This window comes from Saccostrea echinata, unplaced genomic scaffold, assembly GCF_033153115.1.
Source record: "Saccostrea echinata isolate AGI-Se365-2 ecotype Australia unplaced genomic scaffold, CSIRO_AGI_Sech_v1 ptg000047l, whole genome shotgun sequence".
In the NCBI taxonomy this organism is placed as follows: Eukaryota; Metazoa; Mollusca; class Bivalvia; order Ostreida; family Ostreidae; genus Saccostrea; species Saccostrea echinata.
The window spans coordinates 1,562,525-1,820,305 of NW_026889796.1; the positions used below are offsets into that span (position 1 = coordinate 1,562,525).

The following is a 257,781-nucleotide window of genomic DNA, read 5'->3' on the forward strand; positions in this document are numbered from 1 at the left end:
GCAGAGCCAGACATTTGGATAATCTACTGATCCTTAAAAATGGAAAAAAAAATTACATGATTTTGAAATAAGTTTTTTCAATTGAATTATTATATTTAGTTAGTATTTATTATGCATAGAATTAATAACAAATGATTAATAAAGGTTATATAACAAAATAAAATTGTAGTTGTTACATGCAATGATAACCCAAGTGCTAACTGTGCTCTTTATAATTCAACTGCGATTTGTGATGTGAATGGTGCGTACTATGCTTGGGCCAGAGAGAATTGTGCGAAGACGTGTGGATATTGTAAAGGTAACAATCTTAGTATTTAGGAATTTAAAAAAAAAACAATTAAAAGTTTGTTTTTTTTTTAGCATTTTCTATGTTTACTAATGAAAAAAAGATAATCACTTGCTGAAGCATACAACAAATAATGAAATTATGCAGTTTATAACAAGAATTCGTAATTACATCTCTTTCCTAGCAGGTATGAAATAAAATTGTGAAAAAAATAACCAGATCAATTCTAAGAACCTGACCTCTGTCTCGTTGATCAAGAACATGATTCAAATTCACGCCTTGTAGATTTGATAAAAAAATCATCATGTCTTTCCAGTATTTAGATTCAAGCATTTTTATGAAATTGTACCTCATGAAAGTTTTATGGACTCTTATTTGCTGTACTTTTTACAGTTGCACCAACCCAAGGAAACACTAGATCCACCACTGAAGTTTCTAGTTTTGTTGTCCCTGAAGGTGATCTACTTTCTCTCTATTCTAATCTTGCTTTCCATACTTGTTGGTTAGAAAATTTAGGTGTTAAATAATTGAAGGAATATCATCAAACTAATTAATTGCAAATGAAAACTTACAAATCGTTGGAATGATGTAAAATCAAACAATAAATAAGACAAGATATAATCATAAAGTGTTCATAAGAATTTCAGTAATTAAATTTAGAGCTTTTTTGCCTGTTGTCTATAAAAAAAATAATACCTTAAAAATTATATGCAAAGAATGAAGCATATTTTGATGTACTCTTTTAGAGATATATTTTTATCAATAATTGATAAATAAAGATGAGATACCATTTAAGCATGTAATGTTTTAAAATTAATCAAGATGAGATACCTTTTATTAATGTAAAACATGCAATGAATTTCAAAATTCAAAACCAATTAAATAAAGTTAATTTTAAAGTTGTGTATTTAAGAAGATTTTCAGTGAAGAAGCATAAATTCTAAGCATTTGATACGAAATTAGAGGACAAAAAATTACTTACTATTTAAAATCAAGTACATCTAAGAGAATTTATTTGAACTTTGATGCATCTTGTGATAAAGACAGCATTATTTTGGATATTTTACTAAAAAAAACCGTTAAAGGTAACCTACCATCAAAACTTTATGATGAACGTGATTTTAACTTTTCATTAGTCAACTTCCCTTATTCATGTAACTATATACTTTTATCACCTGCATATGGAATTTATATCTCCCTGTTGATTCGATACGTAAGAGCATGCTCTACGTACGAACAATTTCTAAAACGAGACAAGCTTTTGACAAACAAATTGATGGAACAAGGATATCAATAGTCTCGTTTGAAGTCAAGATTTCGCAAGTTCCGTGGTCGATACAATGACCAGGTCAGCAAATATAATCTATCATTAAGTCGAATGCTGACCGACGGTTTTCATACTTATTGTCAGGCAAATATTTACAAACTGAATTGACTACGGATTTTTCCGTTTGCCTTATCATGACAAGTAGCACATGGTGGGTGTAACCGCGGTAGACAGGGGATGCTTACTCCTCCATGGCACCTGATCCCACCTCTGATGTTTAAAAGGTATGTGTTTGTTCTGCTACCGATTTGTATTGTTTCAATGGACTTTTGAGCTTGATTACTGTTTGTTATCTCCATATTTCATTCAATTTGCTTTAAATTTGTCATTCTAACAAATTTTGCACCAAATATTCCCAACACTGTGTAGAAAGTTTGTTTGAACTTTTCTTTATGCAATATAGTAAAATTGCTATATACGTTTACCATATAAAATAGGCAATTGCAACAGGCACTTGATGTAAAGTCGTTTCAGCAGAACTGAAACTATACGATCATAATATTCATAAGTATGGTAGCATAATTTATGATCGATAAATTTACAAATTTCCATATGTCGAAACATATTTTTTTTATATGATAGAAGCATATATTTTTCATGTTTGAAACATTTTTTTAACATATTTAAAATTTCACATAGTTAACGGAGGCAGAAATATCCTGACTTGATGGATAACATGTATTCATTTAACGCATTTATTAACATACTTTGCATATTTGTTGCTCATTTTTAGAGTTAAAAAATGTTTGAAAAATAAAAGGTGAAGATAACGAACAGTGATCAATCTAATAAATCCAGTAAAGAAAACAAATCGTGAACAGGGCAATAAACACAGACCCCTGAAAACATAGAGGTTGGATCAGGTGCCCAGGAGGAGTAAGCATCCCTTGTCGATAGACAACATCCGCCGTGAGCCCCATGTTTTGATCGGGTATACAGAATGCTCCCTTGTCAAATTTAGTAGAAAAAGAATAGCTTTCCAATTGATATAGAACATATCAGTCAAAATAAGACCCAACGATAGATTGTATTTACAAGAAAGGTCGTTATACGAGGATTGATCCGATAGTAATGTCACAACTGCTATGAAATCTTAAATAATCGATTGTTATCAACAAAATCTGACATACTGATACCCCAATTTATTTTGATTTTTGCCTTACAATTTCATTTGATTATACAAAATACTTTTTTAAATATGAAGATAAACACAACGTAAGGTGTTGTCTATCATCACATGGCAAGAATGTTACCGATGTCGTTATGAATTTATGAAGTTACTTTTCGGCACTCATTTTCAGTTCATCCGCTTATCTTTTTAACCTCTAACGTGCTTTTTTAAAAATATTAATCTTTAGTGCCATTTTGCTATAGACCAACTTGATTTGAATTGTATTATTAATACTTTTTGATCTTTGTCCAAATGGTATTCCTAAACCCATTCCTTTCTGCGTAAATCTTATGTATCATCAGATTCAAAATGAGTGTTGAAGCGAAACGTCATTACAACATTCTTGCCGTGCGGCATAGACGAGACCCAACGTTGTGTTTATCCTAATACTTCATGAAGTCTTGCATATATCTGAATGAGATTTTATAGCAAAGGTCAAAATAGATAGAAGAATTTGTGTTGAAAAAAATTCCATTATTGAAGATTTTATAGCAGTTGTGACATTACTTTTGGATCAGCCTTTTTAGCAACAGTAGAATTTGCGAAAAGCTTAATTAAAATAGTTGGTTGAAATCCTTCTTACATCAACTTATTTGTCAGTAGCTTGTCTTGGTTTAAAAATTGATCCTTCTCGGAGCATACACTTGCGTATCGAATAAGTTGAGAGACATAAACATCATATTCAGGTGATTTTGGGATATTATTACATAAATGAAACAAATGTTAAACATTAGTTGTATGTGTTGCTCGTTTTTTAAATGGCAAACCCATGATTGTAAATTGTGTTGTATATTTATTGCAATTTTACCTTTCAGTACAGTCTACTTAAATCGTATAACAACATTTGCCTGTTTAAATTAACAAGAAAAAAACCCCGCAGATTTCTTCTAATTTGCTTCCATCTTAACCAATTTCAATGATAGCTTGTAGAGATACTTTGAATTGTAAAGTATACAATTCGGCAAAGATATGCAACAAAACTGGAATATACTTTCCATGGGCAAAGACGAATTGTCCGCTGTACTGTGGATTCTGTCAAGGTACGTAATTAAGTAGAAGAGGGGTTTTGGGATAGTTTTTAAATAGAAACAGCAAGCAAAACTTTGCAATAAATTCTTTATAATATTGAAACTAATTTGCTTCCTATATTTTTAGAGAAAGAATGATTTTTTGAAGTATCTATTACATGATTTATGCATTCTTGATATAAATTAACCGACATGTCTTTTACTTTTCTATAGATAATCAATTCACTATAGTTTTCAAGTATATAACATTAGATTGATTGATTTATTATATGTTGCTTTACGTCCCATTCGATAATTCTTCACTCATATAGAGACGTCACAATATACCGGTGAAGAGCTTTACTCGGCACTCAGGTCCATTAAGCAGTGAGGGATCTTTATCGTGCCAACGCCTGCCGTGACACGGGGCTTCGGTTTTAAGGTCTCATCCGAAGGACCCGCAACTTTCACTTCAAAGCGCTCTACCGACTTAGCTACCGTGAACGGTCTATAACATTAGAAAGACTATGGAAAGAAACGAAAAAGGCAATACAATGAAATAAGAATATATTTATTATATCTAAATCTCAAGTGACAAATAAAACGTTACTCGCATCTCGATACTGTTTAAACTTTATAGTATGAAAAATATTTTGATATTAAATATATGCTGAGTGAAATGATGGGAATGTAAAACATTATTTTATCATTCTTAGCACCGACAATTACAGTAGTGTGCCAGGACAAACTTTCTAACTGTGACGAATATCAGAGTACTTTATGTACCGAGCCTCTATATCGTTTATGGAGGGAAGAAAACTGCAGAAAATTTTGTGGTATTTGCACAGGTAACACTCTTTGTAAACAAAGTGTTGTAAATATCATATGTTAGTATTTGGATTAATCTTAATATTTTATAATCCTCTCTATTTACACACTAACAAACATTCTACAAAATAATTAATTGGTGCCTTTAAAGGTACATTTTTTTTTTCGAGAATGTTGTCAAAGATCTACTAGATCACTGGACACAGCTCCACCATTGTTTTTTCACTTCTTATATCTTATAGTAAACAATCACTTCGTATATCTTATAGTAGTATACAATTACTTCGTATATCTTAAAAGTATGCAATAACAGATATGAATATTCCAAAAGTGCTAAATTATAAACGTGGTTGTACATGTATAAGCTTTATTGAAGATTTATAAACATACTTAAATTACGTTTTTCATCTAAACAGCAATGGCAGACTAAGCTATGATTTGTATAAATAGCTTTGATTTAGAGATAACATCTCCATTAATGCAATAAAACAATTTTATTTTTGAAATTAAATGATTTTTTTTTTTGCATTTTAGGGACTGATTTTGTGATAGACCCTTCTTCATTGCTTGGATGATATCTATAGAAAGAGTTGTAATCGATGAAGATAAATAAATTAAAATATAGTGTTGCGTATTATCCAAGACAGTTCATTTTCCCCCCGAGAGATTAAAACGATCAAATGCAATAAAACCGAAGTATTATTGATTAAAATCTGTTCGATTCTCGTCGGAATTTCTTTGATACACTTTTGAAAGCGTGCATATAGGACAGTGAAATTACTGTAAATGTATAACATTTTTTTTTTTTAGCCTTTTGCGGAAAACAGCTTCCGCTAAATCATTCATTGCATTCATTGTCACCGAGTAAATTCAGAATCTTCTGATGGGGAATAAAAAAGCATAATAAGTCATATTTATATGAAGCATCCTCAGTGGTGTAAAAAGTTTCTTTAAATCAGTGCACCCAGGGGTGAGGTCAGGGAACAATAGGGGGTCAAGTTTACAAAGGAGTTTTTGGGAACAAATCTCTTTTCAACAATAGCAGGACTAATATTTTTCTGATTTATTATGAATTCATTTCTTAGCTCCCCTGAGCTGAAAGCTGAAGTGAGCTTTTCTGATCACATTTCGTCTGTCATCCGTCTGTAAACTTTTCAGAATTTCGACTCCTCTCTCCCCCCCCCCCCCCCCCCCCGAATCACTGTACCAATTTTAATTGCCACAAATCATCCTTGGATAAAGGGGATTCAAGTTTGTTAAAATGAAGGGCCATGCACTCTTTCAAAGGGAAATATTTAAGAATTAGTAAAAAAAATAGTGGTATCTTTTAAAAATTTTCCTCTCAAGAATCACTGGGCTAACGTTGATCAAAAACGTTGACACTTTTTTGCGAAATCTTCATTATATGTTGACTCAAGTTTGTTCAAATCAGGGGCCCCTAGGGTAGGTTAGGCCGCACTTGGAATCAAACTTTCACAAATGAATATATAGTTTAAAAATCTCCTTCTCAAGGACAGCAAAGCTATAATTAGTCATATTGATGTGGAAGCATCCCCAGGAAGTGTAAATTCAAATTCCTTCAAATCATGAGCCCCGGGGCTAGGTTGGGGCCACAATGGGGGATAAAAGTTTTACTTAGGAATATTTGAGGAGAAATCTGTGAAGATATTCTTCCCAAGAACAGCAAAGCCATGATGAGTGATATTGATATACAAACATCCTCAGGTAGTAAACAATCAATTTGTCCAGTTCATGATCATAAAGTTTTAAAATTTCTTTTCAAGGACATCAAAGCCATGATCAGTCATATTGATAAAAAGCATCATCAGGTAGTGAAGATTCAGGATTATGCAAATCATGACGCCGTAGGAAGGGTGGGGCCACAATGGGAGGTCAAATTTTTTTTCATAGGAATATATAGTTAAAATAAAAATTCTACTCAAGAATATCAAAGTCATGATTAGTCATTAGTTAATATAGACGCATCCTCAGTTAGTGTAGATTCAAGTTTGTTCAAATCGTGACCTCTGGGGTACCGTAGGTTGGGGCCACAATGGGTGATCAAAGTTTTACATGTAGGAATATATTATAGAAAAAAAATCTGCTGATGAAGAAAAGCAGGGTGATATTGCCTCAGGTGAGCGCTGTGGCCTATGAGCTTCCTGTTCAGATTATGGACTTTAGGCAAAAAATGGGGCTTTATAATCGAAGATATAATTTTACATAATACAGGTGTATTGGTAAAAAAATACAGCAAGTCTGATTTATTTATACTAAAGCATTCTCATGTTGTACTTACTTAAGTTCAGTTAAATAATTACCCGTTGGGGCTATGTTGGGGCTGCAGTAAGGGGTAAATGTTTTCATTGAAATAAAGAAGGGGAAAAATCTTCTAATGAAGAACAAGGCCAAGGTGATTCAAGTGAGCGCTGTTGCCCTTGGGCCTCTTATTAGGAAAGTATTCAAATTATAATTGTGAACCCTTGTATAGCAGTAGATCGCTGTCAATTGAAAAAGAAATAAATATGTGTATATATGATAATTATTTCAAAGCACTGTGATTCTAATCTTGCATATTTTAACGAAATTAAAAGCAAAAATATAGTGAAGATTCATTAGAAAATCATTTTTAAAGAGCATTTTCAAAGATGATTACGTGAGTTTCTGAGGATTGGTAATTTCACAAGCATAAATAAATTATGGAATTTATATTATCATAGAACCTCTACATTTCTCGCCATTTGGACGTAAAGATTTCTCTTGCCGGACTACACCGCTTCTAGATGTCGTGTGAAAAATGCTTTTTTTTTTACCTGAAGGAAATTCGGTGGCGGTGTCCCGATGATCATATATTGCTTTGGTTCCAGAGATCAGGCTAATGAGGTCGCCAAACTCATTTTAATTACCTAAATCAAAGCTTGGACTACTATGTCCTTGTTTTACTTTCAGAATTTTAATTCGACAAAAATAATGTGCGCAAGTGCGCACAAAACAATTGTAAATGATACAAATTGTCACTGAAGACAGAAATATTTGTTCAGTAAGAGGATTCCTTGCTTGCCTCAGGAGACAGATGACCATTTAGGTAGGTGAGTTAAATCATGGAATAAAATCAATTTGTTGGGATTGAAAGTGGCTACTTCAAGCAAGTGAGCTGTGAAATGAGATGACGAAAGACCAGTTTTGATTGTAAATTTGACTTTTCAAAACATTTTCTTGTGTACATAAAGAAATTTTCACCTTTAGTTCGTTGTCTCTTAGCTATCCATGATATCTTATCAGTCTTTATAACACATGTACTTCTTGACGTGAACATTACTGCGAAGTTTTATCTGATTGAAGTCAATTTCACACGAGAAAAGAATAGATAGCGAATGTCATTACTTTAAAATTATCATTCCATCTTAAACTTCATCAAAAGTGCGTATAAATATCTGGGATTATGATTCATTTTTGGCTGCTAGTGATATTAAGTAAGCTTAATATGTGTATTCTTTTCCTTACAGACAACATAGAATTTAGAACGTGCTTAAGAATGGAAGATAGTTATGGAATTATTAAGAATGTTTTTCAATTATAAAGGTTTAGAATACATTCATGGTTGGCCAATCGTGACTCAAGAATTCATAATTTTGCTACAAAAGACACACTTTTTGTTAAAGAAACATCAGAGACTAATACCATGTATCCGGTTTTTTTTCGCGTGTTGCAAATTTTGTGAAAGAAGGGTAGATTTGTACAGTTTTATCTTACGTAAGTTATTTTTTGCGATTTAAAAAACAAATTAAAAACAGGTAACTTTTTTATGGCACACAATAACCGATATAATTTCTGCGTATTTTACTTTTTGCGAATTAAAAATGATCGCAAAAAATGCGAAAATTAGATCGTCGCGAAAAACCCTGATTTACGGTATTTGAAATGTTACCACAAAGCCGTTTAATTCATCATGATATGAGTCGCAAATATATATAATAATAATAATAATAATAATAATAAAAATAAATACCGATAATTCTAATTTTTTTCAGGTGTAACTTTGAATTTTGCAAATGCGGGTCCAGTAGTAAAAGAGGAAAGAGCATCTTTTTCTGGTACGTTATGTTTAAAAGTAAAAGCAGAAAAAATATTTTGAGTAGAAAGCAGCTAAGTACATTACAAATACAACAATTTGCTTAATATTCTTAATAATTATCTTGTAAAATGAATTCTAAGAGTAGAATGTGGATTAAGATTTTTCTGGGGTGAAAAAAAAACAACAAAATTGAAATTTCTTTAAAAATAAGTTTAAAAAAGATAGTTTTTAACTTAACCTGATTGTCCAAATTATGAATTTCGATTAAATTTCATTTGTTTTAAAATGATGTAGATGTAGTTTTAAAATTGCAATACTGTTAATCAATTTGTATTTAGACTGTCTGCTCGTGAAAATTGTATTCTCCCGAATGTGTGTTATAAATGGTTAAACCTAGTAAACATCAAAATTCTTCAATTTTTTTCTTCTCGTTCAATGACTCATTGGCAATTGTAAATTGTTAATTAGTGAATGACAATACATAGCAACTTACTATCTCGCAAAAATCAAGATTTGGAGAACAATTATTGTTCTTGTATCTGAATTTCGCAGCGTTTATGGGCACACATATCAGTGCGATTATTGGTTTACAATTAACGTTTACGTTGCTACGAAAAAAAATGCTTGCAGAATGTTTTAAGCATGACAAATTGACTAAGCTTTATACTGGCACAGTTTTTCGTTAAACAAAATAAGTACGTACCTTTACTAGCTAATAAAAAAGCTAAACGTTAAATTACAACAATGCACTAATGCATGGGAAATTAAATTTAATTGAATTCTGATTGGCACAGAGACATCGACCACGACCAATCCATCCACCACTGATATATCTGTATCGTCAACATCCAAAGGTAAATAAGCCAATCACGCGTATTTGCTAATTTGGAAAGACTCTTCATATACCTTTTGCTGCACTAAAGAATTTAAAAGTGATACTGCAGTATAGCACAACAATTAAAAAGGGGAAAACAGGAAAAAGAAACCAACATTAGAAAAAATGTCGGCCAACTGATAAATAATTTATGCGCGCAAAGAAAATGGAAACTATGTTTCAAGTTTAAATATAAATTATATTTTGCAGTTTGCATGGATACCCATCCTTGTGCAGTATACAAAAAGGAAGAAATATGTAGAAATAGTGGGCCATACTATCAGTGGTCTCTGAAAAATTGTCCGCTGTACTGTGGATTTTGTCAAGGTAATGTGTACAAGATGACTTTACAAGGGAATGAAATTAACAATGAAAAACCAAAAAAAAAAAAAAAATGTTTGAGAAGTTTATTTACGTTATTTTTTCCCAAAATACGTAAATTCAGAATAATGAGCAGAAAGGAGTTTGCTACAGGGCTCAGACAAGATGTCGTAATCAAAACATTGTTTTCTTGCATGGTCATTTTCTTGCTACTTCAATACCTCTATAATTTAAACATGTTTACTCCTGCAGCACCAACTATAACTGTACCCTGTGAGGACAAACTTTCTTACTGTAACCAATTTGGTCAGGATATGTGTACCAGTAATCGTTACATTTTATTCCGAGAGACCAACTGCAGAAAATATTGCAGTATTTGCACAGGTAAAACACTCTTTAAAGCATGAATAATATAATCGTATATAATTACTCTACATCATTAACCCTTGATTAAAACTATTGTGTACAGTTAAAGTGTACGGTTTATAATTTTTTTTTTGCTTCATACAAAGATTTGAAATGTTTTCTGCTTCCACAAACACAGCATAAGTTTTTTTCTTCATATTATATTTCGTATCTAATGTTTTAAACTAAATTATAGGCATTAACAATCTTCTACTTAACCCGGCTGTTAAGTGCTCAAAATTCTTTTTTAAAAAGTGAAATATTTAAGGGTGACCCCTAGTTCTCTTTATAAAACTCATTAAGTTTAATAATATGTATAATGCACACTGATTTCGGTATATATGCAAAGTTTCAGGAAAACCTACTTGAAGGATATGTTGTAGGAACTGTCTCCAAATAGTATTTTTTTTTATCTTCATGGCAAATTTTAACGGAGAAGGTCTAGATAGTTATTAACAAGGAGATATTCATTTTTAGAGACATATTTTGTTTGATTTATTTCTTTTTTTTTTTTTTTTTTTTTTTGGATATTTGAAGTGATCACTGTTCAACACTATTAAACTCACAAATGCAAGCCTAATATATGATCAGGAATGGAAATTCAAAAAAACCTAAGCACTACAATATAACTATTAAAAATACTGTAACTGATTTTTTGCTTAAATTGTGATATTGTAATTTTAATACCATTTGGCTGCGTGTTCTTTTTTAGCATTTATGGCGCAATGCAATGCCCGTTAAATCAAGCAGACAGCTCAGTCTTTATATAAAATAAGTGTAGATTCAAATATATTTAAATCATGACCCCCTTAGGGAGGATGGTGCCACAGTATAGTTAAACATAACTCGTAGATTTATGGATCAACATTTCAGACCATTAGTTGATGTTGATAACGTAATTTATTTCAGGAACAGATTCAGTGGTAGATATGTCTTCGATGCTTGGGTGATTTTGTAAATTACATGCATTAAGAAGATGTCCGTTTCATCGTTTTGAAAAAAAAATTGGGGTAACACACTTAATTCTTTGTCTTATTTAAATGTTACTGGAGGATTACCAATGGCATATAGTTTAAAACAAAGGTTGTTATACGTCCAGACTCAGTCGAATTGTCCCAATCTTGAATTTTGTTTTGTCACAAACAAAAATTATTTGAATTGCTTGATATACAAAAAGAGAGTTTTATTTCAAAGAATAAAGATATTTTAATCTGCAAAAAATCACTATGAAACGTATATAGAATCACCTATGGTTTGTGGTTGGATATGATTTTTTATCAAACGAATTGTTTGTTTTTATCCCCGAGCCTTAACGAGGGGATATAAAACAAACTATTTGGATAAAAAAATATCATATCCAACCACAAATCATGGGAGATTCTTTTTATCACATATTCTACACATACAGTAGCTATCACATGTTTTACACTGTTTTATGTTTGAAATCCACAATATTTGGTTTAATTAATCAAATTCACGCAAAAACCATTTGGATATGAGAAGGATATTCTATGAGCTATATCCGATGTGTAAAAGAATAAACATGTTAAACCTCATTATATGGTATTTTGAAATAAAAGTATCAAGAAAACTCGTGCCACAAACTGAAGGTATGAATAGAAAATTGTATCTTTGTTGGACAAAAATGATCTTAGCCAACATTCTCATCAATTAATTCATAGCGCAGAAGTTTTATTGCCGTGAATGCTCTCCTTGTTTAGATTACATAATTTTTTTTTGTTGAAAATATATTGTTTTGTAAGAAATCATATATTTTCTGTCTTCTACAAATTCAAAATAATCCAGTATAGTCTATTGAATTCAAAATTATTTCCTTTTTGTGACCTACATTATCATGTCATTCTATCTAATTTTAATACAGCAGTACGAAAGGTAAATCATTCATTCTAAACTATCAGTAATGTCATTAAATTGATTTATCGCAACGATTGCAGATTGGTGTTATTTTTTTAAAGACCAAAATTATATAACAGTGATTTATATTATATTTCATTCTTATTATATTGTATCCAGGGGATAAAGTCTTTGTTTGCAATTGATATTTGATATACCATTTTTAAAAAACGAATTGCGGAGAGTCCTGAAAACACCAGAGATAGAATCAGGTGTCTAGGAGGAGTAACCATCCCCTGTCGGTCAGTCACACTCTATGTATTGATCAGGTATACGGAGTACTCTGTAGTCAAAATTTTGTATAAAAACAATAACCTAACAAATAGTATCAAACATGTCAGACAACTTACGACCCAACAATAGGTTGTATTTACAAACAAGGCCATTTTAATTAACGACCGTAGAACTTGCGAAAAGCTAACTTTAAACGGGTGGTCGAAATCCTTGGAATATCAACCTTTTTGTCAGTAGCTTGCAATTGCCTCCATAAGTATATATAATATTAACACCATATGCAGGTGATGTTAGAATATCACTGCATTAAATAAAGGAAGTTGACGATAGAAAAGCTGAAGTCATCCCGTTTGTCATACAGTTCAGTAATTAGTTGGCCATTGTCATCGACATATGAATGAATGTAACTATTAATAATTGATAAAACGTCGTCGATGTAATTATCTAAGCAGGGGATATAAACAGTTGCATCCCAACGTTATCCACGTACTCTACCTCTCAATCGAATCGGATATCGACGAATTGCAAAAACTTCTGTCGTGAATGTAGAATCACTCGCTTGATTAATCATCTTCACAATATCCAGAGAAGCTTTTTGCTGAAAATTCACCATTCACTATAATTGTTAAAAAATGAATTTAAAGTCGCAATTATTATTTGGGTGCGTATTACCAAAACCTTATTATTCGTAAAATTTATTTAGAGTTCAATACATGTTCGATTAATGTGCTCTCTGTAATTTCTTCAAGGCGTTTTGACCGAACTTTTTGGCGACTTTTAACACATTTGGAAGGATATTTCAAAATTATTTTTCTATTGTGAGGATGCGTTTTTGAATAAATGCGTTTTCTGTAAAATCTATTTTGCGCTTTTACCAACTTAAGGGGGCTTATTGACTTAATCTTGGAAACGTTTTTGAAAGTTTATTTAGATTTTCCCCCATGAAATATTGAGCACAATTACTGGGCACTTTGAACAAAATTAGGGGTGCTTTGACCAATGGTTTGGGACGGTTTTGTAACGATAATTTTCTTCAAAATTATAATAGGGGCATTTTGACCATATCTATCGGGCGCTTTGAAAAAAAAAGGGGAGGCTCATTGATCGGACCGGTTTTATAGGGGGCGCATTTATTAGTATTTCCAAACAGAGGGAATTCCACAGATGTTGTATGACGGCTCTGTAATACATGGTTGAGGCTTGCATTACGAATCCGTAATGCTTTGGTCTTGATACAGCTACTGTGACGTCGGGCATATGACATACTCAAAAGGTATGTAATGAATAGTTAGAAGAGGCAAGGAATCAGACTTTTCTTACTATGATACAACCATTACATGGTGAAGGATTCCCGGGGGGAGAGCACAGGAGGGCCGAGCTCCCCCAGTAATAATTTTGCCAAATATCTTATCCTATATAGAAAACGAGCTACTTTATGCTTGTGCCACCTCAATAATTACGTATGATAACCGCTGTTTTTTTGCTTTTCAAAGGATTTTTGCTGCTAAATAGTGCCCCCCCCCCCCCAAAAAAAAAACAACTGGAAGTTATTTGGTTGCATTTTTGTGATCCTAAAATTGATATTTTGTCATAGGAGCTTGAATTACTCGTAGAAATTGTTTGATTTTAACGCCTCCTAAATAACATCTTGGATGGATCATTCAAGCCATTATCATGAATGAATATTTGAATTATTCCTAAAATTTGTAAACATGTAATTTGAGGAAATTCCGCACAGGTGTATAAAAATTTATCTTAAATTTTTACGAAATAAAGTAAAAATTTGATTTGAAACGAACCACAAACTTCACCCATAATCCTTCTCAATTCATCCTCAAGTTCAAGTTTCAATTTTATATTTTCAGACATAGTAAAGAATGTCTAATTGACCTCCTTTGGCCGTACCCTCATCTAGAGGGCCTTGCTTCGTACAAACTTTATTTTCACTACAATAGATGTTTGTACAGTATATTAACAGAATTGTTGAACAGGATTGATCGTCCTTCTACTTTTCTTGAGAAAAAGTCGATTTTAAAACATTAAAGATTTGCATTATATTTTCCAATGTTAAATTTTAATTCTAATCAAAAGGACCATGATTTGAATGTAAGAAAGTTATTTGTAGCCCTCTTGATCCCAAGAAAACGCATATTAATAGTTTTTCCCCATGCATTTCTATATTACATCTTTAGCCCCTCTTTTGGCCCAGCCCTAGCTCTAGTATTTTTTTTAACAAAGTCGAATTTAACCTATTTAGGGATGTTTGTATATGAAATTGAAGACATTTGTAATTGTAGTACTTGTGTTCTGGAAAGCAGAGTTTGAAAAAAAAAAAATCCCTATATCTTTTCAAATCAAACTTTGACCATTTATTATGTAAAACACCTTCCGAAGAACAAGAACCAAAACTTGATCAAATTTGAAACTACAAAAAGTAAGACAGAAATTAGGTAAGTTTGTCTTTTCTGCTATAGTGTTTCTTGAAAAAAAAGGTTTTATATTATGTCATTTTCACTATTATTAAGTAATCCCCTTGGAAAAAAAGGAAAGAAAAAGGACATGATCCTTCATTAGAATCCCCTCCACATGATAATACTTTGTTCTTAGTTTGATTGCAGTTGAGCAAGTAGTACTGGTCTACTGGAGAAGAAATTGCAAATGAAAAGTCAACAGTTAGAGACAACAGCCAGGCAAACGATGTAAAACAAAAATTTGGAAAATTCACTGAGACTTTGACTAATAGAAACTGAAAATAGTTTTCAAAAGGACATTTTTTAAACTTAAATTTGTAACTGTGAGAAATAAAGAAAAATCAATAAAAAAGATTATTCAAAACTGTCTGCTTAATAATTAATGTTTCCATTGTCGAATATCAGTCATAAAGATGAGGGATAAGTGATAGGTAGTGATGTCTATCGTTCAACCCCCATTTGCTTAATAATAGATATTTTTTTTTCAATTATTAGTTTAAATACACATATCTGTTGAAAACAATAATAGACACTATTAAATCTTAAAAATATATAATCAGAATAGTTGTGTTAACGTCAAACATGATCATGTAAATGGAATGAAAATTCAAGATTTTCTGAGATCGTTGCGTTTATAAGAGGAAACTAACAATGGAAAAGCTCAGAAAACATATTCAGGTAGGATATGTTTTAAATGTTTTGTTAGATTAAAGAAAACTTTCAATATGTTCTTTTGAAAACTTAGAAGACACCTGTTTTGTGTAAATGACATGAAAAAAAAAAGACAATAGGGGATTTATTCAGTTTTATACGGAAATATTGACTGAAGACAGAAATATCACCGAAGCCAAATGCTCAGGTTAACATTTTTGTCTGAGAGCCAAACAAATTTCATATATAGTTGCCAGAATCTCAGGCAATAGATGTTTTGCTATATCTTCCTTTTGCATGAAACCTTTTGAAAAATCTGGATATTATAAACAACTTTGTATTCTTCCCTGACCTGTTAAAAAATCTGGATATTATAAACTTTGTATTCTTCCCAGGCACTGCTTTTACGACGGAATATAAAGACTTTTGATTAGATATGATGTGGGTGGGAAAAAGTCTTTTAATTTTGGACCGACATGGCGTCATACGGTCAAATTTCAAAATTTTTGACTGCCCTCCTTAAGAAGAAAAGTGAAGATAAGAAACAGTGATCATGCTCAAAAATCAATTTCAACAATAATTGTGAGCAGAGTTAAATGAGCACCTTAAATATCTTTTCCTCGGAGTACCTGTGTGTAAGATCAGAATGTTTTTAACAAAATAAGTTTGCATTGAAAAGGTATGCATATCTACGAGTTCCATTTTTATTGAGGAAGCAGTTGTCTATGATACAAAAAAAAAAAAAAAAAAAAAAAAAAAAAAACAAACAAACAAACAAAAAAAACAAAAACAAAAAACAAAACAACAACCAAAAAAAAAAAAAAACAACAAAAAACAGCAACAACAACAAAACCTTGTCTTTAATTTATCGTGGGGAGTGGTTTTATAAAGTGTGGAGAATTCGTACGTTTTGATGCAATTGAATTTTGTAAATTTTTAAGTATCCACATCTGATGATTTCCACTTCTCGAATATGTTGTTGGACAGTGCTCCTGAAGTTTCTTTTGTCAATATTTTGTGAGGATTAAAGAAATGGGCTTGGTCTAACATTTACTAGAATCCCTTTTGTATTTTATTTTTGTTTTTAAACGTTTATGAATCCGGCCAGTAGAGGTATGGTTATTCAAATTCAATTTGATTGTTAAAAATTGACACTTGATATGATTTTGCAGATTTTATTCCTTCGCAAACAAAGACTATGTTGTAACTTGCTTTGTCATCTGGTATCAGTACATAGTCATCGTGTAATCTAGTAATCTAATTTTTTTTTTTAACTTATGGATTATTGAAGACAGAACCGTTTAACACGAGATTTCTGAAATCTAGGGCTTTTGTTTGTAGTACTTGTATAGAGAATTGTTTGTAAGGGTATTTCAAAACGAAATAATGTCTGGCATTGATTAACTAGATATCAACTCATTTTAACAAGACGTCAACACTTCCTCTATAAATATTCAAATAACGAATTTACCAACAATCAGCTTGGGTTGCGATTGATTCATTTCAAATTTTAATTTTGTATACCAGCTTTGCTATTTTATTATTGTTGCCGTTACTCTTGTTAGAAATATTTCATATGAATCGATCAAAATGTTTTACCAGCATCTTTTATTTTAGACATAATTTAAGAAAAAGATAGTGACACTAATGTACACTTAATCAACAATAATAATACTAAAATCTTATTAATGTAGTCTTATTATGTCTACCCCAGATTTATGGATTTTATGAAGACTTTTCTGTGTGTTTATAAGTTATTTTCACATAACAGAATTAAATTGTATTTAGAATATCATAGAATAATGTTCCTGCATAACCTAAAGAACACATCTCATATACTAGTATTCATCCCCAGATTTCGCAAATTGACTTGCAGTTTGAAAAATTCAATATCATTGAATTTAATATCATTGAACGCAAACACAATTTTGCAATGATTTTTAGCATATCTTAAAAAAATTGAGTATATTAAAAACTGACGAAAAACTTATGTTCATTTCTTTACTGTTCTCATGTCTGTTAGTATTTGCAGAAAAGTAGGGTCAATTTATCTCTGATTTTTTTTTTTATTGAAAAAAGAACTAATGGCATTAAAGACAGTTGAGTAATTCATTAAGATTTTATATTATTTTCGAATTATGGGGGAAATTGTACACAAGGACTATTTTTGTATTCATACGCATCACAGTATCGTTGTTGTAAAAAACGCACATTTAATGGAAATTTGAAACGGCGTTTGGCATTATTACGGAAGAAATCACGGAGATATTTAAAGGTATTGCATATAAGCAAGATATTTACATATTTGATTTGTTTTTAGTTTTCGGCACGATTATGATAGTTCTATTCTGTAAGGCTGTCAGAAGTAAATTGTACGTTTAACGTCACCTAAACAATTCAAAACCTACAAGGGAGGGCGGAAAAAATAAACAAACAAAATTTTCAAATAAATGTTTATTTCTTCAAATTAACCTATTCAGAACATAAAACACTACTGAGTAATATTAGAGTATAAGAATTGATATTTAAGTTAGTTTTGCATTACACAGTAAAAGGTTTTTCCTTAGAACACATATTGGCATGCGTCCTTTTGTGAGCACACGATCAGATGTGCAGAATAATGGCTTCCAACTAGGTCTAATAGTATGTCCATTGGATTTATATTACTACATACATGGAACACTGCAGAAAAATTGCTTCCTCTTGTATAAATAGTATACTGATATCTACAATTGAAATGTGTGAAATATCTTAAATTGAACATATGCCGTGTTTCTCTTAAAGTAAATCAACATTGGGCACCTGTAAACTTATTTTGTTAAAATGCATTTTGATTCTACACATAAATACATGTATTCCAAAGTTGATTTAAAAGATGCTTGCGTTTCTCATTGACAATATCTGTGAAATCTTTGGAGACCGGGTTTTCTAACAATCTTTGTAATTTCCATGCACTAATTGTGCCCCGTTATTAAAAAACCTGGTTTTGTATTCTTTATAAGCAGAATTTATTCAATGACTGCTACTTGAAAAGAAAAAAGTCTTTTACTTAGGCCTAGAATTCAACATTTAACCGATTGGACCGATATCGACCTCATATCCGCTCCAATATCAAAATTGTTGGACCACTCTCCTTCAGTTTTGATTTGATTTCTTTAAGTATTTGTCTGGTAAAATAGTTGTAAAAAAGGTCTGATAATTCGCAGAGACATTGACTAATTTTGATAAGACACTAACTCGTTTTTTACATCTGTAATTGGTAAAGAACGAAATCACCCGAGAAAAAAATAGAACGAGTTTAATTTGATCATTAAAAAAATCGTTTGCAGATGAACTGTTCCAGAAATGATCAAACATCTTATCTTTGTTTAAACCAGAGTTAGCACCCAGAAGAATGAACATTTTGCAACTCCGTTTCACACCTGAGTCTTAAACAGCTGTTAAAGTGAACTAAGTTAAACAAGAGGCCCAGGGGCCACATCGCTCACCTGAGCATTGTGGCGAGGAAAAATCAGTTTAGTATTAAAGAGCTTAAATACATAAGTGATCCCAACCTACCCCTTAAAGGGAGTGGGGGTATGTGACTTTTTTCTCTACAGGTTTAAATTTTCATTGTGGCCCCACCATACTCCTGGAGGTCATGATTTGAACAAACTTGAATCTACACTATTTGAGGATGCTTCCATATAAATATGACAAACAGTGGCTTTGCTTTTCTTGAGAAGATTTTTCCTATATATTCCTATGTAAAACTTTGATCGTCCGTTGTGGCCCCACCCTACCCCCGGGGGTTTTGATTTGAACAAATTTGAATCTACACCACCTGAGGATACTTCCATTTAAATATGACTTATCATAGCTTTGCTGTTCTTGAGGAGAAGATTTTTGAAGAGTTTTCCTATATATTCCTATGTAAAACTTTGATCGTCCATTGTGGGGCCCCACCCTACCCCTGGGGGTCATGATTTGAACAAACTTGAATCTACACCACCTGAGGATGCTACCAAATAAATTTGACCAATCATAGCTCTGCTGTTCTTGAGAAGATTTTTGAAGATTTTTTCTATATTCCCTATGAAAACTTTGATCGTCCATTGTGGCCCCACCCTACTCCCGGGGGTCATGATTTGAACAAATATGAATCTACACCACCTTCAGATGCTTCCATATAAATTTGACCAATCAAGGCTTTGCTGTTCTTGAGAAGAAATTTTTGAAGATTTTTCTTATATACTCCTTTGTTAAACTTAAATCGTCCATTGTGGCCCCACCCTACCCCTGGGAGTCATGATTTGAACAAATTTGAATCTACACCACCTTCAGATGCTTCCATATAAATATGACAAATCATAAGCTTTGCTGTTATTGAGAAGAAGATTTTTGAAGATTTTTCCTATATATTCCTATGTAAAACTTTGATTGTCCGTTGTGGCCCCACCCTGCCCCCGGGGATCATGATTTGAATAAACTTGAATCTACACCACCTGAGGATACTTCCATTTAAATACCACCTATCATACTTTGCTGTTCTTGAGGAGAAGATTTTTGAAGATTTTTCCTATATATTCCTATGTAAAACTTTGATCGTCCATTGAGGCCCCACCCTGCCCCCGGGGGTCATGATTTGAACAAACTTAAATCTACACTACCTGACAATGACTCCACATGAGTTTCATCTTTCTTGGCCCGTTGGTTCTTGAGAAGAAGATTTTTTCAATAATGCCATTAATTTTTTGCTATTTCTTAATGATCTCCCCTTGGAGGAGAGCGTGGCCCTTCATTTGAACAAATTTGAATCCCCTTCACCCAAGGATACGTTGTGCCAAGTTTGATTGAAATTGACCCGGTAGTTTTGGAGAAGAAAATGAAAATGTGAAAAGTTTACGACAACGACGACGACGACAGACAACGGACAAATTTTGATCAGAAAAACTCACTTGAGCCTTCCGCTCAGGTGAGCTAAAAAGTTTAGAAAAAATCCAGGCTTATTTAAACTTGAACTTGGAATTGCTAAATAGGCTTTAAATACATCAAAAATGGATGTATATGAATGTATACAAATGTTGGAAAGGTGTTTCTAGATGAACTTCCTATGTAAAGACCATATATAATCCTGAATGATGATAACTTTTTATAATATATGAAGATTGTAACACAAGACTATAGTATAAAGGTATAACTAATATTGTGGATAGAAAGCTCCTTAATATGAAACAACAATAAATATTTCCGTTTTACCACTTCAAATGCTTCTTTGCTGTGAGAGTTTATGTTAAACGGAGTCATTTCGATTTAATTGGTGTTTCTGAATACAATATTTAAATAGCTTAATTGTAAAAAAAAAAGAATATATCTTGAACAAATGCTTTAATACATAAAAAGGAGATGACTTATCAAATCAACTTTTTTGAAGCTAGTGAAATATCGGGGTTTTTTTTGCTGCAATTGAATGTACCCATATACTTATCGACTCCCCTGGTCTGAACTTCGGCATCGTGGTTAAAAGACTCTCACAAGTGGCTATATGTGTATTTACCGTGGAATAATAAGTAGAACCACTGATGACATGAAATTTAAGTGACCAAACTCTCCAATACATCCTCCAGTTTGCTATGTTTTTTGCTTTTTCGATTCTGTGCGATTCTTTACAATAGCTCGTTAAATTTTAGATTTTTCGATAAAGATTACAGTCCTTGAATTGGCTCTGTGTTTATGGATGAGTTTCAGATGTGTCCCCATTGGATTTTCTTTCTTTTCATCAATTTTGCACCAATAGAGTTAATGTGAAATACAGTATTTTAAAAGCTTAAATAAACGTGATTCAAATCTGCTTCAATCCAGTTTTTCTTAACCTTGATTTATATTGACGGGTTTAGTTTTGAATATATTTTATTGACAATATGTCAAAGGGATTGGACACAAAGTCCAAAAACTAATGTAGTCCTCTCCTATTGTCCCCATTGTCTCCCCATAATCCTCTACTGACGGATCTACCCGAAACTTGGGTATGAATAAGGGAAATGTATCAGAATTGAACACTTTCATAATTATAACTAAGACTTAAATGTAATTACATGTATAGTATTATTTTGGAATCAAGTATTCTTCTAATGACTTTAAGTGTTATAAAATACTTCAGAATCGGAAATTTAATTAGGTCTTGAATTTCTATCATTCTAGAGAATCATTGATAAACGAAAAGCCAAAAAAGAGAAATATGATTCAGTGAAGGATGTATTCCACTCGCTAGGCATTCAAACAAGTCTTCATGGAATCCCCAGAATTCTCTCATCCAAACACTGGTATCAACGAGGTCTTTGGTCGTGTCTGGTTCTTGTGACATTTGGATTCTTAGTGTTCCAAATTTATCAACTCGTTAAAGAATACACCACATATCCTATTCAAACAAAAGTGTCTATGAAAAGGGATACTCTGCGGTTTCCATCTATCTCTCTCTGCAATTGAATCCAGTAAAGAACTCATCGTTACCACTTATCGAAGGGTCTAAGCTGAAAAATGTTATAGACCCTGTACCCAAAGAGAACGAATTGTCAAATCCAAATAATATTCTCAATGAAGACATAACAAGTTCGAATCCAGTTTGTACCATATCTGATGATTTTGGAAGTGCTAACTCTTCGGATCCACTCGGGGATTACTTAACGTATAATGATATCTGGTAGAATTGGTGGTGGGACTATTGGCGTGACATTAATTTCAATATTGATCACATGATAGTCTATCACAAATCACTATACGAATTTGGAGATTATATGGAGGATCAAAGGGCGTGGGAGGACGATGAATGGAGCAAAAAGATGGAGAGGTTTGAATTTCTCTTCCAAAACCAATCAAAGTAAGTTGGTTTATTTACAGCATAATTATATTATTCTATAAGTCATAGCTCATTATATGTCTCTCTCACTAATTTAAAAGTGATATACATTTTGATGAATATGAATATGAAGTTTCAAGTTTTGCAATAGCCGTTTAAAGATTTCAAACCTCTCAGACGTGTCAGTTTTGGCATATTTTTCTTGTTTTCTTAATTTGGTAAGGTTAACCTCAAGGAAAATTTTAATAAAAAGATAATTTATATTCACTTACGGAGAGGAAAACTGGTCTTTTAAAAATATCTCATTCATCCCTTCTAGCCTCTCTTTACATTATTTTACAATGTTTCAGTTTGTTTCAACTATTTTATTGCAAAGGAAGACATCAAGTGCAAATTCTACAATTGTTTTTGTTTTGTTTTTGATTTTTTAATATCTCCAGGGAAACACGGAGAGAATTAGGACATTCTATTCAAAACATGCTAATAACCTGTTCCTTCAATGGAAAGAAATGCTCGGCAGAGTAAGTTGATTTCTATCTATCTTTAGGAGTCCCCCATCCCATCCCCATCCATACTGGTGAGGATAGGGGCTCAGTAACTACAATCCTCCCTAAATTTTATCAGCTGCTCAGACTACATTCTCGTGATAACCAAACAAAAGTACAAAAAGTACAAATAAAAAGAAACTTACTTTAAAGAATATTGAACATAGCTACTAGGTCGAAAATGTGACGTCAAAGTCCAGACTGACTGCGTCTTCAAAAGTCTCATGCAGTTTGAAGATATATAGCTATTTAATTGATGGTGCGTGTTTTCAACAGTGTTAATTGTATAAATGTACATGTATCAACATTTTTCTTAAAACTAATTTTCAGTTGACTCAAAAACGAAATCAAATTTTTATTTGATTATTTTATTTTTCAAATCAATCAAATACATAAAGCACTGCACTGGCCCAAACGGTCGCACCGCAGAAGATATGACAGTTATTTATGTATCAAAATATATGATTAATAAGATTATCAATTTTTGCTTCATTTGTTTAAATAAAAAATATTTTTCTTTACATCAAAATAAAATTGACGGTGATTCTTTTTCTCTTTTTAATCTTTTAGTAACTTTACTCTGTTTCAAACTATGGAGTATGGAAACTGTTACACTCTATCAAGCGACATGTTCATAACAAGAAAAACAGGTCCCACGAATGGTAAGTATTTATCAATCTATGTTATGATGTTTTAAAGATGAGGTTAAATACAAATATAATATAAATATTTATATAAATATTAATATAATATTTATATTAATTTGATAATCTTCTTTGGAAAGTAAATGAGAAAAAACGCAAAAGAAAAGCTAAGTTTGTGAATTTAATATATTTGACTATATATGTCATATTCATGTGTATATTGATTTTACCGATTACTATCTGTCCCACATTAGAAATTTTTCCACATTTAAACGATATCAAATAAAATTTGACCTGTTTTCCAAAAGATCGAAGATATCATGAAATACATTTAGTTTCCTTGTTTAATTTAAATTAACATACTAGTATATATGACCCCCATGCGCGGATCTATGGGGGGGGGGTCCGCTCCCCCATGGAATTTGCAGAGTTATTACAAGTATATACTTTAGCAAATAAAAAATGACTCTGGATCCCCCCTAGAAAATGTGGACCCCACCATCGCCTTTTTTTTGCTTGTCAACAAATTTTCTAGGTTTTTGTTTCAATACGTTTGGGAAGGGAATTTAGGGGGCGGGGCTGTTTTTTTTTGTTTTTTTTTTTTGCTTGGCAAGAAAATTTTGGGTTGGAAATTATTTTGACTGGGTGGACCCCCCCCCCCCCGGGAAAAATTCCCTGAGTGTAGGGTGGGGCAGAAAAGGGGGATCAAAGTTTAAACAGTTAAAAAAGAAGGAATGTATAGGAGAAGTATTTAAAAATCCTTTCCTCGGGAACAGCAAAGCCATGATTAGTCATATTTATATGGAAGCATCCTCAGGTAGCGTAAATTCAAATTTGTTCATATCATGTCCCCATGGGTACGGGTGTAATAAAAAGGCATTAAAGTTTTAAATAAGAATACTAGTATGTAAGAAAATTAAAGAATTTCCAGATGAAGAAATAAGGACCATAGTTACTCATTTGAGCGGAGTGACCCTTGGGCCTCTTGTTTGAATATATTACTAATTCCAATATAAATTTCTTCTCTAGGCCTGCAATTGATATTACAAGTGGAGAAATTTGAGTTATTAAATACTTTAGTTGATGGATCCGGTTTCCGACTTGTTATTCATGAACCTGGAACCTTCCCATTTCCACAGGATGAAGGTTACACGATCAGTGCGGGATATGAAACAACTATTGGAATGAGAATCGTAGGAATAAAGAAATAGAGAGTGATAAATTTAAAAAAAAATGTAAAGGGAATCTTTCTATTTAAAAGTAATGTTTCATGTCGGACCTGTCAGTGTTTGCATTAAAAAAATCCTTCTACTCAGATATATTTATCAGGTACGTGTGATGCGTGCAGAACCACCATATGGTATCTGTGATTCAGGAGATGTCTTCTTTAAGACGTACGGATTTCGCTATTCTTTGCAGGTTAGTGAGTGGGCCAGAAATATCACCGCAGTAGTAATAAATGAGTGTATTTACATATCCAATCCATGTACAACTATAATAAATATTCTTCTGCATAGTTACAAAAACAGTTTGGGAAACTTTTGCTTATGGGGTTTCTTCCAGTTTCTGTCATATCCAAACATTTTTCAGTGAACCAAAACCGTTCCTTATCCGACCTCATTTCCCCTGACTCTCATGTTTGGAAAGAATCCAATAAAAATAAATTAATAAAATAAATAAACACCATTAAACAGAATGATTTTGATAGTTAGAACTGATTAATTTTAGTTTAAGAAATTGGAATAACGAAGGTTGACTATATATAATTAACTGTAGAAAAATATGGGGTTTTTTTGTTTTTTGTTTTTTGTTTTTTTTTTGCAGAAGGTAAGATTCTGAGCTATCTTATGTTTGAATCATCGGATGTCCTCCTGACAGCTAAATAGTTTAAAACAAGCAAATACATGACAACAGGTTAATACGTATTACGCAGGGGTCGCCAAACCGCTGTCTAACTAAATTCAAATAGTAGGCGGAACTTATAGTTGCACTTACATGTGTAGCACTCTTTAAAATAGTGTGTAGAGGTAGAAACGTATGTATTAAATTTCTTGGTGAAAGGTAGAGTTACTGGCCTAATATAGACACGGTTCGATTTGACACTACACACCCCAAACAAAAAAAGGCAGTCATTGTTGTAAACTTTCAATGTCAGTGACTGCAAAGTTAAGTTTCTTATGTTTAAATAGTACAAATTAAAATCTATTTAAAACTACATGTATTTTTGCATTGATCTTCATTGATCGAGGGTATTGATTTACGCCGGTGCTTTTGTTCAATTTAATGCAGATAAAAAGACAGCTTTAAGCAATTGGTAGTATGCAAACTTGTAGTTTGTACTATTTTTATCAATATTTTTTATAAACATTTTGTGGCGTGCTTTCAGATGTCAAGATTCTACGACAAAGTAAGATACCAAAATGTTCTTTTATTGTAGGCGTGTCTACAAATCTGCAGAAATAGGAAAGTTGTCGAAATATGTAAATGTCGACCATCCGAATATATGGACATCAAATTCATGGATAAATTTAACACCATTCCTGTTTGTTCTTCTAGTATGTATTAATTGTAAAAAAATGTTTTTAAATTCTGTACTAAGTTCATATCAAGCTTTTGTAAAAAAGCAAATGTAATTAATATCGTCTCCTTTTTCCTTCTCTCTGCTTTTTTTTCTTAAATTCTCTCTTTTCCTTACATTGATTGATTGTTCCTCTCGTGAAAAGATGTGGGTAAAAGAAGTCCTTTCATCATACATTTCTAAGATTTATAATTTCGTCCCTCAAACATGTGTCAAGGCTTATGGTCACTTTGAAACCTTTTTCGTTTGGGGACATCTTCTCATGGGAAGTTTTGGTGCCGATATGTATACATATGGTTGTAAATATATGTTGCATAATTTGACATTATTTTTAAGACAATTGTAACCGTTTCTTGGGTTGATAAACAACAATTAAGACGGTTTGGGGTGTGGATCCAATATTGTATTTGGTATATATATTTCAGGATCGTTAGGAACAGTACATATACACCCTACAATAGTTACAACAAATAAGCACACACAGACATACACAAAACATACAAACAAATAAACACATTTTAACACAATTAATTATAGGCCATTTACATTTACACCTCATTTAATATTTAAAATACTTAGGTCGCACATCACTCAGATAATTGATATATTTATAGCTCTGCTTTTATAACTATTATATTTCTATTCCTACTTTGTAGAAATATCTCATAAGTAATATTTACATTAATTACAACATTTATATTAATCCAATATCATCACATCTTTCACATACCAGTTTATGGAACCAGGTGATTCCTATATCCATCTCGGTTCAGCTCCATATGAATATATGAATAACCTGATTAACAATTGTTTAAAATTACAACGAATTCACAAATCCCTTATTTAGGATACATGAATAAATTAAAATGTTAACTTGCAATTATAACTTTTGCACGTACATAATTTATCAATTTATATATACATTTATATACATATCTTTCAAACACTCACACTTCATTTCGCAAGTTTAGATTAAAATAAATTATTTAGATTCCTCATTCATAAATAAATTATTTAAGTGCTTATTTAATAGTTTAATTATTTATTCAATTTACTTACAGGAATAAGGGTAGATTCCAACTCTATAAAATGTGTATATCTACATGTATAAAGCTTCACACCCTTCAAAACCAGTTCTCAAAGTAATAAAAGAAACCATGAATCTAATTCCCGCCAAAACCATTCAACCACACTGACCAATATATAGAAATCAATGTAACAGTCAATAAAGGAATAACCCATTTCCTACAATACCTGGTAGTCTACCTGGAATGCTACATTATTTAAAATAGGGGTGTTTAGGTTTATAACAGACTCTGAACAAAGACAACATAGAGTGTTAGTATATCGCATTGCGCAGCGCTGAATGAATGAGTGAATGAATAAATGAATATAATTTAATTTTGTTTGTATTCTAGCCCCTGATTGGTTAATATCCAAAAAGGAACACAAATTATTTCTGTATAACCTGGTTTGGTATGGGGACACACCCCCCTGACAACCAGCTGAATCATCTCTATCCATACAATCCTCTCATTTCCAGTCCTCGGGATTCATGGAAAATTCCAGATTTAATAAATGTACCTTAAACTTCAAACAATAATTCGATCTTACCACATGTAAACAAGCTGCTAGGCCTATGTATCAGTTTTTACCTCCCCTCGCTTCCCATCACTTCCGTTACTTCCGTTACTACGGTTGTATTATTGAGCGGCAAATTTGAACTAATAAAAAGCTTGTCTTTTTCCCTGGAGTTGAAGCGTTCCAACACTTGAAGGAACTATGTGCTATATTTTAATTCCTATATATGCTGTTGTACACTTCCCCTAAAACAAGTTTGGATAAACAAAACATTTAGAATATATGTTTAGTAATTTTTGTATATTTTTCTTTTAATACAAGAATTTTCATCAATTGATATCTTTTCAAAACCCCTGGTAATACATGCTGATTTTTTGTCCACGAACATCTGATGGCACTATAATCTTAAATTAAGAATATCTTGAAAAATTATCAGTAGGTAAGGTACGTTGCGTATGTCCTTAAAGCAAGAGCTCACCTTTATAGATAGCTACAATGAAAATTATTTTATTCTTTGAAATTTTATTTACCATTGGTCGTAATGTTTTTCTTTTACTAATCGTTATATGTACAGTTGATTTTTCATTTCTGTAAATACGCTACTATTTATGAAAAAAGGGCCGTTCTGAGACAAATTTGGTTACTATGTATGAACAGTAAAAGTGATGTAAACAGGTTCCGATAGATGCGCAATGTCAATAATTTTCTTCTAAAGCACTGGGTGGTTACTGCTGTTGGTGCAATTATTCACTGAAAAGCATAACCGTTTTCCAGAAAAAAAGAATTACCACTTGTTTGAAATAGGTTGTATGCAAAGTGATATCATATGTTGATAAACATAACTTTTAAATCACTGAAAATATTTCTAAAATGCAAGGCATTCAATCAAATCATTTAGTGGTAGAAAAATACAGTTCGCTTTAGGGTCACATATGAATTTGATATGATTTTCATTACAGTTTTAAAGACAACTTCTTAAAGGTTGTAGTATATTATGAAGATATGAACTATGAGGAAATTTCAGAGGAACCGTCATATGACGTGAGTTTTTTTTTCAATAAATTTTATTAAGTGGTATAGGAGAAGTTGCGGATGAGATGGGTACCCCCAAGTATAACGGACATACGGACGGACATACGGTACGGAAGGACATCCCCATCACTATATACCTCCAGCTTTTCAAGCGGGGATAATAATTATACTTTATTCAACTATCGTATATTATGGTTTACAGTAGTTACATGTAATCAAAGTATTCAAAGTATCAAAGATTTGCTATTGCAAATGAAATTTTCTAATAAAATAGTAAATCAAAATTTACTATCGTAGGGAGTCAAAATTTTACAATTGTGGTTAATCAAATTTGAGTATTTTTAATATAGTACATCAAAGTATTCTGCACCATGGCATTGAAGTAGATATATTTCATTTATCACAATTCTTAAACAAATCTTTAAGAAGATTGTAATTATTATTAATTATTATATTTTTTCTTAATGTTCTATTTCCAGAGTTTTCGATTTTTGTCGGATTTAGGTGGAGCTATGGGCCTTTTCTTAGGCGCCTCTCTTTTGAGTTTTATCGAATTGGTGCAACTGATGGTTGAACTTTTCAATTATCAACGTCACAAATGTCGTACACGAAAAATAAAAGTAACGGACAAGAGTCCGAATATTATCGTAAAACCGACCGAAGACACGACCATAATAAACAACATATTCACAGTTGCTAAGACAAAGAATGAAATTGTAAATGTATAACATACATATACATACAATATATATATATATATATATATATATATATATATATATATATATATATATATATATATATATATATATATATATATATATATATATATATATATATATATAATGTAATGTTAGTCCAACATTGATCAAGTATACCATTTTTACATGTATATAAATTCTAAGGGGCATAACTCATATGAAAAGATAAAGCCTCGCAATAAACAATAAAATTGAGGTAAGTTTAATGACAGAAAAGTGTTGGATTGCAGGGCACAGCAGAACTTGCTCCATTCTGTACGTATTTCGCCAAGTGTAGTTTGTTATTATACCCCACGCAACAAGTTGCGTGAGGTATAATGTTTTTGACCCGTCCGTCAGTCAGTCAGTCAGTCAGTCAGTGTGTCAGTCAGTCAGTCAGTCCGTCAGTCCTGTTTTTTTGTCAGCGCAACTCCTCATAAACCGCTGCACAGAATTTCGTCAAACTTTGCAGATATTTAGGACACAATGTGTAGATGTGCATATTACCAGGAAATTCCGATTCCTTTAATTTTTCTCGGAATTTCGGCACTTTTCAACTTAGATTTTTGGCCATATCTTGAATATGGAGATGAACAGTTTGTCAGCGCAACTCCTCATAAACCAATGCACAGAATTTGGTCAAACTTTGCAGATATTTAGCACACAATGCATAGATGTGCATATTACCAGGAAATTCCGATTCCTTTATATTTTCTTGGAATTTCGGCACTTTTCAACTTAGATTTTTGGCCATATCTTCAATATAAAGATGAACAGTTTGTCAGCACAACTCCTCTTAAACCGCTGCACAGAATTTGGTCAAACTTTGCAGATATTTAGGACACAATGTGTAGATGTGCATATTACCAGGAAATTCCGATTCCGTATTTTTCTGGGAATTTCGGCACTTTTCAACTTAGGTTTTTGGCCATATCTTGAATATAGATGTGAACAGTTTGTCAGCACAACTCCTATTAAACCGCTGCATAGAATTTGGTCAAACTTTGCAGATATTTAGCACACAATGTATAGATGTGCATATTACCAGGAAATTCCGATTCCTTTATATTTTCTGGGAATTTCGGCACTTTTCAACTTAGATTTTTGGCCATATCTTCAATATAAAGATGAACAGTTTGTCTGCGCAACTCCTCTTAAACCGCTGCACAGAATTTGGTCAAACTTTGCAGATATTTAGGACACAATGTGTAGATGTGCATATTACCAGGAAATTCCGATTCCGTATTTTTCTGGGAATTTCGGCACTTTTCAACTTAGGTTTTTGGCCATATCTTGAATATAGATGTGAACAGTTTGTCAGCACAACTCCTATTAAACCGCTGCATAGAATTTGGTCAAACTTTGCAGATATTTAGCACACAATGTATAGATGTGCATATTACCAGGAAATTCCGATTCCTTTATATTTTCTGGGAATTTCGGCACTTTTCAACTTAGATTTTTGGCCATATCTTGAATATAAAGATGAACAGTTTGTCTGCGCAACTCCTCTTAAACCCCTGCACAGAATTTGGTCAATCTCTGCAGATATTTAGTACACAGTGTGTAGATGTGCATATTACCAGGAAATTCTGATTCCATTATTTTTTCTGGGAATTTCGGCACTTTTCAACTTAGGTTTTTGGCCATATCTTGAATATAGAGATGAACAGTTTGTCAGCACAACTCCTCATAAACCAATGCACAGAATTTGGACAAACTTTGCAGATATTTAGCACACAATGCATAGATGTGCATATTACCAGGAAATTCCGATTCCTTTATATTTTCTTGGAATTTCGGCACTTTTCAACTTAGATTTTTGGCCATATCTTCAATATAAAGATGAATAGTTTGTCAGCACAACTCCTCTTAAACCGCTGCACAGAATTTGGTCAAACTTTGCAGATATTTAGGACACAATGTGTAGATGTGCATATTACCAGGAAATTCCGATTCCGTATTTTTCTGGGAATTTCGGCACTTTTCAACTTAGGTTTTTGGCCATATCTTGAATATAGATGTGAACAGTTTGTCAGCACAACTCCTATTAAACCGCTGCATAGAATTTGGTCAAACTTTGCAGATATTTAGCACACAATGTATAGATGTGCATATTACCAGGAAATTCCGATTCCTTTATATTTTCTGGGAATTTCGGCACTTTTCAACTTAGATTTTTGGCCATATCTTGAATATAAAGATGAACAGTTTGTCTGCGCAACTCCTCTTAAACCCCTGCACAGAATTTGGTCAATCTCTGCAGATATTTAGTACACAGTGTGTAGATGTGCATATTACCAGGAAATTCTGATTCCATTATTTTTTCTGGGAATTTCGGCACTTTTCAACTTAGGTTTTTGGCCATATCTTGAATATAGAGATGAACAGTTTGTCAGCACAACTCCTCTTAAACCGCTGCACAGAATTTGGACAAACTTTGCAGATATTTAGTACACAGTGTGTAGATGTGCATATTACCAGGAAATTCCGATTCCATTATTTTTGCCTTAAGAGTTTTGCCTTTTATTGAAGAAACTTTCCAGCTAGGTAATAAGAAACTCCACTGGAATCAGCTTTTTATAATGAAATTCTATGTGAAATATTTTATGACCTTAAAAGACCCCTATTGATTTTGAGATCAAAATATTAATGGTTTAACACAAACACACACTCACACACACCATCTTCGATAGTTCTCCCCCCCCCCCTTCAAGTTGGTGTGCTTTGCCTTCAATAATTTCATAAGTACAGTATATAAACAGATTCATATGAATGACTACATCATAATTTTGTTTCCATCAATTATTTAAATGTGTAAACTGTCATGTGTTGGACATGGACTTACACTCATTAACAAATCGAAATCACTGAGGAATTTAAATAACAGTTTGTCAGCATAATTCCGGCACTGAATTTCCTGAAACTTTGTAGGTATTTCAGAATAATGTATAGATTTGTATATAACCAAGAAATTTTGATTCCATTATTTATCTAGAAACTTCAGCCCAGTTAAATTTGTAACATACAAAGATTTGAATGTCCTTATATGCAAGAAGTTTTGATGTGATGATTTTTTGCAAGTAATGCCCCTTTTTTGAATTATACTGTGTATTTAAAATGCACTGTGCCATTCATTACGTGTTGCATTGTCGAGTTTTGGGGAAGCGTGGGGTATGTGAGCTTGCTCACTTTTTCTTTCATTTCTTCTATAATACTGTGTTTAAAAATATTAAGAATAAATTCACTACATTTTTGTTTGTAATTTATTTGTTTCACAATACATGTAAAAATTGTTGTGTTTGGTTTTCATTTTTTTTTTTGGTTATTTGATGTAATGATGTTTGCTTAAACATGTATTTATAACATGTAAATGCTATTTAACTTTTATAACGGTGTATAAGATAGTATTGACAAACTAGATTTAAGTGTTGAAAACTGATTTATTAAAATTTAAATTCGGGGAGATTTGACCACGAACAAACCTGTATTATGATTCCGATAGATTTTTGAAAAATACCTTATTAATTGTATTTACATTTGTGACTGATTTATGTGAAAAATTTGCATTTAATTATTTGAAACCCATGAATGATTTATTTTTTCAAACGACAACGGTAAAAAATAAATGAATTTGTTATAAAACTGTTTTTGAACAGCTATCCTGTGTTTCGATATGTAATAGTGATGCCTTGAGATTTTATAAATTGTAAAAACAGAAAAAAAGAAAAAAAAAATGAATTTTTGCTTTTTACTTACGTTTACAATGTCAAAAACATTCATTATTTACTTAATTATAATTTGCAAAATCTGTTGTTAATTAAATTTTGTCGTTTATGTAACTGTCTTGCTCATTTTTATGATTTGTATTATAATTGTTCTCGTTATTTTAAATTAAAAGTTTTCTATCCTCTCCCCCTCCAACAAAAATCTTGCTGTTCTTATACGTAGAGTTAGCAATATAGACTAGACAGAATTTGGAACCAGGTCCAGGTTTACATTATATACAAAATAAGTATGCTGTAATTTGTCCAAAGTATTTTTATTTTATGGCCACAAATTTTACCTTTCTGCCAGAATTTATTCTTGCCACGATTATGTTTTTGTGATGTTAACTTTTTTTGGTGACCACAATATTTAGTTGGTGAAAAAGAGTTTTAAATTATCCATCATGATCATTACCGCTGCCAGGCACCATTAGACTCTCTATAAACTAATGAAAATACTTTTTGGACAGTAAAAAAATGATTAGTATAAAGGAGTATTTTTTTCTATAGAGAATCCTTAAGACTTATAGAAATAGATTGATGCATAGATTGATGCAACAAAATTTGCTCTTTCAAGATTTTTGCCTATAAAATTCAAAATTACAAAATTTGTCCGAAATAAAAGAACCTTTGGCAATCCAATCTTGAAAGTCTGAAATAGCATATGTGCTCGTGTCAAAAGCACGTTCTAATTCTCCATGTTAAAAATAGTCTTATTACTGTTTATCTCTGGCTCTTTCGTTTGACATTTTTGAGGGTTTCACTTTGTTTTTAGGGCAAAAGTAAGAATTACTTTCTATAACATGTGATGCTTCTCTAGACAAGTGAATTATTCTTCTCTGTTTGTTTATGTTCTCTCATCCCATCCGGTGTATTTGGAAATAAAATACAAAACACAAAGTTGTTCTTTTATGCTTCATTTTGTCTCAAGCATTCAAAAAAGTACAACTCGTTCATTTTAAATTTTAAATCATTTTAAAAGCATTTTAAACACAAACAAGGATTATATCCTGAAAAATATATTAAAGCCTTTATCTAGAAAAAACCGATATTATAAGTTCAAGTTTGCTTATTTTGTTTCATAGGTCTAAGACCTCTTTGATCAAAATACCATTGGCCTTTTCGATTGTTTTATCTTGTGTTCCTCTCTGGATGCACATGTCCTATAAAACAGAATATTAGAAATTTGTAATGTGAATGTGACCTTATCAGATCTGTTCTAAGTCATCGTTTCATTACACACTTACGCTTTTCTTCTTCTGAGGTCCTGAAGTAAATTCTCTCTTTCAATAGGATAGCCTCTCGACTCATTGTAAACTGAAAAATGTAAAAATATATGGAGGTAACGAACAGTATTCAAGCTCAAAATCCATTGAACAATACAAAATAGGAGCAGAGCAAACACGGACCTCCAAAACATCAGAGGTGGGATCAGGTGCCATGGAGGAGTGAGCATCCCCTGCCAACCGGTCACACTCGCCGTGTGCTTCTTGTCATGATCGGGAAATAACGGAAAAATCCGTCGACAATTCAGTGTGTAAATAGTGGCCTTACAATTAGTATGAAAAACGTCAATCAGAACTTGCGAATTCAAACGAGACTGTTGATATCCATGTTTCATTAACTTGTTTGTCAATAGTTTGCCTCGTTTTAAAAATTGTTCGTACGTAGAGCATGCTCTAGCATATCAAATCAACAGGGATATACAGTCAAACTTCGTTATCTCGAACTCGATGGGACCCAGATAAAACTTCGAAATATCTGAGGGTTCGAGATATCGAGGGTAAAATACTTAAGATATATGTGGTTAGGACTTCTAAACCCCAAATGCAGGTGATAAGGGTATATTACTACATAAATAAGGGAAGATAACGATAGAAAAGTTGAAGTCATAACGTTTATCATTAAGTTTTGTTTTTAGGTTACCGTCTTGACGTCTTTTTCTAGTAAAATATCTAAATATGAAACAGATGAGTCAGACTCTGTGGTATCTTTATTTCAAGTTCACTGGGATATATCGAGTCGATATATGATAACAAACAGCGATCGATCTCAGAAAAATCTATAAAAATTTACAAATCTGTGAAGTAGGCATAAAACAGGGACCCCTGGAAATTTCAGAGGTGGGATCAGGTGCTTAGTAGGAGAAAGCATCCCCTGTTGACCAGTCACACCCGTCGTGAGTCCTATGTATTGATCAGGTAGAGGAACATTCCTAGTCAAATTCAGTATTAAAAAAGGCCTAATAATTGACATGAAACACGTCAGCCAAAATACGACCTATTGATAGTTATACCGTATAAGTGGAATTTTAGCGAGACGCAAATTTAGCACCCCCCCCCCCCTAAGAAAACAGTATTTATTTTCAGTGAAAATTAATTTTAGCGTTTTTTTTATGCATAGAGAGCTAACCATACATTGTTACAATATTTCATTTCAGGAACTCAACACCCTCGCCAAAATTTCTCCTTATACGTTATTTGCAAACAAGGTCATTATAGCAACCGTAGAATTTACGAAATGCTGACTTTAAACAAAGTTGTTGAAATCCCTTAACATCAACTTTTCTATTAGTACCCTGCCTTGGTTTGAAACTTGTTCGTACTTGGAACATGCTTTTGCGTATGGAATAAGTTGGGAGATGTTAACACAGAATTTTATCAAAAATAAAGGTGTTGATGTGAAATTTCAGATCAAAGTATTATATTTTTTTTACCCTTAATGGCGTCCTCTGGATCAAATCCAAGTCTTTCTATCATATATCTGAAATGATAGGGAACATTATGTTTGAATGTACATCCAATTGAAAGAACTTAAACAGAAATTCCTGACATACCTGCAGACTAAATATCCTGTTCTGTTGATGCCATGTGTACAATGCACTCCTACCACGTGTTCTAAAATGTATTATATCAGTCTGTTTTTTAAAATTATCTTTAAAGAAATTTGCTCAGAAATAAAGGTTGGAATTTTATACTTCATTGATTTTTATGTCAATACCTACTTTCGTTGACGTTGCTGTCATAAAACCCCTCCAATACATCGAAAAATCTAAATAAAGAACATAAGATTATTTTTTCGCTTGTACACATTGAAAAATGTGTAGAACATTTAATTCAAAGATGTTTGAATTTGCTTAGACCCTAGCTAATAAAATTATTTAAATAACTAATAACTACGTTTTTTGGAAGTTTGAAAAGAAAAGTAAATTCAAATACTCACAAATCTAAAGCAATGTAAAAAAAAGTTGAATTCAATGTTTTAAAAATGAAAATTTTGCCAATCTTATTTAATCTGTCCATCATTCACTTTCTGACACAGTAAATTTGCATCATTTTTGTTTGTATTACCTCTTTACCGTATCATCGTTCGGGATGTTATGACCCTCTGTGAAAATCTTCTCATATCTGATGCCTTGATGATGGAATTCCTGCGATGACAATTCAAATAAATTCACATTTAAATGAATTTGCAAAAAATGGCCTTATTCTAGGTACCGATATATTAAGCATTTGATGAAAGAACTGCATACCAGAAAAATCAATTCAAAATTCAAATTATGATATGTATCATATCCTATCAAATAATCATGCACACCTGCTCACCTTAATAAACAAAGTGTAGAATTTTGAAAAATATTTCATATAAAAGTATTTTGCAACAATTCTTTTCAAAATATTGTCTAAATAGATTTGACAGGAAAATAACAAATTTCAGGAAGGGTACAATTTCTGTTATACATAGATACTGTTCATAAACATTATTGTGCATTAATATGAAGCCCTGGGTGTTTGTGTTCATTAAACAAAGTACACCTAAGTTCATAGTTTTATTGTATTAAATTTCAGATGTTTAATTTTCTTTTATGGTAAAGCTTAATGAGTATATATATATATATATATATATATATATATATATATATATATATATATATATATATATATATATATATATATATATATATATATATATATATATATATATATACTGCAAGAATTTCACTCATATCAAGTCATCTCCATTAATTATAAAATACATAGTCATGGAGTAATAAATGTATACCTATGCTATGGACCTTGCCAGGAACTATACATTGTATCTACCATTGAATAAATTTCAACGGTTTAAAGTCTCTTCTTCGGAAGGGTTTAGACTCCCTTTAATGCTGAGAGCTTGGAAATGAAATAGTCAATACCTATTCAAAATTCTTGAGAGTGTTTACTTTCGTATTTTTCATAGTTTTTAAAATATATTTTATTCGGAGTGGGTGGATAAATCAGTTTATGTCTTCCCCCGTTAAGATCAAACAATTACTAATGATATACTAGTGTTTATTTTCAATATTCCAAATGGCTATATACAGAAGGACTGTAGTATTTCCTTGTGAATGTCAGATCAACTACCATCCCCAATTCAAAACCAGCCTCTCGGATCTTGGACAACAAATGTGTTGGAGTGAATCTAGGAACAGAATGATAAAAACTAATAGAAAAAACAAAATGGCAGCATTCTTAATAGTTACAATGTATTGTTTGTACTTAAGAATTGCCTTAAGATATTTCTGACATACAAAATAATTAAATTTGTAAATATGTGAACAACAAGTTCTCTTTATATGGAGAATACACTAACGATTATCTTAGAGGAACACTTACTGTTCGTGTTCTGGCAATTTTTCACACATTGCCTAGAAGAATGTAAAACATGAATATTAAAACATATAACTTTTGAAATCAAAATGAAGGAGAATTCTACAAAAAGACTGCATATTTTAATCATAAGAAGCTGTTTAATTTGATATGACTTTTATATTATCTTCAAATTGATTACTCGGATTGAATATTTGAGAATTTTATCAAAGAATCGTGTTAGAAAGTTAAAGGCCAAATGACAACCATTTATCCTTCTGTTCTCACTAAACTGGAAGTGATAAAAGAATTGGAGACTAAATGAACAATATGTAATTGTTCCAGCTGACAATTTTTGTAGAATATCGTCTTCGTTTGTAAGGGTCATTTTTCGAATGTATTTTACAACTTAGTTTTGCCTCGGCTAATACGGATTTCCATTTCACACTCTAAATAACTACGTATTAGATCCCAAAATGACTGTGTAACTAAAAATGTCAACGAAGATTTATCAATCGGCTTGATATATCCAAGTGAACTCGAAATAAAAGACTCCTCAGAGTCTGTCACATCTGTTTCATATTTGGTTGTTTTACTGACTATAATGGCCAACTAACAACAAAACTTTGAAAATATACGTGATTAAACTTTGATTTTATACAAAAATTGACAACGGATCATATCGTCTACCTGATCAGTACATTTTTAAAAATAGGATGATACAAGAAAAATATAAGTGACCTTACGACAAAAAGATAAGAAAAATAATGTTTAACACCTGTACCTCTACTTATATTTACGTTGCCTAGAAATACACTACAGTTTACATGACAGACAAATATAATTTTAGATTTTATTTTTTATACCCATACACGTACCTTTTTGAGTGGCACTTTAAATGTAATCAGCCTTGTTCCAGGAATAACTTTTCCCAGAGGTAAGTACGTTTCCCATCTGTTAATTAAAATGAATTAGAATTAGTTACATGTGACATACATTTCGATACTCATGTAACATTAATGTTTTGCTTGTTTGTGTATCTAAGATCTTTTTTCAATAGGAACAATGAACGTACATTTTGTTGATGTCATGAAAGCTTTAGTTATGCTCAATTAAGAACCATTTTCTATAATGACTTGAACTTTTATATAGGAGCTGTGGCATGCATAATCTCAGAATTTCTCAAAACTCAATGATAAAAGTCTTTGATAACGTAAACTCAAATCAGGGAAAAATTGGTTGCTACGTGTCATGGTTACCATAGCAACATGTCCTAAAGTTGCATTTTTCAACATGTTCAGAGTCCCATAGTTAACGTTTGCAGCAAAGCAAACAAGTGGTAATGACTGTTTCTGAAAATTGTAGGCCTGATGTCTTAAGGTAGAACCTATGTCAGAAAAGTCTTTGTCACAAGATTTTCAAACTTTTCAAAATGATAAATTAGCACTCGCTTATCAATCAGTTAAAAATGTATGGTATGTTTCCTTGGTATTAAATGTAGTGCAGTCTGTGCAACTTGGAATGATAATTTTACACTGCGAAGCAATATTTTCAGCTATTTTTAGGGGTACTGGTCATAAAGAGAATATAGAAAATCACAAAATACCTCTTAAGACATCGTCCTTCATAGACATTATTAACCGAACTGTATTAAGCAATTTTATTCAAGAATAAATTCTTTTTTATGCAATTGACATCAAAGATTAAGTCCACATTTCAAGAATATAGGCAAACATGCTCAATATTTTTTGAGTCAATTTACCACCTAAATTTGTAAATATTTTTCAAAAGTCTTTGTCAGAATGTTTTCAATCTTTAATATGATAAAGAACATACCCAAATAATTACAAACAGTGATTAAAATATATACCTTTCCCCACAAACTAATGAGAGACACTATTTATCAATACTTCTTTTGTTGACCTTTTTGCACTTACGCAGGATTTAATCATTAAATGACTGTTTTGGGGTTAAGTTCAGATTTACAATGTGAATATTTATCAAAATATGTATTTTTATTTAAAAAGATAATATTTTAGGGACACATTATTATTATACACCAACCATTATGAATAAATAACAAGTAATTGTGAAAAGGAATGCACATCATTTCATGATAGACATTACAAAATTCACACACAATCTTTAACAGATCTTTGACTCAGACACATTTCATCAAGATATTGTACCATTTAGATTTCTTAGGATTTTTGCATTCCTTTAAAATAGTTGCATGCCATTCACATTATCACAGTTGTGTAACTTCATTACATGAGAAGTCTTGGATTAAAGCCGTAAAGTACGGGAAAAAGAAATATTAAATTAATTATGACGTCATAATGGATCTAGCACATTTACTCGACATGATGTCATACGACGTAGGTTCTACGTTAAATGCATGATAAACATGTTTGGTAAATCAACTATTACATACGTTACTATGGAATCAAGGTATTCAAAAGTAATAATTTTGTTCATTTAATTTTATAAAGTCATACACTTTAGAATAAAAACAATTATAGGTTGAAATGCAAGCAAATATTAGAAAAAAGATCTTTGTAACATATACCAAGGACGAAATATTTCTTATAGATTGGCAACGGTTGCCATGGTTTTAATACCACGAAGGGATTTTAAATTTACTCTCTTAGTGTTTTAATCTTATCCTATCTTTTTATAAAGCATATTTCCATATAACTGATGATCAATTTTTTAAAGGCGTTGGTGTGACCCTAATTTTCACATTTCAAAAAATTCAAATTAAAATCTCTAAATAGAGCGTTGGTATGGAAATTAGCCGAAAATACGCATAAAAATCTTTAAAATATTTTGTTTCCTTGGATACATATCCTTGTATGTAGATTCCAAAAACTTTTATGATTGATATTTATAAACAACTTACCTGATTTTCAATTTTTACCACCTCCCAATCTCTAACTGGGTGTAAAAAGCTGGCACACGGTTTAATATTGAAATAAAGTTAAAAAAATCGAACATTTTCCCTTCTTTTTAACCATAGCAACAGTGTTGTATTTTTTCAAACTTTATCAATATATGATATTCAACTTTAGTTCTACCAGATAAGTACTATTTAAGGTGGTTCAAATAAATGTTTCTTGATTAAAAGGTAAGTAAATTCCTAAAGCAGCAAAGAAATATCATTTTAAAGAACTGGTACGTTATTTCCATGGTTACACTGCAAAGTAACAATTAATCCCATTTTTTCTTATGTTGTCGGTGTTGCAAGTTCCTAAGGATGTATATGTGCCAGTCATGAATTTTATTGTGTTTCCTCAAGATAGTAGCATAAACCCAATCTTAGCAACAGATTTTGCATGGTTACACTGTGTTACCATGGCAACTATAAAAGTTTTTTTTTTGATAAAATTGCCAATACCTAATAACTTAAACCGAATTACTTAAGGTCAAATATTTTTATTGTATTTCTTAGGTTGTTTATTAAGTTTGATCATGTAACATCTATCACTGAGGGTTTTTCAGCATTTTTCAGCATATAAAATGTATTCCAAATGTAACCATGGTAACCACTTACTTAGAGATATATTCTAAATAGTTTCTTTTTAGCATAAGTGGCAACAAGGTGTCATGGTTTGGTGAGAATGGTTTGTTTGTTTTTTCTTAGTCTTTATTAAGGCTTAATAAAGATTCAAAGTAGCTGAAAATCTCAATTTTTCCAACTTTTCTGGCTGTTACCATGGCAACCAAGACACATAGCAACGACATTTTATTTGATATATGTTTCTGATGTCAGGTTGTAAAATTTCATCAAAATCGGTGACCATGCGTGGCAAGAAGTTTAAGTGGTTACAGACAATCGCTATTAAAACCCCGATTCGAAAAAAAAGAAAGAAGAACATATGCTGTAGAGAGTCACTATATGAGTTCTATTCGTATTATATAGCTTTGTTTCAGATAATTAAGCTTACTCTTATTATGTTTATAAAGGATGTTGAGAAGGATCATTCCCACTCCAGATTTTCCCTTATTTTCGAAAACAAATACAATGAGATGTTTTAAATTCGTGATACTTCATGTTTAGATGTTCATTCTTGCTACTGATATGTTTTAACTGTGTTTTGGTATGAAATGGAAAGGTGAGGGCAGATATTTAAAATAAATATAATGTATCTCCTGCCCAGAAAAAAAAATAGATACTTGGTATATCGTTAAAATATCTCAAGCCCACAGACCATATAAGGTTTCAAATACCCATGCATTTTAAAAAAAAATGAATTTTAGAATTCGATGATCAAAAACAAGTGAAAAAGGGTGAGGATAACGAATAATGTTCCATTTCATAAAAACTTCAACCAATACAAATCTGTGAACAAGGCAGAAAGACGGATCCCTGGAAATTCCATAGGTGGGATCAGGTGCCTAGGAAGAGTAAGCATCCCTGTGGACCGGTCACACCCGCCGTGTGCCCTATGTATTCATCAAGTGGACGGATTATTCTGCAGTCAAATTTAGCATAAAAACAAAGGTCAGCCAAAATACGACCCGGCGATAGGTTATATTTGATTATAAGGTCATTATAACAGCTATAAAATTTACGGAATAGCTTACTTTAAACTAGGTTGTTGTTCCCTGTAACATCAATTTATGTGTGAGTAGCATGTCTCGGTTTAAAAATTGATCGTACTCAGATCATGCTTTGCAGTAGCGAATAAGTCGGTAGACATAAACACCATATGCAGGTGATAGCGGAATATTACTACATGAATAAAGAAAGTTGATAATGAAAACGCTGAGGTCACAAATTGGTTGTTTGTCGGTCTGTAGTCAGTAAAACATCCAAATTTAAGCAGATGTGGAAGACTATGCATTGTCTTATATTTCAAGTTCACTATAATAAATGGAGTCGACATATAAATGGAGATAACTATAATTGTTAATTAATAAAACGTCATCGATATATCTAAATGTCGAGTTGAAGGCCACAGCAAGTGTTTTCTTCTTCTCATGAAAAGTTTTTTGATAAATTCTGCTTCATACGAATAGCAGAGCGGCCAGAGAGGCTAAAAAAGAATGAATGTGCTTCATTTTTACATATCACTTTGTGTGATGCAAGATAAGCTTTAAAGGAACAAAAGTAACCAATCCTATGTTTTCACCAAAATGGCTAGTAAATCTGTCATTTGTTATTTGATATGTTTATAATTTTATTGGGAAACGAACTTTCTATAATTTTCTGCTCACAATTTATTGCTATAAAACGAAAGCACATTCTAGTAATTCTGTCAGACTGAAAAAAAATTATCTCTACAGTTAAACCCTATTTTGATTTGTTTTCAGAAATAATATTTTGTGGAACAAACTTTTAAAACAATCTTTAGAATATCAATCATCATTAGGATAAATCTTACGGAAGCCCGTTGAGGCCAGTTTTGAGAAAGAAATATTTTTTATTGCGTTTAAACGCAAAACATTGCGTTTAATCGCAATAATCATTGCGTTTAAACGCAAAAGATTGCGTTTAATCGCAATGTATATTGCGTTTAAACGCAAAACACTTTGCGTTTTATCGCAAAAGATTGCGATTAAACGCAATCTTTTGCGTTTAAACGCAATCATATTGCGATTAAACGCAATACTTTTTGCGTTTAAACGCAATAATATTTTTGCGTTTAAACGCAATAATTTTTGCGATTAAACGCAATACTTTTTGCGTTTAAACGCAATGATATTGCGATTAAACGCAATACTTTTGCGATTAAACGCAATAATTTTTGCGATTAAACGCAAAACTTTTGCGTTTAAACGCAAAACTTTTGCGTTTAAACGCAATATTATTGCGTTTAAACGCAAAAATAATTTGCGATTAAACGCAAAAATATTTTGCTTTTAACTGGATTTATTTTTAGTGTGAACAGTTTTATACTGTAGTCATATTCCTGATTATTAAAGCAAGACGTTTGCTGAACAAAGCAAGGTAAGGAATTGTATATTGCACTTTTTTTTAAAGAATATTTGTTTGATGCCATGCTATTATACCATACCTCTCTTGAGATAAATCGATCAATTTGTTATTGACTCTGAATTTTCAAAATTTGGAAGCAGGGATAATTGTATACAACAAAAGTTATGCCACCGCAATACGTGATAACATTTTCACTATTATTGTAGACTTAACAATATTAAATGCACAGAAAAAGAAACACCCAAGCCGTACACGCTCAGAACAGTAATCATTACGTTAAAAATTAAGTTTATATAAATTCATATTGAGTTTTTCTTAGTTGATGTTTAGAAATATTCACGAAGCCTCTCTCTCTCTCTCTCTGTCACACACATACACACCCACACACACACACACACACAAACGCTTAAACTGTGACCTAAATGTTAATTTACATCATTAGGTTTTGATTATTTTTTGTAAAAAAGGTCAATCCTTTTATTGAATTTGTGATTTGCCAATAAGCTGTTCGTGTATCTTGCAATTTTCTCCGACTTTTCTTTGGCAAAATTCGACATCGGCTACTTTTTGATGTGGTTAGCACTGTGACGTAGTATTTGAAGTTATAACTTTAAAGTAATATCGTCTCACGAGCCCTGCTTACATTATTGAATCTTGTCGACTGCTTTTGATAGAATAAAGCATTTAGAAAAAGTGACTTGACCAAGAAAAACAACACATGTCTGATTCCCTGGAATATTGAATATTGTAATTTTTGTTGTAGTATCACAAAAAGGAAAATGGAACCTGAATTAGAGGAATTTTTAAAGCAAATGATCAACGAAATTACGATAGAGAAAATGAAAGAGCAGAAGGTAAATTTGACTGTGTGTGTGAGGGTGTCTGTGAGTGGTGTTGTTGAAATCAATAGGTCTGTAAAAATATAATTTGTAAACCTATCACGGTTTTCGTGATAAACATATCTGTTTAGGTGGAAATTATAATAATAATTTTATATTTCCCAGACACGTGGTGTTTTTTTTTTTTCAAAGTGTAGGTTCCAACTTCCAAAATCCTTTCAAATCCAAGTTGTATTGATCAATACCAAAGTAATCTAACTTATGCTACAACAAGGGGGGAGGGGGGAGTAACCTTTGTTTCAATGAATATTTTTCGTGATAAAACACCGTGTTTGAAAAAGAGGACATCACCCGACATAGACACTACGTGCCTATATTCAAAAAGCAGAAAAGGGAATGTGTTCAGTATGGGGGTATATGATATAAATGATTATAATTAACTCATTAGAGCGGGGGTTATAGCTTTTTTAATTCAAAACAAATTCAGGTTCAGATTTACATTGTTATTGAAAGAGAGAGAGAGAGAGAAAAGAGAAAGAGAAAGATTTAAAAACAAAGATCTACGGATGGTTAAATGTTAATCAAAACGCAGATAAAAAATGCAACGCTAATTAATTTGAACATGTATCATCAAAACTGAAACCATAAGAAAATATGAAATCGCAAATAGACAGACAAATTTTGCAAGTGACTGAAGAGAAAGACAAATGGGAGGGGGTTTCTTGGGAATTAATTTGAGAAATTTCATCACTCATGATGGTTTAGAAACGATAAAAAAACGTAAGACAGAAGTAAATAATGAAGGAACAATGTATATCTTTGAATTTTTCAGTTTGATTTCAAATGGTAACTAGCTCTTAGTAGAGATGTTTCTGAATATGAAACGAATCGGAATCTGAAAATGAATCTGAAACGAATCTGAATCGGAGGGATCTTGATCCCGATTTGAAAATGAACACACGTATGATTACAGATTTTTTTCTTTGGTATATCAATCTGTAATCTTATAAGAGGTTTAATGTGTTTGTGAGACCCACCCACCCACCCCCTCCGAAAAAAACCCACCACCAAATCCTGGGAGTAAAAAGTCCATGATGTAAATCGTATATGGATGTTATATATGTACCTTACTTGTAGCAATGTGAAAAATAAGAGTTAATGAAGTAAGCTAGATTAATATTTCTTGGGGCTAGGAAGTATGTTTGAAATGTCAAGGGTGAACCAGGAAATTTGCTCAGGGCGGGGAGGGGGACATACTAATAAATTCCCACAAGGAGATAAATCATCACCATTTCTCCGACTCGGATATTTTTTGACAAAAAAATTTATCCCAATTCTCTCCGGACGTGAAAAAAAAAACAATCTGTGTGTGGGGGCTTGTCATGCTTGCGTAATTCTCCTTGACCAGCTGCCGAGCGGTCCGTCCGTGTTTCCCAAAGGAGGGGGGTTGGGGGAGGGGCTGGCAAGTTCATCTTTGTTCAACTATATTACATACAATTTACTAACTCTGAAAAATAGGGGGCGAAGCTGGATTACTTTGACACCTTCCACCACTTGATCGCTACTGAACGGCCTCGATCTCAGTTCAAGTCGTCAAAAAATAATTGCATAATATCGGGCCCGTAAGAACTGGGGGAGACATGGAGACCAGCCCCCTCCCCCCTTCCTATTAATTTTGCCGCTATATACTGCACAATATAATCAGATCAAAATTATCGAAATTACTGTTATGTCCCTCATAAATAAAGCTTGTAGACTTGATTTTTGTTCAATTGCGCCCCATTCCCGTAATGTTACTGTATCCTATAGATCAGCCATATTACATACTACATGTAGTAATAAGTGTCTTTTTAATACGTACGAAAGCTATCAGTTTGTATTATTTTATTGTTCAACTCACTATAGATATTCGTTCCTCGGGAGAATTGTGTTCTTTGAGATGTAGGAGACAAATTACACTTTTAACTATTCATTTTAACAAGCTACATTCTTCGTCAATCAAGGAAATGACAGGAAACGTTTAAACTAAAAACTTGTAGACATCAATGTAAATCGCCAAAAACCTTCGACAAAAAATTAGCCTGCGAGAATGTGGCCAAGGGGTTGCTTAAAGGTTATTTATCCGACATAATTTTCAATTGCATATAACTATATAAAATGACTCGTATGAATACATTAATTACACAGAATATTTTTTTAAAAGAGTACAGAACACGATTCTTGCGAGAAACAAATAATGTAAGTAGGTGAATAATACAACAATGATACTTTTACGAGCAGGTTTTTCCGTGAATTGAAAGGGTACCTGTTTCTGTTTTTCAGTCTACAGAATTTGACTTGTCCCTTTTATAACACCCCCATCCCAATGACAAAATAATAACATCACTCACTATTTTTTAAATGACATATCAAACAGAGATACATGTACTTGTATTTAACCATCGTCGGATGCTCACGAGTGATCTCATCTTTTACTCATCAGTGGGTGATAAGGAAAAGACGAGATCACCCGTGGGTATCCGGCGATGGTACTTCGCAATAGTAATTGTGAACTAGTTAAATTCAGAAGGAGAAGAATCAAACAATTTTCAAATTAAAATTCGATATATTCCTAGTCATAGTAAAACTGAAAAATAAATCACAAAAATGAATATATATTATTATTATTCATTGTATAATAAGTGAAGAAATTTTCTTATGATGATATATATCTTTTTCAGTTTTGAAATCGGAATCGAGATCCCTCCGATTCAGATTTGTTTCAGATTCATTTTCAGATTCGGATTCGTTTCAGGTTCAGAAACATCTCTAGTACTCAATAGTTAAAAAGGTTTAGTTTGACATACATTTAAGGGCGAATTTGTTGCGCCTAAACTAGTTCAGGTTTTGGTTTAAGGTTTAAAACTAGTTTTCAAACTGGTTATAAGTTTCGATCCGGTTTACCTCGGTAAAACAAATGAACAGTTTATACAAGATGGCGTCTAAAAGATCCATGCATGATTAATTTCACAGGGACTTGAGACAATCTTAGCAAAATTGGGTATATAGTATAATATTATTATATATTAATACTATTATACTATATACCCGATTTTGCTAAGATTGTCTCAAGTCCCTGTGATTAATTATATTAATATTAATCATGTTAATTGGAAATTTAACGCGGAAATAATGCTGTTGATGAAAAAAAGAGATAGAATTGCAATAATTTTATGACGTTTTTCATGTGCATTTACAATGTAGGAACTTTAATATGAAGAGCTAGAACAACATATTAACCAAATTACACATGCAAATAAAGTTAAAATCTTTTTCTTAATAAAAGAATCCAAGAAATTGTATTTTTTTTGTTCCTTGTTTATCTTACTTAAAAATGTAGTATTTACATTTATAATGCCTCAAAGATTCATCAAATGATCAATTTCTACATTTTTAACACATGGAAAGATAAAAACTTGGGTATTTATAATTATACTCTTTAGATTTCCAACATTAAAACTGTTTTTATAGTATGTTCTACAATTTACCATACATGTTAAAGTTTGTTCAAATGAATCAGAACTAATTTTTGAAAATTATCATTCAACAAACACCATTACAATATGCAGCATATATCTATTCTCTGAAGCTTTATATAAAACATCAGAATGTGTCATTAAAGTCAAAAAGATTTGTTTGTCCTCGAAAAAACAATCATCTATAACTTTTTTCTTTATTAAAATAGTCACCATCTTTCATCACCGCCATACTGGAATACTTCCCGCTCTTTCGTAAACCGAATAAACCACCATCGGAGGTGGTTTGGTTGGTTTAACGAACTGGTTTCAGTTACAGCAAAAACAAATGGAAAACCGGTTCTGGGTTTAAACTAGTTTAAAACCAGTTTGTGGAACAAATGAACAGTTTACAAAGCTAGTTCAAAACTAAAACCAGTTTTTGAGAAACAAATTCGCCCTTAATTCACAAAGAGGTTATTTGGGCATTTTTATACTGCTAAGTCGCCAATGATCCAGTGAAACCACAGGCACTTGAAATATGGATCGGTACACCCCCCCCACCCCCCCCCCCCGTGATAAAAAATAGTAATAGCTTATAATTTCTAGTTTCAGAAGTTTTCCCTCAACGAGTTTATAAAAATACTAGTATTTTAAATACCCATTAGAGGCAACCTCTGAAACTAATCGAAAACGGAAAATATCAGAAATCGAAATAAAGGTATAGTAGATTAGGAATTCGTGTATTTTGGAAAAATTATCGTGTCTAAAAAAATACTCCGAAGCTGGGGTGGGGGGGGGATCCATTTGTCCATAGGGACTTGTCTTCCGGATTGTTAAATGTAAAATAAATTAATAAAATTTTGAATCTACTTAAAATACACTTAAAAGTTGTTAAAATACACTTAAAAGTTGTTAAAATAAAGATTCTGACACTTTCGGTCCACAGGTACTTGTGGACAGGAACCCCCCCCCCCCCCCCCCGATATTCAACCCCGGGGCTTGTTGGACATTTTTTCACAAATTATATTTATTACACTTATTCATCATGTGTACCATAGGAAAAAATCGTGAAAACCCCAAAATAATCGTTCCACACAAAAATACCTCATTATACATTATAAGAGAGATCTTTTTCCTATGGTACACATGATGAATAAGTGTAATAAATATAATTTGTGAAAAAATGTCCAACAAGCCAAGGGGTTGAATATCGGCGGGGGGGGGGGGGGTCCTGTCCACAAGTACCTGTGTTTCGGTCAAGAAAAACATCGTTTAAAAAAGACATACCATACCTATATACATAAACTCTACAAGGGACGAAAGCTCTCATCTTCGAAAAAAATACCCCCACCCACTTCAGCGCCTATTTCTGGACTCTAAAGCATTAATTTATTTCGTTGTCATGGTTCTGTCCCCTACAGTGATGATTTTCCTAAATGTTGATTCGTTTCTCAGTCCATGGAGTCGTCAACACGCGTTTAATCAACAGAAAACGGATACAATTTCTTCGATTTTGATTAAAATTACACAATCATAGTAAGGTTACATAAGATTTCGTATCAAAATTATAATTTGTTAAAATTAAATGGTTCTTAATATTTGAAAACAAATTTTGCACAAAGTGGCAAGGGTTTGATGTAAATGATGATAACCGAACGTTTATCTACTTGAAATTGAAACTATCAAAAAAGTACATAACATTTGGAATATTCTGAATTTTTTTCCTCCGGTGTATCAGTCGCAGCGGCGGATCCAGGAGTTTCATCATGGGGGGTGGGGGCGCAGTAGAAGGCAGGGGGTCTGGGGGTTGCATTGAAGCCGCCAGCGGGTCCAGAGCAGAGCCCTGGTGGGGTCCGGGGGTGTTATTTCCCTTGATTTTAGGATAATACAAACAAAATTTCAACAACAAAAAAATTCAAACGGGGGGGGGGGGGGAGGGGCACACCCGGCGCGCTGGCGCTGGATCCGCCTTTGAGTCGTCAGTAAACAAAGACTGTAGTCGTTTTATGATATACTTACATGTATTGACAACTCAAGTAAGGATCGAAAAGAATTGTGTTCGGGAAGATAATTTTACGTGTGTCTCAAACTTATCGACAGTTCTCTCTCTAGGACGGTAGTGAGCCCCTGTCTGAATCCGCGCTTGTCGCGTTGTACATTCTCTTTATTAGCTTTCTAAGTCATCATTCTATTATTCCAGGGACGTAGCATCATTTTTGAAAGGGGGGGGGGGCTACCAGAGAAAGAGAGAAAATTCAACTTTCCTAAATCATTGATCAAAGGTTTAAATCCGAGATAAGCAACCGGGCAATAATTGTATGAGAACATTCCCATGTTCTTTGCAAGTTTTAGTCTCATATACTTGTTATTATTCTAGTCAAACATTAATAAATACAATAAAATAATTTTGCTTTGTAGGTGACTCTTTCCGTCCTTCAAAAAATGAGCGAAAAAGACATCACAGAGTTTTTACCCAAAGTAGGAGATCGCGTCAATTTAAGGATATTTTTGGAACAAATGAAAAACAAAAAGAAAAAACCAAAATCATCCATTCTTCAAACGCTGCGTCAAAAAATGGGTGTACGAGGAAAAGAATCTCTGAGTAGCAGCTCCAGTGATGAAGGCCCAACTACTTCAAAGGCAAAGAAACAGAAGACTCATATGGCTAGAGTTGGGAATAAGAGTGCAAATAAAAACATGCGAAAAGTGGAAGTTGGCTGGATTCATGGGGGAAAGCAAGTGAGAACTCCCAGAGGTGGTGGGGCAAGAAAGCTGGACCTCCCAAAATTCTATAAGAAAGACGAAATTTTGGAAGAAGTCAAGCCTCTGTTCTTTCCCCAGGGAAAATCATCTGTGGGGAAAAAGGAAGATTTTCATTTTTCAGTAGTTGATTTTTCTCAAGAAGATATTGCAGATAAATCTATTAATGATTTATATATAGCATCTAAAATGTCAACTCTTCGTCTCTATCTTATAACATCAAAGAAACATCATGATGGCGAATCCACAATAAATGACAGATATTCATCTGGCGAGGATCTTCCAGATCCAATGCTTTCTCTTGTCCATATTGAAAAAGAAGGGGCACCCGGAACAGCTAGTTCCCCAGATGATGCAAGTCATTTAAACATTCCAGATCACATCTCTGAAGGGGATTTTCCACCTGCTACATTAAAGTCTGCACAGTCACCCGTAAACGTGCTTCCTGGAGAGATTGTCACTTTTGAGAATGTTCCTGCTGGGAGTATATTACTGGATTTTCAAAACTATATTTACGACCCAGAGATAGAATTTGGGCCCTCGCAGTTATTAAGAAACGACCTCGATGAAACATTACCAGCAAGTGCAGTTGTCAAAAATCTTGTTATAAAGAGGGGTAATGCTTTCTCTGACGTCATGAAGTTTTTTGTAAAGCAAGAGTTCAACTTAAGAACTGACACACTACAACTTTCAATATTGACAGAGAAGGGGGAGGATTCCGGGGGTGTTTTTCGGGATGCCATGTCGGAATTTTGGGATACTTTTTATTTAAAACACACTGAAGGAAGTGATGTTAAAATTCCTACTACAGTGCACATCATGAAGCAGGAGGAATGGGAAGCCGTAGCCAAAGTTCTAGTGTTGTCCTTCAAGCAAGAAAAGTATTTTCCAATACAGCTTTCACAAATCTTTCTGAAAAAATGTATTTTTGATATTACCCCAACAAATGAGGAGCTACTTGAGTCATTCATGGCATTTTTGCCTGATATGGACAGAGGACTTATTAAAGATGCTCTTGATGATTTTAATGGTGTGGAGGAAAATGAACTTCTCGATGCTTTATCGAATTTTAATCTGAGAGTCTATCCTACTAAGGAAAATTTTAGAAAGCTTTTGATTGAGTTGGCTCATCATGAACTAATTCAAAAACCGTCTTTTGTCACACTTTGTTGGTTTCCAATATTTAGTAGTCATTTGAAGCCTCTGATAGGTAGACTGGAAGAAATATATGAGCAAAGCAAAGTTACCAACAAAAAAGTCCTGAATTTGTTTGTTTTTCCAGAAGATCTGACAAAAGCCGAGAAAGCAACGGCCGATTCTCTTAAGCGGTACATCAAGACGTGTTCAACTGAGAAACTGACCTTGCTTTTACGATTCTGCACTGGATCGGACATTATAATTGGAAAGAAAACTAGATGAGATCTCGTTGCGAGCAACGAGTAGGTCTTCCGTCCGATTTTTCGATAAGATGAGATATGATTTTGACTATGATCTTTGTTAAAAGAAAATAATATATATAGACTTCCCTAATTAGATTTCAATCCTTTAATTTTATATACATTATCAAAGAGCTATCGATGAATTGCTTTTGGCCCCTCTGAACCCCTAGTTTGAGGGGCAGGCCCTTTTTCTTGATATCAATTGAAAGGTCTTGTGATTTTGAAAACGTTTTGTTCAACAACTATTCAGAGATTTCTTTCCGTTGTGGAAATATGCTGAATGGAAATATTTAGGGGCCACCTCTCCAAGTCCTTAATGGGGCCGTTTGACAGAAATTGAAAGGGTGCATATTGTTTAGAACATTATTCTGACCATCTTTTGTTCAGTATTGCTTTTCAAAATATTCCCCCTTTTCGAGATATAAAGCGTCAAAGATTTAGCATTCTGGCCCCTTGTGACCCCTTATTACGTAACATATGATCAGAATTTTATCATATATTGTCGTAAATCGTTAAGATAAGCATATTTGCTTCAGTAATGTATTACAAATTATTGATCGTTAAAGAGTTATAGGTTGAAAACTTTTGGCCCCTCTGAGCCCCTAATTTGAGGGGTCAGCCCCTTTTTCTTGATATCAAATGAAAAGTCTTGTGATTTTGAAGACTTTTTGTTCAACAACTATTCAGAGATTTCTTTTCGTTGTGGAGATATGCCGAATGGAAATATTTAGGGGCCACCCCTCCAAGTCCTGAATGGGGCCGTTTGACAAAAATTGAGAGGGTGCATATTGTTTAGAACATTATTCTGACCATCTTTTGTTCAGTATTGCTTATCGAAATATTCCCCCTTTTCGAGATATAAAGCGTCAAAGATTCAGCATTCTGGCCCCTTGTGACCCCTTATTACGTAACATATGATCAGAATCTTATCATACATTGTTGTAAATCGTTAAGATAAGCATCTTTGCTTCAGTAATGTATTACGAATTATTGATCGTTAAAGAGTTATAGATGAAAAACTTTTGGCCCCTCTGAGCCCCTAATTTGAGGGGTCAGCCCCTTTTTCTTGATATCAATTGAAAGGTCTTGTGATTTTGAAGACTTTTTGTTCAACAACTATTCAGAGATTTCTTTTCGTTGTGGAGATATGCCGAATGAAAATATTTAGGGACCACCCCTCCAAGTCCTTAATGGGGCCGTTTGACAAAAATTGAGAGGGTGCATATTGTTTAGAACATTATTCTGACCATCTTTTGTTCAGTATTGCTTATCGAAATATTCCCCCTTTTCGAGATATAAAGCGTCGAAGACTCAGCATTCTGGCCCCTTGTGACCCCTTATTACGTAACATATGATCAGAATTTTATCATACATTGTTGTAAATCGTTAAGATAAACATCTTTGTTTCAGTAATGTATTACAAATTATTGATCGTTAAAGAGTTATAGGTTGAAAACTTTTGGCCCCTCTGAGCCCCTAATTTGAGGGGTCAGCCCCTTTTTCTTGATATCAATTGAAAGCTCTTGTGATTTTGAAGACTTTTTGTTCAACAACTATTCAGAGATTTCTTTTCGTTGTGGAGATATGCCGAATGGAAATATTTAGGGGCCACCCCTCCAAGTCCTGAATGGGGCCGTTTGACAAAAATTGAGAGGGTGCATATTGTTTAGAACATTATTCTGACCATCTTTTGTTCAGTATTGCTTATCAAAATATTCCCCCTTTTCGAGATATAAAGCGTCAAAGATTCAGCATTCTGGCCCCTTGTGACCCCTTATTACGTAACCTATGATCTCAATTATATAATATATTGTTGTAAATCATTAAGATAAACATCTTTGCTTCAGTAATGTATTACGAATTATTGATCGTTAAAGAGTTATAGATGAAAGACTTTTGGCCCCTCTGAGCCCCTAATTTGAGGGGTCAGCCCCTTTTTCTTGATATCAAATGAAAGGTCGTATCATTCTGCACAACTTTTCTTCTATATGTTATAACAAATTCTTAACAAGTATGAAGATATGAAAGAAAAGGTGTAAAATTTTGTGAGATGTTTCTGAGACATTTTTTGAGCCCTACCGAGCTTTGGCGCCATTTGCGGTATCGAGATTTGGACACCTGCCTGCAAATCTACAATCCTTCCCCTACCTTCACTGAAAATCTTGACTCAATATCTTAAGTCGTTTCGGAGGAGTTTCCAGGACAAGCCGACCCTCTGAAAATCAGAAAATCCTAAATATCTCGAGATGGAAAGTGAGGTCATCAACGAAAAAAATTTCCAATAAGGTTCAGATCAATACCTATCAGATCTGAAAGTTTCATGAAAATCGGCTTAGACGTTACTGAGAACTTGCGTGCACAAAATCGATAATAATAATAACTAGATGAGATCTCGTTGCGAGCAACGAGTAGGTCTTCCGTCCGATTTTTCGATAAGATGAGATATGATTTTGACTATGATCTTTGTTAAAAGATAATAATATATAGACTTCCCTAAGTAGATGTCATTCTTTTGATTTATATAAAATTATCAAAGAGCTATCGATGACAGGCTTCTGGCCCCTCACAGCCCCTAATTTGAGGGGTCAGCCCCTTTTTCTTGATATCAAATGAAAGGTCTTGTGATTTTGAAGACTTTTTGTTCAACAACTATTCAGAGATTTCTTTTCGTTGAGGAGATATGCTGAATGGAAATATTTAAGGGCCATCCCTAAAAGTCCTAAATGGGGCCGTTTGACAAAAATTGAAAGGATGCATATTGTTTAGAACATTATTCTGACCATCTTTTGTTTAATATTGCTTATCAAAATATTCCACCTTTTCGAGATATAAAGCGTCAAAGATGTAGCATTCTGGCCCCTTGTGACCCCTTATGCGTAACATATGATCAGAATCTTATCATATATTGTTGTAAATCGTTAAGATAAGCATGTTTGCTTCAGTAATGTATTACAAATTATTGATCGTTAAAGAGTTATAGATGAAAGACTTTTGGCCCCTCTGGGCCCCTAATTTGAGGAGTCAGCCCCTTTTTCTTCATATCAAATAAAAGGTCTTGTGATTTTGAAGAATTTTTGTTCAACAATTATTCAGATATTTCTTTTCGTGGTGGAGATATGCTGAATTGAAATATTATTGGGGCTGGCCCTCCAAGTCCTTATTGGGGCCGTTTGACAAAAATTGAAAAGGTGCATATTGTTAAGAACATAATTCTGACTATCTTTGGTCTGTATTGCTTATCAAAATATTCCCCCTTTAAGAGATATAAAGCGTCAAAGATTCAGCATTCTGGCCCCTTTTGACCCCTTGTTACGTAACGTATGATCAGTATCTTATCATAAATTGTTGTAAATCGTTAAGATAAGCATCTTTGCTTCAGTAATGTACTACAAATTAGTGATCGTTAAAGAGTTAAAGATGAAAGAGTTTTGGCCCCTCTGAGCCCCTAATTTGAGGGGTCAGCCTCTTTTTCTTGATATCAATTGAAAGGTCTTGTGATTTTGAAGACTTTTTGTTCAACAACTATTCAGAGATTTCTTTTCGTTGTGGAGACATGCTGTATGGAAATATTTAGGGGCCACCCCTCCAAGTCCTGAATGGGGCCATTTGACAAAAATTGAAAGGATGCATATTGTTTAGAACATTATTCTGACCATCTTTTGTTCAGTATTGTTATCAAAATATTTCCCCTTTTCGAGATATAAAGCGTCATAGATTCAGCATTCTGGCCCTTTGTGACCCCTTATTACGTAACATATGATCAGAATCTTATCATACATTGTTGTAAATCGTTAAGATAAGCATCTTTGCTTCAGTAATGTATCACGAATTATTGATCATTAAAGAGTTATAGATGAAAGACTTTTGGCCCCTCTGAGCCCCTAATTTGAGGGGTCAGCCCCTTTTTCTTGATATCAATTGAAAGGTCTTGTGATTTTGAAGACTTTTTGTTCAACAACTATTCAGAGATTTCTTTTCGTTGTGGAGATATGCCGCATGGAAACATTTAGGGGCCACCCCTCCAAGTCCTGAATGGGGCCGTTTGACAAAAATTGAAAGGGTGCATATTGTTTAGAACATTATTCTGACCATCTTTTGTTCAGTATTGCTTATCAAAATATTCCCCCTTTTCGAGATATAAAGCGTCGAACATTCAGCATTCTGGCCCCTTGTGACCCCTTATTACGTAACATATGATCAGAATCTTATCATACATTGTTGTAAATCGTTAAGATAAGCATCTTTGCTTCAGTAATGTATCACGAATTATTGATCGTTAAAGAGTTATAGGTTGAAGACTTTTGGCCCCTCTGAGCCCCTAATTTGAGGGGTCAGCCCCTTTTTCTTGATATCAATTGAAAGGTCTTGTGATTTTGAAGACTTTTTGTTCAACAACTATTCAGAGATTTCTTTTTGTTGTGGAGATATGCTGAATGGAAATATTTAGGGGCCACCCCTCCAAGTCCTAAGTGGGGCCGTTTGACAAAAATTGAGAGGGTGCATATTGTTTAGAACATTATTCTGACCATCTTTTGTTCAGTATTGCTTTTCAAAATATTCCCCCTTTTCGAGATATAAAGCGTCAAAGATTCAGCATTCTGGCCCCTTGTGACCCCTTATTACGTAACCTATGATCTCAATTATATAATATATTGTTGTAAATCGTTAAGATAAGCATCTTTGCTTCAGTAATGTATTACGAATTATTGATCGTTAAAGAGTTATAGATGAAAGACTTTTGGCCCCTTTCAGCCCCTAATTTGAGGGGTCAGCCCCTTTTTCCTGATATCAAATGAAAGATCGTATCATTCTGCACAACTTTTCTTCTATATGTTATAACAAATTCTTAACAAGTATGAAGATATGAAAGAAAAGGTGTAAAATTTTGTGAGATGTTTCTGAGACATTTTTTGAGCCCTACCGAGCTTCGACGCCATTTGTGCTATCGAGATTTGGACACCTGCCTGCAAATCTACAATCCTTTCCCTACCTTCACTGAAAATCTTGACTCAATATCTTAAGTCGTTTCGGAGGAGTTTCCAGGACAAGCCGACCCTCTGAAAATCAGAAAATCCTAAATATCTCGAGATGGAAAGTGAGGTCATAAACGAAAAAAATTTCCAATAAGGTTCAGATGAATACCTATCAGATCTGAAAGTTTCATGAAAATCGGCCAAGACGTTACTGAGAACTTGCGTGCACAAAATCGGTAAGAATAATAATAATAATAACTAGAGCAAAGCTCGTTGCAAAGCAACGAGTGGGTCTTCCTTCTAAGCTTGTAAGTTGACGTCGTAATAAAAGGATAAATATTTGTTTAATTTCCACCTAAAGGTTACATGTTTCTGTTTATATTGTCAACTTTGCTAACATTCTCTTTCTTCTTTGACCCAAATATCAAGACCTCATCTCCGGAACTCTGAATCTGGAGTGAGCATGAGGATATATAATTCAACTGTACTCTCTCCAACAGTACTCCTGAAATTGTATCCAAAACACTAATACTCCCAAACCCTCATTTCTTGAACTTTGACTTTTGATTTTTAATTTCTAGACTTTTCTATTCATCTAACATCTTTGATGCAATCATGTTAGTACCACGTGTCATACTACAGAATCATCAGTGTTTTGCTACATCACCGTCATAATAATTGCTTGACAAAACATTTACACAGCATAACTACATAGTAAGTAATCCCAATGTGTTACTGATTGAGGATATCCATTGTTTGACAATCAGTAAGTAGAAAAATACTCTTACAAGAAATGCACAGGGATGATTTCAGTAAGACATGGTGTCACTTGTGGAAAATTTTAACCTAACATCTTTTTTAGCCTTTAACTTAAAAGTTAAACTTCATTATCTCAACAAGAGGCCCAGGGGCCACATCGCTCACCTGAGCACTATGGCTAGGAAAAAGCAGAAATCAGATCAGTCTTGAAAGGTTGAAAAGTTTAAACAAACCCGGGGGTCATGATTTGAACAAACTTGAATCTACACTACCTGAGGATGCTTCCATGTAAATATGACCAATCATGGCTTTGCTGTTCTTGAGAAGAAGATTTTTAAAGATTTTTCCTATATATTCCTATTTAAAACTTTGATCGCCCATTGTGGCCCCATCCGACCCCGGGGGTCATGATTTAAACAAATTTGAATCTACACTGAGGATGCTACCAAATAAATATGACCAATCATGGCTTTGTTATTCTTGAGAAGAAGATTTTTTAAAGATTTTTCCTTTATATTCCTATGTAAAACTTTGATCGCCCATTGTGGCCCCACCCGACTCCTGGGGGTCATGATTTGAAAAAACTTGAATCAACACTATCTGAGGATGCTTCCATGTAAATATGACCAATCATGGCTTTGCTGTTCTTGAGAAGAAGATTTTTATAAATTTTTCCTATATATTCCTATGTAAAACTTTGATCGCCCATTGTGGCCCCACCCGACCCCCGGGGGTCATGATTTGAACAAACTTGAATCTACACTATCTGAGGATGCTACCATATAAATATGACCAATCATGGCTTTGCTGTTCTTGAGAAGAAGATTTTTAAAGATTATTCCAATATATTCCTATGTAAAACTTTGATCGCCAATTGTGGCCCCACCCGACCCCTGGGGGTCATGATTTGAACAAACTTGAATCAACACTATCTGAGGGTGCTACCATATAAATATGACCAATCATGGCTTTGCTGTTCTTGAGAAGAAGATTTTTAAAGATTTTTCCTATATATTCCTATGTAAAACTTTGATCACCCATTGTGGCCCCACCCGACCCCCAGGGGTCATGATTTGAACAAACTTGAATCTACACTACCTGAGGATGCTTCCACATAAGTTTCATATTTTCAAGCACAGTGGTTCTTGAGAAGAAGATTTTTTAATGATGCCATTAATTTTTCACGAATTTTTAATTATCTCCCCTTGGAAGAAGGCGTGGCCCTTCATTTGAACAAACTTGAATCCCTTTACCCAAGGATACTTTGTGGCAAGTTTGGTTGAAATTGGCCCAGTGGTTTTTGAGAAGAAGATGAAAATGTGAAAAGTTTACAACAACAACGACGACAGACAACGGACAAATTTTCATCAGAAAAGCTCACTTGAGCCTTTGGCTCAGGTGAGCTAAAAACCGATATCTAAATACATGTACCATTTATTTGGTGAAGTGAGTTGGTACTCCCAACCCCTTATTCTTTAAGTTTTTTACCCTGCATGGTTATCTGGAGTCATTGGATATCTTGATGTTTAATCTTGGTCCAGTTGAAATTGAGAAAAAATGGTTTTACTGTACTTCTTGGGTTCATTTATTCAAATGTTTTACAAGGGGGGAAAAAGACACATATATTTAAATTTTTGTAACATGTTAAAATAATCTTTTACATGTACATGTATATTACACTTATATTCAAGTAAATTTTTTTAATAAGAATTCATTAAAAATATTTGAATACATTGAAGTTGATTGCAGTAGATATAATGTGAATTATGAGCCTAAGACACAACAAGCAAATTTAAAGAATAGTGGTCTCATTCTGTCATTTGTCAACTGAAAAAATTTGATGATAATAGGCCTGAAACTGTTCAAAATATGCCTCTAAATCATTTTGAAAAAGAATGGCTGCAAAATTTAAAAAGTAGGTAACCATGAACTACTTTTGAGTCAACATGATACAAGGTCCTTAGATGCATCAACTGACAAGATTTGATGATCCTAGTCCTTATAGTAAGCAAAACATCAACATTTTAATAAATGTAATTTTTGGTCAACTTTGAAGTGACCTTGAGACCAAGCCCTTTGTCTCAGAGCGATTCCCTGTGCAAATTTTAATCTACAATATATCCTCATCCTTTTGTGAAAGTTTGGTGATATTCTGCCCAGTGGTTCTTTAGAAGACGATTTTTTAGCAACCAGTACTTTTGGTTTTATTTACCTAATTATCTCCCCTTGTTTAAGGGTCACAACCCTAAGTTTACTATAAACGGGAGCCCTTGGGCCATGGATACACTGTGACAAATTTGACAATAATTGGCCAAGGGGTTCTTGCGTTATGGCCCATATTCTAACAAGAGGCCCATGGGCCACAACGCTCACCTGAGTTATTTTGGCCCTGCTGTTCTTCACCAGACCCTCCCTCCCTTGTAATACTTATTGCGGCCCCACCCTACCCCCGGGGGCCATGATTTGAAAAATTAGAATCTACACTACCCCAGGATGATTCCACATATGTTTCAGTTTTTCTGGCCCAGTGGTTCTTGAGAAGAAGATTTTTGAAGATTTTGCCTATATATCTTAAACTTTGATTCCCTATTATTGCCCCGCCTTACCCCCGGGGGCCATGATTTGAAGAATTTAGAATCTACACTACCCCAGGATGCTTCCACATAAGTTTCAGCTTTTCTGGCCCAGTGGTTCTTGAGAAGAAGATTTTTAAAGATTTTGCCTATATATTTCAATGTAAAACTTTGATTCCCTATTGTGGCCCCACCCTACCCCTGGGGGCCATGATTTGAAGAATTTAGAATCTACACTACCCCAGGATGCTTCCACATAACTTTCAGCTTTTCTGGCCCTGTGGTTCTTGAGAAGATTTTTTAATGACCCCACCCTATTTTTGTCTTCTCCTGATTATCTCCCCTTGTAAAGGGGGTTGGTCCTTCATTTTAACAAACTCCCCTTCACCCAAGGATGCTGTGTACCAACTTTGGTTAAATTTGGCTCAGTGGTTCTTGAGAAGAAGATGAAAATATGAAAAGTTTACAGATGGATGGACAGACAGACAGACAGACAGACAGACGGACAGACGACGGACAACTGGTGATCAGAAAAGCTCACTTAAGGTATGTCACCCGTGAAATTTGTTGTATCAAGGATTTTTTGAGAAGTATCTTTTGGATAAGTACTCATATAGTATGACTCAAAATCGCAGAGAAAATGGGGGGTCAGTGTGCATCTAACTGAGCTACGGTACAATTAAGTTGACCTTTTTGCACTTAAATTGTAACTCTTTGGTTAATCACTTTAACCGTTATCATATTTTATCAGATGTAACCATGACAATAAACATAATCTTATTTTACGTAAAACAGTTTGAATAATATTTATCATTGAACAAATCATGCAAATTAATGCGCATAAATTATTGTGTGACCTTTTTGCACTAAAAAAGTTTCATATTTGGGGTATTAAAAATCTAAATAGGCAATAGAATATTTTCTTGTATCAAACTTTTTACGACTTAAGTGCTGATTGGTCAAAAGTATCGAGAAGTTTAAAATAATGAAAGAAAAAGTTGGGGTCAGTGATGTAAATTTTGAAATATTGGTCAAAATGTGCGATTTTCTGGCAAAAAACTGTGTAAATTTTATCTCGATTTCCTTAATATATCTTCATTTCTTGGCAAAGTTTGTTGAGCGAAGGTGTAAATTTTGTTATAAAAATATAAATTGAGACCTATATTTAATATTCTAGGCATATCATAACGGAAAATATTCTCTGAGTAAGAGTATGTGAGGCTAAAGTTCCAAGATATTAAATTTAATAAATGTGTAGATTTGCAGAATTTTCTGCTAAATATCCTTCCACCACAAGAAATAGTCCCTTATAAATCTTGCTTCTTTATGAATTTTTGAGCAGTTTTTTTAATTGAATGTTGAACATTTTACATTGTTTAATTTAAATATGCTATGAAGATTTAATTTTAATTAATAGTTTTTAAGTAAGAGGTTCTGACTGAAATTTTCTAAAAGGCTGACGAGTGACATACCTTAAGCTTTCAGCTCAGGTGAGCTAAAAAGTTTACATACACCGCACAAATGGCCATAGCATTAGCTCTTTGAGCCTTTGGCTCACAAGAGCTAAAAAAGATAAAAAGAATTAGGTATCTTAGAGTTGTCTATTTGTAATCAAAGCTATATTGAAATCGGACCAATTTCTTGAAATAAAAAATTGCACTGTTGTAGTGCAAAAAAATTAATGATATTTTACATGTCGCTACAATATTCAAAGAGGGCATGTTGCAAAATTTTGAATTAAATTAGAGGGGTTATGACTGTTTCATCGCTAATTATAGATGATCAATGCGAAAACACAAAGTTGAGAATTGCAATGTCATTGAAAGTCTTGGAGAGCACCGAGCTATTAAAAAATTATTCCTTCAGACAGGTCATTTTTCAAAGTGCACAGTAAATTTTCCTTAAATCAATGTGTCTGCAAACTTTTCTAACAATCCTCATTCAAGTACATGCCCTTAGCACTGAAGTCATTTGAAATATGCACATATGTTAACATTTGTTGTTGTATATGCCAAAATAGCAGTTCTCTCTAAAATTTTTTTGTAAAAATACATATATTACAAGTTCTTAATGTATTAAGGCCTGACGTGTCCATAATCCTAGATGGAAGGACTTTTATCCTTGTGTGACTGTTTAAATTTCACTATGCTGCTTATTCTTCGTCATCTCCAAACAGATGCTCTTCTGGCAAATATGGTCATGCTTGGTATCAAATTTCAGTTATCAGATGGCAGTCACACCTATCCAAAAGAAATTGAAATTTCTCATTTAAAATAAAAAAAAACTGTACAACTTATAAATGATAAATAGCGATGTTAATTTTACTTGGACAGCTAAGTCGCACAGTCAGAGGCTTTAGTCAAATGAAATTCGAGTACTCGTTGAAATTTAAATTAATTTTTCATGTCATTTTCTTTTTGTCTTTAAGAGACTGCTAGCCTGTACAATATTTAAACTACGTTATAACCATTATACAACAAATTATTGAATCATTAACATTTTCGTAGTAATAAATATATGTATCAAATGTATTTGATTTCAAATATAATATTTACTGCCTGTGTTTTTTTTTTCAGTACTTTGGGACTGGGGGCTGGGGCCCTCAGAATTGGGAATTTCAGCATCAATTAGGCTAAATTGAGAATCTCCCAGAAAGCCCAATCACTTAAAAAGCATTGTCAAAAAGCTTTGTTTTTGTCTTTGTATTACTTTAACAAACAATTGTTATAACTAATCAAGACTATTCTTGGTATGGATTATCTAATTACTTGCATCAAGAACAATAGTGGTATGAATTATCTAATTATGAAGAAATCCAACTTGGCTGAGGTGGCAGAGGATAGTTTTTTTAAATGCCAAACATGTGCCGAGGGGGTACACATATACATGCGATCCATAAAAACATGTACATGGGGACAGTTTTCCAGGGGCTAATTAATTGCACTTCATATGCCAATGGCTCACAAATTATGTCAACAAATTACATGTAATCTGCCTAGTAGAGTGCACATGTACCAAAAATACACCTGGGGTCTCCCCAAATTTTGGTTGTTTTTCCAAGATTTGGGCCTCAGTCGCACCCATACAATCCATCCCCAGGCCGAAGCAAGCAGGATAAAACACCCAGTAGTCTGTAAATCAATGCATGCCCTAATGAAAATTCACCAATTGATATGGGGCCATTCATCTTCCCTCTGAGATACACACCTTCTTCTAAGGCCTACTGCTTTTCAGCTGAATTTCCTCTGCATTTTACTGACCACGTGTCTTAGGTTCGCATTTACAACTCCGTATATGATAAGCATCATAGTGACACCTACAAGTTGCACATCATTTTTTTCAGCAAGCACTTTGCTACACTGCAGATGTGTCCCATAATTATTCTAATCATTTTTCTACATAAAATATCACATCAAACAGGGGATATCTCAATTTTTTAAGAAATTTGACCGGGTCTTTAGTACGAAACTATCCCCTGCCACCTTTAACTTTCAAAGTTTGCTTTTTAATTAAAATAACTTTCCATATTTAGAAAGTGCAATTAATTCTGAGTAAAAACATACTAAATATGTCTTATTTCAATGAAAAATAAAAAAGTTAGAGGCAAATAAGTGACCCCACCAATTGTCGGTCAACTACCTTAACCCCATATTCTTTGTGTTACTTCAAAAATGACCAACTCCTACAATCCAAAAGAATCTATTTCTTATCAAAACAGTGTTTAATGGTAACTTTGATCAATTTCAAATGCAGCTACATATAAAAAAATTCAATAAGAATTGCATGCCTTCATGAAATGTACTCACATGAAACACATACTCTCCTATTTTTGATGTTTTGAGAAATCCCATTTTATCTCTTAATTGCTTGAATTTATGCATCTATAGCTTGTTTGCAAAAAGAAAACCTAATCTATTTTTCAGGATATTTATTGTAATATACAAAACCCCCTCTTGCATCAAAGGTTCAAGAAGAAGTGTCCTGAAAGTTGCAGTTATCTACCCTACCCCTCCAACCATTACCTGATTCTATAGAAAATATTTCAAAAACATTAAAATGTGCACCGTCACATATACTGTGGAAATCTGATTTTACTGACTGTCCTTTTCCTGAGTATATTTCCATTCAATTTCAATGTATCTGAGTGATCAAATACATGCATTTGATTCCCCTGAATAATTAAAGTGATCATCCTGTCCTTACTTGGCATTTGTGAGTAACTTTCAGGTGTTTAGTAGAATCCAATAATTACATGAACAATGTACATATTTCTGATATTTTGTTCATTAAATATGCAAAAAGACCATCTGTTTTGTTATAATTTAAAGAAAAATATATAATCTATATGAAAATAATGAAAAGTTTAAGTTCTATCACATTATAGAAGACAAATGAGGGGGAAAATGAAGGGGAGGGGGGTATTTTTTTTTATGTAATTATCAATAGTAAGATGGGTCTAATTTGAAAAAAAATTAAAGCACAGCAATTCTTTGAATAAATGTGGTTCTGTGAACTGATATTTTTGCATACTGACTCATTCTTTTCTCAAAATAATGATATTTAGTGAAAATACATGTAAAAAAGAGTAAGTTTATAATTTGTAATTTCAGTGATATCGCAATAACTGAGCCCCTTTAATTTTAATTAATACTAAGTGATATTGCATCAAAATTTGATAAAATATATGTGACAGTGCCCAAACTATTATTTTCAAACAAATAAATTTTTCTCAGACAAAAATTGCCTTACTCTGTTAAGATTTGTTAAGCTGATGCTTCAAACTCTTTGAAAATGTGTACTGGGAAAGGTTTACCCCCCTTGTGTTTAGGTCTCTATATCTAAATGAATAAGAGTCAAATAAAAGAAATATGGTGAGTTTTGAAAATGGCATACATCAATAAACTTATTTAGAGAAGAATTAGACTAAATTACATATTTCTGAAAATTGGTGTTTTCTTGAAGGTGGCAGAGGATAGTTTTTTTAAATGCCAAACATGTGCCGAGGGGGTACACATATACATGCGATCCATAAAAACATGTACATGGGGACAGTTTTCCAGGGGCTAATTAATTACACTTCATATGCCCATGGCTCACAAATTATGTCAACAATTTACATGTAATTTGCCTAGTAGAGTGCACATGTACCAAAAATACACCTGGGGTCTCCCCAAACTTTGGCTTGTTTTTTTCAAGATTTGGGCCTCAGATACAACCCACCCCCCAGGCCCGAGCAAGCAGGATAAAACACCCAGTAGTCTGTAAATCAATGCATGCCCTAATGAAAATTCACCAATTGATATGGGGCCATTCACCTTCCCTCTGAGAAACACACCTTCCTCTAAGGCCTACTGCTTTTCAGTGAATTTCCTCTGCAACTGACCATGTGTCTTAGGTTCGCATTTACAACTCTGCATGACTATAAGCGTCATAGTGACACCTACATATTGCACATCATTTTTTTTCAGCAAGCACTCTGCTACACTGCAAATGTGTCCCATAATTATTCTAATCATTTTTCTACATAAATATCACATCAAACGGGATATCTCAATTCTTTAAGAAATTTGACCGGGTCTTTAGTATGAAACTATCCCCTGCCACCTGAACAACAAAACCTGCTTGAAAAACATGCAATAAACAAACTAAATTTGATCACATATTTTGTAAGTATTTCTTTGGGAAAACTTCCATTACATTTTGGGAAAATACAGGCATATTTTCAATTGGGACTGGGGCCGAATTTCGGCCCCAAGTCGGCTCTAAAAAATCACTGACTGCACATTTTATCTATATACAGAACATCAAATGCTCGTATTTATCCTTTCTTTTCCTGCTGCTAGTACATGTACCCGTTATTGATTTCTTACCTGAAGCCATTTGAATGTGTCTTGTCAGTGACCCGTGATTGTTAAACAATTAAAGTGTAACTCTTATAAAAACAAAATTTTAACTATGAGATTTTTTGCATTCAATCAATACAATTTAAAAATGATTGATATTAATATCAGAAAGAAACACCTTTGAATTATGCTCATAACCATTCCCCTATTTACATGTATTTATAAAGTTTTATTCTTCTTCATTAATTGGTAGTTGCATTATATGAGATCTGAGATCTTACGAAAATGCAGGTTGAAACTTTACAATTTGGATCCGACATCTTTTAAAGTATGCCAATGCATGTTTGTCGAACAACAAAATTCCTTTGAACAATTAACAAAGACTGGTTAAGCCTTTCCCTGAGTTTGAACACTGATACGTTAATAAATGAACTGAGCAGATCCAATTTTTTTTACATTGAATTTAAGAGTAGCAAATTTTAAACGAATAACTGACTTAACAAATTTTAGTCGATAGTCAGTATGATTGAATGATAGTCGAGTACTCGAATATTCATTGACACCCCTAATGAAACCATCAAACAGAGTTCAAAGATACTGTCACATTTTCCTTGTATTATTTGTAAAAAGTACTCTATTAAATAGATGTTTACATGCAGTCAATTTCGAGAATGTAATTACAAAATATAATATAAATAGGGATTAATCACAGGTACTTGCGGACAGGACCCCCACTTAGATCATGTAGATAGCATGTGTAAAACTAGTCTCATTCAAGCAGATGCTCGACTGTCTCCATAAACTCCTGCTCGTTGGAGTTTACGGAGACAGACAAGCATCTGCTTGAATGAGATTAGTTTAAAACTGAAAAGTTGCTATCGACTTATTAAATTATTCACAATATACAGCCACTGTGAAAACAAATCCCCATTATTTTGTCATTACAGTAAAACATGCTTATAAGTGCCAGGGAAAAATAATTTTGATTCATTATAAATGTATTCATTTTTCAGTTTAGTTTTCAGTATGTTTTAAAACCACAAGGAATGAAAATCACTTCACTATATATGCTTCAATTCCTTATTTAAGTCTGTTCGCAGTAAGCGTGTTTACTGTATAACCCAAATACCACTCTAAGTTTAAGCTGATCCTTACGTCGCAGGTTCAAATCCCACAGCTGGATGTGGAGATAGGTTCCTCGGATGAAACCGTATGAACCGAGGTTCTGTGTCACAGAAGGTGCTGGCACGAAAAAGATCCCTCACTTCCCAAAGGCCATAAGTGTCAAGTACAGGTCTATATTTGCAGGCCTCCACCAGCAAGTGGTGGCATAATAATATCAGGGATCGACATTAACGGTTGTCCGATTGCCCGGGACAAGTAAATTCTCAGTTCGGGCAAGTGAAATTGTCGACATACTTGTCCGATCGGGCAAGTGAATTTTTCTGATACAAAATGTACATATTTATTTAGTTTACATCAATTTATAAATAAAACAATAAATTGAACACTTGATTTCCGCCACGCACCTGACTGACAATGTTTTGCATTTGAAATTCCTTGGTAGCATTTCTGGATTATACCGTTCATTTAAAAATCGAGTTTGTTGTTTTCTTTCGTAGGAAATACACTCTACGTCTAACAAAATTTTGTTAACTTCTTATTAGGAAATTAGATTATTCAAGCACAGAATATAGGTACAGTGTAATACGTTGTATCCTGATCAAGGTAAGATTTATGTTTCGTAGCAACTATCTTCCTTAAGCGTTGCTTCACAGTTATCGCTGAAAATCACGAATTACAAAATGATCCTACCACAAATAATTTTCAAAAATATGATATTTAAAAAGGAAATGGAGGGTTATTGCTGCATGGCAGTGTGTGTTAACAGGTTACATTTACAAGTACATTTACAAGCGGTATACATTTATGTACAAATGCAGGATCAAAATTTTTTCAGGTACCAGGTAGCTCAACTTGCCAAATTGACAGTAGTGTATTTCGTCACATTTTTTCTTTTCATAATGTTTGCAGTAATTAATAATTTACGTCTTAAGTTCCATCCTAATTTTGGGCAACCAAGTTTTGCATTCGGACAAGTCAAAGTTTGAGATCACTTGCCCGAAGGGCAAGTGAATCTGAAAGTTAATGTCTATCCCTGAATATGACTAAAAAAATTTGAAGGGGCAATAAACAAAACACAAATCAATCCTGCAGTCTTATCACAGAAATAATTCAAACTTTTATGTATAAATATATTTCCAAATTTCTTTTGCAATTTAACTGAGTGACATTTTTGAGATTTTCCAATAATAATACACATTTACTAACTGGGCTCGAGGGCAACATGTGTTTTGTCGGACCCAAGAACCAAACTGTTTGCCTGAGGCCATTAGGCCGAAGGGAAACAGTTTGGTTCAAAGGGTCAGCAAATTGCATTTTACCCCGAGAACACAGTCAATATCTTTTACTTTCTTATTTTGTTTGACATACATGTATTTTGTAGTGGCTTCCGTGATGTAAATTTCCTTTACCAGCACTGAGGTAAAACTCTGTCAATTCCGTAACTTTCAAACACCAACGAATGCAAATGAGATTTAACTAATCCCGCGCATACTGTAATATGTAAGCAGTCCAATGATCTCATCGACAGGTTCAATATCTCACTTTGCGGTTCAACATAGATTTTTTTATGATTGCTCATAGAACCTTGGAAATGTTAGATATTTGAGTGTACACTGGTATAGATTTATATAAGAACAAATTTTTAAAGGTATAACAAATTGTAATATTAATTAAGGCCCTAGTTGTAACAGCTATTCATACTTGTTGAAGAATATATAACAATAATTATCATGTTTAAACATGTAGTATGTTAGATAGTGTATTGTTGATTTTTTGCATTTTTTTTTGTTTCAATAAGAAAAATAAGTCTTGGTGAAATTACATGCTCTCATGCATTTAAATATAAGGTAAAGCAATGGGGATTTGACAATGTCATGTCAGGGCTAACAGACAGAGACTGAACCATAAAATAGATAACATACATCAGTGTTTGTGCATACATTTATACATTTGCTGGCATATACATGTAAACATCAGTGCTGTAAGCAGCTGTTAAATTTTAGATAAGAAAAATTCTAACCTTCATTTCATTGGTCCACGCCAATCATGTATTAAAATGTCACCGTGAACTCTTTCATCACTCGCTACATTTATCACAGAAAACTCCGACACAAGACTGTTCATCGCTGTTAAGGTAGACAGACATCTCGGCCCAACGACACCTCGGCCCGTCACGCTTGACATCTCGGCCCTGACATGTCGGCCCAATATTGTTGACACGTCGGCCCATATAAAAGACACCTCGGCCCAAGCAAAATTTTATTATGGAAAAAAATTAACAGCGTTTGAATTGGTATTATTGGTGTAATTATTTTTTTCTGACGATTAAACAATTGTTTTAAATTAAAAAAAGGGGTCTTAATCTTGTTTTTTTTTTTAAAGAAACATTTTATTGTTTATATAGATGGATCTATATGACTTCATTGTATATATACATGTATGTTTCTTTTTTTCCTTTTTTTTTTTTTTTTTTTTGGAAAGCACACATACTTGCTTTGCATGATACAAGGAGCTTGAAAAAAAAAAAGAAAAGAAAGAAAAAACGGACTCGAACTAGGTATAAGCGACGATAATAAATTCATGAATGGAAGTGTTTTTCTTACAAGAAATAAATGAGAAAATATTCAATATATGTAAATGTCTTTAATTACTATCTCCCAATTTACTCTGCTCGTAATTAACCCCCTGTTGTCACCAATACCAAAGGATGCGCCGTGGCATATTACTTGTTTATCAATTAACGTTAGCACTTTAATTAATAGCATTGGCTTCTCACTTTAATTAATAGCATTGGCTTCTCATTCATTGAATATCGTCGAAGTGCTCGTGGAAGTTCCTTTTGAAAAAAAAAATCTTGATAGTTTATTCAATGACATGTACTTTTTTCAATAAATATTTAATTCAAGTCCCAAAATTGGAAATATATATTTCATGGTAAAATTTTACTTGGGCCGAGGTGTCTTATGAATGGGCCGACCTGTCTGAGCCGAGGTGTCATTGGGCCGAAATGTCAATGGGCCGAGGTGTCGTTGGGCCGAGGTGTCTGACATTCGCTGTTAATGTGATCGTCAGAATTTCCTCGTAAACTATTTGCGCAAGAATATATATATCCCTTTAAAACTAATGCTCTCTGTATGCAACCAAGGATTTTATGTGCTTCGTAGATGTGGATTAAACGTGCATGTCTACTCACGGCTCGTACGTTAAGAAAATGTACAACTGTCAACTTCACATTTGGCCATTTCTGTCTGTAATTCCGACTTGCATGGCTACTTTCGGGGACGTACTAAAGACTTGATATACTAAAAACCTGATATTCGACCTGATGGTTTTTTTCAAAAAATAAATAATCAGATTGAGTGTTAAACATGATTTATTTTTAAAAATTATTGATTATGAAGCATTATGCTTTACTAAACTACACTTTTTTTTTTAATATTTGCCAACAAAGCATCAGATCAAATCGTTTTTCGTATATCGGGTCTTTAGTGTCTTCTTCCCACAATGCCGCTCGTGATTGTTTACATCCAGGTTACAAACAAGAGGCCCCGATTAAGACTCTTTCTATACGGATGCATTTGTAAATGTTGATTTACCTTTACTTGTGTAAATAACTTGCATTTATAAACGATTTAAATAACAGAAAACAGAGAAATCGAATCAAAACAATTTATTTAAAACACAACAAGTATCTAAAACCGTACAAGCATGTGTTACGATGCCCTAAAAGGCGTGGCTGGTTTTTAGACAACTTGTTCCTGTACGATTCTCGAATAATTATTATATAAAATAGAATAAAATATAGCACGGAGCTTGTTTCTCTTTATACCACATGACAAGATTTAATATGTTAGAAAGTATGTCATTCAAACTTTTTCATAATATTTTAATATTTTTAGCTATCCAAAAAATACTTTTATGACCTGCTGTCCCCTGAATATAGGAGCCAGCCCCTTTTTCTTGATGTTATCTGAAAGCTCTCGTAATTACACACAACTTTTATTCTATATGTCTTACCAAATTTTTATCAGTTTAAAAGTTATTAAACAAAAAGCAGCACAATTTCATGGAAAAATAATTCTTAAAACTTGCCGTCACATAGCTTCCGAACTTAAAAAAATTAGCCTACAATTTTAATGTTCTGCGCATCTGCAATGTATTAGTTACAAGTTCTCCAGTTTTCATGCAAATATCATGTGTCGTTATTGAGAATTCTACTGGACAAGAGACCCTCCAAATATCGATTAAAGGGCAATAACTCATGAACGGGGGTATATATCAAAAATTTGAAAAAACCGTTTTTAGGCAATAATACACTGTATCTACCCTGAAAGTTTCATAGCAATCGGACAAAAGGTCTCCGAGAAATCGCCTGTTGAAAATCGGCGGGAAAAAAAAAATAAAATAATAATAAGAAACAGTAGAATAACAGTAGGGTCTTCCGAAGGAAGCTCGGAAGACCCTAATAATAATAGGGAAAAAGAAACCGAACGAAAACAATAAGGTCTTCCGTTGGAGACGGAAGACCTTAATAATAATAATAACTAGATGAGATCTCGTTGCGAGCAACGAGTAGGTCTTCCGTCCGATTTTCCGATAAGATGAGATATGATTTTGACTATGATCATTGTTAAAAGATAATAATATATATAGACTTCCCTAATTAGATTTCAATCCTTTGATTTTATATACATTACCAAAGAGCTATCGATGAATTGCTTTTGGCCCCTCTGAACCCCTAGTTTGAGGGGCAGCCCCTTTTTCTTGATATCAATTGAAAGGTCTTGTGATTTTGAAAACGTTTTGTTCAACAACTATTCAGAGATTTCTTTTCGTTGTGGAAATATGCTGAATGGAAATATTTAGGGGCCACCCTTCCAAGTCCTTAATGGGGCCGTTTGACAAAAATTGAAAGGGTGCATATTGTTTAGAACATTATTCTGACCATCTTTTGTTCAGTATTGCTTATCAAAATATTCCCCCTTTTCGAGATATAAAGCATCAAAGATTTAGCATTCTGGCCCCTTGTGGCCCCTTTTTACATAACATATGATCAGAATCTTATCATATATTGTCGTAAATCGTTAAGATAAGCATCTTTGCTTCAGTAATGTATTACAAATTATTGATCGTTAAAGAGTTATAGCTGAAAGACTTTTGGCCCCTCTGAGCCCCTAATTTGAGGGGTCAGCCCCTTTTTTGATATCAAATGAAAGGTCTTGTGATTTTGAAGACTTTTTCTTCAACAACTATTCAGAGATTTCTTTTCGTTGTGGAGATATGCTGAATGGAAATATTTAGGAGCCAACCCTCCAAGTCCTTAATGGGGCCGTTTGACAAAAATTGAAAGGGTGCATATTGTTTAGAACATTATTCTGACCATCTTTTGTTCAGTATTGCTTATCAAAATATTCCCCCTTTTCGAGATATAAAGCGTCATAGATTTAGCATTCTGGCCCCTTGTGACCCCTTATTACGTAACATATGATCAGAACCTTATCATATATTGTTGTAAATCGTTAAGATAAGCATATTTGCTTCAGTAATGTATTACAAATTATTGATCGTTAAAGAGTTATAGGTTGAAGACTTTTGGCCCCTCTGAGCCCCTAATTTGAGGGGTCAGCCCCTTTTTCTTGATATCAAATGAAAGATCGTATCATTCTGCACAACTTTACTTCTATATGTTTTAACAAATTCTTAACATGTATGAAGATATAAAAGAAAAGGTGTAAAATTTTGTGAGATGTTTCTGAGACATGTTTTGAGCCCTACCGGGCTTCGGCGCCTTTTGCGCTAGAGAGATTTGGACACCTGCCTGCAAATCTACAAATCTTCCCCTACCTTCACTGAAAATCTTGACTCAATATCTCAAGTCGTTTCGGAGGAGTTTCCAGGACAAGCCGACCCTCTGAAAATCAGAAAATCCTAAATATCTCGAGATGGAAAGTGACGTCATCAACGAAAAAAATTTCCAATAAGGTTCAGATCAATACCTATCAGATCTGAAAGTTTCATGAAAATCGGCCAAGACGTTACTGAGAACTTGCGTGCACAAAATCGGTAAGAATAATAATAATAACTAGATGAGATCTCGTTGCGAGCAACGAGTAGGTCTTCCGTCCGATTTTTCGATAAGATGAGATATGATTTTGACTATGAACTTTGTTAAAAGATAATAATATATAGACTTCTCTAATTAGATTTCATTCTTTTGATTTTTATAACATTATCAGAGCTATAGATGACAGGCTTCTGGCCCCTCTGAGCCCTTAGTTTGAGGGGTCAGCCCCTTTTTCTTGATATCAAATAAAAGGTCTTGTGATTTTGAAGACTTTTTCTTTAACAACTATTCAGAGATTTCCTTTCGTTGTGGAGATATGTTGAATGGAAATATTTAGGGGCCAACCCTCCAAATCCTTAATGGGGCCGTTTGACAAAAATAGAAAGAGTGTATATTGTATAGAACATTATTCTGACCATCTTTTGTTCAGTATTGCTTATCAAAATATTCCCCCTTTTCGAGATATAAAGCGTCAAAGATTTAGTATTCTGGCCCCTTTTGACCCTTTATTACGTAACATATGATCAGAATCTTATCACATATTGTTGTAAATCGTTAAGATAAACAACTTTGCTTCAGTAATGTATTGCAAATTACTGATCGTTAAAGAGTTAAAAATGAAAGACTTTTGGCCCCTCTGAGCCCCTAATTTGAAGGGTCAGCTCCTTTTTCTTGATATCAAATGAAAGGTCTTGTGATTTTGAAGACTTTTTGTTCAACAACTATTCAGAGATTTCTTTTCGTTATGGAGATATGCTGAATGGAAATATTTAGGGGCCACCCCTCGAAGTCCTTAATGGGGTCGTTTGACAAAATTTGAAAGGGTGCATATTGTTTAAAACATTATTCTGACCATCTTTTGTTCAGTATTGCTTATCAAAATATTCCCCCTTTTCGAGATATAAAGCGTCAAAGATTTAGCATTCTGGCCCCTTTTGACCCTTTATTACGTAACATATGATCAAAATCTTATCATATATTGTTGTAAATCGTTAAGATAAACATCTTTGCTTCAGTAATGTATTAAAAATTATTGATCGTTAAAAAGTTAAAAATGAAAGATTTTTGGCCCCCTCTGAGCCCCTAATTTGAAGGGTCAGCTCCTTTTTCTTGATATCAAATGAAAGGCCTGGTGATTTTGAAGACTTTTTGTTCAACAACTATTCAGAGATTTCTTTTCGTTATGGAGATATGCTGAATGGAAATATTTAGGGGCCACCCCTCGAAGTCCTTAATGGGGCCGTTTGACAAAAATTGAAAGGGTGCATATTGTTTAGAACATTATTCTGACCATCTTTTGTTCAGTATTGCTTATCAAAATATTCCCCCTTTTCGAGATATAAAGCGTCAAAGATTTAGTATTCTGGCCCCTTTTGACCCTTTATTACGTAACATATGATCAGAATCTTATCACATATTGTTGTAAATCGTTAAGATAAACAACTTTGCTTCAGTAATGTATTGCAAATTACTGATCGTTAAAGAGTTAAAAATGAAAGACTTTTGGCCCCTCTGAGCCCCTAATTTGAAGGGTCAGCTCCTTTTTCTTGATATCAAATGAAAGGTCTTGTGATTTTGAAGACTTTTTGTTCAACAACTATTCAGAGATTTCTTTTCGTTATGGAGATATGCTGAATGGAAATATTTAGGGGCCACCCCTCGAAGTCCTTAATGGGGTCGTTTGACAAAATTTGAAAGGGTGCATATTGTTTAAAACATTATTCTGACCATCTTTTGTTCAGTATTGCTTATCAAAATATTCCCCCTTTTCGAGATATAAAGCGTCAAAGATTTAGCATTCTGGCCCCTTTTGACCCTTTATTACGTAACATATGATCAAAATCTTATCATATATTGTTGTAAATCGTTAAGATAAACATCTTTGCTTCAGTAATGTATTACAAATTATTGATCGTTAAAAAGTTAAAAATGAAAGATTTTTGGCCCCCTCTGAGCCCCTAATTTGAAGGGTCAGCTCCTTTTTCTTGATATCAAATGAAAGGTCTGGTGATTTTGAAGACTTTTTGTTCAACAACTATTCAGAGATTTCTTTTCGTTATGGAGATATGCTGAATGGAAATATTTAGGGGCCACCCCTCCAAGTCCTTTATGGGGCCGTTTGAGAAAAATTGAAAGGGTGCATATTGTTAAGTACATTATTCTGATCATTTTTTGTTCAGTATTGCTTATCAAAATATTCTCCCTTTTCGAGATATAAAGCATCAAAGATTTAGTATTCTGGCCCCTTTTGACCCTTTATTACGTAACTTATGATCAGAATCTTATCATATATTGTTGTAAATCGTTGAGATAAACATCTTTGCTTCAGTAATGTATTACAAGTTACTGATCGTTAAAGAGTTAAAGATGGAAGAATTTTGGCCCCTCTGAGCCCCTAATTTGAGGGGCCAGCCCCTTTTTCTTGATATCAAATGAAAGGTCTGGTGATTTTGAAGACTTTTTGTTCAACAACTATTCAGAGATTTCTTTTCGTTATGGAGATATGCTGAATGGAAATATTTAGGGGCCACCTCTCCAAGTCCTTAATGGGGCCGTTTGACAAAAATTGAAAGAGTGCATATTGTTTAGCACATTATTCTGACCATCTTTTGTTCAGTATTGCTTATCAAAATATTCCCCCTTTTCAAGATATAAAGCGTCAAAGATTTAGCATTCTGACCCCTTGTGACCCCGTATTACGTAATATATGATCAAAATCTTATCATATATTGTTGTAAATCGTTAAGATAAACATCTTTGCTTCATTAATGTATTACAAATTATTGATCGTTAAAGAGTTAAAGATGGAAGACTTTTGGCCCTGCTCAGCCCCTAATTTGAGGGGTCAGCCCCTTTTTCTTGATATAAAATGAAAGGTTGTATCATTCTGCACAACTTTTCTTTTATATGTTTTAACAATTTTTTAACATGTGTAAAGATATAAAAGAAAAGGTGTAAAATTTTGTGAGATGTTTCTGAGACATGTTTTGAGCCCTACCGAGCTTCGGCGCCTTTTGCGCTAGAGAGATTTGGACACCTGCCTGCAAATCTACAAACCTTCCCCTACCTTCACTGAAAATCGTGACTCAATATCTTAAGTCGTTTCGGAGGAGTTTCCAGGACAAGCCGACCCTCTGAAAATCAGAAAATCCTAAATATCTCGAGATGGAAAGTGACGTCATCAACGAAAAAAATTTCCAATAAGGTTCAGATCAATACCTATCAGATCTGAAAGTTTCATGAAAATCGGCCAAGACGTTACTGAGAACTTGCGTGCACAAAATCGGTAAGAATAATAATAATAATAATAATAGGGAAAAAGAAACCGAACGAAAACAATAAGGTCTTCCGTTGGAGACGGAAGACCTTAATAACTAGAAACTCATTGCGAGCAATGAGAGGTCTTCCGTCCGATTCTGAAAATAAAAACAAAAATTCACGCTGAAAAAGTGATAAAAGAAATTCAGCTTGAAAATCCAAGAAAGCTAACCGTTAACCATTCACTTTTTGCATCACTTCCTGTCACGACCGGAAGTAACGGCGATACAAGATTTTCTCACGATTCAAATAAACTGATGACTGACTATCAGACCTGAAAGTTTTAGTCTTCAGTCGTTTACTGTTGCCGAGCAATATTGTGAGAACAAATTCTAATTTTGAGGACAGATAAACAGTCGACCGGAAGTGAATTTTATAAAAATCTCTGCAAACTTTTTCAATCAAAAAGATGAAAACATACATAAAACTCCTAGAAGACTCTCTATTAACCCTTTAAATCCAGAGAAAAATATTGAAAAACAAAAAAGTTGCAAATTTAACATTGTTGAATTCACTCCCGTTTGCGACCGGAAGTAAGAACGACGAAAATTAATGGTCAATCAATATATCTACATTTGATGCTCTATCACCTCAGCAAGTTTCATATTCATATCTTTAGCCATTATCTGATGATACAGTATACTTTCTTTTATTCTTTATGTATTCAACTTTTTATTTCATGTAATTCCATATACAGGCATGTCATGTAATCTTTTTCTGCACTTCTATATACTTCTGCATCAGACCATTTGTCTACTACGAAAGGTTGATCACGATACATTATTTCGCATGAAACGTCACGGGTAAATATTCGCGCATATCCTTTGGAATGTATTTTCTATTGAATGGTGATTCCTTCAATGAAATTTCAAAATGTATCTTCTTATAACCTGAATATCGAGCTTGAGAAAGTATATTTATCATATTGTACTTATCATATATCGCATGGATAAGTAACACTAAAGCAGTGATTTAGGTAAGAAGTTTTATTTTCCTGTTTACCCCCAAAGTGGACTATCACGATTAGTTACACATTCATGAAAAGACTGGAATGTTTCGCCCAAAAACATGTCTCTTCCTGCGACGGTCTAGGAATCTGATACCATTTATGTTCAATAACAACATCTTTTAGAAAAAAAAATTATATCAACTTCATTAAACAATCTTTAAAAAAAAATGGTTTTCTTATTTTTGTCTTTTCTGTTCATTTAATATGACACAAGCCTGCATGGGGGAAAAAAAACAATGGCCACGTAATAATTACTATATATTGATTGCTTTAGTAAGGCAAGTTTCTTGAAAAGCTATTACTTATTACCATGGTTTAGGATCAGTTTTTCCATGGTGTAAAACAAAACGTTGTAGTTATCGTATTTCCACTTGTAGTCATGTCGTTTTTCTACTTTGAGATACAGACAAGAACAATTATTGTAGACGTCTGAGGAAACCCCGGATTAAAACTCTAGTTCAAAACAGAATTGCAATGTAATAGTGATGTGACAATCCAACAATTCCTTCACATTTCTTTGATCCTTATGGTACTTTCATTCAAACAAACGCTCGGCTTACTCCGTAAATTCTGACCTACTTATTGGAGTTTACGGCGACAGCCGCCATTTTGGACCCGCTTCAAATTTAGAAATGCGAATATGTAGAGTTTGGATTGATCAATTCTAAAATAAATTATATATTAAGCATTTTCAGAAGAGCCTCTATTAACCTTATTAAAATAAAAGAAAAATATAGAAAAACAAAAAAGTTTAAAAATTCGACTTTTTTAAATTCGCATCCGGTAACGACCGGAAGTACTGACGACGCACAAAAAGGTGATTCCCCTCATTTAGAAGACATAACCTATCATCTCTAACAAGTCTCCAGTTCATATCTTAAACCATTTTTGAAGAAAAGGGGGGACAAAATTTCATTTTAAAATCAGAAAACTGTCAATAACTTGGCACCGGAAGCGAGTTTTCCAAATTTTCCTTCTGATGAACAAAGTCCATTTGACGACGCATAATTCCTGAAAGTTTCATTTAAAACCACTGAATAGTTTTCGAGAAATCGCCTGCACAAAATTTTGGGGAAAAAAAAAAAAATAATAATAATAATAATAAGAAACAGTAGAATCACTATAAGGTCTTCCGTGAAGACGGAAGACCTTAATAATAGGGAAAAAGAAACCGAACGAAAACAATAAGGTCTTCCGTTGGAGACGGAAGACCTTAATAATAGGGAAAAAGAAACCGAACGAAAACAATAAGGTCTTCCGTTGGAGACGGAAGACCTTAATTACTGTTCGATTTACACCCCCTATGCCTGAATTTACACTTTGTCCAGTGGCCCACACATGTGGCTGTGTGTTGGAGCTGTCCAGAAGTTACGACAACTTTCTGTTATTGAGGGAGCACTTGGAAAACGTGCTAGACACAAAAGTACTGAGAATGGATATTGTGTAAATGTGCTATACCTTATCTGAGAAATAATGTAAATGAGTCGTGAACATCGATTTTTTTTTTTAAATGACAGATTTTGATACTGTTGACCTCCCCATTCTACCTTTTTTTTAAGTTAAATTCAAACATATAGATAATGTAAGAAATTCTGAATATTTGAATCTTAATGCATGTTATAATGAGTAGACAAATAGTCTGTGGGGAAAAAGTCGTATCAGTTGCCGAAGTACAGTGTTGTGGCCATTGTTTGTTAACAATTTAGAATTTTAAACATATGTTTTTCTCTCTATTGGTTCATCTTTATTTGCCAAAAATAAAAGTTATCTGTTTTAAGCTTTACCTCTACCGTAAATTTGGTGTTCATTAAAGAAATATAAAAATTGTAACTGTATTTCTTGTCTGTCGATCTTCCTTTTCATGCATTAATTGGTATTTATTAGTTTTACCCATCCCAATTATGACGCTACATAATTAGATTATGAAAGGACTGTATGTAATCTAACAAATAGAAAATGAAGGAAATGTGTTTGAATGAATGCGAGTCTACCCTACACATTCTAGTGTGTACATTCTGACGCATGTAGACTCTGTTAGTTCTTTGCATTTCAACAGTGTAATTTTTAATCTTTAACGAAATGACCCTTCTACAGATGTTTTACTAATCCTCTGCCAAAAAAGTATGATGGAGGCCAGGGTACTGCCCTTCTCCCGAATTTTAATACTTCTAGACTTACAGGTGTGGTATTTTTACTGCTCACAAAACCATTTGCTCTATTCCGATTATGTACAGCGCTTAGCCATCATGTAGCTGCACACTGAAGATTCATTCAGGGGAAGGGGGTCCTGACAGTTCCCCCTTTGATTTTAAGAGTTATTTAATTTACAAAGTAAAAGTACGAAAAACGAGTTTGCGACCCTCCTTAGAAAACATGGCTCCTGGTGGAAATGGTAAGGAGAGTTAAATGTATGATAAAGCAAAGCTACTCCCTCCCCCCCCCCCCAATGGTTTTTTTTTTAGTTTGGACATGTTAAATCCTTTTTGCCTGTCAAAAAATTCTGAGTTGGATGTTTTGAGTAGATATGAATTCCTAACCCTCAACCAAAAGGGAATACCCTTTTCCGCGCCTGCATTGGAACATTTGTCGTGGAACAAAAAAACTTTTCTCTTTAAAGATTACTTGTAATAGAAAATCCACAACGCTTATAAACAAAACAAAAGGGAAACCCCTGTTAATAAATTCTAATGCTTAATTTAAATTAAAGTTGTCAAACATAGTATAGTTTTTGAAGATTGGTGTCAGCTAGGAAAAAATGACAATAAACCTGAAAAAAAAAAACTTTGACGGGCAAACAAATGAAAAATGTCTCCAAACTCGAAAACCTATTTAGTGTGTGTGTGTGGGGGGGGGGGGGTAGGTTCCAACTTTCTTTCACAACTCAGTTTTTTAATACATTATCAAATTACCATGATTTTACTACGCTACAACATAAATTGGAGAGGGACCAACCCTTTAATGAACATTTTCTGTAGAAAAAAATGTTTTGTTTGGGAATAGGTCGGTGGGGGGGGGGGGGGGGGGTAGCCCACCATGATAGTACGTGCCTGCAGTTCTAAGTGTCTCTTAATTATATTGTTATTTTTTAATACATGTATACGTAAGTTGTGCGTCATTTGTAACATACATATATACATGTTCATATTGTCTCCCGGCAGCAGTCTCAGGCTGCTCTTACCCCCAATGCACATTTTGTCTTTTTAGGATGATTATGATTATTGTAATGAAGGATATAGAAATTTCATGAGGACATAGTAGTCTTATGTTCATTAAAAGACGTATCAAATGCGCTATGTGCTTGATACTCGTAAAATATCCTTTAAAATCCCCCCTCACCCCTGATCGAGGTAAAGACCATATCCAACAACAAAAATTGAATTTTCAGTGTTTGATATTATTGGGTCCTCTTTCTGCTGGTATCTGTATTTAGCTGTTTATTATTATGCACCCCCCGCAAACTTAGTTCATGGGAGGCGGAAATGGGGATCATTTTATTAGATTGATCGGCTCTCCGTACAATCATGTCCTGAGTATAACTTTAAAATATAAATGGGGTACGTTAAGCTCCTAACTGACTCAAAGATTGCTTTTGTCCAAATATTTAAACAGAAAAAAATTCTCGGGAGCTGTGGGAATGTCATAGCCTTACCAAAGATTATTGGCACAAAAATTTATGCCTGTTGCACAACATGCTAATAGAGAAACATTGAAAGTTCATACGTTACTCAAGTTTACTGTCCAAAGGATTTGTTATTTTCTTGAAACAAAGTTATTGGGTTGTTACATTTAGAATTATGTATATGGACACTTTTGAAAGTGAAGGGGGGGGGGGCTGTCAGAGAAGAAAATTTCCTCTAATCTAAAACAGGGGGATATTGAATATGGAAAAAGCTATTTCCTGTGTATTAGGGTGGGAAGGGGGGTTCACACCTTTTTTATGACCAAATTATTATTCATACATTATCACAACATTATGCTTTGACTAGGATGCAACAAAAACAGTGGGGATCACTCTTTCAATGAACATTTTTAAATAGTAAAAAGCAATTGTTTGTCAAAAAATGCTTCTGATACTACATCCCTTCATAGATAATAAAATCTGTAATATTTTTTGCCACTGCGGCACAGTGGATTTGACATACATTCATTTGTTTCAGATTTTATTTTCACTCGTGAAATAAAAATCAATTGACAAATTACAGCATTTTTGTTGTTGATACATATACCGAGTCAATAGCGTTATTTACTGATTGAAAATAACACAACATTTTGTAAATAAGGCAAATAATTCTTTACTGAAACAACCGGTAAAGTTTTGTTGCCTCTGCAAAAGTCTATAAATGATATATTTCACGATTTGCCAGGTTACGAAGAGTTACATACAAATTACAGGCATCTTCCAGACAGTTAGGCGACGCTATGTAGTTCTCTTCCATCAAGATTTTGAAAAATTCATGCATGTCGGGGTCAGATGGGGTGTTCTTGTTAAATGAGCATTCGTTTCTGCAGATCTCGAGAACATGTTGATCTAGTGGTATCGAATAATCTCTAGTACCTTCTAATTCTGGTAGACAATAAAGAATACAAGGTTTGCCTGCTGGGACGTTTCCATTTCTAGTTGGACGAATCCGATGAGTATTCCAGACAGATACTGCTTCATCTATATCTTTCTAGATGTGAATAAAAAGTATACAAAATTAAGATAATTTGATAAAGAGTTTGGAATATGCAAGGCATTTCCCTTATATATTTATATTTCGATGATGTTAGTTCTCAGTTTCAAAACTAATAAATCCTCCTGTCGAATGAGTAAATTGAATTTGCAAAGGTTTTCAAGAAATTAAAAAAAAAAACTTCCTTTACTTATACAACGTACCGAGCCAACAAAAGATAGTAAATAACATTTTCTTCTGGTTATAAATTTAGTTGCATATACATGTATACAGGTAAATATGAACCACAACTTTACTGAAGTCCGCACGATCTATTTATCATGAAAATTTTACACCCACCCCCCGAAAAAGGATGTATTTAATAAAATGACATGATACGAATAAATAGCTGAATGAAGCTCTGATTAGTTAGTACAATGGTTAAAAAAGGACAGTGGCTATCAAGAAAACAAAACCGTGATAAACAAACGGACGGAGTATGTTTTGTTTGCGCTCAGTCTCTCTTTTATCAAATGTAAACTTAAGTACATGTACCTGCACAAATTCCATGAAAACCAACTGGACAAGATTTTTATCTATGATGTCACCTGTGTATTTCCCAATGTCTCTTAAGTGTCCAAAAAACTCAATCCAAAATTGACAGCATTCCATCCGCAAATGTCGCCAAAATGCCTCTATTCTTTGGTTACCTGTACTTGGTCCATAAATAAACGTACTTTGGTCCGTAAGAACACTTTGCATCTCTGCAATATTCTTATTCTCTGTTCCACGATCCCCTCTTACTTTTTTTGGACATGCTCTAAGTTTTTCTATAGATGTTATAAAATGTCCAGCTATTATACGAGGATCGCTACTTGAAAAAGTTACTTCACACCATATAATTTTCCTGGAGTAGCCATCAATGCAACCGTTAATGCAAATCCCATAATTTTTTAATTTATCGTACGAATCGACATGCCACAAGTAATTAGGTCCTTTGGCATAATACTCCCTTCGACGAAGTCTTTTCCGTTTTCTCAGTTCCACCCCCTCTGGATCAAGAATAGAGAGAAGCCCTGCTACTGTCATTCTAGATACTCTGAATCCAGCTAGCAAACATCGTTGGAACATCCATCGATACCCACTCTGCATACCATCCTTTTCAATTAATTTTGAGAGAAAGTCAGAAACACTGATTATGGAAGACATGTTTTTTCTCCTGTACAAATTCATAGCAGCAAGTCTTCTTTTCAATGTACGTTCACTCAGAAAAATATGGTGCTGTAAAGCTAAGCAACACACTATTTCATGATAAGTTAATCCAATTGAGAAATAAAAGTAGATCAGTTTCTGTGTGTCCATTGCTACATAGAAAGTTTGGTCTTGCATCAAACGCTTCGACTTAACAAATAATATAAGAATCATTATTGATTAAATATTAAAGTTATTGCGTTTAAACGCAATACTTATTGCGTTTAATCGCAATACTTATTGCGTTTAATCGCAAAAGTATTGCGTTTAAACGCAAAAATTATTGCGTTTAATCGCAAAATTATTGCGTTTAAACGCAAAATTATTGCGTTTAATCGCAAAATCATTGCGTTTAAACGCAAAAATTATTGCGTTTAAACGCAAAAATTATTGCGTTTAAACGCAAAAATATTATTGCGATTAAACGCAAAAATTATTGCGCTTAATCGCAAAAGTATTGCGTTTAAACGCAAAAGATTGCGTTTAATCGCAATCTTTTGCGATTAAACGCAAAGTGTTTTGCGTTTAAACGCAATGATTATTGCGATTAAACGCAATCTTTTGCGTTTAAACGCAATGATTATTGCGATTAAACGCAATGTTTTGCGATTAAACGCAATAATTATTGCGTTTAAACGCAATAAAAAATATTTCTTTCTCTGAATTGGCCTCAACGGGCTTCCGTAGAATCTGGACTCTCCCCCGTTTTATTAAACAATCTCTAATTATTGACTTTACAAAATTAGTTTCAATTGGAAAAAAGACAATAAAACGGACAAACACCAAAAATTATCAAACGAAGTTTAGCTAAATTCCTTAATCTTTTAAAATGACGTTCTTTAAAATTACAAATTCCATGAAAGATGCTCTAAGTATTGTTTTTTTTTTCAACGCAGTTTTTAAGATTGAGAATGTCTTTCAAAAATACTATTAGAATATATTTTCACACGATATTAAAACTTTACCTGTCTGGTGGCTGCATTGTGGATTGAAATGACTTTGCTTGGTATAGCGTGAGACGGGGAAGAAGGAAGATATCGCTAGACTTTTTTCAAGATTACAGAAAAAGAAAGTAGGCTTCAAAAAGATAAAAGTGTTTTTGGAAATTGTATTGGAATTTTTATCTTTACAAAGGCAGATACTTGTATATATTTACATGACATCAAGTGTAAGTGTTATACACTTTTAACTTAGATTCACTATTAATCAAGCCGCAAGAGGCATTTGGAATTTTGAAGGTCCCACGTACTCAGTCAAGACTATGATGTCCGTCGCATCTCAATTGTTTGCTACTTGCTTTTCCATACTACATAAAAATGGGCGGGTAGTCTACCATATATCTGCAATTTCCATTAAAGCAAGGCAAGGCAACTTTCACCTTTATTTGTGAATTTTAATATGTATAATTAATTTTGTCTAACTATCACAAGAACGCATTTTGGGTAGCCAAAAATGATTAAATGATGTCAAATTTTAAATCTCTTTCTTTTTATCTTTTAAACAATCTTTTATTCTAAATTTCTATTTAAAAAGTATTCTTTAATTATTAATTTTTTTACGCTACTTAATTAAACTAATATCGGCCATATAAATATATATATATATATATATATATATATATATATATATATATATATATATATATATATATATATATATATATATATATATATATATATATATATATATATATATATATATATAAATTTATATCTTTATTAAAAAAAACAGTGAATTCGTTGTTATCCACCTATGTTTTCGATCGAAAGAGCATCCAAAACAGATTTAAACATGCTTTTTTTCTTATGTTCTTACATTACAAATTCTTAAGACCCGGTTACGGTTGCCTAGTTGTGGGGATTCGCTTCATGATCGTGAAGTCCGGGTTCTATTCTCTTTCGCCTGGTCACGTCAAACGTAAATATATGTAGTGACTGTTCTTTCTCATAGCGCCCGGCACTCTAGGTGAAAGTCACGGGCCTTTCGGATGAGACCTTTAAAACCGAAGTCCGGTGTCACGGTAGGCATTGGCATAAAATTACATTCTCTGTAAGCATAAAAGAATTTAGGGAAAAGTTGGAAATGGTACATCACAGATTTGGCTGATATTTTGCATGTCATGTAGAAACACCATGTATAGATCATATTTGGGGTCAACTGACAAAGGGGAGTTTCGATAAGGCCGTTTTTCGGCCCCTCACAAAACATTATGAAATTCTAATATTTTGTAGAAAAACTTCTTATCTTTCTAAAAATATGAAAATGATTTATGTTCCGCATTTTCCGGTCACGTGATAATTGGAAATTTCAGTATACTCCCTTTCGTATATTTTTGGAGTAGAATTTTTATAGGGGGGGGGGGGGGAAATGGATTTTTTAACCGTCAAAAATCGTAAAAATCGTAAACGAAATAGGATAAATATTAATAAAGACATATATTAACCAATTTAAACATTTTTTCTTTACAGAAAATGGTATTTATTTTATACGAATGTTTTTTTAAGTTGCGATATTTATCTGGTGTGTTAAATATTTCTTTTCTTTAAATGAGGATGAATTCAACTTATTAAAAAATGTAAACATATACACAAAGTTAAAAAATCATAATTAATCGTCAGTTTATACATAAACTTTATAATCAATATATAACATTTTCTCATACGAAAAATGTAAATGAAAAGATATGTAGACATGAGAAACTAGGTAAACGTTAAACGTTCATCTACAGGTATATGCAATATATTTTCATCAATGAGGTTATAGAACTACGTACATGTTTTATGAAAATATACCTTAGCTTAATATCATCAAATTTAATTAAAAAAAAAAAAATGTTTTGAAATAAAAAAATCGGTACTATTAAAAAATAAATGCTTTCAAGATATTTTAATATCATGATACGTTATGTGAATAGCCAAATGATGGAAAAGCCTAAAATACATTGAGAATATCCTTTTCATTGTGAAAGTTAGAAGTATTTACCAACATAAGATCTGCGTTATGTTTACAGCATAACTGAGAGAATCCCAGCCCTGACTTATTTCCTCTAGCTTCCAAACTCTCCATAAATACTTAACTTGCTTAATTGCTTCACCAACGCTAGTTACTTCTCATTTAAAGAGTTTTAGAATTCATTATATATGATTTGCTTGACCAGAGCCGCAGTTCGAAATACATGTGTAAATCCCAAAGACATGTGTTTAATTCTTCATTCTACAGAAATATGCGCCTCAACATCCTGACTTAAAACTATTCACGCTCCCTACAGGATATATTAACCACAGGACGATATATGGGCGCCTCTCTAGCATGTTGTAGCGTGAATTTCTATTTACAAGAAAGTCTAAAATAACTATGCATGATAAATAACGTTATAGAAAACTTATTTTTTGTTCAGCCAGTCAGAAAAAGTAAGGAAGATTCAGTAAGGAAGATTCAGCAGATTCAGGAAGATTCAGCATCTGAACCAAGTCTGGAACTGTGCAATCCTAGATGCATCATCGGTGCAAGTTTGGTCATGATAGGGCTTATAGTTACAAAATCTTTAACCTGCGCACTCATTAAGAAAATGTAGGTCAGATCCAGCATCTGAAGCAAGTCTGCTGGTGTGCTTCCAAAGATGATGCATCATGATGCAGGTTGGTCAACAAGTGTTTATAGCTGCTCTGCTACAGAAACTTAAACCTGCTTTAAAAACATTTACATGCCTGGGCATTCTTTAGCTGAAAATGCAGCATTTGAATCTACTTCAAAAATGTTTACCTTGAACACCGACGATATTACAAGAGTTCTCCCAAATTAATGAAGGTGAGCTAAAATTGTGACGTCAACTTTATACGCTGGCGTCGAAATAAATATCCAAATGAAGATAGGATACGATAATGTTTTCTATTGTTAATATTTTCGAGAATCTTCTTTAATTCAAAAACATATGCTAATTTGGGCTTAGTATTTTAGCGCAGAGTCACATCGAGAAACCAGGAGCTTCTATTTTAAGATATGCAAATTTGCTCTCATAGCGAGCTCCATAGACAACGTGTACGAACGGAGAAAATTCGGGTTGAAATCTGGACATTGTTCAAAGAAATTTTTACCGTCCCACGTGAAAATATTCCATACTCCCAATAATCCTTTTCGGTGCATAGCAAAATGGTGGCTTAAGCATAGCAACAACTTACTTGATAAAAATAATAAACAACGATTTATAAACAACGATTTAATTCAATTTCCATGCCATAATTGCCCACAAAACTATCGTTTGCGTCCTTGGTACACACGATTTTGTATGTGACGTCATATTTTCGTCACTTCAACGACTCGGTATTTCCGATTTTGTCGGAAATATCCGAGAAGTTAGGAATTTCGATCCCGATGCTTGGGGAGTCTGCAACGTTAGAGAATATATACTTCAATAACGGTTTAAAAAAAATTATGTACGATACACAGTAAACGCGCGATAAAAGTGTAATAAGCAGAATGTAAAACGACATTTGAGAAGATGTGTAGAGTTTTAGAGAATAAACTGCGCTCGCCCTAACGGTTTCACCGTCGGACATATTATGTAAATTAAAAATAAAAACAACAAAAATCCTAAATTCTTCAAATTGAACTTTTTTAATTCGCAATATCGATATGTTTCCAGTATATGAATTTTTGTCACGTTTTCTCTTTTCTAAAAACTGATTCGATAAAATGTTCATCACATTTTGTAGTCTTTAACCTTATACAACTGAAACGTCTATGGTTTAACAAGGAGGCATATTAAATAATAAATTACATAAATTACATACAACCTGTGATAAAGTTTAATTATGATCTTCTATTAATTGTGTACATTTGACAAGGTAATTCAAATTCTATCTGTGAATAACTAGTTCGCCTTCGGATGGAGTGTGTGACAACCATTACCCATTGTTACAATATTTCTATTAGAACCATCTCAAACATCTGCTTGAATAACATGCTTGTACGCAACACAAATAATCTAGGTTAAAAGAGAGTTTTCTTAGAAACTGAAAGTACATAAAATATAAAACTGAAATGTGATTATGTTACGGAAAAAAAATTGTTCGCCATGTGTGCGACCAGATTTTTAATATCTAATCACCCACAGCAAATTTTACTCGCATTTGCGAGTGGGCGAGTGGTTATCCACAACCCTGATTATAAACATTTTGTTTGCAATGCTTCTGTTGTTCATACAGTACATCCTTACGTGTCACACTTAGAATTTCCATTTTCAGGCGTTTTACTAACAAACACATATATTTCTCAGGCAAATCAAACATTTGACTTCCAGTTATACGAAATACTATACAAAGTGGGTTTAAAATGACTGAAAACATCGAAAACAGATAGAATTAACTCCTCTGAATCATGTTCTGCTCCCTACTTTCACTTATATTTTCTTGAAATAAGGCTGAAGATTTCCGAAAGGGGAAACAACTCTTGGTAAAAAAGTATGTAATGTTAGAGATTTTTACAAACTTTATGATTGATTTCTTTTCTTAAATCAAATATTACCACTCCAATTTTTGAATATGTTCCTTATAATTGTATAGGGTAAAATTAGGAGCATCAAAATATTCCAGTAGTGCCTGAGTTTTTTGATACTCTGTTATGTTTTCCCCACCTTTTAAATAGCCTTTTTGACATTACTTTGCATTTCCTGGCAGGTCCAAAATTTTTTTTTGCAGTTTTCCTGTATAGAGAATACAATTTACAAATAATTTTAAAGACAAAAATTAACAATAGTAATTTATTTTCATTAAATATGTATTAATAGGTGAAATGTCTTTTGTTGCCATTTCCCACATATGTGCAAAAATAAGTGACCTATTGCCATGGAAACAATGCCAATTGATCATTTTCAAAACTATTTTTGTAAAATGGGCTTATGGTGTAATTATGTCACCAAATTTAATCAAAATCGGTGAGAGTCAATTTCCAGCCCATTTTGATGCTTACAGAGAATGACTCTTAAAAACAGAGGTAACGGTAGGCGTTGACACGATAAAGAACCTTCACTGCTCAATGGCTCTGAGTGCCGAGTATAGGTCTAAATTTGATGCCTTTCACCGTTTTACGGTGACGTCTCTATATGAGTTAAAAATTCTCAAATGGGAGTAAAACAACATACATACAATCAATCAATCAATCAATCATTTCCAGATGTGTTTGATGCTCTGAGTAAATAAGAGTTACCTCTCTTACGTCACAAACAAATTATTTTAGCATGAGTAAATGATTTTAAAAAAAAATTAGAAATGGCAATGCATAGCTTGTTTAAAAAAATTGTAACTGTTAGTCGAAAAAAGGTGAAAAAGCTGCATTTCACAATCGTCGAATTTTCTGGAGCCAAAAATTACCTGGAGCAGCTACTCTCTTATCTAGTGTGTCTGTGTTCTGTGTGCACTGACCCGACGCGAAGTTTCCTTCGAACGTGCACTGACTGAGGGAAAAAAAGATAACACAAGACATATCCATCGTAAAAAATGAATATTTCCACTTTTAAATTTCTTTTCGTCTCTTTAGAAAAAAATTTTTTGAAAATGTCTTTACTTCTTGAATTTGACGATCGCCAAATCAGTTTAAAATGGTCGCCAATTTGGCGATTTACACGTATAGAGAAATTTTAGACGCCAATCCAAAATTGAAGGCGCAATATCAACTAAATTAATCAATAAATCCCTGCTATATCTGCAGACATAGTGATGAATGTCTAATTGATCTTCAACGTGTATTTTGACCCTACCCTTGCCTAGATCTAGAGGGCCTTGGTTTGTACAAACTTAAATTTTCACCACAATTAATGTTTGTATATTAAATGATTCATCGTCCCACTACTTTTCTTGAGAAGTAGTCGATTTTAAAACCAAGACGATTTAGCTCCATATTTTTCACTTTCAAATTTAAATTCGCTTTAACCAAAAAGGCCATGACTATCACTTGAATTTTAGAAATTCAATCTCCGTTAGAAAGGGATGTTTACTGAAGCCCTCTTGATCTCAAGAAAACGTATTCTTATTTTTTTTTTAAAAAAATATATATGTAACCATTAACCTTAGTTGTGTGTTTTAAACATATTCGAATAGTAACTATACAGGGATTTTTCTATATGAAATTGAATACATGACCTGAAATTGTAGCCCTTGTATTCTGAAGAGGAATATCTGAAAAACGATTTCCCTTAACTTTTGCAAGTCAAACTTTGATCATCTATTATGTATGGCACATTCATAACAACAAGAGCCATACTTTTAACAAATCCGAGTCTACAAAAAAAAAAAAAAAAAAAAAAAAAAAAAAAGAGGGAAAGAAAAAACTAAGGTAAGTTTATTTTTTCTGTTTCAGTGGTTCTTAAGAAAAAGATATCCCCTTTACCCAATAATACTTTGCCTCATGTTTGATTGCATTTGACCAAGTAGTACTGGACTACTTGAAAAGAAGTTAAAAAAGAAAAGTCAACAGACACGACCAATAGACAAGCAGACGATTTAAAACTGCAATTCGGAAATGTCACCTGAGGCTTTGGCTGATGGAAACTGTAAAAAAGTTTATAAAAGGACACATTTTTAAACTTCAATTTGTAGCAATGAGAAATAAAGAAAAGCCAATAAAAAGGGATATTGAAAACTGTCTGCTTAACAATTAATGTTTCCATTGTCGAATATCACATATATGTAGATGAGAGACATATGATAGGTAGTGATGCCTATTGTTCAGTCCCCATTTTCCAAATAATAAATATTTTTTTAAATGTTGATTTACATACAAATGCTTGTTGAAAACAATAAAAGACATCAAATGTTGTTAAAACAACTGTAAAAGCATCAAACATGCTTATGTAAATGGGATGGAAACTTTCTGAAATCGTTGCGTTTACAAGAAGAAACTGACAATGGAAAAGCTAAGAAAACATATTCAGGTAAGGTCATCTTTAAAATAATGTTCGTTTGCCCTGATTCAGGATAAGGAAAATGGGATAAGAAAAAAGGTAGGTTGGACCCCTCCCCACCTCCCGAAATTTTCAACATAAATGTTGAATTTTCAAAATTTATCAAAATTGCATGTATTAGCAAATAAAAAATTATCAAAGAATAATATATATTCAATTTAGGAAAACAAATATCTTATTTAATTAATGATTTAATCGATTTGGCAGGTATTGTCCACAGTGGTCAACACAACAGTGCAGGTTGGGGCAGTCGGCAACTTGGCATATCCCCAACATCAACAATTAGGTTGTACCCTCCATAACGGGAAAAGTAGCATACACAAGTTATCAATAATATTATACTACATAATTTTGCTTTAGATTTACTCAAATATAGTTTTCAAAGTCAAATTTCGCAAATCAACATCAACTATCACATATATCAACATCAATTACAACAAGTCAATAATATAAACAGTTAAATGGTTAAATTGAAGGTAACGATTTCGCCACATGGGCTCCGTAGGTGCCTACCGCCACCTAGTAAGGGTAGGCAGCTTCAATTTAACCACCCGCTATGGACGTCCTAGCCTACTCAAAAAGCTAAGCACCTTACAAATGGGAGGACCACTCTCTCATTGTCTTCACTAACCCTTTTTTTTTTATTAGTCCTCTATCGGTGAAACCGGAGGTGACTATAGGTTTCCTCTGAGTCCGTCTGTCCGTCTAGCTGTCTGTCCGTCTTGCTGTCCCTCTAGCTGTCTGTCAGTCTGTCTCACTTGGTTTTCCGCACTTTCTAAACGCTTGCAGATTTTTGGTATGTGAGTGTATCTTGATGAGTTACAGATCAAGTTTGCATTTCGTTCCGCTTAAATGATTTTTGACGAAATTACGACCTTTTCAATTTTTCAGGGTTTTCTGCAACTTTTTTTCTAAACGCTTGCAGATATTGAGCTGATATTTGGCGGTTGACTATACCATGATGAGTTATAGACCAAGTTTTCATTTCCTTCCGCTTCATTGATTTCTGATGGAATTATGGCATTTTCAATTTTTAACGGGAACCAGATTACACTTGCCGGTAGGTGACTAGTATTTCTAATGCAATACTCTCAGAATGCCTTGTTCAAATGAGAAATACACAATCAAATAAAATGTTCCGTCCATTTATCCTGGCCGGGTAGAATGCTTAAACTATTACAAATTAAGTAATACACTGTTGATATCAATTTATTCCTTTTGTTTAAGATCAAAGGGCAGATTACTGTTAGTCTGTAACTGAATAAAACCTCACAAATTCAAAGGCTTTTAGTGTGCAGTGTAAAGAGGGTTCTTATTAAAGTAGGGGGTTTAAAATCAATTCTTACCCTATATTTTCAAGTTTTGAATGGTTCTATGCACCACAGTAATTCATTCTAAAATTTGGGAGGTTCTCAAACTGGGCTTTATATCTGAGAGTCCAAATGAGATCAACGAAAACCATCTTTTACCACCCCCTTTTTTTCGGTCTGTATATGACTGCTGTGTCTGCATTTCTGACAAAAGATGGAGCCACAGTCTTAACATCTTGCTCTTGTAAAATTTTAAATATTGACACATTACCTCTGTGAATTACGGACAGGTAAGATAATACTTTATAAATGTTTGACAGGCACTTGATTTTTCATCTCAATGCCATCTTTATTTTCTTATCTGGGTAAACTATTGTATATACAACAGTAGCTGCACCGATTTCATTGCACGGCATTTTTTGAGACCAAACTCTGCCAAAGTCTACCCTTTATTGATTAAAATGTATATCTACTAATTGCCTTCCAAAACAAGAGACAGAATAAAGGACAAGGATTTTTTTTCCAATGCATTTGTTAATAATTATTTAAAAATTGTTCTAGACATGTACTAATAACCTGACTAAATTGTTTAGTCTTGACTCTTGTCCAGCTGATTAGTTTTTAAATGCCCTATCAAAATCTTATCACCTTAAATTTTTTACATAATAATACCAATGTACTTCAACATTGATACAGAAATGGGCTAGCCCCCCTTCCCCCTCCCACCTTTCATCCAAAGGCAAAATATGCTAAAATGTAGGCTGAAAAAGATTGCCGAAGTTCATATATGTTATATTGTTGTTTATATAGGTGCAGAGTCATTCAGTGGTACCTACATGCATTTCTTGTCCCGTTTTTGGTACCCTGAAATACTGGAGAAGTTTTGTTACAATAAATCCTGTATGCTGGTACATAAACCCCTTCAGATGTGGCATTTGTACTCTTTGCAATTATGCATGTTCTGGTTGTTGCATCTGAATCTCAAATGAAAGACAGGTATTTTACAAACATAAAGTTTCCTATGAAATATGTGTATACAGTATTTGCTGAATTTGCTGTCCTTAACGATCGAGTAGTCTCATTTCTGAGATCACAATGTAAAACGTTTTAGTTGCAGGGAATGGATCTGTTCAGCTCTGGCCATGGCACCAGAAAAATCGTGTCTAACGCCCCCCCCCCCCCCCCCCCGTTCCCCTCTGCTACAATGTAAGAATTTTCATCTGCTTGACTGTGACTTAATAAAACTTGCCGTATGCTTAAATTAGTTTTTAATGTTATATTTAATAAGCATTGACAAATCAAATCAATTTCTTAAACAAACATATTACCTTCTGTGACTTTGTGAACTATGAGTTAAGGATTTCAACAAAAGACATTTCTATCAGTGTGAAATTGCAAATCTTTTAATATTTTTTTTTACTTAGGAGACGCAACAGGAACCATTGCTGACAGTGTAACAGGCACCAATTTTAAACATAATCTCTCATCATAGCCTGATTTTCAGAGCTTGTTCCACTGATAATACATAAATCCCCCTCCCCCTTAAATCACATCTATATTCCAGTCCCATCGAGCCTACAGTATCTGCATACAATTGAAGAACCCTGTAATTTGTTCATTCCTATGGCCAAAATTGGCTATTTCGGTAAAAGTGCTCAAAGGAAATATGTGACATAGGCAGTGTTTTTCCTAATTCGGAATTGAAGATTTTGAAAGAACCTTTCATGATAAAATCATTGTAGAATGCTCAACCACCCAACTGTGTTTTTTTGTGGAATTTGTGTCCCCCGCTTAAGAAAAAAGATCTAGAGCATACACGATCTAGAGCGGGTTTTATTGGTGGGGGCGGGAGGGGGTGGGCGACCCCCACCTCGGAATTTGCAGAGATTTTAAATGTATCTATTGAAGCAAATAAAAATGACTTTGGACCCCCTCCCCCCTGCTAGAAAACGTGGACCCCTGTTCTGTTTCTTAAAAATGTGTACAAAATATTCTTTTTATATAAAATATTTATCACACTGTAAGAATGATTTAATGAGAACGTTTGTACACGCCACACGTCATAACTGCTGGTATAAAATTCTTTGTGTATATTGGTGCTTAACGTGTTATTCACCACTTATCATTGGCCTTTTTCTAAGTAAATATTTGTTGTTTGACCATCAATACTTGTGATTTGTCTGAAAACATCACAGATTTCCGCTGTCCTTATAATGTCCAATTTCACGTTCTTAACCCATTCGATATTATCACAATTTAACACAACACATGTTGGCTATTTTAGCCTTTACTATACGGTTGTATTAGATTTACCATGTAGTTATATAAAGTTCGCAGACAGCCTGTATTATATGTTATTAATTGTCGACATGCTCATCTGTTAAAATAAAAATACCACGCGACTTTTAATACAAACAGGGAGTAACTCTTAAACTTTGAGCGTGATCGATGCTAAAATAATCTCAATAGGCTTTTAATAAAAAAAAAAATGGGTTTGTCTTTAGGCCATAGGGAGTTGTGGTTCAAAATTTCACTGCAAAAGCTCAAAGGCTTTTCGAGATATTGCCCGGAAACTAAGGTGTTATAAACAGAGAAAATGTATACATTATAACCTTGACCTTTGACCTCAAAATCAGTAGGGATCTTAAAACGTTTCTTTAAGGCCAAAGGAAGTTGTGATGTAAAATTTCACTGTAAAAGCTCAAAGGCTTTTGGAGATATCGCCTGGAAACGAAAGTGTTACAGACAGAAGTAAAAACAGGCGGTTGGACCGACAGAGAGATCCAAACTTTCAGTGAAAGCGGGGGACAATAAAGATCCGAGTTCCAACTAATATCTCTAATCTACGAACCTTGCCCGCTCGGCGTAGTGGTTAGCGCGTTTGTTCTAGAGTCGCGAAGTAAGGAGTTGATCCTTACGTCGCGGGTTCGAATCAAACTGCGGGACGTCAAGACAGGTCCTTCAGATGAGAAACCGAGATCCAGTGTCGAAGAATGTGTTGGCACGAAAAAAGATTCCTTACTGCTAAATTGCTCTGAGTGCCGAGTATAGATCTGTTTGCTATTTTCAGCCCTCACCGGCAAGTGGAGGCATCTCCATATGAGTGAAAAATTCTCGAGAGGGACGTTAAACAACAAAGAAACAAAAAAAAAAAAAAAAAAAAAAAAAAAAAAAAAAAACTTCATGTTAAGAAAGATTTCTAGTAAAGCTTCCATTTCTAAAATTTTCTAACTTGAAAGTCTAATTTTCAAAAGAATTGTATCATATTTATACCTAAAATTATTAAACAATAGACCAGATGCAGAGTTTTTATTCCATTGCCAAGGAAACCCAGAATCTCAGCAAATTGACAGAAATGATTTCATTCAATGTAATTCATATATGGTACCAATTTTGTTGCACACGCATTTTGACAATTTATGTCTCTTCAGTAATGCTCATGCCGAAACGTTGGAAATCCAAAATATTTTAAAAAGACTTGGAAGAGCTAAAAAGAAAAGCCAAATACTGGAGCCAAATACGTTGAAGGACGAGAGCTATGCATGAGGGAGATAATCCATAATTTTGAAATAAATTTCCAAAATTAAACACAGTAATTAAATATATATTCGTATTTTCAAGCTAGTACCGAAGTACTTAGCTACTGGGCTGTAGAGACCCTCGGGGACTAACAGTCCACCAGCAGAGACCTCGACCCAGTTGTCATAATGTAAATCATACAGGTACCAATTTTGATGCACCAGATGCGCTTATCGACAATTTAAGTCTCTTGAGTGATGCTCATGCCGAAACATTGGAAATCCAAAATATCTGAAAATGACTTGGATGAGCTGAAAAAAAGGTGCCAAAGACTGGAGCAAATACGTCGAAGGATCAGAGCTATGCATGAGGGAGATAATCGGTTCCATAATATTGAAATAAATTTCCAAAATTTACCACAGCAATTAAATATATATCCGTATTTTCAAGATAGTACCGAAAGTACCAAAATCTAAACTCTTTTCTGAACCTTTATTATGAAATCTTATAAATAACGGGATAAAGTTGGTTTGTATTGATTTTTAAAGAAGATATGAAACTTTTCACACATAAATGTTTACCCCTCACAAAAAAAAAAAACAAAAAACAAAAAAAAAAAAAAAAAAAAAAAAAACAGAGTAAAGTTTCATAGTTAATCAAAGTATCAAAGTTTTTACTTTAGTTAACTATAGTAAATTTTGTTAGTGGGTGTTAGGAACAAGCTTGATCGGAGAAATTCGAAAATATAAAATATGGACACAAATGAACCTAAAACCTGACCTTTTCTGACTTCTTTTATTATCTTCTCTTAATTAAACCAATTTTCTGACACAGTATATCTGAAAAACTAAATGTCTTTGACTCCATTTTATTCTAATTAAATCTGAACCCCTTTAATAAACCATGAAGCGATATAACAGCTAGCCTTGCTGGATATTTAGGTCACTATAAAAACTTGGGAATCCTATCAACCCTATCTGTTGAACAATCTATGTCCTATGTCCTTAATTCTAATGTCCTTCTTCTATTGGTCAGGTGGAGGTTGAATTTGCTTAACGCCCCCTTGTCTAGCCCCTGGAGAGAAGCGATATCCTGATAAGTGAGGATGCTGCTGGTTGAAAAATGACATGTCTTAGTATGTGGATTAGCTGACACCGGAGAAATTGGACTCAGAGTTCTCAGAGCCCCCTCTTTATACAACCTGAATTGCTCACTGTAATATATTAATGCCGGTCACACCCGCCCTGTGCTCCTTGCCATGATCGGGAAATAACGAAAAATCCGTCGACTATTTCGTGTGTAAATAATGGCCAAACAATTAGTATGAAAAACATTAGCCAGCATATGACTTAATGATAAATTGTATTCGCTGACAAGGTCATTGTATCGACCATAGAACTTTCGAAATGACTTTAAACGAGACTCTACTCTGAGAGTACGGTATTTACTTGCCTTGCCATTGGTCATTTGCAAAAAGATATTGTTAAAAACCATTCTTGTGGAATCGAACTACAAAACATTTGGGTAAAAGGTACTCTTAAGGTAAGTAAATTTACGAGTTCCATTTTTATTGAAAAAGCAGCTGTCATTGATGTCAAAAAGCCTGGACTTTAATTTATCGTGGGGAATGGTTGTATACAGAGTTGAAAAGTCGTAAGTTTTTATGTTATTGATTTTGGTAAAATTTTGAGATTTCAAATTTTCCGAAATTTAAGTTCCTTGGAATTTTTACTTATACACATCTGATTTACACCTCTTCTCGAATATAATGTTGCACAGTACTCCTAAGTTTCTCCTTCACTGCTGTTAATATTTTAGTGAGGAGTAAAGAAAGACGCTTGTTAGAGCATTTACTGGAACCCGCTATGTATCTTTGTTTGTAAGGATTTTCATGAAGTTTCAACAATTGAGTTGTGTCCCTTTATGAGATTGAACTTCAAAACATTTGGGCGTAAGGTAATAAATTTTTCATGTGAATTAACATAAAAAAGACCTGAAATTTGGACTATATGTAGTTTTATATCTAAAGGCTCAACTTACATCTTTGGCTGAGAGACTAATGAAGTACATGTATATGTTGCCAAAAGCTTAGTCAATAGATGTTTTGTTTGCCTGGGACCTTTTGAAAAAAATAGGGATGTTATAAACAACTCTTTAGTATTCTTCCCAGCACTGCCGTTACGCCGGATGAAATTTAATAAAATTTCTACTCATCCTACAGTTTATGACATACAAAAAGTAAAAAATAACAAATAAAAATTAAAGGGGGGGGGGAGGTGCACAAAAAAATAAGAAAAGACGATATTTAGTATATTGTGGTGTTCTTGTACATGTATTTGCTTTATGCATCATTTTGACTAGTCAGATTAAGAAAATATAGGACTGTTCATTATGTTCTATTCATTTCCTACGTTTTTGTCAACCCCAGACCTTTCTTTTGGTCCGACTAGTTATGCAAGGATTTTTATGCGTTTACCGATTATTTTTGCTCATCAGAATAGAACGTTTTTAGATTATCATGCATACTCATTTTTTACGAATTGATGGAAAATCCATTCAGTACAATATGATCTTTCAGGTGTTACATCTCATATATTTATCCCTTTCTATAACAATTTGACATGCAGTTTGAAAATACAATATCATTGAACGATTCAAATTTTGCGACACATTCTCGTTTCAAAAACAAATCCATAATACACCTATTATTTATGCATATCTTTTTTGTATTATTCTTAAATGTCATCGATCCGACAAAAAATAGAGTGCATTTAAACTTGCTTAAAAAGAAAGTTTATTTCGTTACTTTTCATATATTTGGTAGTACCCTCATATAAGCAGGGCCAATTTTTCTAAGATTTTCATTATTTTTAGCTCATATAAGATGTAGGGTCACGTGAGGTTTTCTGACCAAAGAGTGTTTGTATGACGTCCATCTGTCTGTCGTGTGTCGTGTCTTGTCTGTATACTTTTTACATTTTTGAATTCTTCTCCACTGGGCCATTTCAAAACCAAACTTGCCACAAAGCATCTTTTGGTGAAGGGGATTTACGTTTATTCCTAGGCAGTGCTATCCTCTTTTTTAAGGAGAGATAGTTAAGAATTTGTGAAAATTTGATAACATCTTTTAAAAATCGTTTTTTCAAAAGCCACTTCACCAGAAAAAAAAGAAACTTAGGTGAAAACTTCATTACAGAAAAACTCAGGCAAGTTTCTTTTGTCTCAATCGTACCCTATATTTTCAAGAAAATTTCGGTAAAAGTGCTTAAAGGAAATATGTTTCATAATCAAATCATGTTTGAAGGCAGTCCTTTTCTAATTTCAGAATAAAATCATGATAAAAAACTCTCAACTGTTGAATGCTCATCCACCCAACTGCTTTGCTGGAAACAAGCTAATTCAAGGAATTTGTATGCTCAGCTTAAGAAAAAAGAAGAGCATGCGCGGATCTAGAGCAGGGGTTCGGTGGGGGGGGGGGGTACCCCCACCCGGAATTTGCAAAGATCTTAAATGCAGATATTTAAGCAAATAAAAATTCCTTTGGACACCCCCTCCAGAAAACGTGGACCCCTGTTTCTTTAAAATGTATACAAAATATTCTTTTTATATGAAATATTTATCTAACTGTAAGAATGATTTTATGAGAACGTTTGTACACGCCACACGTCATAACTGCTGGTATAAAATTCTGTATGTATATCTTTGCTTTACGTGTTATTCACCACTTATCATTGGCCTTTTTCTAAATAAATATTTGTTGTTTGACCATCAAATACTTGTGCTTTGTCTGAAAATATCTCAGATTTCCACCGTCCTTATGACGTGTAATTTCCCGTTCTTGATCCGTTCAATATTGTCACAATTTAACACAACACATGTTGTCTAATTTAGCCTTTACTAAACAGTTCTAATAGATTTACCATGTTATTATATAAAATTCAACCGACAGCATGTATTATATGAAATAATTGTCGACATGCTCCTCTGCTAAGAATAGTATCATGCGACTTTTAATACGAAGGGGGAATAACTCTTAAACTTTGAACGTGATCGACGCCAACAAATTTCCAATTGACATTTGATAAAAAAAATCGGTACAGACAGCTATACAGACGGAAAGACAGACATACTCAAATTAATATCCCCCACTTTCAGTGAAAGCGGACAATAAAGTTCAGAGTTTGAACTAATAATTCTAAGCTACGGATCTACGGATCGGTATTAACTGAGATCCAGTGTTGCAGAAAGTGCTGGCACAAAAAAGATCCCTTAGTCCTGAGTGCCGAGTATAGGTCTATTTGCAGCCCTCCACCGGCAAGTGGTGGCGTCTCCAAATGAATGACAGCTATCGAATTTAAGAGATTTAAACTCTGAAATCTCAAATTCCAGAATAAAGTTTCCTAGTAAATCAAAGTATCAAAGTTTTTACTATACTTAACTATAGTAATTTTTGTTAGGGAATGTTAGGAACAAGCCGGATTGGAGAAATTCAGAAATATGTACATGTAAAATGGAAAAAAAATGGACCAGAAACCTGACCTCTTTCTGACTTCCTTTATAATCTCCTTTTAACTGAATCAGCTTGCTGACACAGAATATCTGAAAAAATTAAATATCTCTGACCTAACCCCATCTTATTTTAATTTAATCTGAACCCTTTTGATAAACCATGAAGCGATATAGCAGCTATCCTTGCTGGATATTTAGGTCACTATAAAAACTATTAAAACTTGGGAATCCTATCAACACTATTCGCGTCCTACAGTTTATCTGGTACAGTTCATTACATAAAAAGGCATACAAAAATATAAATAGATGATATCTAATATATTGTGTGTTCTTTTTGCATCATTTTAACAACTCAGATTAAGAAAATATAAGATAGCCCATTATGTTTTATTCATCTTGTACGGTTTTGTCTACCCAAGACCTTTCATTTCGTCCGACTAGTTATGCAAGGGTTTTTATGCGTTTATCTAATTTTGCACAACAGGATAAAATGTTTTTAGATTATCATGCATGCTCATTTTTACGAATTGATGGAAAATGAATTTAGTACGTTATGCTGTTTCAGGTGTTTCCTGCACAAGCCAAAGAACACACCGCATATATTTAGCACTATCTATAACAATCAGATATGCAGTTTGAAAATACAATATCATTGAGCGCGAACAAGATTTTGCAACATTTTTCCGTCTCATTATTTGAAAAATAAATTCATACATTTGAAACGCATATATAATTCATGCATATCTTTTCAATATAATTCTTAAATGTCGTCGATCCGACAAAAAAAAAATAGAGTGCATTGAAACTTGCTTAAAATGTAAGTTTATTTCGTCACTTTTCATAAATTTGTTAGTACACTCATATAGGCAAGGTCAATTTATCTAAGATTTTCAATATTTTTAGCTCAGATAAGCCACAGGCTAATGTGAGGTTTTCTGACCAAAAGTATATGCATGAAGTCCGTCAGACTGTCGTGTGCCTGTATTGTCTGTAAACTTTTCACATTTTTGACTACTTCTCCACTGGGCCATTTCAACCAAACTTGCAACGAAGCATCCTTGGGTGAAGAGGATTTACGTTTGTCCACAGGAAGTGCTATGCCCTAGAAAAGGGGAGATTATTGAAAATTTGTGAAATTTGGTGTCATCTTTTAAAAATCGTTTTGTCAAAAGCCACTTGGCCAGAAAAGGTGAAACTTAGGTGAAAACTTCATTACATACTGTAAATTTGAATTTCTTAATATCATGATCCCCGGGGATAGGGCAGGTCCACAACAGGGGGTCAAAGATTACATAGGAAATATCTTTTTTAAAAATCTTCTCAAGGAACTTTTTGCAACTCAAACTTTGACCACCTATTATTTATGACATTTTCATAACTTTGAACAAATTTGAATCTTCAAAAAGAAAAACTCAGTTAAGTTTTTCAGTTTTCTGTTTCAGTGGTTCTTGAGGAAAAGAGTTTTATAATTATATGTGTTATTTTTACTATTAATTTATTAACTCCCCTTGAAAAAGGAATGAATGGGAACATGTCATTTATTTGTATCCCCTTTATCCAATAATACTTTGTTCCAAGTTTGATTGCATTTGACCAAGTAGTACATGACTACTGGAGAAGAAATTGAAAAACAAAAGTCAACAGACACAGACAACAGAGAGGCAGACGATTTAAAAATGCAATTCAAAAATGTCACTTGAGACTTTGGCTGATGGAAACTGCAAATAAAAAGTTTTTAAAAGGACACATTTTAAAACTTTAATTTGTAAAATGAGAAATAAAGAAAAGCCAATAAAAAGAGATATTGAAAACTGTCTGCTTAACAATTAATGTTTCGATTGTCGAATATCACATATATGTAGATGAGAGACATATGATACGAAGTGATGCCTATTGTTCAATCCCAATTTGCCAAAAGTATTAAATTATTTTCAAATGTTGATTTAAATACAAATGCTTGTTGAAAACAATAATAGACATTAAATGTTATTAGAACAACGGTTAAAGCATCAAACGTGATCATTTAAATGGAATGAAAAATTTCTGAAATCGTTGCGTTTACAAGAGGAAACTAATAATGGAAAAGCTCAGAAAACATATACAGGTAAGGTCATCTTTAAAATAATGTTCGTTTGCCTCTCCTGACTCGGGATATAAAAATTGGATGGGTAGGTAGGTGGGAAATCCCCCCTCCCCGAAATTCTCAACATAAATGCTGAATCTTGAAGGTATTAACAATTTAAAATTTTCAAAGACAAATATTTTCAATATGTGAAAACAAATACCTTATTTAGTTTAATGTTTTAAATCGAGTTGGCAGGTATTGTCTACAGAGGTCAACACAACAGAGCAGGTGGGGGCAGCCGGCAACTTGGCATACCCCAAACATCAACAATTAGTTTGTACCCTCCAAAACGTAGAAAGCAGTATGCTGGGTTGACTGCAATCTAAGGACATATTTTAACACAAATTTTCTATAATTATGTTACATAATTTGCTTTAGATTTACTCAAATATAATTTTCAAAGTCAACATTTTATATTTCAACATCAACTATCACATATATATCAATATCTTCCACAACAAATAAATTATATAAACAGATCGATGGTTAGATTGAAGGTGACAATTTCGCCACCTAATAGGGGTATACTGTTTCAATTTAACTACCCCCTGTGGACGTCCTGGCCTACTCAAAAACCTTCAGAACCTTACCCACTGGGAAGACCACTCTCTCATTGTATCCACTAACCCCTTTAGATTCTTAAGATTAAATCCATTCTTAAGTCAGCCTAGTTTGATGTTTGAAGTTAAAGACCCCCTAAACACTACATAAAATGTTAATTGGACAAGAAAATTATATTGTATAAAAGTGTAAATATTGAGCTTATCTATCTAATTTTCAACATGGGATAACTAGCCTTTACCCCAGAAAATAATGGTCACAGGCAAAACAGTGCTGATGAACATAAATAACTTTTTTTTATTCAAGTCGGAAATACACAACAAATAAAGTTCAGTCTATTTATCATGGCCTATTAGAATATAAAAAATACTTGAACTGATTACAAATTAAGTAATACGCTGTAGGTATCAATTTATTCTTTTTGTTTAAGATCAAAGGACAGATAACTGTAAGTCTGTAACTACATAAAACCCTACAGATTCAGACGCTTTCAGTGTACAGTGTAAAGAGGATTCTTATTAAAGTAAAGGATATCAATTTTAAACCCTTCTTTCCCTATATTTTAAAGTTTTGAATGGTTTTATGTACCACGGTAATTTATTATAAATTTTCGGAGGTTCTTAAACTGAGCATTACATCTTGCAAACAAGATCAACAAAAACCAACCCTTTCACCCCCTTTTTCCGATCTGTATATGACTGCTGTTTCTGCATTTCTGGCAAAAGATGAAGCCGCACCAGAGTCTTAACACCATGCTCTTGTAAAATTTTAAATGTTGAAATATTACCGCTTTGTGAATTACGGAACGGGCAATGGGATACCTGACAATGTTTGACAGACTCTGGATTTTCATCTCATTGCTATCTTTATTTCTAATCTGGTAAACCATTATCTATGCAACATTAGCTGCAACGATTCTAAGGCATGGTATTTTTTAAAACAAAGCTCTACTAAAGCCTCATTATTATTAATTAGAATTTATATCTACTAATTACCTTCCTAAACAAAAGACAGATTAAAGAGCCAGGATTTTTTTCCCACTGCATTTGTAATGATTATTTAAACATTGTTCTAGACCTGTACTACCTATATGACTAAATTGTTTACTCCGGACTCTTGTCGAGCTCAGGCCATTATTTACATACTGAATTATCGACGGATTTTCCGTAATTTACCAATCATGACAAGGAGCACACGGCGGGTATGACCGGTCGATAATGGATGCTCACAACTTCATGGCACCTGATCCCACCTCTGCTTTTGGAGGCCCGTGTTTGCTCTGCTCCCAATTTGTATTGTTTTAATGGGCTTTGAGCTTGAATACTGTTTGTTATCTCAATATTTCATCCAAAGGCTCAGGTTTTCATTTTGTCTGAGAGACTAACAAAATACATGTATATACATGTATATGTTTCCAGAATCTTAGTCAATAGATGTTTTGCTTACCTGGGACGTGTTGAAAAATTGGAATGTTATAAACAACTCTTTAGTATTTTAATATGAAATTTAAATAATATATCTACTTGTCCTACAGTTTATCTGGTATAATTCATGACATTTAAAAAAGGCACACAATAATGTAAATAGACGATATCTAGTATATTGTGTGTTCTTAATCATGTATTTGCTTTATGCATCATATCGACTACTTAGATTAAGAAAAATATAAGATTGCCCATTGTGTTTTATTCATCTCGTACAGTTTTGACTACCCCGGACTTTTTTGTCCGACTAGTTATGCAAGGCATTTTCTATGCGTTTATCAAGAATTTTTACACAAAAGAATAGAAAATGCATGCTCATTTTTACGAATTGATGAAAAATCAATTCAGTACAATATGCTTTTCCAGGCGTTTCCTGCACAAGCCTAAGAATACACCTTATATTTATTTATCCCTAACTATAACAAACTGACATGCAGTTTGAAAATTCAATATCATTGAAGGCGAACAAAGTTTTGCAAACTCATTTTACCGTCCCATTTCAAAAACAAATTCATGATACGCATATAATTTATTTATATCTTTTTAAAGTAATTCTTAAATGTCGTCGATCCAACAAAAAATAGAGTGCATTGAAACTTGCTTAAAAAAAGTAAATTTTGTCACTTTTCAGTACACTCATAGAGATATGGTCAATAAATCTAAAATTATCAAAATTTTAGCTCACATGAGCTGAAGGCTCAAGTGAGGTTTTCTGACCAATTAGCGCCTGGCGTCCGTCTGACATGTGTCGTGTATTGTATTTTATGTATGTTGTTTTACGTCCCATTAGAGAATTTTTCATCCATATAGGGACCTCACCATATACCGGTGAAGGGCTTCAGATTTAGACCATTATTCGGCATTCAGGACCATTGGGCAGTGAGGGTTATTTATCGTGACAACGCCTACCGTAACAATGGGCCTCGGTTTTTAAGGTCTCATCAAGGACCCGCAACTTTCACTTCAAAGTGCCGAGCGCTTGGTAAAGGAACAGTTGCTACCTATTTTTTTCGACTTAGGTCAGTCGCAGCCGTGATTCGAACACACAACCTTCCAATCACGTCGTGTGTCGTGTCTTACCTGTATTTTTTTTTTCTCAAATTTTTTACTTTTTCTCCACCGGGCCATTTCAACCAAACTTGCCGCAAAGCATCCTAGGGTAAAGGGGATTTATGTTTGCTCACATTAAGTGCAATGTCCTATATTAAGAGGAACTAATTAAAAATGTGTGAAAATTCGGTGGTATCTATTAAAAAGCCCTCTAAGAATGCACAATTCCTATGACTTTTTTTGTGGATCTTAAAGCATTTGTGAAATGTGCAGATAACGTGTAATTAAGTGTCTAAACATGTGTTTCACATGGTTTCTGCATTTTCATGTAAATTACGTAATAGTTATATAATGTCTGAATTTTTTACAGGAAGGAAATTTTTAAAGGAATTTTTCCTTCAGACTTTCATTTATTTTAGTTTACTTACTCTAATGCGTTTGGTTCTTCATTTTTCATTTATGTTTAACATAAAAGAATAGGATTATATCAATAAGCAGCGATTTAGCATTAGCAGTTGAGAATGTCAACTATTAATGCAATAATTCATGGCATTAACAATTGCAACTGCTACGCTTAATGATATTTGTATCAATAAGCGGCGTTTTATCATTAGCGGTTGCTACAACGTATACAATACATAATAAACAAAAAGTGGTCTAAATGTTTTTGAAATTCTTGTTGGGAATAACCCCCTCCCCCTTTTTTAACGTTAAATCAATTTTGTTTTAATATCCAGACCCCCTTGTTTATTTTTTGTGTTTATTTTGACTAGTTTGTCAGAAAGAAGCACATATTTGGAACTTTGTGTTAATTCTTTTTCACAAACATACCGGTACTACTACCTTCTTTCCCTCCTTCTTTTTTTATCCTTGTGTTGACCTTATTATATTCAGGGAATATTTATTTTATAAAACAAGAATGTTTCATTTGTCAAAATAGGCAACAGTCCCCAATAAACTGATTGTGTTTTATAAAAGAAAAAAAATCGTTTCTCTTCTCATTTCATGTCATGAATACTGACAAACTCTAAAAATGAAATCTCTGTACTATTTGTATCATGAATAATGACATGGACATAAAAAATCATTTTGCTACTGAACAAACTTATTTTATCATGTCATCATAATGATAATACTTTTCACTTCATTAAAAGTGATATGAGAAGACCAGGCCCCGGGATCATGAAACGTCTTAAGCTTAAGTCGAGTTTTTAATACTGTGCTAAAATGGTGTAGAAGTCAAACAGACCAAAATTGAAATATTGTTCTATATTGCTTCACAAAAGTGTTGTCATGTGCAAATTTAGAGATTAATTCAACAATAAATAAACATTTTACAGGCGATTGAAAATTTGACTTAAGTCTAAGTCTGTTTCATGATCTTGGGACCTGATCTGCATAACTTGATAACGTAGCCTTGTTTATCTGCTGAAAGTTATTTGAAATATGAAATAAGAAAACTTGGATTAGATAAGTTGTATCTTTTAAATTAAGTGCGATTAATATTATACAGTGGCTGAAAGTTGTCTATGTGTAATAAGGACTAAGCGATGTTTATTAACTGATATTCTGCATTTTTATTCATTTTATTGAACATTTTGAAAGACTGTTTCTATTAGGTGTACATGTTGGTAAGATTTATGCTTTTGTTATAGTATCATGTACATGTAAAATAGCATGGAAAAAAAAACTAACGTTGTAAGATATTGCTTTATAGCAAGGCCAACTATATTTTGTTCACTAAACTTCTGCCTATTAAACAGACCCTTTGTTTGGGATTGGAAGGGTAGAGTGGGCTTGGGATTAAGGAAGTATTTGTAGAACTAATGTTTAGAATGAGAATTTTTATTACATCATGAATTTCTATCCACTAGGGAATCATTGATAAAAGGAAAATTAAAAAAGAAAAGTATGATTCAGTGAAGGAAGTCTTCCACTCGCTTGGCGTTCAAACAAGTCTACATGGAATCCCCAGAATTCTCTCATCCAAACACTGGTATCAACGGGGTCTTTGGACGTGTCTGGTTCTTGTGACATTTGGACTTTTAGTGTTTCAAATTTATCACCTCGTTCACGAATACACCAAATATCCAATTCAAACAAAATTATCTATGAAAAGGGATACTTTGCAGTTTCCATCTGTCTCTCTCTGCAACATGAATCCCATAAAGGACTCATCGTTGTCACTCATCAGTGGATCTGCGCTTCATGATTTTATAGCCCCTAGACCCCAAGGAGATCACTTATCACGTTTAAGTAATCTCTCTATCATTGTAAATTCAACTACTGATTACAACTTGACTGATATTATTAATATCTTATTTTTTAATGATGATCTAGACAATTACCGATTTTGGAATTCAATCGATGCCTTCATTGATTATATAAAAATTCAAAACAACTGGGAAAAAGAGGAATGGAGCTTAAACTTTCGATATTTTAAACTTCTCTTCCAAAATCAATCAAAGTAAGTCAGTTTGTTTATGGCATCATTTTGATTCTATTCAAGTTATTCTTTATGGTCTTCTAGATGCCTTTCTCACTAATCTTTCAAGCATTGCAATAAGAGTATAACATTTTCAAACATCACAATACTTGGAAATCCGCTTGGAGATTAAGGAGATATTAAGTATTCACTTGCTTAGAAGAAATTAGATTCATAGTAAAATGCCTCATTGACTCTGGCAAGATATTTCAATTGTTTCATTTCTATTTAATTTTTATATAAAACATCTAGCATCTAGAATATATTTTTTTTCTTCTGTCTCTTCAGGCAAAGTCGGAAAGAATGGGGACATTCTATTCAAGACATGCTAATTAGCTGTTTCTTCAATGAAAGAAAATGTTTAGCAAAGTAAGTTAATTCTCTATTTTTCAGAAATACACGTAACTGGTCTCCCAGAGTCCTACGAAATATTTATGCATCAAAAGTATTTCATTAGCTATGTGTGTTTCATTTTAAAACTTTTTTCCTTAGAATATATATGAGCACAAGAATGATAACAATTTTAGTCTGTTAAACCCCCCAGTAATGTTTGAAGGTTTTCTTTAGATCGATCACTGTTCGTCATCTTCACTGTTTTCATTCCAGTAACTTTACTCTGTTTCAAACTACGGAGTATGGAAATTGCTACACTTTATCAAGTAATTTGTTCATAACACGAAAAGTAGGACCTATGCATGGTAAGTTTTAACAATTTTTTACTATAATCTTTTTTACATAAAGCTGTTTGATATAATGTTGATAATTATTTAAAGATTCTCATTGGCAATGGATTAACTTAAGAGTGAGCTCAAAATTCGTATGTATACTCAATACTTTCATCAATTTCCATTCTATATATTATAAAAATCATTAGTTTAACCCTTTAGATACTCCTTGCCTTACTATTTGTAGTATTACCTCTTGAATATGCATATACCAATGATTCTTTTTGATAAGCTCGGCCTACAGGTAAGAATAGCGGCTGAATATTTCCTAGCAGTTGTCCAGTGTAAGGAATGCCTTATAATGGGGCAGTATTAAACTCGGTAACTCAGGCACCAGTGCGAGTGCAGTTCACAATTGCAGTGTTTCTGTAATGTGTACCGTGCACCATGCTGAGTTACGACCATGATGTCAATGATAAAGTTGTCGATGACGATGATGTCATTGATGATGATGTTGATGAAGAAGATATCAATGATGATGACGTCGATAATGTTTATAAAGTGGACGCGGGGAACGCTGGTTTTTGTGAATTGACACTGATCCTCAACCAAAGTCCAGGGCTACAACCAGGAGGTTTGGTGTAGAACTGTATAGAGATAACTCTCGTAAAAATATATGTTGTTTTCATGGCAATCCCTTTTTGGTTTGGATGAGCTATTAAAGTCCAATAACCCAGGTAGTACGAATATTTATAGAGGTATCGGAATATTTTTTTCTTCATATTTTTCATTGTAGATAGCATATTTGGGGTATCATCATTTCAGAGAGTGTGTGTTGGTGAGTGATCATGTAAATTGTATGCTTGATTAACTTTATTTTTTTCTTTCTGTCTTATATAAATAAAGTCGTGTTTTTGTTTGATGAAAGTCTTGCTTATCATTTGGAAAGGAAGCTTAGCCCATTTGGTGGCAGAGGTGCATGTAGGACGACAGACTCTCTTTTTAAATCAATCAAGAATTCTTTACTGGTGAAGGATTTTTAATATTAACTTTGGTTTATACGTTATATTTTTACAGTTAATGTATATTTTTATGGTGACATTTATGCAGATCAATTATGCTAAGTCAAGTCACGGTTTCCCTACCTTAAACAAAGGTTAAATGAGTAGGCTCTTTGTTAAGCAGTGATACTATTTTTCCTCGGATTTAAATTGGTTAAGCGGTTCATTTTAGTCATTCCGTCATATCTACTATAAAGGAAATGCAGGAATTAGTGTAACTTTTAACTCAAATGCAGGGATGGGCACGATTACTGAAAAATGTAATCGATTAATAATCGATTACTTAAAGGAATTTTGTGTAATCGATTATTAATCGAATACACTCATTTTTGTCCTGTAATCGATTGTAACCAAGTTTTTATCCCTTCAAATATCTAAGCAATATTTAAATGGTAATGTTGATGATATCCACTGAAGTTTCAATGTGTTCCTGCCGTTTCAGTGCAGATTCTTCTAAGGTTTTATTCTGGCTAACATTCTCACTAAATGCCCAAATGAGGGATTCTCTACCATGGAAAGTGGAGACATGATTCCTGCAATAAAATATGCCAAGGAATTAATTATTCTTTTCAACCTTGGATCTGAAACTCCATATTCAGATTTGACTTGTTGCAAAAATTATTTATATTATTTTTTTGTGAATAACTTCATTAGAAGTATTTGGGCTGCCCGTATGTTGACAGTACATATTAAGCATTCTTGTATGTGTCTTCTTTAAAAAAAATAAATAAATTAGAACTCTTAGTAATAAACATGTAAATTAAATTTGTCTTGAAGTAGTTAAACTAATAGCACCATTTCATTCTGTATTGAAATAAGTGTTTTGAGAGCTATTAATTGTTTTAATAATATTGTTTGTCTTCAATGGAACTATGAATTATAAAAGTTAAACACCAGGTAGTTCACAGTTTACACCTCATTATCTGCAGGTCAGGGATATCTCAGTCAATTAATTAGCCAACTAAGATAAGCAAACACTGTGACACGTACTGAAAGGAAATAATTCTCCAAAATAACATCCATTTATGTATAAAATAATCGAAAAAGTAATTATAATTACATTGAAAATTTTAGCTGTAATCGATTAAATTACGATTACAAGTAATCGAAAATCTCGTCGATTACAGATTACTGTCGATTACTTGAAAAAAGTAATCATTAAGAGGGGCATTTGAAAAGTTCTGAGAACTGTTTGCTAAAATATGAACCATTTCACAGAAGTTAATAAGTTTGATACCATTGAAGAAAGCTGGAAAATTTGCACTTATATGAACAAAGGCTTCTTTGAAAAGATATTTCAAAGAAAATTTGCATGGAAGTAGAGTAAGACTATAAAAATGGTACGGTAAATCAACAATGCCATATTTTATTTTTTTGCTTGGCTAATAAGCACAGTAATGTAAACTTAGCTGTTCATAAAAGATTTTTATTTATATGATATGGATGGATTTTCGGTCCATCACATAGCTCTCCACTGTATTAAACAAAACATATTCTATATAAAACTGAAGTGTACAAATGCAGTTTTCCACAATGGATCTTGAGTATCAGCACTCTTACCGTTTACGAATAAGACGTACAAAAGTCTTCCTCGGACAATTATTATTCAACTTCGGCAATCCAAAACTCACTATTACCTTTGACTTTCGACATAAAAAATAAATCTGAGTTTCATTGCCATGTGCAATCTTATTTATTTTCCATGATTTAAAATTTTCGAACATGTCGAGTTTCGGTGGGGTTAAAACTACACCGGTGCCATTTTGGTTTTTACGAGAAAATATGGGACATCCTTAGCTTAACCTTTCTTGAGCTTTAATCGTTCCCGAAAATTAGTTAAAACACCTGACGAATTAATGCCAGCAACTTTTGTATCACCGTCCACTATTCTTCTGTTATTGTAAACTTTGTGTTTTCTCACAGCAGCGTCTTTTTTACCCAATATTTTGCGCGAGATTTCAATAAAAACATGCTATGTTTGACACACTCTTAAACCACCTAAGAACTGTAGGAGCTCCTGAATATAACCTTCATATGATAGACTGTAGTCTATGTAAACATTCTTCCAACTGGTAGTTGTGTCCGTTAGCGTGCATCCGAGTAATGAAGAAATGTTGACTTTAAAATTTTACTTCACTGAAATATTGTGTCTCTTGTTACGTCATTTTTATGGTCAGTATGCTAGACATTCGAGATTCTGATGTCATTTTCGGAGTTATTACGTAATAAAAATTACAAAGTGACGTCACAATATGTGTATATTTTTGTGATCTGTCCAATGATATCAAACTCAGTAATTTCCGTTAAACGGTTAATATTTTATCAAACAGTTCTCAGAACTTTTCAAATGCCCCTCGTACAATCGATTACGATTACCCCATCCCAGTTCAAATGGGATTAAAAAAGAGGTTCTACACAATTTTGATCTGTCCAATGATATCAAACTTCGTGATGAACCAGAAAGGCAAAGAGAAGACAGAAATTGAAGGAAGAATGTGAATTTTAGTTGCAAATAGAAAAAAAGAACGTTCAGAAAGAGAGCGAGAGGAACGTGAACACATTCGGCAGACACTCTTCTGATTTCAAACACAAACACAAAATAGAAGAAATGGAACTTGATTATAAATTCTACTAGCAACAGAAAGATCTCACACGGTATATTACATTAACGTTTTGAAATCGATGTGACATCTAAGAAATGGCAAATGGATAACTGGGAAGCTTATCGTAATGTCCTTCTGAAGAAAAAGATGTGTTTGTAAGACTTCCTCCGGAATCGTCTAGACTTTGATGAACTGAAAAGGAACTTCATTAACACTTTGATATGAAAGAAGATGGGAAATTTTTAAGGGGAAAACTTATTCTTGAAAGAGAGAATTCCTCCAAAGTAGTCAAGATATGGCTTGTTTACGCAGATCAGTTTGCAGAGGCAATGAACACTGCATCCTCATTTGATCACATAAAGACCAGCATTCGACAGGAAAGTCCAAAGTGACAAACATACTCATTCTTCGGACACAATGCAACAAACTACATGTATATGTAATTTAAGAGGAAAGTTTCATATATGGTAAATCTGGACAAAAATCCTATGACTGCATTGATTGGAGCTTTTCGTCTTATAGCTAAAATAACTAGTGCTACTAAGAAACAAGAAACTGTTCCTAAACAATATCAATTCAATGATCTAAATGGTGAGACTTCCAGCAGATTTAATTGAAGCAATTTTGAATACTTTGGACATGGTATAGTACTTCAAGATACACCTTCTGTATGTAGGAAAAAACAGTTCCTTGTGTTGGTGATTCGGTTTCGGTTAGTGAAATCATTTAGCCAGTTGTCAAAGGTTGTGTGGGAGACAAATTAGGAACTGTACTACGAGATACTGGATGAAGCGGTGTTGTGATAAGGAAGGACTTGGTAGAAAAGGATCAACTTGCAGGCAAATTTCAAAAGTGCATGGTAGCTGATGGACGAACTATTGAAGCCGATATCGCAACAGTTGAGGTAAAAACTCCATACTTACAGGGAATTTTGAAGCTTGGTGTTTGACTGTCCATCAATTGATATTCTTGGAAATATTCATGATGTGATTAAATCTCATGAACTAAACATGGAATGAATTCATTCAACAGGAAACACATCTGCAGTTGAAACTCGTGGTCAGCTAAAAAAGAAAGCATTACCATACAAACCTTTAAAGTTCCAAGTGCCATACAAGATATATCACATAAAGAAAAAGGTAGTAAGTGTATATTATCAGTAGTTGACTACGCCATCCGATATCCAGAGGTGATGGCATTTCCTGGAATAAACACTGAGTGTGCAGCGGAAACTGTTTGAGCGGGAGTTCCCACTCAGATGCTAACGGACCAGGGGACCAGTTTACGTCCGAAGTAATGAAGGAAGAAAGTCGACTCTTGTCCTTTAAACGAAACCTTATACCACCCGATGTGTAACGGACTCGTTTGAAATGTTTTACAGAACAATAAATTAGATGCTCATGATCAGAATGATATGTGCAGAAGGCACAAAGACTGGAATAAATGCCTCAATCCATTACTGTTCGCATATCGTGGAGATTTGGTTTTTCTCCATTTGATCTACTATATGCACATTCTGTTTGAGAATCCATGATAATTTTTGAGGAGTTAGTACCCAAAGAAATTCCTGAGAAAGTGGTCAAAAATACCTGTCAATATGTCCTTGATCTGATTAACTTAAAGATTGCCTATTAACATCTAGATAAGGCTGGGAAACGTCGGAGCAAATATTACGATTAGCAAACAAGAAATCGTCAAATGAAAGAAGAAGTTAAAGTGGTAGTCCTCCTACCAACGAAGTCTAACAAAATCCTCATGCATTGAAAAGGACTTAATAATATACGGAAGATTTGACCTATGGACTGCAAGGTTAACTTAGGAAGCATAGCAAAAACATCACACGCTGTTAAAAAATATGTCGACATAAATGAGTCGAACAATTAAGGTCTACCAACATGTGCAGTTTCTCTTATAGACTTCAATGATGAAAACATCGATGAAACACAGGATTCAGTTTAATGTCATTAGGTATTCAGACTGAATCAGTAAAAGAAATTCATTTTGCCGAACAGAACAGAAACAAACTGTCGAGTTTCTACGTATGTGAACAGTTAAAGCTGAACACGATTCGAAAAACGAATGTGTCCGCCATATTCGATTGGTCTCTGGCTATATCTGAGGGCCCCTATATAAACCTGCTCACTTAGTCACTGTTCAGTGTAATCAATCGTCACCGGTGTAGACGGACGTATGCTTATACAGCACTCGTTAGCGACAAAAAATAAGTGAGAACTTCTTATGCAGGAGAGTAAGATACCAAAGAAACTTACAACAGTTGTACAGGTCAGTGCAAGTATACAAACAAACACAAGTAACTGCAATAAAATGTAAACAAAGGAAATGCAAAATAACCAGCACGAACACGGGTCGCCATTCCACGCCGATACCCGTGACAATACAGCAGTTAGGTGTAACGAAGGCTAAGAGTATACCCCAGTGCTGATATCGTAGATAGAATTATCGAAAATGGCGTATGCCTATTTAGGAGTCGTGATCAGCTTTAATTGAGGTTTAAAGGACATACCTGGGACAACAAACTTGATGAGGCACAAAATGGAATGGATATCGACTGAGCCATTGAGATTGAAACAGTACTTGATTCCATTCAGTACAGAAAATGTTAGAGAAGAAGTAGAAAATTTGCTACAATGAAGGTCATTGAACATTCTTCTCCATATTCAGCTTCAGTTGTATTTACTAGAAAAAGAACGGAACAGATCGATTTTGCATTAACTTCATAAAACTTTACAGCGTCACAGTATTTGATGCAGATACATTCCTAATCCAGAGAGCATATACTCCAAGCTGGTTGAAGAGAATTTTTGTCTCGAAAATTGAAATGAGTAAAGGACTTGATTCAAATAATCGAATAAAAAATAAGTTTACAAAAGTGAGTTCGATAATCGCCTAAATAGAGTATAATTATGGAAGTACTTGGTCACATAAATACACTGCAATTTTTCGTTTAGGGGTGTGTGTAACAATATCACTAGTTAATACTCTCTGACACCTCGTCATACTATATGGAGTATTACTCTCGAATGTCCCTTTATGTAAATAAATCTACCCATTATTACTTGCAAAGAGACTCAGTCTACAGACAGTGGCGTAAATTCTTTTCCATTTATGTGTAGGCTAGTGTGAAGTCACAAATTTAACCTGAGGCAAAAAGTGTGGGTAGACAGGGAGCGGGTCGGCTCCACGGGATGGGGGGGGGGGGGTTCGAAGGAAGCATTTTTGCGAAACTCGAAGTCATCTACGATTGTCATTTGACCAATGAAAATAATATTGTAAACATATTTTCAGTTTATATCATGATATTATTGATTGATTGTTGTTTTACTTCCTATTCGAGAATTTTTCACTCATAGAGACGTCACCATATTCCGGTGAAGGGCTTCAAATTTAGACATTTACTCGGCACTCAGGGCCATTGTGCAGTGAGGGTTCTTTATCTTGCCAACGCCTATTTTTTAGGTCTCGATCATCCGAAGGACCCGCAACTTTAACTTCAAAGTAACGAGCGCTTGGCGAAGGAACAGTTGCTACCTATTTTTTTTTTCAACTTAGGCCAGTCGCGGCCATGATTCGGACACACAACCTTCTGATCACGGAGCGAGCGCTCTACCAACTGAGCTACCGTCACTATCTATCATGATATGAAGACCACTTAACAAAACTGAGAACTCTTAACTTATTCTTTTACTTTGCTTAGAAAATATGGAAATTCCTTAATGAATTATTCAATTACGAACAAAACGTTTAATAATTCCCACTAACCAAAATATTTTTAGTAATTTAATTTATTTCCTGCACTAATCACGGACTCCTGTTGCTCTCAATGGTTTTGAAATTGTCTGATACAGACTTAATTTTAACGTAGGAATGAAAATGAATATTGTTAATTGAAAAAAAAAAAACGTCGTCAATATATCTAAATGTTGAATTGAAGCACACAGCAGGAGACGTCTATATATATAAAGTGCTCAACCTATCGCCATCCGCCAACGTATTTCAGATTCAAATTTGTCCATTATCTTTATTATCACCCCCGATTATTACCACCAATAATGAGACTTTGTTCTTTCTTTTTTTTGACAATCGGATCGGTAAGTCCGAGTTATAATAAAATCAAATGACAAACATTTATGTCAGAATAAATATATATTCCTTTAAAACCTCCTTTTGAACTTGTTCAGAACTAATTGATATTAATTATTAAATATCATTGGTCATCACATTGTTTAGTAAGCTTTATTAATCTGACTCTACAACTCTGTTGAATTACCAGATTTTGTCTGCAGCAATCAAGTAGAAAGGATATGTTTATGACGCTAACAATAACGGATGCAAAATAAAAAAATAATAATAAAACAGTGGAATTACATTTTGATAAACTAAATTGACAGAATTAGTTGACTTCAACATTAGTATCAATTTTATGGGTGACAGTTGTTAATAGTGTGTAAAATTTATGAGATAATCAAGCCATTTTTAGCTCACCCAAGCTGAAGGCACAAGTGAGCTTTTCTGATCAAAGAGTGTCTGGTCTCCGTCTGTCGTCTGTTAAATTTTCACATTTCCGACTTCTTCTCAAGACCCACTTAGCCAATTTTAACCAAACCTGCCATAAAGCATCCTTGGGTGAAGGAGATTCAAGTTTGTTCACAGGAAGTGCCACGCCCTCTTTAAATGGGAGATAATTAAGAATTTGTGAAATGAGCAAGGACCACTTAGGGCCTTTTTTGGCCCTGTAATTTCTGAAAAATTAAAACTGCATACTTTTAGTCGATAAGGCAATAAATATCACTTGAACACTTGGTGACTGAAATTCTACTAAAAATGACGTGATTTTCTTGCTAGTCAATGCATTATGACGTCATGAATTGCGTCATTATTCACATTTCCCGTATATTTCTTCAAAAATGGCCAAAATATGATATCTTTCAATATTTCGTATACAGCACAACCTCCGATCCAAAATGTGTAAATATATTATGAAAGAACTGTTCATTAAGATTATAAAACATACTTTAATTATTGGATCGAGGGGTGTGCTCATACTTTTATTCTTTGTAGAAGGTTCTCAAATTCACCTGTTTTCTGCAAAATTCAAGAACATTGCAATTTTACACAACCTGTTTTCCAGTACCTGGACTTTTTAGAGAAAACTTTTATATACAAACTGAAAGCGCCAAGTCTCTACTTTATATTGTTGTTGAGAAAGGGACATAGTTTGTTAGTATATAAATTGGTTTATCTACAGGGCCATTTTATGTATAAAGTGAACCTAGCTCTTTGATGGCATCTTTTAAAAAACTTCTTCTCAAGAACCACTGGGCAAGGAAAGATGAAACTTATGTGAAAGCTTCATTACATATTCTAGCTTCAAGTTTGTTCATATCATAACCCCGGGGGGTAGGGCGGGGCCACGACAGAGTGCCAAATTTTTACATAGGAATATATAGGAATATCTTTAAAAAAGAAAGCCATGATTAGTCATATTATAAAAGAAGTATCCCAGGTAGTGTAGAATCAAGTTTGTTCCAATCATGACCCCTGGGGTAGAACAGGACCACAACAGGGGTCAAAGTTTAATACCATCAGAATATAGAAAATATCTTAAAAAATCTTCTCAAGAACAGCTGAATCATTATTAGTTATATTGATACAGAAGTATCCCCAGGTATTGTAGATTCAAGTTTGTTCAAATCATGACCACTGGGGTAGGGCGAGGCCACAAAAGTGGGTTTCAGTTTTACATAGGAATATATAGGTGTAATGGATAAGGAGTATTTCAGTTAAACGCAGTGAAGACTTTAAATAGTGGAATTACCTGATAACTCTTTGAATGGACTAGCCAAAGGGTATACAAGGCAAAGATTTGGGAAAGGCTAGTAGAAGAAGTTGGATGTTGAATCAGCAATAAAGAAGTTAAGGTTTTCCATCCCTAATAGCACAGATTCAATGAAATTGAATATATAACAGATATATGGTGGTTGAATACTCAGTATATTTAGACACAATTCCCATTTATTACTACATGTATTAGTATGTAAGGGTTGGATGTGTCCTAATCTATGACCTTGAAATTTGGTAAGAAATATCTCACTCTGTTTTTAATTAATAAAAAAAAATCAATTATCAAAAACTTATCTGGTAAAAAAAAAGTTTTCAATTGTCATTCTATTCCTAATGTTTTAATGCATCTTTCCACCAGAATATTTATTGATATTCTTATTTCTTATTATTTGAATTTTTATTTCTAAAAAACCGATGCCCCCATTGACTTCAATGGAATCTTTGTTAGTTGATTACTTCTTAGTTAATTAAATTTTTGGAACTTTCTCTTGGTAAATCCTTTTCTACTGTAAAGTGCTTTAAATTAATATCAGAGTATTATGTACGTGATGGACATTCAAGGATGAAAAAAATTTATTAGGGATGGAAAACCTTAAGGGTGAGAGCAAATTAAAAGTATAAAAGCAATAAACACCAGTGGCAAGTATACTAGGGAATTGATGTTAAGTACTGGGTGTAGTAAATCTGAAGAAGATTGAGAAACCCGGTTCTTATCTATCAGTGGGAACCTAGAGGAGAAACACGATGCAAGTAGTACCATACCCAGTCCTCATCTCTAGATAAGAGAAAATTTAAGTAATGTGTGATATACCCTCAGTCAAAGATGTCTTAATAATCATTCCAATCATTAACTTAGAGGAGTAAAAATACCCTATATATCCCTTGTAAGAACCTGATCATACACGTTAAAATCTTCTTCTCCAGAATATCTGAGCCATTATTAGTCATATTCATACAGAAGCAACCTTAGGTATTGTAGAATCAAGTTTGTTCAAATTATGAACCCCCAGGGGATGGGGGGAGGAGCACAATAGAAGGTCAAAGTTTTATATATGAATATACAGGAATCATCTTGAAAAAAATCTTCTGCTCAAGAACAGCAAAGCCACGATTAGAAATATTGATAAGGAAGCATCCTGAGGTAATGTAAATTTAAATTTTGCCCCCCCCCCCCCCGTCCAATACTGTACTGACTCCTGCTTCTTCCTAGCCAGTGTGCTCTGGTGAGCGACGTGGCCCATTTTTAACAGTACTAGTGAAGGGCAATTTCAATATATATATATATATATATATATATATATATATATATATATATATATATATATATATATATATATATATATATATATATATATATATATATATACTTTTAATCTCACAGGCCTACAATTGATATTGCAAGTGGAAAAATTTGAGTTGTTAAATGATTTATTTGATGGGACTGGTTTTCGACTCGTTATACACGAACCTGGAACATTTCCATTTCCTCAGAAGGAAGGTTACACTATCAGCCCTGGGTATGAAACAACCATTGGAATGAGAATGGTTAGTAGCGTTAAAAAATTTAGAAAAAAATATACCGGGTTTAAAAGTGAAGTGAAAAGATCTATTTATCATTCAAAAACTGTTGGCTTTCTGTCAATAAGTGCATAAATCCATTCATATTAATCAGGTACGTGTGATGCGTGCAAAACCACCATATGGTATCTGTGAATCAGGAGATGTCTTCTACAAGACCTACGGATATCGCTATTCTATGCAGGTAAGTGAGCACGTGTATACATTTTAAATAACATGTAATTTGTTTGAAAGATATATCACGCGTTGTTTTGTCCTATTCAGAAAGGACAGTAATCCAAGTTTATTTGCTCACTAAATAGAATGAAATATAGAGTTTAGAGAAAATTTAAACGAGAAAGTTCAATTTTGAAAGTTTAAATTAATTGAACAAAGAGAATTTAGGCCAGATTACCGTCCTTATATTTGCTACCTGTTAACTAACATACGTTTTGTAATCCCCATTAAGTTCTGAGGCAAGAAAGTATTGTATGCAGATTATTTTACCGCAAGGAAAAGGAAAAAAAACATGATAAATTTCAATGATTCTGATTGTTAGAACTTATTATTTTTAGCTTGCAAAATATTGAATTACAAAGGATGACCATATATGCAAGTCCAGTAATATATTTATCCTATGTAATGTTTAAAATAACATTTTGTACACTTTTATATGTAATACGCACGATTAAAATAAACCCCAGAAAAAAAAAAAAACAAAAAGAAAAAAACAAACAAAAAATCTGTAGATTTTGTGAACGAATAATGCTAAAAAATCATTAATAAAGCAAAGTTGTATTTTTTCTAGGCGTGTCTTGAAATCTGCAGATTTCGGAAAGTTGTCGAAATCTGTAAATGTCGACCTTTAGACAATATTATGGACATCAAATTTATAGAGAGGTTTAGAGCTACTCCAATTTGTACTGCAGGTATGTATTACTTGTCAAAGGAATTTTATTTCCTCAATATTTCGTTTTTATACTACGTATGTAAAAACATTTTACATAGTCTCCATTTTTCTTTCTGCCTTTATGTGTCGTCTGCAGAGCAGAACGACACTTAGGGATCACATTACCCGGCGCCTGTCTTTCCGTCTGTCACACCTTACATGTATATTGAACTGTAAGAGGTTTGGATTTGAATATTCTAAGTATTCCCCCAAGTGTTGGCCGGAAGTACAAAATATCAACGGAAGTAGGAATTAGACGTCACTCGCATATACTAGTCTGTGATCAAGGATTCAGTTGTCTCAAAGCGTGTAGATGAACACCAGAGTAGACTATAAAAGGTCACCTATTTAAATATTGTACAACATCATATAATAAACTAATCTATCCAACATCATAAATCTCACTAACACGCCTAACGTATACATATGTAACAAAAACTATAGTACAAATATGGTCTTCCGTAACTACCCTTGTATTTAAATTGAGAGGAAAAAGAAACGCAGGGTTACAAAATACGCCAAAAATTTTTTTTGACTGCATAACCGAAAATTATGAAAATTGGTCAGCGGGGTATCTTGGTTACTGTGCATTTAAATCAGTGTTCAGAATTATCAAGCCATGAAATGCATGTCGTCACATGGGGAAAGTGGTAAAAAGCCAAAAATACGTGCATATTGTTGACGATATGCTTTTCAACACATCTCAAAGTACCACTTGACAGGAATACTGGAAAATACGTCTGAAAATATAACCTTATTTCACCTAAAAAGTTTACCCTGCGTTTCTTTTTCCTTTCAGTATATATAAACCAGATAATTTACGTCTAGTATCGACAAAATTGAATGCTTTCGTTTACACAAACTTCAAGAAAAACTAGTAAATATCATTACTGGACTGTAGTCACTCACACTCTTACAAATGCCAAAACAAAAGGCACTGGTTTCAAATGGTCCACACAGGTACCAGTAATGCATCCCATTTCTACACAGCACGGGAGCTGCCCAGTCCACTAAGTATGGGTCATAATTTCACACAGTCCGCACAGTTTGGTGTCCAGAACTAATCTGATAAACCTGGCCAAAACCCCCGGATAAATGTAACTGTTAATATCATAAAACTTTACAAACGATGCCGAAGCTCTGTATACTACAATTCAGTGACCATCGATGCGTGCAAAGTTAAACTCTCCACAATGCATGGAAGGGTATTTGGAGCAATATTTTACAATATTATAACAATTTCTCCCTTCCTAAGAACAAAATATATTTTGTTAAAACGTAATCAAGTCTTTTTTTTTTTTTATAATTTGTAAACTTTACGGCGCACTCTAAACTGCAACATAGCGACTCAGCACCTATGTTGTTTTTCTGTTCCTTTGATTACCTCTGCTGACGTGAAGTTGTAAGACTGCAGGAAAAGTGACCACCTCATCAGGGGAGAGTTCGCTACTTTTGCCCCCTCTGAGGATGAACTAAGGGTTGATGATCAGTTTCTATGATAAATGATTTGTCAGATAAGTATGCTTGAAATTTCTGTAGAGCCCAAATTATAGCAAGACATTCTTTTTCTATTACTGGATACCTTTGTTCTCTATCGATCAATTTCTGACAAGCATAAGCGACTGGATTCTTCTTTCCGTCGTGATCAGCATCAGAACAGCACCAACACCTTGACTAGATGCATCTATTCTCGGGATAAATGTTTTGTTAGGTCCGGAAGTCTTAGAATAGGACTAAAATCTAACATTGATTTCAAAGTCTTGAATGCATTTTCACATTGAGGTTTCCACTCAAACTTATTAGGAACACCTTTTCTTATCAAGTCACTTGAAGGAACCGCTACTGTTGCGAAATTCGGAAAAAAAACTTTCGGTAGTTCCCAAGTAACCCTAGGAAAGATCTCACCTCCTATTTGGTTTTTGATCTTGGAGTGTCCTGGATTGCCTTTAACTTCTCGTTCATTGGTTTTATGATGCCCTCACCAATGATATGTCCCAAATACACCAACTGGGTTTGACCAATCTCAGATTTGGATGGTTTGGCTGTTAGGTGTGTGAATGTCTCAGCCTCTCCAATACTATTTTCGGTTCCAGGATATGATCTTCAAAAGACTCTGTATGAATTTATCATATCATCCAAAAAACAAACAGTATGTTGTAAACCCTTGCATATCTTATGCGTTAATCTGTTGAAAGTTGCAGGACTGTTCGACATACCAAACGGCTTGACCTTGAATCTGTAAAGACCACCCGGAGTCAAAAAGAATGTCAAATCCCGATCTTGTGGTCTCATGGGAAAAACTCTGTCATAGTTTTTCTTGTATCTTTCGATAAATGAATTTCTGTAATTCTTTTTTCACCAGTTTACACGTACTCGAGAATCTTTCCTTCAGATCCAAAACATACTGGTAAGTGCTTTTGACCTCTGGTTGCAATTCTTTTGTCCACATCTCTTAACATCATTGGACCCCTAACTGTTCTACCAAACAGAAGCTCAAATGGTGAAAACTTTGTACTTTCTTGAGGCACTTCTCTATATGCAAATAGAAGAGCAGGTAAGTATCTATCCCAGTTTTTGGTCTTTCAGAGCACATTTTACGTAACATGGACTTGAGTGTACCGTTAAATTTTCAACTTAGCCAATACATGAAGGATGATAAGGTGTTGTTACCATCTGTTTAATTGACAAAAGATGACTAACCTCTTTCATAGTGTTTGATTTGAACTGTGTGCCCATATCGGTAAGGATTTCTTTCGGTATGCCCATCATGTTGAAGATACACACTAGCTATCGGCCACTCTCTCCGTCTCTATTACTTTCAATGGAATTGCTTCTGGATATCTGGTTACCTACAGTTAAAATATATCTATTACCTTTTTCAGTAACTGGTGCTAAAGGATCAATCAGATCAAACGATACTCTCTCAAACGCTGTGTCGATGAATGGAACTTTTAATTTGTCACTTTGCCTTTTGGAAAGGTCCGTTGTAATACATCGCATGATTGACAATATCTTTTGACATCACCTTGAATTCCCGCCAGTAGAAACTTGACGATATGCGGTCTACTGTTTTCTTCGTTCCTAGGTGTCATACCAGAATACTGTCGTGTGTCTAAGAGTTCCAGGAATAACTAGCTGTTTAAATATTTTGTTGTCACTGACCTTTGAAGACAGGAAATACCTGTATTGCAGCCATTTTCCATAGAAAAGCAGGAAACAATCACCAAGGTGTTTCATCTTACCAGACATTGCAAGATTTCTGTAGGTACTCAATGATTCATCTGTCGTCTGTAATTCTTTCATTTTATCTATATTGATATCAAGGTCTATCGAATCTATAACATTTAGTTTTTCCATATCTTTCTCTTCCTTAACCTTCTGACTTCTGGTCTGCAGAGCTTGAAGTAAGTTGTTTTCTCTATCTTCTCTTCTTCGCCACAGTGGATCTGGATCTGAGTGAAATATGAAGATAACGAACAGTATTCAATCTCGAAAGTCCACTGAAACGATACGAATTTGGAGCAGAGCAAACAAGGACCTCAAAATTTAGAGATGGGATCAGGTGCCATAGAGGAGTGAGCATCTTGTCATGATCGGGAAACAAAAACCGGAAATATCCGTAGAGAGATCAGTGTATAAATAATGGCCTAACAATCAGTATGAAAAAAGTCAGTCAGCATTTGACTCAATGACAGGTTGTATGTGCTGACAAGGTCATTGTATCGACCGAAAAACTTGCAAAAAGTTGACTTCAAACGAGACTGTTGATATCCTTGTTTCGTCAACTTGTTTGTCAACAGCTTGCCTTATTTTAGAAATTGTTCATACGTAGAGCATGCATTTGCGTATCGAATAAACTTAGAGATATACACCCCCATATGCAGGTGATAAGGATTTATTGCTACATAAGTAAGGGAAATTGACGATTGAAATGTTTAAGTCATCACGTTTATCATAAAGCTTTGTTGTTAGGTTACCAATAACGTCTTTGTCTAGTAAAATATTTAAATATGAAACAGATGTGTCAGAATCTGTGGTATCTTTTAATTCAAGCTCACTGGATTATATCAAGTCGACATATGAATGAAAATAACTATTGTTAATTGATAATACGTCGTCAATATATCTAAATGTCGAGTTGAAGGCCTCAGCAAGTGTTTTCTTCTTCTCATATAGAAGTTTTTGAATAAATTCTGCTTCATATGAATACAAAAATAGGTCTGCTTATAAGGGGGCGCAATTGGTACCCATGGGAATTCCAACAGATTGTTGGAAGAACTGATCTCCATAAATACATAGATACATGTATTTTCAATCAGAAACTCAAGTATCTTTTTAATATCAACTTCAGAGTATTTGTTTGTACAATCAGAGTGCTTTTTAACAAAATAATTTTGTAAATGACCAATGACAAGGTAAGTAAATTTACGAATTCCATTTTTATTAAAAAACAGCTGTCTATGATGTCAAAAAGCAGCTGTCTATGATGTCAAAAAGCCTGGACTTTAATTTATCGTGGGGTATGGTTGTATAAAGTGTTGAAAAGTCGAACGTTTTGATGCTATTGATTTTAGTAAAATTTTGTGATTTTAAATTTTCCAAAAGTTCTTTGGAGTTTTTAAGTATCCACATCTGATTTACACCACTTCTCGAATATAATGTTGAACAGTACTCCTGAAGTTTCTCCTTCATTACAGTAAATATTTTAGTGAGGAGTAAAGAAAGAGGCTTGATAGAAGATTTACTGGAACCCGCTATGTATCTTTGTTTGTAAGGAGTGGCATCTTACGCTTTGTACATTTCCTATAATGAGATCAAATATGGTCGAAGGTCCTGAATTCGACAGGGTCCGAGTTTCGTTATTTACAGACGGACAGACAGACAGCTAGACAGACAGACGACGGACAAAATGTGATCAGAAAAACTCTCTTGAGCTTTCAGCTTAGGTTAGCTAAAAACGTCAATAATCCATATCAATAATGGTAATAATTAAAATAAACTTACCCAGATTAGATGAACTCTGGTCATGTTAAACATTTAATATACATATAATTAGTAGAAACCTTGAGCCATTCTTCCGGAACCAATTCAAGTAAAAAAAAAACAGGAAACATTCCAGAACTATTAAGAAATTGTCAAACAAGTCAACAACTAAAGGGTACTACCGTGGTTACGTGAAGTGGATAACATGGTTGGAGAAAATGGTATTCAAAATAACAATCTTCTATGAAACATTTTGTGATTTGTGTTTATCTGGCAAGCTTAATTTAAGAAGGAGTCTCTGCAAGTACGTTACCTTCAGCTTTTTATGGAAATCAATGTGGGTATTTCGAAGTCGGAATTTCTCCAACAGATTCAGAGCTTGTGAAAAATATTTTTGAAGTAAGACATTGACGTTTCTCAGTACCTGTAACGATAAAAGAACCTTTTAATGCAGATTTGCTGAGAAAGATGTCTTTCTTACGAAGCTTTTTTTTTTTTTAAAAAAATTATCAAAGAAACGTTTGTGCATGCGATTTTTTTGATGTTGTTGTGGTTTTTGTTGTTTTTGTTTTGCTTTGCAGTGGAATATTAATATAGATGTTCAGATGCTTGTTTTGAACGAAGTCACTTGTCTTTTTGCATAATAGGAAAAAGCAAAACTAATATCTATTTGGACGATTTGTATGTCGTGATTGCTACAACGCGAATCGAACTACTGTGAAATAACTAATTTTCATGGGGGAGGGGGTAATTTTCGTTGATTTCGTGGGATAAAGAGACCCACGAATTCATGTCTCCCACGAAATGTTAAGATTCTATTTAACAGTATAAAGTCTATCCTTAAACACAAAATAAATATTGGACTCCACCAAAATAAGAGATTTTACAGTATGTACTTTCAAAAATGTGAAAATGAATTCTAATTGGTGTTATATTTTCTATTGAAAGTTCAAAACTTATTTTCCGAAATATAAGTACGTAAAGGCAAATTCTGATTATCATATAAGAAAGGAAAATAACCATTAACTTTTTCAAGAATGCAAGAATTGTTTATTGATGCTTTTCATGATGATGAACAAAATTTGGTTTACACAGATTAAGAGCGGGTGGTGCCCAATCTGATTAAAGTAAAACTTTGTTACGCTCCGAAATTCTGATAGTCGCTGTACAGATTTTAATTAGAGTAGGGTGGTGTCACAATGTGTGCAAATTCTGTTTTTGACAGCTTATTCGAAAGACATGGCAAATGGGGATCAGAGTCTGTGAAGGAGGACTATACATCAAAATATTTTCGAATCTAGATTATTATAGTTTCGTAATATTCAGGTGTATAAAATCTATTTCATATTACCTTTCTTTCAAAATGCATACATGTAGCAATGAGCTCAACAGCAGAACTATTATTTATGTTCCGATATTTAATATTTTCATTAAGTGCAGGTACAGAAGAACAATACAAGATGTCGCCCACGTTGCGCAGTGGTTAGAGCTTTGCTCTAGAGTCGAGGGTTCGAATCAACTGTTTGACTTGGAGACCGGTCCTTCGGATAAGAACGTATAAACCAAGGTCCCGAGTCGTAGTAATTGTTGGCACGTACCAGATCCCTCACTGCTATAAGACTCTAAGTGCTGAATACAGGTCTAAATTTGAGGCGTCTAAATATAAGTAAAACTATAAGAGGTACTGTGAGCACAAAGCTCACAAAATGATATCCCCGCCTCCCTTATGATTATAATGGCAAAGTCCATGTTTTGCTATAAATGACCCGAAATAAGTGTGAGATCAAACAGTAGAATAGGAGGTGCACAATGGCACTATATTTACATACTCTCTGTTTTCTCTCACTATGAACCTGCTCTCACCAGTTGCGTTCATAGCACCAGGAACGCAACTTCTTTTGCTATAAGTGCAGTTCATTTCTTACACTGGCGCAGTACAAGCTACTCCATTTATACAACACATTCAAAAGTGTTGTGCAAAAGGAATAAAATTTAGTATTTAATGGAATCCTCTCGGAAAAAAGAAATTTAAAATGATTAAAATTAATGATTGAGCAGTATATGATTTAAAGCTATATATGGCGCATATGAGCTAAAAAAATAAAAATACGAGATTTAGTGTAGATAAACATGATATATGTTATTTACGTTCGAATTAAAATTTTCACCGATTTTGAACTTGAATAACCTCATGTTTCCATAGTTAAATTGATTTTAAACTGTGTCTGTTAATTACATGCGGAGTCGGTAAATAAATCGGCTATTGTTTTAAAATTCTAATATCTTTGAAACGTGATTGATTTAAATTGTGTAATTTACAGGAAAGTTCTATCTTTATATAAAGTAATACAAAAATAGAAAGATCTTTTTAATTTTAGTTAATCTAAACTTAGAAAGAATACGCCATATATGACTTTAAAAAAGGAATTTCGTCAACGTTGAAATTGTATTATAAATCTTTTTACAAATTACTCACAGAGCTTAAGAATTTAAGAAACATAAGAAAAACATTCTTAAGTTAAAATCAATATATTAAAACATTCTGTTTCTTCATAACATTGTTATTCATAGTTTTTTCAAAGAGTTTCGTTGGCGATGACGTCATGACGCGTCACAACAGCATCAAAACAAAAATTTACGAGAATTTAAAGACGGGGCGGTTTGTATCTAGATATCTATGGTTAATAAGCAAATACCATACATATTGTATGTGATTTATTAGAGATAAAGTGGATTAATTATAAATCAGGTCTATTGATTTTATTGTCTTTTTTTTTTCTTCATTGGCGACAGGCATACACCCGTGCCCTTATGCAGACCAGGATTTCCTCTGATATTCTTGACATCACAGAATGCAAGTATAAGTAATAAACAACAATTATTCATGAACATGGCGTTATGAATAGCAATTAATAGCTCTGCTGGCATATTTTTCATGATGTGCTACCGCGCATCATGGAATATGCCAGCAGAGCAATTGCTTTTCATAACGCCCATTCATGTTCACAGAATAATGTTGTTTATTTCTTAAATGTAACAAAGATTCTGTGAAAGTCAGTAAATTTTCTTGAGTGGTATAGGAGGAATTGCGGATAAGAGATGGGTACATGTACCCCTCAACATAATAGAAAGAATGGTATGTCTATGTTTTTTTACTAGAAACCCAAAATAAGCGTCAGATCAAAAGTAAAATAGGGAGTGCACAAACACAATGGCACTATGTTACAAAGATTCTGTGAAAGTGTCATTAAATTTTATTCAGTGGTGTAGGAGGAGTTGCGGATAAGAGATGGGCACCCCTCAAAATTAAAGAAAGAATGGCAATGTCTATGTTTTCGAAATATGTCTGATCAAAAAGTAAAAAAAAAAAACGTTGCACAATGGCATTATGTAACAAAGATTCTATGAAAGTCTCATTAAATTTCATTCTGTGGTATAGAGGAGTTGCGGATAAAAGATGGGTACCCCAAAGCGTATTTGACGGACGTTCAGACAGACGGACGGACGGACATCCCCAATACTATACATAAAATAAAATATATATAATATGTATAAATACTCGAAGGGAATTAAACAAACAAACTGCTAAAAGACCACGTTTTGTGACGCATTGAACTGGTGCATAATGTTATAATAATAAAAATGCAGAATAAATATTATCAATATGTCTATAAATATGTTGAATGTTATAAAGAATTATTATATTTTGTTAGAAAGGCAATAACATTCCCCTTTTCACAATAATCTTGAGATGACTTTCACCAGCATAATTTCATCCAAGTGGAAAACAATGAACCTTCATGCCAAGTACCTGTACTTGAAATCTCTTTTTATCGCATATGCTGCTGGTTTAAAAATAATTATATATGTTTCAGATACTTATATTTATTTCTGTATCATTTTAAATAGACGTCACAACAGTTAGTAATGTAACAAACATTACTAATAGCGAGAACGAAAAGAGGAAATACAGAGATCCCATGCAATGTGAGGAATTCATTTATATTCAAATTGCTGAAAATTATATCAACTGTGGTTGCGAAAGTCCATGCAGGTAAGTTAGCCATGACCAAGCTGACTCTTTAAATCATTCATGCATTAATATTACTGAGCAGAATCTAGAATTATATATACTGACACGCAAAAGAAAAGTAACAATTGAGATCTTAAAATTTTCATCTAAATATATTCACAATTTTACAGTAAAAGATTTTATAACTTGATTTAAAACCGCAGTGTGGATTTAATAGAAATGTACTTACATTATCTTTTAACGTTAAAAAGTGACAGGAAACTGCTTAAACCCCCTCCCCGACCCCAACTTGAATGATTGCGAGTATTTCCACCATGCCCAACAGATGAAGCTCTTTACGATGAATTAAGGTTATATTCTCTTGATTTTAGCGATTGAAATATTCTTCCAGTCTTTTTTAATTGCTTATTTCTCCGATAATGAAGTCGAATTCTTCGATCCTGGCACTGCGTGGTAACTCTTGGTCTTCCCATGTACGGGCTGCCAGTCAAACTAGTGAGACAAACGCGCCTGTAAAGGCAGGATATAGTGCATGTTTGCATCTTCAACTTTATTTAGAGAACTTCCCGCTAGGAGCAATTGGAGTGCGTGCTTACAGTCATTTTCAGGAAGCTTTACAGCAACTGTGGCATCACTTAAGGAAAGAAAACGAGATCTATTTATTCGGAATATTGCTGCAATATTTATGATGAACAGAAACAAACTCTTATAAGCCCAAATTAAAGCTAACCTTTTTGTCAAAAGTGCAGTGTAAGATTTCCGTTTAATCGGGCTCAAACCTAAGCCCGGTTACGATTAGAAAATCATACCATTATTGCTAATGCTTTCGAGCACTAGCATCTATATCAGTCTTTTTTACTGGAATACGCATGCTGGACTTCACGGTTGGGTATTCTTGGAATACAATTGTAGATAAACTGTACCATGTCAATTTCTTTTCTTCTTTTTTTTTTTTTATCTGAAAATACATATGATCTGAAGTTTCGTGTTTTGTTGTCTAACCTAAACATAAATGTACAAAAAGTAACAGTAACTTAGGACTTGTAATGCCAAGACTATGGAGATCAATTATTTCTATAAATTATGATAAATACCTAGCACTGGAATATTATAAACTAGGTCAAAATTTAAATAACAGTAACTACAGAATGCCACATTTAATGCGCTATGTCATTGCCAATGTAAAGCAACTCTAGATTCACCATTCTGAATTGAGGACCCCCACCCCAACACAACCCCAGTGCTCTACTGTGCCTTCCTGTTAATAATTAATCAATCCAGCATATTAAACCATCTACTTCTGTATTTTACGGTGGCAACAGCTCTAGCCCACATATCTGTTTTAAAGATAAGCTTGTAACACATACTACGCAAAGTTGAAGATGTCTTTTCTTTTATAATACCAAATTTTTCCTTTAAAAATCAGATGTTGTATTTCTTTTGCGTGTCAGTATTTATTTCATACATGTGTATGAAATAAATTATCGGGTATGTTTTATCAATAGCACTTCCGATTTTGACACAGTCTCTCGCTTCAATATGCAAATTTATCGAAATTTCTGGTTGTAAAAATTTTTAACGTGTTTGGGTCTGTGTATTTGGGTATAGATCCTTAATCAAGACAATTTAAACAAATGATTAGAAATGATAAGTGACAAAGCATGTGAAAATAAACGAGTCAATACATACAGATATAATAAGACCGCAGAACATTAACTGGCAAAATTGAAAATATGCAGCTTACGTCATATCCATATGTTACAGTCAAAATGTTTCATGATAGACAATGAAATTGGCGGGTACAATTCGAAACGGACGTCCGTAAAAACATTGGATTGAAATTCTAGTTTAAAATTAATTTTCAATCCACCTGAGCTAAAGTGTGAATGTATGATCCAAAAGAGAAATAATTTCAATTGCCAAATACATGTTGTTTGAAATTTCATATTTATATGCATGAGTTTTGGCCTATAATTTTAAGGACACGTAAACGTCATAGATGACAGAGGTTTCGTCTTCATTGAAAAAAATGTTTGACAAACAAAAAGGGAGGAGTTGTCCAAACTAAAAGAAAACTTTCTTATTTATTTCCAAGATCGTTCAGCCCCCATCCCCCCAGCACACACATACACATACCAAACAGGAGTCGAATATTTTTTTGAAAACACTGGACAGAAAATTCTGATTTATATAAATTTCAAACTATTCCGAAATTGAAATTATTTGTCTTCTGGATCAATCAGTAACACCGTGCGTTCTAGCGTAGCTGAGGTGGATTGAAAATGAAATTCAATCCAATGTTTTCTCGGATGTCCCTGTCGAATTGTACCCGCCCATTTCATTGTCTATCATTAAATGTTTTGACTGTAACAGATGGAAATGACGTAAACTGCATATTTCCAAATTTTGCCAGTTAATGTTCCACGGTCTTAATAGGATTCCCGATCCTTAACATAGAAACAACTAGATATCATTGAGATAGTGGCCATTTCAAAGGGCCCCGCTTTCAGCAACGAACATGAAAATATAATGTAGCATATTTTTGACCTTGACCCTTGACCTAGAAACTTCGTTTAAGGTCACTGCACATCCATTGACCAGTACCACAATGGACCAAGGGGAGAAAAGATATGCTCTGGACAAGAATTTTTCATATAATTCTGCTATGACCTTAACCTTAGACCTAGAAACATGGTTCAAGGTCACTACATACCCTTTACCCTAAGGCACTCTGTGGGTGAAATATGAGCCAGATTGGGCCAAGGAGAGAGAAAATATTTTGACCTTGACCCTCGACCTAGAAACTTTTTTCAAGGTCACTGCACATCCATTGACCAGTGCCACTCTGTGAGTGTAGTTTGAGCCACATTGGACCAAGGGGAGAGAAGATATGCTCCAAACAAGGATTTTTGCATAATTCTGCTATGACCTTAACCTTAGACCTAGAAACATGGTTTAAGGTCACTGTACACGCTTTACCAAAAGGCTCTCTGTGGGTGAAGTATGAGCCAGATTGGGCCAAGGAGAGAGAAAATATTCTCCGGACAAGAATTTCAACAGAGAGGCTATTTTTGACCTTGACCCTTGATCTACAAAATTTTGTTCAAGGGCACTGTACATCCATTGACCAGTGGCACTCTGTGAGTGAAGTATGAGCCACATTGGACCAAGTGGAGGGAAGATATGCTCCGGACAAGAATTTTTCTTATAATTCTGCTATGACCTTAACCTTAGACATAGAAACATGGTTCAAGGTCACTATACACCCTTTACCCAAAGACACTCCGTGGGTGAAGTGTGAGCCAGATTGGGCCAAGGAGAGTGAAGATATGCTCCGGACAAGAGATCTCGGACGGACAGACGGACGGACGGACAGCTAGACGGATGGACGCACAAACAGATCACTGTAGGGCGCCCGCATTAATGCCCTAATTAAATAATGCACATGGGTCTATGTCCTGGCTATCTCTTTATCAGTATCAGGACAGGCACGTATCTCGAATCGGGATGTGTCCTGTACTCAGACAGGTCTGTGTCCTAGATATATCGGTACCAGGACAGGTACATTTCAGAAGTTTCTGTCCTATACCCAGACTGATATTAATAATTATTCTGAGGTAAAGTAATTAACACTTTATTGACCCTCAAATACTATATAATTAAACCCAGTATAGACACCGTATACTGTATTATAACGTCTTTACACGCCTCCGTACCTTGCTGTAATTAAGCCTTTGTAAATATATATATATATATATATATATATATATATATATATATATATATATATATATATATATATATATATATATATATATATATATATATATATATATATATATATATATACCCGGACTACCCTTGGCCGCTATCGTATCATCGTATCACACTATGATAAAGTCCGGCTTACGTAATGGAAAAAGACATCCCGAGCACGATGTCTGTCAAAAATTCTAAGGAAATAAATAATAATGAGCGAAAATGTTTGTTAAAAAGTTTCATTTCCCTATAATATCAAATTTATTATATTATTATTTATTTATTTTTATTATGTATCAAATTTTATAACGAATTTTACATACGAAGACGAAACAAGGCGATCTAAGTACGGACTGAGGCGACCACATCACGAATATCAATGGTAACGATCTTTCTACAATGATGAAGGATTAGATATTACATACGATCCTCGTACGAATGACGACGATATATGGCAAGATACATACTCGAATTTCCTACGACTTATAACAGTTTCATAGAATATACATGCTATGAAATGCATAAAGAGAGGTTTTTTTTGAAATTGTTTAACATCATATAAAAGGTGGTTGATCAGGGCAATACATACAATGCGGAGCTTTAATTATGTTCTATCTCTTCATGAATATATTGAACATGGTCTTGATAAGCTTTATGACACTTGCATTTTCAGTTCCTTTCCCCTTTTTATCTTCGTTCCTTTTATTCTAGATGGTATTTTAATTTTGACAGTGTTAACATCAGAAAACATCTGCCTACGTCGTATTTACTCGTACTTCAATTACATAGTACTCGCATTGCACTTGCCATCAATCGGCTCTTTTCGTATCATATTCACGGGCATTTTCGAATGAGATGAAATAGAACATCTATGATTGTGTGATTTTATATTTGCTTTAAATTATCCAACTCGTTGAAATTGTACATATTAGTTCGGCAAGCCTTGAGAATATACACCATTTCAACTCTTCTGATGAAGCAAATATAAAATAACACTATATATATATATATATATATATATATATATATATATATATATATATATATATATATATATATATATATATATATATATATATATATATATACGCTTCATCTCCATAAAATTTTCACCCCTTACATGCATATGACTAAGTGTTTATTAAATTTGTAGCCAAACTCTCTACCAGTCCACTGTCTCTGGTGGAGTGTGGCCGAAAAAGTTCTTTCTGGTAAGAATTCAATATTTTATTTTCAGTAAAGTACTTAGGTGTAAAACTCTTCATCTCCCTACTTTTGTCTACTAGTGGATAAGAAGACTAATAAATGATTCCAAAAAGTGAGTGTATCAATATCATGAGGGATAGAACTCCTCTAATATATGTTTTCTGTATTTCATCATAAGCTTACAGAAGCCCAATAGTGCAAAGCAAAACTAAATAAAAAGCGAAATTACAAAATAAAAAACTGAAACTAAATAAATAAAAAGAAAATACAAAATTAAAAAAACGAAATTATTGAATGAAAAACAAAATACAAAAAATAAAAACTGAAACTAAAATGCAAAATTTAGATGTGCATGCATGGTAAGGACGTGAACCCATGAATCATTCAATTAAGCGCACGTTGTTATAAAGCATTAATTCTATATATTGATCTGATTTTATTTCGACATTAATACAAGTGTGATAACGTTTGCATTTACACTCAGATATTCTCATATCAATAACTTAATAATTAGATGGAGCAGACGATCAGAACAGGGGAGAATTTTACCTTTGGTTATCTGATATGTTTAGATCTATGTTTTTATCTTACATTTATGTGAAGTTTGACCAGTCTGATGTATTGGTTTTTTATGCAAGTACTTTTTTCACCTTGTTTTGCCCAATTGCCCATTTCAGTGATAATGGGGTCTACTTCCTTATTAAAGTAACCTCTCTTGGACGAGCATGTCTTAAAGTTTATTAAAATTGTTGTTAGGTTAGATGAATCACTTGTGTTTTTTGCATGTCTGATGCGTTCACCTTGTATTTTCTTTTTTTATTTATTAATTTCGTTTTTTTTTTGTATTTTCGTTTATTATTTTGTATCTATGTTTTTACTTAATAATTCTTTTTTTATTTTTTATTTTCTTTATTTTAAATACTATTTTTGTTTTTTATTTACATGTAGTATGTTCTTTTTTATTTTTGTTTTTCCTTCTGAATTTTCGTTTTTATTTAGTATTTTCGTTTTTTATTTAGTTTTGGTTTGCACTATTGGGCTTCCGTACCCTACCCACCAAATTGGTAATATAAATATATAAAGCGTAGGCATAAACTTGTTTTGGTAAATCATCATTCTATACATAGAGGGCGCGTCATCAAACTAACACTGACCTCTATCCTAAAGGACAAATTACATCAAAGTTTTGATTTTTATTCATACCCGGCTCTGCAGCGGCAGTGAACTGTCGGGAGAATAAGCTCTGCTTGATTTCATTTATTTTGAGACCAGACAAAGATTGACATACTTTCAACTATTTTACAGCGTATATTTAGCATTGTTTGTGGTTATTTCAAATATTTGTAGATTTTTTTTTTTATAAATAATTGAGTTGCGTGACGTCATAATACAAATGTATGTTACGTTGCTATATAGATTCAGAGGCGGATCAAGGATTCACAAACCTGAACAGATTTATAGTGATTTTTTGGCAAATGGTATTCGGTGAAAAGTTGATATACATTACGTTGTGTACAAGCTACAAAGGTACATGTAGCTCAGCAGATGACGACGACGACCGCTTTTTATAGAATGTTTTCCCCGCAGTTCAGAAATATCAAAGTAGTCCCATTCCTAACACTCAAAGCTCGATGTTACACAAATAATGTAGGTAGCAAGTGACCTGTGTGTACACATTGAGTAAATCATGCGCTACATGTAATTGCCCTTACCTGAATAGAAAAAAAAATTGACTGCTCAATTATGTGTTTCACGAATGTGTCCTGATTTTGATCCATAACGATGAAAAAGAACCTTATTATAAAACAAAGTGTGAAAATTTATTCCAAAGGTACATTAAAAGCAAATAATAAAAAGACACCAACATTCCCTGTAAAATGGGAATAATGAACCTGATTTAAAGGGTTTTTATCACGTATCTAAGTTTCTTAAAAATGAAACACTATTATATTCTTGAAACATATACCTATCGTTTAATTATGAAATAATGTTGAAAACGGCCGTAATTAGACGATAAAACGCCCGTAATATAGGGTTCTCGAAGTGAAAATCTCCTCTAATTAGATAAGGGTCACGTGGTACTGAAACGTCATAGGTGTCAATGGTCAATAGAACTCGTAAAGCTTATCGTAAGAAAAAATGTATTGAATAGATTTTTACGCTAAATAAATAGAATACACAATATGGCCGGTAGAAATTTTATCATCGACTATAATCCTTTGGTTATGGACGGTCAATCTTTTATGTATGAACGTCTGGCAGTGAGAAATAACCAGAAAATATGCCGACAATTTGAGAGGTCACCGAAGACGAAGCCGTTGACAACTTGGGACTTCGACTAAGTAGAACGAATTACTAAAGTTTAAATTCGTAAACATTTATAAATATGGGAATTTTAAATTCTCCTTCATTATTATTTTAATTAATTATATATAAATAAATCGTGATCGATCGGGCATAAACGATTGTTCTGAACTGAGATAAACGCCATCGCATTTGCAGAAAAAGGCCCCCCTTTCATCTCTCGACCAAGTCCAGGAAATGTGAAAAAGAAATTCTTCCTGAATCATTTCTTGGACACATTTGTGCATCCTAAAGCCATAAATTATACCTTACTAGCTGTCAATTATCCAATTTTCTCTTAATTATTTTCTAACAGGTTTAATAGACACTACAAATGAACCCTTTTGTATACACAATAAAGTACTTCGCTTGACCAGGATTGACACCTATGGCGTCAGAGCAATGGCGCGTAACATCGGCGATCAAAATATGCATATTGAGAAATTCAAAGTTTGAATCGCTGAAACATCAAAAATATTAATCTTCTAGCTAAGATTTTTAAATATATGATTTTAATAGCATGTAAACTTTGTCATATCAAAAAATTTTGAGACGTGATAAAAACCCTTTAATCTTTAATTGTTGTGAAATTTAAAAAATGAATATTTCCGTTTGTGAAAGGTTATTCAGAGTATACCCTCCCCAAAATCAATACATGATGTAGAAGGACATGTCCTCAATGAATGTGTTATCCTCTACATTTAACTTTCAGTATCTTTTGAGCCCATTTTGCAGTAGAATGTGTAATGTTCCGACAAAGAAACAAATGTATAGAAGATTGATTTGTAAAAGATTATTTTCAAAAGCATCATTTTTATTTTGACCTGTATGAGTGGTTCGACTTCCAAGCTTTGAAAAAGATTTCCTCATTGGCCGAGTCTTGTTGTATGGCAAGGCATTTTTGCATTTTTAGATGCAGGTATAATGCAAAAAGTGATTATATTGATATAGTTGGTTAGACTGTAGGAGACATTTTTGAATTATTACTTATAATATACTAAGAATATTTCTATTGTATCGATTTATGTGTATATTTGGCATATTATTGTTTCCTTAGCTTTTAATTGTTTAAATATTTATTTATTGGCAAAATAAATTTCATGCAGGAGGAGCATTTGTTGAAGAAATTTTGTAGACAATCCAATCACACTTACTGCAAGAAGTATTCGGAAGAGAAAAATTCTACGTTGTGAGTCTCTCTATTTCTCTCTTTTCACTTTATGCAACATCATATAATGAAAAAAACAAGATTTTTACACACTCAAAATTTTCAAAGACATTTAAACGATTTTTGGTGGGAAAATGCAGTGTATTTTAGGGTCAAATATCCTATAATAGTGTTTTCATTACAGTTTCAAAGACAACTTCTTAAAGCTGGTGATATATTATGAAGATATGAACTACGAGGAAATTTCAGAGGAACCATCATATGATGTGAGATTTTTCAAAAAATCTTAGCTGTTCCAACATTTTCATGTCAATGTATGCGAGTCTATATCAATTTCATTCAAAATCTTATTGTATATATATAAAATCGTACAGATCTTAAAAGAAACATAAGCTTTGCAATCAGTAAATAACGCCTTTTTCAAGCTAGCAGAACACTAATATTGATCCTTGATTATCACTCCTTTGTTTGTGTGCTTCATCATTATTCAGAAACCCGTTTTTTACATACATGATATTATGTGCAAGTTGCTCTTTCTTACCTTCATTTATGATTAGCTATAGCTTGTTTGGACTAAACAAAATGTTAATTATAGCTGAGTTAGAAAACTGTGTAAATATAACTTGTCACCCTTTGTTTCTGAATCAGATACTCTCATAAGTTAGCTATCCAGGTCGATATTGGCAGATTATTGAAATAACTTTACAACAATTTCTTCCGGGAAGTAGAAATTTAATATTTGAAATTATCTGATTTAAATTTAAATCAGGTCTATCCTCTAAATTTTATATGTATGCATAAATAATAAATACGGGATTTTAAAGTAATGGTTGATTTGTTTTAGATAAACATTGTGATCTACATTTATGTGTAAATATTTACATGTGCTGTGCTTTTCTACTTAGCCAACTGTGAAATTGATTTGAAAGCCATTTTTGTGTAAACTTATGCGTAGAAATATACACGGAGAAACTCGCGCTAAAGTGACGTCACAATGATGCTACAGAGACGTTATAAAAAAAAAAATGACGATATAGGGCAGCAAGAAATTCAAACATTGAGTATATTTTTGGTGCATTTAACATGTAAAATGTAAATATAAGAAATGTTTTTTTAAAGTTTAGTGTGAATTATCTGTGTGTAAATCACACAGACTTGCACGTAGGCATATTTTTCATGAAGCGCTAGCGCGCTTCATGAAATATGCCTACGTGACAAGTCTGTGTGATTTACACACCAATAACTCACACGAAACTTAAAGAATTCCTTAAATAAATATGATTTGTTTCAATACATACATTTACATTCAATACATGCTTAGATTATATCTTATATTAAAACAAATTCAATAACGGCTCCCCTTGTTATACATGTAGTTAACTTATATCATAGCTATTCAATCAGTACTATTGGATAGATAAAGAGAACTATTGACATTACATGAGCACTGGTTTCATTTTCACTGGTCCTGGAATAACAGGGGGTTTCAGTTTGGCTATTGTATTTATATCACTATTGAAAACATGAATGGCTAGATGTATCAGGACAAAGTTAGATATATGAATGGGTCAATGATTCTTTTGGGTTCAAAGCGGGGGATTTTTTCATGCAGGATAAATAACTCGACCCTCGGAGGGGATGTTTGCCCTGAAATATTCATCTTTCCTGTCGTTTGGTTGAACAAATATGACCGATGTACGCTTTGGAACAGCGTCAAAAGTGGAAATTCAGGCCATTTTGGAACGTAGGGCCAGTACAAACACAAAAATGTAGTTAAAACGGCAGAAAACATACTTAACGATTTTCTTTTTACATGTGGCTTATGCCTATATCTTTTGGCCGCTATGGTTCAAATCAATAAAGAGGGTTAAAGTGAAATGCAGCACAAGGAAGTAATTTTGCGAGGAAGACTTGGAAACATTGTCGTACAATTTGAGACATTCAATCAAAATTTGGCCCAACATACAATTAAATGTTAACTCACGTATATATATGCAGTGAACACGAGCTAAAAGTACAGGTACATGTAGTTGCTGTTTTATGGTACTCAAGAGACCTTATCTTCTACATGTATATATCACTACATTTATTTATAGTTTTACATTTTGAATTTTAATGTTGATATATAATTAATTTGGAATGAATCCGGACAACCGCGAGGCACGTCCGGTCAGTCTGGTCTCCTGTTGATATGTGGTTTACCTAAACGATCGAATTAATTATCGTTAGTTAGTATTATTCTACGAAGAAGTAAATCATACAGCATTGTACTCTTTCCTTTCCAACCAACAAAGACCTAATGAATAGGAAAGCACGATACTGAAATGAATTAAATAATCAATGAAGGAAATTGTATAAGTATGACAAAACTAGGAGATGATCCTCAATTGTAAGTCATCTTTTCTAAGTTATTATATCAGTATACAGGACATACAATTTCCTTGAACAACTTAATTTGATTTGATCTCTAGTTTCTATATTTAAAAAAAAGAGACAATAGAAAAAAAAGTGTTTGTGCCCATTATATTCAAATTTTACTTTATCATTCTCTGTAAAAAATAATATAATAAAATACCCCTTTCATTCGGTCAATCCATAGATATAGAATTCTCACAGAAAAACATATCAACCTCTCACTCCGAGTTCGGTCGATAGGCATTTCTGTTAAGTTGATATATCTATGGATCGACCTCATAAATTTTCAAAATTGATATAAACAGGTTTTCTAACAGACAATAATGTTCTCATTTCAGATCTTCAGATTTTTGTCCGACTTAGGAGGAGCTATGGGACTCTACTTGGGAGCTTCTATTCTGAGTTTTCTCGAATTGGTGCAACTGTTTGTTGAACTTTCCAATTACCATCGTCACAAATGTCTTAAAAGAAAAAGCAAAGTAAATGAAAGTCAGATTATCATCGTTAAACCGACAAAAGATACCACTGTATCAAATAACAAATTCACAGTTGTTAAGGAAGAAAGTGATTAAGTATGAAGTACATAGATTTATTTTATTTAGGGAATCGACTTTGGTTAACAGGGGAAAATTGAAATCTTCAATTATTTGTCAGCGCGTAAACACAGAACAAGCCGTCACGCTAACGTAACTTTACACAACACGCCGGAGATCTTTAACACAACACGCTGTCGTGCTAAATAACAAGCAACGAATCGTATAAAGTTGTGTTAGGGCGACGGCGTGTTGAATATAGTTGGATCAGCGTGACGGCGTGTTGTAAATTGAGTTGGATCAGCGTGACGGCGTGTTTTGTGTTAGCGCGACAGCAGCTTTTCATGTAAAGTTATGTTAGGGTAATGGTGTATTGTGTGAAACTGCGCCGTCGTGGCGTTTTGTGTAAATTTAAGTTAGGTTTAATTATAATACACATTTACGGACTGTGTTCGAGGGCAACATGCGTCTTGTCGGACCACAGAACAAAAGTGTTTGCTGAGGCCGTTGTTTTATTATACCTTTTACTTTTTTTGGACACATCTTTTGCTGGCTTCCTTGATGTATATCTCACAATGCGGATTACCCTTGCCCATTTCATTAACTGTCGAACACAAACGGATGCAAACAAGATAAAGGTGAACAAGATAAACTTGATCCCCCCCCCCCCCCGTGTAACGTAAGCGGTCCAATACCTCATCGACATGTCTAATATCTAAATCTGCTGTCTAACATCGATTTTTTTTTTACCTTTCAAGAAAACACGGGAAATGTAAGACTTTTTTTAAAATATAGATTTGCGTAGGAAACAACTTTTAAATGTTTAGAAAATAACAGTTTTGTTGCACTCCTGATTTCACAGAACATAGATTTTCATGTGAACAGAAAAATTAATAAAGTTTTGTCAATAAAGTTTTACATGTAATAAAATTAAGCAATATTTATCGCCCCGATGCTTCATTGTAAAATGCATGATATTGTTAAAACTTGGCTTTATGTCTTGAGTTATTCCCTATTGATGTCATAGAAATTAGCTAAAATATATTTAGAAGATTAAAAGAATATTTTCAAAGACATTTTTCTACATGTGATAAACATTATAAGCAATTCAAGTCAACAAGAAACATACTACTAATATTTTTTTCCTTTATATTTTTCATATTTGACCATCGATAACTGAAACATTTTGTTGCACTCCTGACCAAGGGCATGCGAGTCTTTAGGGTTGTGACGCATAAATTACAACAGAATGTGTTCTGTTGGTCCAAAAAAAATTGTAATGGAATTATTTGAATTTTAGAACAATTTTGCGGTGTTTTTTTTAATTATTTCTTTAAAAATTAAAAGAAAAGATAAAAAAAAACATCTGGATTGATTAAATTGAAAAAGAGACAAATTTCAATAACAAAACTGTCAATAATTTAGTACTCAATTATTCGGATAGATCCTTATTGATCAAAGAATACTTATTTGTATACAAGTCATTTCATCGCTGAACTTGTTTGCATCTTTAAAAAAATGTGTTGCACTCCTGACCATAGAATATGGATCTGAAACACAGACAGACACTGTAAGTGATAAATCTAATTCGTAAAAATGTACTTTGTATTTTTATTTTCCGAAATAGAAAACAAAGAATCATATACAAAACATTTATTGAATGTTGCACGCCTAACATAAAGGGGTATGTACAAATACTTAACTCTTATTAATGCTGTTTTCAATTCATATAAAAAGAATGTTGCTTGTAAATAGTATATCAGTTATTGTTTTACACTTTGAAAATTCTCTTTTGACTTAATAATCATACAGATTTTTAAATCAATGTTTGGTCGACGAAAAGCTACTACAGTCTAAATTTAAAGCTCAATACATTGAATTTTATCAAGAGTGTCGTTATTTCCAACACAAACCATCATTATATATTCAATTCATAAATTAAAAAAAATATTATGTTTTCAAAATGTCACAGAAAGGAGTTGCACGCCTGACATTTTTAGGATCATTTTGGGCATAACATTTTTGTGACTTAAGATATCAGAGAGATATTTGGCAGGTATTAAGCCAGTATCAAAAGACATATGCTGAGTCAAAGAAATTTATTCAAAACGCCTTTACCTAAGTTCAGATTGATAAATATGTGTCCGATCATTTATTTGAATTCACCCAAATGCATTTTACAATGCATACTTTCAGTGACGTCATCTGTTATTTTACCTGTATTTCTAATATGTGTTCTGGTTATTTTTATTTTTAAAAAATCTAATTCAAAGAACTGTAAGTCAAACCTGGACAAAGCATAACTATTAATGTTTTTAAAAATAGAAATACATTTATATATCTGAGAAACATATATAAATTCTACAGTGACTGTTTCAAATGAAAAGATTTTCATAAAACACAACAAACAATAGAATAAGGATATTTTAATAGCAGAAGATGTGTTGGATTAACAGGCAAGACCGAGCTTTCCCATTTTGTCCTTTGTTCACCGCATTACGTTTGCTATTCTCTTTGTAAAACTTTGGTTAAATAATTAAGCATGTAATTTTACTACTTTCGTGTTTGTTATATATATTTGTTTTACAATACTTGTACATACATGTACTGTCATACAGTGCAGGGAACTAATTTTGTTACAGCATCGATGCTGATTTGAATGCTTCCTTTGCTTGCTGATTTGAATGCTTCCTTTGCTTGCTGATTTAATGCTAGTAATCCTTATCCTGATGCTGTTTTATAATTAGGTCAATGCTACCGGAAGTAGCATCATGCTACCGGAAGTAGATAATGAATTTCAGCATTGCCGTTTAAAGCAATAAAAGTGCCTTTTCCAATTATTTGATCATAATATCTCACTATTTATCAATAATGTCAATACTTTTACCAATATTTTTCTTTCTTTTTTAATTTTTTACTGAATTAAAACTCATTGATTTTCTGATGCTAGTAGGATAATGCTGATTTTATGTAGGTCAATGCTGGTTTTATCCTTTGCTTGCTGATGCTGATCCTGGTGATGCTGTTTTATAAATGGTGATGCTGATGCTAGATCGATCCTGATGCTACTAATGCTTATGCTGATGCTGGTTTATGTGACAAAATTAGTTCCCTGCACTGTAAGAGCTAGCTTTGTCTGAATTTTCATGCCATTTGATATTACGATGCTTTCTTACATTTATGTTACCCAAACGTAATTTTGAAATACATTGTTTTTATTCTGTTTCTTCTTATTTATAATTTTTTAATTATTATGAAGGTCTTCCGTCTTCAGCGGAAGACCTTTCTTGTTATTCTTAGGTTTCTTTTCCATTTTTCCCCCTAAAAATTCGTACTGATTTAAAGCACGCGGGTTCTCGGAAACGGTTTGTTTGATTTTCATAAAATTTTCAGGCGTGATAGAGCATAAAAAAAAATCTAGATATATATTTGTTATTTTAATGACGTCACTTCCAGTTTGAAGAGTTTCGCAATTTAGTGATTTTTAAAGGGTCATTTTGTCCGCAAGTTTTCTAATAAACTTCTTATCATAGGAGCGTGTAATTTTCAGCAAAGATAGGGCAACATATGTGAATGTGTAGTACATTGTTCATTAACACCCGAAGTGCCAAACGTTGACACTCGCTTCGGCTCGAAAAAGGCATATTAAAAATTTCAAATTTTTGAGACGTTTTCTACAGTACTTCGTTACTTACGAATATTTTGTAAAGACATGAAGAAAAAAGTTTTTCAGAATTTAATGTTCTTTCGATTGATATAAGAAAAATGGCTCAACTAGGATATATGAATAAGTAGTACCGGTAAATATTTTCATACGCCAAAGGGCTTAAGAATTGATGTGTATTGCTAAAGAATAGGAGGAAATTTGGAGAAAATCTATGTAGCGTAGGAACTTTTTGGTACAATTGTGGACGTGTAAACAGGTGGATAGGTTGAAGGTCGACATGATGACAGGTTGACAGGTCGACAGGATGACAGGTCGACGAGTTGACAGAATGTTTAGTTGACATGTCGACGGGTCTTTCCCCCAAAAAATTGTGCAGGCGATATCTAGAAAAGTATTCTGTGGATTTCAATGAAATTTTCAAAAGTAATGAGCAATGATATGTACTTTGTTCATCGCAAAGAAAAGTTGTAAAATTCACTTCTCGTGCCAAGTTATGGTCAATTTCCTGATTTTAAAATGAGTTAATTTTGTCTTCCAAACTCCTATGGAACGGTTAAAAATGTGAAGTAAAGCATGTCACAGATCATAGAAGATGACTTTTAGATGTTCAGGTTTACTTTCGTGCGTCGCCTGTGCTTCTGGTCACATGTTTATTGTTTTCGCCTTTTTTAATTAAAAACAATTACCCTATTGAATTATTGTATAAAAAAAAAAAAAAAAAAAAAAAAAAAAACCAAAACCAAAACCAATTGTACTTTTAAAATTAATTTGTTATTCTTTTCCCTCGCAGAATTTATTTGCGTTATTTAACTTTACATGTCACAATACCTCTAACGTCTACTAAACAAACCAATTCTAAAAGGCACTAAGTTCAAGATTAACGAAATTTTCAATCATGAAGAGAGAAAATTGGAGAATGTGAATATAAGCATTGATTTCTTGATTTTGGATGTAGTCGGTCCTATAACAGCACCTGTCCGTGCAGACATATCAGACCTCGCTGAGGCGCGGTATTCAATTTATCGGCACGGCCATGTTCTGTTATAGGGCCGACGACATCCAAAAAAATAAGAATTCAATGCTCAATTAATCGTTATTCTAGAAATTCGTCTATTTTCACTTTGAAGCGTAGTGATCAACGTCGTTGATTCTTACACGGGCAACCCAGGTTCAATCCATAGAATGTCCGAAAATATTTCTCACTTTTCTTCAGCTTAATTTTGCAATTTTATTTTTAAAATGACGTTTGGTATTTATTTCCGTTCGAATTTTGGACAGTTTTACAAAAGATTTATTTTTTATGTATGAAGGATTGTACAACGGTAACACATGCTGTTTTATGATAGAGGAATGAATTCTCTGAGGACGTATGATGATGGAAAAGGATGGAAGACCTTCTTGTAGCCTTGACATCGAGTTTCTAGTGACGATTCTTTTTTCTGCTTTCTTCTCAGATACTTTTTTGTCTAGAAGTGTTCTAGCTTAATACTCATCCGATTGAGATGAAACTTCTTTACGGTAAATAGGCGTAATGTGTAGATGTGCAGAATGAACGATGTATGTACGTGCGGGTGCATGCGATGAGTGAAATGACTGATATACTTGATATAGTCGTAACTTTTAGATTTTTGAAAGGAATGCTTTGAAACTCAAAATATAAAGATATATTAATGGTTTAGACAAGTTGACGTGATCAAATTAGCTTGAACTAACGCACATTCACATTAGCTGAAACAAAAATCTTTCTTGTTCTTTTTTTTTTTTTTTTTTTTTTTTGACAAAATACATTAAAATTTAAAATATAAGCATATATTATGAGATTCTACAATGTAATACATACTGAAATTCTTGAAAACACGCCCATGCACATGTGCTGCAATTTTATTGGCTGAAACTTTAAATGGCTATAACTTTCTTAGTTTTTTTCAAAACGGGACGAAATTTATGATGTAGATAGGTTTAATGTGTCTAGATCTTTACATTATTCTATATCAAAAGAAACTGAATGCAAAGACATACATGCACGTGTGCTGGATTTTGATCGGCTGGCTAATGCTTACATGGTTATATCTCTCTTAATTTTCAACGAAATTATTTGATATTTAACACATTGGAATATATTGTAAGACACAATAAGAAAGTATGTGTAAAAAATCTAGAATTTGCATGCAAGCATATGCGCTGAAATTGATTGGCTAATACCCGTACGACTTCATCGGAGTAGTTTTCCGATAAAATTCTTTAGAAAATAAAGATCGTATAGTGTATTACCAAATTTAATTAACATTGTACGGAATGGGGCACCATAAGGGAATTGGAGTGCCGTTTGGGGAACATCTGTAACGGTTTCCGTTACAATAAGCACTAGGGTAGGGTGGTGTATCTTCGACCACCTGGGTAGTTTCGACCGTTTATAATTTCCTTTAATTATTTTGTTTATACATGTAGCTTGTTACTCTGTATGTACATCTATTTAATAGCATCTATTTGTGTATACAAAATAGATGCCTTTATTTTACGAGAAAAGTATATTTGCAGGGACCTATATACTAGTATATAGGTCCCTTGTACGTTGGCTTTTAAGAGTCGGGCTTGGATGACACAGCAAATGTTGTCTATATAAAGGGTCGGGTTTGTTCTTCACATTCCTTTCTGCTGAACCTTTCAAAGGTAAAGACGCATAACAAATTCTTGCAAAAAATACATCTAATTTTTGCTTTGTAATTTTAAAAGTGTTTGTGTCGATAATAATTTTATTTCCCTGAACCTTGACAAATCAGTAAATCAGTGTCTATAGGTGCACTCGATGTCTTCAAATTATTCAAATTTTGAAAATTACCATCTCTTATTGTCAATATTTTTATACAGATCTTTTATCTTTTTTGACGGAATAATTTGTATTTATATATATTTATATTTTTTTTCTTTTAGGGAAGACTCAAATTATTTTGTTTATATTTGTGCAGCGGTCGAAATTTCCCCGTGCGCGATCGAAGATACCCAACAGTATAAATATTTTGTAAATCGAACGCATCTATTTTATATTATGACGAATAATACTTGTAAAGACTATGTAATCTTAAAAAAATAAAAGGTATCCGAAAAAAAGACCAGAAAAAGCTGTAGCGTAACAGACAGTGGAATACTTGAATCAACTTAAGTACAAAAAAAAAATAAATAATATAATTGGTCGAAATTACACCACCCTATCATAATTACTTAAGTGTTGTATTACTATTTTCATTGTGTAATATAATTATATCTTTGACAAAATAAAATTTTAGATGAAAATTGATTTATGTAATATAAATTTTTGCCTCACTGATTATTTTAGATCGTCTATTATCTGTATAAAGTCCATAGGGAACGAGTTCAAAATTTGGCCTGTTTTTATCGTGTCAACTGTATGTGTTTCAGTCCAGTATAATTATTACATTGCAACAGAATGTTTTCCTTGAAACATCATAAGTAAAAGGAATATTTATCAATTTATAAAAATCTAAGATTATTTGAAAGTAATAGTGGATTCTGATGAAAATATGAAGCTTAGGAACAGTAATTAAGCTCTAAAGTCCAGTAAAACAATACGAATCGGGCGCATGCAGAGCAAAGATGGATCTCTAAAAACATCGAAGGTGGAATCCTTGCCATGGAGAGGCTAGCATCCCCTGTCGAGCGGTCACACCCGCCATGCGCTCCTTGACATGATTGGGCAAACGGAAAAATCCGGACAATTCAGTTTGAAAATAATGGCCTTACCATTTATATGAAAATACGTCAGTCCACATTTGACTTAATGGTAAATTGTATTTGCTGACGAAATCATTGTATTGACGATAGAATTTGCGAAATGTTGACTTTGAATGACTGTTGATATCCTTGTTTCATCAACTTATTTTTCAATAGCTTGCGTCGTTTTAGAAATTGTTCTTATTTAGAGCATACTCTTGAGTATCGAATCAAATGGGGGACATAAACTCCTTGTGCATACTTATTGTTAGGCCATTATTTACACACTGAATTATTAATGGATTTTTCTCCGTTTAGCCGATCATGACAATAAGCACACGGAGGGTGTGACCGGTAGAAAGGGGATGCTTTCTCCTCCATGGTACCTGATCCCACCTCTGATGCTTTCAGAGGTTCTGATTTGTATTGTTTCAATGGACTTTTGAGCTTGATTACTGTTCGTTATCTCCATATTTCATGCAGGTGATTATGATATATTGCTACATAAATAATTTATAAGGGAAGCAGACGATAGAAAAGTTGAAGTCATCACGTTATATAAAGGTTTGTTGTAAGTCTTTTTTCCAGTAAAATATCGAAATTTGAAACAGATCTGTCAGACTCTGTGGTATCTTTTTATCTTTTATTTGGAGTTCAAAGGAATGTCTCAAATCGACGTAGGAAAGAAAATGAATATTGTTAACTGTTAAAACATCATCGATATTTGTAAATGTTTAATTGAAGGCCACACCAATACTTCTTCTTTTCTTATAGATCTTTTTGAATAAATTCCGCTTCATATGAATAAATATTGAAATAAATACTTATCATTCTAATAAAGTATGTAATCATAAAATGCACATACGAAAGAATTTTAACCACTGTGAGCAAACCAGTTTTGAACTCAGCTAGTAAAACTCATTAAAAGCATTCTTATGTTCATTTAAAGTATTTAAATCTTGTGGTGTAAGTGAAATGAAAGTTCTTATCTGAAATATTTTTGCTTGGAGAGGAAATTTACAAAAAAAAAAAAAAAAAAACAAACAAAAAAAACAAAACAAAAAAAAAAAAAAACAACAACTCAGAAAACATATTCTGGAAATAGACATGTATATATTTTTATGTTATTAGATAATGGAAAACTAAATTTCATTATTTTTTTTAGGAAAAGATAACTCTTCTTTAATCTGCATAACACTACAATAGTTTTGATAAATAGAGAAATTTATAGTTTTTTAATATACAATTATTGACTGAGTATGAGTCCAACATAAGTTTGCTGCATCTGAAGGTAAAATATTTCCCAAAGCAGAATTAAGACTGACGACAAATTTGTCTGAGAATCAAAAAAATCAAGTGTCACAAAACTTCAAATCAGTTATGACGTTAGCGGACCAATACTGGATTAACATCGACCTCATAGCTGCTCCAATATCAAAATTGTTCGACCAATCGCCTTCAATTCTGATTTGTTTGACTTCTTTGTTTAAGTATTTGTTTTGTGAAATATTTGTAAGGGTGTAAAAAAGAGAACCTAATATCAAATCACTTATCAAAACTTTAAGTCCATGTCTGGCATCCGTCTATTCAAAACTATTTGGACCTGACCTGGTATTCAGTGTTTTTTTTTTTTTCAGAACTAGGAATCTATGTAAGAAGCCCAATTACTACTAATAAACAGCTTGGCTTGATTATTTCATGAATTTTACCAACCAACAGGGATTAGCTACGCTCCATTGCACATAGCACTTGTGAAATTGATACTTAATTCTGAAGTACAACTAATAACATTTGTTCGTCAATTTAGTGTATGAAACGTACTTTAGTTTATTTATGCATCCATTATTGTTAACGTTTTAAATAAAAACGTATAGTTATTCTGACATAAATGTTTTTCATTTAATTTTATTAAAACGTAGAGCTACCAATCTGATGGTCAAAAACAAAAACAAAAACAAAACAAACAAATAAACAAAAACAAAACAAAAACAAAAAAAAGTCTACTTATTGGTGGTAATTATCGGGGGATGATAATAACTGTAATAGACAGATTTGTACCTGAAATACCGTGTGGGCAGAGCCAAAAGGAACCCCTGAAAACATATGTGGTATCAGGTGTCGTGGAGGAGCAAGCATCCCCGGCCGACCGGTAACACCTGCCGTGTGATCCTTGTCATGATCGGGTGAGCCGAAAATTTCGTAGTGAATTCAGTGGGAAAAATGGCCTACCAATTTATATGAAAGAAGTAAGTCAACATTTATCCCAACGACGGATTGTATTTCAAACAAGGTCATAGTATAGACCATAGAATGTTCGAAACGAGATTGTTGATGTCATTGTATCATCAACTTATTTTTCAATAGCCTTCCACATTTAAAAACATGCACATCATGTCAACAGGGAGACAGTTGACTCCATATGCAGGTGATAATGGTACATTACTACATAAATAATGGAAGATGACGATAGAAAAGTTCAAGTCATCACTTCAATCATAAAGTTTTTTTATAAGGTTACTATTAACTTCTTTTTCTAATAAAATATCCAAATATAAAACAGATGTCTCAGACGCTTTAGTGACTTTTATATCGAGTTCAAAGGTATATATAACTAATCAAGGCAGGAATGAGCCTGATAATTAAATGTCGTCGATATATCTAATTGTCAAATTGAAGGCCACAACAAGGGACTTCTTTTCATATAAAGTTTTAAATAAAGTCTGCTTCATGTGAACGAAAAGACAGATCTGCTCATAACGATGCACAATTAGTACCCATGGGAATTCCAACAGATTGTTGGAAGACCTGTTATCCGAAAACCACATGTTTTTGTTATGCATTGTGAAACTTAAGCATCTTTTGAATATCAATATCGGCGTATTTATGTGTTTAGCCGAATATTTTAAGCAAAATAAGCTTGAAGATGACCGAAGACAAGTATACAAATATGCGAGATAATGAACTTGATAGTTTCTGGGACAACTCCTTTTACAACTCCCTCCACAACATCGACATCAATTCTAGCACCAGAGAGTAAGTACAGAAAGATTTTATTCATACATCCCCCCCCCCTAAAAAATAAATAAATAAAACACTTTTTATCAATAGAAAGCAATTGTTAATGGGGAAGGGTAGAAAGATACACTTCGTAAAATAAACAGTGTTTGGTGCATAGTATATGCTAGTACAGGTTAATCTATCAATGACGCTTAAATATTTCGTACGCTAAACTTATGTAAAATTCAACGTATAACATCGAAAAAGTATATTTTTCATTTGTAATCTTATTTGAAATTTGTAATAAAATGATCATTTTTGCTGTTTTTACTTTGTAGACATAACCCCCCCCCCCCCCCCCCGTGAAACTTTGGTTTTGGTATAAATTTGTGAAATAATAATCCGTAATACCTGTAAAAAGGAATTTTTGTTTCACCGGGAGGGGGTGTTTCACGGGGGGGGGGGGGGGGGGGGTTAAAATATTTCCGTTTTCCGTTGATTTCTATAGTGAAAAAGTTTTAACAAAATTTAGTTATCTCTTATTTCCGAATAAGTTATGTTTCATAAAAATTTCACATAAATATCTATATAAATGTGAAAAAATCATTCAAACATGTTAACTTTTGAAAATTTGAAGTAGGCAGCAGAACAATACAATCGTTCGTAGTTCTGCATTACGTTCAGAAAAATATCTCCCACATCTCAGATTTTCTTTATAACTTTTAATAAATGACAATTTTCAGTTTGTAGAACCTAATATGGACTACTCCATTCCATCATCTGCTCCTACATATTTTAAATCACATGAATTCCCAGTAACCAGTGTATTTAATCTTCGAAGAATACTGGCCTCATACTCTCATATATTTTTTTATTATGATCTGTATTGATAAAATTGAAACAAAATACCGTTTATTAATATTATATTTATTTTTTTTAAATATCCTAAGAGATGGACAGAATTTTATGCATGCATATTTAGTTTCCGTTACACACTTCATTCATTCTTTGATGAGCCTGCAATGATAGCCCCAGTGCCAACTGTTACAATGCCACGGTGATTTGTGATCTACATGGAATATATTACCCATGGGCAAGGAAACATTGTCCTCTGCTCTGTGGATTTTGTCAGGGTACACTATTAAGATAAAACATTGACAATACACTGTACATATGATTCTATAGTAACAATTTGATTTTTTCATCAAATAATAAAGCCAAACATTTGAAGAACAATACTTTAACATGAGAAATAAATGGGTAAAATAATGAAAAAAATATTATTTAGAAAAAGGTTTTCTGGATTATACATGATTTATTTGGATATTGTAAAAATAATCACCTTTACGTTGAGCCGACATTGTTAATTTTAGTTGATTAATAAAAAAAAATATACACCAAAACATTTTTGTAGAATCCTCGTGCAAAGATAATTCAAGTACAGACTGTGCTCTTTGTAACTCAACTGCGGTCAGGTACGCCTTGTGTTCCTCGTCGTGGCCGGGTACTCAGTAAGCGGAGAATCCGTAGTCAATTCAGTGTAAAATAATGACCTGACAATTTATATCAAAGACGTCATTCAACATTCAAATTACAGTCAGTTTTTTTTTTTAAATTTGCAAACAAGTTCGAAATGTTGACTTTAAAAGAGATCGTTGATATCCTTGTTATCATCAGCTTATTAGTCAATATCCTGCCTCATCTTTCGTTAACATGTTTTTGAACATGATCGATATGTTTCTTGGTCATTTTTAATAATAAAGAATGTCTTTAAAAAAATTGCTGAACACATATTTCCAACTTACCTTTGCAGACTTTTTTTTTAATGAAAAAGTCATATTTGTAGATAAATGTTATTGAATAAATTAGTACAAAAAATGTTGATTTCTACCTATTAACTTGTATAAATTTATTTTAGCCATATACAAAGAAAATTTTTTTATTGAATATATATATATATATATATATATATATATATATATATATATATATATATATATATATATATATATATATATATATATATATCCAAAGTCTCTTCTTTGTAATAGAATAAAAACACTTTAAAACACTTTTTGAAATATTTCAACCGTGTTACCGGCCTTCATCAGTCGTGTTTATTTAAATGCATAGCAACTAACGTTGAACAACGTATTATGACGTCACAATGTACATACACTAGAAAGACAACGTCATGAATCAAAATTGCGCGAAAAACATCTGAAAAGATTGCTAGAGTTGCAAAAGTAATCCAATGATACATATATTTGCACTCTAAATAATTTAAAATGAATTATTCCATATAAATAAACATATTCATATATACAATGTACACACGCAAAACTGTTCATATAATGGTTTAGGGGCAATAGTGCTCCCTTTTATTTATACCAAAATATTCAGCCATTCAAACATCTTGTGACACACGGCCACGGACAGAAACAGCAGTACATTTTTGTTACAAGAGTGATTCAGGTGACTAGAAATATATCAACCGTTTCAAATTTTAGCTTGATAATTATATCGAATACGTCTCATCCATTATTCTCATTTACTCATTATAAATTCAATTTTGTCACGTATTTCATTTAAAATTTATCGGAACGTATTGAAGATTCACTACTGTGGGAGTATAGTCAAAGATAACTGCAACTTTTTCAATGACATAACAGATGTTTTGGGAGATTATATATTTGCAAAATCTCGGTACACCTATCTTTAAAAAAGTCAATGGGACGAAAATACATGTATCAATAGAGCAGGGATATAATCGGTGCTTCATTGTATGAAATTACTTTGACCTGATTCAAACTGACTAGAATTTTTTCACCAAGTGCACAATTCTTTCATAAACATATGGGGAAAATAACTGTTACTTGCATTTCTTAACATTTCTAAGTTTCAACCCAGAATTTCAGAGTTTTTTTTTATTGTTCTAATAATTAATACTATTCGATCACGACTAAACATTACAGTGTACCTACAATGTATGATATTTAAAAGAATTTTAAGGTTTCTTAAAATACTTTATGTATATTGATAATTTATTTGGTCACATTTGCTGGAGTTATCGCGCTTGCAATTTACGCCGGCATCTTCTTATATGGTCAGTTAAGGCAGTGTCGCAAGGCAGAACCAATGGAATCGTTTCGCGGGAAAACTGTGGGTGCGTCTTTTTAGATGTAGCGTGGGTTCTCACTTTCTTGCAGGACGCCGGCGATTTTATACACGGAAAATTTTTAAGCTATTATTATGGATAAACCATATCAATTTGTTTCTCTATTGCGGTTTCAGACCACAAGGAATAGATGTTTTGGAAATTATGTAATCACATCATTAATTAGATAATTAATAGGAATTATTGATTAATATTGATTTAAAATATTAATTGGGTAGATAATCAAATATTTATAATTGCATATCAATTTTTAATAAGGTTATTATTACATAACCATTTAATGTGATCTACGTAATTATATGTAATCTAAATTTGGGATAATTAATAAAGTCACAGTGGTGGCAAAGTGCAACATAACCTTTTCTTTCTGTGTTATGTATTAATATGTATAAGATGGAGGGCTCAGGTGGTTTAAGGACATTAAGTTATACGAGTGGAGGAAAATCATACTATTCGAATATGCATCGAATTATGCTTTACTGAGAGTCTGGGGAATTCGAACATTATCAATTATGGATAAATTATATTACGTTTGTTTTCATAATTGTATTATTGTTGTATATTTATAGAAAAACTAGCGCACTGCACTAATCGGGTTATCGTCTTTCAATTATAATATATTCTATATATCCAGGTCCAATTTTGTATTTTGATTCCATCGTGACCTCAAGGACCATGATTTGAACGAATTTGAATCCACATGACTAAAGGTGTGTAAAAAAAATTCAGGAATATGAAACCAGTCAACAGACGCAGATAAAAGACGACATACAGATAGATGTCGGAGAATCAGAAAAGTTCACCTGAGATTTTGGCTCCGGAAATATAGAAAAGATTTTGAGAAAGATTTAAAAAAAAAGAAGAAGCAATTATGATTATAATTAAATTTTTATATTAAAGGAGTTGTACATGTATTTGCATGTGTGTAATATTTTCTGTATTAGATATTGCATGCTGGGATCCACGCCGACTGACTGTAAAATATATTCTTTTTTTGGCCAATAATTAATGAGTTGGGGTCACGTGGTCAGCTGAGCAGATCACCCACACGTTGACCACAGTTTATTCTAAGCACGTCAATTACGAAGACCCGCCACCACCCAAGCGATCCTAGCTCTCTTATTTTTATAAATGTATAATGTGGTTCTTATGTTTATGATGTGGCCCATACTGTTTTGATTTGCCATCCTTTTGCTATATTTTTCTTAAAAGGTTTGATTTTACTTTTTTATAGAATTTTTTTTTCAATTTTTAGAGATCAGACATTTTCATATCTTACGTAACCTACAGTCTGAGCTTGTGAGTCTTATCCCTTTCTTTCGTCATTTATTTTTACATGTATACCGTCAAATAAATAAATGACAATCATGCTCTCTATGTGAATGTGTTTAGCCATTTTTAGTTATCCTGGCGAAAATTGCTGCGGTGAACCTACCGAGCATTTAAGGATATAAATAAAAATTTAAGAACATTAATTTGTAAAAGCGAGAAAAAACATCAATAAAAGGGTTATTCAAAACTGTATGTTAAATAATTTATGCTTTCATTATCGAAAATACATCAAGATACGAGAGGAAGAGGATAGGTATTGATGTTTATTGTTCAATCCGAATTCTCTATACATAATAGACATTTTCTTTTTAATTTTTAAATAGATAAACTTTTCCACATTTTTAAGAATCGAATTCACTCGACAATGCTGTATACGTACACAACGTTCAGAGTTAATCTTAAAAATGCATTTGAATAATTTCGTAAATAACCAACTTGTTGTTGAAAAGAAAGTTCTTATCTGAAATATTTATTCTTGAAGAGGAAACTTACAATGGAAAGGCTCAGAAAACATATTCAGGTAATATATATTTTTTTGTGTTAGAAGACTACGGAAAAATTATTTCATTTTTTCTAATGAGAATACTGCAGTAACACGACAATGGGTTCTGATAATTAGGGAAATATATAGATTTTCATATGCCTTCATTGACTGATTGTGAGACCAGCATTAGGTGTGCTTCATCTGAAGACAAAAATAATTGCCAAAATCGAAGACTAAATGACAATGTTTTTATGTGAGGATCAAACAATTCATATTCCACACCAATTCTCATGATGTATGAGATATGACGTAAACGGGCCAGTAATTTTAATATTGGCCCGATATCAGCCTCATAGCCGCTCTAGTATCAGAATTGTTGAACCACTCGCCTACAGTTTTGATTTGTTTATCTTCTTTGTTTACAATATTTGTTTGGTGAAATACTTGTAAGGGTGTAAAAAATATATAAATTTTCTGCTTATTCGTTCTTAACTAAAACCACTATAGTAAACTATAGTTATGCTAACTATAGTTTACTATGGTTAACTGTTGTAAGTAATATCACTAAAGTAAATCAAAGTTTTCAAAGTTATTATTACAGTGTGATAGTGATCACTATAGTGTCATCGTGTTCCCTATAGTAAATAAATGTGTCCAAGTTAAAACAATAGTAAATATAAGGTTTGAAGGTGATAATATGCATTTATTGATGCCCCCGTATAACAACCTATGGCGAAAATTAAAATTTCTCAAATATAATTTAAACTCCAAGGTCAAGAGATAATATACATTTATTGACTGGGTTCGAGGGCAACATGCGACCCAAGAACAAATCTGTTTGCCTGAGTCCGTTAGGCCAAGGCAAACAGTTAGGTTCGAGGGGTCGACAAAATGCATTTTGCCCGATAACACAGTCAATAAATGTTTTGTTATACCTTTTACTTTTTATTTTGGCATAACATGATGTAAATTTTGTTTACCCGCACAGCGGTTTAAACTTGATCAATTCCGTAAAGTTCTGTCGAACTCCAACGAATGTAAATAAGATACTGCTGACCCTGCCCACACTGTGATGTAAGCGGTCCAACATCTCATCGACAGGTCCAATATCTCACTCTGCGGTCAAACATCGATTTTTTTTATGACCGCTCAGTAAAACATTGGAAATGTTAGACTTTTTTAGCATAGAATTATATAGGAAACAATTTTTGAAGGTATAACAACGATAGTTATTTAAAGTTTAAAAATTATTACCAAAAATAACTTTCCTTGAAAGAAGTATCTTATAATTTCAACTGTACTGTATGATTAAGTTTTGGAAAATTCCAATTTCAACAAATGAATGAAATCTATTGAGAATTCCATGTATGTTATAATCTCAGTTTATTACAATTTGCGTTGTAAAATGCACTTTGTATTCAATATATCTTGTTTTAAATTTTATATTTTGGTACGGGATACATTTGAAATCAAAATATTTCAATGACTGCTTTTGGCAAAACATTTATAAAAAGGAATGTTTTGTCTCTTATTTCATTTCGACTTTTTTACAATGGTAAATCATAAGATACATTTGAACTAACTTTAATCAAAGTTTTCAAAGTTCGCAGCACTTTTAAGGCTTCATAAAAGGGCAGGACCTAATTGATATAGGGAACTATATAAGGCTAATAAACTACATCTAAAATTAAACCTGTATTCATTTTTGTCGCGAGTTAAATCCCACACAGCATGATATAAACAAGTAACTGATCGCAAGTGTCGACTTGACGTCATCATGGTAACACGTGCAGTGAGAAGCAGATGAAGTAATTTTTTCCACAGTGGAAATTGCATTTTATTATTAAACAGAATATTATTAACAAATGTCAGATAGACCATGAATACCAATGCGAAAAGTTTGTTTAGTGCCACTATTTAATCAATTTCTAGAGAATATATTGAATGAATTCTATCGTTTTTTGTGTGGTTTGGCATGTTTAATATTGAGGTGCCTCATTAAATCGCCTTTCCATAAGGGCATACGCTTTATAGATCCTGTCAACTTTTTGAATATACATAAAGGGAATGCAAGTACCTCTTAACTTGAAAAATGCTGCTGCTTTCGTGAAATGTAGAGCATTACTTAATAAATACTTAAAATACTTGGTAAAGGTCACACATATTTCAACTTGAGCTTAATTATTTGACATTTTAAGTAATAAAATGCAAATTCTGTGTAAAGCAGCAGCACTTTCAAGAAACTACAAGATATGTAGAAACAATTTAGCACTTTAAATTTTAAACTTTGTTTGTGACCTCCATATAGTACACATTGTATTCATTTATCACATGTCAGGAGGTAACCAAACTAAATTCAACACAGTGTGAAGTTTACTATGTTATTTTAATCATTATTGAAGTCATTTGATAATATCATAGCTTTACTAAAATAATTTCAGTTTAAAAAGATTTCAATTTGTGAACTTCTATACATATGGAAAAAATGGTATTTATTCTGCTTATTTTCATTTCGGCCATATTTGAGCTATAATGGCAATACATTCTATGAAGCTTTATATAGAGAAAATGCAAAAATTTGCAAATTCACAAGCTTTCTAGCTTTTCCGCCAATGGTTTGATTTTTCTTATTATCTTCTTCCCAAAACGACAAGTTTGTTGATACCAAAGTGAAAGTTGCGACCTCCTTTTTGGTTTAAAAATTCGAAGCGAGAGTATATTGTTTAAATAAAGGAATGGCTATAAAAAGCTTACATGAAAGCGATTCAAATCTGCTTTAATCCCGTTTTTCTAAAGTTAGAATTATATTGATGGATCTACCTGATCTACCTGATCTACCTCAATAAGAGCATATTGTAACAAAAACTGAACACATTCTTTTCACTTACTCTATTAATTACAGGTTAAAACTAATTACATGTATAGTATTATTTTGGAATCAAGTATTTTTTATGAAGTCTGCTTTAAATGTTATCAAATACTTTACTTCAGAATCAGAATTTTCATTAGATCTTGGATTTCTATTATTCTAGAGAATCATTGATAAACGAAAAGCCAAAAAAGAGAAATATGATTCAGTAAAGGATGTATTCCACTCGCTAGGCATTCAAACAAGTCTACATGGAATCCCCAGAATTCTCTCATCCAAACACTGGTATCAACGAGGTCTTTGGACATGCCTGGTTCTTGTGACATTTGGATTCTTAGTGTTCCAAATTTATCAACTCGTTCATGAATACACCAAATATCCAATTCAAACAAAAGTATCTATGAAAAGGGATATTCTGCGGTTCCCATCTGTCTCTCTCTGCAACATGAACCCAGTGAAGAACTCATCGTTATCGCTTATTGATGGATCGGAGCTTAAAGTTGTTATAGATTCTGTATCCAGTGGAAACAAATTATCAGACCTAAATAATATTCACAATGAAGACATAACAAGTTCGAATCCAGTTTGGACCACTTCATATGATTATGGAAGTGCGAACTTTTCGGATCCGTTTGGAGACTACGATGAATATTACTGGTATAATTGGTGGTGGAGTTATTGCTGTGACTATCCTTATGATTTCAATAGCAATCAGGATAATTCCTATCAGCAATCAGTTAATGCCTTTGGAGATTATATGGAGGGTCAAATGGCCTGGGAGAACGATGAATGGAGCGAAAAAATTGAGAGGTTTGAATTTCTCTTCCAAAACCAGTCAAAGTAAGTCAGTTTGTGTACGCCATAATTCTATAACTCTTTACGTGATAGTTCATTATGATACCTTTCCCACTAATTATATGATGTATATTTCGATAAATTTGACGTGTCAACCTTTGCAATAGCAGTTTTAAGATTTCAAATGTCTCAGTTTTGGGCAGATTTTTTTATTTTCTATTTTTGTATGCTTATCCTCAATGAAATTTTGAATAAAGAGAAGTAAGCATTTACTTATGGAGAAAAATAAAGGTCAATTAAAAATGTCTCAAACATTGCTTCTAAACTTTTCATTTACATTATTTTACGATAAACTATTGCATTGTAAAGGAAGGTCAATACAAAATATCTCACACATTGCTTTTAAACTATTTTTTGCATTATTTTACAATATTTCACTTTGTTTAAACTATTTTAGTGTAAAGCAAGGCATCAAACGCATATTCTACAATTTGTTTTCAAATCTCTTCAGGGAAACTCGGAAAAAATTAGGACATTCTATTCAAAACATGCTTATAACCTGTTCCTTCAATGGAAAGAAATGCTCGGCAGTGTAAGTTAATTTCTATCTATCATCCCATCCATTCAAAAATATTTCTGACCACAGGAAGCTCTTAAAGCAATGCCTGGGCAAAGAGAAGAGTTGCATTGTGCACGTCGATCTTGTTTTTATTTTCTACAGTAAACTCGGTAACCACAATCCTCCGGAAATTTTATTGGTTGTCCAAATAACGAAACCCAACAAAAGAACAAATAAAAAAACTCACTTTAAATACATTAAAGATAGACTTAGATTATAACCTCTTTGAAAAAAAAAATATTTGCACTTTTGTGGACTGTGTTATGGAAAAGGAATTAACATATGAATGGTGTGACGTCACAGTCTTGACTGAGTGCGTCTTGCGAAGTCTTGTGCAGTTTGAAGATGAAATATGAAGAAAACGAACAGTAATCAAGCTCAAAAGTCCATTGAAACAATACGAAGTTGGAGCAGAGCAAAGACCTCTAAAACATCAGAGGTAGGATACCATGGAGGAGTAAGCATTCCCTATCGACCGGTTACATGTCATGATCGGGCAAAGGAAAAATCTGTCGACAATTCAGTGTAAAAATAATGGCCTAACAATTTATATGAAAACAAGTCAGTCATCATTCGACTTAATGATAAATTGTTTTTGCTGACAAGGTCATTGTATCGACCAAAGAATTTGCAAAATGGTGACTTTATAGGAGATGTTGATATTCTTATTTCATCAATATACTTTTCAGTAGCTTGCATCTAATTCGAAATTGTTCGTAGGTAGAACATGCTCTTGTGCAACGAATCAGCTGGGAGACATACACTCCATATACAGGTGATAATGGTATATAAATAAGGGAAGTTAACAATAGAAAAGTTAGAGTCATCATGTTTATCATAAAGTTTTGTTGTAATAATATTTGGCTATTTTTATGGTGTGTGTATTTTTAACAGTTAGTTGCCTAAATTTGTCCTAAATTTGTCAACATTTTGCTGAGAGCTCATTTTTAGGTGCCTCAAAATTAAAACCAAATTTTGATTTGATCATTTATTAACATTAACTTGGTTTTAATTAAACGTCTGGAAATCCAACTTATTCTCACAGTTCACTTTAAAGGATGAAATGCTTTAAAATTACATATCAGTCTGTAATATTTTTAAAAATCTAGTCAACTAAAGTAAATTCGATCCAACCAACCCATACTGGATTCCTAAACTTCATAAAATCCTCACAAAGATACGTTGCCGGGTCCAGGAAATGATCTACCAAGCGCATCTTTGTAGTCCTCACAAAAATATAATCTGCTGTAAATGAGAAACTTCAGACGTACTGTGCTACAGCATATTCTAGAGGAAGTGTAAATCAAATGTGGATTCTCAAAATTTCCAAAAACTTTTAGAAAATTCAAAATCACCAATTTTTCCCCCCAAAAGTCAGTAAGATCAAAACGTTCGACTTTCTACACTTGATACAACCATTCCTCACGATAAATTAAAAACTAGGCTTTTGATATCATAGACAATTGCTTCTTCAATAAATATGGAACTCGGAAATTTTCAAATCTTGTGATTGGTCAACAAAAAAATAACTTTGTTAAAAAGCACTCTGATTCTACAGACACGTACTCTAAAGTTGATATTAAAACGACGCTGGAGTTCCTCATTGACAACATGTATGTAGTTTTGGAGACTAGGTCTTCCAACAGACTGTTGTATTCCGATAGGCACTAATTGAATTTCCTTGATTAATCGAATTTTTCTTATTCCTATGAAGCAAAATTTATGAAAAAAAAACCTTCAATATGAGATGAAGAAAAACACTTATTGTAGCCTTCACTCAACATTCAGATATATATCGATTATGTGTTATCAATTGACAATAGTTACTTTCATTCATAAGTCATAAGTCGACTCGATATATCCCAGTGACCTCGAAATAAAAGACATTACAGAATTGGTCACATCTGTTTCATATTCGGATGTTTTACTGACTATAGACGATAAGGACCAACTAACAACTAAATTGTACGACAAAAGAGATGACTTCAGCTTTTTCATCGTCATGTACTGTAGTACTATTTTGCTATCACCTGCATAAGTTGTTTATGTCTCCCAACTTATTCAATTCTCAAGAGCATGCTCTGAGTACGATCAATTTTTAATCAGAGGCAGGCTACTGTCAGATAAGTTGTCGGTACAGGAATTTCAACAATCTCGTTTAAAGTCAGTATTTCGTAAATTCTATGGTCGTTATAATGACTTTGTTACCAAATATAATCTATCATTGGGTCGTTTTTGGGCTGACGTGTTTCATACCAATTGCTAGGCCTTTGTTGTTTAACTAAATTTGACTACGGAATATTCCGTCTACCTGATCAATACATAGGGCTCCCGGCAGGTGTGACCGGCCGACAGGTTGAGGATGCTTTTTCTTCGTAGGCACCTGATCCCACCTCTTAAATTTTCGGGGGTCCGTGTTTTATGCCCTGTTCACAAATTTGTATTATTTGTAGATTTTTGAGATCAATCAGTGTTTGTTATTGACTCTATATTGTTGTAGTTTTCAATTTAAGATTCATTTGTTTCATTTAAAATATCTTTTTCTCTTCATGATTTATATTGAATAAAATTGCAATGATTATTTTTGGTCTGTTTAATCCTTCAGTGACTTTACACTGTTTCAAACTACGGAGTATGGAAACTGTTACACTTTATCAAGTGATTTGTTCATAACGAGAAAAACAGGTCCTATGAATGGTAAGAGTTTATCAATCTATGCTGTATAATTTTTATACCCGCCTTAAAATGGCCGGGGCATAAAGTGTTACCCTCTTCCGTCATTCTGTCATTCCGTCATCATTCACTTTCTGTTCAATATCTCTGCAAAGGTTGCACACATTCAACTCAAATTTGACATATGGATACGTTGTAGAAATATGCAGGTCAAGTTTGAATTTGGTCATGGTCCGATGATTTTTGACAGAGTTATCTCTCTTGAACTTTGGAAAAATAAGAAATTTTCAGTTTCCACTCTCTAACTTTTGTAGAGATGTATGTATAAGGTTGAAATTGCATATGCAGGTATTTTACCAGAAAATACAGGTCAAGTTCGAATTTGGTCAGGGTCTGTGATTTTTTACAGAGTTATCCCTCTTGGACTTAGAAAAAAAAATTTCAGTTTCCGCTCTCTAACTTTTGTAAGAATATATGTATAAGGTTGAAATTTCATATGCAAGTATTTTACTAGAAAATAGAGGTCAAAGAGCTAGGTTCACTTTATGCATAAAATGGCCCTGTTGATAGACAAATTTATTCACAAACACTTTATGTCCCATTCTCAACATCATTATAAAGTAGAGACTTAGTGCTTTCAGTTTGTATAACAAAGTTTCCTCTAAAGAGTCCATATACTGGAAAACAGGTGGTGTGAAATTGCAACGTTGTTGAGTTTTGCAGAATACACGTGTATTTGAGAACCTTCAAAACAGAAATAAAATATGAACACACCTCGCGATCAAAAAATCAAAACATGTTTTATAATCCTCTTTAGCAGTTCTTTCCTAATATATTTGCACATTTTGGATAGGAGGTTGTGCTGTATATGAAATTTAAAAATATAGCATCATATTTTGGCCGTATTTGGAGAAAAATTCAGGATATGTGAATTATGACGCATTTTTGACGTCATAATGCATTGACGGGCAGGAAAATTACGGCATTATTGGTAGAAATTCAGTCACCAAGGGTTTAAGTGATATATGATGCCTTCACGACTAAAACTAAGCAGTATTATTTTTCCAGAAATTCACAGGGTCAAAAAAGGCCCTAAGTGACCCTTGCTCTTTGAATTTGGTCGTGGTCCGATGATTTTTGACAGAGATATCCCTCTTGAATTTAGAAAAAGAAGAAGAATTTTTTCAGTTTCTGCTCTCTAACTTTTGTAGGGATGTATGTATAAGGCTGAAATTGCATATGCAGGTATTTTACCAGAAAATACGGGTTAAGTTTGAATACAAATTTAAAACTAAATGTTGCATTTGAAGTTTTGCCTGCTTGCGGAGGCATTTGTGGCGATAACGACACATCTAGTTTAAAGCTAAGGTTAGATACAATATATGCATTAATTTGAAAATCATTTTGAAAAGCTTATTAAGAAAAGGTGCAAAAGAAAAGCTTGTGAGTTTGACATGCTTGTGTATTTTGTCTTTTACTGATTACTATTTATCCCACATTAGCGTTTTCACCACATTTTGAACAAATAAAACTTGACTTTTCAAAGAAATTGAAGGTATCATTAAACAAAGTTTCATCATTTCCAAACCAGTTTTAACAAGATTGCAAGTGGATACCGATAACTTAATATACTAACCATTTTGGTAATGATGAATCTCCATTGACTTTGCATTTACTGTTGAACCAATATACTCTGCTAACTCAATAGTTCCTACCAAAGCGGAAAGTTTGGGGAATAATTATGTTCTGATCAAATCTAGTTTGAAAGCTAGGAAATTTGTGTATTTTGAGACATAATGCAGGGCCAATGTGTGGTACTGTAGGTCAGACTAAAGTGTGCTTTAAACAGATCTCACACACATACATAACCAGTAAATATCAATTTATACGAACACGGATAAAGCAAGTTTACAGATATAGCAAATTTTTTTGTCCTTAGCAAGTTTTTTTTAATTAAAACTCCGTTGTTGTAAATCATTATGGTTTTAACGAACTCTGATAAAATGAATTTACGGATATAGCAAATTGATCCTGGGTCCCGAACAGGTTAAAAACAACGAAATTTACGTCTTTTATATCTTGCTTTTTAAGCTCCTGTAATTTTGATATTCAACTGATATTATTGTTTTTTGTAATATATTATCAATACCCATATAAATGTCTTCTCTAGGCCTGCAATTGATATTACAAGTGGAGAAATTTGAGTTAAGTAATTTATTTGATGGGTCCGGTTTTCGACTCGTTATTCATGAACCTGGAACCTTCCCATTTCCACAAGATGAAGGTTACACGATCAGTCCTGGATACGAAACAACTATTGGAATGAGAATGGTAAGAATAAACAAAGAGAGATATGAATTTGAAACAAAAAAGTAAAAGGAATCTTCCTATTGAAAAAAAAAATGCTTCAGTTCCTGTCTGTGTTTGTATTAGAAATCCTCTATCTTTATTTATGTCAGCTACGTGTGATGCATGCAGAACCACCATATGGTATCTGTGATTCAGGAGATGTCTTCTTTGAAACGTACGGATTCCGCTATACTATGCAGGTTAGTAAGTGTGCCATAAATATCAATGCAATAGTAAAAGTTGCGTGCAATTTTGTAACCATCCATGTGTAACAACTAAATCAATTTTCTTCTGCATGATAACAACGAACAAATTAAGAAACTTGTTTTAGGGTTTCTTCCCGTCATATTCCAATTTTTACTCACTCTCAGTTGATGTCCAAGTTCCCTTGACTGTCAATTAAGTCTGGAAAGAATCCAATAAAAATAAACTAATATATTTAATAAACATATTAAACGGAATGATTTTGATCGCTAGAATTGATTAATTTTAGTTTGAATAATTCGAATTACAATTACAAAAAAACAAAAACAAAACAAAAACAAAAACAAAAAAGGTCATCACACGTTTTATTGAGGGGGCACAGGCATATAGTATCTATGTTTTCTATAGTGATGTATATATCGGCAAAATTATTGGGGGGGGGGGCACGGCCCCCCTTGCCCCTCCCCCGGTTCCTACGGCCATGCTTTGTGCTTCTTTGATTTGACTCTGCACCTGAACCGATCAATTTTCAAAAGGTCGGTCATAGATCGAGGGTATGTATTAACACCGATTGGTATAATCAATTCAGCTTTACACAATTGGTAATATGCAAACTTGTAGTAATATTTTTGTATATTTTTTTAATCAACTTTTTTGAGAGCATGCTTTCATATCTCAAGATTTTATAACAAAGTAGCACACCAATTTTTTTGTTTGTAGGCATGTCTACAAATCTGCAGAAATAAGAAAGTTGTTGAAATCTGTAAATGTCGACCATCCAAACATATGGACATCAAATTCATGGAGAAATTTAACACTACCCCTATTTGTTCATCTAGTATGTATTGTAAAAATTAAGTATTATTATAATAATTCTATGATTAGTTTGTATCATGTTATGTAAAAGCAGACGTAAACAAGCATTCTGAGAGTATTGCATTAGCAATACTAGTCCCCTACCGGCAAGTGTAATCTGGTTCCCCTTTAAGAATTGAAAATGCCATAATTCCGTCAAAAATCAATGAAGCGGGACGAAATGCAAACTGGATCTATAACTAATCAAGGTAAATTCATATACCAAAAATCAGCTCAATATATGAAAGCGTTTAGAAGAAAATTGCGGAAAACCCGTAAAAATTGAAAAGGCCGTTAAAAATTAATGAAGCGAAACTTGATCTGTAACTTATCAAGATACACTCACATACCAAAAAACAGCTCAATATCTAGGAAAAAAATGCGGAAAACCAAGTGGGACAGACTGACAGACAGACAGAGGGACAGACGGACAGACAGACAGACAGACAGACGGACGGACAGACTCAGAGGAAACCTATAGTCCCCTCCGGTTTCACCGGTAGGGGACTAATAACATCGTCTCCCTTTCCTTGTTTCCGATTTTTGATTTTTTTTCTTTCTTCTCCTTTCATTGAAATAATGCTTCCTCTCGTGAAAAGGTTTAAGGAAAAAGAAGTCCTTCCATTATTTATTTCTAAGATTTATAATCTCGACTCTCAAACCGGAGTCGAGGCTTATGGTCACTTTGAAACCTCTCTCGTCTCTAGATATCTTCTCCTTGGACGTTTTTTTAAATTTATACAAATGGTTATAAATGTATGTTGCAAAATTTGATCTTTGGTTTCAAGATGAGTTGCAAAATCTCTAAGTTAAGTCAGATCAATATGATTTTCTAAGATCAATTACCTACAGCGGGATTTTTAGAGGAACTGACGTTGGCCTACTTTAGCTGTTTGAAACATGTAGTTGACCGTTAAAAAATATGCAACCTTGTGCTAATAAACTAACAATATTCAAGAAAGATAACTTTGATCAGAGAGTTATACTTTTCTTTTGGTTTTTCATGAACTCTTGCGTTAATCGGTATTCAGATGAAAATTCATTCGATAAACTTACCTGTATATGATTCCACTATACAAACCCACTACGACGGAAAATCAAACTTTGACTTATTTTGATATAAATTAATTTCTTGTTTTCTTTATATATATCTAAGGTACTTGAGATATTTTTACTGGTTTCCAAAGTTGTGAAACTTGTCATATTTTTTAGCAAGCAAAATGCCAAATTTTAAACCTGCTATACATATGTACTCAATGTAAAGTAACATTTCATTTTGTATTAATCTTGGAGTTTTAAAAATTTTGTAAATTCTAAACTTAAATGATATAGTATAAGCTCTGCTTTGAGTGTCTTCCTGATGAATGATAGTTAAGGCTTGTGATGTAAGCTGGAACAAATAAGAACAAGCTAGAACAAAAAAGAACAAGCTAGAACAAAAAGAAGTATATAACTCTCCTAATATTCATAGCGGTAATAAATGATATCTGATATCTTAATAACAAATATGATTTTTTAACTCCTCAAAGTCCTTCTAAACCTTTTTTTGAATAGATATGACAGTAGCTACTAATGGTACAAGAAACAGCAAAAATGAAAAGGGTACATATAGTAATGCCAAGCAGTGTGAAGAATTCATTTATTTCCGTATTGATGAACACTATATTGACTGTGAATGCGCAACTCCCTGCAGGTAAATAACCCTTGATTAAGCTAGCTAGGTTTGCATTAGGACACAAAGCACCCATAGATAAATTTCTTTTATCAGAACCTAACATTATATATCTTAAATGTATACGCCTCATCTCCTAAATATATTAGTATTTAAATGCATATGTTTGTTGTTTTTTTTTTTTAAATTTGCAGCCAAACACTCTATCGGTCTACTATCTGCGGTCGAGTATGGCCAAAAGAATCCTTTCTGGTAAGAATGCAATACATTTCATTTTCTGTAAAGTGCTTGGATGTATAATTCTTCAGTTCTCTATTATTGCCTACCACTGGAAAAGAAAGGTTTTAAATAATTCCAAAAGCAGGAGTGTGTCAATATTAAAATGGATAAAGCTCACATCATAAACTATTATCATTCCAATAACAGCGTGTCAGTTTGCTTGATCAAGTGTGTTTAACTTTCACACGTTGATTACCATATAACTCATTGGTTGGCTGTCTGGTATCAAAAATGAATCCAACTTTGCATATAAAAGACATAAACCCCAAATCCCACCAAGAGTATTGACTAATTGCATCGAACACGTTGAATGCATGATTGTTTACTGCGGCATTGGTAGGGAAAAAAACAACAACACGTGGTCAGTCACAGTCTGTTTTACTTCCTGTTCAACAAAGGAATTGACGCAGTAAATATTAGTAATATTCTTAATCACGAACACGTCCACATCTTGTATTTCTTACAAATATCCATCGACTATTGCTTCTAAACTTCTTAATAACAACAAAATTCCATAGTGCCTAGATATCGAACATCTGAAACATAATCTTTCTACGTGTTCATGTTCTTCTTTAACCTACAACTATATAGTCCTGCTGGACACGTCATTACTGGTTACGTAAATATTGTTAATAACGAGGACCATAAATCGCTTATTTTAAAAGGGCCAGAATTTGGGAAACCCAAATCTTTCAGCTGGTGTCATAATTTCGTAAATATTATAAGTTCTGTGGAAGATTAAGCCAGACGATGGGCCAAACATGAAAAAGAAGATCTTGACACTTTATCAGAATGGATTAAAAGTATCAGATGGATGTTGAAATCTCGCATTAACCGGCTGAGGTGCAATATGAAAACCATCTATCATTCTTTTTTTCAATAATTCAGAAGGGGAAAAAGAATTAGATAGATAACACGATCAAGATTTACTGGTCCAAGCTGACGAAGCAGGTAACAACATTCTCTTAGTAAGGCTCATTATTTTAATTGTATTGTAGAGGAACTTGGATTTAAATCCAATCATACTCATTTCTGAGGAAGACGTTCTTGAAAGTCATATGTCAGTTTTAAATATTTTTAATATTCCCAACAATCAAAATGAATTTGAATTACCATATACTGGATTCCTAAACTTCATAAAGTCCTTACAAACAAGGTTTGTTATTGGTTTTGTTTAGTTCTTCGTTTCATATGCAAAGTAGTATTCAATTCATTAAATTCATTGAATTAATCTCTGTGTCTCTTAAGGGAATAAAGTATGAAAATCGGTCTTCGCTGTTAAACGTAAGAGGGAGAATGCTTTATCTTTACATTACTGACAACAACTGTGCAACGGATAGTGAAGAATCCTATTCCGAATTGGAAAAAGGTGGCCTTTTTCGTAACGTTAAATCCTCGTAGACTCTGAATTTGCTGCTTGTCAATACACTAATTTTAAATTATTTGTTCTCATGGGGTTAACATTTAATTGTTTGAGGAAAATATTGGTTCATGGTGATTTTATTTGTTGTTATTAATTGTAAGGGAAGCATGAGGGTGAGAATTGAATTCTTGAAATTTCGTGGAAGACATGAATTCGTGATGCTTTTCATACCACGAAATCAATGAAAAAAAGAGGAAAATGTGTGTGATTTCACTCGAGATTTTGTTCTATCAGAAAATTTATAGGACAAGTCATGTGTTTCGGGATATAATGCAAAATAGGGATGACAGTACCGTGAGACGGACGTTTTAATTTATTACATAAAAATATATTATAAAATATTTATAATACCCAACGGCATGTATTTGCATGCATTTGCCGTATGAAGTATACTCAATAATTAATATTAATTGTATTGTATTATTTATTTATTATTGAAAAAATTTACAGGAAAAGGAATTGTTGAACACACAATGTGAACAATCCAATTACTCTTACTGCGACATGTATTTGGGGGAGAAAAATTCTGCGTTGTAAGTCTCTCTCTCTCTCTCTCTCATTTACCTACAATCGATTTCAAACAGGGGTAAAATTTTCCAATGGATGAGCGATGTAAATCATTTTCTTCTAAAGTACTTGGGGTTACCTATTGTTGGAGGAATTGTTCATTGACAAGTATGAAACTTTTCACCCAGAAAATAAAATACCACTTGATTGAAATCAATTGTTTGCAAGGTAATACCGTATAAGCAGAAATTTTAGCTAGGATTCAATTTTGGCATTTTTAGCGAGGGTGTTGGGATCGCTAAAATTAAATATCGCTAGCAATATATTCAGCATTAGAGGTTACGTTATCTCTCTATGCACCATAAAATCGCTTAAATTAATTCTCGATAAAATTAAATGATTTTTAAGGATAAATCGCAAAATTTGCGTCTCGCTAAAATTCCACTTATACGGTATTATGTGATGATAAACAAGATTTTTAAAGCATTGAGAATATTTCTAAGACATAAGGCATTCAATCACAACATTCAATCACAACATCTAGTGGTAGAAAGATACAGTTTATTTAAGGCCACATATGAATTTGAATGGGTTTTTATTACAGTTTTAAAGACAACTTCTTAAAACTGGTAATTTATTATGAAGATATGAACTACGAGGAAATTTCAGAGGAACCGTCTTATGATGTAAGTTGTTCTTTTATATCAGTTGAAGAGGTTGTGTATTGAACGTGAGTCATGATCGCTAACGAAAATATATACGATGAACAATATTAAATTATTGTTTCTTATAGTAACTTTGAGTTTACTGTAGTTAATGAAAGTATCAAAGTTTTGCTATTGGGAATTGAAGTTTTTAATAAAATAGTAAATCAAAATAATTTTATTATAATTGTAATAAATCAAATAAGAGTATTTTTACTATAGTAAATCAAAGTATTTTTTAACATAAAAATGAAATGGTTATATTTCATTGATCTCAATTCTTAAACAAGATAATATTGTTATTTATGATTATTATAAATTTTCTTAATGTTCTAATTCCAGGGTTTTCGATTTTTGTCGGATTTAGGTGGAGCTATGGGACTTTTCTTGGGTGCTTCTCTTCTGAGTTTTCTCGAATTGGTGCAACTGATGGTTGAACTTTTCAATTATCAACGTCACAAATGTCGTAAAAGAAAAATCAAAGCAAACGAGAGCCCGAATATTATCGTAAAACCGACCAAAGACACGACCGTAATAAACAACATATTCACAGTTGCTAAGAAAAAAAATGAAACTGTATAATATTAGCGAATCGATATTTGGTAACTCGGGAAAAAACTGATATTTGCACTTCTCTTTCTCTCTTTTTTATTTTCACTGCCCCTCTCTCTCTCTCTCTCTCTCTCTCTCTCTCTCTCTCTCTCTCTCTTTGATTATTTTCAATAAAAAATTACGTATAACGTCAACATGATGAAACGAGCACAGCTGACACAAATGCTGTCGGAACAATTTCAATACAATTATGACATTCAATCAACATATGCCTAAAGAAATAAGTTGGTCAAATGAAAACGGATCTTTGTAGTAGATTTTATCATATACCAACCCGTTTCTAAAAATCATAAGTACTAGAGGAATGTTTAAATCTATATTTTACTTATATTTATATTTGTGACTGATTTGTAGCTAATATTTGCGTAGTTTTAAACCAAAAAAAAAACCCTTAAAGAATCAAAATTCAAATTCAGATAATACAAAGTGAAAAGGCTTTATAACGCAGAAAAAAGCATAACGCGAAGCAAAAAGGCCTTAATACGCCTTTAACATAGATGTTATAATGCTAAGTTATAGAGATATTAAAACAAAGAAATGTGTTTCAAAATGCCAAACAAAAAAAGCAGAAGAAAGGGTTATAACACAAAAAACTCCCTGTATTTTGCCTTTAAAATGTATTTAATCTCTATGTCTTTTCGAAGGTGAATTCAGAACACTCCGTAATTTCTATATTGTTTAACTTGCGTGTATATTTATGTATGCCTTTTACAATGCATATTTTCAGGGAATTTATTTGCTGTTTTACCTTCATTTTCTAGATAACCGATCTTGATATTGTTTATCCTTCAAAGTAAAAGTCCTAAATTTTTGTTTAATATAAATAATTAATTTCTAGAGTACATCATTCAGATTTCTATAAATGATTGTTCCACACCCTCGCAGCAAACAATAAATTAGAGGTTAGTTTAATGACAGAAAATGGGTTGTATTGCCGGGCACAACACTTGCTCCATTTTGTCAGACAGTATTTTGCCACATGAATTTGTTATTTGTTCTGTAATACTGTGTTTAATAAATATAAAGAATGAATTCACCACATTCTTGTGTCATCTTCTAAATTCTTAATATACCAGGAGGGATTAATGTAAAATCTGTCCTGTTCTAAATTTTGTATTTACTCCAAACTGGTAAATTAGAAATTTAGATCATGACACTGGTTTGCTATAACCTTGTACGCATTGTCTTAACATCTAGTTGTGTCTGATTTTCATGTCATTTGATTTAATAATGTTTGCTTATATTAACTTATATGTTGCTTACCTTCTATCATTGTATTAGACAGCTTTGACACAATAAGATTTTCATGTTGAAAATTTAATTTATTTATAAAATTTCAAATCTGTATCCACAAATTAAAAATGGTTTGACCTCATATTATTGAAGAAATGAGGAATCATATTTAAACTTCTATATGAGGAGCTTTTTGGTAAATATGATCATGTACCAACCCGTATTTATATTCCGATAGATATTTCATGCTCTTTTTTTTACTTGTTACATTTTTAACTGATTTATAGAAAAAATTGCTGTATTATAGTTTGAAACCCATGAAACGATTTTATCAAACCTCAACGGTGTAAATTAACTGAATTTGTGATTAACCTGTATTTATACTGCCATCCTCAGAGTTGTCAAAAAACTGGGAAATACTCGTATTTCCCAGGACAGTGGGAAATACTGGTAATTACCGGGAATTACTGGTATTTCCCGGGAAATACTGGGAAATAAGAAATTAGGTACATATTTCATTCAAATTGACGTGTAGAACACGTTATTGGCTAAGATATCTACCTCTGGTATCACTGTCCCTGATTTAAAAAAGTCTGGTTTCCAAGTAATTCATTTTATACAATCATAACACAGTATATTCATATACCAGTCATGAGTGTCATGTGTTTCATGCTTAAGTCTGATGTAGTCTACAAAGGTCCATGAAATGAACCCAAAGATCCCAAAAGGGTTTTTTATGCAACTAAAGAAGGATATAAGAAAATTCTTAAATGTACGTAGAGTGTAGTTTAAATAACAAACCTAAGAAGAAGCCTTTCAGTTCTACTCAAGGTAATTATATCTCAAAACAGAAGCACAAAACTGCCCAGAACAATTTGTTAAAACAACATGATTGATTGTAATAACTATAGTGTTTATAGAAGGATTAAAACAAGTTTGCTTTGTTCTTTGATTTATAATTAATAAACTTATAATAATAATTTTACAAAACTGTTTTTATATTTATTTTAAATTTATTTTTGAATTTTGTATAAGATTGAAAGAATTAAAGAAATAAAAAAAAATTAACTTCGTATTTCCCAGTATTTCCCAATATTTCCCAATTTAGAGAAAATCTGTAGTACTGTATACAGGGAAAATTTCACCCCCGTTTTATTTTCGCCCCTTTCGCCCTCGTTGTCAGTGGGCGAATTTAAAACGGGGCGAATTCAAAACGGAAAAAAAAACAAATATCACAGAATGCATCCAACATGGTAATATTTCATTTTAATCAACACATAATTATAAAAGATCATTAAAGTTTTTTAATCAAATGGACGAGCTAAAACAGAAAGTAAATCTGCACAAATATCACTTCTTAATTTTTTTTTTCATAAAACAAACTATTAATCGATTATAAAATGCACATTAAATACAGAAAGTTTACACACGCAAGTATCAATCGTTTTAAAATGTCGTAAACAATAAATCACTGTTCATCACTGATATATAAAATAGGTCATCGTTCTATTCTACAAATTACGACTTTAGATTCCAGCAGCTTCGAAAGCCAATTTTATCAATTCACTGTCCTGAATAGCTTCATGAACACGTACTAACCATTCTGCATGTAGAGGTTTTAAGACAGACAGTCGTAGATCTACGGATTCATTGTCCTTGCCCTTTTTTACGCTCTGATAAACACGATCTGCATACCAGTCATTGAAGGCTTTTTTGAGTGCGTCTTTGTAAGGCTTGTTGATTTTGAGGTCTAAAGGTTGAAGTTGGTCAGTACAACCAGCAGGAATGAAAACAACAGCAATGTTTGCTTTCTTCAGTTTATCCAAGACATCGGGTTGCCTATGGGCGCTAAACACATCGAAGATCGCCAATGCTTTCTTTTTCAATGGCAAGTTTAGATCACAACGCACATCATTCACATATGGAATAACAACCTTGTCTATATATCGGAGCATTGTCTCAGTCGTTGACCAGTGATTTTCCGAGTGATAAATATCCCATCCCAGTGGAAATTTAAACTTTGGATGACATTGATCAGATATGCCCTGGTAAATTACCTAAAATACGAAATTTAATCTTTTAATACTAATAATGCCTTGGATATGTTGAAATAAAACATCAGAAAAAATCTTTCAAAAGCAATACCGCTTGGCTACACTCAAATTAACTCTAATTTTATATTGTCAGGTAGAATATGAAACTAGTCATTTAGAAAATGTTTGTTTGTTTAGCAATTAAATAACGTTAACATTCTAACTTAATTAAAACAGTATCATGATTACCTAAGGGGGGAGCAGTAAGCCAGATCGTGTGATTGTTAGCAGTGCTGTGATTTGACGTTTGTCATTCAATCCAACAATGTTGATTTGCTTTGAACCTCCTTCGTCCATAGTCCACTGACCCCCGGGAACAATAGGAACTCCTGTCTGATCCCAGTTTAAAATTAGTTCGTCTGGGATGTCGTATTCGGTAATCGTCGTTTGAATCCGTTCAAGGAAATCATTTTTCAATTTGGGGAAGTCAGCTGGGACTGTTCTTGCACTTTTAGTGCCCTTACGCCTAACAAAAGCCATGCGGTTAAGAACTGATTCAGCCCAAGTTTTTGTTAAGTCAATACGCTGCAAAAGGTTTTTGTCATGGTATTTGAGAATTCCAGTTGCTGCAGAAATTACAATTTGTGTGGAAACAATCCCACCTTCAAATCGTAATTGTTTTAAATATTCTTTTAAATTCTCGTCATATTTTCCCAATAAAAGGGGGCGTCCTCTGTCATCTTCGGGTAACTCCGTCAGTTCTTCTTTAGAAAATAAACATTTTCGCAAATATTATGCTTTTATGCTTCGAAAAGTGCTCTTGCTAACGGGACTTCCAAGTTCCTTGGTAAATTTTCGGGGGGGGGGGGGGAGGGGGGGGGGCATTGGCAACACCGTTTTCTACAGCACACTTGGCCATTTTTGCTCGAACCTCGGGACTGTAATTGTTGTAGTTTCCCCGTTTCCTCTTTTTTCCGCCGCTTCCGATAATTTCGTCATAAACTTCTTCATTAGCTTGTATAAAATCGGGTTTATCAGTTTCAGGAAATAACTCCGATTTTCTTTTCGGTGTTCTGCTCAAATATTTGAAGAAAGTCATCCTCGATCGGCAGAGACTTGACCACTAGTACTAGTATTAATGATTTTAATGTATAAATTTGAGACAGGCAGAGGTGATAATTGCTTGAGTAATATTCACATACAGTTCATACGGGGTAGAGCTATTTTTCTGTATATGGCGAAAAAGAGTTATTGTTCTTTGAAGGAAATAAAACATAATAGAGTTATCTCTCTTTGACACAACTACGCTTGGGCGAATTTAAAACGGGACAAAATCTTTTGCTAGTGTGATAGGGCGAAAATAACACGGGGCGAAAAAAACCCTGTATACAGTATTTCCCGGGACGGGAAATACCGGTATTTACCACTGGTAATTCCCATCCCTGGTATTTCCCGGCCAACCCTGGTCATCCTGTCTTTTGATATGTAGAAGTGAAGACGTGATATTATAGAAAATGTAATAAAATGTATTTTTGTTTCCTTTTTACATTTACAATGTCAGGAAAATAAATCATTTACTTTATTGTAAATTGCAAAATGTGTTGATAATTTAATTTTGTCCGTTTTGTAACTATCTTGTTTATTATTATTATGCTTTGTAATTATGATTGCTCATCCCTATTCTGAATTAAAGGTTTTCTTATTCTCCCCCCCCCCCTACAACCCAACAAAAAAAACTTTGTGTTCCGGTACGTAGAGGTTGCAATGGATACCAGATCAAATTTCTAACCAGTTCCAGATTTACTTTATATACAAAATATATTTACTAATATTATTCTTCTCTACGTATTCTTATTTAATGGCCGAAAATTTGACTTTTACTCTTGTCACGATTTGTTTTTTTTGTACTTTGTGACCACAGATTGTATTTCATTTCCCCAAATTAATTTAAAAATTCTCTGATCTTTACCGGTTCCAGGCACTGTAAGACTCTTTACAAACTAATGAAGATAATTTGAGAAATTTGAGAAATTTATGTAGTGTAAAGGGATTTAAATATTAATTTTTCTATCTATCCATCTAATATATATATATATATATATATATATATATATATATATATATATATATATATATATATATATATATATATATATATATATATATATATATATAGGCTTGTTTAAAAAACAAACCAAAACTTTCAAAATGTGTCCACTATATACTATTTTTTCGTTGTCAAAGCATCTACTAAATGCGTATTTACGGAATAATCGTTAAAAATCAACGACTCGCAAGCATTTTTCGATCGGTCCACAGAATACCACCACTTCGAAATTTTCACTAATGAAACATCTATTTGAGGGCATTTTATATGCACAAAATTTCGATTGTGGTATTGTGCGGATTATGAACCAAACGCACCTTGTCCTTTATCTCATTTAGGGTGTGCCATTTTTTTTTAATTAATTTAACCTGTGGGGAAAATCCTAAAGTAAACCCTTCCTCTGAAAAATTGTGACCGGGAAAACAATAGGCTTTTATATTTCAGACAACATTTCTCGACCTCGGAGGTTATCCTGCATCATTCACGACAACAAGGACTTTATTTCTATTCTACTAACAGCTCTAAAATTTGGCTGATCGTTTTCTCTATAGAGAAACGAATTAGGTCACCATGTCGCGATTTTGCTGTTCCATTTAACACCAGAGTCAATTTGTTTGTTTACTTGTGTATCGATTGCATAAAATGCAGACGGTTTCAGCTTTCGTTGGATTAAAAATATCCTTTAATTATTTATAAATTTGTTTGTAACATGTATTGGTTAATTTTTTATGAATGTAAAATAACAAAATCAGTTGTCTATTTCATTGCTTTATCAGTAAAATCACGGAGTGTAAATGTTGTGGGGAGGTCCGTGGAACAACCCGACCTGGCTATAAAAAGGATATTTATCAGCTGTTTCAGGCAATACACACTATTTAGACTGCGTAAGACGACACATCGATATGGTCTAAATAAGTAGTAGAATTTACATTGAAATATTTATTTCAACTGTACAGGTTTGACATGTGTTTCTGATCTGATAATTTTTTGATGACGTTCGTGATTTATTGGAGAATAATGTCCGCGGCATTTCTTTGATCTCGTCAATAACTGTGGTAGAAGTGTAAATAATGGCCTAACAATTAATCAAGTGGAAGACCTTTTTGTTTATTTGGTTGGTTGGGTGGTTGTTTTATGTCCCTTCGAGGATTTTTCACTCATATTGAGAGACGCCAATACTTGGCGATGGAGGGCTGCAAATTTATACCTGCACTTACGGCCTTTAGCGGTGAGGGATCTTTTTCGTGCCAGCACCTACTGCGACACGGGACCTCGGTTTATACAGTCTCATCAGAAGGACTGTTCACCACGCTGCACGGTGCATTCAAACCCGCGACGTAAGGATCAACTCCTTACGCCGCGACACTAGAGCAAACGTTGACAAGTGAAAGAACTAAAACAGATTTTATTTGGGGGGAAATTCTTGCTATCATCAAGATGAAAGTTTCCTTTTGCTTTGAATATGTAATGTTTCAGTAGTTCCTCTAAATAATATACATTTCATTTCGTCTTGTGACCTAAGATTGTCTTTTTATTGAGAAAATAGTAATTTTTCACAAACTAACCAATAAATATCTTACAAAGCTTTTCTTTTTGTTAGATTTTGTCAACACCTGAAGGCAAAATGCTAAAAACAGAAAAAAAGAAGATTTTCTGTTTTGATTTTGGAATGCGTTAAGTGTAAATGTATTATATCCATAGCCAGAGAAATAAAGAAGAAGTCTTGTTTGAATGATTCATTTGTCAATCTAAGGTAAAAGGTACTTAAAACGGACTGAGTTTATTGTTCATATTATGCGATGAATCTTAAACTTGAAATTTCTCTGTCACGCAAAAGACAAAAACCTTTGATTCCTAAAACAATTTTCCAAACTTAAAGATAAGTCAAAAACAAAATGCGTCATTATTCATTGCTTGAGTACTATTTGACCTAACTGAGAATTGATAAGATATGTTGTAGTGCATGTTTTTCAATATAAGACGAAGCAAAAGTATCGCAACGAAACTTAAGAAAATTCGAGGGCATTCAGATACTACTGTGACAAGATATATGGAAAACTTGTTCTCTGGCGACTGCTATTAGGTAAAACTAATTTATACATTTAAACGACAAATTTTCAGTGTTAAAACAAAAACAAAATTTTCAATTGAATAACAACTGCTAGGTACATGTTATTTAGGCGTAATGACAGCGGAGTGTTTTTTTCCCTGTGGTGATTGTCCCTACAGAAAATCCTTTAATAAAGAATGGAAAACTTTCTGGTTACGCAGAATGTGCGGATAGGTATGTATTCATCCGCCAGCGATGTAAGTTATAGGTACCCTGAGTTACGCAGAAGTTAACACTGCTCAGATTGGTTTGAAATAAAAAAAAATCTGAGTCAGCCAAATTCTAGCAAAGAAATGATAATCCATTGTTATCAATATTTAAAAAAGCTCACAAAAGGCACAAAAATGGAATGATAGGGTTGAAATATATTTTGTAGCTACGAATTGGATAGCAAAGATTTGTTTCAGACCAAAATATTATCGATCTTGTTTTGTAGAAGAGATTCTTCTGTTTATCAAACATTTTTGATCAATAGATATACCTAAATAACTGGTTCGAACTGTCCCTATAAATAAAAAGAGTTCTTGTATGACGTATAAAATTTGAATTTCCTGAACCTTTTCAAACACATGTATCATGGTTCAGATACACATACGTCTAAATTGTCGTGATTGTTACACAATTCCCATGTACATTTATAGATTTCTTGTTTGCTTTTACACATCCATATATAATCAGTAGAAATCGTTTCATATACATTGAAAGGCTCTATATTTTATTTTTTATTTTGCCAAGTTTCTAAGTTTTATTACTTTTTCCTCTTAACTATCATTTACTTTAAAGAGACACCGTGACGGAAAAACGGGAAAATTGACAAAAGTAGAATTTTTGCAAGACACATGCAAATTTTATTCAATTCTTGAAAGTATTAGGTTTCAGAAAATTACAGGTTTCAGAACCTAAAAAATCTACTTTTATGGAAAAAAATATAAGTAAAAATAATTTTAGTTTGCCCCAACACGAAAATATTGCTTCACTTCTTCCTCTTTAAGGTACGCATGCGCAGAAAAGTTGAAGAAGTTACCATGGTGTCAATTCCACGGATATAAATGTCGTATGATCGAGGATTTTGATATAATCTTCAAAAAAAAGATGATCATAACTTATTCCTCACTTTTGATTGTTCCAATTCAATGTTGTTTACAAGTTTCACGCTAAAAATAAAAGACACATGACCTTGACATTGCTGTCATTGACGATAACAACCAAGCCATAGATACAACTTTTCTTTTTCCGGCACTTACATTCTGCAGTCTTTTCTTGCTTTTACCGTGCAGTTGAGATCTCAAAACTTCGCCTTATTCATATCTCTCATAAATCTTTAGCTTTATGATACAATTATCTTAAAAGAAACACATGATACTGACTCACTGTGTAACTTTAAATGCATCTGATACTTTACATAATCATCTTTATTAAAAACGCATCTAGAAACAAATTTTAAATTCACACGGAAAAAGTGTGGGTCTTTCTTTTAATACACAAGGTTAACTGTAATTTCCTTTATCAAAGAAAAAAAAACACTACTAAATAATCAAATTAATTTTTAAAAGTTATGATAACTATATATTTTTTGGACTGTCTATTTATGGCAATTTAGATACATTTTGAATATTCATAAATTTTATATCAAAACTACAAAATAAATTACACATATATGTGTAAAATCAAAAAGATTATGAATTTGCTTTAGTCTTATCTTGTAGAGATCCCCCGCATTGTGCGTCAAATTATCCGTCGCCCTGCATGAATGACACAAAGCACGAGTGTTCCAATGTTTGCAGTTTTTGTCAAGACCAAGCAGGTACAATTTTAGAATAGATGCTTTTTATCTATCTTATGAATACACAGGAGGTACATAACTTCTTCACATATTTTATTTTTAAACGGCAATGATTTCAATAGCCATTCTTTTCTTTATCTTTAATGAAAATTCAGTCATTGCAGTTTTAGGTCTTCTTATTTTTTAATCATACTGTTGTTTCAATTTTTTTTGTGGGGATCTTATTTCATGGTTTTGACGTAAGATTTTAAGTACGAGTGCAGTTTCCTTATCATTCTATCATAGGTAAAATTTGTCGGTCAATGAACAATTTTAACAATTTAATAAGAAGCAGTGACCATCCCTGTCGAGCGGTCACACCCGCCGTGAGTTCCTTGTCACTATCTAGTAGACAGAGAATTAATTCATAGACAATTCGATGATAAAAATGGCCAAACAATTTGTATAAAAAAAATGTCAGTCAACATTCGATGTAATGATAGTTTTTATTTGTAAACAAGGGCATTGTATTGACCATAGAATTTGCAAATTGTTGACTTTACATGAGATCGTTTGTACCCTGGTATCAACGATTTGGCTGTATGCCTGCATAGGTTTAGAAATTGTTCGTATGCAGAATATGTTCTTTAAAAAAACGAATCAAATGGGAGTCATATATACCATATCCAGGAGATAATGATATATCTCTTCTTATATAAAGTAAGTTGAAGATAGAAATGTTGAAGTCATCACGTTAATGATAAAGTTTATTTTGTTAGTTTGCATTCAATGCATTTCTCAATTAAAACATCTCAATATGAAACAGATGTTTCAGACTCTGTGGTGTTTTTTAAATAAATTCAAGTTCAATGGCATATATCGAATCAACATATGAATTTGACCAAAAATCAATAACATCAAAAAGTACGACTTTAATTTCATCACTTTATGAAACCATTCCCCCAGGATTCAAGTCCAGTCTTTTTGACATCATAGACAGCTGCTTTTTCAATAAAAATAAAACTCTTAAATTTAATTACCTTGTCATTTGACATTTGCAAAGTTATTTTGTTGAAAACATTCTGATTGTAAACACAGGTACTCTGAAGTTGATATCAAAAAGATGCTTGAGTATCTGATTGACAATATCTATGTGGTTTTTGAAGTAGATATTAAATTGACAATATCTATGTAGTTTTTCCGAGATCAAGTCTTCCAATAATCTGTCGGAATTCCCATGGGTACTAATGCTCTACGTACGAAAAATTTCTAAATCGAGACAAGCTATTGATAAAAAAATTGATGTAACAAGAATATCAACAGTCTCGTTTGAAGTCAACATTTCAAAAATTCTATGGTCGATACAATGACCTTTTCAGCAAATACAATCTGTCAATTCGAATGTTGACTGACGTTTCTCCTACAAATTGTTAAACCATTATTTTCACTGAATTATGTACGGATTTTTCATTTGCCCGATCATGACAAGGAGCACACGGCGGGTGTGTCCGTTCGACAGGGGAAGCTGACTCCTACATGACACCTGGTCCCACCTCTGATATTTTTAGAGGTCGATCCCTATTTCTTTCTGTTCCAAATCTCTATTGTTTCAACGGATTTTGGTCGTTATCTTCATATTTCTTAAATGAATATTGTTTATTGATAAAACATCGTCGATTTTTTTAAATGTCGAATTGAAGGCCACAGCAAGAGACTTCTTTTATGTAGAAGTTTTTGAATAAATCTGCTTCATACGAATATACAAACAGGTTTCCGTCTTAAGAGGCACAATTAGATTCCATGGGAATTCCAGCAGATTTTTTGAAGATCTTTTTTTTTTTATTTACATTGTCCATTGTATACATAAACATGCATATAAATGTCTACAAAAACAGTATACAATGGATTTTTTTGCACAGACACACACACACATTCATACAGACACTCACACTTATCGGATTAAGCTGGAAATATGATGAAGAAATATGAAGGCTGCTTTAAGAGGACAGAAATCATTATATCTGTTGTTCACATATTAAAAAAAAATACAAACAATTATTGAAAAAACAAATATAAAACATTCCATAATATTCCATAGATTGGTTAAAAAGAAAAACATTTCAACTGGGTTCAAAAATTTTCTTCCATAAGTCCCATTTCTTTTCAAACAATGATAATTTAGAGTTATAGATTGATACACTTCTCTCGTCTCAATGTTATATTTCATTTTTTCTAATGATTTACAAGGCCAAAAAAGTTTGGTTTTTTACATTGTGATAAGCAAGAAAAAATATACTGCTTAGTGTATAATATGATAAAGTTTATAATCATGTTATCTTTAGTGAGTGGTATTTCACCTAAAATAATATTTTTAATATTAAAACCAATTCTTTTAGAAGTTGTTCTACAGATATGCATACTCAAATTTCTCCATAAATCCACTATTATCATTACAAGTTACAAATACATGTTGGATAGTTTCAATATCCTCCTTACAAAAGTTGCATGAATCAGATGTTTTAATGTTAACTTTTTTAAGATAATATCCAACAGGAAGAATTCTATGAAGAAGTCGGTATTGAAACCACTGTACAGAAGAATCATTTGTAGTCTTGAAACATACTCGAAAAACATCTTGTGTGCATATATCATTCACTCCATGGGGAGTCAACTCTACATTCCACTTTGAAATTGCTGTAAGTTGCATACAATTTTTGTTTATGACATTATAAATAATTTTTGTACATTTATTATTTAACATAATATTTTCATAATAAAATGGTAAATAAGGCAAACAACTTTTCTTCATTGATGTTCTCTCAATTGCCAGATTTTTAAAGCATTTTGCAATAGCACAAATGACACTATTGAACTGCATTACATTTAAAGTAGGAATATTAAATTTTTGTTGAAAAGCAGACTTTGAAAGAAAAAAACAATCATCAGACAGGAAGTCCCCAACAGTTTTAACACCTTTAAGATACCAATTTTTTATTAAAATACTCTTACTATCAATCTTTATGTTTGAGTTGTACCATATTGGAATATTACAAGCTTTATATTTCATATCCTTGTCATGTTCCATCTTTTTCATTACATTTTGCCAAGAACTAAAAACATCAAGCCAAAAACGATTGTTCTTTGTCATTAAAACATTAGAGATATACTCGTCTCCAAAGCCTAAAAATTGTTTTATAACATCATTTCCATTAACTGCCAAAAACATATCTAACCATGGTTTATTTCCTGTATTCAACAGTCTTTGGACCCAAGTGCATTTTAGAGATTTTATGAAGTTAAAAATATTTACCATTTTTAAACCTCCATATAGATTATCTTGAGTAACTATATTTCTCTTAACCTTATCACATTTTGATTTCCATACAAATTCAAAGATATCTTTATTTAATGAGGAAATTTTGTCGCTGCTAGGTGTAGGAAGAGAAATAAATAAATGATTCTGTTTTGGTAAAATTAAAGTTTTTACAACAGTGACTCGACCAATAGGTGTTAGTATTCGTCGATTCCACTGTTGAATCAAAGATTTTATTTTGGGTAGAATAATATTATAATTTGTGTCAGTAATAGTTTCTAAGTCTACAGAAAAATTAATACCCAGCAATGAGAAAGTTGTTGACCCCTAATCTAACTTCCATCTTGGATGGTGAAAAACTTAATTTGAAATTTTTCTTCGAGCCAATCCAAATAATTTTTGTTTTATTACTATTTATTTTTAACCCAGACAACCGTGAAAAAAATCCAAGGTATCAAGAGCAGCAAAAAGTGATTTTGGTGAACCATCGAGACAAGCGAAGTGTCATCAGCATATTGGGAAATTTTGTGTTCTTTCTCCTGAATAATAATGCCCTTTATGTCTTTATTTTGTTTCACAAGAATAGCAAGAATTTCAGCACAGAGGAGAAATAAATAAGGTGCAACGGGATCTCCCTGTCTATAGCCTCTCTGAATATGGATTTGTTCAGATAAATGTCCACATTGTAGAACAGATGCTTTAAAATTAATTTGTATTTAAAATTTTGATCCAATCAATAAATTTATTCCCAAAACCGTGATGGAACAATAGAACATAGCAACAGTGCTTGACGACGGGAGACATTCTAAAATGTTGAGTTTACATGTATGCGCGCAGGGTTCATTATTATATGTACATCTATTTGTTTTAAACATGCAGTATGATATAATAAATATTGCATGTCGTTTAGGGTAACATCAAGACTTTACATGCGTGTCAAACGAGACACTGGCCGAGCTTGAGAATGGTTTACGAGGGGTTAACATACAGTATTTTTAAAGTGACTCTTTACAGCATTTGTTCTTCTTTCTTTTTTTTTTCGAATCGGAGTTTTAATTGGGCATAACTAAACCTTTAATGACGTCAACAAAATGAACATTTTATTTACGAAGTGATAATGTCATGTACATCTTTACACACGTTTGTCCCTCTTGCCAGTAGAAACTACCCCATTTTTGGATAGATCTTCATTTTTCACACAACGGCAAACAGATTTAATTAACATTTGTTAAATGATAATATTACCTCCAATGTGTTTATCGGATGGATTTTATTATCGACCACACTGATAAAACCAACCAGTTTTGTTTTTCTACCTCTTCTCCAATTACGTGAAGATAGGAAACACATCACTTCAGATATAAAAATCATATCTTATCATAAACCATTTCAGATATAGGCATGTACAATTCAACGAATATATACATGTATTGTCATTAAAATCAAAAATTTGTTCCTAAAATAATTAAATTTAATAAATGTAAATACACAAACAAGCAAAACATTAATGTAACAGGAGTATCGAAATGTATGTCACATGTAACTAATTGTAATTCATTTTAATTGACAGATGGGTTAGGGTTATGTGTGAGTAGCATGTCTCGGTTTAAAAATTGATCGTACTTAGATCATGCTTTTCAGTAGCGAATAAGTCGGTAGACATAAACACCATATGCAGGTGATAGCGGAATACTACTACATGAATAAAGAAAGTTGATAATGAAAACGCTGAAGTCACAAATTGGTTGTTTGTCGGCCTTTGTCGTCTGTAGTCAGTAAAACATCCAAATATAAAGCAGATGTGGAAGACTATGCATTGTCTTATATTTCAAGTTCATTAGGATAAATGGAGTCGACATATAAATGGAGATAACTATAAGTGTTAATTAATATAACTGAATGTCGAGTTGAAGGCCATGGCAAGTGTTTTCTTCTTCTCATGAAAAGTGTTTTGATAAATTCTGCTTCATACGAATATAAAAACAGATCGGCTAAAAAAGAGTGAATGTGCTTCATTTTTACATATCACTTTTGTGTGATGCAAGATGAGCTTTAAAGGAACAAAAGTAACCAATCCTATATTTTCACCAAAATGGCTAGTAAATCTGTCATTTGTTATTTGATATGTTTATAATTTTATTTGGAAACGAACTTTCTATAATTTTCTGCTCACAATTTATTGCTATAAAACGAAAGCACATTCTAGTAATTCTGTCAGACTGAAAAAAAATTATCTCTACAGTTAAACCCTATCTTGATTTGTTTTCAGAAATAATATATTGTGGAACAAACTTTTAAAACAATCTTTAGAATATCAATCATCATTAGGATAAATCTGGACTCTCTCCCGTTTTATTAAACAATCTCTAATTACTGACTTTACAAAATTAGCTTCAATTGGAAAAAGAAAATAAAACGGACAAACACCAAAAATTATCAAACGAAGTTCAGCTAAATTCCTTAATCTTTTAAAATGACGTTCTCTAAAATTACAAATTCCATGAAAGATGCTCTAAGTATTTTTTTTTCAACGCAGTTTTTAAGATTGAGAATGTCTTTCAAAAATACTATTAGAATATATTTTCACACCATATTAAAACTTTACCTGTCTGGTGGCTGCATTGTGGATTGAAATGACTTTGCTTGGTATCGCGTGAGACGGGGAAGAAGGAAGATATCTCTAGACTTTTTTCAAGATTACAGAAAAAGAAAGTAGGCTTCAAAAAGATAAAAGTGTTTTTGGAAATTGTATTGGAATTTTTATCATTACAAAGGCGGATACTAGTATATATAAATACATGACATCAAGTTAAGATATGAAACATCTATCCATTGAGTGGTACTCATTGGATAAAGGAGTTGTAAACATGATAAAATGTGTAATCACTACTTTTACAGGAGTTGTTATGTAATTTTTTTGTAATCTACAGATAAAATTTTAATTCTGACAAAATACAATGCAGATACTGTCGATAGTGGTGTGTAAATAACACGTTATCATGAACACAATGTATATATATAATGAACACATTGGCACTCAATATAAAGAGAACATATGAACTGTAATTTCAAAGTTCGTATGTTTATGACGTCATGATTAATATCAGATAATTTATCCCACAGATAAAACAGAGTGACAATTTGCAAACAAACAAAAGTTAAGAAAAAAATCCTAGACTTTCTCACGATACAGATGAAAACAGATGAAAATATGTTTGACAGTGCCACCGTTGGGGGAGCGAACTTGTGTACATGTATTTGTTATCATCAAACACCTTTTTATACACTTTGTTATACACTTTTAACTTAGATTCACTATTAATCAAGCCGCAAGAGACATTTGGAATTTTGAAGGTCCCACGTACTCAGTCAAGACTCCGTCACATCTAATTTGTTTGCTACTTGCTTTTCCATACTACATAAAAATGGGTGGGTAGTCTACCATCTATCTGCAATTTCCATTAAAGCAAGGCAAGGCAACTTTCACCTTTATTTGTGACTTCTAATATGTATAATTAATTTTGTCTAACTATCACAAGAACATACTTCGGGAAACCAAAAATGATTAAATGATATTAAATTTGAAATCCCTTTCTTTTAATCTTTTATCTTTTAAACAATTTTTTATTCTAAAATTCTTTTTTAAAAAAAAAAAAGGGATTCTTTAATTATCAATTTTTTGCTACTTAATTAAACTATACCTGGTTGGTTCAATTTGAAATTTGAAATTTCTTTCGCTTTTTAATCTTAAAAAAATCTTTAAAACAATCTTTTATTTTAAAATTCTAAAAATATATACTTTGATTTATAAATTATTGTTACTTAAATTTACTATGATTACCTTTTTAGTGGTTGCATATTAGATTGATAAGATTTTGTTGTTGCGTCCAATAAGGAAGATGCTCAAAAGTTTTTTTTAAAGATAATAGAAATAGGAAGTAAATTCTAAACAAGCTATAGTGCAGCATATTGAATTGGTGTTCAGGATCGATGATGTAATTTTTTTTTTCAAAAATCAACTAAAATCATTCTTCTATAAGTATAATGAATAAGTTTTACTAAATAGATTTAAACTTTTCATTCAAAGTTTCTCAATTATGTCCTATATAGCAATAAAAAAAGTAATAAACATTTGTTAAATTTATATGGGTGATTTCAGAAAGATAGAATATTAAACATCATAGACAGTTTTAAGTTTACAATTTTTAAAGATAAATTTTGCATCATTTAATATTTAAGACCAAAGTTAGCCCAAAGACATTATTAGATTTGAGCACGTACCAACTTCATGTCATATCCAAATGAAAACCTAAAAAAATGGGGTTTTTTTGTTTTTTTTTAAAAGAAAATTATATATTTTACGAAGAAAAATTGCACCATTTAGACTCCGTTATGGAAATGCAACAGTCTCAAACCTTCCAGATGCTTTCCATACATATCAAGAAAGTCTGATCTTGTGACCTACTTCAAGTCCGCCAAAACTGAAAGCCAATGGATAGTCATATAATGGAAGACATTTGCAAATGCAAATATATATATATATATATATATATATATATATATATATATATATATATATATATATATATATATATATATATATATATATATATATATATATATAAATGGGAAATGGTATTCATTTCCTCGGGAAAATTTGAAACTTGCAATTCTTCACATCTTAAAAATTAATTTCACCATTAATAAAGCATAACAAATCACAGCTTTCGACACGTATAGAAAACCGCACTATTGTTTGATCTCGGACCTGGTATCAGCCTGAGCGGTTGGTATCGGCCCGAGCCTGGAGGTCTGAGGGCGCGGGCCGATACCATCCGAGATCTGATACGAGGGGCAAGATCAAAACAGAGTGATTTTGTTTATATCATATATCTAAAAGCAATAAATTAATGAAAAACCAAAATGCAATATATATATATATATATATATATATATATATATATATATATATATATATATATATATATATATATATATATATATATATATATATATATATATATATATATATATATATATATATATATATATATATATGAGGGTTGTCCCAAAATTCCGTAAACTGATCCCATATTTTTTACAAGAATGAACGTATCGTTGTAACATTTTCTTGGTGGATGAAGTATGTTATTGGTTAAATTACGAACATGATTGTTTGAAAACAATTCGAGTAATTACAATTTTAGTATTTCCATTCCTTAACACCCGGAGCAGTCTCTGACGTCAAGAAAGATACACTTAACGTCACCAATTTTGATTGGGGTGGATACACTTCTTACAATAAACAAATTCTTTACTTCAACATTATGATTATAGAAATAAATGACAAATATCTTAATTGCTATGATATAAATTAAGATTAGAAAACACAAACGAAGTATGTACATGCATATGTATCCAGTAATAATGGTTTTAAAAGCCCTACGTCTCTGAGGGTTTTTCCTCTCTGTCTTTGCAAATGGAGTTGCAAAAATGTCACTTTGACAAAAATTTCTTACCCATCTCTTCGGCTTGTTTCTTATTTAGTTTCGCTTTTTCACATACTTATAATACTTATAATAAGGACCGGAATACATTTCATTAGGTACCAGACATTTATTACTTCTGCGTTTCTGTAGGAGTGAATCCAAGTTAGAGCATTTGATCACAGTCAAGTGCGCCGCCGTTTTCATCGCAACCGCCATTTTTCGACAAGTCAGATTTCAAACCAGTGCATATAAAACGTTATAAAATTCATATTACCGGGGTAAACAAGTCATATGCCACAAAATTGGAGGAGGGGTAGTTATCAATGGAATATCAATAATTTTTATTTCTATTTTCAAAATTCTATGTATTAAATACCTTTTCGTAAAATTTTAAATATCATATATCGATTTTTAATTGCAATTTATGGGTACATGTACTGCGCCGCCTTCCTACACCAGACACTGAAATATTGTATTTTGGGACAACCCTCGTATACTAGTAGTAGTAAATAACGTAATTTGTTTCAGCAATAGATTCTGCTGAAGACGTATATACCTTGTTTTTTTCTATCAATTAAGAAAATTGCGTTAATAAATAAACTTAAGGTCAGGATTGTAAACTTTTAATAACATCAACACATTCATAGACGTTGCCTTTATGTATACATTTAAAAGGAAAAAAAAGATAAAAACTTCTAGTCCTTTGATGAGATATTGTCTAAACCAAGCCTCATGAATCAAGTTTTTTTCTTACACTGATATTTTCTTGTGGGATATATGTCCATTATTGAAGTTAAAGATTTTTTAAGTTTTAAGTTACTATTATTTTCAATAAATGAACAACTAGCCCCACCCTTAGTCCTTAATAAGGTTGCCATAAATTTCATATTTTTAGTAGAGGACCTAGTGTAATTATACTCATGTAACCACTTTAACACTTTGACCGCTAGTGCCAATAAGTCAAGAGGAATTAAGATTTTCGCAGAGGTAATGATTTTTTTTATATATCATCAATTTATTCTCACCAATGGACCAAGCTTTTCGCAATTTTGGTAGAGGGGTATTTTTAATGGGAACAGTCTTCCTGAAAGAGGTTGATGGGTAAAGACGATTTTCAAAGATATAATGTTTTTTTTAAATATATATGACCCACGATTTTAACATCACCCTATTACCTGAAAAACGGAAGCATAGGGTATGATTTTCACAATTTTGATAAAAGGTTGCGTGCTTGTTATACTTGTGCATGGAAACATTTTATATGTTACATAGCTAAGAGAAAAGAGCTAAGATAAAGAAAGTTTATAAGACATTATAAATTATAAGTATATGGCTAACCTAACCCAACATTGCAGCCTGAATTCTGAACCCAGGGACTGTAAATTTCACACCTTTGGAAGAGGGTTCATTGCTTTTTATAATCATGCCAAAAGTTTGACAACTTGATGTCCAGGAATCAAGATTTTATTTCGAAGATTGCGTTTTTATGGTTTTAACTACAATCCCCAGGCCTCAACAACCCTAACAAAAAATAACTACAGTTAACTACAGTTTATTATAGTATCATTTTTTCTATAGTAAACCTAAGTATTTTATTATGGATTTCAGATTGTTATATTTTTGGTTCTTCAATTCATGCATGCAGATTTTTTTTATTTTAAATGAAAGTATTGATTGTGTATTCACATATTTTTTTCCCCAAATTTTACATAACAGTTATCAAATTTAAGAGATTTTAAGCTTTGAAATCCCCCCAAAAAAAGTTCCAGAGTAAAGTTTCATAGTAAATCAAAGGATCGAAGTTTTCATCATAGTTAACTATAGTAAGCTATAGTTGATTATAGTAATTCTTTTAAGAAAAGGCTGAAAATATGAAGTTATTAATATTATTTTTGTACCCCTTAATCCATCAATTCTACATACAAAAGCTGGCTGACATTAGTTCAGCCATTCAAACATCTGATGACGCACGGCAAAGGACAGAAACAGCATAAGTTACAAGAGTGACTCAGGTGACTTGAAATATATCAGCCATTTCAAATTTTAGTACGATAATTATATTGAATACGTCTCACCAATGATTCTCATTTACTCACTATGAATTCAATATTGTAACGTATTTCATTTAAAATTTATAGGAACGTATTGAAGATTCACTACTGTGGGAGTATTTTGATTGCATCGTGACCTCAAGGGCAATGATTTGAACGAATTTGAATCCACATGACTAAATGTGTGTAAAAACAAAATAAGGAATATTTATGTTTTTAGCTTCAGTGGTTCTTGGGAAGATTCGTAAATAATCATGTACTATGTTATCCAGGTCCAATAAGGGTGTACGGGGATTTACCCAGGGTTTTATTCCATATATTGCTTTTTATCATAGAGAAAATATGCATTGTGACGTCACGTTTTTTTTTACCCCCGGCTCAAGTCGGTTGTACGGAAATTTACACCCGACTTTGTATCCAATCAAAGCTCTTGTTACAAGCTACATAGGAAATAATACTTTTTATTATTTTATTATTTAATTGATAAGGAACTCGTCCTTGTAATGAGATACATATGACTCTTTATTTGCATTCCTGTCTCTAAAGTACATGTATTTATTGTGCCAAATATGATTTCAAAAAGCCAAGCTGTATAAGTCTACTGGAGAAGTTCAAATATGAAACCAGTCAACAGACGCAGATAAAAGACGACATACAGACAGATGTCGGATAATTACGAAAGCCATGAAGGGACATGAGGATTTTCAAAAAAGTGTAAAAGTAAACCGAGATCTCGATTTATATAATCCGTTCTCTCGGATTGACAATCTGTTATAACGAATTACTAATTCGTTCTCACAGATTATCAATTCGTTCCCTCAAATTACACAATCCGTTATCTCGGATTGTAATTCGTTCTCTCGGTTTAAACGATTCGTTCCCACGGTTTAATTATTCGTTCTCTCAGATTATCAATTCGTTCCCTCAAATTACACAATGCGTTCTCTCGGATTGTAATTCGTTCTCTCGGTTTAAACAATTCGTTCCCACGGTTTAATTATTCGTTCTCTCAGATTATCAATTCGTTCCCTCAAATTACACAATCCGTTATCTCGGATTGTAATTCGTTCTCTCGGTTTAAACAATTCGTTCCCACGAAATTTAAATCGTTCCCACGAATTAGTTATTCGTTTTCTCAGATTATTAATTCGTTCCCTCTAATTAGACAATCCGTTATCTCGGATTGTCCCTTCATGGCTTTGGTACGTTCCAGACTATTTTTAAGTCGACAATTGGGATTGGAAAACCTTTTTTTCAGTCATGGCACAGGGACAAGGAGTGGAACATGAGGTAAGTAAACTGAATAATTACTGAAGACGAAATATAATTACATATTTAATTTATAATATATGATTGTATTTTATTAATTGGCGTTGACAAATTTTGTCAATGAGTTCCCGACTAAGAATGGAGGTGTACATGTCGAGGAAAACCCCCCGCTCTGAGAAAAATAAGTTCACATTTCTAAAAATTTATGAAATTGTCAATAACATATGTCTTTGATGTGTATCAGTGTGCTTTAACCAATCAACTTTGTTGATATATACATTGTATATATAAAAAAGGAAAGGATCAGAAACCATTTAAAAAATATATTAATTAAATTTTACACTTACTTTTACGTCATTTAAACTAAATGTAATATAAAGATTAGACCCATTCGTATTCAAAAATCATGCTTATGGCTCCAGATCAACAGACCCATTATCTAATAAATCTGTTAATTTAAAAATATATCAAAAATGAAGGTGACATTTAACTTTTTCATGAACTTTCAAAATTGAGAAATGTTGTCTCAGAGCAGGGTATTGTTCCTTATATTCCCTCTTTCTTTTAGTCGTGGGCTTACTGAGAATTTAAAGTAGTAAATTAAAAAATAAACGCATGGCCGTAGGAACCGGAGGGGGGGGGGGCACGGGGCACGCCCCCAATAATTTTGCTGAAATATAGTATACTATAGAAAAACATAACCTGCTCTACCCCCTCAATAAAAATGTCTGTTGACCTTTATTTTGCTTGTCTAGGAATTTTTGGTAGTTGATAGTGCCCCCAACTGAAAATGTATGCCTGTGCCCCCCCCCCCCCTTCCAACTGACATTGCTTCCTACGGTGCATAAACCAAAAATCATTGAAAAATTGTTCTCAACGATACTCATTTTTGCAGGAGGAAATCTACCATTTAATCCATCAGTACTTCCATTATGATTTACGATATCAAGACATTGTGAAAGTTTTGTTTCTTAACCATGGCATTGTAATGTCAACACGTCAGTTAAAAAGACACCTAAAAAATTTAAATCTTACGAGGCGGAAGATTTTCTCGTCTGCCCAGTCTGTTTTTAATTTTGTATACAATCAATTGGAAACATCTGGACAAAGTCATGGCTATAGATGGATGCATCAAAAGTGTAAAATGAATGGCTTCAAGGTGAAAAGAGAAGATATAAGACTGTTGCTTCAAGTGGTTGATCCACATGGTGTTAATATCAGATCGAGAAGAAGATTAAAAAGGCGAGACTATTGGTCAAAAGGTCCCAATTTCTGCTGGCATGTAGATTCGTATGATAAATTAAAGAAGTATGGATTGTGTATTAACGGATGTATTGACGGTTATTCAAGGAAAATTATTTGGTTGAAAGTTGGCCGAACAAATAATGACCCGACAGTCATAGGAAGATATTATTTAGACGCAGTAAATGTTCATGCAGGTTCCCCTTTGTTTATGAGAGGTGACATGGGTACAGAAAATGTACTCATTGCTGCATTGCAGAATCTCTTCTCTAGAAACGACACACTTGAGCATAATCAATTTATCTTTGGAAAGAGCTCATTCAACACAAGAATTGAATCGTGGTGGGGTATTTTGAGAAAGGAATGTTGTCAGACATGGATGGAAGAGTTAAAGGATTTACAAAATCGGGGTCTTTTTACGGGTGACAAATTGGACACCAATCTGCTTCAGTTTTGTTTTATGGCGTTACTTCAGGTACATATGTGTCTGCTCTAGAGACTATTTTATTTCTTTCCCTTTTGACCTTTGAATTAATTTAAAATTGTACAATCTTATAAAAGAATTTATGAAAATTAAGTATAGTAAGATTTCAAATTTCAACAATATTTATTTTTTGTTATGAGTTACGATAAAAAAAAAAAATATCGAATTTAAACTTTGCAAGTACTGTGTATAAAAATCACTTCATTTTCTTTTCAGACTGAGTTGGACGAAGTAGCACGTGTGTGGAATACTCATTATATGCAGTCTAAAAAAACGGCAGAGGGAAGTGTTCGAGGTCGTCCATCGAATGTTTATCTTTTTCCAGAGCTCTTTCAAGTTCAAGATCATATTCATCCGATTGACGGAGAAGTTCTTGAGCTTTGTAAACATGAATGTACCATAGAAAACGTGCTTCCATGCGATGAAGAAATATTTGAACTCGGTTGTATTTTCATGGAAGAATATGACTTAGAACCACCATCAAACATTTATGAAGGAAAGGCCATTTACATTGATTTTCGTTCCTGGATCATGAATGTTATGTAAAAACAACCAAAAATCTTGTAATCAGAAAAACTAGTAACGCTATTTTCAAAATGTATGCAAACAATATACGTGTATCATTAATTTACAGTCTACATGTATTTGTTAACACAAATATTAAGATTTATTGCTCTGTATCATCTCAAAATGGTGGTTTATGGATTATAAGCTTGATCAATAAAAAAAGGGATTATAAGCTTGATCAATAAAAAAAGGGATTATAAGCTTGATCAATAAAAAAAGAAAACTTTTTTATCATTTCACCAGCTGGACCTTTTGTTCTTCCCCGTAAAATTGTCCTAAGCTTTGAGCTAAAATACATGGTGTCTTATTTTCTGCCACATCTTGTCAGATAATTATGTCGACTTTGTTAGATCTTTATTTTGATATGCCAGATCCTTATATCTACTGGTCAGATATGTTTGTTGACTTGTCAGATAGTAATCCTCATGACTAGAAACTCGGTATCTTGATATTAAAGCTTGCCAATGCCACTGATATCTACTTGATATCATAGAATCTGACAAGTTGATATAATTATCCAAAAGTCATCATAATTATCTGACAAGTCGACATAATTTTCTAACAAATCAACTTGATAGATATTAAATCAACTTTTCAGATAACGATGTCAACTTGCCGAACTTTTGTAAACTTGTCAAATAAGTATGTTGACCTGTTGTTTATTGATGTCGACTTGTCAGATAATTATGACGACTTCTCAGATCCTTTTTTTTTGTTTTCTTCTAAAAAAAAAGTATAATGTCAACTGGTTAACACAGTTTATGCATGGACACATGGGCATCTCTGTTTGAAGTATAAATCATTTGCTTGCAAAGTATGCATAATAATTATCCCTGTGACTAAACTAATTCACCGCCACAGTTTTGAACACACACCCCCCCCCCCCTTCCCACACACAATGAATTCCAAAAAATATCATGACAGAATAAATATATCAGATAAAATTTAATTATCAGCACATCATATCTAATTTCTTATTAGTTAGAATAATGTAATATACACAAACAAGCAAAGATGTATGGCTGACTTAAACGACCTTTATATTTTTTATAAAGACTGTAGCAATATGCAATTCAATGAATCAAATGAGAACCATGTTTTAACTCAGGAAGAACTCCTTTTAGTATTTGATTTGCAATTAAATCACTATATTAATCAACCAATTACACATTTGAAGTTTTAAAAAGTATTAAAATATTGAAAAATAATAAATTTAGCGGTGATGACAGAATTATAAATGAGTACATCAAGAGTACATCTGACTGCGTATTGAACTTGTATGTTGAGCTATTTAAAAGAATATTTAATTATGGAATAATTCCATCACAGTGGACTTATGGCAATATAATCCCAATATATAAAAGTAAAGGTGATAGTTCTGATCCCAAAAATTACAGACCAATTACATTAATAAGTTGGTTGGGTAAATTGTTCACTGCCATTAGCAACGAGAGACTAAATAACTATGCTAACAGAGCCCAACATATCCTAGAGAACCAAGCTGGTTTTCGAAAAGACTTCATATTTTTTTCATTATACACACTTATTGAATTGTTTAAATCATATAAAAAGAAATTGTACTGCGTTTCATAGATTTAGAGAAAGCCTTTGACTCAGTCTGGCGATTAGGTCTCTGGAATAAAATTTTATTAAATAATATAGATGGCAAATGTTTTAAAGTTATAACCAATATGTATAAGGGTATTTTAAATCAAGAGTAGTAGATAACGGAGTATCATCAGTAATGTTTACGTGTATTGTTGGAGTAAGATAAGGTGAAAATTTACAACCATTTTTATTTGCACTGTATTTGAATGATCTTGAAGGTTTTTTGTTTGACAAAAATATAAAAGGTCTGAAAAATCTATCCGAGAAAATTGAAAATGAACTTAATATATATCTACGGCTTTACGTTTTACTCTATGCTACGGAAGCGTAAAGGGCTCTTCACTTGTTGTGTTATAACTTGTATATTGTCTTATATTTTATTGTCTTATCTACATATAAAGTGTAATAACTCCTTATTTATACATATATTTTGAACTGTATATAGATTTTTTAACATAATTTAAGGCACCTCCTTTTATTTAATTGATTTTATTGCTATAAGTTTTATCGACTTAAAAAAAATATTGATTTTAAGATATTGATCAAAGCAAAATATATAATCATATCAATATAGTAATGTCAATATGTAAAAATTAATATGTAGTTATATCGATATAAATATATGAATATTTCCGAGAAAAAGTGAGAAAATATTGTTATTGAATTAACTTCGCGGAGGCGGGAATTCTAATGAATCTTCACTTCACTCGGGATTCAGTGAAAGCTCCTGTGCCATGTATTTGCTATCGTATTCGATTATAGGCTGATATAGATTCAAAAATATTTTTAAAAAAGGAGCTGGAGAGAAATCAACAGTTAGATCATAGGCATAGCCATAGGGGGCTATAAATTGTTCTGTAAGCACTTTTGAATAGGGGTAGAGGCAAGAGTATCTTTGTGCCCCTCCTCAAGCTTTTCTTAAACATGAGTATAGTAGAGATCCGCTAATATATCCCAATAATAAAGAAGTTACTCGCAGTTGGATAATTAAATCTCTGGGTTTTTTTGTCATATATTTTATTTGGCTGACCCCACCCTTTCCCTCTTTTAACTCTGTGACTAAGCTTATGCATATTGGCTGCAATGAAGCACAGATTATTTTACATTATTTCAAAGTAATTAGAAGTTACATGTAGATTTGATGTGCTGTCACGTCTATGTGACACATTCTTTGTTTACCACAGAGTGGTAAAACATCAAGTATTTACAGAGTACATAGCCAGTGTCACTTTTATAATATTTTACATTCTACTTTCGCTTCATCCACAAATTAGGACAAGTACTAAATGTATTTATGAATGGAACATTGAAACGATGGGAAAGGGGGGAGCTGTCCTTAATTATTTTAGTCACAGCATATTTGTTATGCATACTTTGCTAGCATATAATTTTTATTTCAAAGAGAATTTGATGATTTTTTTTATTAATAAGAAAAAATATTAAATTATTACTAGACATGCATATACTAGTAGATTTCATTTCTTATTAATCAGAATGATTTGATTATAATTGATGTTTGCTTCAATGGGGACAATCTAACTGATCACCTCCCTCTCACCCCCTTCTTTAATTTGTTTTTCTCTATAACCATACAACAAATATTTAACACTTTACACATGACACCGTGACATTGTGCATGTGTCGTCAATAAATCTGAGAGATGTGACGTTTCATTAAAATTCCCGCGCCCGCGAAATTAGTTGGAGAACAATACATGTATTTTCAAATTTTCCCCCTAGAAATACTAGCATATTTATATCAATTTAACTCTTATGCTTGTGTTTTTATTGTGTATGGTGAGCTAACTACATCGATATCTTTCATTTTCATTCTTAAATCAATATTTTTCATATAGATATTTTTAAGTTGATATAACTAATAAAAAGTAAGACAATGTACAAAAATATAACACAAGTGTAGAGACCTTTACGCTTCCGTATCTATGCATGTATGGAGTTACGAAATGGATAATAGATTTATAAAAATCTTAAAACTGGCTATAGACATTGTGTTAGGGATTCTCATATGATTTAAAAGTATACAATAAACGCAAAATATGACTGCATGTAGAACAGTTTTAAATAGCTTAGCTTTAAATAGCTTTAAATACCTTATACGTAAAGGGCAGTATCTCCTTTTAATCTTTCTTTCTTAAGGAATTTAAATAAGGATGAAAAAAAAAGTTCCGGAAGGAAAATCTGGAAGGACATGCGCGGATCTAGAGGGGGATCGGGGGAGGGGGGTCAGGACCCCCCCCCCCCCATGGAATTTGCAGCGGTATTAAAAGTATATACTGAAGCAAGTAAAAATGACTTTGGACCCCCCCCCCCCCTAGAAAACGTGGACCCCACCATCACCACCATGAAATATGTGTTTTTCTCGTTTAGGAATTGGATTTTAGGTGGTTTTTTTTTTGTTTGTTTTTTGCTTGTCAAGTGATTTTCTGGATAGGGAAGGGATTTTTGTTTTGGTTTTGTTTTTGTTTTTGCATGTCAAGAATTTTTTGGGTTGGGATCTTTTTTTGGACTGGGGTGGACCCCCCTGGAAAAAATCCTGGATCCGCGCCTGTATGAGTTGGTCAAAGTGGCATGAGAGGGAGTTGAGAAAAAAGCAGTTTCCGTTTTCTTCCTAAGAAACGTAATATGAGCTTTGAAATGATCCATTAGTATCTTATATTTAATTGTTAAGCTAAAAAATTATATCGCAGAAGAAATTCTGTATATTGTGAAAGTGTAAAAGTAAGCCGTCGACTGTAAAAGTCAGCACTTCTCTCAAAAGTCCAGTACTGGACTTTTGCGAGAAGCGCTGACTTCTACAATCGACGGCTTACTTTTACATCAGGAAAATATATGGAAGCTTTTTTGCGATATAAAAATTTAGCTTAATAGTTGATAAAACGTAAATAATGGGTTATTTCAAAGCTCATATTCGGTTGTCTAGACCGGGAACGGCAACGATCCTACCCTAAACCCCCTCCTGACCACCTTGACCAACTCCTGTAAAGTTTCCCTTCCGGGATGTTTTTTTTTTCTTATTTTAATTCCTTTTAGAAAAAGAAAATAAAAAAAGATACTTTTTCTGATGAATAGAGATTTTTGAGTAATTTCATTCTACCTCCAATCATCTCTTGTGTTGTTAAATAATGTAAGTGTCCCTAATACCAAAACTATAACCACAATTGATGTTTTCTTATCTATTATGAATTCCGTACATCCGTACATAACGCAGGTTTAAATGTTCAAGTATGCTGTCAACTGTAAAAGTCAGTGCTTCTTGCAAAAGTCCACTTGTCAGATAGCGATGTCAACTAGTTAAATATCAGATAATAATGTTGAAATGTCAGAAAAATATTGCCATTTCGTGTTTAAATGCTACTTAAAATAATATTTGGCCTTCATTAATGATACAACAGATGATCACTCTTCTGTCTAATATTTAAAAAAAAATGTATTTTTTAAATGAAATCAATGATGCCATATTTTATAGACTATTTTAGTATATACACTGTATTTTCTTGTGTGTAAATATTGCTATGCGTTCACATGACCGAAAATAAACTATATACGCAAAAGTTAATTTGCACCTACTCTGACTAGGTGTAATTTTGCATGAGGTTTAAAAATACACACGTGCAAATCTTACACACGCACCCCGGGGACAATCAGCTGTATCATAAAACAGTTTTTGTGTGTGTGTGTCTTTTTGGTCATATTGATACAGAATCTCATACAAAATCATTTTCTTTCATTGTGTTCTGACAATAAATGCGACTTTTAAATATAATGTAAAGTAAAAAAAAAACCCACTTAATTAAGCAACAAAATTTCTTTATTTTTGTAGGGAAAAAGAGTAAGAATAAACAGAAGTAAAACACAAATGATAATAATCCTCATGAACGAATTAATGTAAGAAATAACATGACTAAATGATCATAAGCATCAATGTGTGACGCTCCATTTGAATAAATGAATGAAAACTTACATTCTTGTCATCAACCAAAAGCCTCCATTAAGCTAAAAGTAGTCAAATATGACTGTTACAATCACAATACTCTCTAATTGAGGAAGTTAAGTAGAAACATATAGACTTTTATTCTACACGCATCAAAAATATTCAAAATTGTCCACTGTATTGTGATTAAGTAAATTTAACATAAAACATAACATAAACATTCTCACTCATACGCCAAAAACAAAACAGTTACACATATCCCATTTCCCAGACATTACTTTTGAGAAGATTTTCGAACTCTTCTCTCATCTCTTGAAAACTGTCGTATGTCGTTGGGATTTTTAATACGCAGCCACAGGTTTGCGCGGTTGGTCTTCTGCCAAAGCCATTCATTTTGTTGAATTCTACTTTGATTTCTTCCCCTATGATATTAGATGCTGTACAAAATCTCATAAAGGCTTCCAGCAGCTGTGTGTCTAGACTTCTCACAAATCGTTTTAAATGGTTGGCAGTTGTTTGCTGGATGAAATCCATGTCTGTAGGAAATTTCATAAGTTGTAGTACCTTTTTTACTGTAGGTAATTTTCTTTCATAAATTTCATCAAGATCAGACCTTTCGATTTGCAGACAGGTTTGCAGAATTGGTTTCCAACACTCGATGATAAACTTTGGTTCCTGGAGAATTTCCTTATGGGCTATTTCCTTTAAAAGCCCTCTTATGTTTCCAGCAGTTGGTAGTTTAAGACACTCATGGGAACTTAAAATATCACACAGCTCCTCATAGTCTGCCTTATCAAAATCTTCCATGGCATTTTTTAAAACAGTCTGTTCAACAGGGGGTACCGCATGAAGAAAAACTCCCACTAAATCTGTGTGGTTTTCCCCAAAGAGAGCATCTTCAAACAACGGTTTTGCCAATTTGACGGGGAAATAGTTCATTAGTTTGTAACCGTTCACGATGATTCTTCCAACAGCTCTCCACTCTTCTTCTCCCATGTCATGTCTTAATATGGGTATCTTAATGTCGCTTCCGTCGCATTTGGAATAAAAGGTATTCCAAAATTCCGTAAAAATATCTCTAATCAGTCCAATCCCTTCCCCTTTCTCGGTTTCTCCATTTGGTAGCACACGTTCAACTTTACAAATACTTTCATCAATATCCAACTGAAAATTGTTATTTTTATAAAGCTTAATCAACTCTTGGTATGTGTTCCCCTGATGAAATTTTACTTTCTGCGCGGCTGGAGCTGATGTGCATGAAAATGTATTCTGATCTTCTCCAACATTTTCGATAGAGAAATCCAAAGGTAATGTGACATCTCCCGAACCATAGCTACCGACAAAAAAAGATACCGTTTCCAATGGATTGCAAACTGTGACCACATTGGCATTCTCGTCTGTGAGACGAAAATTTACATCTTCATCAACAAGCATGTATGTTGTTGAGGTTGATGGAATATCTGGATCAAGAATCATTGGAGTGGTACTAGCCTGTAACTGTCCTTCATCCAATGGATGGGGCTTACTTGGTGCTGGAGCTGTACTAGTATTCTTGATAGGTACCCCCAAATCTGGCAAGCTATACAAATGTCTTTCATCAAGTGAATGTTCATTATTTGTTGCTGGTGTGGTTTTACTTCTAGGTACCTCCAAATCTGGTAAACTATCCTCATCCTCTGAATAAACTCTGTTTTTGGCCTTTGAAGTTTTTGAGGATTTCAACTTTGGCAAACATAGTTCCTCAGACTCATAACCTTTATCTTCCTTACGTTTTGTAAATATATAGTATCGCAGCATCTTAACATTAGTTGCCTCGTACATATCCCCCACTGTTGACTCATCGGGAATTGTCTGCGCTGAAAAGTCTCTCAATTCGATCTTGAAATCGGACAGTTTTCCCCGTTTGGAGACACCTTTTGGAAAAAAGATTTTTTTCGCATGTTCGAGTATATCTTTCGGCCTCCACGTCTTAAGTGCACTGACTCCTCTGGTTCCGCCTCCTTTTATTAAGGATTTTACTTGATGATAGTCCATACTCTTAAAATCAAAATCAAACCACCCTATTTCTATTTTCCTTTCAAGCTTTGTAGCATTCTGATTCCCTACTAATTTTACACGTCGGCCGTCTACTGCTTGGACATCATCATCACTTCCTGTGGTACTGTCCGATTTGTCATTTTTCAATTTCATTGCTGCTTTTGTTTTCTTTTTCCATTTTTTAATCAGCGATGAGCATCTATCTTTCTGTTTCTTCTTCTTTAATGCTTCAGTACAGAATCTTTTTGCAGCATGCAGGTCTCCAAGTTTCAAGGGAATAATTGTCTTCATTTGCTCATCACTCAAATCCGTTAATGTTGCATAATCGATCTGCAAAACATCCAGTTACATGTATGTCATATGTTATGGGTTATGTGTAAATAAGATAAGTTGAAAGACATATTTCAAATACATTGAAAATCAGACATGTTTGTTGAAATTTGCAATGGCTTCTATACATGTAGATTTGCACAAATGTTTTCTTTGTAGGTCAATCAAGTATATCAGTTGTGGATATTGCAGAAATGTAATAACATGTAGTACCGTTTTTTTTTTTTTTTGGTTTTTTTTGGGGTTTTTTTTCCACCGAAATAAGCCCATCTGATCAAGTCCAAGAACTAGCACTGAAAGCATTTTTTGTTTAATGCTAGCACTCGCAAGCGCTAGCATAATTTAGATCTAAACGTTAGTTTTTTTTAATTAAGTACGCATGCTTGACATCACAGTAGGGCATGGACATTCAGGGAATAATAATGTAGGTACATGTAAACTGTAACATGTCAATATTGTTTTACTGTCTGAAAATACATATGATCTAAAGTTTCATGTTTTGTTGTCCAACCTGTTTTTCAAAATGTACGAAAAGTAAACAATTTAGGTTTTAGATAATGCCAAGACCACAAGGAACAGTTATTTCTAAAACTATAATAAACTAGTGGGTATTAAAAAAAAAAAAAACAAAAAAAAAAACATGTCTCCCCTTCTTTACCAACATTTATGATCAGAGTAAAAAATAATAATGCAGTGCATCTCAACTCAAATTCTGTGTACAAAATTTCAAGTCTTCATGTCAAACGGATCTCAAGTAATGGTCTCGTCGTGTATTTCTTAATTTGACCTTGAAGAAAGTGGTCAAGGTCAAATATTTTGATGCAGTGCATTTAGTCTCAATGTTGTCTTTCTTGTTCCAAGTTTGAAATCCTAATGTCAAAAAGTTCTCAAGTTATGACCTAGACTATATTTTCATGTAAAGATTTACCTTGACTTTATTAATAGGTCAAAGTGAAAAAATTTGTTGGCATTCAACCTTTCTCTATACCACCTCTCCATGTTCCGAGTTTGAAGTCTTAATGTCAGGGTTCTCAAGTTATGGTCTAGTCGTGTTTTCTCTATTTGACCTTGAATAAAGGGGTCCAGGTCAAAATTTTGATGCGTTGCATCTTGTAACAATGTATTCTTTCTGTGTTACAAGTTTGAAGTCCTAATATCAAAGGATACTCAAGCTAAGGCCTAGACTCTATTTTGATGTAAAAGATTTACCTTGACATTATAATAATTGGATCAATGTCAAAACTTTTGGTGGCATGCATCCCTCATTTATACCACCTCTGCATGTTCCAAGTTTGAAGTCTTAATGTCAAAGGGTTCTCAAGTTATATCAGATCGTGTTTTTTTTCTCTATTTGACCTTGAAAGCAGAAAGGGGTCAAGGTCAAAATTTTATTGCAGTGCATCTTGTCTAATTTCTTCTTCCTATGTTACAAGTTTGAAGTCCTAATATCAAAGAGATCTCAAGTTATGGGCTGAACTCTATTTTGATGTAAATGATTGACCTTGACCTTAATAAGTCAAGGTCAAAAATATTGGTGGCGTGCACTCCTTCTCAATGTCATCTATCTAAGTTCCAAGTTTGAAGTCTTAATGTCAAAGGGTGTTTAAGTTACGGCCTGGACAAAATTTGGATGAAGAAGAAGAAGAAAATCGACAAAAACAATATGTCTCCCCTTCCAGGGGAGACATAATACATACAAGAGGCCCATGGGCCACATCGCTCACCTGAGCACATTGGCTAGGAAAAGGCACAAATCACTTCAGTATTGAAAAGTTTAAAAGGGGGGGGGGTTGAATTTTGAACTACTTGAGGATGCTTCCTTCTAAATGTAACAAAAGGCTTTACTGTTCTTGAGCAGAAGATTTTTAACGATTTTTTTCCTATATATTCCCCTGTTAAAAATTTGATCCCCCATTGTGGACCCTCCCTATCCCTCCTATCATTTGAACAAACTTGAATCTACACTACTTGAGGATGCTTCCATATCAATATGACAAAACATGGCTTTTCTGTCGTTGAAAAGATTTTTTCCTATATATTCATATGTAAAAATTTGATCCCAAATTGTGGCCCCACCCTACCCCTGGGGGTCATGATTTGTACAAACTTGAATCTACACTACCTGAGGATGATTTCATATCAATATGACTAATCATGGCTTAGTTGTTCTTGAGGAGAAGATTTTTAAAGATTTATTCCTATATATTCCTATGTAAAACTTTAATCCCCCATTGTGGTCCCACCCTACCCCAGGGGGTCATGATTTGAACAAACTTGAATCTACACGATGTAATGAAAGTCTCACATAAGTTTCAACTTTTACAGCCCAGTGGTTCTTGAGAAGAAGATTTTTAAAAGATACCACCAAATTTTCATTAATTCTTAATTATCTCCCCTTGAAAGAGGGTGTGACCCTTCATTTGAACAAACCTGAATCCCCTTTACCCAAGGATGTTTTGTGGCAAGTCTGTCTGTCTAGCTGTCTGTCCGTCTGTCCCACGGTCTGTCTGTCAGTCTGTCCCACTTGGTTTTCCGCACTTTTTTCCTAAACGCTTGCAGATATTGAGCTGATTTTTTGTATGTAAGTGTATCTTGATGAGTTACAGATCAAGTTTGCATTTCGTTCCGCTTCAATGATTTTTGACGAAATTATGGCATTTTCAATTTTTAAGGGTTTTCCGCAATTTTCTTCTAAACGCTTGCAGATATTGAGCTGATTTTTGGCATGTGACTTTACCTTGATGAGTTATAGATCAAGTTTGCATTTCGTTCCGCTTCAATGATTTTTGACGGAATTATGGCATTTTCAATTTTTAACGGGAACCAGATTACACTTGCCGGTAGGGGACTAGTATTGCTAATGCAATACTCTCAGAATGCTTGTTGTTTGTTGTATTCATGACTGTATGCCAATGTATGATGGTGTTGTCAATAAAGAAATTGAATAAAAAATATTTAAGACAAAATACATTTACTGCGTCCCAACTCAATATCCCAGAAGTACTGCACACTAAAATCAATATTCATATATCGTATCAGCCCTCGGGTCTTTGGCCGTCGGGCTGATATGGGGCCACTTGGGCTAATATGACATGATATGGATTTTATTATGTAATATACTCTGTATACACGGTATTTGTGTGCTTGTTAAGTTTGTTTATATTTTTCTTTTTTAGGCTAAGCCCGTATATATTTAAACAAGAGGCCCACGGGCCTTATAGGTCACCTGAGTATCATGCAACAACTTTCCAACAATTGAATTTAGTTTGTGATTAAACAAGAAGCCATGAGATTCACAATTTTCGAAAAGGCACCCTTCCTCATCATAACTTTGTACTTAATTCATCCGATTAATACCCAGGGGCAGAGGAGAAGATTTTCAAATAATTAATGCATTCTCACTATATAATCATAAGAGCCCAGTCCTAACACCAGAACCCCTGATCCAAGGGCCATGAAATTCACAATTTTGGATGAGGCACTCTTGCTCATCATAACTATGATCATGTTCAGCGGCTAAATACCCAAGAGCAGAGGAGAAGATTTTACAGAATTAATGCCTTTTCACTATATTATCATTACAGTCCCGTCCTAACATCAGAACCCCTGACCAAGGGGCAATGAAATTCACAATTTTGGAAGAGGCACTTTTGCTCATCATATATGTATATTTAGTTTATCAGCTTAATACCTAGGAACAGAGGAGAAGATTTTCAAATAATTAATGCATTCTCACTATATAATCATTAGAGCCCCACCATAACATCAGAACCCCTACCCAGGGGCCATGAAATTTACACAATTCAGGACGAGGCACTCTTTCTCATCATAACTATGTACTTAGTTCATCGTCTAAATACCAAGGAGCAGAAGAGAAGTTTTTTTTTTTAAAGAATTAATGCATTTTCACTATATATTCATTACAGCACCGCCCTAGCACCAGAACACCTGATCCAGGGGCCATTAAATTCACAATTTTGGTAGAGAGCTCAAAATCTTATTACAATCATGCCAACAGAGTGACTGCTTGATGTCCAGGAGTAAAGAAGATTTTTTAAGACTGCATTGATTTTGAAGGTTTAGCTCCACCCCTCAGGCACCAAGGGGGGCAGGGGCAATGAATTTCACAATATTTACTCCCCTTCATCCATTGAAACCATATATCAAAATTGGTTGAAATTGGTTCGGTAGTTCCAGAGAAGAAGTTAAATAATTCCAAAGTTTACGACCGATTGACGATGAACGACAACGGACAAAAACAAATAGCAATACATGTAGGTCACTTGAGTGACTCAGGTGACCTAAAAAATGTCTGTTTTCCCTCTCCAACACACTGACTAAAAATGGGCCAACTCAAAACTTTTTTTAAACTCCAGGAAACATTTTTAAATTCATTTCATAATTATTTCATCACCTCATTTACTTTTTTTTTATTTAAGTAATATCTTCAATACTTCAATTTTAATAATTTGTTAAAGTTTTAAAAATTTATGAAACAATTTCTGCAACCTAAGATGGGAGAGGACAAATTTTTTCTTCTTCATTTTTTAATATGGCTTTAAGGACCCTCGCTACACTAAACGAAAATGTTTTTTGGACATTGAGAAAATTACATCGTATAAATGTGTAAATATTGAGCTTATTTATATCATTTTCAAAATAGGGTGCCTGGCTTTTACCCCCAGGAAAAATGTTCAAAGTCAACAAAGTTTTGATGAACAGAAATCACTTTTGTCTAAGTAAGTGGGGAAAAAGCATGCAGTTGAGGTGTTCAATTAATTCATCTTGGCGAATCAAAATGTTAATAATGCTTGAATTCATCAGAAATTGATTGATAAACTATAGATTTCAATTTATTTTAGATCTAAGGGCAGACATAAAAATACCACAGAATCGGAACTCTTTAGTGTGCGATGTATAGAGGGATCTTAATTGATACATTAAAATAAAATTTAATAGTACATGTATATACAAGAAATTATTAAAAGTAAATAAAATCAGTTCTAACACGTAAGTCTGTGATGATAAAAGCAACTTTAAAAAAAAAAAAACATTTCTATTCCGCCAAGGTACAATTATTCAATATTTTATGAAATTTAATTCACTCTAAAATATTTATGAAAAATATAATATAAACAATAAAATCCATCCAAATGTTTCACTATAAATATAATATATAACTGTTGTGACCGTACCATTTAAAATTTACGAGCAGGATACATGTATCTATTTTTCCTGCAATGTCTGTAATTGTATGAAACAGCAACAATTTCAAAGACATTCAATGACCAAAGAGATTTATTTGGATTTTCATGGCTCTCAAACATTTTATAAATTATAGCGAGCGCAGCGAGCAGAAGCGCTACTCGTGAAGCGAGCTCAATAGGCTGTATAAGAACAGAAGAAATTCGGAATGAAATTTGTACGTAAGTCAGGCAAAATATTTTCTTGTGAAACATTCCCAGAATTCCTTCGCTACATGTACCAGGGTTCCATGTGAAATTATTACAAACCATACAAAAGACCAAGGATAATTGTTCCTTATCAAGGAATACGTTTATTTTCTTTCTTTGCAGATAGATCAGAAGAAACAAAAAATAATTGCATCTATTCTACAACGTATTTCATTAAACATTGCACAAGATCTATAACCAGACGCTCGGCTGTCTCCGTAAATTCCGAATTCATGTGACGTCACAGTCTAGACTCATCCGAAACACCTCGGGCCTTTCCCAGAAAAAAATTTTCTGTGAAAGGCCCAATGTGTTCTGGATGAGTTTAGACTGTAGCCTGGTTCCCTGGCTCACACTTGCCAAGGCAGGAAGTATACGAAGGATAGAAGGAACAGGGAACCAGGCTATCTAGCCTGCGTCTCATGTGGTTTGAAGTTTGAAGAGGCGGATCAACGTTAAAACTGTAAGATGTGTACATAAGGCTGCGCTTGCACCAAAGGTGACACCGTAAAACATATTATAGCGAGCGCCGCGAGCTTTCAAGACAACGCCTGGGCGAAGAGAAAATTCGGACTTACACATTGTAACAAACGATTTTTTTTCCGCAGTTGGTTACTTCTGGACCCACAATGCATCGCTTTTTCCAGCTACGTTCTCGCGAAAATTACAACAAAAGTTTAACAAAAAATAAACTCGCCTTGATCTAATGGATTTATTGCAGATAAATAGTAAATAAAACTTTCTTTATTAACAACTTAATCGCCTTAACGGTCGCACCGTCAATATATTATTTTCCTACGGACTCGATTTTGTCCCGAGACACCGTGAGATTGCTCTAAATAATTAGTGGTACGGTATGTAATAAATTTTTAAAAATCAGAAAAAAATCCTTTTGAATGATGCAGATTAATGATTTAATTAATGTATCGGTTCCATGTGTTTTGTGCCTATTTTAACAATTAGTTTCAACCTACCTTTTCATCTTTTATTTTTTGTAACTTTTCTACGTCCAACCCTCTGGATTTTAAAAAATCAATGATAGCACAGGACTCGTGTTCACTCTCATCCGGACTTTCCATGGTGCTAAAATAACACAAAATATATAACTTTACCCGTACAAGCTTTAGAGCATTAGAAAATGTTGAGATAGACATAATTCTGAATTTCTAAGTAAGTACCGTACTATACAGTATATATACCGTACTATAACTATGATACATAAAATAAATACATGCATCGTTCACCACATTCTAACCATAATACAAATTTAAATGAATAATAAGGACCGCTAAAATATGACATGTTAGTCAAAGCTTGCCTCAAATAGTTGAACTTCAATTATACTGTACCAATTGGGATGGAGAACATGCAATAAGTTATGGAATGTTTTGGTTGTCTGATAGGTCTACATCTATTAATAATTTTAAGTATATAAAATTTATCGATTATTTCAACATTGAAAACTTTGTTACAATGTCAAATTCATGGAAGGCAGACTAGCCTCTTTTTTCTAGTAAAATATGCGCCAGATTGATTTTCATTTTACTGTGAATTTGAAAATGCATTTATAACTGACAATCATAAAGCGCATTTTATGTAATTTTATTTTTTACTTTTTACAAGACGTAAGCGTTCAGTATCGAATCCTGAACCCGTTCAAGACAATTCGATACCAAAATTTTCCATTGTTTTAGATCTTATGATTTTTTTTCCTAAGATTATTACCTGTCAGGAAAATATTATAAACCGTCTTATTTTAATAGTGAATTTTGCTGTATGTTTGTTTTGACATGGCCTCACTAACCAGGTCAGGGGTCGGAATTTCACTATGTTGAACTAATAGTATAATAATCATTATTATACAACCAAAACTAAAAATACCATCCAATAAAAAAAAATCATTTGAAAAAATCAGACTTTCTTGTCATATTTATTACAGATTCTTGATCAACTTTTTCATTGGAGGGAGGTTGACAACCAAAAAAGGGGGAGGGACAGCACAAACTCGAAAATCATATAGGCCTAATAGGCCTTGGGGGGGGGGGGGGAGGTGAACTTTCTCGGTATATAAATGGAATTTGCCATTGTATCACAAAAAAGGGAAAATTACCTTCCTTGAATGGAAAGTTACACAGTAAAACTACATGAACACCAAAACACTATTCTCAGAAAAAAGTGATGGCCCGACCTCCCCCCCCCCCCCCGTGTTTTATGGGCCTTACACTCTTGTAGCGAAAAAAAAAATAAAAAATAAGCAGCGTATCCAAGGTCTGATTTCAACATATGTATACCTATGTTACTGATTCTAAGCTGATATTGAGAACGAAAAACACGCGCAACCTTCCAGCTTCTCGAAAAATTAGCGGTCTAATATTTGACACAAAAAACTGCGCGTGCTGACACAAAGTCTCAATCACTTTTTCATTTTACTCGACATTACATGAGCTCTTTACTTATAACAATGAAATTTTGGACATTGTCGACTCTTTTAATTACCTAGGATTATGTTTAAATTACAACGGTAAATTCAATGTTACGCAAAAGAAATTAGCTGAACAAGGTCTAAAAGCAATATTTGGTTTAAACCGTAATATACAGAAATTGTATGGAACGATTATTTTGGGTTTTTTCCCGATTCTTCCTGTGGTATGCATAATAAATAAGTGTAATAAATATAATTTGTGAAGAAATATCCAACAATCCCCGGGGTTGATATTTTCGGGGGGGGGGGGGGGGAGTCCTGTCCACAAGTACCTGTGGGTTGGTTTAGGGAAATATATTCATCATGCTTAATATTACGTAACGAAGGTCTATATCAGGTTAACCTAATTTCTATCTGTGTAAGGTAATATATATTTTAGGAATGACTCTAATTCTTGGCCAAATTATTCGAGTATAACCTGGTTTGGGTCAGTTTACGCTTTATAATCCGCGAAGCGGATTATAAAACAGCGTAAACTGACCCAAACCAGGTTATACTCGAATAATTTGGCCAAGAATTAGAGTCATTCCTTATAATTTAATTTTAAAATCATTAAATAACTATGGGTGTAAAATTTCGTTGCTTTTTATTAGTTCAAATTTGCCGCTCAATAATACAACCGTAGTAACGGAAGTGATGGGAAGCAAGGGGAGGTAAAAACTGATGCATAGGCCTAGCAGCTTGTTTACATGTGGTAAGATCGAATTATTGTTTGAAGTTAAAGGTATATTTATTAAATCTGGAATTTTCCATGAATCCCGAGGACTGGAAATGAGAGGATTGTATGCATACAGATGATTCAGCTGGTTGTCAGGGGGGTGTGTCCCCATACCAAACCAGGTTATACAGAAATAATTTGTGTTCCTTTTTGGACATTAACCAATCAGAGGCTAGAATACAAACAAAATTAAATTATTTTCAGATGTCTGTACATTAAAACAGCATTGCTATATATTGTATTATAGCTTTGAATCATGTATTGTACTGCTTTATTCAATATCATAGATATTAAAATATCGCATACTATAAATGAGTGGAACTGTAGGACTAAGGATTACTTGACCAGGGGTTTCATCACCCAGTTTAGGCTCATTGAGAGTCTTAATTCATGGCCGTAGGAACCGGGGGGTGCCCCCCCCCCCCAATAACTTTGCCGACATATAGAGTACTATAGAAAAAATAAATACCATATGCTTAAGCCCCCTCAAAAAAAAGTCATCAGACATTTTTTTTGAGGGGGCTTAAGCATATAGTATTAAATGTCTGATGACTTTTTTTTTTTGCTTGTCAAGGAATTTTTGGTAGTTGATAGTGCCCTCTCAACTGAAAATGTATGGCTGTGCCCTCCAAACTGAAATTGCTTCCTATGGGCCTGTAATTTATGTAATATATGTTGTTATTTATGCTATTTTTTGTAAAATGATGGGCTGTATTGCCCAAAGCTATTTTCTGAATAAACTTGGTACTTATGAAGACTTTGAGGCTGGGATTAAAAACTAAATAAATGTACATCCAAAAATTGACACACAGTTTTGGGTATGCGGCAGGTGTGGCTTATAAAGAGGGGAGGGGGGCGGCGGCTGTGTTTTATGCACAAAGTGTCGAAATGAATTAAACCATATAAATGCCTGCAACATATTCAAAGTAACTAAAAGTATTTATTTATATATTCATATCAATGTCAAGTCTTCTGTGTATAAACGCATTGTTAATAAATATATTATACATGCACACATCAATTTTCCTGATTTGATATGAAAAAAAAACTTAAGGAATAAGGTATAAAACCCAGAATGATTAAAATGGTTATTGGAACTTATGAAACCTTACTCTTTCAAGTACTTAATGTCTTAAACATATTATATATCCAATAAATACATACCTTTTACAAGTTTCTTGACCTGCCAGTCAGAAGACCAGAGCATAAATGGCGCATAAAATTAAATGGAGATCTGTAAAAACAAATGATTAATTCGTGGGAACGATTTACATTTCGTGGGAACGAATTGTTTAAACCGAGAGAACGAATTACAATCCGAGATAACGGATTGTGTAATTTGAGGGAACGAATTGATAATCTGAGAGAACGAATAATTAAACCGTGGGAACGAATTTTTTAAACCGAGAGAACGAATTACAATCCGAGAGAACGGATTGTGTAATTTGAGGGAACGAATTGATAATCTGTGAGAACGAATTAGTAATTCGTTATAACAGATTGTCAATCCGAGAGAACGGATTATATAAATCGAGATCTCGGTTTACTTTTACAATTTTTTGAAAATCCTCATGTCCCTTCATGGCTTTCGTAGATAATCAGAAAAGCTCACCTGAGATTTTGAAAAAAAAAATGGAAAAGATTTTTTTCCAAAAAAAAAAAAAAAAAAAAAAAGCAATTATGATTATAATTAAATTTTTATATTAAAGGAGTTGTACATGTATTTGCATATGTGTGTGTAATATTTTCTATATTAGATATTGTATGCTGGGATCCACGCCAACTGACAGTAAGATTTATTCAGATTTTTTTTTTTCAGCAAATGATTAATGAGTTAGGGTCACGTGGTCAGCTAGCAGATCAGTTGTATTTTAATACCTTCACGTTGACCACAGTTTACTCTAAGCACGTCAATTACGAAGACCCGCCACCACCTAAGCGACCCTAGCTCTCTTATTTTTATAAAATAATGTATCATGTGGTTTCTTATGTTTACGATGTGGCCACAGGCACGGGCACGATTACTGAAAAATGTAATCGATTAATAATCGACTACGTAGAGAGGAATTTTGTGTAATCGATTATTAATCGTTTACATTCATTTTTGTCCTGTAATCGATTGTAATCGATTACTTTGGAAGATGTAATCGATTAATAATCGATTACTCCCAGTTTTTATCCCTCAAATTAAATTATATAAAGTTATATTGTAATGTTAATGATATCCACGATGTTTGAATGCGTTCCTGCATATTCAGTGCAGTTTCTGGTAAGGTTTAATTCTGGTTTCATTTCATATTTTAGACCTAACATTTTCACTAAATGCCCAAATGTGGAATTATCTACCATGGACAGTGGAAACATGGTTCCTGCTATAAAGTATGAGAGGAATAAATTATTACTTTCGACACTGGATCTGAACCTCCATATTTATTGACTTTGGTTGTAGAAGTTATTTAATATTTTATTGCGTTTTGGAGGATTTGAACTGCCCGCGTGTTGACAGTACACATAAAACATTCCTATGTCTTCTCTAAAAAAAGTTTAGAACTCTTATTAATAAACATGTACATATGTAAATTAAATGTTTCTTTAAGTTAAACTATAATAGTACAATTGCATTCTGTGTTGAAATATTTTAGTGTTTTGAGAGCTATTAATTGTTCTAATAATATTTTTTCTCTTCAGTGGAACTATGAATTATAAAAGTTATACAATATGTAGGTCAAAGCTCACACCTCATTATCTGCATGTCAAGGATGTCCCAGACAATTAGCCAAGATAAACATATACAGTAACTCTTATCCCCTGTCTTTAGAAATACAGACACTTGCAACCTTTCACTGACAAAACAAGTAACCTTACAATTTTAAATGACAACATGAGAATGATTCTAAGATTTTAAAGTTACTAAAAAAACATCAAAACAGAAATGGATATTAAGTATTTTCATCTTCTTTTTTCCGAACATAATGTAGTTTATTTAACATATTATTTATATTTAATACAGCACTTTAAATCCGTTTTTGCTATTTAATATATTTTTTATGACAAGACGAAGTTTTTCAACATCAAGAGGACAGTGAGTCAAATTTAAAATGCACAAAAAAATCTGTATATTTTATTAATAAATGGTTGAAATACACTTCTGAATTATCCAATACTAGACCAGCAGGCCTGTAATACAAATTTTATTGTGAACGTTATCATTATATTTTTTATATATTTATGTATGACTGACTGGAAATAATTCTCCAAAATAACATTCATTTATGTATAAAGTAATCGAAAGTAATCGAAAAAGTAATTATAATTACATTGGAAATTTTAGCTGTAATCGATTAAATTACGATTACAAGTAATCGAAAATCTCTTCGATTACAGATTGCTGTCGATTATTTGGAAAAAAGTAAACATTACAATCGATTACGAATACCCCATGCCTGGTGGTCCATACTGTTTTGATTTGCCATCATTTTGCTAAATTTTTCTTAAAAGGTTTGATTTTATTGTCTTATAGAATTTTTTTTTTCAATTTTTAGGGATCAGACATTTTCATATCTTACGTAACCTACAGTCTGAGCTTGTGAGTCTGATCCCTTATTTTCGTCATTTATATTTACTTGTATACCGTCAAATAAATAATAAAATTACAATAATCCTCTCTCTGTGAACGTGTTTAGTCATTTTTAGTAATCCTAGCGAAAACTAGCTGCGGTGAACCTACCGAGCATTTGAGGATATAAAAAAATTTCAGAACATGAATTTGTAAAAGCGAGAAAAAACATCAATAAAAGGGTTATTCAAAACTGTCTGTTAAATAATTTATGCTTTCATTATCGGAAATACATCAAGTAGACGAGAGATCTATACATAATAGACATTTTCTTTTTAATTTTTAAATAGATAAACTTTTCCACATTTTTAAGAGTAGAATTCACTCGACAATGCTGTATACGTACACAGCGTTCAGAGTTAATCTTAAAAATGCATTTGAATAATTTCGTAAATAACCAAACTTGTTGATGAAAAGAAAGTTCTTATCTGAAATATTTATTCTTGAAGAGGAAACTTACAATGGAAAGGCTCAGAAAACATATTCAGGTAATATATATTTTTTTTGTGTTGAAGACTACGGAAAAATTAATTTCATTTCTTCTAATGAGAATACTGCAGTAACACGACAATGGGTTCTGATAATTAGGGAAATATATAGATTTTCATATGCCTTCATTGACTGATTGTGAGACCAGCATAAGGTGTGCTTCATCTGAAGACAAAAATAATTTCCAAAATCGAAGACTAAATGACAATGTTTTTGTTTGAGGATCAAACAATTCATATTTCACACCAATTCTCATGATGTATGAGATATGACGTAAACGGGCCAATAATTTGATATTGGACCGATATCAGCCTCATAGCCGCTCTAGTATCAAAATTGTTGAACCACTCGCCTACAGTTTTGATTCGTTTGTCTTCTTTGTTTACAATATTTGTTTGGTGAAATACTTGTAAGGGTGTTAAAAAAATATATAAATTATCTGCTAACTCGTTCTTAACTAAAACCACTATAGTAAACTATAGTTATGCTAACTATAGTTTACTATGGTTAACTGTTGTAAGTAATCTCACTATAGTAAATCAAAGTTTTCAAAGTTATTATTACAGTGTCATAGTGATCACTATAGTGTCATCGTGATCCCTATAATAAATAAATGTGTCCAAGTTAAAACAATAGTAAATATAAGGTTTGAAGGTGATAATATGCATTTATTGATGCCCCCGTATAGCAGCTTATGGCGAAAGTTAAAATTTCTCAAATATAATTTAAACTCCAAGGTCAAGAGATAATATACATTTATTGACTGGGTCCGAGGGCAACATGCGTTTTGCCGGACCCAAGAACAAAACTGTTTGCCTGAGTCCGTTAGGTCGAAGGCAAACAGTTTGGTTCGAGGGGTCGACAAAACGCATTTTGCCCGAGAATACAGTAAATAAATGTTTTGTTATACCTTTTACTTTTTATTTTGGCATAACATGATGTAAATTTTGTTTACCCGCACTGCGGTTTAAACGTGGTCAATTCCGTAAAGTTCTGTCGAACTACAACGAATGCAAACAAGAGACTGCTGACCCCGCCCACACTGTGATGTAAGCGGTCCAACATCTCATCGACAGGTCCAATATCTCACTCTGCGGTCAAACATCGATTTTTTTTATGACCGCTCAGTAAAATATTGGAAATGTTAGACTTTTTTAGCATAGAATTATATAGGAAACAATTTTTGAAGGTATAACAACGATAGTTATTTAAAGTTTAAAAATTATTACTAAAAATAACTTTCCTTGAAAGAAGTATCTTATAATTTCAACTGTACTTATGTATGATTAAGTTTTGGAAAATTCCAATTTCAACAAATGAATGAAATCTATTGAGAATTTCATGTATGTTATAATCTCAGTTTATTACAATTTGCGTTGTAAAATGCACTTTGTATGCAATATATTTTATTTTAAATTTTATATTTAGTACGGGATACATTTGAAATCAAAATATTTCAATGACTGCTTTTGGCAAAACATTTTTTTAAAAAAAGGAATGTTTTGTCTCTTATTCCATTTCAACTTTTTTTACAATGGTAAATCATAAGGTACATTTAAACTAACTTTAATCAAAGTTTTCAAAGTTCGCAGCACTTTTAAGGCTTCATAAAAGGGCGGGACCTAACTGATATAGGGAACTATATAAGGCTAATAAACTACATCTAAAATTAAACCTGCATTCATTTTTGTCGCGAGTTAAATCCCACACAGCATGATATAAACAAGTAACTGATCGTAAGTGTCGACTTGACGTCATCATGGTAATATGTGCGATGAGAAGCGGATGAAGTAATTTTTTCCACAGTGAAAATTGCATTTTATTATTAAACAGAATATCATTAACAAATGTTAGATAGACCATGAATACCAATGCGAAAAGTTTGTTTAGTGCCACTATTTAATTAATATCGAGAGAATATATTGAATGAATCCTATCGTTTTTTGTATGAGTTGGCATGTTTAATATTGAGGTGCCTCATTAAATCGCCTTTCCATAAGGGCATACGCTTTATAGATCTTGTCAACTTTTTGAATATACATAAAGGGAATACTAGTACTTCTAAACTTGAAAAGTGCTGCTGCTTTCGTGAAATCTAGAGCATTACTTAATAAATACATAACATACTTGGTAAAGGTCAGATATATTTCAACTTGAGCTTAATTACATTACATTTTAAGTAATAAAATGCAAATTCTGTGTAAAGCAGCAGCACTTTCCAGAAACTACAAGATATGTAGAAACAATTTATCACTTTAAATTTTAATTTAAATTATGGTTTGCTAAATATTGAAATTTGTTTGTGACCTCCATATAGTACACATTGTATTTATTTATCACGTGTTTGTCAAAGGAGGTAACCAAACTAAATTCAATACAGTGTGAAGTTTACTATGTTATTTTAATCAATATTAAAGTCATGTGATAATATCATAGCTTTACAAAAATAATTTCAGGTTAAAAAGATTTCAATTTGTGCACTTCTATACATATGGAAAAATGGTATTTATTCTGCTCATTTGCATTTCGGCCATATTTGAGCTATAATGGCAACACATTCTATGAAACTTTATATAGAGAAAATACAAAAAATTGCAAAAATTCAGAAGCTTTCTAGTTTTTCCGCCGATGGCTTGATTTTTCTTATTATCTTCTTCCCGAAACGACAAGATTGTTGATACCAAAGTGAAAGTTGCGACCTCCTTTTTGGTTTGAAAATTCAAAGCGAGAGTATATTGTTTAAATGAAGGAATGGCTATAAAAAGCTTACATGAAAGTGATTCAAATCTGCTTTAATCCCGTTTTTCTTAAGCTAAATTTATATTGATGGATCTACCTGATCTATTTGATCTACCTCAATAAGAGCATATTGTAACAAAAACTGAATACATTCTTTTCACTTACTCTATTACTTACAGGTTAAAACCAATTACATGTATAGCATTATTTTGGAATCAAGTAATATTTATGAAGTCTGCTTTAAATGTTATCAAATACTTTACTTCAGAATCAGAATTTTCATTTGATCTTGGATTTCTATTATTCTAGAGAATCATTGATAAACGAAAAGCCAAAAAAGAGAAATATGATTCAGTAAAGGATGTTTTCCATTCGCTGGGCATTCAAACAAGTCTACATGGAATCCCCAGAATTCTCTCATCCAAACACTGGTATCAACGAGGTCTTTGGACATGCCTGGTTCTTGTGACATTTGGATTCTTAGTGTTCCAAATTTATCAACTCATTCACGAATACACCAAATATCCAATTAAAACAAAAGTATCTATGAAAAGGGATACTCTGCGGTTCCCATCTGTCTCTCTCTGCAACATGAACCCAGTGAAGAATTCATCGTTATCGCTTATAGATGGATCGGAGCTTAAATATGTTATAGATTCTGTATCCAATGGAAACAAATTATCAGATCTAGATAATATTCCCAATGAAGACATAACAAGTTCGAATCCAGTTTCGACCACTTCATATGATTATGGAAGTGCGAACTTTTCGGATCCGTTTGGAGACTACGATAATTATTACTGGTATAATTGGTGGTGGAGTTTTTGCTGTGACTACCCTTATGATTTCAAAAGTGATCAGGAAAATTACTATCACCAATCAGTTAATGAATTTGAAGATTATATAGAGGGTCAAAGGGCCTTGGAGAACGATGAATGGAGCGAAAAAATTGAGAGGTTTGAATTTCTCTTCCAAAACCAATCAAAGTAAGTTATTTTGTCGACACCATTATTCTATAACCCTATAAGTGATAGTTCATTATGATGCCATCCCCACTAATTATATGATGTATATTAAGATAAATATGACGTTTCAACCTTTGCAATAGCAGTTTTAAGATTTCAAATGTTTCAGTTTTGGGCAGATTTTTCTTATTTTCTATTTTTGTTTGCTTATTCTCAATGAAATTTTGAATAAAGAGATAATAAGCATTTACTTAGGGAGAAAAATAAAGGTCAATTAAAAATGTCTCAAGCATTGCTTCTAAAGTTTTCTTTTACATTATTTTACATAAAATATTGCATTGTAAAGATAGGTCAATACAAAATATCTAACACATTGCTTTTAAATTATTTTTTGCATTATTTTACGATATTTCACTTTGCTTAAACTATTTTAGTGTAAAGCAAGACATCAAACGCATATTCTACAATTTGTTTTCAAATCTCTTTAGGGAAACTCGGAAAAAATTAGGACATTCTATTCAAAACATGCTAATAACCTGTTCCTTCAATGGAAAGAAATGCTCGGCAGTGTAAGTTTATTTCTATCTATTATCCCATCCATTCAAAAATATTTCTGACCATAGGAAGCTCTTAAAGCAATGCCTGGGCAAAGAGAAGAGTTGCATTGTGCACGTCGATCTTGTTTTTATTTTCTACAGTAAACTCGGTAACCACAGTCCTCCGGAAATTTTATTAGTTATCCAAATAACGAAGCCAAACAAAAGTACAAATAAAAAGAAACTCACTTTAAATACATTAAAGATAGACTTAGATTATAACCTCTTTTAAAAAAAATATTTGCACTTTTTTGGACTGTGTTATGGAAAAGGAATTAACATATGAATGGTGTGACGTCACAGTCTTGACTGAGTGCGTCTTCCGAAGTCTTGTGCAGTTTGAAGATGAAATATGAAGAAAACGAACAGTAATCAAGCTCAAAAGTCCATTGAAACAATACAAAGTTGGAGCAGAGCAAATACCTCTAAAACATCAGAGGTAGGATACCATGGAGGAGTAAGCATTCCATATCGACCGGTCACACCCACCTTGTGCTGCTGGTCATGATCGGGCAAAGGGAAAATCTGTCGACAATTCAGTGTAAAAATAATGGCCTAACAATTTGTATGAAAACAAGTCAGTCATCATTCGACTTACTGATAAATCGTTTTTGCTGACGTCATTTTATCGACCAAAGAATTTGCAAAATGGTGACTTTATAGGAGATGTTGATATTCTTGTTTCATCAATATACTTTTCAGTAGCTTGCATCTTTTTCGAAATTGTTCGTAGATAGAACATGCTCTTGTGCAACGAATCAGCTGGGAGACATACACTCCATATGCAGGTGATAATGGTATATAAATAAGGGAAGTTAACAATAGAAAAGTTAGAGTCATCATGTTTATCATAAAGTTTTGTTGTAAGAATATTTGGCTATTTTTATGGTGTGTGTATTTTTAACAGTTAGTTGCCTAAATTTGTCAACATTTTGCCGAGAGCTCAATTTTAGGTGCCTCAAAATTAAAACCAAATTTTGATTTGATCATTTATTTTTTAACATTAACTTGGGTTTAATTAAACGTCTGGAAATCCAACTTATTCTCACAGTTCATTTTCTAAGGATGAAATGCTTTAAAATTACATATCAGTCTGTAATATTTTTAACAATCTAGTCAACTAAAGTGAATTCGATCCACCCAACCCATACTGGATTCCTAAACTTCATAGAATCCTTACAAAGAAACATTGCCGGGTCCAGGAAATGCTCTACCAAGCGCCTCTATGTAGTCTTCACAAAAATATAATCTGCTGTAAATGAGAAACTTCAGACGTACTGTGCTACAGCATATTCTAGAGGAAGTGTAAATCAAAAGTGGATTCTCAAAAAATCAAATAACTTTTTAAAATTCAAAATCACCAATTTTCCCCCCAAAAAGTGAGTAAGATCAAAACGTACGACTTTCTACACTTGATACAACCATTCCTCACGACAAATTAAAAACTAGGCTTTTGATATCATAGACAATTGCTTCTTCAATAAAAATGGAACTCGGAGATTTTCAAATCTTGTGATTGGTCAACAAAAAAATAACTTTGTTAAAAAGCACTCTGATTCTACAGACACGTACTCTAAAGTTGATATTAAAACGACGCTGGAGTTCCTCATTGACAACATGTATGTTGTTTTGGAGACCAGGTCTTCCAACAGACTGTTGTATTCCGATAGGCACTAATTGAATTTCCTTGATTAATCGAATTTTTCTTATTCCTGTGAAGCAAAATTTATTTAAAAAACCTTCAATATGAGATGAAGAAAAACACTTATTGTAGCCTTCACTCAACATTCAGATATATATCGATTATGTGTTATCAATTGACAATAGTTACTTTCATTCATAAGTCATAAGTCGACTCGATATATCCCAGTGACCTCGAAATAAAAGACATTACAGAAATGGTCACATCTGTTTCATATTCGGATGTTTTACTGACTATAGACGATAAGGACCAACTAACAACTAAATTGTACGACAAAAGAGATGACTTCAGCTTTTTTTATTGTCATGTACCGTAGTACTATTTTGCTATCACCTGTATAAGTTGTTTACGTCTCCCAACTTATTCAATTCTCAAGAGCATGCTCTGAGTACGATCAATTTTTAATCAGAGGCAGGCTACTGTCAGATAAGTTGTCGGTACAGGAATTTCAACAATCTCGTTTAAAGTCAGTATTTCGTAAATTCTATGGTCGTTATAATGACTTTGTTACCAAATATAATCTATCATTGGGTCGTTTATGGGCTGACGTGTTTCATACCAATTGCTAGGCCTTTGTTCTTTAACTAAATTTGACTACGGAATATTCCGTCTACCTGATCAATACATAGGGCTCCCGGCAGGTGTGACCGGCCGACAGGTTGAGGATGCTTTTTCTTCGTAGGCACCTGATCCCACCTCTTAAATTTTCGGGGGTCCGTGTTTTATGCCCTGTTCACAAATTTGTATTATTTGTAGATTTTTGAGATCAATCAGTATTTGTTATTGACTCTTTTAAATTAAAAACATGTAGAATTTCGCTGGCTTAAATTGTCGCATCATCAAAGATATGGCAGTTATTATGCATCAGATGTATATGGTTGTAGTTTTCAATTTAAGATTCAATTGTTTCATTTAAAATATCTTTTTCTCTTCATGATTTATATTGAATAAAATTGCAATGATTATTTTTGGTCTGTTTAATCCTTCAGTGACTTTACATTGTTTCAAACTACGGAGTATGGAAACTGTTACACTCTATCAAGAGATTTGTTCATAACGAGAAAAACAGGTCCTATGAATGGTAAGAGTTTATCAATCTATGCTGTATAATTTTTATGCCCCGCCTTAAAATGGCCGGGACATAAAGTGTTACCCTCTTCCGTCATTCTGTCATTCCGTCATCATTCACTTTCTGTTCAATATCTCTGAAAAGGTTGCACACATTCAACTCAAATTTGACATATGGATACGTTGTAGAAAAATATGCAGGTCAAGTTCGAATTTGGTCATGGTCCGATGATTTTTGTCAGAGTTATCTCTCTTGAACTTAGGAAAAATAAGAAATTTTCAGTTTCCACTCTCTAACTTTTGTAGGAATATATGTATAAGGTTGAAATTGCATATGCAAGTATTTTACTAGAAAATAGAGGTCAAAGAGCTAGGTTCACTTTATGCATAAAATGGCCCTGTTGATAGACAAATTTATCCACAAACACTTTATGTCCCATTCTCAACATCATTATAAAGTAGAGACTTAGTGCTTTCAGTTTGTATAACAAAGTTTCCTCTAAAGAGTCCATATACTGGAAAACAGGTGGTGTGAAATTGCAACGTTGTTGAGTTTTGCAGAATACACCTGTATTTGAGAACCTTCAAAACAGAACTAAAATATGAACACACCTCGCGATCAAAAAATCAAAACATGTTTTATAATCCTCATTAGCAGTTCTTTCTTAATATATTTGCACATTTTGGATAAGAGGTTGTGCTGTATGTGAAATTTAAAAATATAGCATCATATTTTGGCCGTATTTGGAGAAAAATTCAGTATATGTGAATAATGACGCAATTTTTGACGTCATAATGCATTGACGTGCAGGAAAATTACGTCATTATTGGTAGAAATTCAGTCACCAAGGGTTTAAGTGATATATGATGCCTTCACGACTAAAACTAAGCAGTATTATTTTTCCAGAAATTCACAGGGTCAAAAAAGGCCCTAAGTGACCCTTGCTCTTTGAATTTGGTCGTGGTCCGATGATTTTTGACAGAGATATCCCTCTTGAATTTAGAAAAAAAGAAGAATTTTTTCAGTTTCTGCTCTCTAACTTTTGTAGGGATGTATGTATAAGGCTGAAATTGCATATGCAGGTATTTTACCAGAAAATACGGGTTAAGTTTGAATACAAATTTAAAACTAAATGTTGCATTTGAAGTTTTGCCTGCTTGTGGAGGCATTCGTGGCGATAACGACACATCTAGTTTAAAGCTAAGGTTAGATACAATATATGCATTAATTTGAAAATCATTTTGAAAAGCTTATTAAGAAAAGGTGCAAAAGAAAAGCTTGTGAGTTTGACATGCTTGTGTATTTTGTCTTTTACTGATTACTATTTATCCCACATTTTGAACAAATAAAACTTGACTTTTCAAAGAAATTGAAGGTATCATTAAACAAAGTTTCATCATTTCCAAACCAGTTTTAAGAAGATTGCAAGTGGATACCAATAACTTAATATACTAACCATTTTGGTAATGATGAATCTCCATTGACTTTGCATTTACTGTTGAACCAATATACTCTGTTAACTCAATAGTTCCTAGCAAAGCGGAAAGTTTGGGGAATAATTATGTTCTGATCAAATCTAGTTTGAAAGCTAGGAAATTTGTGTGTTTTGAGACATAATGCAGGGCCAATGTGTGGTACTGTAGGTCAGACTAAAGTGTGCTTTAAACAGATCTCACACACATACATAACCAGTAAATATCAATTTATACGAACACGGATAAAGCAAGTTTACAGATATAGCAAATTTTTCTGTCCTTAGCAAATTTTTTTTAATTAAGACTCCGTTGTTGTAAATCATTATGGTATTAACGAACTCTGATAAATGAATTTACGGATATAGCAAATTGATTTTGGGTCCCGAACAGGTTAAAAACAACGAAATTTACATCTTTTATATCTTGCTTTTCAAGCTTCTGTAATTTAGATATTCAATTGATATTATTGATTTTTGTAATATATTATCAATACCCATATAAATGTCTTCTCTAGGCCTGCAATTGATATTACAAGTGGAGAAATTTGAGTTAAGTAATTTATTTGATGGGTCCGGTTTTCGACTCGTTATTCATGAACCTGGAACCTTCCCATTTCCACAGGATGAAGGTTACACGATCAGTCCTGGATACGAAACAACTATTGGAATGAGAATGGTAAGAATAAACGAATAGAGAGATATGAATTTGAAACAAAAAAGTAAAAGGAATCTTCCTATTGAAAAAAAAAATGCTTAAGTTCCTGTCGGTGTTTGCATTAGAAATCCTCTATCTTTATTTCTGTCAGCTACGTGTGATGCATGCAGCACCACCATATGGTATCTGTGATTCAGGAGATGTCTTCTTTGAAACGTACGGATTCCGCTATACTATGCAGGTTAGTAAGTGTGCCATAAATATCAATGCAATAATAAAAGTTGCGTGCAATTTCGTAACAACTAAATCAATTTTCTTCTCCATGATAACAACGAAAAAATTAAGAAACTTGTTTTAGGGTTTTCCAATTTTTACTCACTCTCAGTTGATGTCCAAGTTCCCTTGACTGTCAATTAAGTCTGGAAAGAATCCAATAAAAATAAACTAATATATTTAATAAACATATTAAACGGAATGATTTTGATCGCTAGAATTGATTAATTTTGGTTTGAATAATTGGAATTACAAAGGTTGGCCATATGTAATTAATTGCTAAAATGTGTTTTGTTTTGCAGAAGGTCAGATTCTGAGCTGTCTTACATGTATGCTTGAATTTATCACTTGTCTTCATTTGATATCCTCCTGACAGCTGAATAGTTAGAAACAAACAAAAACATGATAAAAGCTTAATTCGTATCATGCGGGGGTATGACCAACCACTGTCTAATTAAGTTGTAGTAGGCAGAGATAAAAACTTCACTTAACATTCCTGAAAATAGTGCGCAGAGTAAAAAACGTATACGTTATAATTTCTTGGTAAATTCTATAAATCATGGTAACATTACTGGCCGGCCAAGTATAGACACGGTTCATGGACACTTCACCCCAACCAAAAAAGACAGTAATTAATGTAAACTTGCAATATCAGTGACTACAGAGGTAATGTTTCTTATATATAAATAGTACAAATTAAAATCTATGTAAAACTAAATGCATTTTGTGCTTTGCAGGCCCGTAGGAAGCAATTTCAGTTGGGAGGGGGGGGGGGGGGCACAGCCATACATTTTCAGTTGAGGGGGCACTATCTACTACCAAAAATTTCTAGACAAGCAAAAAAAAAAAAACAAAAACAAAAACAAAAAAGGTCATCACACGTTTTATTGAGGGGGCACAGGCATATAGTATCTATTTTTTCTATAGTAATGTATATATCGGCAAAATTATTGGGGGGGGGGGGGGGCACGGCCCCCCTTGCCCCTCCCCCGGTTCCTACGGCCATGCTTTGTGCTTCTTTGATTAGACTCTCTACCTGAACCGATCAATTTTCAAAAGGTCGGTCATAGATCGAGGGTATTTATTAACACCGATTGGTATAATCAATTCAGCTTTACACAATTGGTAATATGCAAACTTGTAGTAATATTTTTGTATATTTTTTTAAATCAGCTTTTTTGAGAGCATGCTTTCATATCTCAAGATTTTATAACAAAGTAGGACACCAAATTTTTTTTTGTAGGCGTGTCTACAAATCTGCAGAAATAAGAAAGTTGTTGAAATCTGTAAATGTCGACCATCCAAACATATGGACATCAAATTCATGGAGAAATTTAACACTACCCCTATTTGTTCATCTAGTATGTATTGTAAAAATTAAGTATTATAATAATAATAATATGATTAGTTTGTATCAATGTTATGTAAAAGAAGACGTAAACAAGCATTCTGAGAGTATTGCATTAGCAATACTAGTCCCCTACCGGCAAGTATAATCTGGTTCCCCTTTAAGAATTGAAAATGCCATAATTCCGTCAAAAATCAATGAAGCGGGACGAAATGCAATCTTGATCTATAACTAATCAAGGTTAATTCATATACCAAAAATCAGCTCAATATATGAAAGCGTTTAGAAGAAAATTGCGGAAAACCCGTAAAATTGAAAAGGCCGTAATTCCGTTAAAAATCAATGAAGCGAAACGAAATGCAAACTTGATCTGTAACTTATCAAGATACACTCACATTAAAAATCAGCTCAATATCTGCAAGCGTTTAGGAAAAAAGTGCGGAAAACCAAGTGGGACAGACTGACAGACAGACAGAGGGACAGACTCAGAGGAAACCTATAGTCCCCTCCGGTTTCACCGGTAGGGGACTAATAACATCGTCTCCCTTTCCTTGTTTCCGATTTTTGATTTTTTTTTCTTCTCCTTTCATTGAAATAATGCTTCCTCTCGTGAAAAGGTTTAAGGAAAAAGAAGTCCTTTCATTATTAGTCCCCTACCGGTGAAACCGGAGGGGACTATAGGTTTCCTCTGAGTCTGTCCGTCCGTCTGTCTGTCTGTCAGTCTGTCCCACTTGGTTTTCCGCACTTTTCTTCTAAACGCTTGGAGATATTGAGCTGATTTTTGGTATGTGAGTGTATCTTGATGAGTTACAGATCAAGTTTTCATTTTTTATTTCTAAGATTTATAATCTCGACTCTCAAACCGGAGTCGAGGCTTATGGTCACTTTGAAACGTCTCTCGTCTCTAGATATCTTCTCCTTGGACGTTTTTTTAAATTTATACAAATGGTTGTAAATGTATGTTCCAAAATTTGATCTTTGGTTTCAAAATGAGTTGCAAAATCTCTAAGTTATGTCAGATCAATATGATTTTCTAAGATCAATTACCTACAGCGGGATTTTTAGCAGGAACTGACGTTGGCCTATTTTAGCTGTTTGAAACATGTAGTTGACCGTTAAAAAATATGCAACCTTGTGCTAATAAACTAACGCTATTCAAGAAAGATAACTTTGATCAGAGAGTTATACTTTTCTTTTGGTTTTTCATGAACTCTTGCGTTAATCGGTATTCAGATGAAAATTCATTCGATAAACTTACCTGTATATGATTCCACTCTACAAACCCACTACGACGGAAAATCAAACTTTGACTTATTTTGATATAAATTAATTTCTTGTTTTCTGTATATATTTAAGGTACTTGAGATATTTTTACTGGTTTCCAAAGTTGTGAAACTTGTCATATTTTTGAGCAAGCAAAACGCCAAATTTTAAACCTGCTATACATATGTACTCAATGTAAAGTAACCTTTCATTTTGTATTAATCTTGGAGTTTTAAAAATTTTGTAAATTCTAAACTTAAATGATATAGTATAAGCTCTGCTTTGAGAATCTTCCTGATGAATGATAGTTAAGGCTTGTGATGTAAGCTGGAACAAATAAGAACAAGCTAGAACAAAAAAGAACAAGCTAGAACAAAAAGAAGTATATAACTCTCCTAATATTCATAGCGGTAATAAATGATATCTTAATAGCAAATATGTTTTTTAACTCCTCAAAGTCCTTCTAAACCTTTTTTTGAATAGATATGACAGTAGCTACTAATGGTACAAGAAACAGCAAAAATGAAAAGGGTACATATAGTAATGCCAAGCAGTGTGAAGAATTCATTTATTTCCGTATTGATGAACACTATATTGACTGTGAATGCGCAACTCCCTGCAGGTAAATAACCCTTGATTAAGCTAGCTAGGTTTGCATTAGGACACAAAGCACCCATAGATAAATTTCTTTTATCAGAACCTAACATTATATATCTTAAATGTGTACGCCTCATCTCCTAAATATATTAGTATTTAAATGCATATGTTTGTTTTTTGTTTTTTAATTTGCAGCCAAACACTCTATCGGTCTACTATTTCCGGTCGAGTATGGCCAAAAGAATCCTTTCTGGTAAGAATGCAATACATTTCATTTTCTGTAAAGTGCTTGGATGTATAATTCTTCAGTTCTCTAGTATTGCCTACCACTGGAAAAGAAAGGTTTTAAATAATTCCAAAAGCAGGAGTGTGTCAATATTAAAATGGATAAAGCTCACATCATAAACTATTATCATTCCAATAACAGCGTGTCAGTTTGCTTGATCAAGTGTGTTTAACTTTCACACGTTGATTACCATATAACTCATTGGTTGGCTGTCTGGTATCAAAAATGAATACTACTTTGCATATAAAAGACATAAACCCCAAATCCCACCAAGAGTATTGACTAATTGCATCGAACACGTTGAATGCATGATTGTTTACTGCGGCATTGGTAGAAAAAAAAACAACAACACGTGATCAGTCACAGTCTGTTTTACTTCCTGTTAAACAAAGGAATTGACGCAGTAGATATTAGTAATATTCTTAATCACGAACACGTCCACATCTTGTATTTCTTACAAATATCCATCGACTATTGCTTCTAAACTTCTAAATAACAACAAAATTCCATTGTGCCTAGATATCGAACATCTGAAACATAATCTTTCTACGTGTTCATGTTCTTCTTTAACCTACAACTATATAGTCCTGCTGGACACGTCATTACTGGTTACGTAAATATTGTTAATAATGAGGACCTTAAATCGCTTATTTTAAAAGGGCCAGAATTTGGGAAACCCAAATCTTTCAGCTGGTATCATAATTTCGTAAATATTATAAGTTCTGTGGAAGATTAAGCCAGACGATGGGCCAAACATGAAAAAGAAGATCTTGACACTTTATCAGAATGGATTAAAAGTATCAGATGGATGTTGAAATTTCGCATTAACCGGCTGAGTTGCAATATGAAAACCATCTATCATTCTTTTTTTTTTTTTTTCAATAATTCAGAAGGGGAAAAAGAATTAGATAGATAACACGATCAATATTTACTGGTCCCAGCTGACGAAGCAGGTAACAACATTCTCTTAGTAAGGCTCATTATTTTAATTGTATCGTAGAGGAACTTGAATTTAAATCCAATCATACTCATTTCTGAGGAAGACGTTCTTGAAAATCATATGTCAGTTTTAAATATTTTTAATATTCCCAACAATCAAAATGAATTTGAATTACCATATATTGGATTCCTAAACCTAATAAAGTCCTTACAAACAAGGTTTGTTATTGGTTTTGTTTAGTTCTTCGTTTCATATGCAAAGTAGTATTCAATTCATTAAATTCATTGAATTAATCTCTGTGTCTCTTAAGGGAATAAAGTATGAAAATCGGTCTTCGCTGTTAAACGTAAGAGGTAGAATGCTTTATCTTTACATTACTGACAACAACTGTGCAACGGATAGTGAAGAATCCTATTCCGAACTAGAAAAAGGTGGCCTTTTTCGTAACGTTAAATCCTCGTAGACTCTGAATTTGCTGCTTGTCAATACACTAATTTTAAATTATTTGTTCTCATGGGGTTAAAATTTAATTGTTTGAGGAAAATATTGGTTCATGGTGATTTTATTTGTTTTATTAATTGTAAGGGAAGCATGAGGGTGAGAATTGAATTCTTGAAATTTCGTGGAAGACATGAATTTGTGATTCTTTTAATACCACGAAATCAATGAAAAAAGAGGAAAATGTGTGTAATTTCACTCGAGGTTTTGTTCTATCAGAAAATTTATAGGACAAGTCATGTGTTTCGGGATATAATGCAAAATAGGGATGACAGTACCGTGAGACGGACGTTTTAATTTATTACATAAAAATATATTATAAAATATTTATAATACCCAACGGCATGTATTTGCATGCATTTGCCGTATGAAGTATACTCAATAATTAATAATAATTGTATTGTATTATTTATTATTGAAAAAAAATTACAGGAAAAGGAATTGTTGAACACACAATGTGAACAATCCAATTACTCTTACTGCGACATGTATTTGGGGGAAGAAAATTCTGCGTTGTAAGTCTCTCTCTCTCTCTCTCTCTCTCTCTCTCTCTCTCTCTCTCTCTCTCATTTACCTACAATCGATTTCAAACAGGGGTAAAATTTTCCGATGGAAGAGCGATGTAAATCATTTTCTTCTAAAGTACTTGGAGTTACCTATTGTTGGAGGAATTGTTCATTGACAAGTATGAAACTTTTCACCCAGAAAATTATATACCACTTGATTGAATTCAATTGTATGCAAGGTAATACCGTATAAGCAAAAATTTTAGCTAGGATTCAATTTTGGCATTTTTAGCGAGGGTGTTGGGATCGCTAAAATTAAATATCGCTAACAATATATTCAGCATAAGAGGTTACGTTATCTCTTTGCACCATAAAATCGCTTAAATTAATTCTCGATAAAATTTAATATTGATTTTTAAGGATAAATCGCAAAATTTGCGTCTCGCTAAAATTCCACTTATACGGTATTATATGATGATAAACAAGATTTTTATAGTATTGAGAATATTTCTAAGACATAAGGCATTCAATCACAACATTCAATCACAACATCTAGTGGTAGAAAGATACAGTTTATTTAAGGCCACATATGAATTTGAATGGGTTTTCATTACAGTTTTAAAGACAACTTCTTAAAACTGGTAATTTATTATGAAGATATGAACTACGAGGAAATTTCAGAGGAACCGTCTTATGATGTAAGTTGTTCTTTTATATCAGTTGAAGAGGTTGTGTATTGAACGTGAGTCATGATCGCTAACGAAAATATACACGATGAACAATATTAAATTATTGTTTCTTATAGTAACTTTGAGTTTACTGTAGTTAATCAAAGTATCAAAGTTTTGCTATTGGGAATTGAAGTTTTTAATAAAATAGTAAATCAAAATAATTTTATTATAATTGTAATAAATCAAATAAGAGTAAATCAAAGTATTTTTTAACCATAAAAATGAAATGGTTATATTTCATTGATCTCAATTCTTAAACAAGATAATATTGTTATTTATGATTATTATAAATTTTCTTAATGTTCTAATTCCAGGGTTTTCGATTTTTGTCGGATTTAGGTGGAGCTATGGGACTTTTCTTGGGTGCTTCTGTTCTGAGTTTTCTCGAATTGGTGCAACTGATGGTTGAACTTTTCAATTATCAACGTCACAAATGTCGTAAAAGAAAAATCAAAGTAAACGAGAACCCGAATATTACCGTAAAACCGACCAAAGACACGACCGTAATAAACAACATATTCACAGTTGCTAAGAAAAAAAATGAAACTGTATAATATATTAAGCGAATCGATGTTTGGTAACTCGGGGAAAAACTGATATTTGCACTTCTCTTTCTCTCTTTTTTATTTTCACTGCTTCTCTCTCTCTTTCTCTCTCTCTCTCTCTTTGATTATTTTCAATAAAAAATTATGTATAACGTCAACATAATCAAACAAGCACAGCTGACACAAACGCTGTTGGGACAATTTCAATACAATTATGACATTCAATCAACATATGCCTAAAGAAATAAGTTGGTCACATGAAAATGGATCTTTGTAGTAGATTTTATTATATACCAACCCGTTTCTAAAAATCATAAGTACTAGAGGAATGTTTAAATCTATATTTTACTTATATTTATATTTGTGACTGATTTGTAACTAATATTTGCGTAGTTTTAAACCAAAAAAACCCTTAAAGAATCAAAATTCAAATTCAGATAATACAAAGTGAAAAGGCTTTATAACGCAGAAAAAAGCATAACGCGAAGCAAAAAGGCCTTAATACGCCTTTAACATAGATGTTACATGTATAATGCTAAGTTATAGAGATATTAAAACAAAGAAATGTGTTTCAAAATGCCAAACAAAAAAAAGCAGAAGAAAGGGTTATAACACAAAAAACTCCCTGTATTTTGCCTTTAATATGTATTAAATCTTTATGTCTTTTCGAAGGTGAATTCAGAACACTCCGTAATTCCTATATTGTTTAACTTGCGTGTATATTTATGTATGCCTTTTACAATGCATATTTTCAGGGAATTTATTTGCTGTTTTACCTTCATTTTCTAGATAATCGATCTTGATATTGTTTATCCTTCAAAGTAAAAGTCCTAAATTTTTGTTTAATATATATAATTAATTTCTAGAGTACATCATTCAGATTTCTATAAATGATTGTTCCACACCCTCGCAGCAAACAATAAATTAGAGGTTAGTTTAATGACAGAAAATGGGTTGTATTGCCGGGCACAACACTTGCTCCATTTTGTCAGACAGTATTTCGCCACATGAATTTGTTATTTGTTCTGTAAAACTGTGTTTAATAAATATGAAGAATGAATTCACCACATTCTTGTCATCTTCTAAATTCTTAATATACCAGGAGGGATTAATGTAAAATTTGTCCTGTTCTAAATTTGGTATTTACTCCAAACTGGTAAATTAGAAATTTAGATCATGACACTGGTTTGCTATAACCTTGTACGCATTGTCTTAACATCTAGTTGTGTCTGATTTTCATGTCATTTGATTTAATAATGTTTGCTTATATTAACTTATATGTTGTTTACCTTCTATCATTGTATTAGATAGCTTTGACACAATAAGATTTTCATGTTGAAAATTTATTTATAAAATTTCAAATCTGTGTCCACAAATTAAAAATGGTTTGACCTCATATTATTGAAGAAATGAGGAATCATATTTAAACATCTCTCGCTCACATTCTATATGAGGAGCTTTTTGGTAAATATGATCATGTACCAACCCGTATTTATATTCCGATAGATATTTCATGCTTTTTTTTTACTTGTTACATTTTTAACTGATTTATAGAAAAAAATTGCTGTATTATAGTTTAAAACCCATGAAACGATTTTATCAAACCTCAACGGTGTAAATTAACTGAATTTGTTATTAACCTGTATTTATACTGCCATCCTCAGAGTTGGCAAAAAACTGGGAAATACTCGTATTTCCCAGGACAGTGGGAAATACTTGTAATTACCGAGAATTACTGGTATTTCCCGGGAAATACTGGGAAATAAGAAATTAGGTATATATTTCATTCAAATTGACGTGTAGTACACGTTATTCGCTAAATATCTACCTCTGGTATCACTGTCCCTGATTTAAAAAAGTCTGGTTTCCAAGTAGTTCATTTTATACAATCATAACACAGTATATTCATATTCCAGTCATGAGTGTCATGTGTTTCATGCTTAAGTCTGATGTAGTCTACAAAGGTCCATGAAATGAACCCAAAGATCCCAAAAGGGTTTTTTATGCAACTAAAGAAGGATATAAGAAAATTCTTAAATGTAAAGTGTAGTTTAAATAACAAACCTAAGAAGAAGCCTTTCAGTTCTACTCAAGGTAATTATATCTCAAAACAGAAGCACAAAACTGTCCAGAACAATTTGTTAAAACAACATGATTGTTTGTAATAACTATAATGTTTATAGAAGGATTAAAACAAGTTTGCTTTGTTCTTTGATTTATAATTAATAAACTTATATAATAATAATTTTACAAAACTGTTTTATATTTATTTTAAATTTATTTTTGAATTTTGTATAAGATTGAATGAATTAAAGAAATAAAAAAATATTAACTTCGTATTTCCCAGTATTTCCCAATATTTCCCAATTTAGAGAAAATCTGTAGTATTTCCCGGGACGGGAAATACCGGTATTTACCACTGGTAATTCCATCCCTGGTATTTCCCGGCCAACCCTGGTCATCCTGTCTTTTGATATGTAGAAGTGAAGACGTGAGATTATAGAAAATGTAATAAAATGTTGTATTCTTGTTTCCTTTTTACATTTACAATGTCAGGAAAATTAATCATTTACTTTATTGTAAATTGCAAAATGTGTTGATAATTTAATTTTGTCCGTTTTGTAACTATCTTGTTTATTATTATTATTATGCTTTGTAATTATGATTGTTCATCCCTATTCTGAATTAAAGGTTTTCTTATTCTCCCAACCCCCTACAACCCAACAAAAAAAATTTGTGTTCCGGTACGTAGAGGTTGCAATGGATACCAGATCAAATTTCTAACCAGTTCCAGATTTACTTTATATACAAAATATATTTACTAATATTATTCTTCTCCACGTATTCTTATTTAATGGCCGAAAATTTGACTTTTACTCTTGTCACGATTTTGTTTGTTTTTTTTTTTTTTGTACTTTGTGACCACAGATTGTATTTCATTCCCCCAAATTAATTTAAAAATTCTCTGATCTTTACCGGTACCAGGCACTGTAAGACTCTTTACAAACTAATGAAGATAATTTGAGAAAGTTACGTAGTGTAAAGGGATTTAAATATTAATTTTTCTAGCTATCCATCTAATATATATATATATATATATATATATATATATATATATATATATATATATATATATATATATATATATATATATATATAGGCTTGTTTAAAAAATAAACCAAAACTTTCAAAATGTGTTCACTATATACTATTTTTTCGTTGTGAAAGCATCTACTAAATGCGTATTTACGAAATAATCGTTAAAAATCAACGACTCGCAAGCATTTTTCGATAGGTCCACAGATTATCACCACTTCGAAATTTTCACTAATGAAACATCTATTTGAGGGCATTTTATATGCACAAAATTTCGATTGTGGTATTGTGCGGATTATGAACCAAACACACTTTGTCCTTTATCTCATTTAGGGTGTGCCATTTTTTTTTTTTTAATTAATTTAACCTGTGGGGAAAATCCTAAAGTAAACCCTTCCTCTGAAAGATTGTGACCGGGAAAACAATCAATGTGTAAATAATGCCCTAACAATTAGTCAAGTGGAAGACCTTTTTGTTTATTTGGTTGGTTGGGTGGTTGTTTTATGTCCCTTCGAGGATTTTTCACTCATATTGAGAGACGCCAATACTTGGCGATGGAGGGCTGCAAATTTATACCTGCACTTACGGCCTTTAGCGGTGAGGGATCTTTTTCGTGCCAGCACCTACTGCGACACGGGACCTCGGTTTATACGGTCTCATCAGAAGGACTGTTCACCACGCTGCACGGTGCATTCAAACCCGCGACGTGAGGATCAACTCCTTACGCCGCGACACTAGAGCAAACGACGACAAGTGAAAGAACTAAAACAGATATTATTTGGGGGGAAATTCTTGCTATCATCAAGATGAAAGTTTCCTTTTGCTTTGAATATGGAATGTTTCAGTAGTTCCTCTAAATAATATACATTTCATTTCGTCTTGTGACCTAAGATTGTCTTTTTATTGAGAAAATAGTAATTTTTCACAAACTAACCAATAAATATCTTACAAAGCTTTTCTTTTTGTTAGATTTTGTCAACACCTGAAGGCAAAATGCTAAAAACAGAAAAAAAAAGATTTTCTGTTTTGATTTTGGAATGCGTTAAGTGTAAATGTATTATATCCATAGCCAGAGAAATAAAGAAGAAGTCTTGTTTGAATGATTTTTTTGTCACCTAAGGTAAAAGGTACTTAAAACGGACTGAGTTTATTGTTCATATTATGCGATGAATCTTAAACTTGAAATTTCTCTGTCACGCAAAAGACAAAAACCTTTGTTTTCTAAAACAATTTTCCAAACTTAAAGATAAGTCAAAAACAAAATGCGTCATTATTCATTGCTTGAGCACTATTTGACCTAACTGAGAATTGATAAGATATGTTGTAGTGTATGTTTTTCAATATAAGACGAAGCAAAAGTATCGCAACGAGACTTAAGAAAATTCGAGGGCATTTAGATACTACTGTGACAAGATGTATGGAAAACTTGTTCTCTGGCGAGTGCTATTAGGTAAAACTAATTTATACATTTAAACGACAAATTTTCAGTGTTAAAACAAAAACAAAATTTTCAATTGAATAACAACTGCTAGGTACATGTTATTTAGGCGTAATGACAGCGGAGTGTTTTTTCCCTGTGGTGATTGTCCCTACAGAAAATCCTTTAATAAAGAATGGAAAACTTTCTGGTTACGCAGAATGTGCGGATAGGTATGTATTCATCCGCCAGCGATGTAAGTTATAGGTACCCTGAGTTACGCAGAAGTTAACACTGCTCAGATTGGTTTGAAATAAAAAAAAAATCTGAGTCAGCCAAATTCAAGCAAAGAAATGATAATCCATTGTTATCAATATTTAAAAAAGCTCACAAAAGGCACAAAAATGGAATGATAGGGTTGAAATATATTTTGTAGCTACGAATTGGATAGCAAAGATTTGTTTCAGACCAAAATATTATCGATCTTGTTTTGTAGAAGAGATTCTTCTGTTTATCAAACATTTTTGATCAATAGATATACCTAAATAACTGGTTCGAACTGTCCCTATAAATAAAAAGAGTTCTGTATGACGTATAAAATTTGAATTTCCTGAACCTTTTCAAACACATGTATCATGGGTCAGATACACATACGTCTAAATTGTCGTGATTGTTACACAATTCCCATGTACATTTATAGATTTCTTGTTTGCTTTTACACATCCATATATAATCAACAGTAATCGTTTCATATACATTGAAAGGTTCTATATTTTATTTTTTATTTTGCCAAGTTTCTAAGTTTTATTACTTTTTCCTCTTAACTATCATTTACTTTAAAGAGACACCGTGACGGAAAAACGGGAAAATTGACAAAAGTAGAATTTTTGCAAGACACATGCAAATTTTATTCAATTCTTGAAAGTATTAGGTTTCAGAAAATTACAGGTTTCAGAACCTAAAAAATCTACTTTTATGGAAAAAAATATAAGTAAAAATAATTTTAGTTTGCCCCAACACAAAAATATTGCTTCACTTCTTCCTCTTTAAGGTACGCATGCGCAGAAAAGTTGAAGAAGTTACCATGGTGTCAATTCCACGGATATAAATGTCGGATGACCGAGGACTTTGATATAATCTTCAAAAAAAGATGATCAGAACTTATTCCTCACTTTTGATTGTTCCAATTCAATGTTGTTTACAAGTTCACGCTAAAAATAAAGGACACATGACCTTGACATTGCTGTCATTGACGATAACAACCAAGCCATAGATACAACTTTTCTTTTTCCGGCACTTACATTCTGCAGTCTTTTCTTGCTTTTACCGTGCAGTTGAGATCTCAAAACTTCGCCTTATTCATATCTCTCATAAATCTTTAGCTTTATGATACAATTATCTTAAAAGAAACACATGATACTGACTCACTGTGTAACTTTAAATGCATCTGATACTTTACATAATCATCTTTATTAAAAACGCATCTAGAAACAAATTTTAAATTCACACGGAAAAAGTGTGGGTCTTTCTTTTAATACACAAGGTTAACTGTAATTTCCTTTATCAAAGAAAAAAAACACTACTAAATAATCAAATTAATTTTTAAAAGTTATGATAACTATATATTTTTTGGACTGTCTATTTATGGCAATCTAGATACATTTTGAATATTCATAAATTTTATATCAAAACTACAAAATAAATTACACATATATGTGTAAAATCAAAAAGATTATGAACTTGCTTTAGTCTTATCTTGTAGAGATCCCCCGCATTGTGCGTCAAATTATCCGTCGCCCTGCATGAATGACACAAAGCACGAGTGTTCCAATGTTTGCAGTTTTTGTCAATACCAAGCAGGTACAATTTTAGAATAGATGCTTTTTATCTATCTTATGAATACACAGGAGGTACATAACTTCTTCACATATTTTATTTTTAAACGGCAATGATTTCAATAGCCATTCTTTTCTTTATCTTTGATGAAAATTCAGTCATTGCAGTTTTAGGTCTTCTTATTTTTTAATCATACTGTTGTTTCAATTTTTTTGTGGGGATCTTATTTCATGGTTTTGACGTAAGATTTTAAGTACGAGTGCAGTTTCCTTATCATTCTATCATAGGTAAAATTTGTCGGTCAATGAACAATTTTAACAATTTAATAAGAAGCAGTGACCATCCCTGTCGAGCGGTCACACTCGCCGTGAGTTCCTTGTCACTATCTAGTAGACAGAGAATTAATTCATAGACAATTCGATGATAAAAATGGCCAAACAATTTGTATAAAAAAAATGTCAGTCAACATTCGATGTAATGATAGTTTTTATTTGTAAACAAGGGCATTGTATTGACCATAGAATTTGCAAATTGTTGACTTTACATGAGATCGTTTGTACCCTGGTATCAACGATTTGGCTGTATTCCTGCATAGGTTTAGAAATTGTTCGTATGCAGAATATGTTCTTTAAAAAAACGAATCAAATGGGAGTCATATATACCATATCCAGGAGATAATGATATATCTCTTCTTATATAAAGTAAGTTGAAGATAGAAATGTTGAAGTCATCACGTTAATGATAATGTTTATTTTGTTAGTTTGCATTCAATGCATTTCTCAATTAAAACATCTGAATATGAAACAGATGTTTCAGACTATGTGGTGTTTTTTAAATAAATTCAAGTTCAATGGCATATATCAAATCAACATATGAATTTGACCAAAAATCAATAACATCAAAAAGTACGACTTTAATTTCATCACTTTATGCAACCATTCTCCCAGGATTCAAGTCCAGTCTTTTTGACATCATAGACAGCTGCTTTTTCAATAAAAATAAAACTCTTAAATTTAATTACCTTGTCATCTGACATTTGCAAAGTTATTTTGTTGAAAACATTCTGATTGTAAACACAGGTACTCTGAAGTTGATATCAAAAAGATGCTTGAGTATCTGATTGACAATATCTATGTGGTTTTTGAAGTAGATATTAAATTAACAATATCTATGTAGTTTTTCCGAGATCAAGTCTTCCAATAATCTGTCGGAATTCCCATGGGTACTAATGCTCTACGTACGAAAAATTTCTAAATCGAGACAAGCTATTGATAAAAAATTAATGTAACAAGAATATCAACAGTCTCGTTTGAAGTCAACATTTCAAAAATTCTATGGTCGATACAATGACCTTTTCAGCAAATACAATCTGTCAATTCGAATGTTGACTGACGTTTCTCCTACAAATTGTTAAACCATTATTTTCACTGAATTATGTACGGATTTTTCATTTGCCCGATCATGACAAGGAGCACACGGCGGGTGTGTCCGTTCGACAGGGGAAGCTGACTCCTACATGACACCTGGTCCCACCTCTGATATTTTTAGAGGTCGATCCCTATTTCTTTCTGTTCCAAATCTCTATTGTTTCAACGGATTTTGGTCGTTATCTTCATATTTCTTAAATGAATATTGTTTATTGATAAAACATCGTCGATTTTTTTAAATGTCGAATTGAAGGCCACAGCAAGAGACTTCTTTTATGTAGAAGTTTTTGAATAAATTTTGCTTCATACGAATATACAAACAGGTTTCCGTCTTAAGAGGCACAATTAGATTCCATGGGAATTCCAGCAGATTTTTTGAAGATCTTTTTTTTTTCTCTTTTTTTTTATTTACATTGTCCATTGTATACATACATACATGCATATAAATGTCTACAAAAACAGTATACAATGAATTTTTTTGCGCACACACCACACACACACATTCATACAGGCACTCACACTTATCGGATTAAGCTGGAAATATGATGAAGAAATATGAAGGCTGCTTTAAGAGGACAGAAATAATTATATCTGTTGTTCACATATTAAAAAAAATACAAACAATTATTGAAAAAACAAACATAAAACATTCCATAATATTCCATAGATTGGTTAAAAAGAAAAACATTTCAACTGGGTTCAAAAATTTTCTTCCATAAGTCCCATTTCTTTTCAAACAATGATAATTTAGAGTTATAGATTGATACACTTCTCTCAATGTTATATTTCATTTTCTAATGATTTTTAAGGCCAGAAAAGTTTGGTTTTTTACATTGTGATAAGCAAGAAAAAATATACTGCTTAGTGTATAATATGATAAAGTTTATAATCATGTTATCTTTAGTGAGTGGTATTTCACCTAAAATAATATTTTTAATATTAAAACCAATTCTTTTAGAAGTTGTTCTACAGATATGCATACTCAAATTTCTCCATAAATCCACTATTATCATTACAAGTTACAAATACATGTTGGATAGTTTCAATATCCTCCTTACAAAAGTTGCATGAATCAGATGTTTTAATGTTAACTTTTTTAAGATAATATCCAACAGGAAGAATTCTATGAAGAAGTCGGTATTGAAACCACTGTACAGAAGAATCATTTGTAGTCTTGAAACATACTCGAAAAACATATTGTGTGCATATATCATTCACTCCATGGGGAGTCAACTCTACATTCCACTTTGAAATTGCTGTAAGTTGCATACAATTTTTGTTTATGACATTATAAATAATTTTTGTACATTTATTATTTAACAAAATATTTTCATAATAAAATGGTAAATAAGGCAAACAACTTTTCTTCATTGATGTTCTCTCAATTGCCAGATTTTTAAAGCATTTTGCAATAGCACAAATGACACTATTGAACTGCATTACATTTAAAGTAGGAATATTAAATTTTTGTTGAAAAGCAGACTTTGAAAGAAAAAAACAATCATCAGACAGGAAGTCCCCAACAGTTTTAACACCTTTAAGATACCAATTTTTTTATAAAAATACTCTTACTATCAATCTTTATGTTTGAGTTGTACCATATTGGAATATTACAAGCTTTATATTTCATATCCTTGTCATGTTCCATCTTTTTCATTACATTTTGCCAAGAACTAAAAACATCAAGACAAAAAGGATTGTTCTTTGTCATTAAAACATTAGAGATATACTCGTCTCCAAAGTCTAAAAATTGTTTTATAACATCATTTCCATTAACTGCCAAAAATATATCTAACCATGGTTTATTTCCTGTATTCAACAGTCTTTGGACCCAAGTGCATTTTAGAGATTTTATGAAGTTAAAAATATTTACCATTTTTAAACCTCCAGATAGATTATCTTGAGTAACTATATTTCTCTTAACCTTATCACATTTTGATTTCCATACAAATTCAAAGATATCTTTATTTAATGAGGAAATTTTGTCGCTGCTAGGTGTAGGAAGAGAAATAAATAAATGATTCTGTTTTGGTAAAATTAAAGTTTTTACAACAGTGACTCGACCAATAGGTGTTAATATTCGTCGATTCTACTGTTGATCAAAGATTTTATTTTGGGTAGAATAATATTATAATTTGTGTCAGTAATAGTTTCTAAGTCTACAGAAAAATTAATACTCAGCAATGAGAAAGTTGTTGACCCCCAATCTAACTTCCATCTTGGATGGTGAAAAACTTGATTTGAAATTTTTTTTCGAGCCAATCCAAATAATTTTTGTTTTATTACTATTCATTTTTAACCCAGACAACCGTGAAAAAAAATCCAAGGTATCAAGAGCAGCAAAAAGTGATTTTGGTGAACCATCGAGAGCAAGCGAAGTGTCATCAGCATATTGGGAAATTTTGTGTTCTTTCTCCTGAATAATAATGCCCTTTATGTCTTTATTTTGTTTCACAAGAATAGCAAGAATTTCAGCACAGGGGAGAAATAAATAAGGTGCAACGGGATCTCCCTGTCTATAGCCTCTCTGAATATGGATTTGTTCAGATAAATGTCCACATTGTAGAACAGATGCTGTAAAATTTGTATTTAAAATTTTGATCCAATCAATAAATTTATTCCCAAAACCGTGATGGAACGATAGAACATAGCAACAGTGCTTGACGACGGGAGACATTCTAAAATGTTGAGTTTACATGTATGCGCGCAGGGTTCATTATTATATGTACATCTATTTGTTTTAAACATGCAGTATGATATAATAAATATTGCATGTCGTTTAGGGTAACATCAAGACTTTACACGCGTGTCAAACGAGGCACTGGCCGAGCTTGAGAATGGTTTACGAGGGGTTAACATACAGTATTTTTAAAGTGACTCTCTACAGCATTTGGTCTTCTTTCTTTTTTTTTCGAATCGGGGTTTTAATTGGGCATAACTAAACCTTTAATGACGTCAACAAAATGAACATTTTATTTACGAAGTGATAATGTCATGTACATCTTTACACATGTTTGTCCCTCTTTCCAGTAGAAACTACCCCATTTTTGGATAGATCTTCATTTTTCACACAACGGCAAACAGATTTAATTAACATTTGTTAAATGATAATATTACCTCCAATGTGTTTATCGGATGGTTTTTATTATCGACCACACTGATAAAACCAACCAGTTTTGTTTTTCTACCTCTTCTCCAATTACATGAAGATAGGAAACACATCACTTCAGATATAAAAATCATATCTTATCATAAACCATTTCAGATATAGGCATGTACAATTCAACGAATATATACATGTATTGTCATTAAAATCAAAAATTTGTTCCTAAAATAATAAAATTTAATAAATGTAAATACACAAACAAGCAAAACATTAATGTAACAGGAGTATCGAAATGTATGTCACATGTAACTAATTGTAATTCATTTTAATTGACAGATGGGTTAGGGTTATGTGTGAGTAGCATGTCTCGGTTTAAAAATTGATCGTACTTAGATCATGCTTTTCAGTAGCGAATAAGTCGGTAGACATAAACACCATATGCAGGTGATAGCGGAATATTACTACATGAATAAAGAAAGTTGATAATGAAAACGATGAAGTCACAAATTGGTTGTTTGTCGGCCTTTGTCGTCTGTAGTCAGTAAAACATCCAAATATAAAGCAGATGTGGAAGACTATGCATTGTCTTATATTTCAAGTTCATTAGGATAAATGGAGTCGACATATAAATGGAGATAACTATAAGTGTTAATTAATATAACTGAATGTCGAGTTGAAGGCCACGGCAAGTGTTTTCTTCTTCTCATGAAAAGTGTTTTGATAAATTCTGCTTCATACGAATATAAAAACAGATCGGCTAAAAAAGAGTGAATGTGCTTCATTTTTACATATCACTTTTGTGTGATGCAAGATGAGCTTTAAAGGAACAAAAGTAACCAATCCTATATTTTCACCAAAATGGCTAGTAAATCTGTCATTTGTTATTTGATATGTTTATAATTTTATTTGGAAACGAACTTTCTATAATTTTCTGCTCACAATTTATTGCTATAAAACGAAAGCACATTCTAGTAATTCTGTCAGACTGAAAAAAATTATCTCTACCGTTAAACCCTATCTTGATTTGTTTTCAGAAATAATATATTGTGGAACAAACTTTTAAAACAATCTTTAGAATATCAATCATCATTAGGATAAATCTGGACTCTCTCCCGTTTTATTAAACAATCTCTAATTACTGACTTTACAAAATTAGCTTCAATTGGAAAAAGAAAATAAAACGGACAAACACCAATAATTATCAAACGAAGTTCAGCTAAATTCCTTAATCTTTTAAAATGACGTTCTCTAAAATTACAAATTCCATGAAAGATGCTCTAAGTATTTTTTTTTTTCAACGCAGTTTTTAAGATTGAGAATGTCTTTCAAAAATACTATTAGAATATATTTTCACACCATATTAAAACTTTACCTGTCTGGTGGCTGCATTGTGGATTGAAATGACTTTGCTTGGTATCGCGTGAGACGGGGAAGAAGGAAGATATCTCTAGACTTTTTTCAAGATTACAGAAAAAGAAAGTAGGCTTCAAAAAGATAAAAGTGTTTTTGGAAATTGTATTGGAATTTTTATCATTACAAAGGCGGATACTAGTATATATAAATACATGACATCAAGTTAAGATATGAAACATCTATCCATTGAGTGGTACTCATTGGATAAAGGAGTTGTAAACATGATAAAATGTGTAATCACTACTTTTACAGGAGTTGTTATGTAATTTTTTTGTAATCTACAGATAAAATTTTAATTCTGACAAAATACAATGCAGATACTGTCGATAGTGGTGTGTAAATAACACGTTATCATGAACACAATGTATATATATAATGAACACATTGGCACTCAATATAAAGAGAACATATGAACTGTAATTTCAAAGTTCGTATGTTTATGACGTCATGATTAATATCAGATAATTTATCCCACAGATAAAACAGAGTGACAATTTGCAAACAAACAAAAGTTAAGAAAAAAATCCTAGACTTTCTCACGATACAGATGAAAACAGATGAAAATATGTTTGACAGTGCCACCGTTGGGGGGAGCGAACTTGTGTACATGTATTTGTTATCATCAAACACCTTGTTATACACTTTGTTATACACTTTTAACTTAGATTCACTATTAATCAAGCCGCAAGAGGCATTTGGAATTTTGAAGGTCCCACGTACTCAGTCAAGACTCCGTCACATCTAATTTGTTTGCTACTTGCTTTTCCATACTACATAAAAATGGGTGGGTAGTCTACCATCTATCTGCAATTTCCATTAAAGCAAGGCAAGGCAACTTTCACCTTTATTTGTGACTTCTAATATGTATAATTAATTTTGTCTAACTATCACAAGAACATACTTCGGGAAACCAAAAATGATTAAATGATATTTAATTTGAAATCCCTTTCTTTTAATCTTTTATCTTTTAAACAATCTTTTATTCTAAAATTCTTTTTTTAAAAAAAAGGGATTCTTTAATTATCAATTTTTTGCTACTTAATTAAACTATACCTGGTTGGTTCAATTTGAAATTTGAAATTTCTTTCGCTTTTTAATCTTAAAAAAATCTTTAAACAATCTTTTATTTTAAAATTCTAAAAATATATACTTTGATTTATTAATTATTGTTACTTAAATTTACTATGATTACCTTTTTAGTGGTTGTATATTAGATTGATAAGATTTTGTTGTGGCGTCCAATAAGGAAGATGCTCAAAAGTTTTTTTTAAAGATAATAGAAATAGGAAGTAAATTCTAAACAAGCTATAGTGCAGCATATTGAATTGGTGTTCAGGATCGATGATGTAATTTTTTTTTCAAAAATCAACTAAAATCATTCTTCTATAAGTATAATGAATAAGTTTTACTAAATAGATTTAAACTTTTCATTCAAAGTTTCTCAATTATGTCCTATATAGCAATAAAAAAAAGTAATAAACATTTGTTAAATTTATATGGGTGATTTCAGAAAGATAGAATATTAAACATCATAGACAGTTTTAAGTTTACAATTCTTAAAAATAAATTTTGCATCATTTATCATTTAAGACCAAAGTTAGCCCAAAGACATTATTAGATTTGAGCACGTACCAACTTCATGTCATATCCAAATGAAAACCTAAAAAAAATGGGGGTTTTTTGTTTTTTTTAAAAGAAAATTATATATTTTACGAAGAAAAATTGCACCATTTAGACTCCGTTATGGAAATGCAACAGTCTAAAACCTTCCAGATGCTTTCCATACATATCAAGAAAGTCTGATCTTGTGACCTACTTCAAGTCCGCCAAAACTGAAAGCCAATAGATAGTCATATAATGGAAGACATTTGCAAATGCAAATATATATATATATATATATATATATATATATATATATATATATATATATATATATATATATATATATATATATATATATATATATATAAATGGGAAATGGTATTCATTTCCTCGGGAAAATTTGAAACTTGCAATTCTTCACATCTTAAAAATTAATTTCACCATTAATAAAGCATAACAAATCACAGCTTTTGACACGTATAGAAAACCGCACTATTGTTTGATCTCGGACCTGGTATCAGCCTGAGCGGTTGGTATCGGCCCGAGCCTGGAGGTCTGAGGGCGCGGGCCGATACCATCCGAGATCTGATACCATCCGAGATCTGATACGAGGGACAAGATCAAAACAGAAGAGTGATTTTGTTTATATCATATATCTAAAAGCAAAAAATTAATGAAAAACCAAAATGCAATATATATATATATATATATATATATATATATATATATATATATATATATATATATATATATATATATATATATATATATATATATATATATATATATATATATATATATATATATATATATATATATATATATATATATGAGGGTTGTCCCAAAATTCCGTAAACTGATCCCATATTTTTTACAAGAATGAACGTATCGTTGTAACATTTTCTTGGTGGATGAAGTATGTTATTGGTTAAATTACGAACATGATTGTTTGAAAACAATTCGAGTAATTAAAATTTTAGTATTTCCATTCCTTAACACCCGGAGCAGTCTCTGACGTCAAGAAAGATACACTTAACGTTTCCAATTTTGATTGGGGTGGATACACTTCTTACAATAAACAAATTCTTTACTTCAACATTATGATTATAGAAATAAATGACAAATATCTTAATTGCTATGATATAAATTAAGATTAGAAAACACAAACAAAGTATGTACATGCATATGTATCCAGTAATAATGGTTTTAAAAGCCCTACGTCTCTGAGGGTTTTTCCTCTCTGTCTTTGCAAATGGAGTTGCAAAAATGTCACTTTGACAAAAATTTCTTACCCATCTCTTCGGCTTGTTTCTTATTTAGTTTCGCTTTTTCACATACTTATAATACTTATAATAAGGACCGGAATACATTTCATTACGTACCAGACATTTATTACTTCTGCGTTTCTGTAGGAGTGAATCCAAGTTAGAGCATTTGATCACAATCAAGTGCGCCGCCGTTTTCATCGCAACCGCCATTTTTCGACAAGTCAGATTTCAAACCAGTGCATATAAAACGTTATAAAATTCATATTACCGGGGTAAACAAGTCATATGCCACAAAATTGGAGGAGGGGTAGTTATCAATGGAATATCAATAATTTTTATTTCTATTTTCAAAATTCTATGTATTAAATACCTTTTCGTAAAATTTTAAATATCATATATCGATTTTTAATTGCAATTTATGGGTACATGTACTGCGCCGCCTTCCTACACCAGACACTGAAATATTGTATTTTGGGACAACCCTCGTATACTAGTAGTAGTAAATAACGTAATTTGTTTCAGCAATAGATTCTGCTGAAGACGTATATACCTTGTTTTTGTCTATCAATTGAGAAAGTTGCGTTAATATATAAACTTAAGGTCAGGATTGTAAACTTTTAATAACATCAACACATTCATAGACGTTGCCTTTATGTATACATTTAAAAGGGAAAAAAAAAGATAAAAACTTCTAGTCCTTTGATGAGATATTGTCTAAACCAAGCCTCATGAATCAAGTTTTTTTCTTACACTGATATTTTCTTGTGGGATATATGTCCATTAGTGAAGTTAAAGATTTTTTAAGTTTTAAGTTACTATTATTTTCAATAAATGAACAACTAGCCCCACCCTTAGTCCTTAATAAGGTTGCCATAAATTTCATATTTTTTGTAGAGGACTTAGTGTAATTATACTCATGTAACCACTTTAACACTTTGACCGCTAGTGCCAATAAGTCAAGAGGAATTAAGATTTTCGCAGAGGTAATGATTTTTTCTATATACCATCAATTTAGTCTCACCAATGGACCAAGCTTTTCGAAATTTTGGTAGAGGGGTATTTTTAATGGGAACAGTCTTCCTGAAAGAGGTTGATGGGTAGAGACGATTTTCAAAGATATAATTTTTTTTTTAAATATATATGACCCACGATTTAAACATCACCCTATTACCTGAAAAACGGAAACATAGGGTATGATTTTCACAATTTTGATAAAAGGTTGCGTGCTTGTTATACTTGTGCATGGAAACATTTTATATGTTACATAGCTAAGAGTAAAGAGCTAAGATAAAGAAAGTTTATAAGACATTATGAATTATAAGTATATGGCTAACCTAACCCAACATTGCAGCCTGAATTCTGAACCCAGGGACTGTAAATTTCACACCTTTGGAAGAGGGTTCATTGCTTTTTATAATCATGCCAAAAGTTTGACAACTTGATGTCCAGGAATCAAGATTTTATTTCGAAGATTGCGTTTTTATGGTTTTAACTACAATCCCCAGGCCTCAACAACCCTAACAAAAAATAACTACAGTTAACTACAGTTTATTATAGTATCATTTTTTACTATAGTAAATCTAAGTATTTTAATATGGATTTCAGATTGTTATATTTTTGGTTCTTCAATTCATACATGCAGATTTTTTTTATTTTAAATGGAAGTATTGATTGTGTATTCACATATTTTTTTCCCCAAATTTTACATAACAGTTATCAAATTTAAGAGATTTTAAGCTTTGAAAACCCCCAAAAAAGTTCCAGAGTAAAGTTTCATAGTAAATCAAAGGATCGAAGTTTTCATTATAGTTAACTATAGTAAGCTATAGTTGATTATAGTAATTTTTTTAAGGAAAGGCTGAAAATATGAAGTTATTAATATTATTTTTGTACCCCTTAAGCCATCAGTGCTACATACAAAAGCTGGCTGACATGAGTTCAGCTATTCAAACATCTGATTACGCACGGCAAAGGACAGAAACAGCATAAGTTACAAGAGTGACTCAGGTGACTTGAAATATATCAGCCATTTCAAATTTTAGTACGATAATTATATTGAATACGTCTCACCAATGATTCTCATTTACTCACTATGAATTCAATATTGTAACGTATATCATTTAAAATTTATAGGAACGTATTGAAGATTCACTACTGTGGGAGTATTTTGATTGCATCGTGACCTCAAGGGCAATGATTTGAACGAATTTGAATCCACATGACTTAATGTGTGTAAAAACAAAATAAGGAAATATTTATGTTTTTAGCTTCAGTGGTTCTTGAGAAGATTCGTAAATAATCATGTACTATGTTATCCAGGTCCAATCAAGGGTGTACGGGGATTTACCCAGGGTTTCATTCCATATATTGCTTTTTATCATAGAGAAAATATGCATTATGACGTCACGTTTTTTTTTTTACCCCCGGCTCAAGTCGGGTGTACGGAGATTTACACCCGACTTTGTATCCAATCAAAGCTCTTGTTACAAGCTACATAGGAAATAATACTTTTTATTATTTTATTATTTAATTGATAAGGAACTCGTCCTTGTAATGAGATACATATGACTCTTTATTTGCATTCCTGACTCTAAAGTACATGTATTTATTGTGCCAAATATGATTTCAAAAAGCCAAGCTGTATAAGTCTACTGGAGAAGTTCAAATATGAAACCAGTCAACAGACGCAGATAAAAGACGACATACAGACAGATGTCGGATAATCAGAAAAGCTCACCTGAGATTTTGAAAAAAATTTGGAAAAGATTTTTTTCCAAAAAAAACAAAACAACAACAAAAAAAACAAAAGCAATTATGATTATAATTAAATTTTTATATTAAAGGAGTTGTACATGTATTTGCATGTGTGTGTGTAATATTTTCTATATTAGATATTGTATGTTGGGATCCACGCCGACTGACAGTAAGATTTATTCAGATTTTTTTTTTCAGCAAATGATTAATGAGTTAGGGTCACGTGGTCAGCTAGCAGATCAGTTGTATTTTAATACCTTCACGTTGACCACAGTTTACTCTAAGCACGTCAATTACGAAGACCCGCCACCACCTAAGCGACCCTAGCTCTCTTATTTTTATAAAATAATGTATCATGTGGTTTCTTATGTTTACGATGTGGCCCACAGGCATGGGTACGATTACTGAAAAATGTAATCGATTAATAATCGATTACTTAGAGGAATTTTGTGTAATCGATTATTAATCGTTTACATTCATTTTTTTCCTGTAATCGATTGTAATTGATTACTTTGGAAGATGTAATCGATTAATAATCGATTACTCCCAGTTTTTATCCCCTCAAATTAAATTATATAAAATTATATTGTAATGTTAATGATATCCACGAAGTTTGAATGCGTTCCTGCATATTCAGTTCAGATTCTGGTAAGGTTTAATTCTGGTTTCATTTCATATTTTAGACCTAACATTTTCACTAAATGCCCAAATGTGGAATTATCTACCATGGACAGTGGAAACATGGTTCCTGCTATAAAGTATGAGAGGAATAAATTATTACTTTCGACACTGGATCTGAACCTCCATATTTATTGACTTTGGTTGTAGAAGTTATTTAATATTTTATTGCGTTTTGGAGGATTTGAACTGCCCGCGTGTTGACAGTACACATAAAACATTCCTATGTCTTCTCTAAAAAAAAGTTTAGAACTCTTATTAATAAACATGTACATATGTAAATTAAATGTTTCTTTAAGTTAAACTATAATAGCACAATTGCATTCTGTGTTGAAATATTTTAGTGTTTTGAGAGCTATTAATTGTTCTAATAATATTGTTTCTCTTCAATGGAACTATGAATTATAAAAGTTATACAATATGTAGGTCAAAGCTCACACCTCATTATCTGCATGTTAAGGATGTCCCAGACAATTAGCCAAGATAAACATATACAGTAACTCTTATCCCCTGTCTTTAAAAATACAGACACTTGCAACCTTTCACTGACAAAACAAGTAACCTTACAATTTTAAATGACAACATGAGAATGATTCTAAGATTTTAAAGTTACTAAAAAAACATCAAAACAGAAATGGATATTAAGTATTTTCATCTTCTTTTTTCCGAACATAATGTAGTTTATTTACCATATTATTTATATTTAATACAGCACTTTAAATCCGTTTTTGCTATTTAATATATTTTTTATGACAAGACGAAGTTTTTCAACATCAAGAGGACAGTGAGTCAAAGAACTACGCACGGTAACTCCCGATTCCCGCCTACATTTTACAACCATTTAATTCAATATTGATGGCAATTTGGCCATAAAATCTTTGTTTAATACAAAGAACAGTTCAATTGTAATTGATTAATTATTTTAACTCCAGTGCTAAATAGTAAAATATCCCTAATTCCATCTCTTGAAATAAGGGCATCACCATATTCTGAAATAGTCTTGGGTATGAATAAATGTTTCTTAAATCTTTTTCTTATGTTTTATGCATATAAAATTAAGCATAAATATTAGTAAAATATAATGTTTCAGTTGTAAAGCACTTGGAAATTGCTGAAAAAATAAGCATTTTTGTCGTTTTTTGTATATAAACATATGTTCCCCCCCGTGAAACACAAAAGCTTTGGTATGAATTTGTGAAATGACAGTCCATATTAAAAAGGAATTTTTGTTTCACGGGGGGGGGGGGGGAAGATGTTTTAAAAATATTTTCCGTTTTCCGTTGATTTCTATAGTGAAAAACACGAGTTTTACCAAAATTTTAGAGTTATCTTTCGTTGTTTTCCCAAAGAAGTAATGTTTTATGAAAATCCATATAAATATCAATATAAATATTAAAAATCATTCGAATATCTTAAGTTTTGAAAATTGACTTGGAGGTAGGCGGGAGAACAATACTATCGTTCGCAGTTCTTTAAAATGCACAAAAAAATTTGTATATTTTATTAATAAATGGTTGAAATACACTTCTGAATTATCTAATACTAGACCAGTAGGCCTGTAATGCAAATTTTATTGTGAACGTTATCATTATATTTTTTATAGATTTATGTATGACTGACTGGAAATAATTCTCCAAAATAACATTCATCTATGTATAAAGTAATCGAAAGTAATCGAAAAAGTAATTATAATTACATTGGAAATTTTAGCTGTAATCGATTAAATTACGATTACAAGTAATCGAAAATCTCTTCGATTACAGATTGCTGTCGATTACTTGGAAAAAAGTAATCATTACAATCGATTACGAATACCCCATGCCTGGTGGCCCATACTGTTTTGATTTGTCATCATTTTGCTAAATTTTTCTTAAAAGGTTTGATTTTATTGTCCTATAGAATTTTTTTTTCTCAATTTTTAGGGATCAGACATTTTCATATCTTACGTAACCTACAGTCTGAGCTTGTGAGTCTGATCCCTTATTTTCGTCATTTATATTTACTTGTATACCGTCAAATAAATAATAAAATTACAATAATCCTCTCTCTGTGAACGTGTTTAGTCATTTTTAGTAATCCTAGCGAAAACTAGCTGCGGTGAACCTACAGAGCATTTGAGGATATAAAAATAATTTCAGAACATGAATTTGTAAAAGCGAGAAAAAACACCAATAAAAGGGTTTTTCAAAACTGTGTGTTAAATAATTTATGCTTTCATTATCGGAAATACATCAAGTAGACGAGAGATCTATACATAATAGACATTTTCTTTTTAATTTTTAAATAGATAAACTTTTCCACATTTTTAAGAATCGAATTCACGCGACAATGCTGTATACGTACACAGCGTTCAGAGTTAATCATAAAAATGCATTTGAATAATTTCGTAAATAACCAAACTTGTTGATGAAAAGAAAGTTCTTATCTGAAATATTTATTCTTGAAGAGGAAACTTACAATGGAAAGGCTCAGAAAACATATTCAGGTAATATATATTTTTTTGTGTTGAAGACTACGGAAAAATTAATTTCATTTCTTCTAATGAGAATACTGCAGTAACACGACAATGGGTTCTGATAATTAGGGAAATATAGATTTTCATATGCCTTCATTGACTGATTGTGAGACCAGCATAAGGTGTGCTTCATCTGAAGACAAAAATAATTGCCAAAATCGAAGACTAATTGACAATGTTTTTGTTTGAGGATCAAACAATTCATATTTCACACCAATTCTCATGATGTATGAGATATGACGTAAACGGGCCAATAATTTAATATTGGACCGATATCAGCCTCATAGCCGCTCTAGTATCAAAATTGTTGAACCACTCGCCTACAGTTTAGATTTGTTTGTCTTCTTTGTTTACAATATTTGTTTGGTGAAATACTTGTAAGGGTGTAAAAAAATATATAAATTATCTGCTAACTCGTTCTTAACTAAAACCACTATAGTAAACTATAGTTATGCTATGTAAGTAAGTTATGTAAGTAATCTCACTATAGTAAATCAAAGTTTTCAAAGTTATTAATACAGTGTCATCGTAATCACTATAGTGTCATCGTGATCCCTATATTAAATAAATGTGTCCAAGTTAAAACAATAGTAAATATAAGGTTTGAAGGTGATAATATGCATTTATCCCATGTTTACCCCTTTATCCCGTGGATATGACTCATTGGATAAATTTTTCATAATCCACAGTTAAGTGCAGTTGTGACGTCACAATGGTTTTTGCGTTAGCGTGATGAAGTAAAATGAAGTGGAGTCCTATATAAAACAGTGTAAAACATTGGTTGTGAAGTATTAAACAAGGGATAAAAAGAATCTCCCATGATTTGTAGTTGGATATGACTTTTATCCAACTCGTTGTGTGTTTTTATCCCCTCGCCAAGGCTCGGGGATAAAAAACACACAACTCGTTGGATAAAAATCATATCCAACTACAAATCATGGGAGATCCTATATTTATTGATGCCCCCGTATAGCAGCTTATGCCAAGTTATGGCGAAAGTTAAAATTTCTCAAATATAATTTAAACTCCAAGGTCAAGATAATATACATTTATTGACTGGGTCCGAGGGCAACATGCGTTTTGCCGGTGTAAAGACGAAAAATGACCCCCATAGAATAATGACCGGAGGTCATTTTTCGCCATCGAATAATGACCCCCGGTCATTATTCAACGGCGAAAAATGACCCCCGGTCATTATTCGACGTCGAATAATGACCCTTTTGCCCGTAGAAAAAGTGTCATCACCCTAAAAATCTGCATACCCTACGTGATGAAAAATGACCCCCGTAGAATAATGACCCCTTGTGCATTAAAGCTGAATTTTTTAGGGGGCAAAAAATGATAAATCAAGAGACCTGTTGGCAAAAATGCTCACCAGAGCATGTCAGGCATGGCATCGAAAGGGGAAATGGGGCATTATAAGAGGCAGATATGACAAGTTACCTTGAAAATATCTTTGATGAACCCCTCAAAAAGTTTACTGAAGTAAGGGGGATTTCCTTTCACTATACTCTATCAAAAAGTTAGGGGTAGGGCAACCAGACTTGCAATGAACATTTTCAAGCGAAAACAATACAAAATTACGTACATGAAAATGGAAGGGGGAGGATACTCCACCCCTGATTCTATGCGCCTGAATGTTATGTTCACCTTGTCAACTCTGAAAAAGGGGGGGGGGGACTATACCTACCTCTTCTCTGAATCGTTGTGCCTGAATGTTATGTCCAATAGAGTGGAATTCGGATTCAGGTGCAATAACTTTTCTGAATTGTTTTCAATCAATTTTAAGTTCAATGTAGGAAAAATAAGTCCTTATGTTCACCTGGTAGGTCAATAAAATGGTCTGTATTTAATGATAAATTGAAAACATTAATGTACTTCAATATACACTTTATTGAAATGTTTCCATATTGATCTTACAAATGTATCACTGTTTTAAAGTGGATTTAAAAAAAAAACCCAATAAACTCTTACATGTATGTATCCTATTCTTAGACGACCATGTTAACAGACTTGAATGTACATTTATTATACTAGGATTCTTCTTTATTACTTCTATATATTTGATAAGAAATTTTCATAGACCACTGTTTATAATTAAGAAATAATGTATTATTTTTAAACATCTATCGGGATATAAATACGGGTTGGTCACGAGATCAAATTTGATCTCGTACCAACCCGCATTTATATATCTCTATAGATGTTTAAAAATGATACATTATTACCTATATTTACATTTATGACTTATTCATATTTTATATCTTCCTGATTATAATCTGTACCGCGTGAAATGTTTTATTTTTCAAACTCAACGGTACGTTTTTGATCCATTGATTGCGCGTCGACCCTTTATGACGTCACTGAGAAATTACGTCGAACGTTTATGACGCAAGGAACCCGTGTTTATACGGATATATTTACATTTGCAAATGTTTTCCCTTATATAACATTACTCTGAGCAATACGTATCTATATCTGCATAAATACCTATACGGGGTCAACAGAGGTCATGGATGTGCGTATGAATATTTATGAAAACTAGGTTAACGGCACTATTTTTACTAAGGCAATACACATTTATCGATCGCTTCCGCTTATTGCAGAAGTCTAAAAATTTACCATAAAGCCCTTCGGGCTTTATGGAATTTGATCTCGTGACCAACCCGTATTTATATCCCGATAGATGTTTAAAAATGATACCTTATTTCTTAAATAGATACAAAATGCTTTCAATAGTGTTATATAAAGGAAAGCATTTGCAAATGTAAATATATTAAATTGAATGCACATTATACGATTGTATATATTTCAGACATGCAGAAATTTTATGTCCTTCTTATGTTTGCCTCGTCTGCTTCATATTTGGACGTTCTTCTGACTGTAGACGATATAGACCAACTAACATCTAAACTGTCTGACAAACGGGATGACAGCTTTTTCCATCGTCAACTTTCCTTATTTATGTAGTAATATTCCGCTATCATTTGCACATGATGTTTACGTCTACCAACTTATTCGATACCCAAGAGCACGATTAATTTTTAAATCGAGGCAGGCTACTGACAGATACGTGTTAGTTGATGTTACAGTGGT

At 32.9% G+C, this 257,781-nt stretch overlaps 7 protein-coding genes and 2 long non-coding RNA genes across 9 annotated transcripts in view; 6 read left to right on the forward strand and 3 right to left on the reverse strand.

The window, feature by feature from the left end:
• Nucleotides 1-5,211, forward strand: part of LOC133202867 (uncharacterized) — a gene marked incomplete at its 5' end in the record, with an annotated part of 6,291 nt that extends 1,080 nt beyond the window's left edge. The window contains 5 exons of the mRNA XM_061338740.1: nucleotides 170-298; nucleotides 680-742; nucleotides 3,708-3,824; nucleotides 4,508-4,639; nucleotides 5,154-5,211. Coding sequence (XP_061194724.1) covers nucleotides 170-298; nucleotides 680-742; nucleotides 3,708-3,824; nucleotides 4,508-4,639; nucleotides 5,154-5,194 — 482 coding nt within the window. The remainder of the gene's footprint in view (nucleotides 1-169; nucleotides 299-679; nucleotides 743-3,707; nucleotides 3,825-4,507; nucleotides 4,640-5,153) is intronic.
• Nucleotides 5,212-20,600: 15,389 nt separating this feature from the next.
• Nucleotides 20,601-29,507, forward strand: LOC133202868 (degenerin-like protein unc-105). The gene is given in 11 exon segments (XM_061338741.1): nucleotides 20,601-20,606; nucleotides 21,745-22,024; nucleotides 22,027-22,152; nucleotides 22,303-22,420; nucleotides 22,840-22,920; nucleotides 23,515-23,606; nucleotides 24,618-24,781; nucleotides 24,918-25,007; nucleotides 26,026-26,147; nucleotides 28,707-28,788; nucleotides 29,259-29,507. Coding segments are annotated over 11 exon segments (1,410 nt in total).
• A 6,616-nt stretch (nucleotides 29,508-36,123) lies between these two features.
• Nucleotides 36,124-189,458, reverse strand: LOC133202800 (uncharacterized). Its single transcript, XR_009723307.1, has 6 exons — nucleotides 189,442-189,458; nucleotides 38,793-38,868; nucleotides 37,942-37,973; nucleotides 37,648-37,747; nucleotides 36,291-36,337; nucleotides 36,124-36,183 (listed from the first exon to the last, which is right to left on the reverse strand). It is a non-coding gene; the product is annotated as an uncharacterized LOC133202800 (long non-coding RNA).
• On the forward strand, nucleotides 50,766-52,370 carry LOC133202815 (uncharacterized). Its single transcript, XM_061338694.1, has one exon. It carries the CDS (start codon nucleotides 50,766-50,768, stop codon nucleotides 52,368-52,370), a length of 1,605 nt encoding a protein of 534 aa, XP_061194678.1.
• Nucleotides 59,684-62,920, reverse strand: LOC133202606 (uncharacterized). Its single transcript, XR_009723264.1, has 2 exons — nucleotides 62,168-62,920; nucleotides 59,684-61,235 (listed from the first exon to the last, which is right to left on the reverse strand). It is a non-coding gene; the product is annotated as an uncharacterized LOC133202606 (long non-coding RNA).
• LOC133202665 (uncharacterized) lies at nucleotides 82,374-83,703 on the reverse strand. The gene is made up of 2 exons (XM_061338521.1): nucleotides 83,262-83,703; nucleotides 82,374-82,724 (listed from the first exon to the last, which is right to left on the reverse strand). Exons 1-2 carry the CDS (start codon nucleotides 83,466-83,468, stop codon nucleotides 82,389-82,391), a joined length of 543 nt encoding a protein of 180 aa, XP_061194505.1. The 5' UTR covers nucleotides 83,469-83,703; the 3' UTR covers nucleotides 82,374-82,388.
• LOC133202816 (FMRFamide-activated amiloride-sensitive sodium channel-like) lies at nucleotides 103,330-142,133 on the forward strand. Its single transcript, XM_061338695.1, has 10 exons — nucleotides 103,330-103,356; nucleotides 108,347-108,468; nucleotides 109,246-109,326; nucleotides 109,564-109,655; nucleotides 120,530-120,693; nucleotides 120,821-120,910; nucleotides 121,514-121,638; nucleotides 130,587-130,691; nucleotides 135,583-135,640; nucleotides 141,900-142,133. Exons 1-10 carry the CDS (start codon nucleotides 103,330-103,332, stop codon nucleotides 142,131-142,133), a joined length of 1,098 nt encoding a protein of 365 aa, XP_061194679.1.
• On the forward strand, nucleotides 160,796-173,012 carry LOC133202817 (FMRFamide-activated amiloride-sensitive sodium channel-like). The gene is made up of 11 exons (XM_061338696.1): nucleotides 160,796-161,190; nucleotides 161,657-161,737; nucleotides 164,370-164,461; nucleotides 166,608-166,768; nucleotides 166,897-166,986; nucleotides 167,711-167,832; nucleotides 169,428-169,538; nucleotides 169,712-169,769; nucleotides 171,670-171,749; nucleotides 172,331-172,412; nucleotides 172,773-173,012. The coding sequence occupies exons 1-11, from the start codon at nucleotides 160,796-160,798 to the stop codon at nucleotides 173,010-173,012; spliced, it is 1,512 nt and encodes a 503-aa protein (XP_061194680.1).
• Nucleotides 189,459-220,716: 31,258 nt separating the features above from the next.
• On the forward strand, nucleotides 220,717-248,076 carry LOC133202869 (FMRFamide-activated amiloride-sensitive sodium channel-like). The gene is made up of 12 exons (XM_061338743.1): nucleotides 220,717-221,111; nucleotides 221,579-221,659; nucleotides 224,378-224,469; nucleotides 226,447-226,607; nucleotides 226,738-226,827; nucleotides 228,103-228,224; nucleotides 229,982-230,092; nucleotides 230,263-230,320; nucleotides 232,224-232,303; nucleotides 232,914-232,995; nucleotides 233,343-233,483; nucleotides 247,954-248,076. The coding sequence occupies exons 1-12, from the start codon at nucleotides 220,717-220,719 to the stop codon at nucleotides 248,074-248,076; spliced, it is 1,536 nt and encodes a 511-aa protein (XP_061194727.1).
• The last annotated feature ends 9,705 nt before the right edge of the window (nucleotides 248,077-257,781 follow it).

Bases quoted from the DNA above. Each gene is read 5' to 3' on its own strand.
- LOC133202665 (XM_061338521.1), bottom strand. From the start codon at position 83,468: ATGCAAAGTGTTCTTACGGACCAAAGTACGTTTATTTATGGACCAAGT. The intron at 82,725-83,261 runs GTACATGTACTT...ATTCACATCTAG, and splicing joins TTTTCATGGAATTTGTGCAG to AAAGATATAGATGAAGCAGT.
- LOC133202869 (XM_061338743.1), top strand. From the start codon at position 220,717: ATGAACCCAGTGAAGAATTCATCGTTATCGCTTATAGATGGATCGGAG. The intron at 230,321-232,223 runs GTAAGAATGCAA...AAAAAATTACAG, and splicing joins GGCCAAAAGAATCCTTTCTG to GAAAAGGAATTGTTGAACAC. The intron at 233,484-247,953 runs GTAAACGAGAAC...TGACACGTATAG, and splicing joins GTCGTAAAAGAAAAATCAAA to AAAACCGCACTATTGTTTGA.
- LOC133202816 (XM_061338695.1), top strand. From the start codon at position 103,330: ATGGAAAAGCTCAGAAAACATATACAG. The intron at 108,469-109,245 runs GTATCAACGGGG...CTGTCTCTTCAG, and splicing joins ATTCTCTCATCCAAACACTG to GCAAAGTCGGAAAGAATGGG. The intron at 121,639-130,586 runs GTATTACTTGTC...CATTACTAATAG, and splicing joins CCAATTTGTACTGCAGGTAT to CGAGAACGAAAAGAGGAAAT.
- LOC133202815 (XM_061338694.1), top strand. From the start codon at position 50,766: ATGGGTGTACGAGGAAAAGAATCTCTGAGTAGCAGCTCCAGTGATGAA.
- LOC133202817 (XM_061338696.1), top strand. From the start codon at position 160,796: ATGAACCCAGTGAAGAACTCATCGTTATCGCTTATTGATGGATCGGAG. The intron at 161,738-164,369 runs GTAAGTTAATTT...TTAATCCTTCAG, and splicing joins GGAAAGAAATGCTCGGCAGT to TGACTTTACACTGTTTCAAA. The intron at 169,770-171,669 runs GTAAGAATGCAA...AAAAATTTACAG, and splicing joins GGCCAAAAGAATCCTTTCTG to GAAAAGGAATTGTTGAACAC.